At 38.7% G+C, this 243793-nt stretch overlaps 25 protein-coding genes, 4 long non-coding RNA genes and 1 other non-coding gene across 51 annotated transcripts in view; 8 read left to right on the top strand and 22 right to left on the bottom strand.

Moving 5' to 3' along the window:
- Window positions 1-4110: 4110 nt before the first annotated feature.
- On the bottom strand, window positions 4111-49487 carry LOC132791160 (N-alpha-acetyltransferase 30A). 3 transcript variants are annotated; one of them, XR_009632874.1, is made up of 3 exons: window positions 49397-49487; window positions 47846-48002; window positions 4111-4336 (listed from the first exon to the last, which is right to left on the bottom strand). XR_009632874.1 is itself a non-coding variant. In XM_060799983.1 (2 exons), exon 2 carries the CDS (start codon window positions 44699-44701, stop codon window positions 44180-44182), a length of 522 nt encoding a protein of 173 aa, XP_060655966.1. In that variant the 5' UTR covers window positions 44702-44868; window positions 47846-47967; the 3' UTR covers window positions 44128-44179. The 3 variants fall into 3 exon arrangements, 2 of the variants coding, with proteins under 2 accessions (XP_060655966.1, XP_060655967.1); XM_060799983.1 differs by lacking the exons at window positions 4111-4336; window positions 49397-49487 and adding an exon at window positions 44128-44868 and having other exon boundaries at window positions 47846-47967; XM_060799984.1 differs by lacking the exons at window positions 4111-4336; window positions 47846-48002; window positions 49397-49487 and adding exons at window positions 44128-44868; window positions 44974-45038.
- On the top strand, window positions 27836-34014 carry LOC132791062 (protein rhomboid). The gene is made up of 4 exons (XM_060799843.1): window positions 27836-28314; window positions 30325-30793; window positions 31631-32048; window positions 32195-34014. Exons 2-4 carry the CDS (start codon window positions 30365-30367, stop codon window positions 32515-32517), a joined length of 1170 nt encoding a protein of 389 aa, XP_060655826.1. The 5' UTR covers window positions 27836-28314; window positions 30325-30364; the 3' UTR covers window positions 32518-34014.
- LOC132793258 (uncharacterized) lies at window positions 35081-36819 on the bottom strand. The gene is made up of 3 exons (XR_009633101.1): window positions 36681-36819; window positions 35449-35842; window positions 35081-35321 (listed from the first exon to the last, which is right to left on the bottom strand). It is a non-coding gene; the product is annotated as an uncharacterized LOC132793258 (long non-coding RNA).
- LOC132793259 (uncharacterized) lies at window positions 36447-37440 on the top strand. The gene is made up of 2 exons (XR_009633102.1): window positions 36447-36636; window positions 36701-37440. It is a non-coding gene; the product is annotated as an uncharacterized LOC132793259 (long non-coding RNA).
- A 624-nt stretch (window positions 49488-50111) lies between the features above and the next one.
- Window positions 50112-64677, bottom strand: LOC132791159 (protein rhomboid). 2 transcript variants are annotated; one of them, XM_060799981.1, is made up of 8 exons: window positions 64506-64677; window positions 63196-63470; window positions 63051-63140; window positions 62956-62979; window positions 62718-62894; window positions 51516-51746; window positions 50887-51298; window positions 50112-50820 (listed from the first exon to the last, which is right to left on the bottom strand). In XM_060799981.1, exons 2-8 carry the CDS (start codon window positions 63364-63366, stop codon window positions 50495-50497), a joined length of 1431 nt encoding a protein of 476 aa, XP_060655964.1. In that variant the 5' UTR covers window positions 63367-63470; window positions 64506-64677; the 3' UTR covers window positions 50112-50494. The 2 variants fall into 2 exon arrangements, with proteins under 2 accessions (XP_060655964.1, XP_060655965.1); XM_060799982.1 differs by lacking the exons at window positions 62718-62894; window positions 62956-62979; window positions 63051-63140; window positions 63196-63470; window positions 64506-64677 and adding an exon at window positions 53255-53536 and having other exon boundaries at window positions 50115-50820.
- Window positions 64678-65734: 1057 nt separating this feature from the next.
- On the bottom strand, window positions 65735-70375 carry LOC132791156 (protein zer-1 homolog). Of its 3 annotated transcripts, XM_060799976.1 has the most exons (10): window positions 69949-70368; window positions 68534-68911; window positions 67662-68461; window positions 67475-67599; window positions 67240-67411; window positions 67015-67176; window positions 66777-66938; window positions 66554-66703; window positions 66251-66496; window positions 65735-66189 (listed from the first exon to the last, which is right to left on the bottom strand). In XM_060799976.1, the coding sequence occupies exons 2-10, from the start codon at window positions 68832-68834 to the stop codon at window positions 66028-66030; spliced, it is 2280 nt and encodes a 759-aa protein (XP_060655959.1). In that variant the 5' UTR covers window positions 68835-68911; window positions 69949-70368; the 3' UTR covers window positions 65735-66027. The 3 variants fall into 3 exon arrangements, with proteins under 3 accessions (XP_060655959.1, XP_060655957.1, XP_060655958.1); XM_060799974.1 differs by having other exon boundaries at window positions 66251-66703; window positions 69949-70375; XM_060799975.1 differs by having other exon boundaries at window positions 66251-66703; window positions 68534-68908; window positions 69949-70375.
- A 90-nt stretch (window positions 70376-70465) lies between these two features.
- Window positions 70466-76874, bottom strand: LOC132791157 (poly(U)-binding-splicing factor half pint). 2 transcript variants are annotated; one of them, XM_060799978.1, is made up of 5 exons: window positions 76750-76874; window positions 76259-76352; window positions 72820-73114; window positions 72060-72563; window positions 70466-71998 (listed from the first exon to the last, which is right to left on the bottom strand). In XM_060799978.1, exons 1-5 carry the CDS (start codon window positions 76750-76752, stop codon window positions 70975-70977), a joined length of 1920 nt encoding a protein of 639 aa, XP_060655961.1. In that variant the 5' UTR covers window positions 76753-76874; the 3' UTR covers window positions 70466-70974. The 2 variants fall into 2 exon arrangements, with proteins under 2 accessions (XP_060655961.1, XP_060655962.1); XM_060799979.1 differs by lacking the exon at window positions 76750-76874 and adding an exon at window positions 74497-75798 and having other exon boundaries at window positions 76259-76350.
- LOC132791161 (uncharacterized) lies at window positions 76254-84525 on the top strand. Its single transcript, XR_009632875.1, has 4 exons — window positions 76254-76394; window positions 76570-77336; window positions 83316-83352; window positions 83421-84525. It is a non-coding gene; the product is annotated as an uncharacterized LOC132791161 (long non-coding RNA).
- LOC132791158 (protein cueball) lies at window positions 78148-84661 on the bottom strand. Its single transcript, XM_060799980.1, has 4 exons — window positions 84520-84661; window positions 79243-80617; window positions 78478-78802; window positions 78148-78410 (listed from the first exon to the last, which is right to left on the bottom strand). Exons 1-4 carry the CDS (start codon window positions 84611-84613, stop codon window positions 78294-78296), a joined length of 1911 nt encoding a protein of 636 aa, XP_060655963.1. The 5' UTR covers window positions 84614-84661; the 3' UTR covers window positions 78148-78293.
- Window positions 84662-86329: 1668 nt separating this feature from the next.
- Window positions 86330-91814, top strand: LOC132789410 (puromycin-sensitive aminopeptidase). Of its 3 annotated transcripts, none has more exons than XM_060797409.1 (7): window positions 86331-86484; window positions 86573-86638; window positions 87113-87526; window positions 88859-89675; window positions 89731-91055; window positions 91119-91241; window positions 91300-91814. In XM_060797409.1, the coding sequence occupies exons 3-7, from the start codon at window positions 87404-87406 to the stop codon at window positions 91507-91509; spliced, it is 2598 nt and encodes an 865-aa protein (XP_060653392.1). In that variant the 5' UTR covers window positions 86331-86484; window positions 86573-86638; window positions 87113-87403; the 3' UTR covers window positions 91510-91814. The 3 variants fall into 3 exon arrangements, with proteins under 3 accessions (XP_060653391.1, XP_060653392.1, XP_060653390.1); XM_060797407.1 differs by having other exon boundaries at window positions 86823-87526; XM_060797408.1 differs by having other exon boundaries at window positions 86330-86638.
- Window positions 91815-92568: 754 nt separating this feature from the next.
- Window positions 92569-103971, bottom strand: LOC132789214 (GATOR complex protein Iml1). Of its 7 annotated transcripts, none has more exons than XM_060797073.1 (20): window positions 103681-103965; window positions 103311-103624; window positions 102171-103243; window positions 101121-101728; window positions 100638-100775; window positions 98165-98287; window positions 96612-97044; window positions 96344-96518; window positions 96088-96285; window positions 95716-95787; window positions 95404-95468; window positions 94470-94598; window positions 94205-94411; window positions 94044-94141; window positions 93829-93984; window positions 93613-93773; window positions 93389-93554; window positions 93227-93330; window positions 93116-93171; window positions 92569-93057 (listed from the first exon to the last, which is right to left on the bottom strand). In XM_060797073.1, exons 1-20 carry the CDS (start codon window positions 103730-103732, stop codon window positions 92715-92717), a joined length of 4671 nt encoding a protein of 1556 aa, XP_060653056.1. In that variant the 5' UTR covers window positions 103733-103965; the 3' UTR covers window positions 92569-92714. The 7 variants fall into 7 exon arrangements, with proteins under 7 accessions (XP_060653056.1, XP_060653057.1, XP_060653058.1 ...); XM_060797074.1 differs by lacking the exon at window positions 95404-95468 and adding an exon at window positions 94953-95017; XM_060797075.1 differs by lacking the exons at window positions 95404-95468; window positions 95716-95787 and adding an exon at window positions 94953-95020.
- LOC132789215 (uncharacterized) lies at window positions 98536-100620 on the bottom strand. Its single transcript, XM_060797080.1, has one exon. The coding sequence runs from the start codon at window positions 100499-100501 to the stop codon at window positions 98726-98728; it is 1776 nt and encodes a 591-aa protein (XP_060653063.1). The 5' UTR covers window positions 100502-100620; the 3' UTR covers window positions 98536-98725.
- Window positions 103972-104602: 631 nt separating the features above from the next.
- LOC132790485 (protein phosphatase PTC7 homolog) lies at window positions 104603-106560 on the bottom strand. Its single transcript, XM_060799017.1, has one exon. It carries the CDS (start codon window positions 106266-106268, stop codon window positions 105306-105308), a length of 963 nt encoding a protein of 320 aa, XP_060655000.1. The 5' UTR covers window positions 106269-106560; the 3' UTR covers window positions 104603-105305.
- A 353-nt stretch (window positions 106561-106913) lies between these two features.
- LOC132790486 (alpha-tocopherol transfer protein-like) lies at window positions 106914-108025 on the bottom strand. The gene is made up of 2 exons (XM_060799018.1): window positions 107721-108025; window positions 106914-107653 (listed from the first exon to the last, which is right to left on the bottom strand). Exons 1-2 carry the CDS (start codon window positions 108023-108025, stop codon window positions 107032-107034), a joined length of 927 nt encoding a protein of 308 aa, XP_060655001.1. The 3' UTR covers window positions 106914-107031.
- A 427-nt stretch (window positions 108026-108452) lies between these two features.
- LOC132793943 (small ribosomal subunit protein bS6m) lies at window positions 108453-109307 on the bottom strand. The gene is made up of 2 exons (XM_060804113.1): window positions 109127-109307; window positions 108453-109060 (listed from the first exon to the last, which is right to left on the bottom strand). The coding sequence occupies exons 1-2, from the start codon at window positions 109169-109171 to the stop codon at window positions 108662-108664; spliced, it is 444 nt and encodes a 147-aa protein (XP_060660096.1). The 5' UTR covers window positions 109172-109307; the 3' UTR covers window positions 108453-108661.
- Window positions 109308-109395: 88 nt separating this feature from the next.
- On the bottom strand, window positions 109396-113368 carry LOC132793938 (uncharacterized). The gene is made up of 5 exons (XM_060804109.1): window positions 113133-113368; window positions 112978-113069; window positions 112200-112921; window positions 111796-112136; window positions 109396-111738 (listed from the first exon to the last, which is right to left on the bottom strand). The coding sequence occupies exons 1-5, from the start codon at window positions 113215-113217 to the stop codon at window positions 109514-109516; spliced, it is 3465 nt and encodes a 1154-aa protein (XP_060660092.1). The 5' UTR covers window positions 113218-113368; the 3' UTR covers window positions 109396-109513.
- A 133-nt stretch (window positions 113369-113501) lies between these two features.
- LOC132793939 (importin-4-like) lies at window positions 113502-118421 on the top strand. The gene is made up of 8 exons (XM_060804110.1): window positions 113502-113825; window positions 114204-114376; window positions 114445-115163; window positions 115227-115630; window positions 116109-116218; window positions 116282-117422; window positions 117484-117701; window positions 117763-118421. Exons 1-8 carry the CDS (start codon window positions 113730-113732, stop codon window positions 118187-118189), a joined length of 3288 nt encoding a protein of 1095 aa, XP_060660093.1. The 5' UTR covers window positions 113502-113729; the 3' UTR covers window positions 118190-118421.
- On the bottom strand, window positions 118185-119506 carry LOC132793940 (ADP-ribose pyrophosphatase, mitochondrial). The gene is made up of 2 exons (XM_060804111.1): window positions 118960-119506; window positions 118185-118899 (listed from the first exon to the last, which is right to left on the bottom strand). The coding sequence occupies exons 1-2, from the start codon at window positions 119454-119456 to the stop codon at window positions 118488-118490; spliced, it is 909 nt and encodes a 302-aa protein (XP_060660094.1). The 5' UTR covers window positions 119457-119506; the 3' UTR covers window positions 118185-118487.
- A 161-nt stretch (window positions 119507-119667) lies between these two features.
- On the bottom strand, window positions 119668-120670 carry LOC132793941 (proteasome subunit beta type-1). Its single transcript, XM_060804112.1, has 2 exons — window positions 120478-120670; window positions 119668-120411 (listed from the first exon to the last, which is right to left on the bottom strand). The coding sequence occupies exons 1-2, from the start codon at window positions 120564-120566 to the stop codon at window positions 119793-119795; spliced, it is 708 nt and encodes a 235-aa protein (XP_060660095.1). The 5' UTR covers window positions 120567-120670; the 3' UTR covers window positions 119668-119792.
- A 135-nt stretch (window positions 120671-120805) lies between these two features.
- LOC132793153 (prostaglandin E synthase 2) lies at window positions 120806-122357 on the bottom strand. Its single transcript, XM_060802843.1, is given in 4 exon segments — window positions 120806-120977; window positions 121035-121164; window positions 121166-121442; window positions 121502-122357. Coding segments are annotated over 4 exon segments (1245 nt in total). The 5' UTR covers window positions 122248-122357; the 3' UTR covers window positions 120806-120885.
- A 307-nt stretch (window positions 122358-122664) lies between these two features.
- On the bottom strand, window positions 122665-125564 carry LOC132793154 (uncharacterized). Its single transcript, XM_060802844.1, has one exon. The coding sequence runs from the start codon at window positions 124037-124039 to the stop codon at window positions 123011-123013; it is 1029 nt and encodes a 342-aa protein (XP_060658827.1). The 5' UTR covers window positions 124040-125564; the 3' UTR covers window positions 122665-123010.
- On the top strand, window positions 122673-122939 carry LOC132793156 (protein anon-73B1). The gene has a single exon (XM_060802846.1). The coding sequence runs from the start codon at window positions 122673-122675 to the stop codon at window positions 122937-122939; it is 267 nt and encodes an 88-aa protein (XP_060658829.1).
- Window positions 125565-125709: 145 nt separating the features above from the next.
- LOC132793155 (protein Mo25) lies at window positions 125710-127019 on the bottom strand. The gene has a single exon (XM_060802845.1). The coding sequence runs from the start codon at window positions 126751-126753 to the stop codon at window positions 125734-125736; it is 1020 nt and encodes a 339-aa protein (XP_060658828.1). The 5' UTR covers window positions 126754-127019; the 3' UTR covers window positions 125710-125733.
- A 968-nt stretch (window positions 127020-127987) lies between these two features.
- LOC132793152 (tyrosine-protein kinase Abl) lies at window positions 127988-159699 on the bottom strand. Of its 5 annotated transcripts, XM_060802842.1 has the most exons (10): window positions 158500-159698; window positions 138487-138540; window positions 135203-135737; window positions 134728-135143; window positions 134031-134617; window positions 133472-133712; window positions 133281-133401; window positions 132915-133219; window positions 130136-131812; window positions 127988-129763 (listed from the first exon to the last, which is right to left on the bottom strand). In XM_060802842.1, exons 1-10 carry the CDS (start codon window positions 158861-158863, stop codon window positions 129144-129146), a joined length of 4920 nt encoding a protein of 1639 aa, XP_060658825.1. In that variant the 5' UTR covers window positions 158864-159698; the 3' UTR covers window positions 127988-129143. The 5 variants fall into 5 exon arrangements, with proteins under 5 accessions (XP_060658825.1, XP_060658820.1, XP_060658822.1 ...); XM_060802837.1 differs by having other exon boundaries at window positions 127988-131812; window positions 158500-159699; XM_060802839.1 differs by having other exon boundaries at window positions 127988-131812; window positions 133143-133219.
- Window positions 159700-160288: 589 nt separating this feature from the next.
- On the top strand, window positions 160289-163153 carry LOC132788702 (endothelial differentiation-related factor 1 homolog). The gene is given in 4 exon segments (XM_060796226.1): window positions 160289-160433; window positions 160522-160645; window positions 160989-161149; window positions 161211-163153. Coding segments are annotated over 3 exon segments (555 nt in total). The 5' UTR covers window positions 160289-160433; the 3' UTR covers window positions 161481-163153.
- A 252-nt stretch (window positions 163154-163405) lies between these two features.
- Window positions 163406-179186, bottom strand: LOC132788701 (elongation of very long chain fatty acids protein 6). 2 transcript variants are annotated; one of them, XM_060796224.1, is made up of 4 exons: window positions 178833-179186; window positions 177142-177405; window positions 165419-165556; window positions 163406-165311 (listed from the first exon to the last, which is right to left on the bottom strand). In XM_060796224.1, exons 2-4 carry the CDS (start codon window positions 177321-177323, stop codon window positions 164675-164677), a joined length of 957 nt encoding a protein of 318 aa, XP_060652207.1. In that variant the 5' UTR covers window positions 177324-177405; window positions 178833-179186; the 3' UTR covers window positions 163406-164674. The 2 variants fall into 2 exon arrangements, with proteins under 2 accessions (XP_060652207.1, XP_060652206.1); XM_060796223.1 differs by having other exon boundaries at window positions 178941-179185.
- Window positions 169558-169779, top strand: LOC132794563 (U12 minor spliceosomal RNA). Its single transcript, XR_009633237.1, has one exon. It is a non-coding gene; the product is annotated as a U12 minor spliceosomal RNA (small nuclear RNA).
- Window positions 179187-179459: 273 nt separating the features above from the next.
- LOC132792438 (EGFR adapter protein) lies at window positions 179460-207925 on the bottom strand. 2 transcript variants are annotated; one of them, XM_060801816.1, is made up of 6 exons: window positions 207441-207925; window positions 187742-187986; window positions 187395-187680; window positions 181537-181810; window positions 180797-181077; window positions 179460-180478 (listed from the first exon to the last, which is right to left on the bottom strand). In XM_060801816.1, the coding sequence occupies exons 2-6, from the start codon at window positions 187954-187956 to the stop codon at window positions 180272-180274; spliced, it is 1263 nt and encodes a 420-aa protein (XP_060657799.1). In that variant the 5' UTR covers window positions 187957-187986; window positions 207441-207925; the 3' UTR covers window positions 179460-180271. The 2 variants fall into 2 exon arrangements, with proteins under 2 accessions (XP_060657799.1, XP_060657800.1); XM_060801817.1 differs by lacking the exons at window positions 187395-187680; window positions 187742-187986; window positions 207441-207925 and adding an exon at window positions 184761-185138.
- Window positions 207926-231498: 23573 nt separating this feature from the next.
- Window positions 231499-232353, bottom strand: LOC132791040 (uncharacterized). The gene is made up of 3 exons (XR_009632856.1): window positions 232101-232353; window positions 231866-232045; window positions 231499-231805 (listed from the first exon to the last, which is right to left on the bottom strand). It is a non-coding gene; the product is annotated as an uncharacterized LOC132791040 (long non-coding RNA).
- A 1262-nt stretch (window positions 232354-233615) lies between these two features.
- Window positions 233616-243793, bottom strand: part of LOC132792463 (protein sprint) — an 11220-nt gene continuing 1042 nt past the window's right edge. The window contains exons 2-3 of one of the 2 annotated variants that reach the window (XM_060801860.1): window positions 234771-235067; window positions 233616-234701 (exon numbers count right to left, since the gene is read on the bottom strand). In XM_060801860.1, the coding sequence (XP_060657843.1) occupies window positions 233922-234701; window positions 234771-235067 (1077 nt within the window). In that variant the 3' untranslated portion in view covers window positions 233616-233921. Of the gene's footprint in view, window positions 234705-234770; window positions 235068-243793 lie in introns of both variants that reach the window. The other variant, XM_060801859.1, reaches the window with a different exon arrangement.

Raw genomic sequence — 243793 nt, 5'->3', positions numbered from 1 at the left:
CTGACGTTGGGGGCATGCAACAAAGGCCTTTGGCAGACGGACCGCAGAGCCAACCGCAAAATTCTATTTGGAATGCTGCTGACCATGTTAAGCTATGCATTGCAATTTAGCTCGTAATTGGGCGTGGCCTGAGAACACACATCGCAATTTTAAAGCTTAAATGTTGCAGTTGAAAATGACGCTAAAAAGGGCAAATGATGTTTTTGGCACTTTTGCAGCTGCTTAATTAAGTTTTTCCCACCTGCGCGTCGACGTTGACAGCGAGGGCGTGCCATAAGAACTGTTTAATTGCGCGATTCATTTTTTGACCTGTCGCCAAGTAGCAAGATGCCCCCAGGGAACAGAAGAAAGAAAGGGGAGAGAAGCAAAGAAGTTGCACAAAAAAGTTTTAATTTTTCACTTGTCTCTTGGCACTCGGGAAGTCTCCCTAAGATGTCGCTTGACTCAGGTGTAAAACAGACAGTTCTAGAAGCAAGGAGAAATGCCCAGGAGACCTAAAGGGGAGAGTGAGGGAGCGTGCAAAGCGAGGCAACAGTCGAGCCTTGGCTTGACAAAATAATTAATTGCAATGTCAGTTTTTAGTTTTGTCTGCAATTTGTCTTTGATTCTCAATTGTCTTCCCCCATTTCACTTCCTCACTTAGGAATCTTAATTGCACTTCTACAAGGGGAAAAACTAGCAAGGAAAAGTCTCAGTGTCGGTGTCGACTTCAACTTCAAGTCAAACTCGATGCGACACTAAACTACTTAGCGTTGAATGGTCAAAGTTCTCAATCAAAATCTTTATTGCAATTTCGTTGCACTTCCGCAACGCTCTGGCCCATAAAATCAATTTCCAAAATAGAGTCATAAAAAAAGAGAAAGAGAAGCAGCAGCAGCAAAAGAGGGCCAGGGGTCAGGTAACAATAAACCCAACTGAGGGTCCAACCGCGTCCATTGTCTAGTTTACCTGTTTGCCCAACTCAACGTTTTACTGTAAATGTCTCTGTATCTGTATCTGGTTCTTCTGCTCATAATTGTGTTTTGATCATATTTCACGGCTCGCTGGCTAAAGAGAGAGAGCGAGCGAGATAGCTTGCTTGATTTCTAGCCTGGTCACATGGCTTGGCTTGGCTTTATCGTTGGCCATCTCTTCATAACTGTTCTTGTCTCAAATTCTCACACTTTCCATCGTAAATCTACGGGTTAGCGCCGTTTTGCATCATCTCTATCCAGCTCACTCCCCTCTTCTAATTTCTTCTTCCCTGTCTCTCCATCTCGTTTTCGCTCTTTATTGCCCATATTAATGAGAACTTATCGGTGTTTGCTCATCGCCCTAATCCGTTGTCAGCATCAGTTGACATCTCCATTTACTTCCACGAATGACAATCGAACTGTCAATTTCTTATAACAGTAGCATTAACATTGTTTGAGGTTAGGTCTGAGGTTGAGTTTGAGGTTATGTTTATGCCTAAGCAAGGGTAGCAAGTACCGTTATGAGCAATTACACGGAATCGTAATAGGAAATTGTCACCGATTTTGTTTTGGGATTAGAAACAATGTGGCTGCGGATTTCAATGTGAGATGTAATTGCAATTACACAACAAAGGTTAGGCAGCTTATACCCTGTAAATGCACAACAATGGTGAAAATGAAGCAAAGTTAGTAAAGAAAAGTAAATGACAAATTAAGTTTAGGTAACTAAATATTGTGTTTAAAAAATCCTGAAAAAAGTATTATTTTTTGATTAAAATTAATCAAAATTAGTAAGAAAAATATAAATGACAATCATACATATGTACATATATCACATTATATTTAAAAAAAATTACAAAAATTAACAAATTTTTAGTACAAAATGAAAATTTATTTTAATTGTTCTTTAGAAAAGATCTATTAACAAACTGTACAAAATTGATCAAATAAATAATAATAATTTTACAATAATCATATTGGATTTTCACTAAAATTTCTTATTTAATATCGTTTTTACTATTTTTCTTTTTATAATTTCATTTAAATTTAATAAATAAAAAGCTCTAGTATAAGGAAGTATATAAATTTTTTGAATTACAACCTTAAAGTTTAATGCCTAGACTTCATATTGTGCAAGCATACAAATATGAAAAATTTTTTAAACGTTTCTGCCTCACTTTAAACAACATCTGTTTGCTGGCCTGCTTAAAATGTAAATTGGAATATTGTTAAAAGTAAAACCTAATTAAAATAATTGTATTAAAAGCAGCAGCGTACATTATGTGTAAGGGTGAACTACGAGTTTTTCTGCAGAACTGTGGCATGATCTAAAGCAATTGCCTGGAATTGAAGCGTGCCCCTAATAGATGTTGAATGCAACATCCAGAACAGACTGTGCTACGCTTAAAACATTGATAGAATTGCTGTTTGAAGGCAGTGCTAATTATCTGCAGGTGGCAACAGTGTTGAGTGTTTTGATCGCAGTTTGAGATCACGATCGTGATCGTGGTTGTGGTTGTGATCGCGCATGCGCCGAGGTGTGACCAAAGAAAAAACTAAAAACACGGCCAGCTTCTCCTCCCAAGGCGAGTGCAGATCTTTTTGCTGCAACGTCGGACGACGCCCAGCAAACCAAGTAACAAGCGAGTGCGCCAACTGATTATATAGTACTACCATATGGTATGTTAGTAGAGAGAGACAACATCAACTCGTTCCAGATTCAAAGGCAAAAGGTATGTTATGCTTATCAATATGGTTGGAGGTCTCCGCCGTACCTTTTGTGTGTGGGGATCGCTAATGATGATTATGCTGTGCTTGGATGTTGTTTTAGCGATTGTTGTTATTGTTGTTTAGTTGTAGCTGGTGTTGTTATAAGCGTGTTCGTTACGCTTCGCAGTTGCATCAGCAACAATAACAACACAACAACACAGCAGCTCGCAAGTTAATGTTAATGTCTGCAATGCGCGTTCTAGAATTGATAATGACAAATAAAAAAACAGAAGATGAACCAACACAAACTGCAGCGTCATCGCTTGGGCTGTTGGAACCATGTCAGAGCCATGTGACAAAAGCCAGCCACCAGTCGCTCTTCTCTGCTCCAGAAAGCACAAGAAGAAGCTCCAGCAGTGTCCAAAGAGCGGGGCAACGGCGGGGAGGGAGCGGGAGCAACACTATAAAGTTATTACAATTTCGTATTTATATTTTCCAAGCCCTCGTCGCTCGTCGGAGAGCAATGCTTAATTGGAAACATTTTCCCAACGACTTTTGCGACCTCCTCCGTTTAAGCCAACAACTCGAGCACACCAAGAAGTCTAATTACGAAAAGTCATCCTCCGCATTGCCCTCTGCCTCTGCCTCTCCCTCTCTTCTCTTCTTGCTTGCCTCTAAAATTCAAATTTTTGACATCCAACTTTTTTGTCCAACTAAAAAGCCCAACAACAAGCTGCGCAAACTCCACAGAAACATTAACGAAAAAAACAAAAAAAATATATGTCTCAAACCCAAGACATAGAAAAAGAAAAATAGCAAAGTCATTTAATTGCGAAAACGCGTTTTAATTGCTTTGGGCCAAGAGCAGAGCGGAGCAGGCCAAGTCAGGCGAGGCGAGTTCCCGGCTTCTAGAATACATGACGGTTCAAAGCTGTTGTTTAACTTGGCCTGTGAGCTTTCCCAGCGTTAATTTGCCACGGCATGCCACGGCAAAAATAGTGACACATAATTTGGTTTAAACCCCATCAAAAAAAAAAAAACGACAAAACTTAAGTCAAGCCCAAAACTTGGGTTACACTCGAGTGAGCCACTTTTGGCCTTAAGTGTCACTGGCTTCATTTCGTAGGCCAATTTTATGGTTAGTTTCCTTGCTGTACTCAGGATCCCAGGCAATTGGATTAAGCCATAGTTTTGGCATTTGGTAGTTGGCAGCTGGGCAGCATTTGCATTTGGAGTCAAGGATTGGTTGCAACAACAAAATTTGTTGAACGCTGCTGGTTAGCCACATAAAATCCTAATTTTATTTGACGTTCACCTGGGGATCAGCCCACCTGAGCTCAATAAATTGAAATCAATTATTGCCACACAAAGATCTATGCCATGTGAAACTGCAAACAGGCAGTTGCAACCACAAGTGCTGCTGCTGTTGCTGTTGCCACTTACCACACACTTGCCCCCCGGTCCTTGCCACATAGAACCTGGTGGACAGTGCTCATAAATTGAGCCCGATTGTCAGAGCCCGCGGCACTGTTTTCGACATTGATTGCCAGCTTCTACATATTTTCCCACAGTGTGGCGGGGTCCAAAAAGTGAAAGAACCTCCGAGGAATTGAACCAGTTAGTACTGTTCCCCAAGTGTACAAATCGCATCGCTGATCGCATATCCAGATATCCTGTAATGAAATGCCAAACACAAAATTCGCGATGTAATTAATTGCTTTGCCACACTTTGCGAATGCTTAAAACGCATTTAAAGCAGTTCTGAAGTCATTGGAGAAAGTAACTTAAGATTATGTGATTGATTAACCAGATATCCTTAGTAAATCAAAGATGAAAATTTCATTAATGATTTTGGTTGTTCCTAAGCTAATTCCTAATTGTTGAAGACAATCTTTCTGTAGTCATAAAATAAAGTAAAAAAGTTAAGTAATTATTGAAAGAATAAAGAAAGAAAAAGACAGAAGTATTCTACAAATATATCAAGTTCAAATCTGTTCATTATTTAATCCATTTTACTCAATTTACAACCAACTTTCTGAAAAGTAACAATTGTATAATTTAATTAAAGAAAGAGCTAAATGTGTATTTTGATATTTAGCAAAGTTGCCTTTATTCCTTCTCAATAAAATACTTATTTATGTTCTTCTCCCTAAACATCTGTTTCTGTCAGGTCTTGAAAAATTCCGTATATTTAGATAATTTTTCTTATTAAAAATGGCATAGGGTATAAGAACAAATCCTATATAAAGAATTATAATGTTATATAATGTAATGTTTGAAAACTAGTTTTGTAGAATTATTTTTTTTTTTGATGAATTTGACTTTAATGAGGTTGAATCATCTAGAAAATTTACGTTTCTTCTTAGAAGATTACATTGAATGCAATATAGAATATGTCATATTCCTATATAAATCAATCAATTGATCGCTTATTATAATTCTAAAATACTCTTAAATAAACATACCCCATTTGCCAAGTATTACAGGGTAGGCAAAAAAGTTATTAAATACTGGCAATTTGGAAAGGGGCATTTGGGACGTGTGGCAAGTGCTGTGACATGAAATGAAGCATGGCGTGGGGCATATTTGTGGCATGGCGTGGCGTGGCATTGGCTTAGGCGCATGCCGCATGCCGCAGCGCCAATTACGCGTCTCTAAACAGCTGAGCCATGGATGCAACACACACACACACACACACACCCGTATACACACACAGCACAGATATCCTTCAACGAAGTGGGCACTGGGCACAAATTAAAATTACACCCGCGGGGCAAAAAGTCCGTGAAAGAAGTGTTCAGCTGTTCAGCTGCAGTGCAATTCAGTGTGTGTTGCAGTGTAGCATAGAGAGTCCGAAAAGAAATAACTAGCGACTTGGGGATTTCAGTTCTAAAATGATAAACACTGCAACCAAGCCAGACATTGAAGTGGAAGTCGAAGTCGCAGAGTCGAAGTCGAAGAGAGATCCATGGGAATTACACTAATTTAAAGTAATTGGCTATAGTTTTTCACTTGGCATTTAAATATGTGTCCCGGCATCGACTGTGTGGTGGTGCTACATGGTGCAGCGAGTCCACAATTTTAATCGATTTGCGTATATGGCGAATGGCGGACTATTAAAAGGCCCCGAAGCCGAAAATGAACTGGACGAGCGTACCCAAAAGTGGGCGTTGCCCGAAACTGAATGGAAAATGAGTGAGTTGTGCGCGAATTGCGAGTTGCGTTCTTTTCTGAGTTCTCCACGATGACCCCCTTCTCCCCGCCCTGCACTTCACTCGAGATCCACAAGAACGGCGCATTCCAAGTAGCGCATATGCTGCACAAATTGAAGCTGAGGCAGCAGCCAGGAGCTGGCCCCAAAAGGTAGACGCAGCAGGCTCAAAGCAAAACTAATTAAAATTCGCCCAAAACACAGAGAGAGAGAGAGAGAGAGACAGAGAAGAGAGAGCGAGAGACTCTTGGAGTACCTGAGCCCCATTGGGATTGCCAGCAACCTTTTGCCCATCTGCATGCCTCATCTGCGGCATTTGCCTGCGGCGTTCGCTGGACGGGACGACACCACGCTCCCATTTTCTTAACCACTAAAATTAATAATAAGTGATCTGGATCTGGTTTCGAGGATCCCAACAACAACAACGCAGCAAAAGTACAACGTTCAGCGCATAAATAAATGTTATGTGTTTTTTGCCAGCCACCACAGGAGCAGACTTGAGCAGAGCTAAAAACAAAAAAAAAGAGCCACAAAATCGGCAAATCCATAATGCGCCTTCTTCTTTAGCTTGTTGTTGTTGTTGTTGTTGGCACCTTTGTGGCCCGCGGCGAGACAACAAAATCATTTCACCGCCGCCTGTTTGGACAGCAAAGCACTTGGCAGATTGCAGTTAGTTAGTTAAGAGAGGAAGGGGAAGAGGGACGACGTGCAGCGCCCATTATTGATTGGCTAATCAAATCATTTGCGGTGCCCCAAAACAACTATGTAGCATGTAGTACTCGCTATGCCCCAAAGAATGCTCAACGACAGCCGCAATTATCATTCCAGTCGCCGCGAAGCGATGGCTAATTAATAATCCAAGCGATTAGCAGGCAGCTGAAAACAAAACCAAAATTTAAAGCCCAGTCAATAGCCAAAGTCTCAAATCTCAAATATCAACTCAGCCCTCCTTTCCCCGCCTTTAAGTCTTCTGCTCCAGCTCCTTGAGAAACCTTCTCTTGTCTCTTGCGGTTAGCAGTCGTCGTTTATTAATTAAAAGTCCCTCAGCTTTTTGGGGAGGCTGCAGCTCTCAACTCTCAACTGGCAACAAGCGGTTGTGCCTCCATCCAGGCATATGGACTTGTCTGTCTGTGCATCTCAACACCTATAGCTACATCTTCAGCTACAGCAACAACTACAGCCACATCTTTGGTTTCCATCTGTAGCTACAACTGTTGTCTCTCAGTAACTCATCATTATACACTCTAAGCTGTGCGGGTTAATTAGTTTATTTCATGAAGTTTGCAAAAGTATGAAATATAGATGCTAATAATAATGTTAAAATCAATATATTAATATAATTTATGAATTTATGATTAATAATAACATGATTGACATTAATAGAATTTATGATTTACCATATTTAACTTTTCAGAATTAGTTTTGGCATCTGAATTTAATATTTTGTTGCCAACTTAATGAAACAGCTTTAAGAGCATAATGATGAGATACCGAAACACAACAGCTGTAGCTACATATGGAAACCAAAAATGGATACAATGAAAGAAAATATTTGTTTTACTTATTCACTGATTACTTTATTTATTATTGCAAAGTTGTATCTTAAATCTGTTAAGAATGTTTTGCGGAGCTCGAAGTGCTGATGACCTGACTTTCGATTCATATCCAATAAATTAACTCTATTATTGTTTCTAATCCCACAAAATTCATCTATGATCATAGATAAATTGTAAACCAAAAAAAGAATTTACAAAAAAATATATTAAATGTTAATAGTATATATTTTTAATGACTTGTTACAACATATTTAAAAAAATAATAATGAAATAATATTGTTCCTTCACTCTCATAAATTGACTTTTTAATAATATATTTATGAACATTATACTTTTCGTTCATCTACATTTTATCAATACTAATTTTATTTCAAATTATCAGAGTAAACTATGCTTCATAATATAAAAATTTAATTAACATCTTGATATTAAACATTTCTGATGTTTTCAATAATTTCTTCCCATTAATTTGCATTTTATTTTTTGTTTATTTACAATTTACCAACGAAAATTTTTAATTATCAGAGTAAATTAGCTTCATAACAAATATAAACAAATTTGGATTTTATTTTCTAATATTATCAAAAACTCTTACAAATCCTTTCTAAAGTGTATTTAAAATTCGAATTATTTCGCAGATCCTTTGTTGAACAATTCTTATTTTTTTTTACTTTCGTATTCATTTGTTTGTTTCGCGGTTTTTCGGCATTAATTAGTCGCTTTCGCGTGGCCATTTAAGGGCCGCCCTGGAGGCCTCTCCTGGGTAGCTGGGTAGGTGTTTCCTAATGAGTTGAGGCGGAGGTGAGGGCGACCCCGCCCAGTACACACAGTCAGTCGCCTGGTGGCTTGGTTAGTTGGTAGGTGTACTTGATGGGACGTCCCAATGTTTGCACACGTTAGCGAAACAAATAAGTTTATTAGTCCGATCGAAGGCGGATCCTAAAAGTATATATTTCGCTCTTGGGCTCAACAACAACAAAAAAAAAAAAGTTCTGCAGAAATCGCTGCCTCTATGAATCTTAAATTTATGTGCAAGCGGCAGCATAATTAAAAGTTATTACCGAATTCTTTTTTAAATGCAAAATATCAATTTTTAATAATCGAAGATTTTCATTAAGCTGATTTTACACACACAGAACATGAACATGAACAAACAAAAATTGCATGTTGCACTTACAGACCATTAAGCGAAAAGAGGAAGACATGAAGGTGAGTGTAAGAAACAAGGGTAAGCTCAACGAGAAGATACCCTGCAAATACAGCTGCGCAATAATAAATATCAAACAATATTCGACAAACAAGATTTAACACTGGGGAATAACTAAATTATTTATAAACAATACGTTTTTAGTATATTTATTGCAAGAAAAATGAGATTTATTATTACAAAAAATTTTGCTATTCCAAATTTTGAAACTCTAAGTGTAGTAAAATATTAGGTTCTATGTTTAAGATAGAAAAAATTTGGAAATTGTTAATATATGATTCTCCAATACTATTGTTAACAGAAGTAGTTTTATGAATACCAACAAAATAGACTTAATTAATCTGAAAAATATTATTTTGTAAATAAAGATGTAATAATTTTGCAGAATTTTGATTGAATATACAAAAGCAAAATAAAATATTATAAAACATTTTTTTTAATTGCCGACCTTATCTATAAAATACTATTAATACTAAAAAATACCAATTTGATATATACTAAAATATACAACGTTTCATATTAACTATACTTTGTAAGTATTTAAAAAATATATACTTATATTTTTGGCTAATTCTAATAAATACTAATTTCAGATATCCTAAAATATACTATGTTGCATATACACGCTTAACTATATAGTATACGATATTGTACAATACTACACTATACTATACAATACTATACTATAGAATACACTTATATTTAGGACTACCCCACTTCACACTTCCCACTCTAAAAGGGTATAAAAAGATGTAATTGCAGATTTACGCAATGGTTAAGTCTGAAGTGAAATGTTTGCTTGCCTGACAGTTTTCCACAAGGGGGACTTTCGGTCAGATAGGCACGACATACAACAACATGTGCAACATGCATACATACATATATGGATGAAGGACATCATACGGGGAAAAGGAGTCAAGAGGATTGAAGCCACGCATTGAGCAACATTTGCCCACTTATCGTTGCAAGCAGCTCATTAAATTGCATCTTACTTTGCCATTCAGTGAAATTAACGAACTTCGATGAAATATTTCCACACAGGACCTCGCCGTTTAAATTGAAGGATAAAGCATTTAAAACAATTTGCTAGAGCAACGTTGCAGGCTAAATAAAGCCAGTAGCGTTGGGGATGAACCAAATGGTTAAGCTGGCCGAAAACATTTGCACTGATGATGTCCATTGTGAGGTTGGAGGAGGAGGAGGAGGGTGAAAGCGGCGCTAATTGAATTAATTTTGAATGAATAGCTCGAAAATGCCGAAAATTGAATTTTGGTACGCCAATTTGGCAATTTGGCGCTGTTGATGCGAATCGGGATTGCATTTCCATAATCATCGGTAACAGCAACAGCAGCAGCAACATCAATAGCAGCATCAGCATCAACATCAACATCAACAGCGGCTCCAATGACCATGTGAAATTAAATGCCAATTAAATGGAATGCCGGATACTGCAAACCTACCTAACCGATAACTAATTTGAGGCCTAATCAGCATGGGGAATGTTACGATAATTGTGAAAGATTAAACATCGTGCCAAACCCGTGGACTTTATCAATTTGAATTGATTTATTTGATAGCTGACCGAGTTGAGTAAATTATGATAACAATGATAAATAATTGGTCACACAACAGAGGCAACAGAGCTCAAACAATGCGAATTTTGAATGCGTTGACAACTAAATCGCAATTAATTGCAGTTTGAATTTCACTGATCTATGTTAAATTGATTACACATTTAACAACAAAAGAGCTATCAATAAATGTCGACAAATAATTGATGGCGCCTGTCTAGATAAGCATTAAGCTATAAAACCTAACCTGATTACTTTCATAACTTGCAAAAATACAATTAAATTATTCATTTTAAAAGAAACTTGGTTTCATGACAGCAAAAATATCTTAGACTTCAATTTGATTTGTTTTGTCAACTTTACAATAAGTTTTAGAGATTGTAATTACCATTGTTATTAACAATTTAAGTAATAGGGAATGTATAACATTCTCGAAGTCAAAAAAATCAGAAAATTTGACATTGAATTACAAATTCATTCACCCAATTTACTAAATTATGATTTAACGCCAAAATGTCATAGATTTTCATTTGAGACTTTGACAGCTTTAGAAAAAGTTTAATTAGAAAAATTATTATAAATTTCATTTAATCGAAATGTTAAAAAATTTAGTACATGACATTGATATAGAACTGAAAGAAACAAATTTTGAATAAGAAAATTGTTCATCACATCAGAAAGTAAAGTAAAAAGAAATAATATTAAATTTCATTAGATCTGTTGACAGTTTTAAGAAGTTAGGAAATTATGAAATGAAAGCGAGTCACTGGAATTCAAATGATTTCAATGCTAAATATATAATTTTGTAATCACAAATTCAGAAAAAAATTGAGAAAAAGGTTTTTGAACATTTTAAGCCCCAAGTACTGTCAGTAAATTCAATGTGATATCTTTAGAGATAATACTCTTTCTTTCTTTGCCTTCCTTTCTCTTCGTTCACTTTCTAAGCCACGTTCCTTGCAAGCTGTTCTTCCGATCCGATCCTTGACAGATTCGTGTTACCAATTTTATGTTTCCCTTGGCTCGTCAAAAGTAGAAGCAGCGACCTTTTGCTTTCATAAACATGCATGTTTATTGCAAAATGCTTCAAGTCCAAAAAAAGAAAAGGACAAGATTCTGACTTGTCACCCATCACATGTTGCATCCATCCGAAAGAATATGTGATGCTGGCATATGGCGCAATATTGTTGTGGCATGCAACAGGAACAAAACTAGTGGTCCACAGCTGTTGCTGCACTTGGAGGTCGCGTGGCAACGAAAGTGAAGTGAAGGAAAGTGAGTCGAGTCGAGTCGAGTCTAGGACGCCCCAAGGAGCGTGCTTATCACAATTTGTTATGAAACATTCGCCGATTATTTTTAGGGGATAAGGGAAAGAGAGAGAGAGAGGGAGAGGGAGAATGGAGGAGGTCCTTCTCATCTGTGTCAGTTGTCAGTCAGTAGCTGCAGCAAAAGGACGCTGTCTAATGATGATGCTGTCAGATTTGCATCGCTTGGCCAACGATACAACAGTTGGCCGCTCTTTTCACTTTTCCGAAATGAAAAGTGTTTCTTCAATAATTTTGTGCATTTAATTTGGCTGCCGCAACAGATGCCAAAACCCAAAACAAGCGAGAGTGAAAGAGAGAGAGAGAAAGACTTCTTATCCCTGCAACACAAGCGCATTTCCCTCTCAAAATGAAAATTAGTTTTTGACGCTGTTATGACGGCTGTCTTGCTGCCTTACTGCTGCTGCTGTTGATCCTTTGCAACAAGAAGCAGAGGAAGGAGCATTGTTACCTTGATTGAGGTCCTGGACCCTGACTGCTTTCTTAATTTGACTGCTGCCCCGCCGACGTCGCGCCATTCGCTTGACCGCTGCCCTCCTCAGAAGTCTCTCGACTCTTCTCTATAGTGACCATATGGCATCTAGTTTGGGATCTTGGAGCGTGCCGAACACACGAGTTCCAGGAACTAAAATGCAAAACCAATCACAAGACATTTGTTTCCATTAATAAGACTGCATTCTAGGAGGTGCCGTTCTTAATGATGTTTACTACACGGTTGGGTATCAAATATTCTTAGCATATGTTTCAGCATACCTTGGAGCAGTTTATTCTTGACCAAAGTTAGTTCCTTTTCTTGAATTCGATTCTATTAAACTTTTTGGTATAGTTAAGACAACTGCATGGATTTATTTTCAGTTCAGTGTATTCCTTTCCTTGAAGAAAGGACTGAGATACTTTTAAATACATACACACGGGAAAAAATTAGCTAAGTTCAATAATAAAATTAACATATTGTTGAATTATGATAATATGATGTCAAGATCAAAATTCTACAGTAAGAAATAAAATATCTGCAAAATTAAAAAAAGCATCTATTTTTGTATACCTTTTATTATCATATTACTAATGGTTTATAAAACCTATTTTAAAATATATTTTAGCAATTTCTTAATGTAATAATTGTTTATTGAATGAATGAAAGTAAGGCTTTTTTTATAATACACTTACATTGAGTTTTTGAGAGTGGTGGGTATTTGGTTGCATGCTATCCTCATGAATTAAACAAAGCAAAAGATATTTTTTATTCATTCATATATTTAATGTAATCTTTACAAAGAAATAATGTAACTTATCATTATTCATCATTCTAATCAATCTAAACTATCTGTGTCTATTAAAAGCCATTCATAAAAATATAAAGTACTCTAATCGACAAACTTATTTGTGAAATGATGCAATGGAATGGACTTTCCATTAAAACAAAATTAATTATATATAAGATATCTCGACAGACTTTTAAAAACTCAAATAAAGTTAATCTTGAAAAAAGTCCCTAAAAGTCGCTTCCACGACAAAAAGACTTTGCAGACTATTCAAAATTGCATTAGTAAAGAAATTCTTAAATTTGTTACTTAACAAGCCAACGACAGACAGAGATTCGCATTGATCCTTAAATGCTGAACTTTAATTTGACAATTGGACAATCGTGACTCATCTGCAGAAACAATCTTATATAAAATATCTTGTTAATAAAAATACCAGGAAAGTTAAAGCTTAACAAAAAATCACTCCTCAAAAAGATGTTTCAACAAGATAGACTTTTAAAGCCATTAAAAAATGCATACATAAGTGAATTTTAAAATGTGTCATTTAACTTAAAAAGTCAAAAAGAGAGAATGAACCTGAAAATTATCCTTAAATGCCCGATTTTATTTGACAATTGGACTTAACTCGTGACTCATCTGCAGAAACACAATCTTAATGGCCATCTGAAATGTTGGCAATTTTCAAATTGAAAATGCGCAGCTGAATTTTTGGGTTTGTGTCGATTTTCTTTTCTTGTTTTGCCGGACTTTCGTTCTGTCTCTCTGATAATTTTCACGTTCGATTCGAGGCGTAAACCAAATTTCTTATTGCGGCACCACATGATGTCCCAACACACGATGCTCGATGCTCGATGGTCGATGCTCGATAGTCGTTGTCGTTGAATGAGAGAATTGTTAAATAACCGGGCCAATTTCCATTTGTTGATGACACGTTTGCGCACACACTCACACACACACTCACACACACACAGTTGGAATGAGCATGCATTATGCATGAACGTGTCCTTTGACAGCGTCGCTAATTCCACAGATACGACGAGGCGACACGGATACACAAAACTCGCAACAGACACTGAAGATACTGAGACCCGAAAATTTAATGCGAATTAATTTCCATTTTCATAAACGTGACCGGGCTCCGTTCAGGGAGAGGAAAACTCAGCTCGGATGTGTGTCACGGTCAGGCCATGACAAATCTCAGCGCGTGAGCCAAACACTGTTTGAAAAAAACAAAAACACAAAAATGAAACAGAGATTTTCCACTGAGCCAGCACAAACAATGACACAGCGTGAGTTCGCTCAATTCTCAATCCCAAAACTGTTGTGAAAATGGGAAATGCATTTAAACCGATTTGTGGAATTATTACGCAAAATTGAGTTTGGCAAACCGATCTTTACTTTACTTTAGTTTACTTTTGTTGCCCGCAACCCTTCGAAATATTTGTGAAGACGCGTTTTAAAACCAAATAAATTCATATTAGCGTTTGTTGTTGTTGTTGTTTTGGGTAATATTATTATCAGCACGCGATTCAGCCAACGGCCTGTTACTAATTACCCCCCGCTCTCTCACACTGTCTCCCCTCCCTTTCCGCCCCTCTCGACACACGCCCCTTTTGGCCGCTGCAATTGCAGGCAGGTGCAACACAATTGCAGCCGCCTGTCTGCTTGCCTGATTGAGTTGCCTACTCTCTCTCTCTCTCTCTCGCACTCTCTCCCTCTCCCTCTCTCTCTGTCTGGCGCTGTCCACAGCAGCAGAACGCTACGGTCAATGGCTTGGACTTCACTTGGCATCGGGATCGTCGACGATCGTCGCGAGCGGCGCGTGCTTTACTCGGGCGTGCTCTGCGGATTCGTGAGCGTCTCCGTCTCCGTCGCATCGTCGCTTGCTTCCGTGTGGCAGCTGCAATTTGTGGCTCATTGCAGTGGCAGCAGCAAAAAGGGCAGCCGGAACGTCGATAGCTTCGACTAAAAAAAGTGCATACAATTTAAGAAAAACATAAAGTCCAAAATGATCAAGTCGAATTTGAAATACGCTTAACTATGCAGCTAACAAAATGAGTCGGCTTATAATATTTACTAAATTTGTAAATTACAGATATTATTTATTTTAAAGAAAAAGTAACTTGTAAATTTCAAAATTTTTTAATCTGAAAATAAAGTCTTGAGTTAACTAGATTGCCTTAAAAAATTAAATTAAAAGTGACGAAGATTGTAGTTACCAGAAATCTAGAAAAATACAAATGTTAGCTCTTTAATTGTAGTTAAATGCTAACTTTATAATAAAATAAATGAACGCAAAAAGAATATATTTAAAATATTTTATTCAAGAACATATTATTTATTCTACTTTAAATAATTAATTTAATAAGAATTTCTTAAATAGTCCTTTACCAAAAAAAGAATTATATAAAATCAGTCATATTTTTAATAAATACTTCTATTATTTTATTAAATTTTACTTTATTAAACCTATTGCTACAAGTAATACTTTTTCAATTATTGTCATAGTACCATAAAACTTCTTTAAATATTGTATTTAGTAAAACATTTTCACATATATATTTATTTATATTTATTTTTTCTTTAGCACACTTACTGCTATCTATGTGACAGCTTAATTTACATGTAACATACAAATGGTTTATTTTAATCTCAAACATTTTTTATTAACTTAAATTTAAATACAAAACTTAAGTTTCTTCTGAATACTTTTTATTATACCTAAAATATAGAATTTGAAGTTTAGGATACTTAATAATAAAGTATTTGAAAAATCGTGTTTAATAAATGATAAGTAATTTATGCACTTTATAAATATTTCGAGTTAGCAGCAGCTATTAATTATGGTTTATAGTAATAATGTAAATTTAATGACAACAATTAAGGCATCAATAAAAATGGGATAATAAAAGTATTTCATTCTGACATCATCAAGATATTAATTGTAACATTCCAATCCGCGATTAAAGAATTTGTCAAACCAAAAAGGCACATTAATTAAAATTTAATTAAAGGAAATATAAAACAATTTACAGTGTGAACATTGCTCAAACTATTATTTAAGCGTTGTTAAATACAGAAATATATATAGTTAACAAATGTGTATTGCAAGCCATTAATCAAAGTGCTTTAAACTGAACATTACAACTTAAAATTCCGTGGAAGGACACAACTATTCATGGTTTAAAAAGAAATTAATGTACTATAGGAAAATGATTTTCCGAAAAAGAAGCTTTTGAATGAATTAATATGAAAAGGACTCGCATATTTATGGACTGAATGCATTAATTTATTGCTGTCGCACACTTCGCTGAATAGTCATAAAGCCTCGAAGAGCAGAAAGGCTTTTCATTGCATTTTGATACAATTTTATGAACAACCGAAAGAAAGACAATAAAAAAACGAGAGAGGCAGCATTTAAAAGGCCAAGCGAGGCGTTTTACCGGCAATTATCGCGCTGATAGTTAGGGGAGCGAACTGGACTTGACCAGGCCAATACATAGGGAAACTGAATCGAGTCTCGCACCGATTCGGGGTTCATTATTAACCGCAAAACAAAAACTCACAAAAATAATCATAAGCAAAGTACGAAAATCGACGAAGAAAAAAAAAACATAAGCGCAAAAACCGACAAAAAGGGCCAACGATAAACAAAAACCAAATCGAGGCTCCAGTTTTTTTTGGTTTTTTTTTTCTCTTTGTTGGTCTCGGTTTCGATTTTTGGTTTCAGTTTCGGTTTCGGTTTGAATTTTTGTCGGGTATCGTTCGGTGTTTTCAACCTGTTGTTGTCTCGCTGTCTGGCGTCGCGTGTTGTAATTGCCCCATTGCGGCAACAACATTGCGTCTGCAGCATCTGGCGGCGCAGTTTATCGCTGCCTGCTTCCGACACAGTTGCCTGCCTCCTGCCACAACCTGCCTCCTCCTCCTCTAACTCCTCCTCCCGCTCTTTTGCGCGTTCTGCTCCACTTCGACCGCAGTGTCAATAATCGACAGCTGCCTCGGCTTTTATTTTTCGGGCATCCATTCCATTCCGTTTTGCGACTCCCCCCTTTTACATAACTTTGCTCACGGCAAGCTGCCAACCGGCCTGCTGTCAGCTTCACTTCAGCCCCCTCCCCTCCCCTCCCCACCAGCTACTCTCCTCGCCACCTTCATCGCCTTCTTCTCCTGCGGCCACTTTCGAACGTTTTTCACATTTTACCGCCGTCAATTTTTGTGAATGCAGCTTTCAATTAGCCGCCTGCTCCTTGTAATGAATGCCGACAACAACGACGCTGCAGCTTCAAGTGACGACTTGTCGAGGCATCACTTCAGGGTCAGACGAAGGGGGGGGAGTGTTGCGTTGCGTTGCGTTGCAAGCACGTGCCACATGGGGCAGGCAGGCAACGTGCACGATGATGCGGCCTTAAGCCGAGCAATTTACCAGAGATTGACAGCATAATCCATCATTGGCAGCCGGGAGACTTTGGATCTCTCTCTCTCTCACTCTTTCTCAGTTTGGCAGTTCGTCCCTCTGGTAATCTTGTAACTGGTAGCTGGATTTTTCACGACAGCCCAACAGGTGCATATGATATTTATGGCAGGTAGCCAGAGTCAGAGTCAGAGAGAGAGTCATACAGTCAGTCAGCCCTTCGAGTTGGCCCACACATAAAAGGGCTGTTAATTGATGTGCTGCTGGCCACAGAGAAGTCAGAGTCGATTCATGCCATATCCATGACACATGAATAAGGAAACAACTTGGAAAGCTGGAAAAGCTGCAGCTGACTCAGGAATTTTCCCTTAAAGTCACTTACGAAAATACAATTTAATTCAACTTGTATCAATATCATTAAGATTATTATATTGCAAACGGCAAACATTATGCAGTGCATTTCACATTAATATAAACTGAATATTTGGGTAAAGATTTAAGACAACTAAATGTCTTAGCATTGAAATTCATATTCTACCTTTCATTAGCATTAGTTTTATCATTTGTATTAGTCTTAACTTCATTGTCATTATGATCAACATTTTGCATTGTGAGCGTCAGAATTACTAATGTTCAATTTTTAATAAAAATTAGTTGAAGAACTGCAAGTTATTATTTTGTGGATCATAAGCATTAGCTTTATCATTACGATAAACATTTTACATTTAGAGCGAAACCATTGATATAACTAAAAGCATCACAATTAATATTTTGCGAAAATTTGCCAATTCCAATTATCATTAGTTTAAGCATTAAAATTACAAATTTCCCTTTCATTAGTATTAGTATTAGCATTAGCATTAGCATTACCATTACTATTTCTATTATAATTTCCATTATTATATTACAATTAATACACTTAAAATAATACCAACATTATCATCATTAGTTTTTATATTACTCCTCGTATTTGTATTAGCTTTAGCATTAACTATATCATTGTCACTACATTTAATATGTATTAGCATAGCTTTATATATTAGTCTTATCAGTCTTTACTTTATTATCATTGCCATCCAACCAATAATGCAATTACAATGAAAACAACACTTACTATACTATAATATTATCACCAGCCTTATCATTAGCCTTTGCATTAATATTACTTTCGCTAACAGCTAACATTAGAAAAATTATTAATATTAGTACAATCATTAATTTATAGTCTATGTATCAGCCTAAAAGTATTACCATTATCATTAAATTTTTCATTATTAGATGAGAATTTAACAATTGCACCAACAATAGTATTTGCATTAGCATTAATAATACTTTTAGTTGGCAATATCACTGGCACTAAATTAGTACCAACTTTAAATTAAATATGAATTATAAATTTACTATCAGTATCAGTATTGGTATTTTATAATTAAATTCACCGCAGTTATTAACCTCAGAACAAGCAATGGCACTATTAATATCACATTCATTAAATTACAGCTCTCCCTCGTAAATGTTCCTTTAATTACTTTCCATTGCATAACTGAAAAACTGAAAACTGAAAATAATTCATTTTAATACCACGAAAAAGATGTTGCAAGCAATTAAAACTTGCATAATTGGAAACTTGAAACCCGTAACCCTTTTTGCTTTTTACTTATTTTTTCTGTTTTTTTGGTTTTTGTTTTAGTTGAACTCGTAAAAAGTAGGTTTTTGCCCACAACTTTTACAATTTCCAAGTGAAATGAAACCGAAGACGAGGGATGCCTGATGTCGGGTCAAATGGGGAAAAACTATTTGGAAAATGTTAGATGATGAACACATTTGCTTCCCTCCTCCCTCGGAGCAATGTTTGTGCAAATCCGTAATTAAAAAATATTTGATAACCAAGAGCCCAAGTCAAGCTTGCACTTCATTAGCAAACAAGTAGGGGACAGGATATCCATTTCCTTAGAGCGGTCAGCGTGTCGCGCAGTTCACGCCGTGGGTGCAAATTAAAATGAAATTACAGAGTGCTGAACTGAAAAGGAATCCCCGAACCCGAACCGAAAAGGGGAGAGAGTTCGACTTTACTCTGAGTATTTACCCAATGAACATTGTGGATGCGTATTGGATTTCAAGTGCAAAGCAAATGTCAACGCTACTGAGGAACTTTCCAAACCAGTTGCGATTCGGTCTGAGTGTCTGAAGGTCTGAAAGTATTCACTAGACACTCGCCAGACGGTCCAAAAGGGTTTTTTTTTTGTTCGAGTCCAACTCAGTATGGGGTGCCGAAGGAGGCCAAACAAGTGCAATACTCCAAGGATTTGGCTTGGCCTAAGCCATGAGTAGGATTGCATTCCGTGGAGAAGGAGTTTGAGTTATTGCTGGAGTCGAGGCACTTGGCACTTGGCGTCTCGGGCGTCCACTTGGCATAACAATATTTCAAATTGGCCAGACAGCTTCCGTTGGCAAATCCTTGAGAGTGAACTGCAGCTAAAAATGAAATGAAATGCAATCAAATTGCAAAAGTACGAGAGAGAGCGAGTGAGAGAAGCACCAAAAGTTTTTCTCTCATCCCGCCCAGAATGAAGAAGTTTTGCAATAAAATGTTCATTAGTGCGCCAGCTCCTGCTGAGCTTCAAGCGCTGCAGCATGTCGCTGCTCTGGTCTGCTCTCCTGGCTTCTGCCCCAGATCCCTTTTGCCAAACACACACACACACACACTCACAGCTGGCCATGTGTGGGCAACGACGCCGGATGAATTGCACTTTTAATGTGTTGGCAGCACTTTAACTAACTGAAAATCAGTTGGAGAGTTGCTCCTACCGAGTGGATGCTGACCAGCAAAAAAAAAAAAAAAAAACGAGGAATGTGGTATAAACCATCACGGAACGCGGCTTTCGCACTGCAATCCAACTTTTGCCGCGTAATTAAAACCAAAGCATCCCCAAAGTGGACAAGTGCCCCTAAACTGATTAGCGCAACGAGTGCACAACTCTCTGACCCACAAGAGGGGAGAGAGTGGAGAGAGGGGCAGAGTTGAAAGTTGGCATCTGCGGTTCCCCCCATCATAACTTAACTCTGCGCAGCGTGGACCGCGTTTTTAATATGTTCTTCTGGCTTCTGTCAACATTGTCGCTGGTGCGGAAGAATTTTCACTCAGAGTACGGTTAAGCCTTGTCAGCGATAAAAATAACTTATTTTAATGCATTTTGCACAAGCTAACTGCGCAGTTATAATCACCATTTTTTAATATTTTTAATAATTTAATTCAACTACATAACATACGTATGTAACTAGAAACAAATATTTCATCATTGCTCATTCACAAACATTCTAAATTCGTCTGTGAGATACCCAATACCCATTGTGAATAAAAGCAAAACATAAAAGTATATAAAATGAATATACCGCAAAAATACTAATAATATACCGAATGTTATATTTTATATATTAATATAGTAGTATATTCAAAATATACCAGATTGTCAGCCAAAATTAATAATACCCTTCTACTCTATTGGTAGCGGGTATAAAATTTAAAATATTATGAAATATTTATAAAGATGATAGATTATTACATGACAAATTATTGGCATCACAATCATGAGCATTAGTTATTTTCTATAATAAATTCAAACTTCAGAAAAATACTAAAAAAAACAACATGACTTCTCTCTTCATAAATTTATATAATGCATTAATGACTTCTTCTATGACTACTTCAATGATTTACTTCAATGTAAAATATTCCAAATATTATTATTAATCAAAATAAGTCTAAAATTCTAATAATGCAATGCAAAATGTTTCTAATAAAGTTCAAATAATCTAGTTCAACCTCAATAAATATTTAACTTTAATGATAAAATCATTTCTATGTGTGTTTAAATTTCATGATTGAACTGAGAAACGAAATGACTCTTTTTAAAAATAAATCAGAAGTAAGCATTACGCTGGAATTCTTTACAATAAAATGAAACTAACGTAAACGAACTTGAAACAATTATTCTAAATAATCCTCTGTATACAAAATAACTCTTTCATTTAATTAAATATATATGTTTATTATTCAAATTAAATTAATGCGCAAAATAACTTCTTTGTAAAATACATAATAAAGTTGTGTTAAAGAAAATGTTTAGTTAAATTGAACTTTAAATAGCATTAAATTGAGAAAGAGAAAATTACTGTTTTTTAAATAAAATCAGAAATTGAAGTTAAAAACAAACCAATGCTATACATTCATCATAATGTAGTTGAACAATTATTTAAAGTTGCAAAGTTGTTATTTAAAGTTGACAAAATTTGATATTTATTTGTTATATTAAAATAATATGAAATTATTACAACTTTAATAGACATTAAAATTGATGCAAATACTGCTGAGAAAAATGTTTAAGTTGAACTAAAAGATAAATTGACTCATTTGTTAAATAAATCTCGGACTGACACTTTGCTACAAATGTCAAAATTCAAAAGTTAAACAAGTGATTAAAATATTATCAAAATAACACAACTTTAATTTACATTAAATAGGAGGCTCTTAAGAAAAAGTTTTAAACTAAAAGAGAAATGTACTCTAAAAAAATAGAATAAATTCAAAAGAGTGAAGTTCACCTTGAACAATTATTTAAAGCAAGCTAAAAATTCACAAATTTCTTTATGCAAAGAAATTGTCTTAAAAGGAATCTGGACTTTAAGCATAATGCAGCGCACTGAAGTATATAAATTGGCAAAGTAAACTAAAACGAAATGAAAAGTAAACGAAAATCTGTGTAAAATATTATTTGCCAATATTGTTAATATTAAAATATTTGCATTTGTTTTAGTGATTTTGTGAGCAGAGCACTTGAAGTCTCTCAAGGATTAAGTGAAGGCGAATAAAATGAATTAAGGTCAGACAAATGGATGTGGAATGTTGCATATGTGGCATGCAAATCTGAAACTGAGTTTCTATGCCATTTGCTTTGACTTCTCATGCAACACAGCTTCGAGTTGCATTCGGCTTGAAGTAAATTGTTAATTGCAATCAAAAATGTGTTGAACTTTTGTACGAAACTTGCCAAGCGTACGGCAGATAAATAATGGCAAAGTAAATACCTAAAAAAGTAAGGAGAAAAAAAAATAGAACTCGACTGCAGTTGAAATGTAAACAAGGCATGTCCTTTTTCAAAGCAAAAGCAAAAGGTTCAAATTCAAATTCAAATCGAAGCTGAAACTAATTCGATGCACAAATTACGAGAAAAGTAAATTTCCATTTGAAGGGTGAGGAGGGAAGAGAAGAATGTAAGTTAGCTTCAACTGGTTGGCAAAATGCAAATTGCTTCTTGAGCGACCACAGGATTTCCAAAGGGGGGAGCAAGGACATTGTGGGTGGCAGCCAATTGTATATTGGCATTGGAAATCAAATTGAAAAATTGATTGAGAACGAAAGGGGGAGAGACGAGCATAATAATAATGGCAAAGTAATGAGACTGTCCGCCGCATAACAACAACAGCATCAAGGACTCGTCGCAGGACATCTTCTACTTCGTCTTCTTCTTCTTCTGGTCGCCAGGCAGACGCAGTATTCTCAAATTTATCTATTGGATTAAGGTCCTTTGTGCACGTCATTACGGCCAATGCCAAAGACAAATTGGAAATTTATTGTTATGAAAGACAGAGCGAGAAAGGAAATCGCAAAAGAGAGAGCGAAGAGCGAAGAGAGAGAGAGAGAGGAGAAGACATCCTGCCGCCTGAGGAAGCAAAGGATAGTTCCGAGTTTGTTCCACTGAATATGCATAATAAAAATGTCAATCAATGAACTGCAACCGGGACTGCAATGCACACACACACATACACAGAGACAGTGAGTGGGAGTCCTGCGAGAGAAGGTCCTGCGAGTCGGGTCAGTTTCGACAATAATTGAACATAAACATTGCATTCAAGTAGTAATTGTTAAAATTATTGTGCATCCTAATCCCCCAAGCGAAACACGAAAATGGCCACAGGACGAACAGAAGATGCGAACGTTAAAAAGGACATTTGAATGCAGAGCAGAGGGCGAGTTAGTTTTTGGCATTTCCCAGGCAACGGCCAAATCCATCTAAGCCGACTTCCATTTTTGGCCAAAAGCAAAAACCGAAGGACAACGCTTTTGTTTCAGTTTTGTTGATTCAAGGACTTGGCTAGACACAAACAGACGAACAAAATGGGAGCAAAGGCAGTTATTAAGACATCCAAAGAGCAGCATTTTTTTTTTGGCTAACGAACTGACCTTGCTCAAAAGTAGGCAAATAAACAGATTTGTGGAGGCCAAAATGAAAAGGTTATCGGAAGGAAGGCTCAGATCAGGCCATTAAAAAGGATGCGCGACTCGTGAGAATTTCTCGAAAAATAGAAACGAATAACTCACGTGATCTAAAAAATTATTCAGTGTAATGAAGAATATTCAGAAGTCTAATAAAGAATATACTGAATAACTTTTTGTTTAAGTTATTTTTGAATCAGTTTCAAGTTGAAATTCCATTCAAAATAAATAGTAAATTAGATTAATTTGGATTCTGATGGTCCATATTTATACATAATTAAAAAAAAAATAGATATAATAAAAATTAACACTAACGTATTTCTAAAGCAAAACTGCAAAGTGTTTTACTTAGATTATGATGATTATTCTTTTCAACATTCACACAAAATCGTATAAATTAGAAATAACTTTCATTATTATTACCAAAATTCTAGAATTCATTCTGAATCACATTAATGATTTGTCTAGTTTAAATTTGAATAATTGATTTTATAATTTCTTTACTATATACTATCAATTTCTTTACAAAATTATAATTATTTGTAATGTTAATAATCCATTAAAAATATATAGAAAAATATAGAAAGATTTAAATTGTGATTATTATTACTATACAAATTCCTCATTTTGAATTTCAAGTTAATCGCAATAAATGGAATATATTATAAATATTATTATTAGCAATGAATTTGCTATACATTTAAATTTAGAATTTATATTTTCTTCACAATTAATTAATGTCCATTATTTTAATTCATTTAATTCTATAAGACAATATAATTATTTATATATTTACTGCCCATTATTTAAATTCATTCATTTAATATAAAACAATATAATAATTTTTAAGTTCTTAATATTGGAATTTAACGAAAGAACATTTTTCTATGTTCATTGCTTCAATTCGAACTCAATATACGAATAATAAATAAATAAAGAAGACTAAAAACAAAATGTATTTTCGAAGGAATTACACAATTGAATAACTTCAAATCTGATGGTTCTTTAAAAATTGGCGTAAGACAACCTCAACCATATTACATATTTCCTTCTTTCCCTTGCATATATTTTCGCTTCCAATCAAATAGTTTCTGTTCCGTTTATTACACATTAAGCATACGCAGCGTGTGCTCATCATCGCCTCGTTAATCAACAACCTGCCTGCTCTGGAATGTCGCGTTGACACCTAGTCAACTTCTGGGAAGCCTCTTATGCGACGCGCCCCTCGTGATCTCTAGATCCTGGCAGCTAGCAAGTGGTTGGGAAAAACACACAACAAGAGACGAGAAGAGTAGAGTAGAGGACATGGGAAAATTGAGATATTACTTAGCGGAACTTTGGCAAGTGCAGAGCGAAGTCGCGATGCAATTCAACTGAAAATGCGCAAAATGCAGCGGAAGGAACAAGGACATCTTCCCGTTTTTGTGGGAACAAGTGCGGAAATTCCTGCCTTGCCTTGCCACATGTGGCAAGCACATGTTTGTCGCTGACCCGGGGAAAAAACGATAAGTGCAAAACCTGAACAAGGAATTCCCCGGTTGAGTTTCTCTCTCGCTCGTTCTAGTTGAGGGAAGCCCGCCCACGCCCTCAAGCCAAATGATGTTATGAGTACCTGAGTGGAAGAGAGATAGCAAGGGAGAGAGAGAGTGAGAGAGAGGAATAGAGACAGAGTCACAGTTTGTGTATTGTGGAGTTTGGCACTGTGAACGTGCCTCCCAGCCTCAGAGCTGAGGGAACGTGGGAAAAAAGGATTTACGATGCTTATATGACCCGGAGAGGAAGAGGAAGAGAGAGGCGAGAGGCGAGAGGTTGATGACGTGCCTGGTCACGGTCATGGTCAATGTTTTGTTGTGTGTGAGTTTTTCGTGTGCGGCTTTTACCTGTTGCGTGCACATGTTAAAAAGTCATCATAAATCTCAGCCGAGCAGCCTTCGTTATGTGTGTGTGTGAAAAACGTTTTCACTTTTCACCAAGAGCAAGAGAGAGACAGAGAGAGAGAAGAGGAGAGTGCGTCTCCTACTCCCTCGACTCGTGTGTTTATCTTATCTATCAAATCTGTGTAAATTCCCGGCTTATCATGCAAAACACGTAGCCACGTAGCCTCTGATCCTGCTCTCAACCCAACTCTCAACTCTCAACTCCTTTTGTGCAACATTTCGTTGCCTTTCCCGCGAACTGGGCTTTGGGCTTAGGCTGCCTCCGGATCACGCAAGCAAGCATCGTCTAATAATTTGTATAAATATTTATTTTTGCTACCGATTTTTATCTATCCTCCCCGCACTCACTTACTCACTCCATCACTCCATCTCAGCTATCTGTCTGTCTCTATCTGCCATCGAAGGTGTGAAATTTAATACCACTTTGGTGTCGTCGATCGACTACCGGGAAGTTGCGATCTGTGATCCTCGATCCTCGAGGGGTTACAGAGATGAACAGAACTCAGAAACAAAACAGGAACAACGACAGGCAAATATGTTTCTTTCTTTATTGATTTGCATTTGTGAGTTGATTTCGTAATTTCGATTCAAACTGTTGTCACCTGCTTTTTGGCTACAGCTGCCGCATTTTGGTGCGCCTCCATGTGGCACGCTTCAATGCAGCATGTTTGAATAATGATTTTCAATATTCGTCATTTAATATTCACACAGTTTTTAAATGCAAACTTGATTTAAATTTATTTAAACGCCAATCAAAACAAAAATAAGAAGAAATTTCACAATAAATCATAAAATTATTAAGTAATATTGACAATTTTTTAATTTTTTATATTTCTACTGCTTTTAGAATTAATAATTACATTAATAATTTACATTACATTAATAATTTAAATTTTTCTTTATACATCATCATAAAATTTTAATGCATCATTCAATACAAATAAAGATTTTTTTAATTCTGTCTTATAGATTTTAAATTTTAAAGAGATTTACAATATACACTTCAACTTCGAAATTAACAAAAAAAAATTGAGTTTATTATTGAAACATTTTGTTTGAATATTATGGGGCTTCATCATCATAAAATTTCAATGAATTTTAAACAAAAATAAATAAGTAAATTTTAAAATAAAACCACAAATTATTACGAAAAACTAAAGAAAATATTGAGACATATTTTTATTAAACTCTTCTTGAAAATACCAAAAAGATTGATTTATAATTACTAAATTAAATTAAGCGGAATCAGTACTTTAAATAAATAGAACTAAAAATCTAAATCTATCTTCAAAGGTAAGCAAATAAAGTTTTTACTTAAAATACAAATTTCACACTGAAATCAATAATATATTCATTTCTATTTTAAAATTATTAAAAAATAATCGAAATAAAATGATTATTATATCAAAAAATTTTATTATACAAATTCATTTCTTTATTAATCATAAAAATGTATAAACAATACATTTATAAATTTGCTATAAAAATCAGTGAAGTATAAATAAAATTATATTTTGTTTGTGACATTCAACTCGACATATTTCATTCAACAAATTTAGGAATTTCAGAGCTTAAGGTGACGATCTCGATGTGAATTTTAACGAGCTTTGGAAGCATTACTTCTTAAGAACTACAACAAAAGCGCAATGAGTGAAACTGAAAGCACTGCGAAGATTTCGTCACAAAGAGATCTTTGCGGTAGGTTTAGTCAGGTATGGGTATCGATGGTTGTATTGGTATTGGTATTGGTAATATCGATGAATCATTGCCGTTATTCCAGTATTACAAGCGGATTGACTAATCACAAATTACGCATAATGAATATGGGGGAATCTTAAGTGAGGCGACAACTAACTGTAGTCAAATGTTGCACACAGTTGCCAATGCTATTAATACGCTCGCGTGGCATGAATAGTTTGAATGGAATGCGCAACAAACTTCTTCTTGTTAAACTCTTAGAGCGTTTCCTTAATGAATACGTGTTTTGAGTACCGGATTTCGTCTGCTGTCATGCAAGTTGCAAGCTGCAACATGTTCGACGTACTCTTATACTCGGGGCTACGCTCACGGGCATGAAAACGAAAACACAACATGTTTGCTAACGTTTCGAACTTGCTCTCTTGCAATTTGAATGTGCCAAAAACTGAACTATTCGTTTTTAAAATCAATAAAATCGTGCAAATAGCAAATAAGGCAGTATTGCATTTCCAATAATTTGCCATTGCCTTGCTAAATAATTTACTGCAAATCGTGAGCAACCTCTTCGCTTCGAACATGTTCGAGGTCTTATGCTCACGCTCTCTCACTTACCGTGGATACACGTCTCACCTGCCTGTATGATGGCAACCCACCCCCATGCTCGTGTCTAAGAAGTTGCGTGGCCAGCTATTTAAAGAGCACACTTGCTTGGAGCTGCTTTAGTTGCGTGCGAGACGCGAATGCGAGAGCATCGTGCAAAGAAAAGAAATAATCGTAGTCGAATTTACAGAAGCAACGTTATAGCGTGAGACTCGAAATTCAAATAACGGACCCTGCCACACACGATACGTTACGATAAAGAAAAACAAAAAAAACCAACAACCACAAATACGTCAAAAGTCGCTCAAAGTGTTCAGTGTTGTGTTAGTGTTAGTGTGTGTGAAAAGAAAAAAGAAAAAGCAACTAAAAATTTCGCTTTATGCTCAAAATGAATTTTATGAGCATTAAAACAAAGTTCAAAATTATCATCATCAACTGTAACTGTGACTGTGGCAAGCAACAAAAACAAAGTGCCAAGTTGCAACAAAAATAAAAACGAACTTGGGATTTATTTTGGATAGTACGAAGAAGAAGGCGATACCAAATATATAGAAATTTATTTCAACAAACAACGCAAAGTTGCAACAACAATAAAGGTAAGCAATTTGTGTGCAACTTGCAACTTTGACCTTAATGAGAAGGCAAATTGCAATAGAAATTGTCGCAGACAAGCAACAACAGCAACAGCAGCAGTAGTGGAAAAAAAAAACACTGAAATGAAATGAGTGCAACACGCGGGGTGCAACATCGCGTAATGAGTTTGTTCAACTCGGCAATTGTAGTTGCAAGTCGTTTCTTTTCTTCGCTTTTTTTTTAAGGGTGGCAAGGTGCAAACATAAAAAAAGAATGGCAACAACAACAGCATGTTGCAAGTTGCAAGTTATGGAAAGGGTCATGTGAAACTATGCGGCGGCAATTGTCGATTGTTGACCAGCGACTTCGTCGTCGACTTAATTCCATTTATTGCACACGTCTCATCATCAAATGCAACTTCTTGTATTCGTTGTTTTTGTTGTTGTTAATTGGCAAACGTGCAACACGCAAGCGGCAACACAACACACAAAAACTATGCAATTCATGCTCTTTGCTTATTTGGTGCACAACTTGCGCAAAACAACAAAAAATGTAAATTCCATCAAAATAAAAATTAATAAATTAATTAATTAATCAGCAGCGTGCTGCGATTTCGTGCCATATTGAAATGCCCCCCCCACACAAACAAGGAAAAAAAAATACTCAATGGCCCTCGGCTGCTGCTAGGCAACGAAGCAAGACAACAACAAACATGTACAAAGAAGCACAGTTAGAAGTGCGCTTCGAACTTCTGTTGGGGGGATATCTCTCGCTAAACATAATTACACTAACAACGACAACATCAGCAGCAAAGCAAATTTGTGTGAGTGAGTGCGTGCAGCAAGCACTTGCAGAGACAGTCGACAGCAGCAGCAGCAGCAACAGCAACAGAGCGTAGCTTTTGAGTGTGACTTGAAAGTTGTATCGAACATTTTTCGTATATGTGTGTGTGGGCGGGGAGGAAGTGAGCGTCGCTTAGCTTTTAAATATGCTTATGACTTGACTGACTGACTGTCTGTGTCAGCATGTGTGTGGTTGTATGCGTGTTGTGCAAGGCGTGTTGTGCATTGAAGCTTTTGCCTATTGTTGGAACAGACTTAAAACAGAATTTAAGTCAATTTAGGCGTGCAAATGTGCGCACAATGAGTGAGATCGAGCCAAAGAGCAAAGGCGCGAGCGAAGAGAAAAGAGATTTTTTTCAATTGATTTCTTTTTTGTTTTGTTTTTGTTTTTGGTTTTTGTTATGCAGCTGGCAGCAAAAATGTCATTAGTCGGTGTTTGTTGTTGTCGTTGTTGCTGGTAATTGAAACGAATGCGATTAACATAATTTGAGAAATACACTGTTGTAAATTGTAGTTGAAGAAAAATTACAATAATTTCGGTTATTAGCTGATTGGTTGGCCATTAGCGGCACTGGCCTTGTTTCTTTTTGTTTGTATGCAGTAAATTGAAAAGCCATTTAGTTATGTCAGCATCTTTTAAACTTGGTCTTGGAATGCGAAGCAAAACTTTGAGCATCAAATAAAAATTACATGAGCACGTTACATAAAAATAGCCTAGGCTCCCCTCCATAAGTGAAGTTTGTCCAAAGACAAACAAAACGAAACGAAACTGTGACGTATTTTTCCTTTTGCGCTAATTTTAGTTGCTGAGGGGGAAAAAAAGCCGCCCTTAAGAACGTAGAGAGCGAGCAAGCGAGACCATCAAATTTGATGGCCCTAAAAGTTGTCAGAGGGGGCGAGAAGATGTTACTGCTGACCCACATACACATGTACACACTGCAGAGCGAGACAGACACAGACAGACAGACATGTTGGCAACGGAGCAGAAGGGAAACGGAATGGAATGGGAAAGGGAATGCAAGTCTCTGCTTACTATAAACAAAACAGCCGCAAGTTTTGTAATTGATGTTGTTGCTTCGAGCTTGTTGTTGCATTGCTCTTGTTTTATGAATAATTTATGCACTTAATTGATTTTTTGTATATTGTTCGCCACAGTTAATTAATTATAAACTTTTTTCCTTCCTCTTGCAGTTAAGTAAAGAAAAGACTTTTATAGCAGACAGCAACAAAAATGGAGGCAACAACAAACCACACAAAACTCCAACTGGAGGAGGACGAAGAGGAGCCTCAAGCAACAACAGCAACAACTACGACGACGACGACGACAACGACAACGAAGACGTCGGCAACCATCATTGACATTCCAGCGGCTCCTGCAACGTGCCACAGCTCATCCTATGACACGGACTGCAGCACGGCAAGCAGCACTTGCTGCACTCGCCAAGGCGAGCACATTTACATGCAACGCGACACGTTGTCAGCCTCAGCAGCGGCAGCCCCAGCAGCAGCAGCATCAACGTCTGTGGCAGCAACAAACATTGCATCCACATCGACGAGCTGTCATCTGCAACAGTCTCTGGATGCCGATGAGTTGACGATGCTCAAGTTCGAGCATCGCAAGCATTGGCCATGGTTCATTCTGTTGATCTCTGTCATTGAGGTGAGTAATCGCTTAACATTATTACCGTGTTCCAAATTGTTGCAAAGCTAAAGAAGCGAACGTTTTCGATTCCAGTATTCCAAGATCCTTTCATTTCATATAATGAACTGAACAATTCCTGTTTTCATTAAATTTCAATTGCCAGACAATGTTTCACTTCCGCTACGCTTGTTCTTTGCTGTTTCATTTCCGCTCGTTCCCCGCATTTAGCTCATAGCTCACTCTCATAGTTAATGGCATTGTAGCCTGATAATTTATTATTATTATTGAATCAAAGAACCGCAAAATGCAATAAAATTCGTTGAAGAACTTTACAAATTCTCAACTTCCAACTAAAAGCGATAAAATTTCTGCTTTCTTTTGCGCATTCTTATGCACACACACACACACGTACGCCATCCTACACATAGACACGCACACACACATACACACGCAGACAGCGTAAGAAGTTTGCCGTCTCTGGCTGCCTGCCTGGCGCCCCCAAAATCGATTGTAAACAAGCTACAACAACAGCAGTAGCAGCAAAAACAACAACACGAACAGAACGCATAAAAACTAAACGAAAAGGCAAGAGCGAGACAGCACGACTTAAGAGAGCGAGTTGAGTTTGAAACGAATGCCAAAAATAAAGTTGGCAGGACTAAACAGCACTACTCTGCGAGTATATGTGTGTGTGTGTGTACGTGTGTGTCGCTTATTGGGGACACGAGAATTCAACGTCGCGTGCTCAGCAACAACAACAATAACAACAACAACTATCATAAAAACTATGCTATAAATCAGAACAACCCCAACTAACGTTCTCCCCACATCTATATTTTGTTCCCCCTTTTGCAGATTGCAATCTTCGCCTATGACCGCTACACGATGCCCGCCCAGAACTTTGGCCTTCCCGTGCCAATTCCCAGCGATTCGGTGCTCGTCTATCGACCCGATCGTCGTCTGCAAGTCTGGCGCTTCTTCAGCTACATGTTCCTGCATGCGAACTGGTTCCACTTGGGCTTCAACATCATCATTCAGCTGTTCTTCGGCATTCCCCTGGAGGTGATGCACGGCACAGCGCGCATCGGTGTCATCTATTTGGCTGGCGTCTTTGCCGGCTCCCTGGGCACCAGCGTCGTCGACTCCGAGGTGTTTCTGGTGGGCGCCAGTGGCGGCGTTTATGCACTGCTGGCGGCGCATTTGGCCAACATTACACTCAACTATGCGCACATGAAGTCCGCATCCACGCAGCTGGGCTCCGTGGTCATTTTTGGTAAGTTTATCAACACTAGCGAGAGAGCTTGTGATCTCTCTCTCTCTCTTGTTAAATGTAAACGAAGAGAATGAAAGCTTCGACTACGTAACTCACCAACAGCTTTACTGACTTTTCGCCTTCCGTTCTGCTCTCTCTTTTTACAGTGTCTTGCGACTTGGGCTATGCTCTCTACACACAGTACTTTGATGGCGCTGCCACGCCCGCCTTTGCTAAGGGTCCTCAGGTGTCGTATATTGCGCATCTGACGGGCGCCTTGGCGGGTCTGACTATTGGTTTTCTGGTGCTCAAGAATTTCGGTCATCGCGAGTACGAACAGTTGATCTGGTGGCTGGCGCTGGGCGTCTATTGTGCGTTTACCGTGTTCGCGATTGCGTTCAATCTGATCAACACGGTCACCGCACAGCTGATGGAGGAGCAGGGCGAGGTGATCACACAACATTTGCTGCACGACTTGGGTGTGTCCTAAGCAAAGCGAAATAGCAACCATTTAACCAGGAGAGAAACATAGACAGTTAAACAAAAATGAGAGAGTGCTTAGAGAAGTACTCAAAGAAGTAAACACATATAAAAAAAAAAGCTTAGACCCTTTTGACTTTTTGCAAAAGTGAAGGGTCTAAGCAAATTGAAAGAAAAAGTTCACTCGAATGATTTTAGTTCAAAACTAAATTCGTAATTCGTACGGCTTCAGTTTTCGTTCCGTTCCGTTCAGTTCTGTTCCGTTTCGTTTTCGTTGTGTTCCGTTTATCGTAAGCGCGTTTCATTTTCCAACATTTCACGCAGTGAAACAGAACAACAAACAAAACAAAAACAAAACAAAGCAAAACAAAATCAAAATCAAACAGAGTAAATGAAGAACGGGCCGAAACGTGTAAACAAATGTTGTGATAGAACCAAAGACTGAATTTATTTTGCGTGTAAATCCCCGTCCCCCTGCCCCTCCCCCACCCCTCACTCACTCATCCCCCTCACTTTGAAATGATTAAGTAAACTATAACTAATCGACTCTCGCTATGATTTTTTCTGCCCCCTCGTCATTGTTTATAATTTTTTACTGTTTTTCGTTTTAATTATGTATTTATTGGCACCGTTTAGTTTGTCCATTTAACTTATTAATAGGATTTGCGATTAAAGCCTAATGAATTTGATCCGACAACCTTTGTTTATAGCATATAGACTTTTTAATTATTTAAATAAATAAACTGTAGACACACACAAACACACACGTAGCGTATAACAAATTGTTTCAAATTGTAAATATTATTAAGTCGCACACTAGTCAAAAAAAAAAAACAAAAGAAAGAAAGGAAAAAACGCAAATGCAAAAACCACAGCAAAACAATAATTAAATTACATTAAATTAATGCGTTCAGAATTACAACAAATATGCACACAAAAAACACAAACACACACGCAGACACAAATGCATACATATTTATTAATCCTAAAAAAAAAAAGAAAAACAAAACTAAAAACCGAAAAGCCAAAGAACATAATAATCAAAATAATTGTAAAAAAAATGCAAGCATTTTTTCAACAAAAACAAACAAACAAACATAGAAATCCTGTAATGAATTAAATATTTACGAATAGTTAGTTCTTGACATATTGATCGATAAATGCGATTATTCACTTGAAAACAAAACTAAACTAAAGCAAAACTTAATCTAGCGTAAAACACTCAGCAAAGCGTAAGCCAAAAAATGAATCCCAACAACAAATAATAAAGCTAAGCTAAACAACTAGTTGTGACCCTCCTAAGAACAAAAAAAAACAAAAAGAAAAACAGTCCCATTTTCCCCTCACAATCCTCGCCCACAAAATATAATAATAAATGTATTGTATGTGCATGTCAAGAACAAGACAACAAAATAGCAATAAAAACAAAAAGAAAAAACAACAAAATACAAGAAAACAAAAATTTGAACAAAATAAATGTCTAAATTATAAATCAAAATACCATAAATGTTTTCTATTTTCATTCTTCCATTCGACTTGGATTTGTTATGCCAGCTTTAGGTGCAGTTTTCTTTTCCCAGGGGAGGAAAACAACACTTGTGGAAAGGTTGAAGTTCATTTTGGGGTTGGGTCAATTATGAATGAGCTCCAAGGAAAAGTAACTAAATACCTGTAATGGAAATTTTTAGCATAACTAAAAGAAATGTGCTTGAAAACAGATGCAATTTTTATTGCACAAAAATATGCTCAACTATGAGAGATAAAATATGCAACAAATTGGGAGAATATCAGGAGAATTTTATAGAGCTGCTTAACTTGAAATTCATCAAGCAAACTAAAGAATAACATTTTTGTATTTTATATTTCTTTTCTATTTCAACTATGAGAGGAAAATTTTTCAACAATTTATGAGAATATGTAGAGGTGCTTAAATTAAAGTTCCGCAAGCAGAATAAAATTTATTCTTAAAAAATTTGCAACAATTTAAGAGAATATTAAGAGAAATTTATAGAGCTGCTTAAATTGAAGTTCATCAAGCAAACTAAAAGATATTGTAAACATTTTTATAAAACAAAAAAACAATATTTTATATTTCGGTTCTATTCCAACTATTAGAGGAAAAATATACGAGAATATTAGGAGAAATGTATAGAGGTGTTTTTAAATTCAAGTTCCGCAAACAAAGTAAAATTTATTCTGAAAAAATTTGCAACAATTTTTGAGATTAAAAAGAGAAATTTATAGAACTGCTTTAAAGCATATTGCACAAGCAAACTAAAAGATATTCTGAAAATGTTGTTCGAAGAAAAAACATATTTTATATTTCTACCCCATTTAATTATTTATTTTTGACAAAAGAACATTCCAAAAAAGTAGGCAACAAAACAATATTTCACTCATTATCAATTATTTTAAGCAGCTTTTGTATGCCTAACAAAGCTTAAATTTTCTTGAATATAAAAGGTCAACTTAATCAATTTAACTGTTGACGCTTCAAAGCATATTATGCTGTCAAAATAACGACATTTCCAATAAATAATTGACTAAGCAAATGAAATACAAAACAGTAAGATAGAAATACGCAAATGAATATATTGATGTTAATTAAACATAATCAGAAAATAAGCCAGAGCACAAAATCAAAGAAGCGAAAAATGATTTTCGTGACATTTTCCTTCTCAGGTTCAGTTCAGGAACATTCGCTTCACTCGGTTGGCAGCCATAATCAGAGACGCCTGAGTGCATCTGCTAATTATTTGTGAATCTGAGATGCAAATTCAAGTAAATTACATAATCAACAATCCGATTGGGAAGCTGGAGAGAGTAAAGAGAGACAGAGAGTCAGAAGTCAAGTGCAGAAGGATTTTGGGGGAGAATTTGTGGCATTGTTGTCATTGTCGAAGGAGACAAGATTTTAGGGGGCGAGTTGTCTGCTTGCAACCTGAGATTTATGTGCAACAGCCGCAGGCAGCAGGCGGCAGTCGGTAGGCATCAGGATTGAGCTTGCATCAAATTGAAATTCAGGCAAATGTCAACGACAGACGACGACGACATCGAGAGACTCTGCCAACTCTTGGACTTTGTGTGAGCCGAAAAATCCACATAAATAACGCGTCCATCGACCATCGACCATCGTCAGGCGTCGGTCATCAAGTAGCTGCCGCGCTGCTTTGCCTTGCTGCTTGCCCCCAGACTGTGGCATCATCAGCAGTAGTGGCAGTGGCAGTTACAGAGACAGTCGCCAGTGTCAGTGGCGTTGCCAGTTGTGTGTGTCCCTGGCAGAAGCCGTTCGGCTTGTTATACCCGGTACTCAAAAGGTGGAAGGGTATTATAAACTGTTGGCAAAAGAAATTAGAATTAAGAAAATGAAGAAATCCGCATTCCCAAAGCAATATGTATTTTCTTATCACAAGTCAAAGACAAAGTTATGTTCGTTTATCCGTCTGTCTGTCCGTCTATAAGAAAGTCTCGATCTCAAAAACTATAGAAGCTAGTCACATGAAATTTAATAACAATATCTATGACAATCATATGCATATAGATTTAGTAATTGACAACTCCCCTTTCATCTCAAGAAAACATTAAATTCGTGTTTTTAAAATAATAATACTAATAAGTTGAAAATGGTAATATGTACAGTAAAATTAAACAACTCATTGTGGATCCTATCCAAAACCAATGAATTTTCATTATACAGTGAAAACTTCCTTAAGCAAAACACTCATCATCAAACACTTTTTGTCCGTCCAAGAGAAGTTTCAATTCTAAAGTAGCCAAATAGCTCTTAAAACTATACCAAATATCACAGAAAGGTAGAGATGTTTGCTGATGGAGATTTCATATTAATTTAAATGTTAGAGATGCACGGGTTTACCAATTAAGGAATTCAGACGTTGAAAAATTTTAAACTAACCAATTTACGGTGCAAATTTGAAATCAATACCTAATCTAAAAATAAGAATTTCGACTTTAATCTAAATGTTAAGAGATGCACATGTCTAATAAACATCACAATAAGGAAATATTGAATGGCAAACATTGATTATTTATAGATCAACAATCAACTTTAAATAAAATAGAAATAACTAAATTTATAGATCAACAAACGAGTGACTAATATGGATAACGGGTATGACGCAGTCGTGTACACTCGGCAGCTTGCAGCTTTCTTACTTGTTTTCTGCGAATGGCAGGTGCAACTCAATCAACGCCGCCGCGAGCCAGCATCTGGTCATTGAGTCAGCGGGCAGCCAGCCAGGCCCAACGAACTAAAACGTAAAACTCGAAAAGTACAACAACAACAACAACGAAAAATACAGAAATGAAATGAAACTCTTTGCAACGCCACCTGCCACCTGCCCAAAAGTTGCCAGAGCTTTGACTTTATTTTGGTCCAAAGGTGACGCCAGCAGTCTCTCAGTCTCTCAGACTCTGAGTCTCTCAGAGTCTCCTGCCTGTGCCGTATTCAAGTGGCGCACAACTGAGGAAGCTGCATGGAAGCTGCCTGGAAGCTGGAGCGTACTTTCAAGTGGGTATCAAAGATCAACGATCGTAAGAGGGCAAACCGAAGAGTCCACCAAGTCAAGTGTTGCCGTTCTTTTCTTTTCTTTTCTTTTCTTTTTTTTCGCCATGGCAATATTATTACAAACGGGTCTAATGGTAACAAACAGTGCACGATCATTAAAGTTGCATCTTCACGCAATTCTGAGGGCAAGCGAGGCCAAAGGAAATCCTATTCAGAAGATCGCACAGAACCTCTGCAAAGCTACTCAGTGATCTAACACGATCTGCAACCTGCAAACTATCGATTGATTTGATTTGATTTGATCGTAGTTTCTTTAAGCCAATTTCTAACACTTTAACCAAAGGAAACGAACTTCCTAAAGTGGAGCAAGCAATATGTTACAACAATAAATGAAATCTGTCGCTTTTATTTTAGTGTTATTGTAGCTGCTTAGGAAATCTTAGCGTTAACTTCAACTCAAGTTCGTTCACTACTTGGAAGCATAATCTTAAGACGTTTATGTTCCTTTGAGCCAATTTTAACAAGCTTTAATATTACTTATGGATAGAAATAGGAGTTTAGAGATCTACTCTCAAAATTGTAAAATTTCAAGTAATTTTAAATCTTAGTTTTTTTTAATATTATAATTGTCAGGTTTTTTATATTTCTTTATTTCAGTTTATTTCACAACAACTTGTTCTCTCGTTCACGTTCTTGTTCATAGTGAACGCACTTTAGTCTCGTGCTCGACCGATACACCTATCGATCGGGCTTCTAACTCGATAGATATTTAATCGATTAATTCTTAATGTTACCTTATGCTATATTTAAATCTAGTATTTACAATATTTACATTCGGCCGACCTGACTACAGATCGACCACGATCTACATACAAAGGGCAATTGTATCATTAACATCAGTGATCCAAGGCTTAAGGCGAGCAGGCTCTAAAATGCCTCTAAAGGGCAATTGAGTTAACTGACAGTCATCAATATCAACTACTTCATACCTGTCATGATCAAAAACACGGTTTATCTTATAGGGCCCCGGTACTTTGGGGCAAATTTCTTATTAACTCCTGCTGTAGTATCTACATTCCGAATGGCTACATAATCACCGACGTTATATTCTCTAGGAGCTCTATGTCTCTTACCATAAAACTGTTCATTTCTTTTCTGGGAATTTTGAATGTTGACAGATGCCTGCTCACGGAGTTTCACAATATCTCTAGGTTCATCATTGAATTTAGTATCTAAATATTCAGAAAGCTCATCAACTATAGGTCCCTTCTGTATTACTCCAAACAATAGAATACTAGGAGCTACTTGGGTGCTACTGTGTACTGCATTATTAATTGCAAATTCAGCTTTATTGAGTAATTTATACCAGTCGGACTGGCTCAAAGGTTCTGCTAATTTTCCTAGCATTGGTGTCAAAACCCGATTCACCCGCTCTACTTGGCCGTTAGCCTGTGGCGCTCCAGTGGCCACCTTTATGTGTTCTATATCACGTTCTTGACAAAAGGTGGTGAACTCAAGCGACGTAAAGCAAGTACCGCGATCAGATATGATCCTTTGAGGTCGGCTATAAAAGTCAAAATATTTACTTAACGCATCTCTCGCTTCTCTAGTGCTAGTTGTATTTACAGGAAAGAGTTTCACAAACTTAGTAAAGGCGTCAATAACAACTAAAAGGTGCTTTCTTTGAAATTAAACTCGGTAGGGGCCTAAATGGTCTATATGGAGTGTATGAAATGGGACACATGGCTTCGGGATACTGTGCAATGTTCTATCATGAATAGATCTTGGCACTGAATGCAAAATGCACGAAAGGCAATTTCTTATAAAACGCTCCACCTTAGTTCTCATATCTGGGAACCAATAAGTCCGTCTCAAATCATTAACGCACTTGTCCGCTGCCAGGTGTCCTAATTTTTCGTGCGATTTCCTAATAATCTGCTCTTCCATGCAAACGGGTACATACAAACAATAAGAATCATTTCCATTCTTTCTGCATACTAGTCCATCTCTCAACTCAAAGCTACGCGAGGTTCCATTCTCTAGTTTCTGTCTCAATCGAACTATTTCCTTATCCCTCATTTGTTCCGTTTGTAAAATCAAGTCTACATCCTCAGGTGTTGCCCCCACTACTCCAACTAAAGGTATTGATTTCAAAAACGCGTCCTCACGAAACTCATATTTATCAACTTTATCATCTCCCCAGGCCCTTTTACCACCGTCCATGTAATCTCTATTCACATCCTCGCAATTAACTCCACCGATATCTAAAGAATCTTCACTAAGGTTCTCTTCCATTATAACTCGTAGTCTCTCTAAAGGATCTTCACAAAGGCTATCTAACAACGCACTATCCCCTGGTGTGTCTCTACGGATTTCTAAAAGGCTTTCTATAAGGTTGTCACTACTGATTCCCACAAGGTTGTCTCTACGGTTCTCAACTAAGTTTTCTCTATGGTTCTCTCTACGGTTCTCTATGCGTTCTTCCTCAAAGTTTTCTAACAAGTCATCGTCGCCACTAAACTCACTATTTTTAGGGTCTTAACAACTTCTGTCTGTCTGCTTAAAGCATCCACATGGGCCATATTAACACCGGGTCTGTGCATAATTGAATAATCATAATTTTCCAACTCAAGGGACCACCTAGCTATCCTAGGATTAATAGCTTTCCTACTAAGAGTTTGCACTAGCGAATTGCAATCCGTAATTATTCTAAACGGCCTATGCTCTAAGTATACTCTAAAACGGCGTAACGCATTAATTATCGCAAGCGTTTCCAACTCAAAACTATGGTATCTCGACTCTGCCGCTGTAGTTTTACCGGAATAAAATAAAACAGGATGCATTTTTCCATCATCCTGCCGCTGCAATAATATAGCTCCAAAACCATGTGAACTGGCATCGGTATGAAGCTCAGTTTCTCTCCCAGGACTGAAAATCGCTAAAACGGGTGGGTTAGCTAAAGCACTTTTCAAATTTTCAAATGCCCTCAATTGCTCATCATTGAGTGGAAAAGGACCACCTTTCTTTAATAACTCAGTCAAGGGTCTAGCTATTCTCGCAAACGACAGGACAAAACGTCTGAAATACGAAAAGAATCCTAAACATGAATGAAGGGTATGGACATTCTGTGGCACAGGGAAATTTCTCAAGGCTACCAAATGTGTTTCGCTCGGCTTAATCCCATATTTACTAACATTGTACCCTAGGAACTCGCATTCTTTCTTAAGAAATACACACTTCTTCTTATTTATCTCCAAATTATTTTCGCTAATTCGATCCAAAAGTTTTGCCAACATCTCGAAGTGTTGATCTACAGTCTTAGTGGCAATAACTATATCGTCCATATAAATAACTACTCTTTTTTCTCGAATAAAGTCTGAAAATGTTTCCGAGATAAATCGCTGAAACACTGCAGGACCATTCTTCAAACCAAAAGGCATCCTCAGGTACTCGTATTGTCCTTGAGGTGTAACAAACGCTGTATACGGAACGGATTTTTCTTCGACCTCTATTTGATGAAATCCGCTTTTGAAATCAATCACAGAAAAATAACATTTCCCCTCCAAATATTCAAGGCAGTCTTCAATAAGAGGCAAAGGGAAATTATCTTTGACGATACGTTTGTTTAAACCACGGTAGTCAACGCACATTCGAGTTTCACCAGACTTTTTCTTCACAAGAACTAAAGGTGACGCATAGGGTGAAGCACTAGGACGTATAACGTTTTTCTTTAGCAAATCATCGACAATTTCTGCAACTTTCTCTCTCTCAAAATAAGACAAACGCCTAGGTGAACAATAGAAGGGAGTGGTATCGGTTAATCTGATGGACATACGATATCTAGGTTTAACATTATAATCGTATTGGTTGTTAGAATAATGATTTTGAATAGTTTTTTGACACCTTCCCGCTATTTCAAGTCCAAACTCCGTTCCTATCTCAAAGGAGTCCTCTCTAAATGGTTCTATACCCGCTATGAATTTGTCCGCGGTATCGTCAACATCCAAAGATTCTCCAGAATTTATGTTATTTAAGCCTATGTTATGATTAGAATGATTATTATCTAACTTATGATTACTATTACGTATTTTATGTGTAGCATTTGCATTTACGGTGAAAAGAGAAGCACAGTTTGACTGATTAGTATTGATTTTTAATGAACTTAAGGGTGAATGATACTCAGCATTAATGTTTTTCTTATGAACTAATTGAACTTCAATGATCTTAAGTGAATCTCGCCCTAATAATACTGGTAATGGCAGAATATGATCATCAACTATATTTAAAGATATTGAATAGGTTTTAGAACAAAATTTAACAAAGCACTTCCATATGCCCCAAACTGATATGGGATGTCCTCCTAGTCCATAATATTTCGATCTTTTCAAACTTAAAACAACATTATTCGGAATCAAAGACTTATGAATAAAGCTTACGGGGCTACCGGTATCAAGCAAACTTACTATACGTATATATTTTCCCTTTTCACCTAGCAATCCTCATATTTCCAAAGCTTGGACCGCTGCCAATTCCTCCGAGCCAGATCCCTCATGGTCCTGCACTGCTGCTACCATAGTCGTCGTCTTTCGCTTGGGGCACTGCTGGTACTTGTGATCCACACTGTAACACTTGAAACAGGCTCCATCCGGTCTCTTAGGTTGTCGGCAATCTCTCGCCAAATGGCCCATTCCTCGACAATTATAGCAGCGAATAGCTTCAGGATCCTGCATATAATTGGCACGAACTTGAGGCTTCATCATCTTAGGCTGCTCCTCCCTTTTCGACGGCTGGACGGGCACCTTCTTTATTTTGTCATAAATCGTAATTTTTGTGCGCAGCTCTTCCAACGATTCGCAATAAGCCATTGCAGACGCAGCTCCCGAATTGTCTCCTAAGCCTTCAACGACGAATCGAATTATATCCTCCGTTGCCACCTCGACTTGTCGCGCAATGCCGCACATGACGAAAAAATATTGTAGGGCGCTCTCATTCTTCGACTTCTTTCTGGCTTCTAATTGCTTGAAGACGTCGAGCACGGTGACCCTGAGATCGAACACAGCTATCAACTCCGCTCGCAGTACCGGCCAAGTGAGAGCAGCCGTCTCAATCATGAATGATCTGGCCGATCCTGTCAACAAACGTTTGGCGAAAATGAAACGTTTTTCTCCGACACGCAGTATGTATCCATTATTTTTACAAAATCGTCGATCCAGCGCGTCACAGGGTATCCAGTATCCCCCGGAAAAGGTTGGATTAGGGCATTCAAGTCACTCATGTCGATGTCTTCTCCTCGAGCTGGTTTATTCTGGCTCAACGCATTTTCCAAATCAGCAACACGTTTACGCACAGCATACAGCATCTCGACTTGTTGCAAATGTTGAATTTCTGCCTCTACGTTCGCCGCCACTTGATCACGATGCTGCATGTTCACGACCGCAATGTTCGAAACTTCCAGAACCTCGCCAGACGCCGCCGCATTGCCGCCATTTTTCGGAACATTATCGCTGTCTCTCTCACTCTCATGCCCAATAGGGTAATTTCACCACCACCGACGCCAACGTGATCATCCGGACTTGAGAATGCCGCTTCTACAGGCGAGCCGTTGCTCAGCTCCCGCTCCTCCAGATGCAGCTTCTCCACTTTTCCTTCCTCCATATTTGCCATAACAACTCTCGCAGCCGCCCGCAATTGATAAATGGTAGCGTCGTCCTCGAAACGCACGTGTTTTCTCTCCAAAATCGCAACTAGCTCAGATCTTGACTTTTTCAATATATCTTTATATTGCATCACACGGAGTTTCTCGTTTTTCGGGCCTTTACCCCACACCTGATATATAATTGTCAGGTTTTTTTATATTTCTTTATTTCAGTTTATTTCACAACAACTTGTTCTCTCGTTCACGTTCTTGTTCATAGTGAACGCACTTTAGTCTCGTGCTCGACCGATACACCTATCGATCGGGCTTCTAACTCGATAGATATTTAATCGATTAATTCTTAATGTTACCTTATGCTATATTTAAATCTAGTATTTACAATATTTACAATATAAAACAAAATATATTGAAACTGTGATTACGAAATAAAGAAAAAGTGATTTTGACAATTTATAATGATAGTTAATTAAGATCAACGTATTATGTTATACAAGTTCAATGTCTGATTACGAAATGTTCGCATTTGAAATTTGTTTAATAAATTTATTTATAAAAACACATACTGAAAATGTGAACGCAATAAATTAAACATCAGATTCTCGATAAAAATAAAAACTATTTTAATTTCTTGAAATTTTCATTTCAAAAAGCTGTTTGGAAGCGTTTCAGATTAGTAGAAAAAAACTTAACATATTCCTAAATCATAAAATATGGTTTATATATATAAAATACTAAGATACTAAGTTTAGTATATCTTAAAAGTAGTACAGTATAGTAGTATTTTCTAACTTTTTTTCCTTTCAAATTAAACACAAATTAAACATCCTTTCAACATTAAAATAATAAGTCACAAACAACTTCTTTCAACAGCCCTTTATAATTTCCTTACGTCTACGCAACAACTCCCCTTTAAAAATGTGCACATTATATGCTGTCATAAGCAACTCCCAACTGACAATCAAAGTCACTTAAGATCCTTCGAGAGAGTCCATTGTGCCGCCCTTTACGCCTGCTTCAATTTATTGTTTCTCTCAGTCAAATCAAAAGTAAACTCTTCAAAAATCTTAAGTATTACCCGTTTGACTGGAATTACCAGTCAGACAAAGGACCACCTCTTAGCATGGCTATCAAAGCGTATCCTTATCAGACGAAGTCCTGTCGTTTGCCTAACAACTCCATAACCCAAAAGTCATTTGATGTGACCCTGAATGGCCAGGCAATTATCCCTTGAAAAAAGGAGTAGCGACGGGTAATGAAAGGTAATATTGCTGCACGATGATGTTCCATCACATCTCGCTGCTTGCCCAGCATTTGCACTCAATTAGGTGGCTATCAAAGTGTTGAGCCTCTGTTTTACCTGAGTTGAGTTGAGAGCTGCTGCTGAAGTAGAAGCAAGTAGCCGCTCCATGGGGCGCTAATTGATACAGAACACAGAGAAAGACGCATTTTTTTTCGAAGAGACTTCATTGCAACATTGAAAACAGAACAGTTTTAGGATAACGACGCATCGCTTGAGCGCCGAGACACCATCAGATTCAGACGCAGTGCATCCACACCATTTATATAGTACCGCAGCAGTCGCTGCTCCCGAATAAATCCCAGACTATCGTACAGTCGCAAGGCTGCCTTGTTGCTTTGTTCGGTCTCCAGCGCAATTTCATCAGCTTGCTCCGCTTTCATCATCTCGATGGCCTTCTCCACTAGTGTGCTGCCAATGCCCTGTCTCCGGTACTCAGGATCCACGGCCAGCATTGCGATGTATCCTTGCCACAATTCCGGATTACTCAAGTGGTCTATTTTGCAGACAATCACGCCCACATAACGTTCCTCGTGTTGTGCCAAAATACAGAGCTGCGGCCAATTGTAGACAAAGTAGCGATAGGTGTAGATGGAGTACGGCTCGGAGAGCTCCTTCTCGATGAGACCCTGGATGGCCTTCAGTTGGCTTTCATCGTTGAAGACGGTGTAGCTAATCTCTGGTGTGCCAGGCGGGCTTTGCTTTGATTCGTTCATTGTTGACTCAACACATTTTCAAATAACAATAACAAGAAAACGACAGGTAACTGACAGATACCCAGTATTTGACAATTGGAACAGGGAATTTCAATACTCAATCAATGCATTTTAAGTCACTAGGAGACTATAGTTTAAAGGAAGATGACTTTGATTCGAAGATATAACTGCGATAGAAAAAAAGAAAGAAAAAAAAATTATTTTATAAGAGAATTCTATGTTTTCTAAAGCAAACGAATAATGACAACTGATTTTATAAATCTTGTTCTCACCTAAAAATCAAGTTTGAATAAAATCAGACAAAGCGGAGAAGGGTTTAATTTGTGTTTGAGGAGATAGAACTCAATTCTTTACTCAACATTTACGAAATATTTATCGATTTGTTGACGTTCAGAAAGACGTGACGTAATTGTAAATAAATCTTTTTCATAGAGTTAGACAAACAAGTACTGAATTATAAAAATCTAGCTCTCATTGTTTCCAGAGTTATTGCTTCAAACGTACAGTTCTTGAGACTCAAGAATTTATAGCAGCTTTTTATTTAAGATTAACAAAAATATAAAAAAATAACAAGCAACGAACATCAGCTTAGATTAAGCTTTACAATAACACGTTTTACTAAATGTGTGTCCATTTTAGGAAACTTAGAGCAACGTGACATAATTCTAAAATAAGCCTCTTCATGTGGTAAAGCGAACAAATATTTACAGTTAAAACTCAGTTTCAAAACTCTAGCTCTTATCGTCTTCGAGTTAAAGCTCTGAGTGCAAGCGGACAGACAGACAGACGGATTCAGCTATTGAGCAGATTTAATCTGGCTTTAAAATCTTTACTAAATACTTGTCAATCTTAAGAGATTTAAAGAGTAGTCATGGCAACATTATGAAATAGGATTCTGTAATACAAACGAGTATTGACAGCTAATTTTACGGGCACGTGAATTCAAAAGGAAAAAATCTTAACCATCAATACTTAATACTTAAACTTTTTTCCTTCTTTTTCCATTATTATTATTGGTGCTGCTTTAACACTCTCTTAAGTATAGGGTATGCTGACAAACCAAGCTGAGCTAACGAAGACGACCTTGTGTAGCCAAAGTTTTCCTCCACTTTTCCCTCCTCACCAGGATTAGGCTAGAAGCTAACCCGTGAGCTGTGGCAATTAAGCGGCACACCCAGCACCGTTAGGGACACTATCTGGCTGCGGCGTTGACAACTCCACATAAAAACACACACACACACATACACCACAACACACACACGATGGATTTTAGCATGTGAAAATTATGAAAATGTCTGCAGCGACTTTGACAGGTGATGCCCCTACTCCTAATTCCCCCTCACCCCACTGTTAGCTCCTCCAGCCCAGCTCAACCCACTTCCGCAAAGCAAATCCTTTGTTGTCTGGGGAAGTCAGGCAGGTAAATTGCCTTGAAGCACGCACAGGCAGCAGGGAGTTGCGCATGTGGCACGGGGCATGGGCATGGGCCATGAGGCAAGGTATCAGGCAACGTGCATAAATGAAAACTAATTCCGTCCATTACGTGGCGTTGATTGTCCTGTGTCCAATCTAAGTTTTGTGATGAAGCCACAATGACCTCATATGACCAGTTGTCGATTGCAATTAACCTAAAAGGCCACGGACTCTCGTCCAAGTATATCCTTAGGCTCTGCCGAAATTCAATATGTAGCTGGTGTCCCATTTTATTTGGGTAAGATTAAGCTTAACAGCGCCCGCAGCTAGCTTTGATTTTGGGGTTGTGGCACCTGCGGCTAGCTCAGCATTTATGTGTGGCACGCTTGAGCCGCGCTAATTTGTTTGCCAGGCAGGCAGGCAACTTGTGCTACACATATCCTGCTGCTCCTCTTGAAATCCTTTTGCTCCACTTTTTTGCTTCTCTTTTTAATAATGACTTCTGTTGGTCCCGCTTTTCTTTTTGGTGCTTGCAGCGAGGTCAAGCGAAGCTCCTCTCTAAGCTCACACATAGAAATTAATTACGGCAAAAGGACGCACTCAGGACACTCGCAGCAGTCGAGCTCAAGTGTTTAATGAAGCGGTTAGCGCAAAAAGAACTGCGAATACAAGTGGCACGCTGTATGTGCCACACACACACACACAAAGAGATTTCCATATTTGCCCAGCGCGCGTCGAGTGAGATAAATGTGAATGTGCAGAGAGATCCTGGTCCTGCTGCTGCTGCACCTGGCCAGGACTTGACTTCATAGTGCTGTGCAGTTTATTAAAAAGTTAACTGCAAATGGCCTCCATATGCAGTCTATATATATGAACGTGGAGTCTTAACTTGCGTCTGTTTCTGTTTCGTTTGCTGACTCTACACATTCCTTTCGGCCACAATATTTCAGTGGGCCTTATGACAGGTACAAGAGAGCGAGAGACCTTTGATAAGCATGCATTCGACATGGACAGGCCACAGTCTCTGTCGCTGTTGCTGTCGCAGTCGCAGTTGCAGATAAAAGCGTCTGCTCTGGACAACTTCGCTGAGATACTTTTCCACATCGTCTCCGCTGTCATCGCAGCAGAAACAAAAGCCAAAGGCAGTGCCACAAAACGCAGGTTGATTTCGCAGCGTCGCGTGGGACGCGAACGTTCGCAGTTTACATGGTTCTGCTTGCTCCTCCTCATCCTCATCTTCATTCTCCTCATCTCCTCCTGCTGCTGCTGCATTGTTCGCCTCTTCAGTGGAATTCCTGGACATCTGGACAGCTGCAGTTGTTGCTCTTGCTCTGACTGTTGCAGTTGAAGCGTGTGTGCATGAATATGTCAATGTAATGATCTGCTCGTTGTACTTCGTATCTGCTGAATTACATAAATATTAACTTGTACTTTTTATAAACATGTTTGCGGCTCAGTCGAAGGACAGCGTCTGCACATGTATGTGTGTGTGTGTGTGTGCTCCTTCTTATTGATATGATTTATTTACTGGCTCCCCATAAGCTCTGTCAATGCTTGAGCCGCTCAAGCCGCATTGCACTCAATTAAAATGCTATATACACTTACCTTTAACGCAACGTTGCACCAAAAAGGTTGATATCAAGTTGGTACAAATGGGTTAAGTATTTGAAATACTATCTCTTGCAGTAGCAGTCAAGTAAATATAATATAATATAATATACATAGACTTACCAATCATATTGATTTGCAGTTCAACAAGTAAATTTCCACAACCAATTTGTGTGAGTTAAATAAGATCCAAAATGTTCAAATGTTGCCTTTATCATCACTGCCAATATCGACATATCTAATCCATAATGCTTTGAGTCATAATGAGTTGGATGGAAAACTAGAAATATTTCGATTAAAAACTTATTAGTACAGAATAAAGAATAACATGCTTGCATATTTTTATCTAAAACTGTTAATATCAACGTATACATAAAAATCTAAAATTTGATCATGAATACTAAATTTGCTTAACAGATTTCTCTTTTATAGAAGAAGTATATTAATATAGTATATTTTATAAAACTCGTAATATCAATGATCTAATCGAAAATGTTTTTATTTATAATGCGGCATATTAAAAGCTATATGTTAAAATACGAAGTTTTTTGGAATATTATGATAAAGGTTCTATTGCTAAATGTTGATTTTCTTATAGGACAAACTTCCTTATTGTTCTTTAAGATATTGCTAAAGGTTGGTTTTCATTCTTACAGGACAAGTTTTATTGTGAGGACAGTATCTTCTATCTGAATGTTAATATCGAGGTAATAGCAATAAACATACTTCATAATTAGAGACCACTATAATCTATCATTCTCAACGCTTTCTTTTTATATAAGAAGCATCATATATCGTTTAAATCACATTTTCATTACTTTACAGGGTATCAATAGCACATCAATAGCTACGTTAAAAATCTCCAACCTTATTCAGGGTTAAGCATAAACAGCACTAACAAATTAATCAGCGTCAATTGAATCCTTTGTCCAAGCAAAAGTTCTTTGTCACCCCAAAAAAACAGTTTATTTGCTTATATTATTTTTGGCCAAAAAGTTGTTGTTACTTTTGGCCCATGCTCCAAATGGATTTGTCGCCTCTTTGCTGTTTTCTGTTTCTACTTTTTTGTTGCGTGACAACGCCTGACGAATGACTAACGGTGAAATATGCGCAAACAAACATAAATTTCATGTCCGTTGGGATTTTGTTAACTGCAGAAGCAGCACGTCAATGCTGGGAACACTGCTGGTCGTGTCCTGGACAGGACTGGTTTGAGGTTAGGGTTGGGCTAGCGGGCGCGGGGAGAGGGGTGGCATCTTCTGTGAGTGAGACGTTGACGTGCGGCCGTCAGGTACATGAATACAGTACCCGGTAAAAAGCCAAGGTGCAACGCTTTGTTGACAGCGAATGCGAGGAAGTAGAACTGACAGCCCAACCAATGGAGGTGGCATGGGGCATGTGGCTGGTGGCAGGCAGAGAGCCATGTCCCAGGTGCGTGCACGTAACTGACATGAAAATTCTACAGTTTTTCGCTTTTCACTGTCAAAGCTATGTACGTTTGCCGCCAAGTGCAAAATACATAAAAACAAAAAAATGCTGGCGCGATAAAGATGGCAACACGCCAAGCAGAGATCTCTAATCACCGCTTGAAAATTTGGCTAGCGTGTATTAAATTACATTTTCATACACATACGTTATCGAAATCAAATACTTTCATAATTGTTAACAACTTACCAAGTGTTTAAGCCTTGGTTTAATTTTACCGACAGCAGCACAAATAATCACTTCACTTTTGATAAATTACATATGGCGTCATAGGCCAGTGTGTCCACACCATAATTTGCATGATGAAATATTGTCCGCCAAAAATTAAGCTCAGCTGGCAACACTGACCTCTGACAGAAGATTGACACAAAACGGAATATGCAAAATGTAAGCAATTAAAACTCTTTTTTCGTTTGGGTTTAATTAAATCATTTATTTGTCTGTGATTATTCAATTATGTGTGTATGTACAAAATGCACAAAGTACAAATATATATGTATATTTGGTATAGTTAATTGGTGCTGTTTGTATTCACTAAAGCTGGCAGTGATGATTTTTTTCTTGTTGATAAGGGCAGTTGAGAATGCTATTTTTCTTTTTTCTAAAATTTGAAACCGATCTCAATATTTAATCTTTAAACTTATTTACTTTATCAAGTCTGAGGTAGTTTTAAGATTATCTTTATTCATTGTATATGTAAGGCCTGCTGTGGGACAGTTCTGAAAATTTAGAATAAACTTTTCGGTTTCAAATAATTTTGATTTGTTTCGTTTTATTTTACAGCATCTCTTAATTTAATGTTGTTACTTGCGCTTAATCCTAACAAAGTCTTGAATTTGTTCATCTGCAGTGTTGACCATCAAGTGTATATATATATATATATATGGTATATATAGCCTAATCAGTTCAGACTTTTAACTTTTATCAATTTCATCATCATATCTTTTGTACTTTAAAACGAAGCGTACAAATACGAAAAGTTGTTAACAAATAGCGTTGATTCATTCCACTTAGAAGATGATTGTCTATATATTGTGTACAATACAAATACATATAGTAATATATTGCACGATATAAATCAACTTGAACAAAAACGTTAAACTATTCCAAACTTATTCACTGTCCAAACTAAATAACAAAATATCTTTAACGAAATAATAATATCATAAACGAAAACGAAAAACGCGAACAAAAAAAAACAATATATCCATAATCCATAATCATCTCGTTCTTTGTGGTGGGGAATCAACAGAAAGACAAATACGCCATCCTTCTATCGACCTTCTGCTATACTTTGAAGTCATTGTAGAAGGTCTCCGTGACGCGAATCTTCTCCACACGCATGTTGAAGAGCGTCACACCATGCAGTATATTGAAGGCGACGGCAAAAACGACGAGGGCCATGTACGTGCCAAGGGCAATCCACCAGAGCAACTGTTCGTGCAATTTCTGCTCAAAGTTCTTGAGCACCAGCAGCCCAATGGTGAGTCCCGCCACAGCGCCAGCCAAATGTGCCACATACGATACAGACGCCGCATTGGCGCCCACCTGGTTGGGCAACGCATCCTCGCCGGCATAACGTGCATAGATGGCGAAACCAAAGTCAAACGAAGCTAAGCACAACAACAAAATGGGAAAAGTTACAAAACAAAACAGATACGAAACTCGCAACAACTTACCAAAGATGAGGATGAATGCCAGGCGTATGACGCCGTAACGCATCTGATGATAATTGAGCAGCACGTTAGCCAGATGCGCCGCCAGCAAGGCATAAACGCCACCGCTGGCGCCCACGAGATACACCTCGGGATCGAAGATGCTGGTGCCCAGGGAGCCGGCGAGTACGCCCGAGAAATAAATGCAGGCGATGCGCGTCGATCCGTGCACCATCTCCAGGGGCAGGCCAAAGAGCAGCTGGACGGCCACATTGAATCCCAGATGAAACCAGCCAGCATGCAGCACCATATAGAGCACAAATCGCCAGATCTCATGACGCTTATCGGGACGATAAATAAACATGGAGTCCGTGGGCACGGGACCCGCTGCTGCCGTTTCTCCCACCGCCATCGTGTGATACACAAAGAAGGCCAGCTAGTGAAAAGAATAATTTTGTAAATTGGCAACAATTAATTATAATGATATTACAGTATCAATATTAATTGATAAGTGCAACTACTATATTAAGAATCAAATAATGTGTTTTTTGGAATTATGCACATTAACATTAGAATGTCGTAAGATTAATTATGCAATAATCTCCATGCATGCAGTATATAACTATACTATATTAAACAATACTATACTCTACCTCTATCATTGTGATCAGTATAATGAAAAAGGGCGGTGGACAGCAGGTGTAACGATCCGCATAGTATTTGCGATCACGCTCCTCGGGCAGCACTTCGACGGCAACGGCATGCACCATCTTCCTGAAGAGCGGCGGCTCACTGAGCACCAATTGAAAGTCGTTCTCGGAGCACACTTCTCGATCTCGCTGGTGTACGGCGCATTTGAAGCTACGCGTTCGCTTGCCGCTCATCTGTAAACGGCAGAACAGACAAAGAAATGAATGTGACATGGATCATTTAATGCTTACATCTGGGGAAATATTACATATATAATATATAGTCTCGACTTGAGCTAATTTAAATATCAAGCCAGAGTATAGAGGCAGTCCCCTACAACCTCAAAAGTAAGAACAACAACAATAACAACATGAATTTCAAAATACGCGCTTACAAATAATGTGTAATCGATATCTACGGCCGATAAACGTCAAACTTTAGACATATCGAAAAGGAAGAAAATCCGATAAATCCGAGTTCAAGCTCGTCGCATCACACTGAAAAAGCCATGGGAAACTACATATCTGGGAAGTCTGCACGTTCCAATTGGACATACAGTGCTTTAATGTATCTCATCTCATAAGTAAAATCTGCAAACATAAATCTTTAACCCCAAAACTAAACGAGCCATAAAATTATGAAAACAAAGCCTGGTAGTATAATGACTAGCTGACTATTTAGGATTGTGGTGTGGACTGGTCTTCTGCTTCTGGACAGAGGGGCAGAGAAGGGTTGTGAAAACTAAATAATTTTTATTATGTAATTAAGATGTTCACAAAAGATGCGAACGGGGCGGGCAATTAAGGCGCTCATAAAAACTAACAGCAACTAAAAGCGGAGGCCAACAACAACACGAAAATCTGCAAAAGCCGGAAAATGTGTATTGTGTTTAATTAAAACTGAGACGGAGACTGCGACTGCGAGCTGAGAGCAAGAAAATCCAAATGAAGCCTACGCGCAATTAAAATTCACGATTACGAAACGAAAAAATACATAACTGTCAATTGCAGTGCAAAATATACCCTGCAAACAAGTGCATATAATAAAATACTAACAGGACTATGTTAATAAAACTGCTTTAAATGTCAATGTTAATATTAAATCAAAGGGTATTTTAAATAACAGAAAGAAGTATTCAATTTGTGCAGCCGAGCATACCACTTGTGCCCATTCATTCGTACAAAGGGTATACACAAAAAAATACACGAAAAAAATCTGCAAATTAAGCTTGCAAACGCAGAAGATGCGGAAAAAGGGAAGGCGAAACAAAATAGTTACTTCCGCTAGTAGCCAGCAACATTGTACATTTTGTGGCCTCTTCTCTAGACGAGGCCGTGGGAGTTAACAAGTGTCGCGTCTAGTTAGCCAGACAGTGACAGACAGTCTAATATTAGTAATTATCAAATTTGTTTTAATTGATAAATCGCCTGCAGGGCCATTAACTAGCAAATTGCAATCCTCTTTGTCACACACAACCGCAACTAAGTGGCAACGCCACCTACACATACACACAGCTACAGCTTATGCGTAATCGTACAACACAATTATAACGGCATAAATTTACTAGATAAAGCACTCATTGAATATTCAATTGACAAATGGTAGTGAGTGGCAAAAAAAAAGAACAAGCCGATAAAAGGTAATTGTATATAAAATGCGTATTTGTGTTTGTTGTTGTTTCTTAACACCCTCTGCTACTTACGCAACGTATTTTTTCAACTTAGCGCGCGTTTTTTTTTTATTAATTTGTAACGTTGACACAAATTGCTGCGACTGCGGCAATAATTATTATAATCTTATCGTTGATGTGCACTGCTTACAAACATAATGCTCAATATGCCATTAAACACAATAATTAACATACAATAAATATGCATATGTACATAAAACACTTAATTTATTAACGTTAAGACACCGCGGTTTTTTTTAGTTGCTCGCTACGTCGTTGGCGTCGCCGTCATTTCCTCGCCGATCGTTGCGTTTGCTTTGCGCCTATATTTTGTACAAGGAGCTGCCAACTTGCCGCAAATTTGACTGTCAGGGCTACAGCACATTTCTTTTGTGCTTTGCTCACACTTCCTTAATTCAAATGGGCTTCAGTTTACTTCCGATTTGTGCATTTCCACGTATCAAACAATTGGAACACCCAAATTGCATTGTGAGGCGATGATAAATCTGGGATTGCAGCCAACACACACACAACACAAGGAGATCAAACATAAACAGCGCCGCTAACAAATAATTGTTTATCATTTGTTTTGTGACGTGCACGACGGGTGTGCGAATTATGCACTGGACATTGGAAATTGTCTCCCCTTCCCGTCCTTTGCGGCGTAGCCTGATAATGACATTACCCAGCAGCAACGCCGCATGACGTCACGCAGGAGGGCAGCAGCAGCAGGTAAATGAAATTCTCAAATGCCTCGATCCGTTTCATTTCGCTTCGTTTTTCATTTAACTGAGTTAAATACATTCTATTTGTGCTTCATTCAGCAAGGACGATGTGCATTTGAATGTGTGTGTCTGTTTGTGTGTGACAACGTTTTTAGGTCGCAAACATAAAGCGACAAATTGACGCAAAACATTTAACACACTCCTATCCCCTCCTCTACATCCCATTCCATTCCATCGGTCAACATGGGCAAGAGAAGGGCGCTCTCTGGCAGTGGCAACGGCGGCGTCTCTTTGCTGTGGAACACCTACGAAAAAATTCCTTTGAATTACGTGGCCATGTCCTGTGTGTGTTTGCCAGTGTGTGTGTTTGCCAGTGTGTGTGTGCGAGTGTTTTTGTTAGCCATAGGCTATGCGCAAAAAAGGACATCTTCGTTGGCGACACTCGGGCAACAACGTTGTTGCTGTTCTTGTTGTTGTTGTGCACTCCATTATGCATTTTATGTTGTGTGTGTGCGCCCTCATTCAATGCGAGTGTGTGTGTGTGTTGACATTTTTATTCCAAGCAGTTGAACAAAATATTTATAAACTTGCCCGCCTTGACTCCAGCCATAATACTGGCCAATAATCCATATCTCTCTCGCTCACACTCTCCCCTACCCTCTCTCGCTCTCTCTAGTGTGTATATAAATCGTGTGCAATCTGTGGCACATAAACATTTAGCTGCGGCTAAGTCGAACTTCTTATACCCGGTACTAGCAAAGTTCAGGCTGGTATGCTAAATATGTGTAGTGAAACCTTTTAAACATTGCGACATATTTCTGACTATCGATAAGCTTTACAGACAGAACTGTCATAAATGTAAAGTAAATTATTTTATCTTTCTTTTTAATTTGATCTTAAAGTAATTTAATTAACTTATTATTAAAACTCAGCAAATTTGTTAAAGACTTTTAAATACTTGATCAGTTAGTCAATTAAAATAAAATAGTACTGCTTTAAAATATGAATCCAATAATATATACTATGTAAAATTGGGTAAAAAGAAACTAAAATTAAAATCAATATTGCTTTCCAATTACTTGTATTGAACACATGATTACAAAGCCTAATAATATTATTTGATAAAAAAATAATTAATATAATAAATAATGTTTTGGTTTGTAACCAAATTTGTCAGGAACTTGATTTTTTAGAAAGTAGAATCTTTTAAAAACAAAGTGATTATAATCGTTTTGACCCTTCTGACTATCCCTACAATTATCTAGTAATTTCAAGTAAAATTTAATAACATAAATAATAATAATTTTAAATTAATTTTCTTATTTTCCACAGTTTAATATACAGCTAAAGAGATTGGAATTATATTGAAATTATAAATGACAAAAATCTGAAATACTAAAATAGACCGCTTGATGAACCTGCTTGTCCAAAGAATACTCGAGTATTTCAAAATGAAATTGAATTCTTGTACTATTCAGATTTGAATATGGATATCGGGTAAGTCGCAGTCAAATACACAAACATGTCACCTTCTCAATTGTTTGTTTATTGTCTTTGGCAGCGGAAACCCGACCAAGCTTGAGCACCTTGTGGCGGAGCAGCAGCTAGCGGAACAGCAGCAGCAGCAGAAGCAACCGCAACAGCAGCGGACCAGCAGCAGAGCAGCAACAGCAGCACTCACCTCGAACCCGGTCATCAAATTGAATAACAATATTTTTGCAAGAAGCAATTCAATTTGCATTGTTTGCGCAGTCAAGTGACGGGCCGCAGGTGAAAATGGTAGCCACATCTCTCTCTCTCTCTCTCTCGCTCTGCCATTTTGTGTATTGCTTTTGTTGAATCTTTAACCCAACCTCGAAGCTGGAGGCAACACTTGCTGCTGCTGCTGATGTCGTTGTTGTTGTTGTCCGCCCGCCCAGAGAGTGCGCAATTTGACGGGCAAATGGTTTTTTTTTCCACTGTAATTACCAAGAGAGTTTTCTCGTTGCCTTTGTCGGTCACTTGGCGTCTACTAATTATCACATTTTTACTCATTAAAGTCACATTTGCCTGCCGCACGGCGGCCCAGGATGCGTCGCTTAGGATGCGAGAAGACCTCTACTACTACTACATACCTTTTGGCTAATTATAGGCCAGATCCTTTTGCGTGGGCAATCAACCTTTCAACCGTTTTGCTACTGCTGCTGCTGTTGATGATGATGATGGTGATTGATTAGCAGATGCTCAGGCTGCAGCAAAAGCAATATCAGGGATGAGCTTAACCTAAGCAGAGCTGGCTAACTGCTAAAGGAACTGAACTCTCTTTAAGCATATGCAGCGCGTGCCAGATAAAACAAACAAACACATACACATCGAGGCAGCTGGAGACGAAGTTGCTTGCAGCTAGAAACTGGAGCAGCAGTGAAACAACAAATCGAAAACTGATTTGGAGCGGAAGTTCGTTTGCACCTTTCTGCAGTTTCCTGTGTGCCGACCAGCAAACAACAACAACAACTCGAGACTATTCAATGCACTACAAAATACACATACAGAGAAGACTTGCGCTGCTTTGACGTTTTGGCCTTTGACGCCGCGTCTTTTGTCTTGGCCAAGCAATGGCTTTCAATTGTATTGCAAAAGCTATATACTACATAAGAATGCCTGTTATATAGATTAAGATTGCCCCTCAATTGTGCACTGCAAGGATATGTGTGCGCATGCAAAGCACCGCCAAGGAGCAGCAGCAACAGCAGCTGTCGTCGTCTACTTCGTCTGCTGTGTTTGATTTGCGATTCGTGGCTGGCGGAAATGAAATGACACGCAAGGCACAAAGGCACACACAGAGAGCGACCCACTCCAGACACACACACACATCATTGTTTGGCACAAGATTGGCACAAAAAAAAATGTGGAAATCAAACGAAATAAAATAAGACTTCATTCCACTTACGCATTGTGCCTAAGGGGCGTGACAGCCCCCGAACTCTATTACGACGATGTGTGTAAGTAGTAATCGGATATCATTGTAATCACAAAAAAATACGAATTTCTACTACTATTTGAACTTCTTTCTTTTTTTTTTGTTAGAGTTTTCCGGTCGACTGCCGCACACAAGCGGCAATCAGGGCCAGCAGCAGCTGCCGCTTGCCGCAACATGTTGCAACAAGGTGCAAACATGCAGAGCGCGTGTCTGCATCCTAGACGCAAATACGTGAAGCGAACTACGCACTTGATGTCACCTCATTACCAACGAAATTCGGCTGCTCTTGGATTCATTTTGCTTTTGGGGGCACAAGTTAATGATGCGCACACCGCGCGCGCTTCCGTCGCGTTTGTTTGTGTCACAATTATGCGAGGCACTTGAGCTTGAAGCGCAGTCTGCAGGGCCAGGGCCATGGTCAGAGAGCCACCTTCAAAAAAATAAAACTGCTGACCAGCAGCAGTTTCATTGACCCCTGTACTGCCAAAAAAAACAAGCAACAGAAATTAGGGCTGTGGATGTGGATGCGACGGTGTTTTTAATGCCGTCATAAATGTCAGGTGCGCTGCCCATTTAAATTTATTCAACATAATTAGTTGTGGCCATTATTATTATTACAGCGGAGCGTCAACTAATTGCATTTGGAAATCGTGGCAATGACTAATGAGACCCACGAGGACACTGGCCAAACATTGTTTAAGATAAATGTTTGGCATTTACAATGTTATATACGGAGGAGGAAAAAAAGCCACGAAATGCATAAGCGATTATTACAACAAGATAGCGTGTGACTGCCACAGGACATCGATTTCGGTTTTAGGACTCGTTATCAGCACATTTCGTGACTGCGACATGCCACGAAAACAAAAAAAAAAGAAGCGATATCGAAGAGGATGAACAAACTCCAGCACGTGGGAACGCAGACAGTTGCAGTTTTTGGTGCTGTGCCGTTTGATGTGCACATCGTTATCCTTGCCCCGGATGCACAACAATCAAAATAAACTGCTGCCAAATTGACCATTGACCAAACATCGTCAGCATCAGTAGCCCAGCTTGTCCCACCCCCGCCTCCTCTTCCATCCGCCCACTGTCATCTTTGGCATTGTCACGTCCTTGGCATGGGCCACAAGTCAAAACGAATGTTAGAGCCAACCGAGCAGCAGCAGCAGAAGCACAAAAACATGCATTTTTACTTCATTTTCTCAGCAAGTTTTTTCATTTTTCGTTTTGCTAGTTCTGTGTGGATGGAAAGCAGTCAGGCAGCGACAATGGAAAACTGTTATCTGTCGAAGGATATGAAGGACTTTGCACAACGAAAACTATCATCGATTGGCTTTTAAGCAACTTTCAAAACGCTTAAATCCCACAATTTTGAAATGGAACTGCTATGAAAAGGATATTGTCGAAGACTCGACAAGGAAAACATAAATGATATTCTCTGTGAAGGACATGGTGTGACAAGGCTCAGAGGAAACATATACAGTTTAAGCCAGGATTGGATGTAATGTAAAGCAACGTTTGCTTAAAATGCTGCAACTGAATATGAAACTTACTATAAATCGGATTTTTAAAGAGGAAGTCGATGTTTCTGATAGAATGTAATGTAGTATAGAAGATCTAAAAGAATGAATTTAAAAAATATTGAAGAACTGACAGAATGGAATAAGAAAATAAGAATGAAGTCAATACAGTGGAATGAAATATAAAAGATCTAAAAGAATGTAATAAATATTGAAGATCTGATAGAATGGAATAAGAAAGGATTCAATACTTCTAAAAGAATAGAATATACACGATCAAATATAATATAATTTAAAAGTATTAAAGATCTGACAGAATGGTATAAGAAAACAAGCACACAAAACAAATTAAATAGAATTGTATTCACCATAACTGAACTACTAAAGACAAAATCATACATTATACGAAGATTGTATTAGAATAGAAAGACTATTTTAAATTTGAAATAATAACTGTTCAAAATTACGAGCTTTAAAAAATTGTAAAACCTAAACTACAAAGGAATATGATTATTATTATATTATCATTATTCAACAAACTAAGCTGTCAATAATATTCTATTTACAATTCTCTATCGAAGTGGAGATCTGCTTAATTGGTCAACAAATGTGGTATATTCTGTACACTATGGTATATTTTAAATGTAATAGTAAAACGATAAGCCAACAACTTCGGAACATTTTAGTATATTAACAACTAATCAGTCAAATCAATTGCAAAAATCACAATGTCAAAAGCAATTTAGATACAAAATAATCAATATGATAACTTTTAGTAGGAAATTCTTATGCGGCACAGCAATTGCTCAGCAGACCCCTCAAGACTTTAATAGAGCTTAAGCGCCAACTAATCGCGTATCAAATTGCGTAACTCATGCGCTCAAAGTACACGATTTAGTGGCTTAAATATGATCTCAACTAAACCACTTTTATGGAGTGGATTCACACCTCAGACGCCAAGCGATCGTTGCTACAGCAGTCGAAGTCTTTGGCGTATTTAACTGGAAAATGGCTCAAAGGCAACCGTTGGCCGACGCACTTCTCTCAAGTTTTACCTCTTACAGGCGATTTGCGATATTATTGTGGAATAATGAAATCGCTAAGAGATTCCAATTGAATCTGCAGCGTCGCATAGACCATTTATGGATTGGCATTGATTTAATACCGCGTCGTCGTCGTCGACGTCGTTGAGGCAGCCGTCTGATGTCTTGCGTCCCTCGAGGCCAAGGCGCAAGGCATTTTGCACCTTCCAATGCAACGGTGGCTCACTGTTCGCTGCAGCTGATCTGATTCCACCGCCTATCAGTGCTGCAGAATCAGCAGCGAGCAGACGCCATCAAGCTTAGGAGGAAGATGCTGCTGACAGTAGGAAAAGAAGAGGCAGCAGCATCTCGCATCTCCATTGGCATCAGCAACGGTCGCGCGCAATGTTTATTCAATAAACCCGATCGCAGACAGTCGCCAGCTGGCCATGCCGATGCTGGCTAGCTGGCTGACTGGCTGGCATTCCTGTCCAGCTACAGCTACCCGGCGATGGGGGCCAAAGAGACATTCCCCCATTCAAGACAAGCCGCAGGAATTTCTTGGTGCGTGCTCGGCACAGGTTCAGCTGGTTGAAGATGCGACTCTCCTCAGTGACTTTGGCGTCTGCCAGCTGCGCGCTGCGTCCACTGATTATGATAATGGAGGCGACTTCTTGAGGAGACACACACATAGAGAGAGAGAGAGGAAGACTCCACCGCCAATTGCTTTCGTTTACGAGTACAACTACGAAGTATGATGATCGCAGATCGTCGCTGATCGACGACGCTTGGCAGCTCCGTTGACTTTCTGATTAATGCAAGAATTCTCTCCACGGCGTTCTTCAACTTTTTTTTCGTTTTGTTTTGTATTCTTTTGTTGCTCGGACTGCAATTAAAAGCGATGTACCCTTTTTGGATTGGGGAGGTGTGCAAATCATTATATACCACAACTAACCGAAGAGTCTCTCTCACAGTTGACAACACTTGAAATAACTGCAGAACAGATAGAGCATCAAGTGTTCGTTGCGGATGCAGTTATTCTGACTGGTTCTCCTCCTGCTGTGCGCTGGACCAGATGCTGCTCCGCTGACGAGATCAAGCGACAGCCTCGTGCCTGGCAGTTGTCATAACGTTCAACACGTTTGTTGGCCCGCTGCTCTTCATTGAATGTTTTTCGAGTCGAGTCTCGGGAGCGGCGACGGCGCCGGCTCGGACGAGGAGGCGCTGCATCTGCTTTGGCGCTGCCATAAAAGGATTTGTCACGTGCGAGCTTTTGTTAAAAATGCAGCAATCATCGGGCAATCTCCATTGTATCAATGTCGGCACAGGCATCGCCTCCACGCCGTTTGCATTATGCATGTTGAGCTGCCGTCGTCGCCGTTGCTTCGTTGCTCCACGTCTTGGGTTTTGCGGCATTCCTGCTTTAATTCAAGCAGCGCTCCAAACAAGGACACATTAGCCTCAACCGCCCATATGGCCGCTGTAAACTCCGCCTTCAGGAGAGCAGCTCCTGTTGCTGCTGCTCGATCATTGAAATTAATAATTAAGTGGAAAAATGTTGTGTGTACTACGATCGCATCGTTATGATAAGGACTGTGTTCGTTTTTTTCGCGGCTGTCACACCTTCGACAAGGATCTGCAACAGACTGATGCCAAAGATAGTCCCGAAATAGACAAAGGGCAACATATTGATGAGGTAGAAAAGCGACAGAAATTGGAGAACAGGACTCAAACAAGATACTAGACTTGGATGATGAAAATAACAAACTCAAATAAAGAAGTTTTAACAACATTAAATGTTATCAGTAAGTAAAATAAAATTGAGAAAATTTTCACAAGGAACAAGAATGTATTTACAGAATATTTACATATCGGCATTCTTGAGAGTTTTATATTTTTAATGTGAAAAATATTAATATATTTTAGAAATTTAATCTACTATAAAGGCTCTTTTAAAATTCATAATTGGTCTAATTAAAAAAAAATTAATTTTTCGATTGAAATTCTATATGTTAATGATATAAAAGTTACTTAACAATATTCTTAAATATATTCAGATTTTATGCTCATTGTCATCAAATTTGATAGCTCATGCTATTCTACTTTTCAAGATATCGATGTTCAGACAATTCACTTGAATTTTCTTAATTGAGCCTTGTCAACTTCTGCCTGTCATTGTTACAAAGTTATTAAACCCTTTCGTCTTTTGTATACAGGGTACAAAACAAACGCAAGACAAAAGCCATTGACATTTAATGTTGTGATGTGTCAACAGAAGCTAATGATGAGTGCCGAGGACTTTTGCAACTGTCACACCTACGATCTACTTGATTCGGCAGCCCAAAGATAGCTCGAGGATTGAGAAATAATCGAAAGACAAAAGGTTGATGATGGAAATGGGAATAACGAGGCCATCAACAGGAGCTAATGTCATCAGTCGTCGTGCATTGTTGTTGAGGCCTGGCGAGTGTGCGAATGAACTCTGTCATTCACAATTACCGTTAGGCACACACACACACACGCCGACACACAGGCATACACACACCCACATCAAGGCAGACAATACAATACACAAGAGGGTAAATAGACACACTTTGTGATGGTCTGGCTAATGCATGACTTTGAGCAGAACTCGTTGCCAAACAAAAGGAAAGCGGCTAAGGACTAAGAAGAATCGCATTCATTATGCATGTGTGAGTGCATATATTTGTGTGTGTATCTGTGTGATTACCTAGGTGTGTGTGTGAGCCAATCAAGCGTAGATTCAATCAAATAGCAATAAGATTGACAAGAGGGCAGCGTTCAATTGCAATTTTAATGTTTACCTGCAACCTGCAAGAACTTCAAACCCAATGCAGCCCTCGAGTATCTTCAGCCCTGGCAGAGCCCTCGGTAAACAATCCACCGACCGAGGCAGCGAGGCATGTCCCTTTTGCCATGGTTAGCCAAGGTGCATTTTATTTGGCGAGTGCGAGTGGTGAATGACCAAATGGACGAATAGACTTTTTGCATTTGCCACAACACAAACAAAACAGTGCACAACAAGAATGTTATCCAGCCTCTGGATCAGAGTCTCTCTCTCCTCCCTCCCTCTATCTCGCTCGCTCGCTCTACTCTTGTCGTGCTTTGTGTTTGTACACGAGCCTACATCATGAACATGTTGTGCAGTGGACACATCTGCACCTGTGTTTGCACTTAAATCCTTGCCACGAGTCTGTCGATGTGTGTCTCTTGCTGTGGCACATGGGAATTCGATTTAGATGCACTTACCACGTTCACAAAGTCCTGAAATGTCACATAGCCCGGACCATTAGGCAGTTGGGCCTTCTTTGCACGCTCCAGCAACAGCTCCCGCTTGTTCATAGGCACTTGGGATAGGAATTCCGGCGATTTCAATGCAACCAGGAATTCGGTTACGGATATCTCGCCAAAACCCTCCGGATCGAACTGTGCAACAAAATCGCAATTAACTTTGGGGAATACTTTGAATAGTTTTGCTTCAACTTACCATATCGAAAAGCAGTTTCCATTTCTGTAAAATGTAATTAAGCAAATAATAGTATATGGAATTGTTTGAAGACTAAAGGTATCTTTAATACTCACATCTCGCAGCAGTTCCCGTTTCAATTCCGCCTCATCAAAGTCCGAGTTGAGTGAGGTGTGCTCTGTATCATAGCCGGCATCATTTGTGCACTAAAATCGATTATATTTATAATATTGTTCCCTATTTCCAATTTCCTTGACTTACATAGCGCATCTGTGTGTGCGATAGCGACCCAATGGAAGCCAATGATCCGGCTATTGTCGATATGTGCTCGATGTCCGCCAGCGTCTCCTGCTGGCTACTACCGCCAGCATTCTGTTGACTGGTCGGTAACTCCAGGGCTCGCGAGCTGCCTCGCTCGGAGCCGGGCCACATGTCGGCTCTTTGTCTCCGTGTTGCGTTCCAGGATTCTTAACTAGAAAACTTGATTGCTTAATCTGGCAGTTGAATTTGGCAGTGATAGGACTGATTTTATGTCGCTACACAAAAATAAGACAAAACAATTTTAGTTTTAGTTTGTTTCGATAATTTAAACAAACGCTTAGCTGGTTTCTTATATAGTTGTTTTATATTTAGTTGCTTACACTAAAATATTCTATTCTTTTTATCATAAAAAAAGGCAAACTCTTTATGCTTTTATATCCATTTTAAGATCTAAGATTCAGTAAGAATAATTATTGCATGCTTTTTGGTATGCATCATTTAAAGATGCTCCTAAGAGTATGCAGTAAAAAATTTCACTGGAAATTCCATGCACGCTATTCTTATTTAAGTTCACATTCTTTAATGCTAACAAAAAATTTTTTTATTGAATTTATTTAACTTTAATATTTTTATAATAATGTTTTTTTTAAGTAAATCCCAAAAATTATTAATTATATTTTGTAAGTCTTCTCAATAAGCAGCAGCACACTGTGTAAGCTTTTAGCAGCGAGCTTTCTTTCACAACGCACGTTCTTAAAGCTTTCGTTGAAGTGCTCAACTATCAACTTCTCGACAGAGATAGATTTGGTCGAGCGCGCTAAGTTGCATTCCTTCAAGAACATTTTGTTCGTGATGCCTGCGGTTCGAGTCTCGCTCGAGATAAGAGTTTTTAAAATTTATTTCGCCCTGTAAAGTGAACTTCGTCGCAATTTGTCGTTTTTGGAATTGCTACAACTCTTTGCTTGGGCCAGAGAAAATAAAGTTTCGGTTAATCATAGACTAAAATTGGTACTCAATACCTTAGCCTATTTCATGCCCGGAATACATAATAGCTTTTTGTTTTTGTTTTCATTTGTTACAGACACTGTAATTGTTATTGCTGCCATGGCAACAGTCCCTTAAGGGGTTTGTTGTCCCTCTAGAAGGGACAAGGTTATTGATCTGAGCCTGCGAGGCAAGCAAAGATGTGCAGCGGAAGTGAATGGACACACACAACGGCAAGCTGGGCTGTTGCTTGGAACCGGCAAACAGAAATGCATTTTCATGTTGATGTTATTTCCTTCTTCTCCTCCTTTCAAAAACACACTCACACTCTTCGTTTGTTGTGCGCAGAATCCGTTTCGAACTTTTGTTTTGTCCTCTTTATTTGTTTTCACTGTTTCACTTTGCATAAACTTTGTGAATTATTGTCGACAAAACTTTGTTATTAAGTTATTAAACAAAACGTTTAAGAAAACAAAGCAATTTGGCATCAACATCATTGATGACTCGCTTCTCTGTCGCTACGCACAAACAACAAACAAACAAACTTTCCGACCGGGCGGCAAAATGGCAACTGACAAGTGAGAAGAGTATCGCCAGTTGCCAACCACAGAGATGTGGAGAGCGAAAAAGAGAGCAAAACAAACCGAAGGGGTTGTTTAAGAGTTCGTCATTTTGGCACTGCTCATGCGCCACACGTTTGTGCGCTTTTCAACTCGTTGGCATTTCCACATGACACCACCACCATCGCCGCAATCCCCCTTCCATCCTTCCACCCACAAGAACCAACCCCATGACGCAACTGCCACCAGACGACGACTGCCGCAATTTGACACATTCATAGCTTTATTGAGATATACAAACGCACGCACACGTAGATTGGAAGTTGGGGAGCGGGTTATCTCTGCTGTAGATCCCAAGGACTTGATGATGACTCTGGGGAAATAGACCGTTAAGACACAGATGTGAGCTGTTTCTAGTGCCAGGCAAAACAAAAACACACACAGCTATCTATAGTTAATACGATACAATATAATATGTATAGATATATACAGTTACTTAAGCCTAAGCTAGGTTCTAAAATGTGAAGAACAATCTTGCAAAGACAAGCTTGCACATGCAATAAACAAAATTAGTTGTTTTTTTTTAAAGGAACTAATCGAAACATTTTGCTCTGAACACAAAGCGGACAAAAAACAATGTGAATTCTGCGGCAACGCTTAAAATACGTTTTACATTCACTAAGAAAAAACAAATCGAGCAAAAAGACATCGTATTTATATGGCTAAATACCCATACATACAGATATATCAAGTACTTTGTTAATAATGAGTACACATAGATGAAAGACTCTCATTAATTTGCATACAGTTGTTTAATTAAGGATCTATTTAATCTGCAGCTAGACATTGCCTTTTCTTTTTTTTTGTTAACAATATTTACAATTCCGACAGGGCCTTAATCTCGTCTTAAAAAAAAATCGCTTGGTTGCTTACAACATGATATACATACATATTTATATATGAACATAAATACATATACCGTATATATATATAAACTATCATTTATTATATAATATAGATATTTTTTTAGCGTTCTTTCTTTACCTAATTCTTTCGCCTGATAAACGCGTGTTGCTATTTTGCATTTTATGTTTTTTTTTGTTGGTTTTCTTTTGCGTAAATATCTCATATTAAAAATGTTTCCTTTTCGTTTAAACATAAAGAAAGTCGAGGAAGAATCTGAACGATAACACTTGCTGTTGCCTTATAAAACATAAACATTACAACAAACTTGATTATTAATGCTATACTCCTATATAACTGTCTCTTCTTTCGCACATAGATTCGTCTAACCCTCAACCATGCGCTCCATGCCCAAATCACACTGTTCGATGACCAGGCGAGCGATGCGTTTAATCTCACAATAGGGACTCTCGTGCTCGATCAGCTCGGTTAGTATCTGGATGCCATTCTCCTGTTCCACCAGCTGACAGTATTTATCTGGATAGACCTGCATCAAAATAAAAATGAATTAAATATCGAAATCGTAAATTTCGAATACTTCATCTTACCTGGGTGAGATTGGCTAACGCCCAAACGGCCCAATGCTGGCACTGTGGTGTCTCGTAGCAGCGCACCAAACTCAGTATGGGCTCAAAGCTGCGATAGTTGATGTTCCGTTCGCTCTTGATGTTCCAGCGCTCAATGGCGGCCACCATACGTTCCAGGACGTGTTGTCTTGTTGGCGTCTTAATGGTCCACGCATCGGCGCCATCGGAGGCAATGTGTGCCAGCACTCCAGCCGCATTGTAGCTGACCTGGAAGCGCAGATGGTTAGCATTGTCATTGGCTAGTCTTCCACCTCGGTGACCCACCTCGATGCCATCGCTCAATGAGTCTAGCAGACGCGCAAAGACCTCAATAAACTCCTGCGTCATCAGTTTGGGTCGCAACCACTTCACCTCGGCGACATTACCCAGCAGTCCCATCATGTTCCGCAAGAGCTCGTCACGATCGGGAAATGTCTATCAAATTATAAATTATGATTGTAGTTAAAAAAATAAACGAGTGCAAATTACATTTGCGATGTTTGCTCACATTTAAACACTTAAGGAAATACTCCATGCCGCGTCCATCCAGAAATCTCTTACAATTAATAGCAGTCTCATCAGTTACATTCCACATGGTCGACCACGCCACCTCCATCACATCGTCGAAAACTGAGCGCGTCAAACGATCCTTGATCAGTGTCAGCATCGTCTGCCGGAAAAATACAAATAATAACACTCGTTAAACAAATGAAAGGAATATTGCTTTAGTTTTTGGCTACGCTTACGCTGACCACACCCAGCTCGCCGAGAAAGAGCTTTTGTCTGCCGTCCACCTGGCAGGCCAATGTGTTGAGCAGATAGATGGCAATGCGTTGCACGAAGCCTTCTTGCTCCGTCTTGGACACGCCATGTAACAGTATCTTAATCAGTCGTTCGTACTCAAAGAGCTATAAAATATACAAAAAATGAGTTTAGCTTATACAGATTTGTAAACTTTAATTGTGTCCTACCACATCGACTGGCATGTGGAACTGTGTGAGCGTCAGATAACCATTGCGCAGCATGGTGTCGTCCGTCAGATGCATCTCCATACCATTGAGCAGTGTGCGTATGATGTGATTGCGCAGCAGCGTGCCAAACTTGGATCGATCGCGACCTTTTACAATGTAGAACAATGTTGCACTGTAGAGCAAACAAACACAAATTACAATAGTGATCCAATGCAAACATTTTTACTGCACTCACCTGCCCGAGATTTGCATGTGCTTGAATTTCAGGTGACGATCCATGGCACAGAGCACAACATCCAGCGCTGTGTGTATATCCTTGCAGTTCTCAAAGCGAAACAAATGATACAAATCATTGAGCACCTATTCAGGTAAAAATGGAAAGTGAGTCATTAATCATAAGGTTAAGCAAAAGCTTCACTCACTCTGGTCAGCAGAACGGGTCTGTCGTGGTAATAGCGCGCCGCTGTGAGTATTTGCTGCTCATTGGCATCGCCGGCCACCTCCAGAGCAGGTATATCGTGTCGCTTGCACGCCCAATGCGCCGTGTGATACAGCCCAAGGAACTGCAGCGGACGTTGAGTGCGTGACGCCAGCCCAGGGATGTCGGTGGGGCCAAAGTGTTGTTCTGTCTTTGTATTGGCATTGGTCGACTCTTTGGTGGCCACTCCGTTGCCCGCTAAATTCGTGCCTGAGATATCCAGATGCGTTAAATGCCGCAGATTATCCATCAGCATTTCCAGCGTCTGATCGGGCAGATCGTAGGTACCGTGGCCATTGCCCGAACTCGATATGGATATGTCGAGGGTGCAGAGACGTCGCAGACAGCAAATCGCATGCAACTGATTGGCAATGGGCCACACATTGAACAGTATGAGCGTGTGCAGGTTGGGCAACATAACGAGCGCCTCCAAACTGAAATTGGCCAGCACGCAGGAGGTGAGATCCAAATGGCTCAGGTCCTGCAGATGGGCAAATTGCAGACGATGATGCATGACCACGCCATTGAGCACAAGGCGACGCAAGTGCGGGCAGGTGAGTTGAAAGTCCACCGGCTCCTTTTCATTGGGTTCCGCATTCTGCAGCAGATGCGAGCTGATGCCCAGCTCTAAAGAGCGTAAGCTATCGCCATAGTGTGCGAGCAGGTGATGTGAATGTACGGTGATCTTATCGCAATACCACATGGACAACGCAAACAGTTTATGACGCATCAACGTCTCCAAACCTGCAAACCAAACACAAAGAATTAATAAAAGATATTATGAAATAAAGAGTGGGGAGAGTGTAGATGACTCACCAACGATGCTTAGTGTACTATAGCGCAGATTCACAATCTTGAGGGAAGTGCGACCTGTGTCGTTAAACAGGTGTATAACCCGATCGTCAAGTGGCCTGTGGAAGCGTTGATAGTTTTCCAGAAATGCATCGCATATCTCATTGGTCAGCACAATGCCCGTGTTCAATGTGCGTTGTCCACTCTCGTTGCAGCTACTGATAATGTCCAAATTGTTGCACAGCTTCTGATAGGCAATCTCCTTCAACGTTAGCGGCTCCTCGTCCAATGACCCATCCTCCATTAGCCGCACCTTGCAGCTCATCGTGGGCTTGACTTCCTCAATGGTTCTCGAATCTATGGCTTAAATGCTGCTCCACAATAATTGCTTGACTCTTACTGCTGTAAAAAAGTAAAACTGGAATTTATGAATTATACGAATCAAACAATTATGTACATCACGATGTCTTTTTTGTATTCGAGACTGGGACTTAATACTCTGTTTCACTTGTCAATTGATTATTTTGTGTGGCTTGTTATCGATAACATCAATAAGCCGTGTACTGCGATCTCACAGGATGTGAAGGACTGCCAACTTACGGCATGCGTCATGTAAACTATGTCTATAATATAATTTTGGTATCAATATTGATATATGTCATCAAACGTTGCGATAAAGCCAGATAAGATTAAAAGCAATATCAGTTACTGTGAATGCATTCTCAGGATCCAAAGGATCGCACAGTTGTAAATCAATATTTACACAAACATATACAAAATGCTGATCTTATCACACTTTTATAGTTTTGGTTGGCATTAAAGTGCTGAAGTCATTCCACGCGCGATTGTAACATGATTGTTGTTTTTTAAGGGTGCCGCTAGACACACACTTATTACGTAATAAGTGGAAACAGACATCTGTGAGTGACGCACTGTTAAGGACAAAATATCTGGTTGACACTGGACCCGTTCACATCAATACAATAACAATAACAGCAACAAGAGCATTGCCCACGCACTACACTACACTGTAAGCTGTCAAAGCCAAATCAAATGCAAATTTCAACAGAATGTAAACGGAAGCACAGATCTGACGTCTTGCTGGAGATTCGCATACATATCCAAATCTCTAAGCACACACACACGCATAATGCAAACAACTACAAGTTGCTGTCTGTGAGCATTAGTGCGAGGGGGAAGGAAGTGCCCAGCGTGTGTGCGTGTGCGACAGACAGACAGTCTGCGCTTATCAAGGCAAGGCCAGCCAGAAATGAAATTCGACGTTGTCGCTGGCTGGCAAACATCAATCAGCCATCAGCTGTGTGCTGGCAGAGCTGAGAACCGAGCAAGCAGAATAACAAGTGTAAAACGTTCCAATATTTTAGTATAAACAAATGCAAAAAACAAAAACAAGGATTTGCGTTTTTTTACGTGTGTACCTTTTTCCGTTTATTTTCTGTATTTTTTTTTTAGAACAGCTCGCGAGTCACTGTCGCTTAAATGCGACCAGTCGTCGCTGTCGTCGATGATTGTTGCTGCTGCTACTTGGCAATGTCTTTGTCACAAATTGTTTTCAGTTGGCTGAAAATTTATTTATTTGGGGGCGCAACACCGTTTGGAACGCGTTAACATTCCATGTGCGCCACACAAACACAATTTTTTTGTTTTTCGTCCAGCAATCACTTTATTATTCACTTTTAGGCATCATATTTTCTATTTTCTTTCTCATGTGCTTCTTCTTTCACTGTGCTAACGCAAATTCAACTCTGTTATTGACATCTGTTAAGTAACAGAGTATATTTTTTCTGCTTTACATGGTATTTTTGGTACTGCCAACTGACTCTACAAAATTATCAATAAATCACTATATTCGGAATCTCGATAATTTGCTGTCGTTTTAGAAAAATCGAAAATGTAATTTCAAAAGAAGATGTAATATATAAAGAACAAGTTGCATTTATTGGAAATCATATTTTATTGTAAGTTTTGAAGCGCTGAAATGAATAAAATGTACATTTTGTTAGTTGTGTTATTTGTATGCGACAGAAACAAATTTCGACCGTGCTGCAAAATTGATCACATGCACATCGCTTACTTAATTTATACAGAATTGGCGACAAATTGCTTATCTTGTGGGATTGTTGTTAAACTCTAAATCACTCGAATAATCAATTGGCCATTCTAGCGCATTATTATTATTTTATGTAATAGATACTGTGTGTGCTCTCTGCTCTTCTCAATCCATAGATTCTGTTCAAATATACAATCTCCTTGGCATTGTGGCTGCTTGTGACGTGACATCGCTCGGCGCCAAACGTATAATAAATAATTCATTGTTCGTTTTTAAGTTCTAAGTAAAAAAGGCTGTTGTTGCCAGATAAAGGTCCAGGTTCGTAAGCCTAATAAAGATACAATCGAATTTATTATCCTCTCGCTTCCCTCCGTTCTGACCTCTGTCCATCCATTTAACCCGAGAGATCGCCCTGATCGAAGAGCGCTTGGTCATAAAGCTCAGCGACAACGCGACGTCCACCAAAGAAACGACCATGCAGCGCCTCCTTGCCACGATTCGCCTCGACTCCCGCTGAGAATTCTACAAAGATTTTCACTATAATCTCGGCTTCGTCATCGTCCTCGTTTTCCGTTTGTTTTTCGTTGAATATAATCACGCGGCTAACGGTACCAAATTTGCTGCATTCTTCCTGAATCTCCTCCTGCAGCGTCTCGTCCACATCGTCGGGTCCGACCATATTCCTTAAGATGATGACACGCGAATCCTGTGGACGCATTAGCCGCTGCATCACCAGCTGGCGTGCACTCTGACCTTTAATGGACATGTTCTCTTGTTGCTGCAGCGTCTGCACATCGCCCTCATCCATCAGCTTCTTCTGGAGTTCCTCCTGCTGTTTTTCCTGTGCCTTCTTAATGTTCTCCGATAAATTCGCTGCCGTGGCAGCTGCATTATTCGCTGCTGCAGATAAGGCGGCTGGTGCTCCACCATTGCTGGTCTCTACAACAGTCGTTGGTGGTGCTGCAACAGGAGCTGCTACTTGTGCTGCGGCGGCGGCGGCGGCTAAAGCGACAGTTGGTGGCGTGGCAAGCAGCGCAGGTGGCGGCAGTGTGGGTGCCACACTTTGTAGCGTAGGCAAGCCGGCTGGCACACCCAACAAACTGGGTCCACCCAGACCAGGAGCCTGATAGATGCCAGGTGGCAATAGTGCCGAGGTTGGAGCTGCGGGCACTGCAAGCGCTGGATGCAAAGCAGCTGCTGTAGTCGCTGCCGTGATCACTGGCATGGCATTCACTTTGGCTGCAATGCCAAGACCGGGTGTATTCTGCGCCAGTCCCAAGACTGCATTGCTGGCGACCGCATCCAGCGCTTGAATCTTTGCTGTGGCTGCGGCAGCGGCGACTGCAGCTGCCGTTGGCATCGTTGAATTTGTTGCGGGACAGGACAACACATTCGGTGGCGTAATCGAGCGTCCAACTCTGTGGAATGAAAAGCAAAATGAATCAAACCAGAGAAATTATAACATACCGATTAACTCACCTTAACAATTGACCACCCAAGTCAAAGAGATTCATGCTGGCAATGGCTTCGTCCATGGCCTGTTTGTTGGCATACTCGATGAAGCCGTAACCCTTGTGCGAATGCACCGATGTGCCCTGCGCCAGTTTGCAGTATAGAATGGGTCCAAAGGCCTCAAACACACTCTTGATGTCCTCCTCGGACAAATCGGGATGTATGGACGCAACGTAGATGCGATTGAAGCTCTTGGCCTCCTCCTGCACCTCATCGATGACTTGTTGCGCCTGTGGCATATTACTTGGTCGGCCCACTTTAATATTTCGGCCACCCATGAGCGCACCATTCATTTGCTCCAATGCCAGCTGTGCGCCCTCGGGAATTTCGTACTCGACAAAGGCGAATCCCTTGTGCTTCTGTGTAATGGGATCCCATGACATGTTGATCGATTTGATGGGTCCAAACGGTGTGAAAGCGGCACGTATGGTGTCCTCCTTGAGCTCAAACGAAATGCTGCCCACATAGACTCTGAAAGTAAGGTGAAGGTGAGTTCAAAATGTTTTGTAAAAGCAACTAGAAAATAAGAAAATTTATGGGAACTGCAATCAGATCTTATCAGCTAAGCTGCACACGCAACAACAGCTAGCCTCAGCCACGTCCAGTAACTCGGAAACCATGGCAAGGATGTGTCGTCGTTCACTTTTGTATATAGTGTTATGCATCATTAAAGCAGTGATTTAAAGTGTTCGGGTTCTGCTCCTACCCGATAAGAACTCAACTTTACCTGCACATAAGAGCCAAGGCCTGTTGTCGCTGCACCTGGGTACGTTGGGTGGCCAACTGTTGCTGCTGGTGGGCCAGCGTTTGCTTCATTAGCACCATTTTGATGCTCTGCTCCATGGCATATTTCTTGGCCTTGCTGACCAGATCATGCTGCTCGGACGTCAGCTTGGGCAGTGCACCACCCAGGAGTCCCAATAGGGCGGAACGTGTGCCAGGTCCAAATTTCACATCGCCCGTCTGTTTCAGATCATACAGTGGCTGCGAAAGGTAGGGAATTTTCGAATCCGCTGACTTGCCTAGAATTTGGGAAGACAGATTAGTGCATCTCATATGAAGAAATATCGGGGAACAATTTGGTGGTGTGATGGGGTCTCATCATCAGAAAAACGGATCACAGCACAGCCGATGATCGTTTAAGCAAATTTTCTAGGTTGAATACGACTTGTTTTCTTTTTAGTTTTTTTGGTTTGAGTTTCATTTGCATTTGCATGTTCATGTTTTATGTCCACTCCAAAGGCAACTCGTGGCAACAAATTGTAGTGCCAAAGCATTGTTGCCACACTTCATACAGGAGATGAAGCGTAGAGGACAACACTTGGGCAAGGCCAATAGCAAAATGACCTTAAAGTCGCTTCAGAGTGTGCCTTCGAAGTGACACAAACAGATAGAAAACCGTTGCTCTGGAAGAAAGATAAAGACAAAAAGGAAAAAATAGAAAAAAAAAGAAGAACAAATCATTAATCAGAAAAACACAGTTTTGCTGGCCGTCGAAGACATATAGAATAAGTACACGTATGGTAACTTTATCTGTGCGTGTGTTCCGGAGAAGATCTGGAACTCTGCTGGCAACTTAGATTGCTGGAGATTCAGTCACCGAGAGATATTTTGGATAATCGACAGGCTACAAACACAATTGACAACACAATGACAATTAAAAAGCTATATCGATGTGGTTTACTCGCAAATCTCGTTTACTTTCTGCATCTTTAGCTGCGCGATTTTGATTTGTTCTTGGTATACGATTGGATTTTGAAGAATTATTTTCTTATATAGTACAAAGTAAATAAGGTTTTTGGACTCTGACACTGCAAGGCATTTGAGAAGCTGGAAAATGCAAGAATAAAAAAAGAAAGCACCCATAAAATAAATCATAAATATTCCTATTATATGATGGATTTGGTTTTTTTGTTTGGTTAAGATAAGATTTGAAATACGTATTTTGTGCTAATAAGTAAATAGTAGTTAAAAATAGTACGACTGTGTGTGTGTGTGCATGTTTATGTGTAAATGTATTCGTGTGTGGATTTTTTGTAAGGAGATAAAATGCAGTTAACGCGTATTTTTCAATCGAAATCTCAGACATATATATATATAATATAATATATAGTATAAAGCTCTCTTCCAACGGCAACATCCAGTCGGCAAATCGTCGCCGCACAAATCGAAACCAAAGTAGAAAATTACCAACGAGAACTGTGCACACTGACGACGATTCTCCCAAAAGTTCCCACATTTAAAATTAACTCAAATATCTATTCGAATGTGAGATGCTAATGATAATAATGATGGCTGGGAGGCAGCAGGAAGTCTACGATGTGCACAGTTCTCCCAGTGTGTAAAATGTATTTTTGTTGTTGTAATTTTTTTTTTTTTTGTAAAAATAGAAATTATAAGCGACCTTAGATGTGCGTTTTTCGATACGGTTTTCCATGAGTTGAGGGGGCGTGGTATATTGACTTGAAGGGTCACACATTACATTTGCTCAGTGATAAAAAAGAGAAAAATAAAAAGAAAACAAGACGCTGAAACGATAATAAGAGCAACAATATGTTTTAAGTTTGGTTAAGTTTTTCCGCCGTACCTTAATCTTGTTCATGTAGTGTGTGTATTTTTCTTTGGCTTTTAATTTTCTTTTTCTCAAATATAAATCTACTCTAAATTTATGTATTATAATTGCAGTTTTCTGTTGACTACTTTTGGATATCAAACTGCAGCATGATATTGTTTAGTATTATGCTATAAAATATTGTTCTATCAGACAACAGTTCGGACCACATATGATTCGAGCAGTAGTTATGTGTTTTACTTTTTGGATGACAATCATTATAAATATATCTCAGGCACTGTGTCATGGACAGTCCAAGGCATTTTGGCGCAGCACACTATGAAGACGGTGACCCAATCTCTAGGAGGTTTTCGGAGAATCGCGACGACGTTGCAATCGGCAATATTTGTTAGAAGCGATCTTAGATTTGTTGCTTTGGTAGTAGTAGTAGTAGTAGTTTGGTAGTTGTAATAGTTAACTCTAAGTTGGGCATCTCTTGATCTCTACCAAGTCGTTTTTGGGCGGAACAAACATATATAGTATATATATTGAAAAAAAAGAAAGACTCTTACAAAAAAAGAATATAAAAAAGAGAGATATAGAAGAAAGAGAGAGAGAAGAGAGAGAATAGTTATATGCTTTTTTTTTTTGATTAGTTCGTTGAATTGCGTTTCGTTTCAGTGTTGGATGCGGCGAGGATTCACAGATACTGATTCATTGATATTGATTGATATATTCATATTGGATACATACACTCTGGCTGTGTAGGGACCCTAATTTACAGCTACCACATAATTAATGGATATAGGTGTGCATTACGTTTTAATTGTACTGCCAATGACAGATTGTGATCTCATGTTTTTTTTCTTTAATATGATTATAAGATATAGTATAGTTTAGTTATTCATTTTGGTTTTGTTGGTAATTTGTGTATCGCACTCGTTTCGTTTATATTTTACATTAATGACGATAGATTCGATTTATTTTTTATGGTTTTATGGAACACTTGAGTCGATTCGAGTGGGAGTCGAGTCGCAATTAGTTTTGGGGATCTCTGACTTGATACTTGTTCGATTTCGATATTGTTTCGTTATTGTTTGACTCTCACCTCACCTCTCACTTGAGATCATCGTGCGATTATGAAGTCTGCAATTACTTAAGCAGAACAAAAAGAAAAACCGATTATTTAATAGCGTCTGTGCTGGCCCTTAAAAAATGCAACGAAGTAGAAGTAGTAGAAAATATATATAGTAGAGAGAGAGAGAGATGTGTATGCAATGTTTTATGTTTTAGAGAGAATTCAATATTTGTATTTGTATTTATATCAATAAAAAAAAATACAAAACAAAACAATTGAATACGATAATGAGAATAATAATGATATATTTGTATATATATATATATTTTCCTTTTTGTTTGATTTGTTGTTGCCTTGCGTTTCATTAACCTACATACATATCTTTTATTTTTGTTTTTTTATATTCGATTCTTAAATGAACTTACATATATATAAATATATACTTGACACATACATACAAAATGTACATATACTTATGCAAATATATTGTGCATAAACAATTTTCTTTTGTTTTTGCCAATCAAACAAAACACTTACCCGAGTCTGATCGCGATCTCTTCGTGACCGGCATATCGCTAATATCACGCTGATCATCCGAACGTGGCGATCTCGAGGCTCTATCGTTGCTGCCCTGCAAGAGCGGAAATGAAAATATGGAGACGAAGGTCACCAGGTTAGTTAGTACGTAGGGCATGGTATGCAAGAGGGCGGGAGGAGGGTGTTGGGCGGGGTATGGATGCGTATAGATACACACGGGTAACAATTCAGCACTCAGTATATAGCACAAGGTTACCATTTCACTGAAATTGCATTAACAACTGGTTACATTTCATGTGTACTATATGCAGCACTTCACCAACTCAGATAAGCGAAAATGGCAGGCAAAGGAAAATGCAAAAAAAAAGTATACGGCACGCGTTTGAGGCTGAGGCGACTACAGCGGCGGCTGTTGAGGCCACGCCAAATGCAAAACACTGCAGCACTCAAAATAAAGAAGGGAATACTTAGTTGCACTTTTTAAAACGTACCATCCTCACTGCTTGTATGAATAACACTTGATTTTTATACTCTTAATGCAGTTATGTTGTTGAAATAAAATGTTGAACTTTTGCGAAAAACTGCTTTGACGTCAAGAAAAATGGATACAAGCCAGTGTGACCGTAAGATAGATTGCAAATGTAACCTAGTATTTAGGTATATACGCCGTCTCTGAAATGGTCACATCGCGTGAAGCGCTACAGTGTTACCATTTTTACATTAGCGATATTGGTATATTTTCTAGTACATTTCGGAATACAGTTTGCGGTCACTTTGAACGTTACATTTCTTAATTGTACTTGCACTTGTTGCAAAAGAATTTTGATTTTAAAATGTAGATCAAAAATGTGGAACGGCGTACTTGTGAATATCATTACCATTGTGAGTTTAAGATTAGATCGCAACAGCTTGTGTAGAAACAAAATGTATTGCTGGATTACGTGACCGGCAGCATAGTGTCAAAACAGCAGATCCATTTGTCATGATTCAGTTCTGCTGCAGGTGAGGGTGATAAAATAAAAACGCGTCTCGATCTATTGGTTGATAACAATAATAAAACTCTTAATTCAGCTGCAAGGTACGTACTTTATATTTTTCAACGGTCTTAATCTTAAAAAAACTACAGACTAACCTAGATATTATTACAATTTTCATTCGCTGTGGCTAATTTTACATTTGGGGGGTTTTTAGTTCTACCACGTCAAAACAAAATCCTCAAATTAAGTACCAAGGCAATTTTTTTTTTTTGGTGACAACACTTAAATGGCGTGGCAGTGTTAGTGAAAAGATATATTTATGCATATAATATATTCATGGATTTGTACATATATTTGTATTTATATACAAAATCAATTACAAATAAAAGGAACTATGTGAACAGTTACGATATTAAACAACGATTTAATTTGTATGTATATTTTTACAATTCATTGTTAACTATTTACAACAGTTCAACCGTTTCTATGAATCACAATTTCTGCCTCTTTTGTGCATTAGGCGATCTCTCATTCATGGATTTATCTGTGTGTACTATATGTGTGTTTATGTGTTAAAGCTAATGTCAGTCAGATGACTTTTTCTTGTAAGTTCCATCAAAAATATTCAATTTAGCCAAACTGCCAATTAAAAACTTTATATAATTTTCCATTAACCGATTCTCAAAAGTAAAACTTACAAGACTAATTCAATGAAACTCAAAAGCTATGTAAAATAAATTAATGAGACCAAACAAATCAAAAGATTGCTAAGTACACTGTTGCATTAAGTATGTATGTGTTGGTGTGTGTGTATGTGTTTTGTCTTTATCTATCTCAGCATGCATTCGTGTGTATTTGTGTAGGTGTATGTATGTGTGTGTTGCTTGAATTCTCCTAGTTCTTTGTATGAGCTTGTTTTTTTTTTTTGGTAAAGCACCTGTTGACAGTTTGCCGAGCCGGGGTGACAGCAGCTTTTTAAAAGCTCGCCTGTCTCCTATCCATGCACGGCATTGACGACGACATTGCATATGTATGTATATGTATTGGCCAGAATCGTCTTAGGACATGAGATCATCATCCATATTATGTATTAAAATCTTCTTGTCCTCCTTGACACACGGCTTGCGATCCCTCGCCGCAAATTGTTGTTCTACTAGTTTAGGATCAAAGCAGGGCTGTAAATCAAAATGTTTTGATTAGTTTTATGGTAAATTGTATGGATTAAAGTGCTGGGTAACTCACCGTCTCACAAATATTCATGTTACAGCAATTCTCGATGGTGATCTCACACTGCTCGGTGGCCAGCGGACGATTCGTGAGCGGCGTATCACTCGAGGAATTGTGACGCGCCTGCTTGCGAACCACAAACGTTTTCTTGATGTGCGGCCGCTTCGGTTTGTACATGAGACGCAGTCCGTGCACGATCAATGCGACGAGAGCGAGGCAGGCGACCGTGCCGGACACCAGCACAATAATCACAGTCCCCGTGAAGACGGTCGGGGAGCTGCACAAGCTGGGTCGACTATAAACCGCTATACTTGTGCCATTGCTGTTCATTTCCTCGCAGCTGTAAGATAAAGGCGAAAGAGTATTAGTGATTGGTATGGGAATAAGGTAGAAAGCTTTAGTTTATGCTATATAATTGGGACGATATATTTGTGACCCTAACAACTAATATTTGCTGTGTATAAATTCTTTATATTATATTATCATTAGTGCGAGATTTAAGGTAATTAGACTGAGAATTGTGAAGATCCCAATAAAGTTGAGCACGATCTAATTCCGTAAACTAGTCTGTGGACAATTTGAAGCCTCCTAAGCTTTTACTGTTTGGGTTCTACGTTGACTTTATCAGGACAGTCATATTTGTAGTTATGATATACCTTCAACTACCGCAAACAGTTTTGTATTTAGCTTAGAAAAACATTCTACTGTCTTTTTGATCAGCACTAACTTTGTATATCCTTTAAGAATATTGGTAGTAAACGTAAAGATCAAGATACTTACACATCGTAACAATGGTTGGGTACTGGTGTGTCGGGCTGCTGCTTTAGCAGCTGACAATAGGCGGCACAGGTCTCCGTGTTGTTGAATTCGCATCGTGAACCACTGAAGCTCTCGGTACACTCGCAGCTCAGGTCGCTATTATCCTTGTCCACGACGCAGTGACCGTTGTTGAGGCAATAACCATTGCACTTGTAGTATTCGCAGCGATCGCCATAGAAGTTCGTTTGACAGTAGCACTTGGGGAAGCCAAAGTCGGAGATTTCGCAGGTGCCATGCACACAATAGTTGTGGCACTCGGAGATCTCACAACGGGCACCCTTGAAGCCCAAACGACACATGCAGTAATTGTTGTGGGCAAAAAAGGTGCCACCGTTCAGACAATGCTCCTGCTGCAGTTTATCCATCTGTTCGGAGATTTGACTGCGTGTTGCATTCAGAGTTTTGTCCAGACGCTGCTTGATCTTCTTAACGACACCGTTACAACTATCATCCTTTTGCAGACGCTGATAGAAATCCGTGCGCGCCACAATGCCATAAATATCTTCCTTCCAGGTGGCCAATCGCTTGACGGCCGCTTGAGGTTGTTCTAGCACTTCATCGGGACTCTGTGTGGCATTCGATGTGGGTAGCGTATCGTAGCTTGGCTTGGGATAACTCCAAACCGCTCTGTCAGTACGATCTGTCCAGTAGATGGTATCACTGGTGATGGCCAACTGCAGTGGTTCCTGATGCTTATCCTGAACGACCAGCTTACGATCACTGCCATCCAGTTTAGAGCTCTCCACGGCAAAGAAGATGCCATTCTTATCATCGATCCAGTAGAGACGATCCGTTACTTGATCCACCGCAATACCGCGTGGCATATCAATATCGTCCTGAATTAGCGTTTCACGATTCTTGCCATCCAATCCAATGCGCTCCACGCTCGCATGACCGATCTTGCAGTTGGTCCAGTACAGTTTCCGACGACAGATGTCGACAGCAACGCCATCCGGTCGTCCGCCTTCCACATGCAGATCGACGAGTACCTTGGGCGGCTCCTTGGCAAGCGTATCGATGCTGGCAAACAAGATCTGGGCCTTGTGCATGTCCGCCCAGTAGAGATTACGATTGAGGGGATCAAAGGCCAGTCCGGCTACCGATTCGTTGCCCGTTCGCTGCACCGCCTGCTCCACAATTGCAGAACTGGCTGTGGCATCGTGACGTAGCGAGAAGATGCTGCCATTTTGATGTTTCTTGTCGTTGAAGTAGATCAATTCCTCGGATTCATCGAAGGTCAGTGCGGAGAGTTCTTCGTATTCGTGCGCTGCCGAGGCAATTATCTGCATTTGCTTGTCCAGGAACAGGATTTTGCTGCGCAGTGTAACCGCAAATTCTGCAACAACAAAAAATATGCAATCGTTGCATTAGTCGGCAATAGTGATAACTTGGACATAGTATCGATAAGATATGAGCAAATGTTAGCTTTAAACAATTGAGAACATACAGAAGAGAGAATGCGAATTGGAAAATTAAGTTCAATCAGCGTTCAGTCAATTGAGTTACTTCGCTAACCATTCCAATGAACGTGTCGTGTGCAAATCACCAAAATCATCTCGTATTTCTTTTAAAATGCTCGCAATTTGCCAATATTATGTGTTATACTATATTTATGGCGGCGCCATCGGAATTTAGAGAATATAAATTTCATTTCATTCAATTACGCGTCAGTTGGATTTTTATTAGTACGTAATCAATAAATTAATGACGTTCTATATAGGGACAATCAGTTGCACAACTTTCGGAATCTAGAGAGTCTAGCTGGGCTGATAAGATAGGTGTGAACTCGGGTTTAAAATAAAATTCCCGTTTCGTGGAAAAACAAAATATTTACATAGGTCAAGAGTTAAGATTTTATTTGACTAAGAGGGGAGGGAAACACTTTATTGGGAGCAGGTAAAAATATTTCAGGGCTTGAAAATGTAAAGAAGATAGAAAGGTTTATTGGGTTATAGTCGATTAAAATCTAGAGAAAACTGTAGAGGAAATTTTTAGTTCCCTGTGCAACAAATCAACAAAGATAACACAAGAATATTAGGGAAAAATTACATGACAATTTAAGGTAAACGCTTTTGTGTCGTGAAAAGTCTTAAACCACAAATTGAGAAGCCTTAATGATAATAATAATTCAAACGAAGGAACGTTCCTCCTGTAATTCACCGTGTTTTCGGAGAATATCTTTAAACCGTACGTATTAGAACGCCTTAAAATATTAATGGAATGAATGTATATCCCCCATCGAATACGAGTCTTACCTGATTGTAATCGAATCAAATAAAATCAGTTAAAATATCCGAACCGGTTGCCAAAAGGGGCGTCTAATTTTGGCCAAAAATACGAATACACGTATGGCAAGCAGCTGTTAATTTGGCACTTAATGGAATTCATTATGATTAAACAAAATAAAGCAATCAGAATCCCTGGCATGCGCGGAAATTGTAGTTGAACTACCTGGCGGAACAACAGGTGACCCGACGCCAGAGCAGTTCCGTAAACGCTGTAGAACCCAAGGCTGAAACGTGGCTTTCACTTTTCCCCCACAAACATCACGACAATTGGCGACAATCATTATTGATTACATTTTTAAAAATGAAAAAAACTATAATTAATGAATTGTTCAATTTCGGCCATTGGCCCTATGCTAGAGTCCAAAACTTTGTGGGTCACTGTCGTTCGCAAAGTATCGAATCGCGTGGCCAACTTGCCGGGCAGGTAAGCTTTGCAATTCAAAAACCAGAAAGAAAGCTAGCGTCGAATGTGATCGACTGTGAGATACCTATTATATCAAGAATAAACATGATATAAGTTTAAAAAAAATTATGTTTTTTTAATACTTTCTGAACTATCAAAATATACTCCAAGATATACAGATAATTGGAGTCGCTGACAGATTTTTAACTGATACATATAGATAGCCAATCACCTCTAAGTACTAACATTTCAGATATTTAATAGATGCGAATGAAAGATCGTGCTTTAAATGAAGTTTTTTTTAAAATAGTAAAATAACTTCATTTAAAGCACGCAAAAAATAAGCTTGCTATGATCTGTTATATTTTCTGTCATCATGCATTATACCCTTGCACTCAATAAATACTGGGTATAAAAATAGTAAAAACCTACAAACACATTCATAGAGCCATGCAGATACATGCATATAGATATGGGAATTCATTAGTTTCTATGTTTGTTTGTTTTTATGGCTGAGGCTAATTGTTTATTGTAAAAACAACGAAAACAAGACAAAAAACGTAATATTGGCGAACCTTTCGAACGCTCAGAGGCCTGGTGAGGGTCTTGAGCTGAGCTATATGCTATTTAACCTTCGCACTCGGGGCTTGAGGTCAACGGATTATCGATGCAGAAACTGTTAAATTGAAAACTATGTGAAGTTCACTCCACTCAAATAAATCAGAACAATAAATTGTGTAATCTATTTAATGGTTTTAAAGTGTTTGCAAAAAAAATTGCTTTTATCATGGCAAACTACGGATTATATTATCAAGAACACAACCAAATGACTCATGAATACTAACAATCACACCTTCTGTTCCTAATTATTATCAATATTCTATATGTTTGACAACTTTCTGATTCATTAACTGGAAAAGTAACATGCAATTAAAATTTTTTGAGAGCAATTTAAGCAAGAGATTAAGATTCGATTTTGAAATTAATTCAATGACATTAACCTTTATAGGCGTTTGATAAGCCCCCAATTGAGCTTGGCTTTGTTTTGAAATTTCGTATAGACCGATCTCTAAGCGGGGGTTCTTTATCAATATATTTTGAAAATGGAATTTGAGTTCTGTTACGATAACATTTTTCAAGTGTAACGTATACGTATTTATGGCTGATAATAAATTGAGCGGTAGATAAGCGTTAATGGCCTTACACAGGATCCTTCTGGAAATCAATAAGTTTCCATTTCCATTTTAAAGGAAGAATTACACTATTAGGGGATTTAAACTTTAGGCTTAATAAATGAATATTTAAGCATGAGTCTCTTTCTTAAAATTCCTCTTCTATTGCAGGTGCAGTGATCTAGTTAATTGGAAACTTGTTTTTCATGTAAGTACACAATGAATTACATAAATTTAGTGCCATAAACTATTAAAATTATTGACGATCAATTTCAGAATGGCAACAGGTGGCTGGAAGTGTAACTGTTACTTCAGAGCGTTCAAACACGTGGACTTGGAAATGGGAATTTCTAATGGGAAATGTCGCGCTGTAACTGGAATCTACAGAAAACGTATCAAATTCCATGGGTTTCGGTACAGTTATAAATAATTCGAAAGCAACAACATATGCACAAGTCAAATGCTAAAAGAGAAAAGAGTATGAGAGAGAAGAGGACGCAGATAAAGAAGAAGTAAACACAAGTGTAAATTTACGCTTTGTCAGCGGAGTTTGGAGTTACTTGAAAATGCAGACGCTGGAGGTAAACAAATTCGCTGCGGGATTTTGGAAAGACGAAACGAATGAAATGAATTTAAGAAAAACAAATCAGCAAAAAAGGAAAAACAAAAGCCGGCTACAAAATTTTGTGGCATACGTGACTATAGAGCTAGCTGGCATGGCGTCAACCTCCCGCCATCGTTAACATGCCGGTTTTTCGCTTTGCACTGTTTGACTGCTCTGTTAGGCTGCATGTGTGGAATTGAAATTGGGGTGAAAGTGCGTGTAAAAACTAATGGCAAGTGCTGGTCACATTGTGCACTTGAACTGGTGGTAAAAACCAAGCAGCGATTTGTATATTACTACAAATAATATATTATGAAATTCCAAAATTGCTAAATTAGAGGTGATAGATAAACGCCATTGACATTGATAACAATGCGAATGCGAGCCTCTTCTAGTTGGCGCATAATGGAAAAGAGTGGAATCGTATAATCAGCTGATAGATAGCCACACGACTCTCACGTAAACACGACACGTTGAACCGCACGACATGGCCAAAAATATTCAGGCACACACGCACACACACATTCATAATTATTTAGCAGTAGAATGTTGTGCGCTTTGCAATAATTAAATGTCAACCGACACAACCGATTACATAAGCAAGCATAAAAAATAAGCAAGTGTCTGCCAAGTCAATTGCATATTCAACATTCCTATTATCACCTTGCAATGTGACCAAGGAACGTTGCCATAGTGGTGGACCACTTTCTAACCATCTTGCTACTTTTCGCACTAATTGTATAATATTACAATACTGATTTAAAGACTTACCCCATCCGATCGGAGATGCATCCAGTGGAATGAATATGTTGGCTACTAGAAATAAGGCTAGTGCTACAAAATGTCGCGATGAATACAAAATCATTTTATTTTTTATTGGCGAATGTTGCACAACGACAAATTAATTGCACAAGGATTTCTATGGCTAAACAAACGACCAATGGCAAAATTTCAATTGCAATTGGAGTTAGAATTGCAGACACGGAGTTGCAGTTTGGACGAGTAGCATGTGGTGGTGTTTAATTCTTACGTGAATATGCACCGAGGGTTCTTGGAGTTAACCGAATCAACAAACCTTACTCCCGAAACGCTAGCCAAGCACTAAAGTAAGGTTCAGTCAAATAAGATAAGAGTGGTTGCAGTTATTTTTAAAAATATACTGCATAGCCAACATGAAAAAAAGGGGCAACTTTTTAAACTGATTGTTTAATGGCGTATCATAAAAGTATCATAAAGATCGAGAACGTATAAAATCTTTTTTAAACCTCAGAATCTAAAATCACTAATGAAAATCTGATTATAAGAAACAAATATTGTACAAAATTCGTGAAGAAATCAAATGTGCATTGTATTTATTCGTTTTCAGTATTTTCCACGAGTGACGCGGTCCTACTGTTGACTATGTAAGGTCTCGGGGCTCATCAAACTGCAAATATTTTTTCACAATAAAAATAAAAAAAAATTTCGTTTTAATTTTTTACTTCAAATAATCAGAAAAAATTGAGTTCACTCTGGAAATTGGGGAAGTCGTTACTTTTTTATGTCATTTTTTTGTGACGATTTTACGTTGTTATACCCGGAAAGACGCACTAACCGAAAGGAGCAAAACATTGTTTTGTTGTTCTTTTTTTATGTTTTGCCATGTTCGTAATAGGTTTTTAAGATAAAACAAATTAATTTTTCAACAACACAAAAAAAATTATAAATTTAATTTAAAAGCATGATTTTTCCATAATAAATCGTATACCTGCATAATCCTTAGCATAAGCTAAGGCGTCAGCTAAAACTAACAGAGAGTAGTGAGAATGTAAGAACCTTCGTGTCGCTCCTACGCACACCAGCAAGAGTTCCAATCACTGATAATTGTTGACATTATTTCGCTGAATTTTTGTTTTCGTCGGTATAAGCGGTTTGTCGCTAAAAGCGGAGACGTAATAAGCGGAGGACCTTTCATATAAGGTTGTATGGGGACCAATCAAGCCATCGAGTTTTCGTCGCAATAACCGGACGGACTCCACTGTAAATCTGAAAATGCAGATTTTGTGAAATTGTGGTTAAGTTGAAAAGCGCTAACAATTTGAAAATAGACCGCACATTTTGTAAGACCTTAGACCGTTATTATTTAAATAATATGTCAAACTAGTATGATATTTATGATGTCTGAACGTGTATGCTCCGCATGTAGTGTTGGTCATCGGCCAGGTAAAAAAAACCTTGACGCTTGCAGACTGAAAGCTATTTTGAATATTAAATTAGAGGCATAATTTAATATATATATATAAAAAAAACCGAATTACAGTTATGGCTGCTACAAAATATCGATAAAAAAGTCGCAGCCAACAAAATTACTACAAATGCATCATTGCATCGATAGTGTCATCGATGTTTCTCCAACTCTACACTTATTGCGCTTCCGACAAAACTGGTTCCTTTTAAAAATAAATTGAAGTTGACGAGCAATGTACAAAAATGTATTGAAGGGAGGTTTACGAACAGCAAAGCAGGCCTGGAAATTTAGAAACGGTAACAATAACCAAGATAATACAACTCTTTCAATTGCAATAGCAATCAGTTTTGTTCGGGCTGCATAACAACACGTCTCTAGGCAATCAGCTGTTTTTGTTTCAATTCCAATACGTACCACGCGCAATTGGGTCACACTAAAAGCGTGTTGTTTTTCGCTACCAGCAGCAGAAGCCGCCACCGCCAGCAGCAGCAGTTTGCAGTTTGCCCGCAGTATTCATTCTTCCTCTATTTCTGCTAAAAAATTAACACACATACAGGAAAACAGTTTGTTTAATTGCATATACAATTTGCTTTGCAGAAATCGGTAAACTCAATTTGGATTTAGCTAAAGCAAATTCCGACTTTGAGCAGCATTTGTGCGAAGGTGAGAGAGCAATAAAATACAACCTAAAACCCGCGCCCCTCTTTTTGCCAAGCAAATTAAATACAATCGTGTTGTAAAAATAACAAAAAGAAAAGAAACACTTATGAAAAGCGCTTGTAATCGCATTTAACGGTCTCCAGCTTTCCATGCATAATTAATTAATCCTTTTTGTGTGCTTGTACAGCTTTTTTCCACTTCTAGTTTCAGTTGTAAATTATAATGCAAAGCTCCTGCTACGTTCGTAACCCACCCGCAAATCCGCAGTAACTAAACAACAACACAAAACAAAATAAAAACCAGTGTTACACTATTATCGTAGCAACCAACAAATTACCGATTATCACCGTTGAAGAACTGGGTGTATTAAGCTTCGGTATTGTGCTGATTGTACTTTTACTAACGACGCCCGCCTCTGCCTTATTAATAATCGTCGGCTGTTACTTGATAAGCGTTTTGCGTATCTCCTTCGTGCAGAGACTTGCCACCTCAATACGCTCGTCTCATCGAAGCAGTTCGTCAAAGTGCAAAAGCAGTTTTATCGCGACTATTCGGACGTATCGTTGGGCGCTCCATTGAAAACCAGCGACGCGCCGCTTTTGGGCGATCTTTGCAGTCGCTATCGTGCCATACTCGAGCATACATCGGCCGACGTTGGAGCCAGACGAGGTGAAGGAGACGCAAAGGATTCGAACGGTCAGCAGAGGAGATTAATACACAGCTGTTGTGCACATCGCAATCAGAGGGGGAAAAGGAGGACTCATCATTATGGAGAAGGACGAAGAATTTTCGCGATTGCCAACCAACGTGGTGCCGACGCATTATGAGCTTACGCTGCAGCCAGATTTGACGGCTTTCAGTTTTACGGGCAAGACAATCGTGCAGATCAAAGTAAGTAACGTTTAACGTTCGTTCGTTTTGTTCGTCACTTTCGCTTTCACTTCCAAAACAAATCATAAATATTTATGTGTGAGTGTGTGCATATATTTTTTTTTTTCTTTATTTATGTATATGCCAGTGTGCACATACAAACATATGTATGTATGCCAGTGTGTACACGGTTATGTGCATAGAGTGGGCTTCTGACGTGTGCAAAACTCCCAGCTTCTCTTTCTCCTCCTTCACACCCTCACAGCTGTGAGTGTGTTTGTGTAATTTTCTCTTTATGCTGCAATTTGCATGCGCGCAGCGTTTCACACACACAATGGACTAGGAAATGTTTCTTTGTTGCGGTCTTTACCGCTTGACACCAGCAATGACTGGCACTTATCGCAAATTTATTTGAAGTACGCCACGCTATACCATCACTGACACAAAAAATAAAACACCCCCATGTACCACCCCCATTCATTATCGTTTTGCTGTTGCTGTCGCCGCCTCTGCTGATCTCATAACGGTATATGCATACACTGTGTTTACGTTTCAGCCGACGACGAAGACGCAACAGCAACGGGTTTTTTCTTCTTCATGCAGTTGTATAAACGGATTTTTGTTTAACCGCTCATCGTATACTCTTTATCGGTATTATAAGGTTTAGGTATTGAATCGGATAAAATACAAACCTTGCTGACCAAAACGGGTTTTAGTTGGGCGCGCTTAAGCCGGAAACCTGGAGAGCAAAAAGTTGGCATACAGTGAACAAACGCTTTAAAGAACGCTCTTGGAAATTTTATTTAAAATTCGAAGTGTATACGTATTTCTACATATACTGAGTAGTGAAGCCATAAACAATATTAAAATCTAAATGTAAAATTATGATCGGAACATGTAATTTCAGGAAACTTTTTATTCATGATCACGTAGTGCATGTAGTAGATATTCACTGTAGACTCATTTTTGTTATATTGCTTTTCATACTTATTTATTTATTTATTTTTTTAATGTAATTTTTAAAAATTGAATTTACTGATTTAACCATTTTTGGGTGCATTCACTGTACACGACCTTGAAATAACTGTTCATAGCGAAACTTTTTTTTATTATCGTGTTAATCGCTTTTACTCGCTCTTTCGCTTTGCTGTTTATTCTTTTTCGAGTTTGTGTGTTTTAGTCTAACGGTTAATGACAGCACGATCATTGACTTAGTGCCCCTTTATGGCATGCACATACACACACACACACACATAGACACTTTTTCACTCAGAGACATACACACATACTCGCAGACATCTGCTTCTTAGAAGAGTTCTAATTGGGTGCAATTACTGATGCTTGTTGTTGCAGGTCACAGAGCCAACGGCACGCATCACCCTCAATGCCCTGGACATCACCATCGATAGCGCAGAGTTTCAATATGAGTGCGTTAAGCTCAAGTCGGAGAGCATCGATTACTCCAAGCAGAATGAAACGGCCACACTGAAATTCACCGAGGAGATACCAGCAGGCACTGCAGGCACCCTCTACATGTCTTTTACGGGCGAGCTCAACGATAAGATGAAGGGTTTCTATCGCAGCAAATACTTTACGGCCGCTGGAGAGGAACGTTACGCTGGCGTCACTCAATTCGAGGCTACAGATGCCCGACGCTGTTTCCCCTGCTGGGATGAACCGGCCATCAAGGCCACCTTTGACATTACACTCGTGGTGCCCAAGGATCGTGTCGCTCTCTCCAACATGCCGGTAATGAAGGAAGATGATTTGCCCGGTGATCTGCGTCGCATACGCTTCGATCGTACGCCCATTATGTCCACCTATCTCGTGGCCGTGGTTGTGGGTGAATATGATTTCGTGGAGGCCAAGTCCGATGATGGTGTCATTGTGCGCGTGTTTACGCCCGTTGGCAAGAAGGAGCAGGGTCAGTTCGCTCTGGATGTGGCGACCAAGGTGCTGCCGTATTATAAGAGCTATTTCAATATTGCGTATCCGTTGCCCAAGATGGATTTGATTGCCATTTCCGATTTCTCTGCTGGCGCTATGGAGAACTGGGGACTGGTCACTTATCGCGAGACTTTTGTGCTGGTGGATCCCAAGAATACGTCGCTGATGCGCAAACAATCGATTGCTTTGACTGTTGGGCACGAGATTGCACATCAATGGTTTGGTAAGCATTCTTATTCACTCTGCTGGAACAATAACTAATTTTTGTATTATTCTAGGCAATTTGGTGACCATGGAGTGGTGGACGCATCTGTGGCTCAACGAGGGCTACGCTTCCTTTGTCGAGTTCCTGTGCGTACATCATCTGTTCCCCGAGTATGACATCTGGACACAGTTTGTCACGGATATGTACACACGTGCGTTGGAGCTGGATTCACTGAAGAACTCGCATCCCATTGAAGTGCCCGTGGGACATCCCTCGGAGATTGACGAGATCTTCGATGAAATTAGTTATAACAAGGGCGCCTCTGTCATACGCATGCTTCACGACTACATTGGAGAGGATGATTTCCGCAAGGGAATGCATCTGTATTTGACACGTCATCAGTATAGCAACACTTCCACTGAGGATTTGTGGCAGGCGCTTCAGGAGGCAAGCTCCAAGGATGTGGCCGCTGTCATGTCCAGCTGGACCAAGTACAAGGGTTTTCCGGTTGTGAGTGTCGAGTCCGAGCAGAAGAGCGATACGCAGCGTGTGTTGCGTTTGACCCAGACCAAGTTCACTGCTGATGGTTCGAAAGCGGACGAGGATTGTCTTTGGGTGATACCCATTTCAGTATCCACAGCACGAAATCCCAAGCAGATTGCCAAGACTTTCCTGCTGGACAAGGCGTCCATGGAAGTTGTACTGGACGATGTCAGTGCCGACGATTGGATCAAAATTAATCCCGGCACTGTGGGCTACTATCGCACCCGTTACTCCCACGAAATGCTGCAGCAGCTGCTGCCCGCGGTGGAGAGCATGGCGCTACCACCGCTCGATAGATTGGGTTTGATTGACGACATGTTTGCCATGGTGCAGGCGGGCCAGGCCAGCACCGTCGAGGTGCTGCAGCTGGTTGGCTCCTATCGCAATGAGACGAATTACACGGTATGGACCGCCATCACCAATTCGCTTGCCAATCTCCACATTCTGATCTCCCACACCGAGCTCATGAATGACTTTAATAAGTTTGGACGCAGCCTCTACGAACCAATTGCCACACGTCTTGGCTGGGAGCCGCGTGAGAACGAGAATCATTTGGATACGCTGCTGCGCAGCCTGGTTTTGACACGTCTCGTCTCGTTCCGCAGTCCTGAAATTACTGAGGAGGCACGCAAACGTTTCCGCAGTCATGTCAATGGCACCAAACCGTTGCCGGCTGATTTGCGCAGCACCTGCTACAAGGCTGTGCTGCAGGATGGCAATGAGGCCATCTTTGAGGAGATGCTAACGCTGTATCGCTCGACGGATCTTCACGAGGAACAGGATCGCATCTCGCGTGCTCTTGGCTGCATTGGAGATGTGAAGCTGTTGCGTCGCGTCATTGATTTTGCCATGTCGGTGAGTAGACGGCTCATAGATTATTTATCAAAACAACTGCTTATAATTCGTTTCTTCTTTTAGGGTGAAGTGCGTGCCCAGGACTCGGTGTTTGTCATTGTTGCTGTCGCAATTAATCCCAAGGGCCGCGACATGGCCTGGGAGTTCTTCAAGGAAAACAATCGCAAGCTGCTGGAGCAGTACCAGGTAAAGCTATGCTCCATCGTGTCTTCGTTCGCTTGCTCATCATCACTTGGTTTTTCAGGGTGGCTTTTTGCTAACGCGTCTGATCAAATATTTGATTGAGAACTTTGCCTCCGAGGAGAAGGCACGCGAAGTGGAAGATTTCTTCAAGGCCAATTTGATACCGGGCTGCGAACGCACTGTGTCACAGGCTGTGGAGACAATACGCCTTAATGCCGCTTGGCTGGAACGTGACTTGGAGAAGCTCTCCAAGTATCTCAAGGGCGAATAGATGAGTCGACGGCATGATGAATACCAAAGCATTTAGCAACAACAACTACAACACAACAAGAACCTGACCAAAGCTGTCACAACACCCCCTCTTTAAGTGAGCCAAATAGGTTTAGCATTATTAAGCTGCTACTACAACTACAACAGACTCTATACGGCATCTCACGGCCAGCGGCATTTATAACCGAGTTACAAATCAAGTTGCCCATTCTGCAACAAATGTGCACTTCTAATCTTATACTTCTACAAAGAAAAACGTTATGTTGAATTTATGACGATAAATAAATGCAATTAAATTACCATTAACTTATGCAAATAATTGTGGCCCTACAGGTTTCCTACAGAAGTAAGTATTAGAGGTTTATAATTACCACGGCAGTTAGTATTTTCTTATACTACTCATATTAAACGTTTTCTACAAAATTAAATTCGGTTGTTTAAATGTGCATTAAATTATTTTATAAAATTAGCTACCAAAAACGTTCATTAGGTGCAACAAAACTAAAAGCATACTCTTAGGCTCAAGTAAACAATTGTAATTGGGTGCCAAAGCAATTCGGCTGCTTGCTGCCGATTCTGGTCGCCTGGTAAATGGTTCAATCAAACTTGCAGTTTTTGGGTGCTCCACACCCCCATGCAACTCACAACATTTGGCGATAGCTCAAAAGCAGCCAAATTACCAACTGAAATACCAGGCGAACAGAAATCAGCAGTAAGTAGCCGCATTACTTTTTTGTCCCAATGAAATTTTAATACATCGCCTAAAAGTATGCTGTAATTTTTTTGCACTTCATAAAGCCAAAGTGGCTTTAAGTGAAAATGTTTATCTTCCCACCCAGAGTGAAAACAAAAGTCGCTTGAATAAATTACCAACTGAAATACCAGGCGAACAGAAATCAGCAGCAAGTAGCCGCATTACTTTTGTGTCCCAATGAAATTTTAATACATCTCCCAAAAGTATGCTGCAATTTTTTTGCACTTAAAGCCAAAGCGGCGCCAAATTTAAATTAAGTGAAAAAGTTTATCTTCCCACCCAGACTGAAAACAAAAGTCGCTTGAATAATTTTTTTTAAATATTTTATTCTTAACATTCTATTCTTATAGAGTAACAATAATTATGGCTAATCTCGCTGCATTTCCTTTGATGTATTCAATGTTTAACATTTAAAGGCTAACAAATAACTAAGATCATGACCGATAAATAACTTATATATTCTTGGAGTCATCGTTGTTATTATTGTTGTATTCAAATTTCTTAGATTTGCGCTTCAGCTCCTGGCAATTTGCCCAAAAGTTGGCTAGGCGTTGATCACTGTTCGAGCAAAATTCTCGGAAATCCTTCAGCATCTTCAGCTGAAAAAGTTCACCGTTCTCTGAATTGTTAATCGTTAACGCCTTCCACTTCTTGTTGGGTATCATGTGATTCCAGGCCCACAAGAAACCCACTTTCTTGGGCACATTCGTGTTGTTGGTGTGGCCATAGACACAACGCGTCACATTCGCCTCCTGGCGACTAGGCGACTCCACTTGGTTCTTGTTGCTGGCGCAGCTGAAATGCAAATTGAATTCTTAGCCCGTGTTTAGATTGTGCCGATCGAGATAGTTACCGTATTAGAGCAAACATGTTACCAGTGCAGTGCACATATTGATACTCCTTGGGGAGCTGCAAAAATGCAACGATTAACTCAGTAAAATTAATTTAATAGGTGTTATCTTACATCTTTATTTGTTTCCTCCAGCACGCAGGGCAAGAAGCCAAATCTTGCCAAAATTGCCTCCTGCAAGAAGAGCATACGATCCGCTCTGCTCTCCTCCGGGAATTCTGCGAGTGAACAATCATAATTAGCTAAAATCAGTCAAAGTGATACTAGTAATCATACCATTGAAGAGCGCAGCACCGTCGGGCAAGAATGTGACGCACAGTGGAATGAAAATAGGTCCACGTAATGGATCGGATTTCTTGGTAAATGGCTCAGCCATAGGATCAGCCGGTACAGACACTAGCTGATAACTACAATGGATCGCTTTGCGCATCCAGCCAGAGATCTACAATAAAACGCTTATTAACAAAAGTTGGCAATCAATAAAAATTGTGGCACATTACCAAATCGGAGACAATGGGTCCCGAGGAAGTAACCCACTCGACGACCAACTCAAATGCAAATCCCGGCTGCATGACCGTATGATGCTTCACATGACCCCACTCCATGCGATCACTCTTCTGATTCACATCGATCTCCAAATGCGACTGACGATAGACACGCTCTGCAAGCATTCAAATAAGATTACACACGCTCGCTAACATCATCAAGGTACTCACTAGTCTTCCAGGATTGTGGTGCAGTTGTGTCGCGCAGGAAATTGGGCACCTCAGAAGGAGACGGTTCGTCATGCCACAGGAAACTGCAGCCTTGGAACTCAATCTCCAGCCACTCGTTCACGAAAGCACTGTAATCATTTAAAGGCGGCGCATAATCTGTGAAAATTCAGAAAAGATAATCATCGATGGCTGACAAGAGACCCAATGAATCCAACCTTTGGCATTCTTGTCCTGCTGCACCACATAGTAGAAGACAAATCCGGCTATAATGGGCTTACTCCAGTCACCAGATGCGTGACAAATCATGTGCTCTCTGCAAGAATACAACAATTATAATTACTTTTTAACAAAAAGTAGTTTCGTCAGAGAAACTCACTTTCGCATGGCTTCCAGTATATCCAAGGGATGACGTCCATTGCTTAGACGCGCTTTCAGCCAAAGAAGTGCATCATAGGAAACAAAGGTACAGGAGGGCAACGATTGCGTCTGCGCAAAGTAACCCACACCTGTGATTGGATGCTTCATTGCCTCAAAGATCTCAGCTAGTGTGATATTGGCGCTGAACTTGATATCCACAGGGAAACTAAAAGGAACGATTACAGTTTCAATGACAGAGCGAACAATGTTGTTTGCAGACTTACCCATCGTCCTGATCATCGCGTGGAATGACTCCAGCAGCAGCATTTGAGGCGGCTGCAGCAGCCGCAGCATCCGTGCCAGGAAAGATACGCGAAATGCGACTTGCCTCGAGCTTAGAACGCACATTAATGCTGTGAAATCAAAAGCTGGATTAGTCAACTTTAACTAAATAATTTTTTGCGGGAAATTGTGTGTGTGTGCGAGTGTGTCGTGTATGTGTGTGTGAGTGTGCAAATGCCAAAAGCCAAAAATTTAAAGTGCAAGTCTTTCACTTTCTTGTTCATTCTCTTCAAATTTAGCATACCAATTTGTTATCATGTATTTTCTGGGATGTTTTGTAGGGGGATCAGGATGCAATTTAGGGATTTTAACTATGGATAGATTAGCGCGCCCAAAGTGAAATGCAACCAGAGAGGAGGAGAGATTGCAAATCTGCATCAGCTCTCTGGTCACACTCGCTGTGAGTTCGCTGGTGTGGCACAAACCTTTGCTGCGGTGCATTTAATAGATTATGATTCTTTTCAGTGATTCTAGGTGTAGGTGTGTCATGCTGCTGAAAGCCAAATACCAAATTAAAGTGTGATAAAAAAAAAAAAAAACAGAAACAAATAACAAAAGAGATAATAGCCGGGGCATTAAATTAAATTTGTATATAAAAAATCACTACAAGCTAAGTGCACAAACCAAAAATACAATAATAATAGTAGGAGGCCTCTACAAACTCAATCACCAGGGATGGAGAAGAGAAAATTAAAACATTACAAATAAGCTCAGCTCGCTGGTGCCGTAAAACAAATACATACATACAGACAATACATATACTGATGCAGATCATTGTGTACGAGTGTTCGTGTGTGTGGGTGTGTAAATGTGTGCGTAAGTCTAGGTTATGTGGTAGTATGTACAAATGTTTGTTTTTGGATACGATATAAAAACCTTGGTCTTTTCTCGGGCAGCCGATTACTGCCGACGCGCTCACGAAACGGAGAATTCGTGAGTCCCTGCAGACACAGACATTGGGAGGAGAGAGAGTTGGCATTGAAAGACATTAAGAACATTAGAAATAGGACACATATTCTTCGCAATTCGAATATTTATGAAAATTATAAAAGCGTGCGCTCGCAAATTGAAAGCAACAGTTGAATAAGAGAAAACAAAAAAATTCGAAATAACAAAAAAAGTGCGCAATTCGAAATTAAAAAGAGAATTGTCGTTAGATTGGTAAATTGGTGGTAAAGGATAGTTAACCTGGTTAGGAGGCCTGGATATAATGCTCGTACTGTGTCGCCGCTTGGTTAGGCTGTGGGTGGTGGGGCTATCCTGTAATTGTACGATTAAGGTAAGCGGTAAGCACTACAATAACATATTCAACACTTTTCATTTTGTCAGTCAGTAACAACAAGAACAATAACAACACTGCAACGAAACTCAAACGGAGCACTGGACAGCGCCCCCCAAAAACAGTGTTGGTTAACACACTACGCAGAACTGCAAATCGAAATAACGATTAACACTTTAAACAAAACAATCAAATTCAAAACGATAACTGCCTAAAATTAATCGTTAACCTTCAACATAAAAATCAATTCGTTCTAATTTAAAAGTGTTTTTGCAGCTTACGCGAGCTTTGCGTCCAATTTGTCGCTTCAACTTGCTGACGTTCTCAATAAGTCGCACAAAGTCATCGATTTGTTCCCGCGTATTGTCGACAACGGCATCTGTGAAGATATCGCAGCGTTGACTGCCAAAGCTAACGATCTTGTTAACCATGTTCTCACGCGGCAGTAAATACATGCGAAAACGCCAGTACTTTAGACTCTGCAAGGACAAGGAATTGAAAATTGTGAAGCTAGGGAATTTGGAGGAGAAGACTCACATCCATTAGGGGATAATCAACGTCGCCACGTGTGCAGATGTAAAGATCCATGTGATTCCAGTTAAAGTTCTCCAGTTTCTCTGTGGTAAAGTTAACGCCCGAAATCTCATAGGTCTCATGCTGCGGCGCATGGAAGCGATAACGGTAATCAACATTGATGGGCGGATAGGGGTGTCTAATAAAGAAAACATTTAATTAGACAAATACCAAACTCAATACCGTATAACCTTCACAATTGACCTATAACACGAAAATCCACAACACTCACCTGGGTCTGTATCCCGTTACGGTGATGACCGAGCCAGTTAGCGAGATCTTGTGAAAAATGCGTCCAATGGACAGCAGATACTCTTTCCTAGTCTCAGCGGATGGCGGCAACACTGTGCTGCATTGATTGCTGGTCAAAGCACAGCCAGGTCCGCTGGACGAGCAGCAACCATTCGTTGCGCTTGGCTTCTCCTCAACCACAATGAGTTGAAAGCCTTGTGCAAGACGTTGCGAGACAATCTCCTTGCAGACCTCCTCAGTGGACAGAGGCTTGCGGTAGACAGCACGACTTCTAGCATAGTCCAGATTAACATCGTCCGGCAGCAGCGTGTAGTCGGAGATGACATAATCGTTGTGCAGCGAACGCTTGTCGGGAAAATAGTCGGTTGTGATGGGCAGGCAGGCGGGAATGGACAGCGATTTCCAGTCGACGCCTGAAAGCGTTAGCAGTGGTAATGATGTGTAAGAAGGACTCAAGCAAAATGAACGCCGTAGCGTGCAGTTTTGGGTAAGAAGTGTGTTCAAGAAGGTACGCAAATAGAAAAAGCCAACGCCGATACGAGATACAATTACAAAAGTAAAATAAGTAATAATTAAAGTAAATTGTATTAAATATATGTATAGTAAATATATAGTTGATATAAAAAAGAGTTACACAATGTCAAATCGCTCAAGCTAAATATAAGACCAGGTTCTCCAAGTGTACAGCAATTTAACACCAGCTTCAATTTTGCGTTTGTTTAGGATTTGTGGTCAGTTTTTAAAAATTAGCAGGTGCATGTGCGTGCAAAATGCAGTGGGCGTGGCTGAAAAGCATGCAAACATTAAACGGGTTACAAAGATTGCAGGAAAACGGATAACGGATCTAATGCCACATGCTGGTGAGTATTGCCTTACAACCACCAGAAAAGATATACGAGTGTGTTGTGGAGGTGTTTTACTACTGGGGATTCTACTTAATTACATAAATGGATGGATGCAATTGCATGCAGGATGTGCTCAGTGGAAACGTTGCGCTTTGTGTATCGGGTAATTACAAAAGTTGAGTTCTTTTTTATTTATCGGGTATCTACAGTAGTCAAATATAAGGATGCATTAGAGTCGGACAACTACATAATTTACAATTATTTCAAATATTATATTACTATTAAACAGATCAACAATTTACAAGCATACAAGTTTCGATGAAATGTAAAATTTGGAGAAAAACTCAAAAGAAATTTGTTAAATTTAATTTGACAAAAACTACTGTTGATTACAAAAAACTTTTAAGGTTATGTTCAATTCTAACCTCATAATAGTTATGTTGGTTAAGTTTAAGTTTGCTAAGCTACAACATGTAATAGATAAAGCCACTTTGGCGTGCTTTAGTCAGGTGTGGGGTGCAAATACTACACTACCATAAGCATAGCTATGCTTTCGTCTAGGAATTCTACGATGTACTGGGTGTCTGTGTATGTGAGGTTTTATGCAAGGATGTGTACGTATGTGTGTGTGTGTGTTTTAGGTGGGATGCATTGCTTTTTACAAAATTGTGATTATTTGTTGCCAAACCTATGATGATCTTTCCTTTGCCGACCGCCTCTGGTGTAGTAGCCTCAAGCGGTGAGCTTCCAAAATTACTATGGTCAACTTCGACAATCGGTTTCATGTGTTTTCCCGTTGCATTCCCATTTTCTACAGAGTTATGCCGATGATTTGTTCAAAATGTCGATGTCGAAAATTCAATTCGTTGGGTTATTGTGAATTTTGAATTTGTGATCGTTATCGAGATATCCAATTTTGGGGGGTTTTTATTTTGTTGTTGTCGTTGCAGCAGAGTTTGATAATTTTTTTTTGTATTTTTGATGGGTTGGTTTGTTGTTTTGGTGGAGTAGCGGGAATTTTTTTGTGAATTGGCCATTGATAACATATACATGGACATATATAGTATAATATAATATATATTTAGTAAGTAGAATTCAAATTTTGTATCAAAATTCATGTCGATTGTTCGTGTTAAAAATGAGAGATATCCAAATAAAATAAGTACAATAAGTTAATAAATCCAAAAATAATTACTGCGAATGCCTTAAAACAAAAGAGTGCAGTTAGTAATGTCATATTTCAACTACGTTAACAGCACCACAATTGTGGCACAATCTCGCACAGAAACGCGACCAGACTCAAGAGCAACCCAACCAGATACAGATAGAAAACCGTGGCCAGCAAATTAAGCTCCATGGGACGCACTTTGTGCAATTGCTCATAGGACTCGATGCTGGCAAAGTCGCGTATAAAGCCAAATTTCTCTGCCCGACGATAGGTGGAACTACGCCAATATTCATTCAGTCCCGCCTCATTCACGTGCAGTTCAAAATGATGCAGATGATCCTTGAAATGCGATTCGATGCGCAACTGAAACTGATACGGAAATGTGCCATAGCACAAATCCGATAACCAGAAGCGTTTGTGCTTCATATAACGCTGCTGTTGCTGCAGAAAACTCCAGCGTGTGGTGCTAATGGGATAAATGTAACCCGGACTCATCTCCACACGCTGCGCATAGAAGGCACTCGAATTCGTGTAGCTGAACTGCTGCAGAAACTGCTGCTCGTGTCCAAACGAATCGACAATCGCATCCACATCGCTGGGCAGCACCAAGATGGAATACGGCAACTGGAACAGCGAGTGCAGGTTGAGGATTGGGATGCTGCTCAGGCTGACGGCCAGCAATGAAGTCAACTTCGTGGTATACGTCTGCACAATGACAAACACGCTAAACACAAAGATGGAGGCCAGCAACAGCAGCCAAGGATAACGCAGCCAGCAGGATCTTTCGGGTACCAGCGCACTACGATAACCCGGCACGCCCATTAGCGCCCAGAGTCGAATGCCGGGCTCCCAGGGTTTCACATATCTCGCTGCCAAGTGCAGCATGGAGAGCAACAACATTTGTACCAAAAGGCAGAGCCACAACTCCATCTTGAAGGGCAGCAAAATGTATAGAGCACGTGGAATCTCACTGTCTCGTGGCACCATGAAGCAACGTTGCACCACACGAAAGGGATACGAGTAATCCACGAGCGTGGAACGTTGCAAAGTGGTGAACTGATGTGGACTCAGTTCGATGCGTTGCTCGACAATCAGTTTGATCAAAGCGCCCATATCCATGTAGTTCGAGTCGTTCACATAAAGTGGATACACCTCCAAACAGACGTTGAGATGTCGCACCAGCTCCGAGAATAGCTTCCCACCAGCGCCTTCCAGCTGCACCTTTCCCTTGTTGTTGTACCAGAAGGTGGCGGGCACATCGAGCTGCACGGGCACGCGCAGCTTGTAGCCCTTGAAATTTAAATGATTTGTGGGTGGAAACAGCGAACGTTCATCGTGTGTTGGACTCAATTGCAACACTCGCAGCGTGGGATACGGATCCATGCGATAAAGTCGACGTTGTGCCACCATTATTAGCGCAGTGCGAAATCCCTGTTGCCACAATCGCTCAAAGAATGGTCTCAGCTCCTTGCGTGACTCCGCACGTTGCAGTAGAAATAAGGTGCGGCAGTAGCGTCGTCCTCTTCCTCGCAACGTTTGCATTTCAATCACTGGATCCTTTGAATCTCGCGCAAAGATCACAAAGAGCGCGCCCTCATTGAGGAAACTGCTAAAACGTCCACCTGACTCCTCCGTAGATATCACCTTAGGCAGCAACCGAAAGTAGTTGCTCTCGTTACGCGACAATTGCAGATGCAGTGCATTCATGAAGCCTGGACTGCTAGCTCCATGGCTGTGCATAATGCAAATCTCCTCCATTCGATAGTTGCGCCCAATACAATCCAATAATTGGACAATGTCCGTGGGCCAAGCTGCCGTTGCAGCAACCACGAGCAGCTGCAGCAGCAGACGTCTCATGCTGCAGCTGAATGAAGGAATGCAACTGCCACGAATTGCAGTTGGACTAAATTGCCCGCCCTTTGATAATATCTCGAAAACGATTCCCAACACGGATGCACATGAAGTGGGTTTAATTAAATCTATGTAAACATACCCGTAGTAATTGCGGGCGTCCACTCCTGCTCCCCCGTGGCACCCCACAGATACGACTTGGCCTGGGTCGCCGTCAGATTGGGCACATTGGCAGCGGCAGCTGTTGCTGTTAGCAGCGAATTGTGGCGTCGCTTGAAAACTGAAACGGATAAAAGCTGTGTAAGTAATAATCATAAAGACAACTCAAGAAAGTGGGGAATTGTTTAAGGAAAGAATTCAGAAAAGAGGAACTACTAAGTAGCTTTAGCTGTTATAATCTCTGACAGGATTATTTACGAATGGTTATCTTCTTGTTGTATAATAGTTATAAAACGAGGAACCATTACCAAGTTGTTCTAGCTTTTATAGTCTCAGACAGACGGACAAAAATAAATCATGGATACTTCTACTTGATGTATACTAGTTATATATATAGTTGTATACTAGTTCTGTTCTATCCTACACACACAACCGAATATAAGGATAGTTCCTTTACGTTACTTACAATCCACTTTCTCCTCGCCCATCACAAACTGCTGCGATGCAATCGATTTGCTGAGACTCATCAAGGAGTGCGTCGACACCTGATCGTATTGCTCGCCAGCAGCTGCAATGTTGTAATCATTCTCATTGTTATTGTTGGCATTGCAGTTGTTGTTGCTGCTCGTCGAGTGCTGCAACTGGCGACTGTAGTTGGCAGCAGGCGTCGACTTGGCAGGCACAGCCTGATAATGATGTTGTTGGATCAGTACACCCGTCGGTCCCTTGGGGAAGATATGCGTCCAACGGCGACGATTGGATGTCAGTTTAATGGTAACATGCGACGGATCAAAGGGATTGATTAATGCACGTCCTGGTCTCACAATTGGTGCAATGCTGACAATCGTGCGACGTGCATTCTTTTCGGAAGCCAAAGACTCCGATAAGTTGGTGGCGTCTGTCAAGGCAGCCAACATGCCCGAGGTGCCGTGGTGTATATCAGGATCGGACATTTTGCGTCGCAAACTGGGTATCTTGGTGGGTGTCAAGTTCTCCCAGTCATTGTTGCGATAAGCATAAGTCTCAAAGCTGGGCACCGACGTCTTCTTTGCACGCACCACACGTTGCAGGGAGCTGAGGGAGAGAAGGAAAGTTTATCGGTTAAATGCTAAAGTGATAAGGCTAAAAATAATTGTTTATATAAGAGATTTTTTCAATTGGCAGAAATTGCATATTGAGAGCAATGTACTTTCAATCAAGATGTTGCACAAAATGTGAAGTCAGCAAAATTAGCAATGGAAGACATATACTATGATATTTATTCACTGATTAACAACTGTTTCAATTCGGGTTTTAGTCAATTAGATATCTAAATGATTTTAAGAAATATTTGAAGGTTTCAATAAAAAGTATTGTTTTTCCGAAACATCATTGAAGACTTATCAATGAGGTTTTCAATACGCAACAACTGATTTCCCAAGCATCTTCCCTATAAAAGCTTTATAGTATAGACTCCTTACGGATTCTTATGAAAATATATCAGTCAATTTCAATTTGTATAAATTTCTTAACTTACCAGGTGCTCTGCGCCGGCAGTGGCTGGAATATTTGCTCATCATAGGCATCATAATCGAAGAGAGAGTTGTGTATATATTCCGACTGATTGCAACTGAGAAAGTTGCGCTCACTCTCCTCCACATCCGTCTCATCCACCGCCGACAAAATGGGCAACTTGATGCGTGGTATAAAACTAGAATAAGCAATCTTCTTATTTGTAGAGTAGAAACTCAAATTAATCCAATGCGGCAGCGAATAATCGTCGGCCGATGTCAACGTGGTGTCCTTGTTGTGGAACTTGAGCAGCGGCACAGCATGCAGCGGTTGCTCGCCGACGCACACCAGATCACTGCCCACACCATTGTCGATGATGCGCTGCTTGGTGATGTTTGTTAGTTCTCTGTCCACAGAGAAAACGCCCACGCCTGGTGTAATCACAACCGAGAGTTGTCCGGTGCGATCAAAGGTGCGATCCAAATAATGCTTTTCAAACGTATTCAACGATATGTTAAGCACTTCGAGGAAGTTGCCCTGCGTGGCCGTTGAATTGGTGGCATGTGGAATGTGCATTTGCTGTCGCTCGTGATAACGCAGCACAGTCTCCTGATACGATGTAAAGAGCTTGCGCAACTGGGCGAGCACAGTGCACCAGTCGTCGTTGCGTTCGTTTTGAATGGCCACGCGATAAAAGTCCTCGTAGTAGCGTCCTTTGTAGTCCAGCTGCAGGCAATCTCGCATGTGGGCAGGAAACTCATCCAGGCTCTTGGCCGCATAGAAGGTGCGCGAGAAGAGCACAATGGTCACTTCGTGGTTGCAGCCCAGCTTCTTCCACTTTTGAAAGAGTTCGGTGAGAAAGCCATTAACTGCCTTCTCAAAGTACAGATCACCATGGATATCAAAGTCCCACATCTCCGAGGACATTTGCAAAAAGAGATAAACCATCGAGGTGCTGCTTCGGAAGACGATCTTTGTGTCGTCTGTGATGACCCCGCTGGCGACGCGTTCACCCTGCGACCACATCTCGTACACTTGACAGCGTATCTGCATGTCGTTGTAGTCGATTTTCTTATTCACATACACGCAAGTATTTGTCTGTTATCAATAAATTAAAAATGAAGATTTTTTTCTATCAGTTCTACTTTAGTTTGTTGTTGCTTACCAGATACGTTTTCAGGCGCCACATTTCCGAGCGTCCCATATACTGATCCTTGAACGTTATCTCTATGGAGTCTAGCGCCACATCCGCTGGATTCACAATTTGCATCACAACATTTGAATAGGAGCGCATCTTAAATGCGGTGGCAATACCCGATTCGATGCTTATCACATTGCGTCCGGTTTTACTCTGCTCGTTGAGTTCTGTTATTTGGAGCAGCAGATGCGTGCCATTCTCATCCTCGGGCGAATAAATTTCCACCACATCGCCCACCTTGGCTGTGGGATGATCCTGTGGATTCAGCACCAGATCGGCATCTGCACATGCAATTCAATATAGTACAGAGAACTCTTTGAATAGTGCACTTTCTTACCGTAAGACTTGTTGCACCCCCTCGTGTGGGTGTTTAATTTGTAAAGTTTCATTTTGATTGTGAACTTTACGACTCCATCTGCATTAAGAATATGTTTTTCGCTCAGCTATCAGGTTGTTTTTTTGCTTTTTGTTTTGAAGTGTGTTTCGCACTTATAGTTTAGTGTTGGTAAACGTCAAGCTTTGCGCAACAGCTGTTAGAAGCGCGCTGGCAAAGGTATATTTTTGGTACATATACATTTATAATTTTATGTAAATATTTGACTTAACCTAACCTTAAGAAAAACCTAGACACACAAATCACTTTTGTAATGACGCCTTTTCAGAAAATACAAATATACCCTATTGAATTTATTTATTGTAGTATATTCGGCACGTAAAATAGTATATTCTCATATTGAGCACCCGGTCACCCTTATTGGATGTGACAAGACTGCGCAATTTAAAATGTACAACTCGTTGCCAAAAATTAATGATTTATTGCCCATTCACAGCTATTATAATGCTGTATATATATGCTTGTAGTTATAGATACACATAAATTTTATTTTCAGGCCATGAAAATTAACCAGATGCTATCACACTGAAGTCCTAAGCCAAATTAATTTCCTCTGCCAACGGTTTTTACATTTGCTCGAATTTATCACACCCTTTAAAATGCATGTAACAAGTGCAGGGTATCAAACAATTCCTGCTGCAGATATCTGGACTGGTAACTTTCCATTCTCATGCAAAACAAGTAGTTACGATTAATGCCCGCTGCCGATGTTGTTGTACCAAATCAAGCTGGAAATAACCGATCATAATTAAAAACGGTCAGCGAAGATTTTGTCAAATCGACCTTTGTACTTTAGTAATTTAAACATTGCATGCGATGCATCTGCATGCATTATAAGAATCATCAAGGAAAAGACATTGCTTAGTTTATCGTTTTTCATTGAATAATTTTTCAGTTTTTATTATTATTATTGAATCGCAATATCAGTGAGTACATTTGACTAACAGTTTGTAGACAGTCGTAGCCTGGATAAATCCTCAGTTCAATAATTGCATAGCTTTTACACTTTCAACTTCCTCAACTGTGTATGTGTATGTGTGGGGGTGTGAGTAGGTATTGTGGGTATGTAAGTATGTATTGCATGTCGCACATTATTATTATTATTATTGTTGTTGATTAGAACTCGTCGTAACCGTTGTCATTGACGACAACGATCATTTCGGCTGATAATTTCGTTTTTGAAAGCACTTCTACTTATACTATTCATATAATATATATATAGTTCAAGGCATTGCATTCGCTTCAAAATGATTTTCGCTTTCGGACTTTACTTATTATTGGTTTTTGTAGGTCGCTCACCAGGATGCGTCCTTTTTTTCTTCATTTCGTAAAAAGAGTATGGATTATTGACGAGTGTGTGTGGGGCGGATGTGTTTATGGCTGGGGGTTAACTAACAATCGAGTGTGTAGCGTCCTCAATCTCAACATGCAGCTTAAAACTTAGACAAAACTACCGAACAAACTCTTTTCTCACGCCTATAAACTAAACGAGTACGAGCTACAATTAATTACATTTACATCTAAAGTGGGTATGGGAGGGGGTAGGACTAACGACCATGATCCAATCTTCACATGGCCACGGTTGCGAGCACCACAGTTATGTCGTCGGGCTTGCCTCCACGTGCCTGAATATTGTTGCGTCGCGCACTAAGAGCGAAAGGCGAAAGGAATTCACTGTTGAGCGACAGAGTGCGTGCCATCAAGGCCAATGTGTTGGCGGTCATCTGCAGCTTGACAGGATCACGTTCACCTTCCACATCGCGCAACACCTGCAGCATCAGATCTTCGGGCACGTTATCGAAGACACCGTCGGTAGCAATCAGTATGACATCGCCCTCTTGAACAGGGAAACTCATGGTGTCTGCTGACTCGGGACTATCGCTGAGGACATTGGGACCATGTCCAGGGGGCGGTAGCGAGAGTTGGAAGGGTGTATTAAAGTAGTGCTGTTGCTCCTCCGATTTGTGAACGATTTCACCTTCGCGCACCACAATGAAACCGCTATCGCCAATGTTGGCGGTGTGCACAGTGCTTGTCTCGCGATTGAGAATCAGCACACAGGCTGTGCTGCTGCCCAGTATGGGTTTCTTTTGCTCCATCAGTTCGCAGTAGCTATAGGCAAGCAGGTTGACGGGTCGCTGCGGATTGAAGTGAGTGCAACGCACCAGGCGTTCGCAGGTGCGCATGAGGAAGGAGGAGAACTCTCCTGGATCTATGCCGTAACTTCGCCAGCCGCCCACACCATCGGCCACGCCCATCACATCGGCTGTATCGGTGGATGCCTTGAACCACGAGTCTTCACCATATTTGCCTGGCTTATACTTGTGTCGCAGATTGTCCTTGGCAAAGCCACAAACCACCGAAACGAATCGGGGTCGAGGAGATCGATTTGCAGTTGCCTTTCCAGCAGCACCTTTGGTTGTTGTAGTTGTTGCACCCGTCGTTGTGGATGTCGTTGCATCGAGCAGCGTCGAAAAGCTGCTACGTAACGCCCGGGATATCAGACGCGACGTCCAATTAAGCGAATGCATCGTCGCAACGCAAAATACACACGAAGAAACGCGTGCTCGCTAAATTGTATCCGAAGCTCGTTTTATACGTACATATAGATTATATCGATTTTACAATGGAGTTAACTTGTGTGTCTCGTGAACTGTGACGTAGTTGGTATTGGTGGTGGCATCAACGGCTGTTTTTAACTGCCTGTTGGCCACAAATTTAACGAATTTACGTTCCAATTAAGTAACAAATAAAATAAAATACAACTACGACTGTGTTATGTGATACATTTTTTTCCATACGTCAAAGTCGCCATACGTCGCCAGCGTGACCGCAATTCAAATCTCAAAATATACTATTTCATATCGCAAATATACCACAACCATACTTGTTATCCACTTATATATTTAAACATGTATGCCACTTTTTTAACGGAGCTAGAAAAACAAAACTTCTTGAGCTGCACTAAGTCTTTTTGTTCTTCAAATAAAATAATAGAAGGTTTTTATGAATCTCTAGCACTTAGCAGGTGTATATTTAAACGTTACAAAGGGACTGTTAATAACAGTATTATTGACAGCTCGCATACCATGTGACTTTGACACTTTATTAAATGTTTATCGATAACAACTCCAATAGACAGTGACTGAGCAAGTTAGTTGGCGGAAGGGTTTGAATTCGATTTCCCATAAACAGTTTTTATTCAATGTACTTTTTACAAAAAAGAATTAAGAAAATTATGTAACTTACATACCCTGTCTTCCGCTGCTAATCCATAATTAATGTACATAAATACTAATCTACATCTAGCTTTCTAAACGAACCCTCAGTACCAAAGATGCTATCGAAATCAATAGGCTTTCCGGGACGAAGTTTCTCATCAGTGCCATACTTCGCATTGTCTTTAAAGTATTCTCTATAAGCGTCAAATTTGGTATCCCATTCCGCGATAATTTCCGCAAGTGAACCATTCTGGCCACCATACTCCTTGGGTAGGTATTCCAAGGGAACTTGTTCCAGCAACGAATCAATTTTACTATGCACAAAAAGTCTACCCTGCTGCTTTTTCGACATCATAGGTTTGAACATGTTGAAGACCGTCTCGAAGCCCGTAATTGTGTTTACAAAGTGTTGTGCCTTAGGTCGCATGGGCAAAGCTTCCTCTGAGAACGCTGTCATCTTTTTAGCCAGACCCGGAGTCATTTGAAACATGTGCGATGCAGTTGCGCCGCTCATATCCATAATGAATATCACACCATTGATTATTGCATAATCGTCCTCTATTAGAGCAATTTCCTGCATAACCTGACCGACTTGCATTACTTCGCCTATGCTGTATTTTTCAGCAGGCACAACACCAAGTCGAAAAATGCCCAATCGAACTCCATTCAATAGATTGGGTAGGTAGACGATGGGTCTGTTTATGGTAGATGACTATTCATTATTAATCGACCTTCAGCATTTAATAGTTAAAAATAACTTACCCTTGCCGTTGAATTTCACGCAACTTTGGATCGTCTACGTTGGTGATGTTAAAGAGTTCAGGATATTTGGTGCGCAAAGTGTAGTATTTATCCAACTTGGCCTTGGTTCTCTCCAGACTGTATTTGCAACCCCGCAAAAAAGCGATCAGGAACTGATCATCCGTGCGGGGATTAAGATGGGGCTGTTGATCGATCCAAGACTTTATAGCCTCCAGATCAGCTTCGATACGTTCAGGGACCTCGTTAAGATTGTTCGTGGCATTGGCTTGCAATTCCGCAGAGATCGGGCGTATCTGAGGTGGCATTTTGAATAAGTTAACTGTTCCGCAACGATTGACTATTGAACTGCGACTATTTGTAGGTACTATCTTAGGGTACAGCAAACTTATTTGCTGATTTGATTATGTCGTTTATCAATTTCGAGATAACATTAATTGTTGGCCATATACCCAATAAAGACAAGCATTGATAAACTTAATATTTCATCAAAGTACTGAACAAGTTCATAATACAAAATAAATTGCATGTACTCAATACCAATAAAGTGTGCGATTTGAAATAATCCAAACTTTAAATAACTATTATCGATATCGATATTAGTTAATTAATATAAGATATCGATTATCAAATACATGCTGCACAGTGGTATAATTACTTAATTCAGCAAAGATTGTAATTCAATTTCAATACTAAACATAAATATTTTTGATTTCAATAAAAAAAAAAACGGAATTATAAAAATTTTACTTTATATTAAATTATTAATATAATGATTTTAGTTTAAGGAATTCGTTTCTAAACAAAACTATCTTTTTATCGTATAATAAATCGCCACTTAATCAGATGTTTGGTGTAACAATTCGCTTTTATCGAAGAAAAGAACTACAGATCAATTTAATGCAACATATTTAATAAAAGCTTTAATTTTGTTTGTTGTATCACTACTTCTGGAAGGGATAATAGTCTAGACCAGAGTTGTAGTTATATTTGGGCTTGTGTTTCCTCTTCGCAATGTCGATGATCTCTTGCACATCCTTGCGGTAGGCGGGTGGTAGCATCTCATCGTGTAGCGTGCACTTGAACTCGGCTGATTCTTCCACCTTGTAAATGTTGCGGCGTATGATATCGATGTCACGACCAAACTCCTCTTTCAGATCCAATATCTTTGTGGGCGCCGTGTCGAAGAAAATGCTGAAATACGTTCCCTCCTTGTGCACCACGCCATGTTCGCTTACTTTGTGTGGCAAGGGACGGGCTCCGAGATTTTCCAATTTTCTGATAATTCCACCTTTGTTGAAGATCGACTCAGCTGTTCGCTTGATGACAGATATCAATTCCGGCTACAACAAAAAAACGCACATTTTACTATTTACTTTACATAACTTGCGGCATTCTTTTATACATACTCGAGGAAGTTGTCGCAGAACCAGTGATAATTCATAAGAAGGCATTATGGCGTATGTAAACTATTATTAGTGTTTTATAGTCTAATGACTGGTTTAATTTATAATTATTATTTAATAACAAAACACAAATTGACACAAACTGCACAATTTGTTTTGGTTAATTGGCCCGGTGTGACCAATTTACAAATATATGAAAGAATTAAAAAAAGCCTGTGCTAGTTTGTTGCCTACTTTAAGGCCGTTTAAAAATAAAGTCCGCCAAATTCGAATGAAGTAAAATATATTTAATTGACAAACAGAATGAATAAGGGAATTACAACTATAATAAACATGATATGAAATTAAGCGAATTACTAATACAGTACTACTCAATAAAAATATATAAACTTAAGCTTTAAAAGTAATGGGCACATTAATGCGTTCATTTTCCATGGCCACCTCTATGATGGCCTGGAAATCTTTTTGCTGCATTTCACGTCTTGGCGTTCGCAATGGATGCACTGTAACCTCCACTTGGCCGCCATCGGGTGCAATGTACGATTCTCTGGGAGTAATCTGCAGCAAATCAGGCACATTGCAGCTAATCTCAATAAATTGTCGCGATCTGAAACTGTTCTTCACATAGAACTTTTTGCCTTCAATTGCATGGCTGCCGCCAGTGAAATCAAATGCAATTTTCTCGGGTTGCACTGACCAATTACGCTCCATGGGCTGTTGATCAATGGCCGAAGTAGTGTCTGCCTCATGCAGTTCATCAATCGGTTCCATCATATTGCTGGGCGTCGGTGAATTGGCTGCACAAACTGTACGAAAGAGTACAGTTTCTTCCGCATCGGGCAAACAAAGATGTGAGTACTCAGCGGATTCATCAAAGTCACGATTAAGTGTCAGTGCCACATCGATAATGCGCACAACTGTGACCAGATCCAGTATTAATTCGGGTGGCTCATTCAACAGGCTAATGCTGCGTATCGGTTGCTCATCGGGGAAAGTGCTCCAAATATTGTCCAGCATCGATGAAGTCATTTGTTCCCGTTGCTCGCCAGTCATGCGCTGTACCAATGAACGCATGCGTTGTCTGTTGGGTTCATCGCCGCAAAATATGCGCATGTTCGCCAGCGTCAAGACCTGCGATGTCTTCTTTAGTATGTTCTTGACATCCTCTCGATTCGGATGGAAAACAATCTGTACCACAGCTTCGCTGCGTGGCGGCAAAATAATCTTGCTTGGCCGCACCTCAAATGCCGCATTAAGACGCGGCTTCAGCAAGACTGTCGAATCAACAGTGATGCCCGCAAACGCTGTCAACGGTCCTTTGTTGTAGAATTTAAAGCAGGCAGTCAGAGGACCAAAGGCCAAATCTCGCACATTTCCCACGGTCAAGAAGCTGGCGCCAACCGGTCCCTTGAGCAATCCCTGTACGGTGATGGATGCATTGCCTCCGTAGCCATACAGCGGTATTTCCATGCTTGGCTGCTGGCAATTGTTGGCGCCGTTGGGCGCATAGAAGGAAAGTGCTCCAATTGCTGCGCCGCTCACAGTTGGACAAAAGCTAATACAGATGCTGCGACACTCCATCGACTGCAAGGTGATGGTGTTGCTATCGCTGCCCACCAATTGGAATCCAGGTCCCTGTATGCTGAGACGTATGACCAGCCGCTTATCTGAAGTGTTTTTAATCTGCATGGACTTGCGCACATCTGTGCGCAACTTGGTGCTGCCCCAGCACAAGCTAGTGTGTGTCACCTTCAAGGGCAAGATTTTGCCATCACGATGACTAAACTCACTCGAGTTGGAGGAGCGTGACATACTGCGCGGCAAGGCACTCATTTGGGTACCATTTGTCACTTTACGCACCGAGCTAAAACCGCTTGTGGAGCTTGCTTCGCTAGCCGCCGGTGAAGAGTTGGCACGACGTGCCATGCTCGAAGCTCCAGCGCCCGAGAGCATGCGACGATCCGAACTTGTTGTACTGTCCAATAGGGGCGACGACAGACAGCTTCGTGGCGAAGACAGTGGTGACACATTGCGCACGCTCTTCACGAGATTAGGCGAAATGCCAAAGTCGCATTCCGTGGACGATGGCAAAGCATCGCAGCCATCAAGACGTGTTGAGCTAAATGAATTCTGTGAGCTGCGCACAGTGCCCACAGTAAGACTATGCTTCTTATTGACGGGCGTTTTGTCCTCGTCCTCCTCATCTGTAGGCGGTAATGTGTGCACGCCATCACTGCTAGTTGGACTCACGGCTCGCTGCGAGTTCGGTGACTTGGTGTGCCGCACACGACGTCCAGGTGACTTCACAGGCGTCGAGGGCCATTCATCAATGTCAGCATCGTGTCCATCGCTGGCCGTCACCAATATGCTGGGTGCATTAAAGTCCGCCAGCGGACTTAAAGGTTGTCGTTTCTTGGGCGCCACAATGCTGTCCTGAAATTGCTTAAAATCGGTCGTGTTTAGCAAGGAGTCTGTGAAGCTCATTGTGTCCGTGAGCTTAGACTTGGACTTGCACAGCGTACTGTCATTCTCCTTATTCTCGTCATCGGCGCCATGTAGGCGAAACTTGTTTACTACATCGCCCACTGAAGTATCGGAATTCAGCTCCATATTGCCTGTGGAGGTAAAATACAATTACATATTTATTTCTACTATTCAGTTAATGAACTCACGTAGTGCTTCATCTATAGCCGACAAGCTTAACAGTTCCGAGCTTGTTGGCGGCTTCTTCTTGGCCTCCACTTGCAGTGCTTTGTTAAACTTATCCTGCTGCATTTTCTTCATAAGATTGCGCTCCATCTTGGCACTCTCCGCCTTTGTATAAGTCTTATTGTCCACATGTGGCGTTGTCTCGACATCACTGCTTATTGGTGTTTGTGGTGATGGTGCCAGCTGGCCCAGAGCTGAATGCAGCTCATCACGTTCGTCGTTGCCAACAATGTTGGAAATGCTGTCCGAACGCATTTGGAAATAGTTTCCCAGCGAAAAGTCGGGATCACCTGCCAGAACAGAACTACAACAGGCATGCATATTAAAGAAGCCTCTTCAGATGCCTTTGTAAAATCGCTCTACTCACTTGGACACAGAGTTTTCTATCTCTGGTGTTTGCGGTGGAGCCGCAATCTTCTGCAATGCCTGCTTGCTCAGCGTGGCCGTTGGCACAGCTGCAAACTCCTGTGCCCATGATATTTCACCATTCACTAACTTGGACTGCATCAACTCGGCAGGCGCAAAACTCTCATCGAATCCTTGTCCAGTTGCCGAGCCAAATGAAAAGCCGCCGCCGCCATTCAAACTCGAGTTACTCAAGTCCGCGGTGCGTGGCAAGCTACGCGAGTAGTTGAATGAATCACTGATTGTACTGGCGCTGGTGCTGTTCCTGGACTGCTCATGGCTGGATACATCATCCTCCAGCCGCTTGGCAAACTGCACACGTGCCTTCTCCACAAAGGATGACTTTAGTATGTCGGCCACCGAGACTTGTCTGCTCTGTTTGCTGGCCCTTGAGTCATTCTTGCACAGAGTTGAGCGTCCTGTAATCTCGCCTGGTTCAAAGAACACTTGCGCAGCCTTTGGTGCTGGCGTGGGCATTAGAACAGAACCACTCGAGTTGAGATCGATCGTTTCCTCCGTAATCAAATCCGATATATTTGTGAAATTGCTAACGCTGGGAGCGCTACTCACACGACTCGTTCCGTGTCTAGGTGCTTGTTGTTTTCTTTCAACATCGGATGACGAGAAATAACTAGATCGCGATCGCGGTTTTTCGAGTGTCTCCAGCGCCTTGAGGCGTCCCGCCTGAAATTGCATAGACCGCATTTAACACAAAGAAATTGTCTTGGTATAGTCTTTACCTTGAGGCGTTCATTGACATCCGATTTATTCCTACTTGTATTTGCGCTATTATTTCTGGATAAACTGGACATCATGGACAAATCGCCGAAAACTACAGTCAACGAAATTTACAGTTAAATTTTTTGAAGACAAACACTTTTTGTCGCTTTTCCACCTTTCAGATTATCCATGCTTAGAATGCCCAAAGAGTTCTGATCCTTTTGACTGCTGCCACTACGGTTGCTTGCACTTTTGTCCATGTTATAAGCTCTTTAACTTTAACTAACACAATATAATAAACCACACGCACAATAAAAACAAAACAATACAATTTTTATAGAAAATAAGACGCGCGACGTTTATGTTCAAAATGGTGCTTGTCGTGACTCACGACGAAGCTGCGTACACTACTGGTCACATTGGCTGATAAATTGTTATCGAGCGTTTGAATGTTGAATGAAAATAAGTATCGAAGCAATCTTTTTCCAACCAAATTTCTCAGCAAAAACGAATTTGAAAGAAAAAATTTAATGACATTTTATTCCAATTTTAACAGTCTACAAGCTAGCATGAATTTTTGAAATATATGTTTTATTTTATTGTTTTATATATATTTTTTTTTATAAATTTTAGTACAGCCCTAAAAGTTTGAAAACGTGGTTATAAAATTTTTTTGCAGCCCTAGCCGCCACATTTATTCGCGAATTTCGGCAGTCGTTTCGTGCTCGTGCCCCGGCAACATATTAGATTTCTGTTTCTTGTTGGTTGGTAAATGCGGCATACTGATACATTGACATTCAATATGGAAGCTACGCTTGATCAGATCATATCCGAATTGTTATGCACGGATACGGAACGGATTCGTCAGGTAAGCTTTAGCAGCCGGAAAGAAATCCTTTTGCGAAAATTGGCGACGCCTTTGAACGCGCCCATTTGACACACATTGTATATCTCCATTTTGTACATACGCACACATGCAAACGCGAAGATGTGTGTCAAAGGAGAAGACAAAAATCTATGCAATAACTTTCAAATACTCTCGAGAAATATACGTATGTATGTGCTGAAGTTTGTATACACACATGCATAGGAATTTAGCATGTGCATGGGTATACAAATATGTACGTATGTGTATGTATGTGTGCGTAATTGGAAGCACGTTGTTGGCACACACATGCATGCCGACGATTTTTAATTAATTTATGTACTATAAAATTTATACTGTCGTTTCCGTTACTGTTGCCAGGCCACCATTGAATTGGGCAAGGCCCATGAAAATCCCGATACTCTGCCGGCACTATGCCGCATGGTTGTGTCGCAACGCGAGCCGCAAGTGCGCCAATTTGCCGCTGTGCTGCTAAACAAGCGTCTGCAGAAGCTGCGCCATTGGCAGATGGTGCCAGCCGATCAGAAGGAAAGGTAGGATTGCGTGTAGACACACCACCGAAACAGTGCAAAGCTTATTAATGTACGTATATGCTTTCTAGCATCAAGTCTGGCATGTTGCAGGCACTGATCAATGAGAAAGAGAAGTCGGTGAAGAACTCAATTGCCATGCTGCTGGGCTCGTTGGTGCGTCACGAGCAGGAGAAGAAGGACTCGTGGTTGAACGAACTGTTGACCTTCATATACACCCGCTGTTGTTCCGAGGATCCCACAGAGAGTGAGCTGGGCTCATCGATCTTTGCCACACTCACCGATGCGGCACCAGATCAGTTTGTCTATCACATGGAATCGATATGTGAAATGTTCGCCAGAGTGCTTTTAGCTGCAGAGGCTAAAGGCAATCTAGCCACGCAAACCATTGTCAACATTACCATGGGCATGTGTGCTTTGATGCCATTTGTGAGCGGACACACGAGTGCCGAGCAAACGGTGACAAAGGTGCTGCCGCTATTGATTAAGGCGGCCTATGCCTTCGCCCACAAGGGCGATGAACAAGAGTTCTCCATTGTGTTCGATGTGGTGGACAGCATTGCAGAGTATGCGCCAAAGTTGTTGAACAACAATGTGAAACAATTGGTTGAGTTCTGTCTGGAGACGGCAAACAATAAGCAAATCGATGAATCTATTCGCATTCAAGTTATTACATTTGTGGGACGCATTGTGCGTATCAAGAAGAAGGTCATTGTCAAGCAAAAGTTGCTGGAGCCCATTCTAGGCGTCATCTTTGAGATGATGTGCTGCGAAACCGAAGTTGATACAGGTAATTAACAGAATGCATAAATTTTTGTGTGAACATTTGCATAATTGTAAATTGTGTGCTCAGAGGAAGAAGTCTTTATGGGCGACAGCAACAATCCAGTGGCAGCTTCAACCCAGACACTTGACTTATTGGCATTGCACATCTCTCCCGAGAAGTTGATTCCACCATTGCTGCAACTGCTGGAGCCTGCTCTGCAGAATCCAGATCATTTGCGACGTCGTGCCGCCTTCTTGTGTATCGCTGTCATTGCCGAAGGTTGCACCGAGGCCATTTGCAACAAGTATATGCAAGTGATGCTGAACATTATCAAGAGCGGCATTGTTGATGCTTCACCTCTGGTGCGCATTGCAGCGTTCTTCGCACTCGGTCAGTTCTCCGAGCATTTGCAACCGGAAATCTCAAAGTACGCCAGCGAAATTTTGCCCGTGCTTTTTGATTTTCTGCATCAGTTGGTATGCGAACTAAAGGTAAGTTGTTCTCTGCGCGATATTTAATCTCGCACATTTTGCTACATTGATAAACTCTTATTTTGAATTGTGCTGCGTGTGAATCTAAAAGGCTGAGCAAAACAGCAACTGCAATGGCAACAGCAACGAGCCGAATCCCGTACCTGCAAAAGATACAATTCTGTACATAAATCACCTGCAAATCAAACGCAAATCAGTTCTCACCAAATACAGGGTGCCTTTTCTCAAATACGAATTCACTAGTTGTTCTTGCACTTCATCTACACTATTAATAATTGTCTTGCCATGTCTTTTTAATGCCCCACAAGTCCGAATTTAATACTTGTTATACTTTCGTAAGACTCGCTTGAAAGTAAAGCAAGTATATCTGGCAAGCATTTTTAAGTCTTAACACGCATCAGTGAAGCATGCTCAGCACAAATCGCATATTGAATCGTATTTGATTGATAGATAATTTTCATAATTGCATCCTTTGCAGATGGGAAATCCCGAACCCAAGCACACGGATCGCATGTTCTATGCCTTGGAGACCTATTGTCAGAATTTGGAAGAAAACATTGTGCCACATTTGCCAGCGTTGATGGAACGGTAAGGAAAGCTTTTGTTTTACCCAAATTACAAGAGACTAAAATAATGTATGTGCATTTGCAGTCTCTTTGAAACATTGGAGCCGCAGAATTCGCCACATCTTCGTGGCATGGCACTTACAACTATCTCCTCGGTGGCCACTGCGGCCAAGGAGCATTTGATGCCGTATTTGCCAAAGATCATCGAGATACTGCAAGTATATCTGGTAAAAGATTGCCCCGAAGAGATCTTTGAGCTGCGCATTGGAGCAATTGATACATTAGCTGCCATCACACGTGTCGTGGGTAAGGAGAACATTATTCCGCTCGCCAATGATACGATGGCTTATTGCCTCGCAATGTTGGATGAGGGACCCGATGATCCAGACTTCAGACGCAGCGTTTACAATCTGATGGGCGCCTTGTCTAATGTGGTGAATGAGAGCATGTCAACGGTGTTCCCGAAAATTATGGATCGCATCATTGAAAGCGTCATTTCAACAAACGACATACTGCCCGTTTCAAAGGAAGATCCCACACCTGAGGCTTTTGCTGATGCGGCTGCCATTGATCAGGAAATCGATCTCGCCAATACAGATGATGAAGATGACGACGATGAGGATGTTGCCTATCATGTGGAGAATGACTATGTATATGAGAAAGAAGAGGCTATTGGCACACTGAAGGAATTCGCCGCCAACACTGGAGCTGCATTCGCTCCCTATCTGCAGACGGCCTTTGAGAATGTTTACAAGGTCGTGGAACATCCACAGGATAACATTCGCAAGGTGGCCATCGAGGCACTCTGTGCCTTTGTCACTGCTCTCCACAAAATGGGTGATGGTGATGGCGTGAAGCGTGCCAGCTCGATTATATTGCCCAAGTTTGTTCAAATTGTGCGCAACGATGATGAACAGACCGTTGTAATTCATCTGCTTGACGTATTGGGAGATCTGTTCAGTGAAGTGAACGTTATGGCAATACCGAGCCAAGAAATAGCTGATCAAATCTTTGCTTGCATCAAAGATGTGCTCAACAATAAATTGGCTTGCCAGTTTAACGAGCCAAGCGGCGGCGGTGACGAAGATGATATTGAGGACAGTGAATTCGACGAGATGCTCATTGAAAATGCTGGCAATTTGTTGCCACAGTTTGGTAAAACATTGAAACCAGAAATATTCTCGATGTACTTTGGACGCCTCTTTCCTTTCTTTTTGAGCAAGCTGGTAATTTATTACAAAGCGAATTCAATTTATAAGCAATATTAAATTTAACTTTTACTTACAGAACAAGGCAAAGAAAAACGATGTGGCTGACCATCGTACTATGGTTTATGGCATTTTGGCTGAATCTTTCCAATCGTTGGGCAATTGTGTGCCCACTTATTTTGATACCGTATGCCCCATGTTCATCGCTGGTGTCCACGATACCGAGCCCAAGGCACGCCAGAATTGTTATTACGGTTTGGGCGAACTTGTTTTGTATGGCGAGGAGAAATCATTCGAGTGAGTTAGCTTGGAATATCACTATTTAAATGTATACATTCTCAAATTTCTTTCTATTTAGATCCTTCCCAGCCATTTTACAAGCACTTTCTGGCGCCATTGCCTCGGAAAAGAACCCTTCAGCGCTGGATAATATTTGCGGAGCCGTGGGTCGCATGATTGTTACCAATCACAATCTTGTACCGATCCAGCAAGTGCTACCCGTATTCCTTTCTAATTTGCCGCTGCGCGAAGATATGGACGAACTTGAGATGGTGATCAGAGCCCTTGAAGTTTTGTACATGCAGGCACGTCCTACTCTTGTGGATTACCTTGAGCAAATTATGGTAATCCTTATTGATGTGTTGTACAAAAACCAAATTGCTGAAGAGGAAAAGAAAGTGAGGGCAGTTGCCTTCCTTAAGGATATTAGCACTCAATATCCCGATAAATACAATAACGTAGCGAATTCCAGTCCCGAGGTTGTTAGTTTTTTGCAGACCCTTTAAGTGCGCATCATCATCATCATTACCATCTAGCTAGACAGATGCTACAACGATCTACAAGCAGCTACAACAGGAGGAGCATAATTTATTTGAACGAACTTTTGAGGCACAAGCAAAGCTTGCTAATTCCAACCTCTTTTTTATTAGCAAACCGAATGGTTTCCTCATGAAGTTACATTCTTTTATTGGAAATTTCTAGTGAATAAAATGAAATAAATATACACGTAAAACATGAGCCAGACTTTTATGTTCTTCGAGATCAGAAGACTTTAAAATATTGTAAATTAATTTTCAAAAAGTATTACCAATGTGCAACTCGCTCGAGCACAACTTCTTTAACAATATCTGCATGATTAGCGTGTAATTTGAGATTACTATCGATGTCGGTCCAGCGAACATTTGTTGCATCGTCGCCAGCTTCTAACTGCAGCTGACCAACTTGTGTGCCATCCTCATCATGGAAATTCAGCGCAGTTGTCTCCATCCAAGCATTGTCCGTGTTGCGAAAGTCATCAACATACCCGCTATAGACATGAACGCCCTCTTTGAAGAACTGTTCGACCATGTTTCCCTTGTCGGTGAAATTGAGTGCTTCCTCGGTGAACTCACGTTTGAGAGTGACGCTTACATTCTCGCCTGGATCGACCATGCCGCCGGGAATCGCCCACAATTTGTTATCCGAACGCTGTATAGCCACCATTTGCAGAATTTTTCTAAGAAAGGGTACATTAAAATTATGATGCTTTCATTTTAACGCATAGTTTAGCACTTACTTTCCGCTGTCTTGATGCTGTATAATGGCACCACTTTGATCTCGTTTCCAGCGCGTTACAATTGGATCAGCAGCATGGTTGGGACCCCAGCGTCCCAGTGATCCACGACCCCTCAATCCAGTGCGTCCAATTGGATTTTGCGGCACGCCGTCTTCCAGCTTATAGTCGCCATGAAAGGAAACGCGATTCACGATGCCATCGTTGTGATTCCATTTGGGCTGCACAGCATCGCCACTCAACGGAGTATCCGCCCAGCTCTGGCCACCGATATGCGATGCCGTGTAAGCCGGTGGACAGTATTCCGCATAGGGCACTGACCAAAAAACGACATCATCCGGCACTGGAAAACGCGAGACGTTGCTGCGAGGATAGGCATTGTTGCGGCATATTATGTGCCGAAAGATGCCGGGTTTTATAACAGAAGCCAACATTTCAATTGAACCGAGGGCACTAAATAAAAAGCACGCAAATATTGTGGTAAACAAAGTGATGTACATTTAACAAAGCGGCGTGCAATTCGCGCTCTTGAAGAAAACAAAGCGAACAGCTGATAGGGTTGTCAAGCAGTTGACAGTTTGCAAGCGTGACACAGCTAAGCAGCGAGGGTGACTTGGTAACTTTGGAGCTTAGTAAATATGGAAATGGTTTCAAAGTTGAACTATCATTTAAATTATTGGAAAATAAATAACTTCATTGGTTGAATTAGCATTTTACAGTTGAATTCTAAGCATTGCCTTCCAGTTTATTATCTTGTAGATCTGTTTTTTATTTTATTATGTTACACCAAATTAAAGTCGAACATAGGTGTGAATGCAAAAGATTTTGTTCCTTAATTAATCCTTGCGCAATTGCAGTGTTCTCTCCTCAATGCCATCCTTGGTAATAATATTTATTAGCACCGAGTCTCCAGTGTAAATATCACGCTCAGCAGCCGAAATGAAAGTGTCAGAAGCGACGGCCACAGCACGTTCCTTGGTCAATGGGGGCAACTGATCAGCCGGCAAATTCTGGTTTTTGTAACCAATCTGATTGTCCAGCACTGGCTGCAGCAATGAACCAGCAGTGCCGCCAGCACGATAAGTGGCACGTTCACAGTGTCCAATGGGATCATAAGAGTAGACAACACCCTTGCCATCCTTGTCCAAGCCAGCCAAGATGTTGGACACATAGTAGGGGAAGAAGCGACGATTGTACATGATAATTGAGAGCATTTGGGCCACCGCATCAGTGGTCATGGTCTTCAGATGAGTGTGCTCATACATCTGCATACGCAACTTGACAAGGCCAGTCAACGACAGACTGTCGCACCAGCATCCCGTGGATCCCAGAACGGTGCGTGACGACATGGGAAATAGTTTGCTCTGGTCGCGTGAATGAATTGTGTAGCCACTGCTCAAGCGAGTGTCGGCGGCAATAACCACAAAGTCATCGCCGGCGATGGCAACTATAGAACTGCAAATGCAAATTGTATGATTATAATTTGACACTCTCCTGTCTTTGGGGGATTTGCACACTTACCCGCCGTTCGACTCGTATGGATGAAAGTCCACATGCTGTACACCAGGCACTTTGTAGTCCGGGAATTGTTCAACGCCAAGGGAATTCATGTTTTTTTCGCTAATAATTTGTATTTTTCGTGACAGAAAAAATAACCAATCCAAAATGATTTGCACTTTCTGTCTAGCGGCGTTTACCAATTGTATCGGCTTAATGTGACCGCAGGTTATATGCCAAAATGTACTAAATAACTCCAAATACTAAATATACTAATAATTCTAAACACACTAGCTCTATATACGCAATCGCTTATCGATAATTATATTAAAAAAAATCGATGGCAACACAGTTAAAATAAGAAGTGGCATTTATTAAGAACTTTAAACAATCTTTGGGCGTAAATGACTCAATAATAACTGGTACTCTTATTTAAGCTGTTGGTGCCACTCCTACGATGCGTTCTCTATGAAGTTGACCACGGTTTTGCTCCACAAGCTCCTTGACATCATAGAACCATTTACCTAAAATAAATCCAAGTTCAATTGCGTTTCCAATTTGTTAAAATAAATATGTTATACCTATGTTGGTATTCTGCAGACAGTCCTTAAATGTTTGACAACCTTCCATGCTGCTCAATACGCCGAACACTGAGAGATCTGACAATCCGGGCTGTTTGCCAGCCATAAACTTCGTATTACGCTTTTTTAAGCTCCACGCTCCATTTGTCGAGTGCATCATAAATGTGGGATCTGACATCATCGCTGAGATCGTGTCTTCGCTTCAGCATCTTCGCTATTGCCCACATGGCGGTGGCACCACAGTAAACCATCAAATCACGTTCCCACTTAGGAAAGTAAACATCCCATTCGCCTGCCTTCGAAAACCATTCAAATGTTTCGAAGGACTCATTCAGAGTCTGATAACAGTTGGGCGATATCAGATGCACTAGATGACTATCTGCCCATGTTCGCCATTTGCGTTCGTTCCTAATCGAGAAGTAATGACATTAAATACATCGAATTAAGTTGACTAACTGTACACTTACTCTTCCAACTCCTTGGTCATATTTTTGGGCGTGTGATCCTGGTACATCATGAAGTATTTGTTCATAATGTCCTGTCTCTTCTTGCCGTCATCGTCAAAGAACGAGATTTGTGGATAAAATTGCGCCAGTTCACCAACATCCGCGCGTTTATCATTCAATGTTGTGGCGACCAGCGAAATTATGGCACTGGAGTCGGTCATTTGCACATATTGCCCATTGCGTTGACGTATCAGCACCATGGGCACCTTCTTCACTGACGACCATCTGATGTCCTGGCGCAGCACTGCGTCCACTTCGACTACGGAGTAAGAGACGCCCATATAGTCGAGATAGGCACGCACTTTGCAGCAGAAGGGGCATGTCTGGAACTGGAAGAGCACGATGTCCAGGCCGGACGTGTCCTTCGGATTGATAAAACGCTTTGTGATGCGCACGCCGGCCGGCAGAGCTTCAATCACTTTGGGCGGCGTTCTTTCGTGCTCCTTGTGTGCGTTCTTGTCAGTGAAATTTGTGTAAAACGTATAACTTGATCCGGCCACAGCTCCAATACTTGCACCCAGCAGAGCCAGCTTAAATGTGCCATTGGATTTCGTTGCTTTTCGAGCAGTTTCCTCAACCGCTTTGGAGAATTGACGGCGTGCAAATATAATTTCCTGGTTGCGTTTGGATAATATGCGTAGGCTTTGGTTGCTTAGGGGCAATGGACGTGCGGTATTAAGCGCGACTGCTAAGCGTAGACACGACATGTTGATTGCGCCACTTAAATAAATACTTAAAAAACTAATTATGCAAAATTCGATTTGCAAGTGTTATCAAAGTGTGCAATGAAAATTTCTGCTTCCTCTTTTGCTACTGGCAGCCGATCAGCTGGTTGTGCTTGATGCACCCTGTGAACCCATACACAAAAATTTTTAACATAAGTTAAAAAACTATCAATAAAAGTACAAATGTATAGGTGCACCATCAACAACATGACTTTAAAATTAAATGCCGCAACAGCGTTTTAATTATAAATTTAAAAACAGCTATTGGGTTCTTCTTCTTTTATGGGTGCCAATCACTGCGAATCAGCTGTTCGTCAGCTTTACTCAGCTCGCCCTGTGTACGCCGCATACACAAAAATATAAACAAAAAAGAGTCAACCACCTATTTTTGCAAATCAGTTTTTAAAATGTCGACTGAAAATTTGGGCGTTGCAGCGTCTTTGGACAAATATGGCGAGGAAGACCTATTCAGTATGCTAGTGCGTTATGGTCTCTTCGTCGGAGCAATCTTTCAGTTTGTCTGCATCTCGGCCGCAGTTTTAATGAGCGGCAATGAATCCTTAGATGCTAACGAGGACGAAGGACGGGGCCTCATTGATGAACCTACGCCAAACAGTGCAAATGCGCGACGCCTGCACAAAATACGCAAATTGGAAAAGAAAAAGCGACGCTAGCTATGTTTATTTATGATCAACAACTATTCCTACTTTTATTTGTATTTACAAAGTATTTAGCATAAGTATCACTATAATAAAACTAACTTATTCGGTTCTATATAGACGAGCTGTTTATTCGACATCTGCAACGGTGCCTCCGCCTTGGGGTCGAAGTAAAGTTCCAAATTCGATCCCACAACGATTCTCGCTGCCATCTGGCGATCCACAATCACATTGAAGTTGTTTGCGTCGCCTTCTATCTCTTGAACCCGCGCCATGTGCACGCCAAAGGATTCGTTGATACCCACCACTTGAACTCGTTGTCCTGGACTGATGCCCAGGCGTTGATTGTGCTGCAGACTGCGACGATCCATGCGCTGTTTTTGAATAAGACGCTTGTATTCCTGTAAATATCCACCTTTAACACAGCGATGTTTCTTCTGAGCTGAGTAGACTTTGGCATTGTGTAGCATGGGCTGCTTGGCAATTAATGTGGATAGGTTCGACTCCAGCGATGGACTCGGGGTGCTGTCAACGTAACTAGCGTCTAGAATGGAGGTTTGCAACACACTTCGCTCACGCTTCAAGGTGGCAAGTGTGCGCCTCAAACTATGCCAAGCTGTTGGAGGCGTTCCCGGAGAACACTTCGTAAGGTTGCATAGAGTTGTCGATAATGATGATGAAGTTGGAGATATATTTTTTACACTTATAACCACAGCGGACGGCGTTTTCGGCGAACACTTCTTCAGGTTGTTTAGAGTTGGCGACGATGATAATGAAACTGGTGACATCTTCTTGCCACTAATAGCCACTGATAGTGGCTGGAATTTATTGCTAGGCGTTAAATGCAACGCCTTGGAATTATCGCGACATCTGTTCGAGTTTAATAAACAGCGTTTATTCTCTTGCTCTTGCTCGCCATCGGTGCTCGCATCTGAAATACGAGAATCATCGAGGCGTTCAGTTTTACTGCGGCAGATTGGCACATATTTTTGATTATTTGCAGGACGTCTTCGCACAATAATTTGGCTCACTTCATCGACATTTTTTTCTTCATCACTGCTGCTATTTTCGGCAATTATTATTTGCTCTTTTGATTTTCTAAAACGTTTATACATATTTTACAAAAGTAATAAACTAAATTGCTCCGTTCCCTTTTGATTGGCGCCGAGATTTAATAACAGCTGATCGCTGCCAGGGCTGCACAAACAGCTGAAGTGCAAGTTGACTCTGTTGTTGTATACCCTGTATTGCTGTTAATAATGGGCATTTTATTTCGATAAATAAAAGTCACTTAATGCATAAACACTAGTTTGTATTATTTTATATTCTAAATATTTATGTTATTTTAATTATCATAATAGTTCATATGTAGTTTGTGTGAAAAGTTTTTCCAAGTATTTGTGCAGCCCTTAAAGTTGCACATGACTCAATGAACGAGTGTGTAAGCATTCTTAAACAATCGGATCGATCAACGCCCCCCCACTCCTTGCCAACACCGCAATCTTTGCCCCGCTTTCCAATCACAATGACACATAATGGAATTTTGTTTGGCTGTTATTTTTAATTTTGGGAATAATATAAATTATAATAATCATATATTTATTATTATGCTGCTCGTAATGTTGTTGTTTTCACTTCCCTTTCTTCACTATGTACGTATGGATGTTTGTTTGCATGTGGTTGTGTAGTGTGTGTTTTTTTGTGGGTGTGGTGTGTGTGTGTTTGTTTTGTTTGCTGTGTGAATGCTTTCTCTTCTCAATTATTAACTAGAATTATTATGCAGTACTTTGAATGAACTTTTTTTTTTGTTTTTGCGTGAAATTACAATCGTTTTATATATGTATGTATTTAAATATATATATAATAATTTACGATAATTGTAAATTTCGGCGCACATTTGAAATGTTTAATGTCTAAATTGTTAAGTCAAAACTCATATTATCCTTTTCTCATTGTCGTTTCAAAAACGCTAAATTTCATTACAACAACTATTTATGTGTAAATAGGCAAAAGAAAAAAAGTATTAAACCATAGGTGTACATACATACAAAAGGGTCTACGAGGATCTCTATCTCTCTCGACTGAAGAACCACAACAAACAACCAACAACAACAACACAAATAAGAAAAAGAACGAATTCTCTCTTGGAACAATTTAAAAGCGAACTAGACGAAGCTGCATTGAATATGTCTATTTAATTTTTTTGGGTAAAGTAAAGTGTGTGAGTGTGTGATTTTTTCCGTTGTTGTTTGTTATTTAGTTAAATTCGCAATATTATGCGGCGGCTCGTTTACGCTATTATTACATACATTCAGTTACATATGTGTGTACTTCTTGTTGTTGCTACTTATTTATTTTTGTTTATCGTTTATCGTTATCGTTATCGTTATCATTCTGTTTGCTTTGTCTAAATTATTGTTTAGTTACTCACAAGTGCTGTCGTCATCGTCGCTGTCCCCGTCCCTGGTCACGTTGTCTTCGTCTTGCGTCTGTTTTCGTCAATGTATTGCTCAGCTCCTCCCACGCATACTGCATGCGTATGGCCGTCCTTATGTTGTCGTCTTCGTCCTGCATCTGTCATCACTATCATCGTCGTCAGCAGCCATCCTCCATACAGCCAAGGCCTTTGTGTTTGTGTTCTTCTCGTTCTTGCTCCCGCTTTCGCCAACGATCTTGTTCTCGCTTTTGTTTTTGTTACTGTTTCTGCTTTCGTTCTCGTTCTTGTTCTCGCCCTCGACGTTGCCAGCACTGTCGTCGTTGCCATCGTTGTTGTTGTTGTTACTGCTGCTGTTTCTGCTGCCGCCGCCCACTAAGCCTCGGGCAGCGGTTTCAGCTCCCTTATCTGCTTAATCAGATAGGCCTTCTCATCGTTGAACTGCTCATCCTCGGATCGATCCGTGTGGAAGCTGGTCAAGAAATCGACCAGTTTCGTTTGATTGCGCAGCAGGATGTCCAGAATGGGTTTCGGTTTATTTGGATTCGCCACAAACACTTTGAAGACATGAAACGCCTCGAATTGAATGTTACGTGAACGTTCCTTAAGCATGTTCATCATTAGCTTCAGGTTCTCCGGCTCTGATATATATCGTGTCATTACGGTAAAGTTATGCCTGTCCAGCAACAGTTCGCCCAATAATTTCAGACTCTGACGTCGGGTCACATAGTTCTCGGAGTTCAACAGACGCTGATAATGCTGCGAAAAGAACTTGTCATAGTTGGCGTCGAGGAATTCGGCACACAACAGCTTATGGCGTGTCAGTAGCTCCTTGAAGGTGGAGAAGGCATCCGAGGCAATGTCGAACGTGGACACTTCCACGTAACGGAAGAACTTGAAGAACTCATCCGAATGCAGCATGATCTTTGCCAGCGCTTCGTAGCGGGCGCATTCGCGCAGCATCGTACCCGAGTTGAGGGCAATCTCGGGATGTGCATCCTCGTAGCCGGCCATCAGTGTGAAGAGTATCTCCGGTTTCGTGCAGATGTATTCCACTGTGGGGGATCGGGTGCCGATCTGTCGACGGAGCACATTGTTGAATATGAGTGCCACATGCTTTTTACCCTCAAAATCGATGCGATGCAGATTCTGTATGAGCAACAGCAGCAGATTGCTGTTATACAGCTCCTGCGACAGCTGAGCGACAACATAATCCGCTGGTGGCTCCGCATCGCTGCTGCCGTACAGCATATTCTTGATGGACACCAGATTTTTGCTTACATCCTCCTGCGCCTTCTCCACCTTGCGATCGCCTGCCTCCAGTGCATTGATTGCTTCCTTCAGCGACTTTACCAATTCAACTGGCGTCTTCTGTGATTTACCAAACAGTGGCATTGTTAATGAATGCTGCTCTTCTTTTACTTTTTGGCTGCTGACTTTGCTGCTGTCTCTGCTGTGTTGTTGTTGTTATTGCAATTGGCTTTGTTTCGTCGTTCTTGTGTCGTCTCGTTCACTGCTGCGTCGTTTTGCTCAATTACTGATTTGCAGACACACAAAACAATGCTTGGCTATATATCACAGTATAAATAATATTCTATTATTATATATTATTTCGTCTTTTTTCCTCTTTCTCTTCTTCTTTTCTTCATGAAAAAAAAGAACGAATGCCAAACAGAAATGTTATTTAACATAACAGCACCATAACATTACCATTTGCTTCAATGTTATCTACAGCGATTAATTGTTGCCCCACCACAAGTAACCAACTGTCATAATCGGCTTGTAAAATTGTTTGTAGTTTCGACAAATTATTGTAAAATTCGTGTATAGAATATTTAATAAAAATTGGGCAATTGTAATCTTATGATTTTGGAATTTGAATTAAATGGCAGTCACAAGACTCGAAACGACAGGGCTGCAATACTATCGCACGTGCTTGAAATCAAAATAAACATCGCCGTTACATGAATCGGTATATCGACTCACTTGACGTGAACCTATCGATGTCCGATGTAAATTTGGTTCTTTTATTTTTGTGACGTAATTCAAATGCTACGCGCCTTGAATTGATGCTTGGTGGTAAACGGTTTTAAATTTAGGGACACAACTCTAGTTTTGTTTTTAATATCATTTTATTTCTCCTTGAAGTATTTTGATCCGTTTTTCTTTTAAATAATATATGCTCTAAGCGCATTCAAACGCACAGATATTTTATAGAAGTTACAGAAATATATATGTATTTATATATCTTTTTGTTGTTTCTTTGTTATTTTCGGGGTAGATAATTTTCGATAAAGGTGAAGTAGATACTCTATATGTAATGCACATCCATTTATTTATATGTAAGTATGTCGTCAACCCGCCCCAAAATGTTGATCCGTTGTTGCTTTCCACATTTTGCGTATATTATATGAAATGAATATTTATTTGTTTTTGGTTGTATTTTTTTTTTGTTTTTCGTGTATGTGTTTTTTTGTTTACGTATAAAAGTAGTTTTTAAAATCCATAAAATATCAGATAATAATTACAATTTGTTGTATAATATGTATATGTCTAAAAAGCGTTTGCCACCAATTTTATATTTTTGTTTCTCTTGCATTTATCAACATAAAACTAAGAAATAAGTCCATTTAGTCTTTTGCAACTAACATATACATACAATATATAATTTTCTTTCGTTTTGTTTTTTTTTTTCGAGTAGTCGTTAATAATAATATCTTTGGGCTTTGCTACGATTCTGTGTTTTTTTCATTTATAATTTATGCCGCGTAGTACACATAGATCATATGCTTGTAATTTTAATTGTAGGTATTACGAGTACTAAAACACGAAGAAAGTCTAAACGTTGTAGAGAGTGAGTTTGAAATCATATATATGTATATATATAATACTATATATATGCGTATAAGTAGGTATACTAAAAACACTTTTACCGACTAGTATATATGTATGTATGTATGTATATTTGCATGTGTGTGTGTGCAATGTATATATGTATAATTACTAAATTATTGAGATATTCTATGAATATATATTTCATTCATCAATCATCATGCACATTCTCGTTCTTTCATTGATCCTCGTTTTGTTATTTGTTTGTTTGTTTGTTTTTATATGTATGTCTTTCAATAAATGTGTCTGTGTAGATAAAACGAAGCTCTAGCTTAAAGTGCAAAAAATACAATTGCGAAGAAATGAAGATCGAGAAATGCCTACTATATAGAAAACTTTTGCTTTGCAACTCAGTTAGAAGAAGTATTATCTCGACTCGCCTCGCCTTGCCTCGACTTTCGACTTAAGCGGATGCATCAGATATATATGACTAGATGTATGTATATAGTGTATGTATAATCGCTACGGTTACTAAGATAGATACTACGCAATGATCGATCGTACATATTGCTACGATATTTATATATATGCATATGTATATAGTTAATAATTAATTATAGTTGTAGGTTGCTGTTGCTGTTGTTGCTCTTTCTTCCTCTCATCATTCATTGCTTCTTCGCTGGGCTTGAAGTTCTTAACGTGTTATTCCGTCCTCAATTCTGTCATCAGTTCGTTCGTTGTTGTTGATGTTCTTGCTTGTTGGGCACTACTCCTAAAAGGGGGGATGAATGGGAGCGATGTGGTGTCACACACAACGACACGCACATATATCACTGTGGATGCTGCTGCTGCTTGCGTTTGATAAAATTGCCCTCGGCGTCCAGCCAAATGGCGGCGCCGTTGTTGTCCTGCTTCGCATCGCTCCGCTGCATATCCATCCCCGTTCTTATCATTTACCTATGCAACGCATTCGAGATCTGCTTCAGCGACTGCCCGACCTCGCCCACCAGCCGCTCATTGTCCTGCACATTCTTGCTGCCCGCACTGCGCAAATGCTGCGATTGCGTCTCCACACGCGTCACCAGCTCACGGAAATGGAATTTCGAATGCGGCGGCATCGATTCGTTCTCCGCAAACACCACACACGAATTCTGCAATATATTCAGCTTGTCGCTAAGCTGCAGCCACTGCGATGCCGAGATGGCGTTCACCGGATGCTTGAGCGAACCCTCCAACAGTGTCACCAACTCGAGAATGCTCTCCCTGCTGATTTGCGTAGAGTTTATGTTATCCCCACCGCCCACACCAACACCGGCTATTTTGGCAATGGGCGTGGCATAGATGGTGAGTTTGGTGGGCTTATGAGGCACCGCAGGTTTGCTCTGGCTGTTGCTCGTCACAATGCTGCTCAACTTGCCCGGCTGACTGTTCGAATTGGAGTTGTTGAATTGATGATGCTGCTGCTGCTGATCGTTGCTGGTGTAGAGCGACTGCGTCATGTTCTCAGCTCCATCGTTGGTGTGCTGCTGCTGCTGCTGCTCGTCGCTGTTGTTGCTGCTGCTGCCCTCGGCATCTGTGAAGAGTTGCGTTGAAAGAGATGTTTTTATTGCAGTTGTTGTTGTGGGTATTTTGGTTGCTACTGCTGCATGAGCTGGAACTGGAACTGGAGCTTGCTTGTTGGGCTGTGCTGACGGAGGACATGTGGTGCTGGTCTGAGTGGTGCTAATGGGGGGCGGTGGTGGCGGTGCCGCTGGTGGCGGTTTATTGCCAAATTGCTGCTTAACAGCTTTCAGGCCATATTTGGGCGACAATTGGCCATGACCATTGCTGGCCATGGTTGTCGACGTGTTGGACTGTTGCGTTGGTTGTGATGGAATTGTGGTGCTGGCATAATCACCGCCAGGCGGCGGCTGCTCCCAAAGTTTCTTTAAGCTATTAATACTACCTGTGCTACGTCGCTTGCCCTGCTGCTGCTGTTGCTGCTGTGCATCTCCCGCTGTGGTTGCTGTTACAGTTGTTTCATCTGTTGTTTCGGCATTTGAGTTGCTCACATCGATTTTGATTTCAGTCTTTTGATTTGCAGCTGCTGCTGCTGTTGCGCTGCTAAACTTGTTGTTGCAATTGGCATTCGCATTGGCATTGCTGGGAGGTGTTGGTTGCTGCTGCTGCTGCTGCTGGGCTGGCTGTGGCTGCTGTTCCTTGTCCACTTTACGCAGATGTGCCTTAAAGTCTATGATGTTCGAGGGCTGCTCGGCCTTTGGCAGCGGCGCATTCAATTTCTTTGGCTCCACTTTCTTGAGCTGTGCCTTAAAGTTGTTGTTGCTGTTGGCGTTGTTGGTGTTAATGTTGCTGCTCTGACTGTTGCCATTTGTCAGCTTTGTCGGCAGATTCTGCTTTGGCAGATTCATGCTCTCGGCCAACTCGGTGACCAGTTGCGACACAGGATCAACAACTAGCGGCGCTGCAGTTGAAGCACTGCCATTGGCATAGCCGAGGGATGAAGATAATTCGGCTGGCTTGTTGGCCGCCTTGATTTCGGTGATGAGTTTCTCCTTCAGATTGAGCGACTTCTCGGGCAGCGGCAGCGTCGATGCAGCTGCAGCAACAGCAGTTGGTGCCGCATCGGGTGGCGTGCCGAGCGAACTGCACGAGTCTGTGGATGGTTCACGTTTGCGCAGCGAGACGCCAAAGCGTGAGCTGGCCTCCTCGACGCTGGGCGCCGTGTTGCTGACATCGTTGCTGCTGCTGTGCTGCGCATGCAGATGCTGTTGTATGGCCTGGACGGCACTCTCGGGCGCTGGCGGCGGTGGTGGCGGCGGCAACGCCTCAAACTCTTCGAGCGGCGGCGGTGGAAACTCCAGATTAGCCAACGCCGGTTGTGTGACGACGCCACCGCGTTTCGGGGAATTGCTGCTGCCGGCGGCACGGAACGAAGAGAATGTCATCATTGTGCCCTCGGTGGTGGTGCGATGTCGCTGCAGCTTATTCAGACTGGCGGCTGCATTGTTCTGCATGGTCACGCCACCCGACGAATTGCTGCGTATCATCTGCTGTGGTTGCTGCACCTTGTTCGCTGCCGTGGGCAAGGCGGGCACCGCGGGGGGCGCTCGGGCTGGCGGTGTGGCATGTCCGTTGGAGGAATCGCCACCGCCGCCACTGCTGCTGCTGCTGTCCTCTAGGCTGTCGAGGAAGGCGCCAATGCGCGCCACCTTCGGCAATGTGCCATATCGATTCACCACACGCTTCACATTCATCACCTCCAGTGCGCCCACCGTGATGGGATGAGCTGGCAGCACGGGAGCCACTCCATTGCCATTGATGGCCACCACTGGCGGCTGTTCGCGTGCCGGATGCTGCTGCGACCGCTTGCTCTGACGCGTCTCCAGTCCACGGTTGCCCATCACCGGACGCTTGAATGAGCTGTGTTGCTGCGAGGAACGCGGTCCAATGCCCGCGGAGATGCCGGGCACGCTGCCATGCAGCGAATGTTGCATTTTGTTGGGCGGCGTCACTGTCAAACTCTGCTCGAGGCTGTCGCCGGTGGCATCAGTGTCGGGATCAGCCGCCGGATCCGTTTCCGAGTCATAGCGCTGTGTCAAATTGTTAATGTCCCGTGTGAGACCTGCAAAAAGTGCCGAACGAAAAACAGATTCAATTGAGTGTTCAAGTGTCGTGTGGAAGTGCTTTAGCATGCGCGTGCTCGGGACAATGGATTTTGGATTAGCGTGTGCTGAGTATATATGAATAGTCGTGGTGGTCGCGACGACAAACCCAATTTGCTCAATATTTGTCAACACCAAACAAAATAGTTAACAAACAAATGAAGCACTACAAGTAAACCAAAATCAATCAAACATAAAGCAAACAAAATAAATTAGAAACTAAGTAAAACAATTTAAAACTAAATCAAACACCAAAAAGAAGCTACATTGAAAAGGGGGAAACACAAATAAAGAAACATATTTTCGAGGCTTAGTTGTGGAATCAAAGAAATGTTGGCTGATAGTCAAAATTATTTTAGCTTAAAGTATTTTAATCTAGCTGTTATTGTTATCTATTTTATTAACTATTCGTTAATATTGTGTGGTAATTGAACGTTAGTTGAATTCTATTAATTCTTTTGGAACCAAAGTTACCGCGAGGCAGCAATAAAAATACTGTTTACACAGAAATATACCGAGTAGCAATTATATTAACTGTGAGTTTTCTGAATTTGAGCATTAAAATATTACTATATTACGTTAAAATTACTGCAATTATATTGGTCACAATTAAATGTTCTTTTAGCATTAACAGAGTGTGTTCTATAATTAGAATAATATTAATTTAATATTCCTTTGAAATCACGTCAATTTAATTCGGTTTTCAAAAGGGTTAAACTAAAAGCCGTCAGTTGATGTTCAATTTAAATTAGCAATTTTTAAAATAAATTTAAATGTATTCAAATCTTGTTCTAAGATTCCACTAGAGTAAGCCACGTATGAAGAGAAACCAAAAACGAGATTAAATGATAATAAAAGTATTCAAACAGTAAACACTACCAAGGCACATTTAAATATGGAATATGCCAAGAAAAATTAATGAACTTAGGGCAAAGCATAAAAAATACAGAATAAGAAAAATGCGTAGACTTTCTTTTCTTCTGTGTGTGTGCATCACAAACCAATAATAAACAAAACGAAACATAAATTGTAAATAGAAATTCTTACTCCATTGACAAATACCTCGAAATAGGATGTCGTAAAGGAAACTACTGCAGGAGGATGATTTCTTAATGGAATACGTTTGTTGTTTCTGTTGTTGTTGTAGTAATTGTTGTTTCTGTTGTTGTTGTTGTTGTTGTGTACGTATTTGTTGTGTCTGGGTTGGAATTTGGGTTTTAAAATTTCTACATAGGGTCTGGCTAAAAATGTTGTTGGAGTTGGAGTTGAAGTGGAAGTTGCTACTACTACCATTCGTATTGAGCTCATCGATAAAGTTGCGTGCCTCCTCCTCGCGATATGTTGAATCCCGGCTGCTGCTGAGCAGGCTACAAACAAGAAGGAAGCATAGTTAATACTAGTTTATATGTGATAGTCGCAGATATTCACCTGGTGCGCTTCGGTGGAGCTGGCGCCTGCTTGCCCTGTTTGTTGGTGGTGCGACGCATTTGCACATTGCCTTTGCCCTGGCTGGAGAAGGTGCTCAGCTTGGTGGAACTGGAGCCGGTTTCTGGCACAAAACAATGTATATATTAAATTTGTTAATTGAGATACTGTAGATGATGATGTTTGCAACTCACCTGACATGGGCGTGCTGGCCAATTGTTGTTGCTGCTGCTGCTGTTGCTGTGGATCGAGGTTGGGCATGCCCTTCTTCACCATTTGCGGCGTCAGACTGAGCGATGCCGATGCCGATGAGGAGGCGCTGGCCGTGTTTAAGCCGCCGCCAGCCGCCGCTTGCTGTGTCGCTCCAGTCGCTGTGGTCGCTGCTGTCGCTGTGGCATTCAGTTGTTTCTCGACCGCTTCGGTGATGGACGATTCCTGCGGAGCGAAGAAGGAGAGACGTGCAGCACGTGGATCATTATTGCTATCACTACGGATTGTTCTTGTTGTTGTAGTAGTAGTAGTAGTAGTAGTAGTTGTGGTTGTTGGTGTTGTTGTTGTGATTGTGCGATGACTATCACAGTTGGTGCGCTGGCATGCCAATTGCATCAATCAAAGCTCAATGCCATTGTCGTCGTCATCATTGTCGCCATCGTAATCATCATCAACATCATCATCATCATCGATGTCTTCATCATCTTCATCATCATCATCATCCCACACCTCGACCTCGAATTCGATGTCACCGTCACCCACCTGAAACATGTGCTCCAGCGCATGGTGTATGCTCTTGAATGTGGGCCGATCCGCTGCATCCCATTGCCAGCACTGCCGCATTAGATCATAGACCTCCGGCGGACAACCGGGCGGCCTCTCCATCCGATAGCCCTTCTCGAGCTTGTGATACACATCGGTTAGATCAATGCCCGGATACGGCGACATCCCATACGTGGCAATCTCCCAGAGCAGCACCCCAAAGGCCCACACATCCGATTTCGTGCTAAACTTATTGTATGCCAATCCCTCGGGGGCGGTCCATTTGATGGGAAACTTGGCACCCGCATGCGCCGTATACGTGTCATCGCGCATCAGACGGGCCAAACCAAAATCGGCCACCTTCACGAGTTTATTGTCACCCACCAGGCAATTGCGTGCCGCCAGATCCCGATGGATATAGTTGCGTGACTCCAGATAGCTCATACCCGACGCTATCTGTGTGGCCATATAAAGCAGTGCCACCGCATCCAATGTTTCGCGTCCAGCGGAGCGCAGAAAATCGAGCAGATTGCCGTGCGACATGAACTCGGTGATGATATAGAAGGGCGGCTCCCGAGTGCACACACCTACAAAAAGAGAGCGAGAAAGAGACACAGAAAAAGAAACAGAAAGAGAGAGAGTATAAAGATTTAGTTGAGCTATAATTTGTAGTCACAAGGATGTCGACTGATCCCACCGATTAGCTGCACCAGATTCGGGTGCTTCATCTCCTTCATGATGGCCGCCTCCTCGAGGAAATCTTTCAGCGCCATCGTGTCCTCCTTGAGCGTCTTAACGGCCACCGTGTTGCCGTAACGTTTCCACACCGCCTCGTACACCTCACCGTACTGTCCGCCGCCCAGTTTGTGCTTCATCATGATGTCGGTGCGACAGATTTCCCACTCATCTGGCTCGGGACTCAATGGAAAGACTGTGGGTTTGTTTTGCTTGGGCGCCGGATAGAGTAAAGGAGTGATTAGACCGTGTCCCTCGTGTGGCACGCTGTGATGATGCACCAGCTCGGCTAGAGTATTGAATTTGGCCTCCTGCGTGACAAACACTTTGCCATCCGGATCCTCCGATATGCGATAGTGATAGACGCGTCCCTCGTATCTAGAGACAAAAGAGTTTTAGTTGTGATAAGGAATTTATTAAACTCATCTTCGCCTTACCTCAGACTAATGCTGCGCTGTCCGGGCGAACTTTCACTCTCGCGCACCAGAAAGCTGCCGTTGATGCCCGAGCTGAGCAAATACTCGGCGGCATTGCGTGAGATGGGTCCGTGGTACCACGAATGCTTCTCCAGCGAATTGAGCGGCGTCACATAGTTGGAGGGCACCCAACCCACATTGCCCGAGTCCGAATGCGCCTCGCACCATTCACCCGACTTGTTGTAGCTCAAAATGCGCACCTGTTCGCCCTTCTTCAGGCTCAACTGATTCTCGCCACCTGCCTGAAAGTCGTAGAGCGCCACAAACAACTGGGGATCATCCTCCTCGGGCCCGGGCGCCAATAGATTCTCCTTGGAGGTCCAACGATGCGCCGACTCGAACACCGATGTCGCTGAGCTGTGACCGCCGCCAAGGGAGGCGAGCACGTTGCCCACGCTGGACTCTTGGCTCTGGAGCTCGGCGGCATCGGCGAGCAGCGTGGCCGCCGTGCTGCCGGCCGGAATGTGTGGCAATGGACGTGACTGCAGCAGTGCTTCTGTAAAATGCAAACAAAACCCAATGAGAGATGGAAATAGAGAGAGAGGGAGAGCAAGGTGAGTGAACGTTAACTGCTCTAACAAATCTCAAGTGTGACTGACTGCTGCTGACTGCTTTGGCTTTGACTCTGCTGCTTTGGTCACGACACAATGAACGCAGAGCGCTGCTCTCAAGGTAAACCCGTTTCTCTCACACAGGAATGCGGGCAATTTGTTGTGAGCCGGGAGCCAATTGCAGTCGGGACAGCTGGCAGGGGCAACAACAACAACAACAAACGCAGCTCCACACAACTCTCTTTCATTGAAAAAACAGATAGAAAAAAATAAATTATGCATAAAACGGCATAAAATTACACCAAACGTTGCCCAGGAACAAACAGCGACAACGACAACGAGGCGCATTCGCATTTATTGTGGGAAGTTCTAACAGAGATTTTTCAGTAAACCGGGTATCGCAATGTATCTGCAGTCATGTATCTTTGTCTGTCGTTGTATCTGTATCTGTCGGATGCACGACACCAGAAGCAGCAACAGCAACAGCAACAAAAGCGGTTTGCGGCATTTTATTTACCCTTGTGAAAGGCATTTCAACTCTATCAAACGCTTGACAACTGAGCCGACTGTAGGCGAAAATGTGAGGCTGTATCAAATGTATCTTTCAGATACTTTTTGTGGGTGCAATATAACGAACACTCTTTTAATGTACTTTAATAAAAATAAATATGCCTTGGAGGTCTCGCTTTGAGTGTGTGCAAAAAATGCAGCTTTGAGACTGTTTTTATGTCGCCATAAATTGATAAATTGCAATAAAAAATATCTTAGAGCTATACTAAGCTACGTTTAGGTTAAATGCGCGTTTTTACTATTCTGCGACAAAAATAATGTCAAATGTGATAAAAAATATATGTATATTGAGCTATAAATTGGGCTTTCTAAAAATACACTTTTCTTACTTTACTTTCCAACTAACATATATTTTGAGTTAAGAGAAGAAAGAAATATCTCACTATTGAATACTTCCAAAAACATATCTTTCTTACTTTACTCTTCCACTATTTTTAAGTTAAGAGAAGAAAGAAATATCTCACTATTGAATAGTTCAATCTTGTTTTCAATTCACGTCTTTATCACACCGTTCTTCGTAGCGTGTTTTGCCTGTAAAACTGGTAGCTCTGATTCTATTTGCTTAACCACTTAACAGTTCTCTAATTTCAAGGCAATCTCAATCTTTTAATTGAGATCTCAATAATAAACTATCTAGTTTCAGAGTGTCTAGTGTATTTCGACTTCAGCTACTGGCAACTTGTGGCAACTTTGCATGTCGCATCACAAATAATTGAGAAGAATTTACGTTTGCATTTGTGTGTGCAACGGTTATTTTTCTTTTTTGTATTTTGTACATTAAGCAGCCACTTCCGTTTTGGCACCCAGATTCTGGGTAAGCTCACACCGGACACCAACCCGCCTCCTCCTCCTCCTTCCCCTTATCCTCATCATCTACACTGACATGCCGATGGGTTTTCCCATTTTCATGAGTGCCGTCGCTGTCTCCCTCACTTGACACTTGAAGCCGGCCTCAAATTAGTCTTGAATGTGGGTGCGCTACGATTCCGAAAGTCATAAAACCCAAATAATAAAATATAATGATATATTTTGAGAAGGGTTCCCATTGGAGCATTTCAATTGGCCCAACGCTACGCTGTTAATTTATGCGCGCGAGACAGGAAATATTAATAGCCATAGATTCTGGGGGACGGAAGCTTAGAGCTCTCTCTTCTTCCCCTCCCCATCCCTCTGGTTTATCATGGTGGTCCACTGACAATGCAAATCACTGCGATGTCTGTTCAAATGCATTTGAGATTAACCTGTAACGACTCTCAGACCATATGGTCAATTATAACTCTCGGTAAGCAACCGACAACCGACTGCTGATGATGACTCACTGTTAGTTGTTGTGGCGCAGTACTATAATGAAAACGGGGTCGCTTTTATTTATGTGCATAAACATAACACATATCTGGGATTGCTCTCTCTCTAGCGTGTTTTGTTGACTCAGTGAAGAGTTCAGTTTTTTGAATAACAATGAGTAAGAACAATGATTCGTAGAAGGATTCCTCAAATGGATTAGATGATAAACAAATTTTCAGAATAAGTCTGTTACGTTTTACTGCAAAACAATCAAAATATTTATGACCATTCACATGGAGTATTCAATGATTAATTTCATTTGTTTGCCGTTCAATAGAGCCCTTCATATTTTAATAGAAAATATTGCGTCTACATGGATTATTATTCAGATCCATACATTGTATTTGACCTAAGGGAAAATTCCTAAGAATTTCTATAAGAAACTTAGAGCACTCGCAGATATTTACTTTAAATTATTAACAGAGGTCAGACTATGATCAGAAAGATCATTATAAAAGAAAGATCATTGATAAATATCTAAATATGATAGTCAACTTTAATATTTGTTTAACAAGTTTAATATAAAATCTCTTTCTAACACATTTCTATTTAAACTTTACGTAACTTTTTAAAAAACTCTAGAGACAATCTCAACAGATGAACACTTCACATTTACAGGGTATACATCCGTCTAACAAACTCATTAAGTTGGCGTAATTAACCCATTGCTTGATTACGCTTGATTATCATGCATTATTTTGTTTGTTTTTTTTTTTTTATATCAAATACATTTCGTTCTACAATTATTATGAATGACACTACGTTTAAATTTGTTGTTACCTAAATTCATGTGATATTTGCCGGGATGGCCGCGAAAAGAGCTGTGCTTGGTACCTGTAGAAAGAGAGAGAGTGAGAAAAAAGAGAGAAAGAGCAATACATCATGTTCAACGTTGAGATCAAACATGGAGAAATGAAGAGAAACAAAATATCATCATTGCTTCATTCCTTACGACTATTTTTCTATTTCTATAATATTGAAGATGCAATGGCTTTTCTTTTTTTTTTGCTTTGTACAATGACTTTGTGGATGATAATGATAGAGGGGCGCACCAAAGAAATTAAATAAATAAAAAAAGTAGCAGATGAAACTACAAACTACGCTTTATATATATAGATATGAATTTGTATATACAGAAATCTATTTACAGTTAGTTGAATGACATCAAAGCGGCTTCGCACAACAACAACAACAACAGCAACATCAACAAAACAAAATACTTAGTTATACGCTCTAAAAGAATCCGAAGAGAACAAACCACAGCCGTAGGCCAATTAGAGCCTCTCGACAGCGGCGGAGCGAAGGCAGAACAACAAGTCTGACAACAAAGTCATGTTAAATGGTGTAATCTTGAGCGGGGTTAGAAAAATAAGAAAACTATCTCTGACGGATGCCAAGCAATTTTTTTATACCCGCTAACAATAGGCTAGAAGGGTATCATAAGTTAGTGGCTCTATCAAGTGTATGTAACAGGCAGAAGGAGTCTTTGACGTTCCTATAATAAACAATGAATTCTTGATAATCATCAGCTGCTTTAGTTGAAAATCTGGTATATTCTATACCCCAAAGTATATTTGAAGTGTAATAGTACATCGATATATCAAACATAGCATTCGGTATATTTTAGTATTTTCCAGTATATTAATTATGTATATTGTGTTGGTATATTCTATACTCCATGGTATATTTTAATTGTAATATTATATCAATATACCAAATATAGACTTCGGTATATTTCAGTATATTAAATAAATATATGATTGATGTATTCCATTCACTATGATATATTTAAAATGATATACCAAATTTAGCATCTGGTATATTTTGTATTTTTCAGCATATTAATTTGGTATATTTTATAAATAATACTTGTTTGATTCTACTACAAATGGGTAACGGGTATCTCAAAGTCACGTCAAGTCGAATGTAGCTTTCTTACTTTTTTACATCGCAACCGTTAACAACAAAAAGACCACGCCTCCCTTAGACATTTGACAAAAATTGTTGCCCTCATCAAATTGCGATTTAGTAGTCTCCAAATTGGGGACAACGAACTTTCAAGTCGCTCTCTCGGAGAGTCTCTTGGATGCGTCAGCTACTGGCGTTATTAACGGGGAATTGGAGCAAGCAATGCTCAGATTTAAGTGTGTGTATGTGTGACGCACAGCTAATCATAGCAACGAGAATTGGGGTGAGGGCTGATGATGCTCTTCGAGTCCCGGACTAGTAGCTTATCTGGCATCTCTGGCAGCTTAGCGCGTAAATATGCAAACAGCAGCAGGAAAATGATGCAAGTCTAAAGATACCCACGGGGGTAAAACCCAGATGCATCTACATAAATAATACAAGCTGCATACTATAGATATGTTAGCCAGGCCAATCGACCTCCAGTCGAGGACCAAATACTTGGCCAAAACATTCGATGGCACTTCAGCAGTGGCTTTGTCTTTGGGCCTGTCCTTGTCCAGTTTTATGGCTCGCACATTAAACTTGATGTGTCTGCTATTTATTATAGCTAACCTCACCTCTTTTCCCCCCTATCCCCCCTCCATTTGCTGTGCTGTCAACTAAATGCGCTGTGATGTGTGATTTATTGTAATGCAAGCGAGTCGAGAAAAGTCTTTAAGCACCACAAAACTTCATTCATTGCATTGGCGTTTTATTCAATAATTCACTCAGCGCCTCACAGTCTGTGTGCTTGTGTCTGTCAGTTAGTCGCTTTGTCATTCATTCATTAGCCGCTTCACAGTTCATTCATTCATTTCATTTCATTTGGTTTGTCTTCTCTCTCTCTCTCTTTCTGGGCCCTTCGCTTGTTTGTATTTTCTGTATTTTGTATCTTTTGCATTTGAGCACGTCTCGTTTTAGTTGCTTCATTTCTCTGGCTTTCGCTCTTCTTTTCTTTTTTGTTTTTCTTTCTTTTTTTGCAGCTTTTCCCTTCCCTTAAGGGCTTTTGTGTCATGCCCTGCATTGGATTTGGGTTCGAGTTCGAGTCTTCTAGGCACTCTCTAAGCCATTTTGCCTGGCTTCGCCTTGTCGCTTGTCGGATTTCATTCACATCGCCGCCTTTTGGCCGCAGTTCATGTCCAGTCAGCAATCAGGTAGCCAGTCCGTCCGTTTGTCTGTCTGTCCACCGGTTAGTCGTCTGGCCTGTTGGCCCCGTCAACAGTCATTGGTAATAAACTTTTACGGGTTAAATTTAATTAGACATTTCTCTGGCTTCCGTTTGCGAATATGGAAACACAAACTGAGTTCGTTTGCAAGAATCGCTTGGATTTGATTTCTGTAGTTGTTTAAGCCAAGTACTACGACCAAGTAATAAACTCAATTATAGCCAAATTAGCAACACCTTTAATTACAAGTTGCCCGCAAAATCATTTCCTTATTTAAACTTAATCACGACTCTTTTGCATTGCCAGCTGCTGAAGTTTGGCAAATTAAAATTTAACGAGAATTATTTGTGGCTATTAAAATTTAACATTTTAAATATTTCCCGTAACAGGACAACATTACTTATTAATGTGGAGTTCGCACATTTTACGATAAATAAATGTTGCTATTAAAATTTAATATTTAAAAAAAAATATACAGCTTTATGTGGATATCGAAATTTCAAATATTTGAAGAAGTATATGTTGGCTTTTAAAATTGTATAATGTAAATATTTTACAGGAAAACTTAAGTAAGAGGAGTTTACTCATTAACAAAATTTACGAGAAATATATATTGTCATTAAATGTTAATATTTAATTTATTATTCGAAATATAACAGCTTCATTAATGTATGTGGGTTTCACAATTAGGAGAAATATGTGTTGCTTTGAAAATGTATTATATTATCTAAAATACTTTCCTTAACTTCCTGAATTTATGAAATATATCTTGCTATTGTATTTTATTATTTAAAATATTTTGCAAAATTTAATAGCTTTAATAAATTATGTGGATTTCGAAAATGCAAAAATTCGAAGAAATATATGTTGATATTAAAATTCAATATTTAAAATATTTTCGGAATATGACATGAAGTTTCTTGGAACTTAAAAATTTATCTCAGTAGAAAAAGTAGAAAATGAATAAGATGTTTAAGTAATGTAGTTAGATAGCTTGTATGGCATTTGTTACTTTTTATTAAATTCACAATGTCATGAATTATTCCTAAAAAATTGACAAAATAATAAGCTGTATATCCTGCCACGAAATAATGTACTACATATCCTAACACGCAAAACTTTTATAGTTTTCCCCACTGCGTAATTTGCAGGTACAAACCATATCTTAGGCAACAAATCTTGAAAGCTGCACATATTTTATATTATGTACTTTGGCTTGGAGTGCGCACCCCTTGTTCATTTTTCAATTTGACATCGCATGTTAAGTAACTGACACTTGGACATAATGCTGCGAATGTAAAAGAATTTAATATAGCCGGCAAAAAATTTACATACATACGTATGTATGAATTGTGGTACTTATGTACATATAAATAAAGGTGAGAAGACGGCGAACCTCCTCTGGAGGACCCTCTGAGTTTGTGTTTCAGTTTCAGTTCCAGTTACTCCGCAATAACAAAAACAAACCCAACAAAGTGCGAAAAATATGCGAAGAAAAACTACAGAGAACGAGAAATGCGAAATGAAAGAAAAAAAATGAGAGAAGATGCCAGAAACAAAAGAACATAATTCTATGGGCAAGCGGAGAAGGCGCGACGCTGTTTGCTAGAAATGGGTTGGGTTGGAGAGTTGGAGAATGGAGAGAGTGTGAGAGAGAGAGGTGAGGTGAGGCAAAGTCGTCTGTCCCTGCACTTGGCAAATCCACCCTTGGCAAACTCTGTGACTTGGCAACTTCGTGTGCTGTGTGCCGCTGGCAATTTTTACCACTTTTATAAGGATTCCACTCAAGGCTAGTCCTCAGCTCCCCCCCCTCGGCGCCTAGTGTCCAAAGTCGACAGAGTCCGTGGTTCGTGTCCCTGTTGTAAAGTACGCATATCATAGAAGAGGGCATGGGAAAAACAGTTCGCTTGACGTTTTCTCTGACGCAGCGCTGCAGGCGTGTGTCAAGCGCGCTGCCACGCCCCCCACGTACACACACACACACATATGCAGACTGCCCTGCCATATGTTGTTGTACAGCAAGAAGATGAAAATCAAGTGAGTGCAATAAATACATATTAAAGAGTCGAGAGTACAGAGAAAATAAAATCAATAATGGAAATACTTTGGGAGACAGCAAGCACTTTATCGTTGACAAAGCCATCATTAAAACCCATCCAGCAAATTAATTGAATGCTGCACACAAAACGAGAAAGACAGAGACTGGGAGACTGACAAATGGATGCTACATAGAAAAATGTTTGAGCAAGAGATTTTTGTGTGAGTGTCTGTTTGGTTTTTTTTTTTATCGATTTAGCATTTGGCATTCAGCCGTTGGTTCGACGTTCGAGTCTGTTACTTTTTGTGACTGCCACTTATGAATGTGGCAAATGTGGCAACTGTGTCCTTGCCAGCGTGTCCCTGCAGCATTGTGTGTGGCATTGAAATGCCATTTGAATAGATGCCACAACGATCCTAATTACACTTTCATGCACACACACACACACAGCAGCTTTCTAACGCCCAACAGCAGACCCAGCCCATTGAATGCACATCAAAAGGGACCCTGGCATCGTCACTGTTGCAAACACATTGTTGGCTTGCTCGGCACATGCTGCATTACCTATTCATATCATATTCATACTCGAGGAGTATGAATACTTTAAAGGTCAACTCGTTGAGCCCATGTATGAGCTGTGACCCAAAAGCAATCGGATCGATATAAACAAAATGTCACTCTTGATCGGGTTTTATTAAGCCGTAATAAATATTTGATATTGTGTGTGATGTGTGGGTTTTCTTGAGAAAGTGGAATAGAAGTATAATACTTGATAATAAGCTTCGTGAGAGTTGTACTTCAAAGTGAAGATGAAGCTGACAATTCAATACTTTTACATAAAAGTCCCTTTTAATGAGTCCCTTTTATGAGAATGCTGCTCAGAGTAAAGAAATTTAAATAGCGAGATGCTGAAGAATGCCAAATGTTTATGCTATTGATAGGTTGCTTCCATTCTTAAGGAAAACTTCTAAATAATTAATTATATGACAATCACTCAAATGCTTTTAAGAAATAATTATTTTTCAAAGCTAATTTAAAGTGTCAATTTAATGGAATATATTAAATACATTTCCTTGTATATATGAAGAAGATGAATATAACAAGAAATATTCAAATATAATTCACAATGAAGATCATTTTCTTTTAGATCCCAATATATTTTATTTGCCTTATGCATCACTTGAATTAATTTTTCATTTTACTCAAAGAGAAGTTCGCCATTTGTTTTATGGTGTGTTACCTTCACAAAAAATTTGTTTAACAATAAAAGATTAATAATCCGCAAAATTCACAATATTATTCACTGTTAAGACAATTTTCCTCATAATCACAGCTCATATTCTTCTTCTTATGCCTCATTAAATCATTCTTTCCTCCCACTTGAGGAGTTCCCCGTTTTGTTAAATACTCTTCACCAAAATATTTGCGCATTCCGCAACCTGTCTGACTCAGCCCATTATCAATTATTTTGGCGCCGGTCCAGGTGTGCGGTCAAGGCTAGCCAAGTGCTCTCAAGTGGCTGCTGGCTGGCTGGCTGCTGCCTGTTTTGCTGCACTTTCAATGCCAATTTTCATGGCGATATTCACGTGCCTGATGGTCAATCCCCATTGTTCAGAGTCCTCATTTATTTGTGAATGAAAATGGCTTTTAATTGTTGACTTGGCAGACGGCGTCGACGGCCAAAAACGCAAAAACGAAAAGCATTCGCATGCACATTTGTTATTTCGTTTTGGCTTTTTATATTATTTTTGTTTGGCCATGCAAATATGAATCAGAATTTGCATATAAAAAGAGAGAGAGGCAACAAAGAGAGAGAGAGAAATTGAACAAGCATACGCCGCGTTGGTCAAACGTATAAGGTTCTGGCAACACTTTCAAATAAATGAATCAGTTGGCATGTTCGCACAGTGGGCGAAGAGTGAGGGAATTGAAATGTTTAGGAAATCTAAATATAAAGTTTATACATTTAATCTAGCTGAAGTAAACTAAATAAACATTTCTCAAGCTGAAAAATACTACTTTTTAACCCTGTTTTATAGTATTGTTCATTTAAAAAATGAATGAATGAAATAGTACAGTTAAAATCTTTATTGTAAAATTCCCAAAATGGAAAATATATTTGAAGTATTCTACAAAAGGGTCGCTAAAACTATATTGTTAATTTTAATAACTGGTTATTTTGTTTAGCTATTTTTAAGTATTCTACTGACCATTCAATTTGGAATGCAAGCCACGCTATTAACAACTTATTTTTATTGCTCTATAACGTGTTTACGAAGTCATTTGAAATCGTTAAAAACGTAGTTAAATTTGCACGACAAACTGATAAGGATTTCCTCCCCATTTCCATAGATCTCTAACCACTGTACATTTATTCTATGCGCTATGTTTGTCGCATGTTTCTGTGGGCATTTTTCTCGCCTTGCTATGTTTTGTTTATGCTTTTTTATGACTTATTGTTTATGCAGGCAACGAGTGCGTGGCATTTGTCAAGTATTTTTCAGTATTCACAACATTTTTGTGTTTTTGCTTTTGCCTTTGTTTTTGTTGCTATTGCTGTTTCTGTTATTGCTTATTCATTTGCATTTGTTTTTGTTCGGCCTGTCTGGCAGTTGGAGCTGTCAGACATTTCGTGACTGTCTGCTGAATGAGTGAATGAATATACTCGTCACACATTTACATTCACATTCTCAGGCAAATCGCGTGGGTGTATTTTACAGATAATAAATTTAAGATGCGATAAAAAGCATTTGACCATAAAATTTTTTAGATAAGCAAATATGAAATGAAAAGCTCAAACACACAACACACAAAAAAACAGATGGGAGAGGAATCAAACCCGATGCAATACAATGGGGGGTTTCTTTTCCATCTTCTTCTTCATTTTGTTGTTTTGTTCTTCCCTATTCAAAGCATGGGAAAAGATAACAAAACAAATCCGTGGGTTCTCAAACTGTGACTGCTTGTTGCTTGCTATTGTGAATTGTGAATTGTGTTTGGAATGGTTATGGTCATGTTTTTGAGGTCGCTTTTTAATAATTTTATGCACATCTCCAACGTAATTTACGAGGCTGCGATTATGCGGCCAAGATAATGACAATTTGTGGGTCTTTTGTTGTGAATGTTAAATGATCTTGCAAAGATATTTCAAGCCTCTTATCATCAAGCCATCTACACGCATCATTTAAGTTGATCGCATAAATCCCCATTCCACATTCGCCATTATCCATTAAGCAAATCATCTTATTAACCTTCACGTTCGCAGCACACTCACTCAAAGCGTTGCACAGTCTATAAATAACACTCACTTTTCCCATAGACACCTGTATATAAATGCAGTTCATTCAACTTATTATTCCACATTTTGTTCAAACATTTTATGAACAGGTGCAAAACTGTTAAACAAAAATGTGATGTGCAAGGGGGGGACAGAGAAAAATGTGCTAAACTTTCTCCTTGAGCTGATTTCGTTTTTCACAATTTCAACAATTTTGTACAATGCCGAAACGAATGAATGAATTATGTACATTCAATCAATCAGTCAGTCATTCAGTCACTTAGTCGATTCGCATACAATAAATAGAAATCAAAAGTTGCCTTTTTTGTTTGGTGAAAGAAGCGCAGAGTTGGAATTTCGAAAAAGCTTTTCTTTTCGCCACGCTCGACTGAAGCTGAAAGCCCAAAAGCAGAAAACGAAATTGAAAACTGCAAAAAAACAACAATAACAATAACGAAAAGTGAATAGCCAGAAAATCAATTTACAGCGAAAATGAATAATAATTGAGAATATAAACACGAGAGAACGAGAGTGCGTAATTGTAGAAAATTATTATTAAATTGCAGTTATCCGCTGAATTATGTAAGCCGGGAATTATGCAAATATTCTGTTCGTAGTTCTAGAAGAAAGATGGCAGACTAGAAGATACCCTAGAAGCTGTTGTAATGAATGTTTGTAGCTTCAACATTCGCAAATCTTCACTATCGATAGTATTATCGGCACTATCGATTGTTTTTAAATGTGTAAATTATGTTTTAAGTTTAATTGCAGGTATCAGCTGAATTATGTAAGCCGGGAATCATTCAAATACCCTGTTTGTAGCTAAAGAAGTAAGATGGTAGGCTAGAAAATACCCTAGAAGCATTTGTAATGAGTTTTTGTAGCTTCAACATTCGCTTAATGAGAAAATCTTCAACTGTTGAAAAGTATCGATAGTTTACAAAGTATAAATTTTGTTCTAATTTATAAAAAATACAACAACTTGAACAACTTTTCTTTATATAAAAAATGTCTTTATTCGATAGTTCCTGATGTACGATTGCGCATACTATCGATAGTTATTCACCTCCAATTCCAACATCTTCAGATCTACACCTCTCAAACTACATATTTCTATAATTATCTTTCTTATTCCCAATTTACACTTTTGTTTTGGCGTTCTGGGTATAATGAAATTACCACAGGTGAGTAATAAACACCGTTGGGAAAGCGGCCACCAAATTACGATGTTCTATCACAGTTTACATTTATTTTTCCACATTGCTGAGGTGTTTGTCATTTGGGGGGCAATTAGCCAGATAAATGGACGTTAGATGCGACAGACTGGAACTTGGCTGGTTCCGGTTTTAGTTATTGTTATTGTTTTGGCTCTGCTTTCAATTTGTTTGTTTCGACATTTTTACAGGCATTGCGAAAGCTGGTTTCCACTTTGGCGATTATATAAAAACCGAAAAGCGACTGGAAAAATGAAAAATACTCTAGCGATGGCGATGGCGCCGTCGTCGTCGCCATTGACAATGACGGACAATAAAATTCGGGGAAAAGCTGAAAATATAATTGCGGCAAGTGGGCAGGTAATGCATGAAGTGGGCGGGGCTGCTGAGAGTAATGAATAAAAAAGCTTTTTTGCTTGACACAATCCCCAAAAGAGATAATCAAATTGTATTTTACACTTTGCAATAATGTTACAAATGAATACGGGTTCAAAAATTTCCAAATACGATGCGAGTGCATAGATTAAATTGATTGCTAGTTGAGTGCCAGTGTGAGTGCTTGTTTGAGTGTATGTGTGTGCGTATCTTATTGCGGCACTTTATGACAATCTGTAATTACATGCTCGAGTAAAGTGAATACACTCATACACTCGATGTTCACAGCGCACGCAAAGTGAAACTTTGATCTCTAAACTCGACAACTCAACTTCGGTAGCGGCAATTTCATTTATTAATATTTCGAAAAATGGTTTGACAGGCCTTCTCCGCCTTCCCCAATCTAATGATGGAAGCTGGTTAAATGGATGCTTATTGAGTTATATTTTGGGGAAGACTTGAAAACATGTTCGAAATTTGGGAAAATTAATTTGTTACTGATGATGCAACGTCAAACTTTACTCAAAATTGGGTAAGGTTGGGATTAAATTAAACCAACTTAAATGTGTCTGAAATATTTCATATTACTGAAAGTTTTCTTTAATGGAATTTGTGTTCAAAATGAATCAATATTAATATTTCAAACCATTTTCATTTCTTCTGCTTCTAAAAGATACAAAATCCAACTAGAATGTATCTAAGAAATACAAATTAAACTCATATCTTCTGAAAGTTTTATTTAATGGAATTTATGTTCAAAATGAATCGAAATAAATGTTTTAAACAATTTTTGCTGCTTCTAAAAGATACATAAACGAACTCGAATGTACCTAAGAGATACAAATTACAATCATATCTTCTGAAAGTTTTATTTAATGGAATTTAACTCAAAAATAAATCAATATAAATGTTTTAAACAATTTTCGTTCTTGCTTCCAACTCAAAAGATACAAACTTTCCTCATATTTTCTGATTGCTTTAATAGTTTTACTGTTATGTATCTCAAAGCTGTCAAGCATTCTCACTTTCCAAAACTTTTGGCAAACTGTTTTAACCACTCTCATGCCTCACTTTCTTGAACGTTTTATAATAATTTCTTGAAAGTTTCATTGTAAATGATGTCCAAGATGTTGTTTTCTGCTCGGTTTTCTACTCCCTTCAACTTTTGTACTTTTCCAACAAAGGAGCTCATGGGGAATGAGTTTCTTATCAAAACTGCCAGTGCCAGACAAGGTGCGGCCGTCTCAAATGCATGCGACTTCAAAGCGCTGCCCCGTCCGTATCTAGATTGTGGTCTATGGAATACAAAAACACGGCGGCGCATGGAATTCACAACAAGGAAAAAGTTGAGCTGATTTTTTCACCAGAAAATGTCTGGCAATTGTAAATATTCAAAAGTTGGCGAACTTTTAATGCTCTTTTGTGTGATTAGAAATAGGTTTATGTACATTAAAGAAAATATTGATTGCTGCGTCGTTTACCTAAGAAACGAGAACGGATTTCCACAAGACAATATTATAATTTTCTATAAATATGATGATGTCTATATTGACTCAGATCTCGACACAACGTAGAATAAACATACTTGATGAGATCAAGAGGCCAGTATTGAGGGTATCTCCAGCAGCAGCCGAAGCAGGCAGTATCTATGTCTTTCGACTCGTTTGCGGCTGTTGTAAACATATTCTGTATAATATCAACTCTTCGGTGATTCAACTGTGCAGTTCTGGGAAGCAAGTGCAATAGCCAGGACGGATAAGGAGAGGACGGACAGACAGACGGACGGACGGACAGACAGACCGCAGCCAGAGCGAGACACTGCGGATGTGGGATGTCGTTTAAATATTGCCAGACGGCGTAAAAATTGACAGACGTCGCATATCCACAAAAACAGACGCATACAAAAGACGAAAACTTCTGAATGGCGCTGCTTGGCGAAAATCATAATAAAAGTGCACATAAAACGAAATAAAACAAAAGACAAACAACAACGAATGGAAAAAGTCGAAAGAAAGAGAGAGAGAAAAAAAAACGAAAGTGGCGACAACTTCAACTCTGAAACTTCAATTCCAAATACCATGGTGGACAACAAAAAACAACAAACAGCAGCAGAAGAAGAGGAAGAACCGGCAGTTCAGCCATTAGGCGGCAATTAAATGAATTAAATTTCACATTAATTATTTAAAAATACTTTGGGAGACACGACACATAAACATACGCATGCAGCACAAAGAGCTGTTTATGAAGTTAAAATTAACTGCTGTTGCTTTTTGGTGTTCTTTCTTCAGGGCGTCAGTTGCTTTTTTTTTTGTACCCTATAGGAGGAAATGGTGAAATACTGAGAGATATTGTAGCTTGAAAATTGAAAAGATTTTGAAGATCTGAAGAAACTGTTTGAATGGTGAACAATAATATTAATAATTTGGGAATTTCGAGAAAAATAACATAAAGAATTCCTATGCAAATTCTATATTTAAAATTTTAGATTTTAAAATAAAATAAAATGAAGAAATCCAATGTAGGTTCTATATTTGAGATTTAAGAATAAAATAAAAAAGTCCAATGTAGTTTCTATATTTGAGATTTAAAAATAAAAAATAAATAAATTCTATGTATATTTTTTTGAGATTTGAGATTTTAAAATAAAATGAAGAAATTTTAAGTTGATTCTATATTTCATAATGAATTTTAAAGAAAAATACAAGAAGCAATTAAATCTAGACTATTTAAATCTAGACTCTATATTCTATAGTGAATTTTAAAGGGGAAAACTAAAGAATAATTAAATAATTTATTGTTTTTATTTCAATAAATTGCTTAGCTAATATCCCATTCTTAAATTTGTATAATAAATAGTAATACGAAAAAGATATAATTTATATTTATTCTTGAGAAATACAATTTACACTGCCTTACATGGTATTTGCAAGTCGAGCTTACTCAATTGGACTTTACATTTTTTTATTTTCTTTTTTGGTTTTTGGGCATAATTTTCATTTCATGTTTCCACACTGACGGTTCACTGACCATGTCGGAACACAAATGAACACCGGACGCCGGTCAGCTGGGAGCTGAGAGTTAGCCGAGAGTGATTTGGAGAAGCGAGAGACTGAGAGAAAGAGTGAGAGATGCTCTCGCGTCATCATCATCATCAGCAATGTTTGGAGAACTGGTTTCGTGCTCTTCCATGGCTCATTTGTTATGCTTTTTCTTTAGTTCGCTTTTTTTACAGCAAATACTTGCCAATTTTCGTGATTCGTTTTTGGCAAAAAAATTGTGTTGTAGTATTTGTATTTGTATTTGTAAAAAGAATATTATTTTTGGCAAGAGAAATTTGAGTGGAATTTAACTATATTATGCCAGACTTTTACTAATATAATTAAATCGATATTGACTCAGTCATATATGGAAGTTGGGAATGTCAAAGAGTGACTGTGTTATGGGCATGACAAGTTAGTAACAACGGCGACTGTTTAACGACTTTTGCCATTTTCGAATGCATTTAACACATTCCTCATAGATTAGACTCGCCTTAACTTATGAAAAGTCGTTTCTTTGTGTGGTTAAATGTTTTTATGTGCTCATAAAGACGGTTTAACCAACATGGCGAGCTACAATTATTGCTTATAAGCATTACTATCGATGCAGTCGCGTAATAAAAATCGCAAGTGTAGATAATGGAAGGAGGAAGCTTGGACTCTTGCTGCACTTAAAGATGCTTTTCTTAATGGATTGCATGCCAAGACTCATTACGTAGTTGATTATTAATTATTTTTTACTATCGATATATTTTTAATGCTCTTCCGCTTATTTCATTTGAATTCCGATTCATTACGTAGTTTATTAATGACCGAACAGTTACCTAACGATATACATTTTACTATCGATATTATACTATCGATATATTTTTAATGCTCTTCCACTTATTTTAGTTGATTTCCGACACAAACAGTTAGCTTACGATATGTTTTACTATCGATATATTTTTACTGCACTTCCGATCATCTTTTTCCTCAGCAAATCAGTTGATATTTCAATGGAATTCAAAGACTCATTACGTAATTGATTATTAATGAATTAACATTTAGCTAACGATATATATTTTACTATCGATTTATTTTTACGGTACTTCCACTGATCTTTTTCCATATCCCAAGATTCGTTACGTAGTTAATTATTAATGACTTTACATTTAAATATATATATTTTACTATCGATAACATTTACTATCGATACATATATGTACCTTTACTACACTTCCATCGACCTTTTATTAACAATTTAGTTTCTATTTCAGTTCAATTCGAACTTCGTTTAGCCTGCAACGAAATCGTAGCTAAATGGTCTGACTTTCCGACATTTAAATTGAAATTCGCCATAAAATTGCAGAAATTAAGGCAGAACTTGCATATATGGCCTTTAGGCACAATTTCGCAGATTGAACACTTTTGCATTGATTGCGGATTTTACAGATACACACTCTGGCATGCATATCTACAACAATTGCAACAATAATCGGGCATATAATGCTATGGGCAGTTAAAGTCCAAGTCGCCATCAGAAATTCAATCAGTGACCGCTGGCATTGGGGAGCTTAAGGCGAGCTCGAGCTTGAGCTACCGTTGTCTCTGTTGGGGAGCGAGAGAGAGAGAGAGAAAGAGATTGTGTTGCAGCACATGTGAGAGGTGTTTGTATCTCGTATCTATGGCCACAGCTACAGGTAAATTGCACTCATACACACACACACATGCAGACAGCTGCTGTACGTGCTGTGGCAAGCGAGAAAACTCAATTCTCATTACAGTTACAATTACGAACGTGATTTGTGCTGCAGTCTCATATCGAGTTGGAGGCAGGTTGCCTCATTGATGGATTTGACGCCGCCTCAAAATGCAGTTCTCTAAACCGCCTCCTATCCCTCTTCCTCTTTTGACTCCTCTGTGAACGTGGAAGAACAGGTTTCCCTGGTTCTTTGTCGTGAAAGCGATTCTTGTTGCATTTGAAACGGTTTTGCGCAAAGCATAAGTATTTGTACATTTATTTACCATTTGTTTATGCTATAATAAAATACTATACAAATCTGAGCATGTGTGTGATATGGTATAATATAAAAAGAGGCGAAACATTTACTGTTTGCTGTTGATTTTTGCACATGCTTAATGTGTTCGACCTTGTGCGCTTGTTAACAGAGGCAGACATCACAGGGATGTGTGTGTGTGTGTATGTGTGAGTAAGTGGTTAAACTTAATAAACACATCAATTGCAACCGAAGTGCAGAGCATATAAAGTCTTCATCCCCCCTATTCTCCATTTCCCAATTTGTTTGTTTGGGGATAAAAATATTGTGTGTAATTCATTTGCCCCCAAAAACAAACACCTATGTACATAAAAATATGTACACTATAAATAAATACAGCGCAGCACACATTATGCATAAGTATTATATCTGTGTGTGTGTGTCAATCAATCAACTGGCGTCAAAAATTTATGACCTCAAACATAATCACAGCGATGGGGCGAAAAATTTTGTTGTTGTTGAATGTGGAAGCGTTTCATGCGCTTATAATTAGTTGACGCAGTCTTCACCCCCCCTTTCTCCTCTTCCCTGTTAAATATTCAGTTCTCTCAATGTTTTCTGCTGTTTACAAATGATGTTTGTTTTTCCTATTGGCTGTCTCACTCGCTTTCTTTTCGCTTTTCGTCAGCTAATTTATGCAAACAGTTTTCAATGAGGCGCAGCCCTGAAGGGGACCGCAGCATAATGAAAACCGTACAACTTACAACATTTTGGGGCAAACCAAATGCTGCGGGTGTTGCGTCGTGTGGGCGGCGGTTGCAACGCTCCACTGGGAATGCGAAAAAAAACGGAAGAGGAAAAGCTTAAGATTGGAAAATGGGCAGCAAATTATATAAATTTAAATGCATGACAAAGTTAAGAAATCATTTGATGGCGGAAATATTTAGATTAATATGCATTCAATACTTATAAAACATTGCTTTTCGGAGAAAAAGGATTAGCAACAGATGAAGTCATACAGTGACGATAAAGATGTGGTATATATGGTATAGAGAACTAGTCAGACCACATTTATAAAAAAAACTCTCTGGAAAGAACTCAACTAAAGAGAGCTCAAGACTGAGTCACAGTCTAAGCAAAACATCTGTTTTCAGAGCAGCTTTTGTCTACGTTTTTTAGGCATATATTTTTATTATTTCGTACTCTATTAGTTGTCATTGTTTTGCAGTTGATGTTGATCCAAATGGGACGACACTTTGTCTTGCCATGGTCCAATGGTAAATAAGAACATTACTATTTGAATATTTACAACTGGTCGTAAACTAATTGGAATCGCTCGTGGTATTCACAGCTGTTGATGTTCTTATTGGATTGTATGTATGTATGTAGTAAACAAAGTAGGGAGAGGGGGCAGGGGCAGGAACTGGCATTGTTGTGTTTTGTTGTGTTGGTGCCTAAAAATAACATCAAAGTGCATTGCAATGCACGAAATGCGAAGCACGAAAGGATTTACGAGCTTGATCGAAAACAGCCCTTTGGCCCCAAAAGCGAAACATGCAAAGTCGAAGCAACAACAACAACGACAACAACAACGGCAGCAACAACTACAATAATAATGATGACGATGAGTGGCACTTTGGAGCTAGCAAATGCCAGGAAACAGGCGACGCGACGCTTCAACTCCAACTCCACAGACTGAGTTGCAAGTAAAAGTAAAGAAAATTATAAAAAGGCAACGACATGAGACGCAGCAAAAAAAAAATAATACGAAACAGAAACAGAAAGATACGGCACAGGCTAATAATAGAAAATCCATGATGGTTGCAGTCAGTGGAGAAAAGAAAAAAACAACTACAAAGTGGCAAAGTGGAGACAACGCCTTCAACTTCTTCAACTGCAGCTATCTCTATCTCTGTCACTCTCGCTCTTGCGTTGAAATTATGTTTGAGCACATAAAATGATTGAAGAAATAATATTTATATATTTACATAATCACATGCGAGTGGGAAAGCTGTAAAGTAAACACACTGCGGGCCAATCTTGCCAACATCCAACGTCACCTGTTTGCCGTGTGTCCACACACACACACACACTCACTCTAAGTGTGTGTGAGTTGTGTGCGTGTGGCGTCCATTAGCCATGTGAAAAGTTCATTTGCCTCGTCTCATAATTTGCCGCTTGCATGTTAGCAAATAACGTCCAGTCAACGGCCATTGACGCCTCCTCTTTGCTTCCTTCCGCTTCTAGTCCAGGCTACTCAGATTACAAAGAGAGCGCGCAAGACACGACACAGAGAGCGGAAGGCGAAGGCGAAGAGAGAGAGCGAAAACAGAAGGAGTTTACTGCACACACACACTAACTCTCACTTGAGGCTATTTTGAGACATTTGCGATGTGCGACTGCTGAAGTCTCCCTTTCCATTCCCTTGCTTCATTCCTTTGCCTTTTCCCACTGCCATTTTCCATTTCTCATGTCACATGAGTGCGCTGTGGTCTTATTTTTTTTTTGCAATTGGCAACTGCACTGAAGCATCAGCAGCAGCAGCATTCCCAAATCGAAGTCAATGCAAGTCTCTCTATCGCTTGGTGCCCCCAAAGTATCTAATTACAATCGTGTCGTATAACGATTCGAACTATAGACAAATTCCGCGCCGCCAGCGGGCAACGCCTACGACTGCAAACTAACTAACCGAGGTGGGCACAGTGGGCCGCCAGTGTATGGGAAATTTATATATCCCTTTGTGGAATTCAGGGCAGCAATTTGTATATTTTAGTTAGTGATAAAAACATTATTTATTAACTGCGAATTGATGGCTGTCTAAACAAAATACTTGTGAATGGGAAAAGCTATATTTCTTTGTGGGTGCTATAAAAATTAACGTACCTATAAAACGCCGAAATTAATAGCAAATGTTGTGCAAGAATTTCAGCTATTAAATGGAACTGAATGAAAATCTATTGAACCTAATAAAATGTTAAAAATAATATCAAATGCTTAAAATGGAATCAAAATATTTACTTTGCTGCTAGCGGTAAAACTTGTAGAGCAGTACATAGAATTACTACTCGTAACAATTATTATAAATAATGTGAGAAAATGAAATTTAGGTTTCCCACAATTTGCAATTATTATTAAACTTGTACCGCAATTAAGCGGTCTGCTTGTGAATTTAAATAAATTATGAACTCATTCTGAGCGAATGTAAACATTTTCCTAATAACTTTTATTATTATGAGATTTATTTGCATTTGGAGTTCAACCCTTTTGGAGTTTCTATTTGCAAAGCACTCGCCACACTGTGCTGTTGTGTCGTCAATTGCCATGTTAGATGTTTGCTTGTCGCTTGTCGTATTTGGGTTGTGTGTGACTGTGATTTTGTGTTTTTTTTTTTATTTTTCTTTCTGTTTCTGTTTCAGTCTGAATTTGCGGCTGGCAGTCGGTCTGCCTCTGGTCTGAGATCGACCTGGTGGCGACTGGCGAATGGTGACTGGCGACTGCGGTTGGTGGCTTGTAATCTGTACCCAGACACACGGTTGTACTACAATGTAATTTTGTAATTGCAACAACTAGAAACAAAAAAAAAGCGAAAACTACACAACAACAAAGACAATTGCATCTTCTGGGCCTGTGTGATGCGGGTTTGTGCTCTATTCGATTGCAAATTGGTTGAATAATTTTGGTGTGGGAAATGTGCACGAAATACGAAATACATCAAATTTGTCTAGTATTGTTTCGTAGTTGAACTTTAATGGTCCAATGGCAAGTATGCTGATCAGATAGTTGAATTAAAACTAAATAAGGAAGCTTTTAAGTGTGTTTCTCACAAATAAATACCATTAACAGTATATAAAATACTAAGCAATTTGCAACGTTTTAAATATATCTTAGAGCATTAAATTTTAAAGATTTCTATATTTAATACCACAAAAATAAAATACTGATTTTGGTTTTGTTGGCTAAAAAAAATATATCAAATTTTATGTTTATGTTACGTTGATATATTTAATACCACAAAAATATAAATATACCATTTATATATTTATTATCACAAAAATATAAATGTACTATAAACATAATACTTCATATCTTTTTTAAGTCAACAAAACCAACCATAGTATTTTAGCGTAATTAACAGAAAAACAAAGAAGAAATTGAAAAGCTTAAAAAGAAGAAGGCACAGAAAATACTGCAATTATGCTAAACGATGCAAGTGTTTTATCCATTATCGCAATTGCTTAAAATACTACTTGGATAAATGGGCACTTTATTGCCTGATAAATACTAGAATTGTGCTTTTGCCCGGCACGGCAAACAAAGGTTATGCGAGAGAGCTGCGTACCCAGCTGAAAGCGGACTGCACAATCTGTGACTCAATGCGGTCAGACATCTGTACATACGTATGTATATATAAAATACATACTCTGTGGGGGCGATAAGCGCTGGCAGTTAGAAAAAGAACTCGTAATACACAATAAAGCTAAATATAAATAAAAATAATTGCAAACAAATTGCAGTGCAAGAGCAAATAAAAAAAATGAAATACAATGAAATTGCAATAAATTTGATAGCATCTTGAAAGGAGCTTAAAGTGGAAGTGGCAGTATCAAAGGAAAAGAAGAAGAGTGTGTCGAGTATTCCAATTGCAACCAGAGTGGCAATTAGACTGAATTGAGTTTGAAGATATAGAAATTTATTGTGTGGCATTTGTGCAGCTCTTGAGACATTTAATGAGTTCTATGCAGCAGGTGCAATTTCCCATTAGATAATGCCGAGCTGACTGATAATAAATCCAATCAGAGTGTAGCGCCCCCCGCTGTCCAGAAGTTGTGGTAGGACGACAAAATAACCGGGAGCAAGAGAAAGAGAGTGGGAGAAAGAGGACATAAAAAAGCTATTAGAGAAATGTGACATGGCAAATACAGATGTCAGCATGAAAAAAAAAGGGGAAATATGTTGCAAACAAACAGCATTGTGAAATTGCGGAAAAGTATGGAAAATGCGTGAGGAAAAATCGCAGGAAATGCCCGTCAACAAAACAGTGAGGGGGTGGCTGCTGATGTTGTTGCTTTTGCTGTTGCGTACATAGGTCACAAGCGTACTTTTCAACCACTGTCGAGTAACAGCAGCAGGATGAGGGTGCGAATGCGGGGGCGAGGTTGATGGTGGGGTGCGTATGGTATTAAAAGGAGCAGCAACAGCCGAAACCGCCCTCACAACAACAATAATGCTGCCTGCTCTACCAAATTCAATACATTTTCTTGCGACGCGTGTCTCGCTTGTAAACAAAAGCGAACAGCCAAAACTACAACAAGATGAACAACAACAACAGCATGTAGAACTATTGTGTGTACATAAGGCCAAGCCGGCAACAACAACAACGACAACAACTACAACGTGCATTCCGCTTCTATGATAATCGGAAGCAATGAAAGAAAGAAATTGGCTCAATTGGAGAGCGGCCGCCCCACAGTGATGTGTCTGTGTGTTTATGGAGTGAAGGGAAGAGGAAGCATAAGTGAGAGAGAGCATAAGCGAGAGAGCGACAGTTTGAGAGAGAAAGAGAGAGTATGAGCTGTCAAGCAAAATGTTAACTCTATGTACACTGTTATATGCGTAAGTGTGTGAGTGAGTGTATACACACGCTAAGTGCATTTGTATGCTGCGGGTGGCTTATGTACATACACAAATATACACTTTTACGCACACACATACACGCATTTACTCATTTTTACGCACACTTATGCAAAACGCATACTCACCATTGTGTTCGGTAAATATGTTTAGGCCCACAGTTGCATTGCAGCGATTATCCTTGTGGGAGGCACTAGAGTTGCCACCTCCGCCTCCACCGCGCTGTGATGACAACCCACTAGAGCCGCTGGAACCGATGCTGTTGCTGCCGTGACCCGAAACCGACACCGCTGCCGACGACGAAGACTGATGTGATTTGAGACGCGAACCACGCAATGTGGAGCCTGTTGTATTGGAGGCAATGCAATGCGGCGAACCGGAGGCAATGGGACTGCTGCTGGAGACACCGATGCAGCTGACAGTGGCGCCATGACCACCGCCGCCGCCACCACTCGAATGCGAGCCGCGCTCCTTGCCCTGCTGTGCTCCCATTATTGTCGCAATCACATGCAACCAGAAGAAGCTGGAGATGGAGTTGGGTGGTTGGGTTGGCTGCTCTTGCGCAGCAATAACAATTTATACACTCTATGCGATTATATATATTTTCTTATTTGCACAATTTGATTTCAGTTTTTTTTTTATTGCTAGCGATAAATAATTTATTTGCATGCACTTTTTTTCTTCTTTTTGCAATTTATCGCATTCGCGTTTGCTTTATTTTAATTCGCTGCTCTACACATTTTCTTTCGTGCGTCGTCGTCGTCGTCTCTTTTCTTTCTTTCACGAGATACGCTCTTTTTTCTTTTCTTTTTTGCTGCTACTCCACTTTTTTTTTGCAATTTGAGAGTAGACAAAATTCAAGGATGTTGCGAAATTTTTTTTGCACGCAAAATTTTTGTAGTATGCGATGAAAACAATTAACAATTTTTGTGTTTGCTTTTTTTGCTCTCTCACTCTCTCATTTGTTGAGTGGCCAATGCCACCAGCCTTTCGACGGGGGGGTGTTGAAGCAGAAGGGGGGGCGGCTCTGGCTGGCTACAAAACACGCCCTAAAAAATGCACTTTGTCTGCCCGTTACGTCTTTTCGCTGCGTCTGCGTCTCGTCCACTGCTCCGTTTTCTCACATATTTCGCATTTTCAACGACGAAAAGTGATACCGATTTATTGTATTCTGTTGTGTATTTGAACTGCAGCTTGTAAGTTATCTATATCTTTGCATTTTTCCCAATTACACACACACACAAGCACACAGAAAATTACCACCCGCACAACACAGAGCGACACCGACCGACTTTATTAAAATTTTCAAGACGACTAACTCGGCTAGAGTGACCGTCTGCAATTAGCGCGAGAATAACCAAAGCTTATTTTGTGCAGCCAACTTCATGTTGAGTGTTGTGCTTGACGCAGCCAACTTCACGCGAGCTAAAAATTGCGTTCTTTTAACTTCAGTGGAATCAAAATTGCGGTTTCTCAATTGCCTATCGAACTGGTTCGTCAAAAAGCTCTGTTGTCGCTGTTGGTAGTCCTTTGTAACACAAGCCGGTATTTATTATTTATTTCATATATTATTAATTTGTTTTAAAAAACCAACCTGATCTTCAAAATATTTTCACAATTTCATAAGAAATTATGGTCTGGGTTTTGCGAAATTACCGAAAATTAACAAACAGTTTCAAATAACGCGCCTCTCAAAATATACCAAAATATCACAAGAATTGTACCCCTTTAGTAATTATCGTGGCTCTAGATACAACTTGCAGACCCACCCGATGGCAATTGCGCATTATTTAAAATGAAATTGTTATTTTTTGGCCTGTTGCGGATGAGTTTATTTATTATCTACTTTCACAAAAAAAGCGATTTTTGACGAATGCATAAAACCGATTACAATCGATTAAAATCAAATCGGTTTCAGCTCTAGCACATGAGGACAAACACACACACAAACCCAAACCGTCACACACCGTTCAGATATTCATAGATAGTTCTGGAATTCCTAGTTTTAATTACAAAATAGTCATATATTCACATTAAGTAAAGCATTAACAAAGCAGCCAATGTAAGTAGCTAGATGTTGTACAAAAGCTAGCCACCAGCAGTACATCAAATTCAATGTTTATTTCATATTTTCGATCGACGAAAATAAGATGTCGGACTGGGATACGGTAACCGTTTTGAGAAAAAAGGCCCCGAAGTCTAGCCAACTGAAGACCGAATCAGCTGTTAATCAAGCACGCCGCCAAGGTGTTGCAGTTGATACTCAGCAAAAATGTAAGTGAAAATCCATCATTAACCTTATTTTGAATTACGCCTGCAGCAGATTGAGTCGAAATACACACGGCAGGCAGGCAATTGCAATCAATGATACGGATTGCGTGGCGCATTTGTTGTTGTTTAAGCGTATCGCTAGTTAGTATGAATGTGTATGTATATGTGGGCGTATGACTGTGTGCGCGTGTCTGTGTGTTGTGTTTAATTTCGCAACGCTTTTTTTTGCATCCAAATGCGAAATCGAAAAGCTCTCACTTCCCTGTCAAAGGCGGCGGCCATATTGGCTGACCTAAAAAAAAATCGAATATTTAAATTAATCAATTTGTTGTTGTTGCTGTTGTAGATGGTGCTGGCACCAACAAGCAGCATGTGACCACCAAGAACACTGCCAAGCTGGATCGTGAGACTGAAGAATTGCGGCATGACAAGATACCGCTCGATGTGGGCAAAATCATTCAGCAGGGACGCCAGAACAAGGGTCTAAGCCAAAAGGATTTGGCCACTGTAAGTGGGTGAAGTCGATAAACAAAATCAGTTAAATAATTTGATTTCTCTCGTATCACAGAAAATCTGCGAGAAGCAGCAAGTTGTCACTGACTATGAAGCCGGACGTGGTATTCCAAACAACTTGATACTGGGCAAGATGGAGCGTGTGCTTGGCATAAAATTACGTGGCAAGGAGCGCGGCCAACCAATAGCGCCTCCCGGTAAAAAGTGAGATGATGCTGCGGCGTCCACTGCCACAGCGACATCAGCTCCAACTCCCAGACAACAGCATGCCAGACAACAACAAAATGAGGCAGGTTGGAGCACTGTGAGCGGCAGACGCAAATGAAGCACTATCGGGAGGCTGTAAAACCAAAACTTGAGCAGCCGCACAACAACAACAACACACAAAACGAGAGAGGAGTATGAACGAGTTACAAATCAAGAAGACAAGAAAAGCATAGAAAACATTCAAGCGAAGAAGCATGCAACAATTTCAAATAAGGCTACCAACTATGAGCGCAAAAAACAACACACATTACTCTCACATTTGTTTTCAACTTATTAGTTTGCTGACAACAAATTGAAACATTGTAATTCACAAACAATATCACGCACACAAACATACACACACACACACAGCTTGACAAAGTAACACAATTCAAACATTGATATTAAAAACAAATAGAAGGACTTAATAAAAGTCCTTGCATTTTGTGCTCATAGCTTGGGGCAAATGTTTTTGTTCATTTTGGCATTTTGTTATACATAAAAAAGAAGAAAAGAAAATGAAACTTGATCTGATTTATGAAGCTAATATTTATGCATTAAAATTATGGCATTGAATACATATAATAACACATAAAAACCAAAAAACACTCGAATTTCTTTCAATTCCGATTTGAATCCTTTCTCTTCCCCAAACTCCACTCCCCACAAAATACATGGCTCATCTAGTGGTTGTTCACATCATAAATCTAAATATATATTTAGTATATATATATTTAACATTCATAAATTCTCATGCATCATGCAAAGATTAAAAGAAAAGAAAACAAATACATACATATGTGTACTATTTTAGAGCTTAGCTGGTTTTTTTGTAATCTATATCGTATATGTATATTGTAATAATACGTCTAGGGTCTTGAAATGTGCGTTTACTTACATACAGATACAAGAATACATTATACATATTATACACACAACAAAAATATGCGATATGTATTTTAGCAACTTTTTCTAGTCTAGTATTTAAAACTTAAGCGGTAGACTTTTTTCAATATATTTTCCTATCGCAGTCATTGGAGAATTAACTTCCTTGCGTAAAATTTATGCAACTTACAAGAAATCGACAAAAAAAAAACTAATTAACAAAAAAGAAAAACAATTAAATATATACAAATACATATGTACATCAATGTGTAGTGAAACATTTTCCAAAAGCCAACAAAATAAATGTTTTTCCCCGTCTTTGATGTATAATTATAAAATCGATTCGTTTTCAGATTTGCCGGGTTAATAAAACGTAAAATCTATAGTTGGGTTCAATTTTAATACTATATATGTAGATGGATACAAAAATAGATAGTCCAGAATTATTGGATGTTATTAAGATATTTATACGATATTCGATTTGTTTGTAACTTTATAAAAATGAGTATTCAAAGATTTTTTTATCAGAAATTTAAATGAAAAATCATTTTTATTTTACTTAATTTTGTAATTCAAAAATTTTGAATACAAACCAAATTTCCAAGTTCCTTCAGTTCGAATTTCATTTCGAGTTTGACAATAAATCTTCAGAATTCAGGAACGCTGTAAATTTCTGTACGAATTTTTTTAAACTCCTCCCATAGAATAAAAACAATAATTTTCAGTTCCTTTTCCTTTGTTACGTTTTTATTTATCCGTTGTTTTTCTTAGCTTTTCATCATTGTTTTTAGTTTGTATTACCTGACAAAAAAAATTCAATTTGTTCGCTTACTTTTTGAATTTAGTTACAAATTTGACTGGCTCAAAGGATCCCCAAAAGTTATCCTAAGGCGCTGCATCTTTCTTTTTCTCTCTCGCACTCTCGGTTTCTTCCTCTGCCGAATTCTTTATATCTTTCTGTTTCTAGTCATTCATTCTTGCGTCGATTTGTTTTTTTGTTTAAACTAAATTAACTTTTCAAGTAGGACTTCTTTTGCTTATTTGCTTTTACGTTTTCATTTTGTTTTTGTTTCTTTTTTTTTGTTGTTTCCTTAGAAATATAAATATATAATTTAAACATTTATTTTGTTATTCTTTTATTTATGTTGTTGTTTTTTTTTTGTATTTGTTTCAAGGACCTAATCTTTGCTTCTTTCCTGCTTGCTTGCGGTGTAGAAACTTTCGATTTCGAAGAAAAGTTTTCGAAACAAAAGGAAACTAAATGCATGCCCCTGCACCTTCTTCTTCTTTGACATATTTTCCATCTCTCTTCTGGCTACGTGGGTTATTTAAATTAAATATTGTATACAATTGATTACTTTACATATAACAATTTGCGCTTGAATCATGTTGAACAACAAGAAGTTTTGGAAAGTACTAAACTTATAGCATATTCGTTTTTTGTTTTTTTTCGGCTTTCTTGCTGTTTTTTCTTTTATCATGCTGGTTATTTAAATACATCATCTCAAGACTTAAAGAATTACGTTACGAATCCAGCTATAAAAATTTACTTTTTGCTAGGTTCCAACACAATAATAGCTTTAGAGAGATACATATATATATATATTCATGTAGTATAGGCATATAACATACGTATTCATGGCCCAAAAAAATTGGAAAAAAAATATATGTTTTCAAATTAACAAAACGAAATTCAGAAATTAATAAAATTATGTTGTATTATTTGACGCTTTTGTTTTGTTTTGGGTGCTAATCCAGTAGCGCCTCAACTATATAAGATAGATATGTTATAATATAATATATAGTTGGGGGAGAGGAGTGTGAAAACAAGCATTCGAAAAGTTGATCATTATCCACTGCTAACTTTTTTACAAAACGTGGTTTTTGCTGACAAATTACGATTTTTCATTATTATATATACATGACATTGTATAAACATAATTATATATCTCTAGCTAGATACATATATTTATATGGTTTATTGGTATGTGGTATAAGCCAGCCGCCTGGTAAAACTCTATGCTTATAATTAAATTTCATTCTTTCAAACGCCCCTCTCTCTTCCTCTCCTTTCCTTTCTCGTGTGCGTCGATCTGCTCCTGATGTGTATGTGTGTGTGTGTGTGTGGAGCCCGTTTAAAATTAAAAAACAACTTTTACACCTGGGGTACTGCATAAATAAATGTCCTTAGCCTTTTTCGTAGAGTGTTATGTGAGTAAAAGGAGGCGAATGATGTGAGGGGCGTTTGCCAGTTTGTTGTTCTTGTAGTGTAGAAGTGAGTGAGTGAGTGTGAGGGGGGAATAGGACGACGAGGAGGAGGAGAAGTAATTGTAGTAGTTAGTTGCGGTTGTTCGTCCTTCTTCATCATCATCATCTCTTGTTGCAAGCTTACTGCGCCTTGGCCTTGCGCAGATACGCATTCTGGGCATCGTCACCAACATATTTGGAATGCGATTCGGCAGCTGTGGTTGGGGGCGGGCTGGAGGAGAGCTTGGCGGTATTTTGGGCAGCCAACGAGGCGGCCATGCGGCGGCTTTTGTGGCCACCGGGCGACAGGTACGCCTTGTAGAAGAAGCGCGCAAATAGCACGAAATAACTGAAGTACATCGCAATGGACAGATTGATGTTGCGCTGCGATATGTTGCACGATTGTGTGCCGTGTGTCTTGAGGAATCCGTTGGCCCACACATTGATCGCACAGCCAATTATCATTTGCGTCAGCTGCAGTGACGTGATGATCATCGAAATGAATCGTGGTGGATTGAAGCGTGCCGCCTTCAATGCATAATAGCTGTACATCACCGAATGTACGCAATAGTTCATCACGATGAACCAACGGGCCGAGCTGGTGTATTCCGTATAGCTGAACCAGGAATAGATCAGCACTGTGATGTGATGATACCAATGCAGGAAGATCAGCGGCTGTTTGCGCAACACGATGAATATCGTATCGCCCAATTCCGGCAATTTGCTGAGCACAAAGAGCCAGGTCCAGAAACCGCACACGCGATCTTGTTCAATATAGCTGTCAAGAGAGAGAAAGATTGCACATTAAGTAATTGCAGCTGGAAAATCAGGTTACAGCTAACACATTTTTTGCTTGCTGACCTTGTGATAAAATAGCAAACTTACCTGGGCACACAGACCGAGTGGAAAAGTCCATAGTGACGCAGCACGTGCAACAGCTCGGGCGCCGTGCGAGCGGCTCCCATTATGCTGAACATCGCCAGCAGTGTGTTCCAGATGATCAGCGGACCTCGCAGTTGAAATCTGCAAACAAATGAATACGTATTGCTCAATTAGTCGCTGGAGTTTCTCTACTTTGAATAGTGTCTTGAGTGCACTTTGTAAATGAGTTGCAATTAGCTCTATAGAATTCATTTAATTAAGTGCTAACGCTTAATGATATTGAGTGTTCTCGACTTAACCATATCACTATGTATGTAGTTTGATATATGGTAAATATCGTTCAAATATAAGTAAGATCGATTACTGATTTTTTAAAAAAGTAAAACTTTTCGGTATTTTTGTTAAAAAATACGACATTATACCGAAGGAGTACTAAAATATACTAAAGGCTATATTTCGCACTATATATATATTATACTACTGCATTCAAAATACACCAGTTTGGTATATCAATATACTGTTATATTCAAAATATACCATAGAGTATTAAATAAATTATATTGTTGACCAACCAAACACGTACTAAAATATACCGAAGACTATATTTTGCATATCGATATATGTACTACTACATTCAAAATATACCATCAAGTTTTAAATATACCATACGTTTATATCGATATATACGTATACGTATATACGTTACCCAAAGTAGTACTGTAGGGGTAGCGGGTATAAAAACGAAAAAGCTTGGAAAATTTGATGATATATTGTGCTACTTCAGTTTGGAAAATCAAAAACAAGTTTCATCGATTCTAGAATAAGCGCAAAATTTGATGTTTCTGCCATTTCTGTGTAATTATTTTTTAAAATGAATTACCTAAATTTCAATACAATATAATATATAATGTCTTAACAGTACTCGACTGTTAATCTTAATGATCCCATTTCTACACATATCCCATAAGTAAGTTATTATATACACAGAGACTGATAAGCTAGGTGCACACCTAAATATGTTTTTCGAAAGTATGATTAACTTACTTCTATAATTAGCAGCTGTTAGACTAAACAACATTAACCTAGAGACACATAATTTTTTTTATTAACACATTTTAGTAAAAAGGTTATTGAAATGCTGCTCACTCATCGTCTGTTGAAGTAATTGTATTTAATGCGAATGCATGTATAATATTTATAAAGTATAATTGAAATCAAATCAGAAAAAAACGCTCTAATATTTAATTAGTTTTAGGAAATATGCGATAAGAATAATGATTCCAATAATATACAATTGAATATATAATATTTAAATTGTATAATGGAAGCACAACCGGAAAAGTCTCTTCTATGAAATTTAGATAATTTTATTATTACCTTAATATGCTCTACTTTATAGGGTTTTTAAAGCGTTCTCAATTCTCTATTCATTGTTCGAATTAGATCTTTAAATAAGTTTATCGACACATTCAATTGACAGCATCGCATGTCGAATGGTTTTGTTTCGTCTGATCATTAAATTATGTAAATTTGCATTGCATAAAGCAAAGATCAACAAACTCTCAAGCCAGTTTCAGCGGGTGGGAAAAGATCAAGTACTTTGCGCAAAAACAATGACGCGAAAAAGGCCGATGTCGCATTGAGAATTCATTAGTTGTTTAACTAACTGATAGACCCAAAGTTTATATCCTCAAGCACTTAGCTCGAGGGCGAGCCAAATCGGCCTATTAGCTATATGCAAACTATGCACTCATGAAAGCAAACCTAATAAGGTTAATGATCAGCCTTGTTTCTTTAGTATTTCGAATTCGATTTCCCCCTATCAGAGTTTGAGATCTGTGATCGTATGATTTTCGCAAACGCTGAGATTATTAAAAGTGATTGACGCAACGTGTGAATACATCTCAGGAAGTGGAACAACTTGAGTAAATAGAATATAGAATTGATTGCAGCTATGTCATTGTCTTCCATCTTTTTATTACCTAAACTTTTAATAAGATTTAATAATTAAATTTTAGTTTTTTTTTTTTTGTATTTTATCGGTATATTTTTTAATAGCCACTGTTTAATAGATATTAGTCTTCCCCAATCAGTACATCCCCTTTTTTAAGTACTTATTAGTGCCCACAAAAATCAATAATTCCCATTTAATATACAAATTTTAAAGCTTTGACGTGCACGAGTAAAAAACTTGTTTAGCGTTTTCCATAAATTAGACACGTGTTAAAATTCGTACCCACAATCAATCCCGTCTAATTTAATTTAATTTCTTTAATAATAAACTCGCCGCGTTCAAACATGTTTTGCATTTTGATTGCGTTTTCAGCAGATTTAATAGGTCTTTAAACCGCTGTCAAAATTGCGGCTCTCTCTCGCTCGCAAAATAAAGTTTTGCCGGCACAGAAACATGACTCAAGGGCGTGCCCGTCTCGCTGGACATGGGGTGACTCAAAAATACAGACGGAAAAATAATAATAATAATAACACGAGGAGGAATGAAATCAGTCATCGACTCAGCCACTTGATCAGCTGCTAATCAATTCCAATTAAGTTGCAATTCAAACAAAAACACTTTGTTTTTTTGTGCAAACTTTTTGTCTGCCCTTACGCAAAAAAATCTATCAGTCCGATAAGGTTGTCGGACAATTAGTCATAACGAAATAAAAAATCAAAAAGTAATATCAGTCTGCTAAAAGCTAAAGCTACAAAAAAAGTGATTTGTTCTTATCGGAAATTGATGACGGAGACGACGACGAAATGTGGCGTGTTTTTGAATTCTGTTTCGTAATAAACATACATATATTATACACTATAAACATATGCTATACTTCTACAATTGCAGACAGGGGTTTTCGGGTCGAGAATTTGTATAACTTAAGACTTGTCGAATTTCCAAATTCTCACGAAATTCAAGAGCAAATCAAATTCATTGCATTAAATAGGGGTATAGTGAATAAAAATTTAGCTTAAACTCGACCTTCAATGCTTTAAAAATCAGAATAAAAATAGGAAAATAGTATGCCGAAATTTAAAAGGTCTGTATTTATTTAATCTAATTTATAATTTGCATAAATTTCACCTTGGATTAAACGGTGTTAATATGAGCTTATGGTAATATATTCTGCTTTAATTAGAAAGTTATTTAATGAGGAAATGGGACTCAGTTCCCTGGGGTTAAGCTTTAAATATAAACTTTAAATATATTGTTTTAAGTAGGCTCCTCATAGGAAAGGCGGAGTACAGACCAATATAGGTCCGCAAAATATATAAATATATTTTCTTAAATTGTGGCGCATTCTGTCCTTGACAGTGACTTTTCAATGGATGAGATTAAGTCTAAACAATAAAAAATTTCATTATTTTTTTATAGACTACACCTTAAGAATAGAATTTTATTTTATTTTATAGTTCTTTCAGACTAAATCTTGATTATAAGAATTTGTTATTCACATTTCAGACATTATTCCCGACACCAAAATTAATCAAATCGATATAGTTTATACCATATATTGCAGGTGTCATACTTTAGATTTACAGGTGTTCAACGAATTTGTGCGTAAGTTTCCAGAATTAACGGAATCGTAGGTTTTGTTATGTGGACTTCGCTTCGTAGTTACTCAGCGCTGGGTTATAAAGATAGCGAGTATGTGTTAAATCAGAAACAATCTTAAGCGGAATTCTAATTAATGGAATCATAAAAAATGTTCGCTTTGCAACTTGAGACGTGTGGAGAGTAGTGAGTGTGTAGAGAAATCTCTACAACTGTTCTCTCTATGCAATTTTCGTAGTGCTAAATTGTGATAGCTTCAACGAGGGGGAATAAAATTGACAATTAAGCTGCGTATGCTGGTCACTCAAGTGGCACAAACACAAACACACGTTCTCGTCGTATATAGTTTTAAATATATATATGTATCTATGTAGGTTAGTTCATTTTATTAACCCGCATTAAGTAAGTCGAGCTTTGCGTTGTAAAACTGTTTGTCACAGTCATCGTCGCATTTAACGACCGCAACACAATTTGCTGGTGTCTGTTGCTGCCGTAAAGCTGTTGAGAATTTTTAACGCTTACTACCCTAACAATTCCCAAACGGTTCTGGTGGCGCACGCAACAACTGCGCATTGGCCACCGACTGCAATTTGTGCCAAAACATAATGAGTAAGGAAAACCAATATTGCCTTGCTAATCGCTTGGCAGCTTGGCTTCTAGGCAGAGGAGCTTAACGCGCGAGCGTTCGCTCCTTGAAGCTCAATTTTTGTGAGGGTACAGGTCGTCCCCAAGTTGCATGCCCCTCGCACTGGCGGCGGCGGACCGGCGCCTACTTTGTGTCCGGGCTGCTGTTGCTGATGTTTTGTGGGGCATGTTTGGGTGAAGCGATCTGCCCGCCTGATGGATGCATGCGTATAACCTACAGAAAAAGTAGAGACTTTCTTTTTGTGCTTGCCGAGATGTGGAAAAAGTGTGGCAAGAGACAAACTGACAACGACCCTAAAATTCCAATTTCACTTTGTGCGAAAATTGCATAAGCCAACAAAAACAAATTTAAGGCGACGACACCAGAGAGAGAGCTTTTTCTCTCTTTCACCTGTGTGGAGAGTTGGCTGCAAACCTGATTTTGCAATGAACTGGACTCTACACAAATTATGCAAGCCAACACAAAATGCAAACTGTAAACAAATGGAGAGAAAGAGCAACACACGAAACGAGGCGAAATCAAATGTTGATTATTATTATTGTTGGACTTGATTTATGCACTCCCAAATACACACACACACACAAACACTCTGTCTCTGTTTATGGTCGCTTTGCACTTTTATCGTGTTGCCTTTGGGCCAGAAATTCGCAACATTGTCTCGACGTTGACGCGTTTGAGTTTGTATTTTTTTTTTGTTTCTCTCTCTCTCTTATTAAATTTGGCCAACATATTTTTGGCATTACAACATTTTTGCGGTTTCCCAGTTTTAGTTACAGTCAATTTAATTTTTGTGTTTTTGTTTTTGCATTTATAATTTTACTTAATTATTATGCAGTCAATCATTCACTTTAGCTGCCCTATTGACCAGTTTTCCATACTTTTTTTGTAGCTTGTGAAATCTGCTCAAAGTTCAAATTTGCAACAATTAATAATGGGAAAGTTAGGGGAAAAAAAAGAATCACAATAATAATTAATCATCAATCACTTCAAATTAAGTCTCTCGACTTTAGTAAAGCAAATCCAATCCAAATTGCTAATCTCGAGTTAATTATGAGAATACTTAAGATTGCCAGACGCCAGGTGTCGCTTTCAGATTAGCAATACACTAAAAAAATTCCTTATCAGCAAGAGATTGCAAACCGTCTTATCAATAGCGTGTTTTTTGTACTTCCGATGAAGCAAAAAAACCAGAATGCAAATGTAATAAAATTGTTAAATCGATTGATTGGCTTGTCCTTGCGCTTCCCACATGACAGAGAGCTCAGCTTTTGCTGTGACATTTCCGAGTCAAAAATATGTGCCGCATTTTGCGCATTTTGTTAATGTTTAAAGGTCGAAACGAGTGAGGGAGCATGACAGAGATAGAGCGATAAAAATCGATTGAAACGGGTTGAGAAGTTGACTAAAATAAATAACAAACGGTGAACACTAAGCAAGAAGATGAAATCGTCTCGTGACGAAAGTAAAAGTGGCGTGATTGTCGATCGTACACAGATGCTGTAAAACTACGAGAGAGTCAACTTAAGACGCGCTCTCTATTAACGCAACATAGAAAGAGAGCGAGAGAGACGGAGAGAGCGAAAGAGAGTGGAATGAAGTTACGTGTTAACAGGTAAACAGAATCAGCATTTCTTCTTTGATTGCATTCCATTCTCTTGTTGTTTTCGGCTCGTGGTCAATATTTGAATGACACACTTTACAACAGATAGCGCTCACCTCTCCGTCTCTCTCTTTCGCTCGCCCTACGAGTTGTCAACGCTAACGGTAAATTTCAAAGTCAAGTGAGTTTCACTTTTATTCCACCAAATATTTCAATGCTCTCGTGCATTTCGTTGTTGTCTTTTCAGTTTACTGCTTGTAATTGTTACATACGATTAAATTAAAAAAAAAAGATGTAAAAGTCTTATTGTTGCTGCTGCTGCTGTTGACGCTTGTAATAGCAAGTGCTTTGTGCTAATTATTGCAACAAAACACGCCCATTCAACACGTCATGGCAGCGTCGACGCTCAATTATTTTTATGTAATTTTTCCCAACAGAAGATGAACTCCACACTTGAACATTAAGCAGCAACTACACAATTACTAAACACCCTGTAACTTAATGTTTGTAAACTGGGTATATTAAGTTGATGGCGGTATAGAGAAGATACAAAAGTCGAATGCAAGTGAATGAACTATATTAAGTTTGTTGATATTGTTAAAAGAAAGCAAAGCTTAGGACAGCTCTTCTATGCAAATGTGTACGAATTAATGAAATATACAATCTTTATTGTCAATATACTATAAACGGAAAGGAAATAGTTTTAAAGGAATAGTTTAAAAAAGGTTCTATTAAGTTTATTTGATTTATTTTTCATGGTTTTTCTGGGAGAGTAAGTTTAATTTTAAATAAAAAGAAATGCATCAAGCTAATATCATTGACAAGATGCACTTCTCTAAAATGACATTATTTATCAACATTTTTGGTCAGTAAGACACATAACTCATCATTATCATTAAGATTTATATATAAACCAAAAAGAAACAACAAACAATTTTCCTACAAGGTGTCTTAAACTCGAGCTTACTCATCTTACGCGTCTTTCGCAACTTTAAAGACTCATGGGCTCGAGGGAGATTTACTGGATTGCGTGCTGAGCCCACATTAAAGGACTTTTTGCACCGTTGAGTGAGCAATGAGAGTCAGAGTAGACTGAGAGAGAGGCAAGGGGCAAAAGGCTGGGCTTTATTATGAAGCAGGCGGGCTCATGTAACTCCCAATATGTAATTTCCCCATACACTCTTTCGTTAACATTTGTTTCGCATTTTATGTGAGCTGGCGCAAAAAATAAATCAATTTTTTGTCTACAGTGTGAGTAATGCCGGCAGTTAGCTAACAAAAGCGAGGTGTTGTGACGTTTACAAATGAGAATTAACTGTGCAAAAATCAAGGAAATTTCTTAAAGTTCTCATTAAAACTGTTACTTATTGTGATTTTATTTTTTAATTTAATTTTAATTAAGAACAAAATGCAGTGATTTATGAATATTAATGTGAATTAAGTAGAAACGATTGTGCGTTTCAACGAATTTCCCCTATATGGTTGCACACTTGCCAACTTGAACGATATTTTGTTTCTCACAGCGTCACGCCATATTTTGTCTGCCGCCCACACTTACAGTTATGCTGTCACACAGACACACACACACATACAGAGAGACAAATGCACACGTACACGAAACACGCGCCGAGGCCGAAACAAACACTGGGCTACAAAATATTTGCACATCTCTCAACGAGCTAGAGAGAGCGAGCGAGCGAATGAGATTTGTTATTTTACCTCTTATGGCAATTACAATGTTTGCTTTTGTTCATGTTTTTAGCAGCTGAGACCAATTAGGCGTCGTTGCCCTGTGCGACAGTGTAGAAACGTGCAGTAATGTTCTCTTTCGGCCTCTCTCTCTCTCTCTTTTTATGCATGTAATTGAATGTCCTGCGAGTTGCTCCTCTCTATCTGCCCAACCCCCCTCTCTGGCTATGGGACACACCCACTTTTTGCATGTTGTGCTCTTGTTGCTGTCACAGTGGTCTCATTTATTATGAAACAGCTGGAAATGCCTTTGGCTTGTGTGTGTCGTATTTAAATGACTTTGAATTGACTCTTCAAAGGGAAAATTCTACAGTGAACTTGTACTTATTATACATTATATTTTTTCAATAAATAACATTCAGTTAACTCATAATTAAAATTATACGTGCTGATTTCAGTGAAGGTTAAATCAAATATGCGGGCTCAAACAATTGGTTAAATATAAAAATTTGCAAGACCGGTTAAATTGTTGAAATGCGTCAAAGTATCTGTTTATAACCGATATTAAAATGTACTCAAAACAGTAGAGAATATTGTTAAGCAAATTTATTGCAATTTCCCCCGCTGCATTATCATTGATAAACATAAATATTTGCACACGTACATCGTATAGGTAACATTTGACTGAAGAGAACCGAGAACCGACGATCGAATTATCGTTTACCCCACATTTGAGTGAATCATGGCAAATGATATCATAAACAATTACGACAACAACTCACAGTGGTATTTATGTATTTAATTTATTTTGTTGTAGTTGTTTCCAGGGCCCCACATACAGTACAAGTATAACGACTACTCGTTGAATTTCATTTTGAGTCTGATAAGAAAGAATGCTCCACACCACATGTTGACGACTCGCACATGGTTTCATTTTTTTTTTTTGTTTTTGTACTGGCTGATAACAGTCGCTTAGCGGCATAGAAAAATCACAACAAATAGCCCGCTAACATATTCAAGGGCAAAAAAGAATCTTTCAGGGGTTAAAAGTTCAAAATTTGTTTTTCGCAACGTGATAAAAATTAACAGACACAACTGCAAGATGATCTCAGTTTTGGTGACGTGCGTAATTAAAAGTGCATCCCATCAACAACTGGACTCTGTCCGTCTCGTCGTGTTTTTCCCTTAGAGAGTTACCTTTAAATTCACACCTTACTGTACCCAAGTCCACGTCCCCGTGTGGGTAAATATTGAAACAACATTCAAAGTGTAAAACAACCAACAGCAAATGCCACTATTTGTTTTGGTTTTTGTTGAATGTTTTTTTTTTGAAAGCCACAGAATTAGGCGTATAGCCAAGCCCCTATAGTATATAAAACAAAACCATCAAAAAGGAGCGTAGGTTGTCTCAAGTGTGGGTTTAATACGTATTATTATATAATGCGCTTCATCGATGTGTGTCAACACAATCAATTCGGTTGGATGACAATTGATGATGAGCAGCAGCGCGTTTTAACAACGTTACGTTATGAAACAGGCTAGAAGACAAGCAATTTGTGATAAGAAACCCAATTTCACGAGGCCCCAATGGAATTTTGTGTTAATTGTGGCACTACAATGTCGGGAATACTTCAAATAACTGAAATTCCCAAAGTGCGCTATATACTACGTAGGAAATTCTTTATTTATGGGTATATAGAGAAAGTTTTTTGGTAGCAGATTAAAATATTCATATACAAATGTTTTGTTTTCTGTACTTACATTATTTACTTTATAAAACTAATTTTCCTGCTATTTATTTTTTTGAAGTCAAATCTAGTGTTTACCAACTTTGAAATAATGTATTATATTAGTATATAGAGATAGTTTTTTGGTAACAGATTATAATATTTATATAAAAAAGTTTTGCTCTCTGTACTTTTTACATTGAAATATTTCCATTGATCACTTTATAAAATTAATTTTTCCTGCTGTAAGTTTCCTGCTTACAGTTTTTAAATATAAACTCAAGTGTAGCCACAAAAAATGAAGGCAAATGAACTTTTCTTTTTCTAATATGATAAATATATTTAATTCTAAAAAGATTATTTCATTATTTATGCACAACATTCTATATTCTATTTTGCTCTCAATATAAACTCAATTTTAAATGGAAACCTACTTTTCCATTTGTGATTGAATTTAAGTTAATGAATGTAAATTATTAATATCAGAGTTCTGTATGAATCCCCACAATAAAACAAGTTCATTATAAAAGGAAAGTAAAACAAGTAATATTCCATCAACTTTTTTTTAAAACTTTTTTTATTACACAAAAGTTCTCTCAATAAATCGATTGAAGTCTTAATTCAAAGATATGAAATACTTTGGATACTTTGGACAGCCTGGCACGATGTCGACAATAAACAACAATATGTGTAGGTACAACATTTAGACGTCATATATCCTATAGAGTGAAATCATAGTTAGATGCCATGTCACGCGCCAATTGAATTTGGCGTTGGCGACAATTAGAAATACTTCTATTATATAATCGCCCATCACATTTGCAATCCAGACAGCTGACAGTTGCACTGACAGACCCCAACAACAATAACAACAACAACAGTAGCAACAATAAACAAAGAAAAATTGCAACAATTTTGTGGTAATTCGACATGCAATTTTTTTTTTTGGGTTAGTGCAATAAACAGTCAAGAAAAATGAATGTGCATGGACCTTGACTTCGGTACTAATTTGACCCCAACTGAGCACGGAAATGTCTTGTGATTGCCTATAATTTTCACTCATTAAGACGTGGAAATTGTAATGAGCGAGGGAGTAACGGCACCTGAAGATTAACGACTAAACCACTTAGTATTGCTATTGAAAAAACAAAAACAAGCAACAGTCAACAATATAATTAGATTCAAAACGAACAATCGACAGCTGCACGAGATTCCATTTAAAAAAAACAATAAGTAATGTCTACATTTGATATTAGAAAGATACGACACATTGTATGAATCTTATAGTTGTACCTCTATATCTATATCCAAGTCCAAAGTTCCCCAAAAAGTTGTATATTCTATTCTGTTTCTCTGTCTTACTCATTGTTTTGCTGTGTTTCCGATTGGGTGAAGTCAGCAGGTAAACATGGTCTGTACAATTTTATTTTGGGGGTTTTATAATGAGGGGGAGCTGGTGTAGGTGTTTACTCGTAAATATGGTCAAAGCTGCCAAAAACCAAAAAAGATTGTTAGACGCGTGCAAAGTTCAACGCACAACACGAGTATTATCTAAATCAAGATAAAATGAAAGGTTTTTTTCTTTCGGAAATGGAGCTTAGTTTTGAGTAGTGTTCTTACAGTAAAATAATTTACCGGGAAGTCTATATCTCCCGAAAGCTGTTCAAGTGCGAAAAAAAACGTTTTATCGCCAGACAGTGCCGATCTGTTATTTTTACTTGTTTTATATCAAATTCATTCACGACAATTTAATATTATTTATGGGTTTTAGATTCAGGTTTTCTTTTCTTTAGAAAATTGAGTTTAGTTAATAAAATCTTACATCTACTGAAAGCTGTTGAAGTGCGAACAAACTTTTTTCGTAGGAAATTGATTCGATACTTTTACTTGTTTTATATTAGCTTCTTGTAAGTTAACTTAATGTTCTTTATATCATTATTTAATTTTTCATATTTCACACATCTACTACATCTTATACAGCAACTTCTTTTTGCCAAGTTTGAACAAGCTGACTGTGAAACTGTGCAATTAGCTGACTTAGAAACAAGCGGTCAGACAGACAGACAATCTTAGATTATGCCGGCAGGAGACTGCAAAAATAATCAATATGCTGTCATCTCGCTTGCGTAAGGAGATTACGAACAAGCGTCCTTAAAAGACAAGAGAAAGACAGAAAGAGAGAGAGAGGACACACTTCAAACTGAGAGGTGGCAACAAAATCCAAGTCAAAACCCATACAACAAATGCATTCAACGGGTTCAAGGTCTGTTTTTATTTTGCTACTCGACCCAATGTCACAAGCAGTCGAATTTCAACAAAAGATACACAACTACAAATGCAGCTGGCGACACACACAAATGCAAATACATTAATGTATGTAGATGGAAAGTGAGCGTGCACAGAAATTATGCAATCGATGCAAATTTCAAGTTCTCCAAAATAAACACATGTTTTCTTGTGACATAAGTAGATAGTGCATATACATACAAATATGTTTTTATATAGAGTACTCACCTCGGCCGATTTTGCATAAAATGCTGACCACCGAATATGACAAGCATGTAAATGCCGCAATAGTAAAAGACCCAAGTCCAATTCTCCAGCATCCATTTGCGTGTGCGCTGATGTATGAAATCATTTTCGAAATCAAAGATATACGAATAGTTGGGCGTCACACTGATGTCCATGTTGATCATTGTGCAGCCTGTTTATTTATTTTCTAAGCGTAGCGTAGGGATGAGCCTTAAAAACCTTTTGTTGCTGGGGCGTCTGATAATGCTATAATGAGAAATCATAAATTATTATTCGATTGTCATTAAATGTTGTGCGTTATCAGAGGTTATAAACATAAAAATCCATATATTATTTGTCGCAAACATAAAAATTAATCTTTTGCCCTATTTCAATCTGTCGCCTCAAAAAAAATAACAACAAAAAGCGCGCGTTTTCAGTGTGACCTTGCCCGATGCGCACAGCCGCCCACATATGTGTCCATTGATTTTATATGCAAACACACACATACAGCCACACACACACACACTCTCGAGAGAGAGCGCCTGAGAGCGAGCTTATGCTGACTCTCTCTCCCTTGCGCTCACAAATGCAACTCATTCATGAATGGCGCCTTCTTCCGCATTTCACACCTTCCACCAAAACGCAGCTTCGCAGGCTCGTGCCTTCCCCCTCGTTCCCATATTATATGCACTTGTCGCACAAGTGCTAAAGAGTGTGTAAGAGAGAAGATATGGAAGCTAAGGCGCGCGCCAGTCTGGCGGCCGCTTCTGGCTCATTCATTCATTCCCTCAATCGTTCAGGCAAGTCTCGTGCGGCCAAAGCTCAGAGAATGCGAAAATACAAAAAAAAATACCAACAACTGCAAGAAGGCGGTTGTCAGGTGCCGGTGGATGCGGCGGGTGGTGGTTGCTAATAATGCAAACAGCAACAACAACCACAACAAACTTTAGCATATATAATACATACATTCATATGTATATATGCATGTGTTGTACATATTTGAATGCCTAATTGCATGCCAGACACGCGACAATTTGGCTACGCACACGAAAACAGTATTACTCTCTTTAACACACATGCATGCACTCACTCACTCGCTTACACACACACTCACGGCACTCTCCAACTGGCACACACACACACGCACACAGCTGCACTCAGGTAATTTCATTTCATTTGGCTGCCGCTTAGCTTTTTGAGTATCATATCCGGTTTTTTTTATATTTTCGCGGCCCAGCGCGCTTTCAAAATTTCTAGTGAAATTTTTGCTGTTACCGATGAACCAAAAGGGTTTTTTTTTTGTATTTTACGCACACGCATACATAGTTTTATATCAATGTGTGTGCATACGTATATGTATGTATTTGTTTTATGTTGTCACACCACCAAAAATGCCGACTGCTCTGCCCAGGCAAAAAACACGCGTTTTGCTTCACACGCACACAAACACGGTCACACACACGCATCTTCGGGCTTTCATCTTCATTCCTGGCCACTTCTCTCATTTTATGCTGAGCGCGCCGACGTAATCGATAAAGTACACAAATACGATAAAAATACATGTGGCAAAAAAAAAACGCAAAGTTTCCTGGTCTCGTCGCCGCTGCCACCGTCGCCAACCACCAACAAAAACAGCAGCCAGCGGCAGCAGCATCAGAAAGTCAGCCACAAATTGACCAAAAACAACTCACCGACACGACGACGACGAACACTCTCTAATTTATTCGACAAATAACGCACAGTTAATATATGTTTAATATATTGGCTAAATGTTTTTTCTTTAACTGATGTACATTTACTTTTTGTTGTTGTTGCGGTGGCTTTTTTTTTGTTGTAATATGCTCTGCCCAGCGACTTAACGCACGCGCTACGATTTCGATTGATTTGGACGTTTCGGGTTTTTTCTTCTCCGCAATGACAACTCTCTCTTTGAGCAGCCGGCGAACCACTGAGCGCACCTGTCTCACTGCGCTGTGTATTTAAGTTTTTATTTAAACAAATTAGAAAAAGCAGCGAGCACCAATACCGACGCACGCCCAACTCGTTCGGTGGTTATGTTGCTTCTGTTAAGCGTTAACATTGTTTTTGTTTTAACATTTCGTTTGATTTTGCAAATGTTAAACATATTCGATATGCCTATCGATATGCGCCCAACAGCTACACGACTTGTATCGATGAAAATAGTGTGACCAGCAAAAGCGGTTGCTTTGCGATGCAGATAGGCAGCCCTCGTCAAACAGCTGTTTTCATCTTGGCGCGCATATTTATGAGCGTTATAAATTTGAATTGTTGGAGTAAAGTAGTTTAAGCTGTCTGGTTTTAAATATTTTTTATTACACAAATTACATACAGTAAACATAATTTTTTGTATGAACCTAGCTACTTAATTGTTTAATATTACACCACATTTAATTGTTTTGTCTGCATTTTCATAATAATTGTCGCATTATTGTATTGAATACATTCATAATAATAAATTCAGCTAAAACTAAGTGTGTGTGTGGGGGGGTATTTTTTAATTTTTTACTAACTAAACCCTGGTGGCTGCTAAAACATTTTACAAAAGACTCCCCCGATATTCGCCCATTGGCATTAACATTTAAAATCCCGTTGCCTTCAATCAGAAGTGTATAGCACCTGCCACTCAGTGCAAATTAAAATGCAAAACAAAAAATAAGAAAAAATATTCCAAAAATAATTGCAATGTCCGTTTACATATTCATTTCAGATGCAAAAAAATCATCATTGAGTTCGTTATTTTTTGTGCCTCATTGTTTGTGAGTGTGTGTGTGTAAGCCCCGCAGGTGCTGCTGCCCCCAGGGCTGCACACTCATACATGTGTATGTTGACTCCTGCTTTGATTATCAATTTTCATAAAAATGGTTTTTAACTCTTTTTGTTGTTGTTTCTTTTTTTTTGTTGGGGGTTCTTTTTTGGGAGGCATCAGCGTTGGTAGCCACGTCAACCGTCAGCACAGCCAATTAAGCAAATTAAACAGATTGTTATCCTGCCCAGACAGGCGGGCATTTTGTGGGTCTCACAACAGGTCGGAACAATGTGTGTTCAGCCGGGCGAAGCTTAATTCAATCAACGTCACATAATTACTTAATTAATTAGATGCGCCTAACGGTCACACATTCAAATCGGCCATCATTTTCCGAAAGTCATTCAGCGAGCCGTACATCTCAAAGTCACCGCCGCCATTTCCATATGCCGCCTGCGCTTGAGCCCTGGCATGTGCGGGGCGTGGCAACGTCAACGGGATGGGCAGCAACTCTGGCATTACCGAATGATGCGTTATCAGTGCTCGCAACGAGCTGAACTCCTTTGTAAATCCCTGCAACACATAAAAAGAGTTTTTATTGAGTGCATTACAACTGATAAGCAGATTAAACAGAGTGTACACTTATGTATATATAATAAATTAATTTGCTTAAACATTAAGGTAACAGTTTACACTTAATTCTAATTGTCATGCAGTTAAAATTGAGTTTACACTGCAGCCGTACGGCAAAACTTATATACATACATGAATTAGCTTATTGATAAGTAACTAATGCTTAGTATACACTTCAACCGTAGTCAAAACCGAACCTCAAAGGCCTTAAGGTTAAACACTTAGATTACAATGTAAATTATTAAGTCTTAGACTTACCTTAATCTTGTAACCACGCGGTGTGCGCAGTATCAAATAGTGTGCAACTCGTGGCGATGGCGGCGGTACACGTAACGACAGCGCAAAGCATCCTGGCTTTGTGCTGCTCTGCCGCACCAAAAATGCACCTGGATTTTGACGTGACAGAACCTCCAGTGAGATCTCTCGTGGTATGCCTGCTTGATACCAGGCGGCGCCTTTTAGTTCCTGCTGCTCTGCCAGGCTGAGGTTGTCTAAACGCAAGGATGAATTATTGGCAAACAGTTTGGGACTTGAGTTGGCTGTTGAAGAAGATGTAAAAGAATTGGAATTTAAGTATATTATTAAGGGTTACGCAATAAAATAGCAATTAACTTAAATCGAAGTTTAATTAGCTTGGACTAACAGAAAACTTGCTAGATTTGTGAAGGTTTCTATTAGGAACTAAAGAAGCATCGATTAGCCGTCCGTTATGTATCGATAAATTAAAACTGAACTAGTAACTTAAAATAGTATCTTCTTAGGTGAATCGATAAGTTATCGCCGAACTACCAAAGCGCTGATTACTTGTCCGTTAATTTAAAGGCAGCCCTGGGCTTAGTGAAAAAATTGCGTAGCCCTGTTTGGCGCGTAGAAAACAAATAAAAGCGCCAAAAACGTTAAGCGAGTGCTAATTTTTGTTTTGTTTTTTTAAGTGAATGATTAAAAGTGTTCAGTGTACAAAAGTGATTCGTATTTGTGAAAGTGCATCGTCTACTTACCACTGCAGGTTTCGCGCAAATATTTCTTGCTGTTCGGCAGCTCGGCGTGCAAACGTTGTGTGGCCGTCTCCAGGGCTGTCAAAGATTGCCGACAGGAGTCTCCAAATTTGCTTGCCACATATTTGTCCGGTTCACAGATGGCTTCGTTCACATAGCCATCGGATATGGTCTGCGATGACCCCGAATTGAGCGACGACGAGCAGGTGTTGTGCACCAAGGGGCGGCTGTCTTCGGTGCCCCGCAGCAAACCAATGCCCATGGTGAGGCGTTTAACCTGCAACAAAAGAGATTTTCAGGGGGTAAGCCAATAAAACCATTACCACAATTGCAATTGCACAGAGCAGAGATATAGAGGAAAGTTTTTGACGCAACGCAATAATTGCAGTTTAGTTTATCCTCAACAGTTCTATTTTGGCCATTATAATTGTTGTTGTTGTTGTTTTGTTGCCTGCCACAAAGCCAGACAACAACAAGGAGGTGCCTCTGCAATCGATGTGTAACATTTTTGGTTACCAATAAAATGTTAACTATGTAGTCGAAGCTTTTCCCTCTTCACACCCCTCTGGCTGCCTTGCCACACTTTGGCTTTCGGCTGCGGTAAATTACTTTGAAATGAGTTGAAGCACAAAGTTTTTGGGGCTGCTTTTTGTGAGCCCATTTAAAGCGTTTCCAATTAGCAGACAGTTGCTCAAGTGTTGACTGCTGCCGTCTCTCTCTCTCTCTCCCTCTCTCTTTTATCTGCTTCTTGCCTTTATAAGTTATTTGCCTAATTTGTTATAATTATGTTGATTTTATGTAGTTGCCGAAGGGAATGAGTGAGAGAGAGAGAGAGAAATGCTAAAATGCCTTTTTGATGTGGCTTCCTTCAATAAGGATCCTGTTGCCTATTGAGTTTACCTTGAGTCCTGTATATAGGTGTATTGAATGAAAATCTTCATTCAGCCAAGCTTCATGGTCAATTCAAAAGATTCATGCATCAAGTGTTGTAATTAGTTGGCTATTTATAAAGGTAATTTCTACGTCAAACTAATTCCTGTGAAGTTTAGCTTAACCCAAGGAACTCAATGTTTACTCAATTCGAAAGCTTCGGCCCTAAAGCTTAACTTGTATTAATTAACTTGGCTAATAAACTTTGGCATTATGTTTAATTAAATTTGTATATTTAACTTCGATAATTAACAGTTTGCAATTCAAGTTGTGCTATATTATAATATATAAAATAAGTGCTTAAGTGTTGATTAACTTAAGAAAGTTTAAGAACAACTTTGTGTAGTATGAACAAATTGCATATTAATGAACTTTCAATCAAGCACAATTTTATTTAAATTTAAGATTAGGCTTGTTTTAAATTGTAACAAATTTAAGTTTATGTGTTGATTAACTCAGGAACATTTTAGAAGAACTTTTTTGGAGTGTGAAGAAAAATCATATTAATAAACTTGCAATTAAACACAATTTTGTTATAACTCGTGATTTAAAAAATCTTTGAAATAACACTTAGTTCAGTATGAATAAGTTTCTTTTTATTTCTTCAATGTTTTAAACATAGAAAAACATTTTTTATATATTTAATGCATAATTTTACATACTATAGAAATGTTCTCATCAATTCTAGATAAGATTATTTCAAGCAATCTTTATCATAGTATGAAAAATTCATGAGCGACTTTTCACTTAAACGAATTGATATTTTTCAAATTAGTTCAAAGAATAGAATGGAAACTAATTTGTTGACTGAACTTTCTTGAAAAGCTGTCATTACAAATTTCTCATTGAAATTTTCTCATTATTGCTTCAGATTCAAAAGAATCGAAAGAAATTTAATTTGCACTACTCTCATGTCAATCGGATAGTTTGATGAATTTGTTCATGTCTTTTGCGTCTGCATTTCTTTGATGGCTCTGAATGTGCATCTTTTTCCAATTGTAGCTAATTGAATTGGTACTCAGCATAGTTCTCCATCGTTAAGTAAGCAATCAGTGCAAAGCAGGCAGCGCAGACAGACAGACAGCCAGACAGACAGTCATCCAGTCAACCTAATGCCCCCCATTATGCTAATGACATTGGAAAAGGCTTTGGCAAGTTGTAGTCAGGCACTCGTTGTATGCAAAGTCCTTAGTCGGAAGACAATGCGCTCAAGAGTTGGCGGCACTTGTGCTGAGGTGCTGCTCAACAAATCCGGCGTACAACTGCCTAGCAAAAGGCGTAAATATCTCTTCTAAAGTAAAAGCAGAGGCGAAAGCAAAAACAAAAATTCACTATGCATTGCAATGCAGTTGAATAGTAGAAGAATAGACATAAAGACAAGGTAGGCGCATTGGGAACAATGGCACAATTGGGGGCGTGGGCGTGTCTAAGTTGAAAGCATTTGTAAAGTACTTCTCGTTATACTCTGTACATATGGAAATTGTGGAGGGAGAGTTGTAGAGACTGCAACTGATTACAGATTTGAGATGACATAGTAAATTTCAATTGAAATGTTTTGTATTTTATTAACGCATATAGAAAAAAATAATGATCTAAAATTTAATAATGGAAATGATATAGTCAATTTTAAATAGAATTCTTATTGTATATTACTACCGATAAAAAGTGGAATGAGATATTTATTTAATATTGCCAAAATTCCAAGTATAATTGCATTTTTATAGAATATTACTGACGATAATAAGTAAAATGAGGCATTGAATTAATAATGACGAAGTTCCAAGTGTTATGTTTAATTTTTAAACAGCTTTGACAGCTTCTGATAACTCAACGGCTTTTGATTTAGTTTCGATTAACTGAAGCTTCTATGAATTCAAAGGTCTATTTAACATTTACTGAGAAAGAATATTTTTAAACTATTTAATTAAAAAAAAAGGAAAAATGATGTGTGTAAGATTCCAAACGAGACGTCTATCACCACATTATAAGCATTCCTATATACAAAAGGATTAATATTACTATTTATATATTTTTAAAAGAATATTTTTGAAGAATTCTGACTAGAAGGTCCAGATTTTAAGTCTTTTTCATCTTAGGAAAGCTGTTAAGGTCGTTATTATTATTTTCACATAGTAAAGTCATCTTTATTGACTTTGTATAAATTAAGCCTAGTATTTCGGACAACTATTTGGTAAACTTCATAAAGCTTGGTTAGAAATTCTTTTCCATTTTAGTTATTATTACATTTTTCTGCCATTAATATAAGGAGTAACACATATCCTTTCATAATATCATACCTTTGCTTGTTTCTATAAATTTTCTTTGATTTATTCGCAATTTCGCTTGTTTAAGAGACTTATTCACACTTTGCGTAGTATTTGCTAGTCGAGCATCACTGTCAAAGTGAGAGCTTAGTTGTTAGCGCTTGGCATTTGATTTGCTCCTTTTTCGCTATCTCTCCACCTTTTGTCTGTCGCTTTGTTGTTGTTGTTGTTGGCATCAAAACTTTACCCCATTGCCTACAGCAGCTGCTGCAACTGTCAGCTGCTCTCTGTTCTCTGCTCTGCTAGGCCTAAAGATGTCCATGTATGTGTATTTGCATTTGCATTTGCATTTGTATTTGTCTCTCTCTATGTGTGTGACAACGACAGAGTTGTGTGGGAATTGTTGCTGCGATTTATGTGTCATAAAGTCACTAAGTTAACGGCATTTGGCTGCCATTTGCCTGACATGCTGCCTGAAACTTTTTCATCGCCTGCTCTCTCACTCTTTTTCTCTTTCGCACTCTAGCACTTTCATTGGATGGGCAAATGCACTACAAAATGGCGCGTTGCACTTCACAGCTGCACAGTTATTGTTGCTTCAGTTGTTTTTTTTTTTTTTGTTTTTGCCGTTGGCGCGTGCCAAAGTGCCGTTAGCTCGTAATTTGCATTTTTGCAAATTAATTTAATGAATGCTTTCGGGTCTTGTTCAGTGGCAAACCCATTTTTTTTGTTGTTCTTGTTGTTGGGTTTTAACTGGAGTATCCTGGCAAGTGCTTGCTAAATTCCATTTGATTTTTGAGTGACGGCAATTCCCTTGCAAAAGCTTTTTTTGTGCCCTCACATTTAAATTTGCATTCGAAGCGCACTTTAAAGTGTGCAGCCCAAGCACTTGGGAGTGTTGAAGCAAGTGCATAAAGTTTACGGATGAATGATTAAGTAGAATCGAAAACTTGAATGCTTGGCAAAGTGTTGAAGCAAGAGCGAAAGCAGCAAAGCATAAACGAAGGAGTTGATGTTGGGGTAAAAAACGTTTACGGAGGAGATGACAAAGCAGAAAAGAAAATTGAGCATGAAATATTGTTAGAAAATGTACTTTATAATCAAAGTTTTGTATTCATCTATAAATTGAGTAATGAAAAACAGTAGTGACAAATAAATACAGATTCTTTATTTGCAAACATTTTTTTACTGTGTACTTTCAAGATGTAGAAAATCTCTAATCACTTTTATTCAATTATAAATTGCGTCAAGAAATGCCATACAAATTATGAAGCTAACACATAAGTCGGTTTATGGCATTTTCTTTTGTTATTTATGCCTCTAGGGATGAGAATAGCCTCAATACAAATTACGTTCAATTATGCCAATATTTATCAATATTTTTTCCCATTTTATTCAATTTTCTATCATATTTCTTGTGCGCAGAATGGACAAAAACTTGTTAAGAAATTGCCAAGTTGTCAATATTAATGATACTTGTGCAAAGTTTTGCTACTTTTCTGCCACTTTTGGGGCGCATTGATTGCATTGAAAGACGCCCAAAAGTATGCAGCATTTTTGCAATTCACTCAGATTACGTCTCAATTCAGGAAGGTTTGTTTGCCTTTGCCTTTGGCTTCGCCTTTTGCGTTTCGTTTGCGTTTGCCAGCTGCAAAAGGCAATCATAAATCTCATAAAATCTCGTATCGATTCGATATCTTGCTCATCAACGTAAGCAGATTTATGCATTGTGCTGGCCAGCAAAAAACACAAATATAAGTAAGCAGTAGAGTGGAGTGAGCTCGATTGTGAAATACCCGGTAATAATTTTTTTTGGGTTGAGAAGAAAGTTGAGAGTGACTTCAGTTTCAGCTTAAGTGATTTTAACTTAAAAAATATTCTTATTCTTTAAATATTATAATGTTTTTGATTATAGCTGTTTTTTTTAAGTGAATTCCAGGGTATCAGAAGATGTAAAGCCCACTAAACTTTTGTTTAATTAGCAGATATTTAAAATAACGAATAGTAATAAAAAAAAATAATATTTATCTCTGACTCTCGACTTTATTTGTACCCAAAAAATAAAATTTCTTATTTAATTTTTAGTCCCAGCATTTAGATTGCGCTTTATATTATATTTTGAGATCGTCTTATGGGTCGTTTTTTAAGTAGAGAATAAAGATAAGCTTGACTAAAAGTAATGCAATTTGGTGTTTACAAAGGCTTTATTTTTTATTATTTTTCGGTACTTAGAATTCAATTTAGGTTTTATTATATTTTATATTATATTATTAATCCAATTTTTTATATTGAACTTAATTTAATGCGAGTTACTTTATTTCCTTCAAGTTTTTACACAATTATTCCTTCCTTTCAGGTTTTCACATTTAAAATTCGACTATTTACATAGTTTTTTTTTTTATCATTTTTTCCTAAGATTTGTTTAAATTTAAACATTCAACAGTTTTTCTGCTACCTCATTGTCATCTGTCTGTTATTTTGATTTTTTTTTTTTTGGCTTACACTTGTCTATAATTCCCTTCAATCCTTTTGAGTACCAGGTATAAACAGTCCTCGTACAAGAATCGTAATGGCAACAGAATGCAACGCTCAATGGGGTATTATTGAAAAAACAGAGAGAAAGAGAGAGGGAGAGGGAGGGAGGAAAGGGCGAAAAACTGGACTTACCAGAGGTGGTTTATCAACCAAACGACGACAATTATTCATTTCTGTTGGTGAATTGTCCTCCTCAGAGCTGGGCGAGCGTGGCAATTGCTGATGCTCTCCACCATGTCCGTGGCTATGCGTGTGGTGGCTGTGCAGCAGCTGCAGCTGCTCCACGTGATGTCGCGGCTGTGCTCTTGGTTGTGCCGGATGCGAATGTGAATGCGAATGCGGATGGTGATGATGATGATGATAATAATGCTGTTGTTGTTGCTGTTGCTGCTGCTGTTGTGTTGTTGTTGCTGGTTCGCTGTGTGGAGAGTCACTTATTGTTGCATACTTTTGGGCGGAGCTCACTGAATGCAACTTACCTGAAGCTTAGCTCTGGCAGCAGTTGAGGCCTCGCTGTGGGCGAGCTAGAAGTTAAAGTTGTTGCTGTTGTTGTTGTGTCGGCTGTCTCAATGAGCGTTGTCTCCACGGTCGCCGGCGATGGAGATGTCGATGTCGAAGTGCTGCCACCCGAGGAGGAGAAGGCAACTGTGCTGTGCTGCGGCTCAAGACGTAGGCGTATATCCTGCATGGCCATTGGGGCTTGTCTTGAGTGTCCTTAGAGCATCTGTCGGGAGTCGAAAGAGTTAAAAGTAGAGTTGTGTAGAGTTGAGAATTGCGTATTAAAAGCCAAGTTTTTCGGGTGCTTGTTAAAAAGTTGTGAAAACCCTTTTGGTCACTTTAAGTTTATGCAAAATGCCTCATGATGATTTCTTGTGGGTAAACATATTTTGCACTTTTTGTGGTCCGTCTTTGCTACTTTACGCCAAACTTTTGCTTTAAGAGCCAAAACCATCTCATGTTGGCTTAAAAGCCAAGCGACGTCTGCAAAACTTTCCAACAACTTTTGACTTATTGAATTTAACTATACAATACGTGAGTGTGTTTGCAAGTGTGTGTGTGTGTGTTTGGATGTGTGTGTTTGTGTGTGGCCTTGTGCATAGTTTTTGCCAAGTTTTTAATGCAATTTTAAGCCTTTTGCCTATTAGTTGCAAATCGTTTCAAAAGATTTTCAGCATATTAATTTTTGAGTTTTGTGCATGCGGCTTTTTTACGCTATCTTTTTTTGGGGAGGACGAACGTAATTGAAAGCGAAGCTGTTGCAAATTGGGTTAAGGTTGTGGCACAGCGCAAAACAAACTTTTCAACCGAATGGACTCTTAACTGGTTGCCTTGGGGGCCAACTTGAGCTTGCCGCATCACTTGTTTTGCTTGCCACCACCTACTGCCATTCACCTACATTGCTGCAGTAGGCAGCACTAGGCAACAATGCCAAGGCACAAAAGCCTGTCAGTCAGCCGATAACAAAGGAATTGCAACATTCTAAAGAAGACGTGCCTTGCGGTGGGTTAGTAGAACATCCGTGACTTGCAAATACCGAGCAAGAAAATTACAGGACACTCACTCAAGTTATATAAAGTGACTTGAATTTTGTTACGAGAACTTTATTAAGCCTTTTTCAATTACTGCAAAAGTTGATGAGAACATGCCCTCAAATCTTCACTGGATTACAGGGTATTTGGGTAATCAGCACAAGCTCAACGAGCTGGTGATAAAAATGTTGCAGTTTGAGAATGCTGCTTTAGTCGGGCAAGCTGCGATTTAAGCTATGCAAATGTGGCAAATGTGGCTGCTGTTGCAACTGTTCCGCATTTAACAAGTATACGCCATGTTGGCTTGGGCTGTGTGCATTAATTTAACAAACGACGACGAATACAATGAGACACAAATGTGCTGACATTTGGCACTTCATGTAAAAGTTGCTTTTGCATAAGTTGCTTGCTGCCCGAAATGTCAGCAGTGACAACGGAAATATTCCCAGCAACAGAAACGACAACAACAATTACAACTATGAGTCTGGCAAACTGGCTTATCTGGCATTATAGTAATGCCAGCGCAGCTCAGGGCACGCCCAACATGTGTTCATTTAACTTGTCCTACACGAATGCATCAAAATGTATTTTTTGCTCTACAACAGACAATAACTTGCATCATACAAATAACAACAACAACAAATAATAACAAAGCTAGTTCGCTGCGTGACAAATTTCATAGCATACTTTTCTGCGTCTTTTATTCGTGGAAAACTTTCTACATATTTCTGCATTATTTGCTGCTTTTTTCATGTAGCTGCCTCAAATCAAGTTTAAACTTTAGTTCGATCAATATTTTCGTACTTTTTGTTCAGCAAAAACTTATTTTTATTGCTTTTCGTGCTGTTGTTGCGAAAACACAAAAGTTTTTATCTTTATCGGGAGTTGGCATTGCCTAAAACAGCAACAATTCGAGTAACTGCAACCTTAATGCATAATACAAATTGCAATTTTTGTAATCTAGTTTGTATTTTGTTGCTGTTTACTTTTTGCCAACGCAGCAACATTTTTAACAGCTGCGATTTGTTTATTTCTTTCCATTATAGATTTGAACATTTCACATATTAAAATACTTATAAAAATGCTGCTTAAATTGAGTATGAAATAAAGAAAGTTTCTTAAGAAATAATGCTTGTTAAATTGATTAATAAAATTATTTTAAATAGTTTAATGGATCGGAATTTTATACTGCTGATTTTCATGATAATTTAGGTTATTTAATTTACTTAACCACAACAAAATATTGTTTATTTTATTGAATAAATTGTAAGTTAGTTGTGGAAAATATGAAAGGAACTTTGCATGAAATTACGTTTTTTCGTAAGTTTTGGAAGACTTTCACTCTAAGCTTTTTTCTTTTCGAGAATTTTAAAGAATCTAAACGAAGAAGGAAATAAGTTTACAAATATGTGCTGTAAGTTCTTTGGTTTATAGGTTTCTAAATGCAATAATAATTAGAATTCTTATGACTCCTGCGACTTCGGTTGATATTCAAAAAATAATTTCATAGAGCAAAAAACTGCTACTGTTCTTGGATCTTAATTTCTTTGGTAGACAACCCGGTATATTTTACACTTTATGGTATATTTTGAATGTAGTAGTAAATCGATTTACAGAATACAGCTTTTCATTGGCACTATTTTGCTTTTTCTTTTGAGGTACAATAGGAAGCAATCTCAAAGTCAAGCACACTGTGGCTTTCCTACTTGTTCGCACTACTTTTATTTTTAAATTTTCGTTAATTTAAAAAAAAATGTTAAAGAAAATTTGGATGCAATCAAATTTTTGTGTAATTTTCAGAGACTCCACTTAAAGCGCTTTAATTCTTTTTGTTTTTGCACTACCTTTATCGTCACATCACAGCAATTGAAATTTACCTTCATACGCTGTACTTTCGTCTGCCTGTCCCTTTGTTTTAGCTGTTGTACTTCCCATTCCCCCTCGTCAGAAAAACCAAAAGTACTTTGCCAGACAGTGTTCATATGACTGCTTCCTGCAAGTGCTGTGTTAGTACGATATTCTCCTCACTATAAGTTCTTATATTGCGTGCGACAAAAACACACAGCGAGAGACATTTGCTTGTTAGTTTATTGAAATTGATATTATGTTGGAGCTGCTGTCAAGCTAACTTCATCTAACGATGGCAATGCCAATGCCATGTGTGTTTTGTCCGTCTGTCTGGGTGTCTGTTTGTCTGTTGCTCCTTCTTTTGTGGGCACTTTTATATCTATTTTCATATAGAGATTTTTGTTACGAAATTCGTTGTTAAATCGCTTGGAAATATTTCGTGTGTCTTGATTGCCCCTGAAATTGTTATTGTTCATAGAGTTCATATTTTTGTTTGTTGACTGTGAAATTCAATCGGCAATTGGGACACATGGTGTTCGAGACTTTAAAGCGCTTATATCAATCACAGTCAGTCTTTGAACTTCGTCGCCTGGGTGGTCAAAGTCTGTAATAAAATACCAAAAGGGTAGACTTAACAACAACTGTGTGATAACTAACGGTGCACAGAGTCGACAAGCCTAGTTGGATTCGGGATCAAGTCGCTGACTTTGTTACGTGACAATCCCGCTGCACAGTTTTTATACTCGTTACACATAGAGGAGAAGGGTATTATAACTTTGTGCCTACAGGAAATGTATGTAACAGGGGGAAGCAGGCTTCTCCAACACCATAAAGTATATATATTCTTGATCAGCGTCAAGCGCCGAGACGATATAGCCATGTCCGTCTGTCTAACTGTCTGTCTGTCTAGATATATTTGAATGTAATAGTATATCGATATACCAAATATAACCTGCAGTAAATTGTAGCCTTTTTCGGTATATTTTACCTTTCAGTGCCGGTGTCTCACAGTCGAGTCCGTTTGTCTTGGTATATATTGAATGTATTACTATATTGATATACCAAATATAACCTTTGGTATATATTACATATTTTTACGGCAATATTTTGCCTTTGAGTACGGGTATCTCACAGTCGAGTCCGTCGTGCTAGGTATATTTTGAATGTAATAGTATATCCATATGCCAAATATGACCTACGGTAAATTTTTAGTATTTTTGGTATATTTTAAGAATAAATTTGCAGTGTTTTGGTTTGTCTGTCTGTGTATATTTTGAATGTGATAGTATATCGATATACCAAATATAACTTTCGGTATATTTTTGGTATTTTCGGTATATTTTTTTTTTTGAAAATAATACCGCACAGTTCTACTTTTATTTAAAATGGATGCGGGTATCTTATAGTCGACCACACTCGAGTGCAGCTTTTTTCTTGTTTTGCTGCAGTTTCATGTGCCGCCGACATTGGGGCATACATGTAAGTAGCCGCGCCCCAAACAACGAGGCGGCATGCAACTCAAGCCAAACAATGGAGTTGACAACAAGAACTTGAATCGATTTCATTCTTCGGTCATATTAAACTAACTTTAAGTCGAAAGACATGCAAGATTTATGTAGCCTTCAGTATTGGCAATTCAATTATGAATTATGCCAACAATTTCATTTGACATGTTGTTGCGTGATTTAATGCATCGGAGAGATAGATGCGTTGTCTTGTCATTGTGCCCACCACTAATTAAATACAATTGCAATGTGCTCGATTTGTTGTGCTAATGTTGTGTAATTACGGAATGTGGCGACAACGATGACAATGACAACGACGACGGCGTCGACGACGGCGGCAACATTCCAAGACGTTACTCATACGTCGCGTGTGTCAATAGAAGAGGCGACCACAGTTTGTAGCAGAAGGTAAGGGCGAGTGCGAATGCGAGTGCAGCATTTGTGGCATGGGGCAAGTTGGCGTCGTGTCCGCGTTTGGCATGCGCAGTGCAACAAAAAACCACAATCGCGTCTTTGTTTTGCCAGCTCCTTGTTGCTGCTGCTGTTGCTGCTGCAATTGTACATTGACACCTCATGGCTGGCTCCTTAGTTGTTTTTTGTTGGTGTTGCGTCCGCATGTTGCACTGGCAATGTACATGAAATTTATGTCGCCTAAAGTGCAACGTTGACAATGTGCGCTTGTAATTTGTTGTTGTAGTTGTTGTTGTCAGCACTTGGCCATGGCTATTTAATGATTGTGTCGTGCAAATGCCAAAGCAATAGCAAACTTGCAACGTGCAACGTGCAGCGTGCAACGCGACTGCTGTCAGCATTCTCAAATTGGTGAAAGAAACGAACGAATGAACAAAATGAAACGAAACGAAAAACAATCGCAAACAATTTTCACGCCCCGCAGCGGAAACTCTCAGCTGTTGCACTTCGATTTCAACAAGTTCAAACGGGGTGGAAAGTTCGTTGGCTGGGGCGAAAGGAGGTTCGTTGAGGGACTGACTCCCCATGCAAATGTCACATGCAATCATAAATGCATATCGCGCTGCTTTGAAGGAAAAGGAGTAGAAAAAGCAGGGCCAAAAAGTCAAACACTCCCCAAGGCGCCAAGCGAAACGCATGCGACTGTAATAATTTATACAAATGTCTGCGGCTTTTGACTTGCCACTTGTCACCTTTCCGCCCCATCTTAACGGCGACAGTTCAATAAAAGTTATGCGACAAACGATGTCTGATGACACAGTTTGTGTGGCAAGGAAGGATGTTGCAACTTGCCAGCCAGCCAGCCAGGTGAATGTGAACGTTGCGTAGATTGAAAAACTTTTGCCTCGTTGAAGCTGAAAATGAAATATGTTTGCAGCGTTTCACTTTTTTCCCATCCCTTTCCATTTTTGTTGGTTTTAGGTTTTTTTTTTTTGGTTAGGAAACGGATGCCAAATGCAAAGTTGAGCTGGCATTGGTATCGATAAGCACCTTGGAGACAACTGAAACGCTTGAGAAATGCACCACTCCTTAGCTCTTTGTAGCTGTCTCTATCTGTGACACATGATTTGGTTTCTCTTTGCGCGTTGGGATCTTAAGTTACTTTTGCTGTCAACAGTTGACGCGACTCGACAGCCAACAAAACAGACAGCGACAGTTTTCAACTCTGCCAGAGCGCATAACTTATATGAATCCTATATGGTTTATTAAATGCTTTTTCGATCTCACGATTTCCACAAATAGTAAATTGAGTTGCTCAAAGCTCAGCAGCATAACTTTTTTAGATAACATTGCATTTTAATCGATTGTTTTCTTTATTTGGAAATTGTTATTGAGTTTAAGAAACTGTAATCTCTGATATAAGTTTTTGGTATTTTAAATTTCCATAATGTTCGTGCTGTCTTTTTAATCAAATCTTTTGGTTCTCAATTTGTGAAAAGCATGTAGTATATATCATACGAAAAATTTATTCATATTTTTCATGAAAAGTTTACGAAATAACTACAAGTCTGTTTATTTGAAAAATCTACTAAATATGCACGAGTATATTTGTTAAAAAAATACTAAGTACCTATACTATAAGTTTATTTTTTTTTTTTAATTTTTAATAAATATCCGTTAATTTATTTTTGAAATATCTACTAAATACACTGAAGTTAAAGTTCTCGAAAAATCGGGTTTTTTTTTTAAATCTACTAAATATTCATTGGTATATTTCTTTAAAAAAAAATACCACAAAAAATCTACCAAATATCTATAAGTATATATCCTAACATGCTTAAAATATTTACTACATTTTTTTTTTTTTTTAATCCACAAATTTAGCAATGTTTTTGTTTTTAAATGTCCTAAATACTTAGAAGTTTATTTCTTGAAATATCGTCTAAATATACTAAAGTTTGTAACTTGGAAAATCTACTAGATGTACTGAAGATTATTTTTTATTTAGTTGATTTTTCATGATTATCAATAAATTTTCCTAAATTTAAATGCTTTAAAATTGATTTAAATAGTCCGAAATATAGCTCAAAAATTAATTATATTGCCTTAGGCAATTTTTTGTCAGTTATCTCGCCTTAACCTCAACTCAATTAACTCTGAATTTCATTTAAAAATCCGGCATGAAAATGAAATGAAAATCATTATAATTACACGTTGAGGATTTGTGTGGACTTTGAGTGAAATAAATGCCTGTAGTTAATTGCGATTCGAATTAACTTGCGCAGCGAACAGGTAATCTGTCGATACAGTCGGCGGCCAAGCTCAGGGCGCTAATCTTACAAGGCATTGCTTGGGCACGCCACATGCTGCATGCTACATGCCGCATGCCGCCTGCATTCCATTAATTAACAATTAGTGCCATCAAAGGCGCGGCGGCAACGGACAAACAGAAAGACAGAAATGTCTTTGGGTTGGTGATCAAGAGGGGAAATGAAGGGGGTGCAACATTTTGATGTGGGCATCGCTTTCCGGTGCAACAAATGGTGGCAAGGATACCGGTAGCTGCATTTCATCGTATAGTACAATCATCAGTTGATAATTATGCGGCAACGCCTGTTGCCTGCTGAATTTGGTAGCAGCAGCGAACAACATTGACCGTTAACAACACAAAAAGAAAAGGAAAACGAAAAGAAAAAGACAGGCAGCCAGGGCCAAAGATCATCGTGATCGCGGATGCAACTGGCGGCTGGCGACTGTGGCAAGAGATCTTTTGAGTGATGTCAAAAGATGACAGCGATGACGATGACGTTGCGGCAACTTGATGACTTGTGTAATAAGTGGAAAAGAATCTTGTCTAGAAACAATAACTCGTTGCCTTTCGTTGAACTTGAATTTCAGTTGCATGTTGCATGCAACAACAGCAAGCAACATTGACTTAATGATGGTCTCTCTTTCCCTCTCTCTCTATCTCTCTGTCTCTCTAGTAGATCGCTCTTGGCTGCTGCTGGCTGCGGCTGGTTGGTTTGCCTAGCTTAGCTTCGTTGCTTCGTTGACCAACTGCGAATGCTGTGCGCCTGTTAACTTGGCCATGAAACATTCGATGCTCTGGCAAATTTCACAACCGGCATCGGGAAATTGTGAAAAAGTGAGTTGAAAGACACACACAACACACACACATACAGAGCCGGCTTGCTACGTGTTTTTCTTGTTTTCTTTTGCACCGCATCTACGCGATCTTGAGCTCAATTCTTTGTGCCATCAACCTCCTGCCTCCTCCTCTTTGGAGTGCTCAGTGTTCAGTGTTCAGTGTCTGGAACTTGTTTTCTCTCCATATTTGTGCGTGGCGTCGGCGTCGGCATCTTAACCGCAAATCCTTTCGGATATGAATTGAATTCATATATTATTTATGATCTGTTTATTTTTATTGTGCATGCCAGTTGGATAATGTTCATTATCCCGATTATGATTACCACAACCAACGATGATAATGGTGATTGCAATGATGATGATGATGTTGCTCTTTGCTGCCGCTGGAAATTGTTGTTTGGGCTTAATGTAGCCCGCTCTTCTTCTTCTGTGGCATGGTGAATGTTATGCCTGTCAGAAATGAGAAAACTTCTAATTGGAATTGCTAATCAAGTTGCTGCAATTTCGGGTGATTCAGCCCGAGGAAGTGTTGCGTCCGTGTACTCACAATGCCTGATGGATTGTAAAGCTCTTTGGGGTGAGGTGGAGGTGGAGGAGGAGTGTTGTGTGGTGGGGAGAGTGATGGGGGCAACTGTTATACTTAGTGCTCGAAATTGTAGGTAAATAAATTGGATAATGCTTGTGATATGTGCACATAGATAAATGTGGATAGCGCTGGCAATTGTTGTAGCTAACCGGATAGAGATGAGTTTGGGTGAGGGAAAAGCCCTCAGAACACTAGATAATTAGATGTAATTGAAAAGATTTTTAAATGAGCTAAAAGAGTGCATTAGTTAAGCGGTAGGGAAATGGTTCTATAGAGAAAGAGATTAGTGAATTTTAAATAGTTTCTAAATCACTTGCAATCAGATAGATTTAAAGCTTTAAAATGTTGAGTAACATAAGCAATGCAGTAAAATGTTTATATATTGTAATTGTAATAGATATAAAAATTCTAGTTCATTGCTTATTTTGGTCAATGTTTTAGAACTTTAAGTCTGTCGGTCGGCAAGTTATTTAAATGCAGCTTACAATTAAATTCTAAAGGTAAAATATAAAGTCAGAGCAACTTAATTATTTAGTTTCCTTTAGTTTATGCAATTTGTTTATTTTCAGATTAGAAGTCGATTCAATAAAGATTTCTGTGTTTGATCAGATGACTGAAAAGAGATTGTTGGGGTAAGTAAATATATGTTAGAATATATGCATCGATATTAATGATAGCAAAACTATGGCAAATAAATGAATGCAAATCATTTGCTATTCAGTGAATAATTCAAAAATATTATACAAATGGAAAAAAAACTCAAGGAATTCTAAGCAGAATATCAACTTTCTATGCTACAGAAATTGGTATTAAGTTTAGCTGAATATATTTCAGAAATAAATACAGTTTCTGTAATACTTATGATAATAGACCAAAATTACAAAGTGTTATTTGGGCATCAGCCAATAATATAAATTAAGTTCTCTTTACAGCGTGCTAGAAAAATTTTAAAAATTGAACTCAAGGAATCCAAAGCAAGGATTTAATAGGGATTTTTTTGTTTAAGGAGCTTTTCATTAAGTTTAGCTGAATATGTTGCAGAAATAAAAACAATTTCACAGACAGTTATAAGCTGAGACAAAAAGAAAAAGATTTTTAGATATCTGCCAACATTATCGTTTGAGTTAAACAACGTGTTAGTTGGGTACCAGTGCATATCTATCTCTTGCATAGTTAATCTAAGTGATAGTTGGCAGAACCCACTTTATGCATCCGCACATCAGCATTTTCCATCTGTATGGCACTTCTTAACATTGCCCCGGGGCCAAAAACAATCTGGCAACCTTGCTCTCCATTTACCAGCTTCAGCAACACGTCGGCGTCTGTCCACAGGACAGCAGAACATTGTCCGTCTGGGCAGAACCTAGCTCTATTCTTAGCGGCCAATATCCAGTTCATCCGGACAGACAGAACAGAGAACTGCGAACAACAACAAGAAGAACCACGACAATAACTATTACTGGAGACGGGGGGCGGCAGACTGAGGATTGAAGACGGAGGACGACGCCCCACACGACGATTCTCAAAGTAAATCGTTGGCAGAGAGTTTTGTGCCTTGATTGCCCCACCGCGTTGGCTGTCAAGAGAGTCGCGTTCAACCCGCTGAACCTGCTCCGGCTCACTCGCACATGGCCTTAATAGTTTTCCATGGGTGTATATGAGTATGTGAGTGTGTGTGTGTATTTCACTTACTACTAACAACAAACGGGGACATGGTGCTCTGTTGGTTATTACGATTATTATTGTTGTTGACATGCCGCTCGACTCTGACAGCATACAATTTAGTGGCTCTTTCCGCGTTTCCCTCTCTCTCTCTCTCTGCCATTGTTCCATTCCCACAATGGCAGCCAACAACACAGGCGCCTACTTAACCAAGCCAAGTTGTTGCTCGCCTTCCTTCTTCTAAGCAGCATCTAAAGTATGGGTGTCGACCTCTCTCTCTTTTACAAGTGGCTGCCATGTCCAGACCGTTCAGACTGTCCCCCCAGTCAAAATTCAAAGCAATTAGACCGCCAAGTGATCGGAATCACATCCCATTCTCATTCCCATCTCACATCTTCAGATCGCATCTGGGAAACGGAGGCACACACTTCACTCAGTTGACGTTTGCCTCTTCAAGTGCTGCTTTTACACTTGTCTCGCGTTCGAGGCAATCGGAAAAGCAGAATACTGAAAACTGCTTTCTAATGGCGCTTCAGTGATTTTTTTAAGAGTTGCCGTTGCAGCTGAGAGTCAAGAGTTAAGAGCTTTTGTCCGGTTCAATTTTTTTTTCTTTTAAATGCATCCAACTTACAAACTCGCATAGCAATTTATGTGTAAAACAATCTTATCCGGTAATCACTAACTGAGAACTGAGTTATTAACTTGCCACATTCCGCACAAATTCTTGAACAGGTGCTGAAAATATCCAACCAACTGTAGCAGCTGTTTCCTTTTAACTAATCTTGATCAAATTATTGGAATTTAAAGCTTGCATTTAATTTGTAAAGCAGCTAAGATTTGTGATATTGTCTTAAAGAATTGTCATGAAATTTTCAGAATATTAAGCTCACATTTAAAGCAATAAATAATGTTTGTCAAGCTTCAGAATTTTAATGAAATTTTTAGAATATTGAATTAACACTTAGTGGAATAAATAAAGCTTAAACATGTTAAAGAAATTATTAGATTATTAAGTTAACATTTAATGCAGTAAATCATGTTTGAATTTCTCTAAATTCTCATAATTTCATTAAAATTATACAATACTATATGCAAACAATATACTAAGTCTATGCTGAAAATACAGTTAATAAATGCTTATTGGATTTAGCTTCTCATAATATATTTACTTATAACAATAACTATATACTAACAATATACTAAATTTATGCTTAAACTACAGTTAAGAATCTCTTACTGACTTTAGCTTCGCATGGTATATTTACTTATAACAGCGTTTGTATTTTCATTTCGAGCAGGTCAACTAAATGATGGGTTTCTTTTAATAACTTAATAAAGCAGTCTTCATTCACAGACTGAGGCTGAAATAGGGGGCTTTGCTTCCACACAATTACCAGCGATTTTAATCTATAATTAACGATTATTAATATCGGGAATTGCATAGTGAAGAGATTGCTTATTCTCACAATTAATCAGCTCTTCTTTGCTTAACGGGAAGATCTTTGCATGGAAAGTATCTCTTATATTGTCTTCCTTATTTCCCTTTCAGCAATTGTAAAATCTGTAATAACAACTATTTATTCTCAATATGTTAGGAATTAACTTTTGATGTTCTCAGTTTGTTCATTTTATAAGAGATTGGTTATTCTTGTAATTAAGCATTAAGAAAACTCTTTAATAGGAAAGTCTTATTTTAAATACTACTTTTTCAGCAGATGCAAAACAATAACAAGTAATAAAGCTACAATCGAGTGTGCTTGACTGTTAGATAGCCGCTACTCATTTTAAAGAAAAGCAAAAGTGTTAATTTAAAACTGTATTCATTTTCAATTATACCGAATTTTTATACCACAAAATGCTAAAGGTATACCGAAAGCAATATTTAGTATACTGTTATAGTACTATATTCCAAATATACCATATAGTGCAAAATATACCAGATTGTCAGCCCATACAAAAGTATTTCTTAAATAATTTCTACAATTTTTATCCGATCGTAACCAAAATTTCAGGAATCAAAAAGACTATAATTATTGTCGTATATACCGTCTCTAGCGTTGATTTTTTTTTTATCAATTTGCGGGAACGGAAGTGGAAAAAAATTGAAACAAACTTGATCTGCGTGGAAAATTTTGGTATCCTCATTCTTAAAAGAATATAAGCTTTGTAAGGATCTATTTTGTTGTCCTTCTGTGCTTCATTTTATATTAAAATTATATATAATTCAATCGGTTATTCTATCAACTGAGAGCTATCAGGTATAATACTTTTTAAATTATTTCGATAGTCACAACACTATTTTGTATTTTTAAATTAGCATTAATTTAGTTTTATAAAATTGATCAATAACAATAATTTAATTCAAATCAATTCATTAATATTACATATTTGCATAATAACTACTTATTCTCTTCCCTTAACTCTCATAAAAACTAACGTCTGATGTCCTCATTTTCTTCATTTTACTAGCAACTTTGACTAAGCTCATTTCTCAAAATTTCTCGCATTTTGGCCAAGTAATTTATCTGCAAGCATTTATCAAGGTTTTACGCAGCAGCAGGAGCAAAAAAAAAGAAATTAGGTTGCTAAAAATATTTCATTATGAAATTGATGCTGCAGAGAGACAGAACCCGAAAACATGATGAGATGTTGCTATGTGTGTGAGTGTGGGTGTGGTAAGTAAGTGTAAGCGTGTGTGTGCGTGTGAGAGTGTGGAATGCAATTAAAATGCGCGCTGGGTTGGATAATGCTGCTATATGCTTATATGTGCTTATACTATCTGGCACATGGCGAGCAGTTAGCATGGAAACGATAGATGAAAAAAAAATCAAAACGGAAGCTGGCACAAAAAAAAGAGAAGAGTTAAAACTGTTTAGCGGCGCTTCCCGCGCGGCTTTAATGATAATGAAGATTATGCCAGCAAAGGACGAGGATGAGGATGGGAATGTGCATGTGTGTGTGTGTGTGTGTGTGTGTGTGGATTTATATGGAAGTGAAGCAAATGCGGATGCTGTTGATGTGCTGCCGCTGCTGGTTGTTGCTCCCATTGTTCTTGTTGTTGTTCGTTCGTTGTATGCATAATGAAATTGTAGCTGAAGCTGAGCTGTGTGCAGCTCTCTCGTGTGTTGTTTTGGCAGTGGCAGCAAAGCTGCTTGCGGCTCCAACTCCTGACTCCAACTCGCAGCTCTGTGTGTGCCACATCTGTCCCTGTCCCTGTCCCTGTACCTGCCACAGTTGCTATGCGGGGCGAGTGCAACTTCAACTTGAAGTGGCTCTTAACGGAAAGAAGAGCGTTTCGCATTGCATCGCTCTCTCTCTCTCTCTCTCTGGCTGCTCTGGCATTTTAGCATATTGCGAACCAGTAAAAAATGATGTAAACAAATTTCAAAGAAAACAATTTGGATAATTACATTATTTTGATGAAGAGTTACAGTTGCATGTGCATAAATAAGCTGTCGACGGTCGAGGCTGAAATGCAACGTAATCACTTTGCTCTGTGTGGTCGTATTTTATAATACGGCAACAGATAAATTTTCAAGTTGCGGCTTGCCACTTAGCATGCAGGCGCTTAGCTTTGACTTTACCTCAGAATACCTCAGAATATTTGCAATTTAGAAAATTCATCATATTTCCATAACTTTATTGCACATTTAATTTAATTGTTTTGACCCAAATTTTGATGAGCCACAATTTTGCGCTTTAGCTTCTGGCATTGATTTCTATTCAACCCCCCAAAAAAGGTCTTGCCACAAATTAATAACTGCCAAGCTGTATGCCACAACTGCTGCGGGGCAACAATGTCAGATAGCATTTCCACTTGGCCAAGCTTTTTCCTGGCCAAAAACTTACACCTGCCTCTGCGCCTCAATTCAATTGCAAAAATAGTCGAATTGCTGCCCGACGGCGGCAACCATCCAATGTATTCAATTATTATTATAAGCTGGCTGCGTTGGCTGCTGGCTGCCACGCCCTTTAGCTGCCTGAACGAGCTGGGGGGGCATTTTCAAATTGATTTGCCAAATGCGCAGTCGAGCCTAAGCAACAGCAACAGCAGCAGCATCAACACAAATTGCCATCAAACAGCGGCAAGAACAACATTGAGAATGGGCCAAAACAATTTTCCAGCATTTACATAATTTTCTTTTGTTGAGAAAAGCCGTTTCGAAATGTAAACTCTTTTCTGTTTTTTTTGCCTGGGCGGTCAGTTTCGTTACGCTTTTGATTTCTTCCAATAAATATCGTTAGCATTTCATTAAGAGGCGGTAATATTACCACCGCATAGCTCTAAAAACTTCCTTTGCTTTTTTCTTTCTCCCGTCTAAATATTTATTTTTTCTAAAGCTCATAAACATGTCGTTGCATGAAGTGCTCTCCAGCTGTGTGAGAATTCTGTGGGATTCATCTGCATTATTGTTTTATATATTTGTCTCTCTGCTGCTGCAGCTGTAGCGTATTATTTCTTTTGATTGTCTTTTAATTAAACGACATGCGCGCAAAATACAATAAAAATGTTAAAACCCAAAACTGGTTTTTGCTCCAGTTTTACGCTCTTCCTACAATTTCATTTCCTTGGGTACAACTATTTTAGTTCCCACTCTATGTCCAGCGTTTTTTTTTTGACATCTTTTCTACCTGCTTCAGTCTGCTTCGTTTGCTTTATGGCTGTCAAATTTGTGGCTTATCAACGTTCTACTTATCTGCCTTACCTGAAGTACGTCTGTCAACAAGACGAAGACGAAGGCTCTATAATGCACTCTGAATGCAAGGGAAGTTTACCATCTGATTGCTTATCTTATGTGCTCCAAACAAAACGTGCCACAAGCCGCTTAATTGGATTCGACGATACTCGATAATGTTCTGTGGCAGTTGATAATGCAATTGAATTAGTTGCAGGTAAAAAGTTTTGCCTCATAAAAACTCCAACTTTAGCGCTAATGAAGTTGGGGGAACTTAGAAAATAAATATTTTACGTAAATCTAATAACAATCTATTACAAACCCACGCACACACAAATATATTTTGTAATTTATTTTATGGACATTTAAACAAGTTTATTGGCCAGAAACCCAACTCCTCTGTGAGTCCACGCAAGATTCTCGCCGAGTTTCCCATGGACTGACTTCACATACGAATTGTGACATGACTTCCTTTTGGAATACAACTATCGAGTCACGCTGTTGACATAACTTCAGCTCATTTCTGTGACACGACAACTTTACAACTTGTTGTTGTTATGGTTGCTGTTGTTGTACCTTGCAGTCATTTGCCTTAATTCGTCTGTCCAAATTGCTATTTATATGCATCGCCCTCGCTTTTAATTTGTGCTGCAAATCACGAGTCTCCCACAGCTATAACCCAGACTCGATTCTCTCTCTCTCTTTCTCTGTCTCTGTTGTGCTATTCATATCCTACGTAGAAGACCCAGACTAAAGGCTAAAGTCTGTGGCCAAATCGCCAAACAAAATCAACAGGTGGCGCACATATTTCAACATGAAGTTGCCCAAGCAGGCAAAACCGACCGAAATATCAATAAAAATGCCATTTGTTGCGATTGCTCCATGCCACGAAAACGAACTGAGCACTGCAACCTCCGCCGCCACATAGATAATTTTCATGGTTGCAAGTTTAGTTGGTTTTTGCCATACCCTTGCAGCAAGTTTAATAAGTTCTTTACGACGTTGAAACGGCCCCAAGTTCAATCTAGTTCGCCAAGATTCTTCAATTAAATCCATATAAAATATTACTTTAATCATAGTTAATTAAATTGATGGGGAAAGCGATTTGCTGCGAGTATTTATTTTATTGATCAACTTGAAAAGGATTAAAAAGAAATGTTTTTTAATCGGAAAACTAATAAAGGAACATGATTAAAATTGAGTGGAAAGCTAATACAAGATACTAGATAAAGCTATTAAATGGAATTAAATAATTCTTTAATTTTTTTATTTTATTAGAACTGCCTTTATAACTCATAAAATAAATTTACATTGAACTAATGAAATAAAAAAAAGAATTTGAAATATTATAAATCCACTTAAAACTTTATGTGAATCGAAATTCTAAAAATGTGTAATTGGAATATTTTCTAAATATTGAAACAATCATTTTCTTTGAGCACTTTAATGGTTTGTTATAATTGGAAATATTAAATGAAATAACCTTTTTTTTTATTATTTGATGACTTTTAAATTTACAAATATTTGTCAAAGAGCCATAAATTTTATTTTTTACTCTAATTGAGCCCATTTTTATTTTAGAGAAAATTTAAATATTTTAAAGATCGATAATCTGTAAGTTTTATAAGTATTAAAATATTTATTTAGATATTTAAAAAATTATTTATTTTATTAGTTAACTTGAATCCAAATTATATAAATATAAAAATGTAGAGTATTTCTCAAATTAAAAAAATTTGAATTAATTATTTATTTCAAATGATTTTATATTTCAAAATTTTGTTAATTAAATTTTTTAAAATTTTAATATTTCGAAAATAGTAAAATATATTATTTATTTAGTTTTATTTCAAAACTCTATAAATTTTAAATTTTTGATTAGTTCACAAATTTTAAAATGATGATGATGAAATGAAACTATTAATTTATTCTATATTTTTTAATTCTATAAAGTTACATTTTAAAATATTTTATAATTTATAAAGTTACATTTTAAAATATTTTATAATTTATATTTCATGTCAATCAGAAATATTGTTTACTTAGAAAATTAATATTTATTTGTTATGATTGAAAAACTCAATCTATTATTCCACCTCAAACTTTTTAACTTGTTTTAAGTGTATGTTTAGCTGCGGCTTAGTGGTAAATTTGATTCGTTCTTGGTGTTTTTTCATTGCTTGCATTGCATTTAATTTATTGGCAACACTTTGGCTCGGCTGCTGCATTTAAACGACAAGTGTTGCAAATAAAAAGGCAAAATTAAAGCGGTGCAAATTAGAGAAAAAATCGGCAACCAGCGGCGACGTCAACACCGGAGGGGCCCAAAGTGCCAGCAGCCGGACTAAAAACTTGTTTGCAGCTAAAAAACTATTAAAAAAAAGAGTGCTGCGATTGCAGGCCACGCTTTGTTGTCGTTGTCGTTACTGTTGTTGCTGCTGTTGTTGTTGAAGCAAGTGGCTTTTGGTACGGTCGTCGCTTAATAAAGGCAACAAGGGCGAGAGCGGACGCAGTCTCAGTGGGGTTAGAGCCAACGCCAAAGGCCAAAAGTGTTGGCAACACAAACAAACAAAAAAGCGCTGCTCCTGCTGCTGATGTTGCTGTTGCTGGTTGCTGCCGGTTGCTGTGGCTGCACAACAGCAACATGTGTAGTTGTTGCCGTTCCCTCTCTGTGTGTGTGTGTGTGTGTGTGTAAAAAGCCCAAAATGAAGACATGAGCCAGCAACAACAACGATGACGACCTTCTTTTGTAAACGCGCTACATAATTGCAAGAGCTGAAGCTGTTGCTGCTGCTGTAGCTGTTACTGTTGCTGTTGCTATAGTTGAAGCTGTTGCTGCTGCTGTAGCTGTTGCCAGAGCTAACGAGTTGGGGTGCGGGCTTTGGCAACAAGGCTTGAGAATTGCCTCTTGCCACTGACAGTTGAGAAATTAGAACGGTTTTTGGTTCTTTCAAATCACATGCACGTGCGTCAAGTCAAGTCAACTCTCAGCCTCCTCACTCTGTATAATTGGCGACTGTTCTGCAGGTGTGTGAGCTACGAGTTGCCAAAGGTGTTTGCCTGTTGTTGTCTAAGGTCGGCAATCAGTTGGCCCAGTCAATCATAAACCCATAAAACCCTTAATTAAGGCTACACAATTGATGTTGAATAATGTTCCCCTCTTTGAACCGTTGTTCTTACCTCTTTTTATACCCGCTATCCATGAGATAAAATAGCATTATATTATTCATGAATCCTGATCAGCGTCAACAACTGATATGATTTGGCCGTGTCCGTCTGTCAGTCTGTAGAAGTTATTTAGAAAATACTTTTGTATGGAAAAAACGCCAACTGCAATTGGGTTTTTTTTTTATTTGACTGAAAATCTGATATGTTTTGTACTCTATGGTATATTTTTTGAATTATGGTATATTTTAGAGTTTTGCCAGCATATTAGCTAATTTGGGTGACAATCTGGAATATTTTTCTTAACTCTATGGTATATTTTGGAATGTAGCACAATATCGATCTACCAAGTATAGCCTTCGGTATATTTTAGTATTTTTACAGTATCGAAGTTGATTTGGCTAAGAATCTTTACCAGATTTTGTACTCTATGCTTAATTTTGAATGTATTACAATATCTATGTACCAAATGTGACGTTCGGTATTTTTCAGATTTATTGCAGTATATTTTCGGTATATTTTTAGAATGTGTTTTAATAAAGAAAGTTAGCGGGTATCTCACAGTCCAGCACACTCGACTGTAGATTTCTTACTTGTTTTTATTTTCACAAATCGTTGTTGTCATGTTTTTGTTTTTTTTTATACCAACTGAAGAGACGCTTGTCTCTTGTCTTGGCTTTTGTTTCTCGGACACTCTGCGTAGGTGGACACTTGGTACATGCAGCACACACACACTGCGTGATTGCCGCTTGTTGTAGCCATTGATTATTGCCTTGCGACGCATATAAATCGCAGTGCTTAAATCTCCAGCTAAACTTGTAAATTAAAAAACCTTAATGAGTCTGCACGAATCGCAGCGCATGCTGTGTTTGCTTTTGTGTAATTTATGCGCCTCTTTTGGGGCATTTAAAATGTTTTTAAACTGAATTTGTTGCAGCTGAGACTTGACTTGCGTTGTCTCTTGTGCAATAAGTAGATAATAAGCTGCTGCTGCTCTGTGTGAATTCAAGTTGCATTCCTAAATTTGCTGCCATCGGCAATAGTTGTTGTTGTCGCATTTGTTGTTGTTGCAGTTGCAATCAATTGCAGCTGCAGCTAGCTGAGAGAGCTACAAGTGGCAGGCTAGCGTGTCAGCTGACACGTTTTTAATTTCCAAGCAATTAGTTTTCTTTGATTTTTTTTTAGTTTATTCTCTGCAATTCCAATCACAGGCCAAATGAAGCTCACATGCGAAGGAGCTAGTCGAAGCAAGCCAAGTTTGTCTGGGGACTCGAGAGGATTGCGATTGTAGGAGGAGGGGGAGCATCTACCCGCATTGTCGATTACCTTAAAATGATTACTTTTTTGCTAATTAATGCGCTGTGAATTTTCTCACGCTTGCGAAGCCACAACACACATACTCACTGGACATAAAACTTGTTTGCTTCTTTTGCATTCTGGCCAGAGCACAATAAACTGTAACAGCTAAGAGTTCAGTTCTCTCTCTCTCAGCTTTTTTTTCTTTCTTTGACTTCCTCAATAACTATATAAGTAATTTGCATAAGTTGTGTATGTCAAGTTGATTAATTTAAATGGCTTGTTAGCTCTGCACACACGCGATTAGATGATCGTGTTTGAATAATTACACCAAATAGTTTAATTATACCAACCTTATACTATGAAGAATTTAGTTTTATGTCTTTCAACTATATCCGCTTTGGCAATCGTCAACAGCAAACAGCAACAGGTTTCCCTCAAATCGTTGTGGTGAATTGGCTCCAAATGTTAATTAATCAAACGTTTATGTTTTGCTCTTAGCTTTGCGAGCTTTTAGAAATTCCATTTAAAACATATTTTGTAAATATTTTATTTGCACTTTTGGAACACTTGACGCACTGGTGGGGAAAACTTTTTAAATGATTTACACACAAAACGACAACGACTATTCAAATGTATTACGAAATGGACTTGGTCGCAGCTGCACCTATAAGTCTCCTCAAGAGGCAGCTCAGCAATGCAGACAAAACAAAGACAACGGAGGAGCAACTTTTTTTTTTTTTTTTATTGACGACACCGACGATTTATTCACTTGGTTCCACGTTTTTGATTCGAATTCCGACTCCGATTCCGTGCAGCGACGTTCGCTTCCGCTGGCTAAGCGTAAACGACTAAAAACGGCCACATAAATTTCAATAGGCCAGGCAGCAGCCAGGCAGTCAGCCAGCCAGGCAGTCACACAGCCAGCAGCCGCTCAAAAGCCAGCAGACACAGTCAGCAGCTGACGTCGACGCCGCACAGTGGGCTAAGAGTGTTATTTATGGGTTTTAATGTTTGAGATATTTGAATGTGTTGAAAAAATTATTGATAGTATATCAACATTTGACTTTTTACATCTTATTGATTATTAAACTGAATAAAATAAATATGTGGTTTATTTATTTTTTGTGACAGATATGTTATAAGAAATGTGTAACCTTTTTCAATTTAATGGTACTTTTTTTATACTTCTTTTTTTTTTAATAATTTAAGTTTTGTATTGAGGAATTTTTTTTTATTTTACCAGATTATTGATTTATGATACTACATCTTTATTTAAAAATATATATTGATTCTAATACTAAATTTCAATAAAAGTGTAATTTCTTTCTTATGAATGAATTGCATAAAATGATTGATCATAACTTTTTTTTGGTGATAAAAACTGTTTCTGTGTGAATAAAGATTTTAATCAACAATTTTTGGTTTTTTGTATGCATGGAATTTGGAACTTAAACTTTAACATTTTTATTTATACTATCTACATATTTTAAAAAAGTTATAAATATGTTGGGCCTTTTCTCTCTAGTACTAGAATATAGAATTCTGTTCTTTAGAAAATATCTAAGTTATCCAAAAACATTTATTTTTATATAAAATACTAAACTTCAATAAAAATTAAATTTCTATTTAGGAACTCACGATCTATAGTCATCAAATATGAATGAATATAAAAGAATATCCAAGTTTTTAAAAACATTTATTTTAAAAGTAATATATAAATTTTAATTGAAATCGACTATGAATACTGAATACTTCATAAGTGTTTATTCTCTTTTATGTTGCCGAATGCACAAGTCGAAGTCAGCATATTTTGCTTGTTTATTTACTTATGCTATCGCTGCTGTGTTTTTTAAGGCCATTATCTCATGACGTTGCTCCACTGTCTTGTCAACAACCAGTTTCCTTCCATTCACATGGATATTGTTTGTGGAACCTAAGTGAAGCCTCACTCACGCTGCTTGCTTGTCAAACTCTGTGTATAGTATGTGTGTGTGTGTTTGTGTGTATGTGTTTATGTTTATGTAAGCGTGTTTGTGTGAGGATCCTATAGAGGGGCACGACTACAAGTTTGAGCTTCCAGCATCCACATACACACTGACAGCAGGCAACCCACGCTATGTCTACTACGATGCCATTTGGAGGAGAGCTCACCTTATCTCTAATGATAACAAGTCGTTTTATGATAGCCAACGAACGTTAGGAGAGAGTTTCATAAATTTTTAGTGGCACTTCATGGTCTAAGGTAAAGTGCATTTAATTGATAATTGCTGTTGCTTTGCTGAACGTTTATTTGCTGCTTAATTAATTGATGACTTTATGCACCGAGTGTTTCAGGGTAATTAAAGTTGTGACTTGAGGAGTTTTTACGATGACCTAAGATGATGAAAAGGATGTCAATAATGTTTGCTTGGCTTCAGGTGGTTTGTTGCATTCAATTCAATGGATTTCCACTTGCGCGCCAAAAATTAATTAAAAATGCATTAAATATGTTTGCAACTTTGTGTTTACGACCGCCCAAAGTGCCCCCCAATGCCAGCCAGAGAGTCTGTGGATTTTGAAATCAAGTCAAAGACGCAGCACAGCAAATTCTCTCGTAAATACCAAATAGCAATAGCAAAAAGCAGCAACAGCGACGGCAGCTAAAACAGCTGCGACAGCAAATCTTTTTCCACTTTTGCACAACTCCAAAGTATTTACAAGCATCGTTCGCAGTCGCATCTAAAAATGTTTGGCATTTGGCAACACGCACCAATGAATAAATAGCAGGAGGCTGGAAGAGGGAGAGAGCGAAAGATTGGAGCTGTGTGTTGTAGCAAAGAAGGCAGCTAAAATGTTTGGATTTCAAACGAGCTCATTTTTTGCGTGCGTGGCTGCATTTCAAAATGATTTGCAATGCGGTTGGTGGGTGAGATGGGGAGTTGAAGCTGGTAGGGGGAGGCAGGAAATGCAAGGCGGTTTTACTTAGTTTTAGTTTCCTTTTGCTTTGCACGCCTCCCCCCGCTGTTAGGCAAGCGTAACATGTCGGTGGCGCAGAGACCGCAGACGGCGTGACTTGGATGAGGGATGAGTTATCGAGGCGACCACGCGTGAGTGTGAATGTGAATTTGTGAGTTTTTTAAGAGTTTGAAGTTGAAGAGTTTTCGAATATGTGTGTGTGTGGGTGTTGCACACAAAAGGCAGCTGCAACCATGCCTCATAATTTATGACAAGACGCTAAAGCGTTGACTGATAAGCAACGTCGTCTGAGTTCTGGCGTCCCAAGTTAACACACACATAGAATTTCAAAAAAAGAAAGCAAGCTCAAACACAATGCAATATTTGAAATCTTTTGCTGCTTGCCAACACATGGGCAATTGTTCGTTATTTCCCAGCAGCAACATTATCGACAGCAGCAGCAGCAACATCTTCAACTCAAGCACTTTTACTCTAAGCAACACGAAGTGCAGACACAGAAGCCGAACTTGCTCAGCAAACGAAGCAAAGTCGCTGTTGCTGCCCGTCGCTATTGCCACGCGGTTTTGCGTGCCACACGTTGCTCTAGCTGCCACACAGTTGCACAGTGCCGCTGCTTTGGCTGCTGTTACTGGCTGCTCTTATTGCTGACAATCCACGTGCAGTTCACTGCTGTGCGCCGCATCAGTTGGCAGCGTGTTTTTTGTCGCCGCGTCGACGCCAGCAGCAGCAGGGCGACATGGCAACATCGCGTTGCAATGCATTTTACTGGAATGTTGCCATTGGGGGCCAAATGTTGCTCAGCTGTCAAAGCACAGCAAAGCAAAAATAAAAAAAAGAAAACTAGAAACACAGTTGCAGATTGTAGTAGATGGCGAAAGACTGTGCAAGATTATCTCTGAATGTCTTTTGTTGTTGTTGCTGCTGTTATTGTTGCTGTTGTTAAGCTAAATTGTTTTGAGTCCTGTTTATAAACTCTCGAATGACAGCTGAGCATTAGAAGTTAACTTGCATCGAGTTAAAACTTGCAGTTATTCTTGCAGTTAGTTTGCTTTTGCCTGGCTATTTCGAAGAGATTAAGTTGGCACAACATATTTATGTCGCTTGTCAACTGCAATTTTGTGGAGTCAGCTAAAATCATGTCTTAACTTTAAGTTGGTTTCATTGCTAATTCCAGCTTCCAAACGAATTAAGTTAGAGAGGCTTATTTATATTAGTTTCACTGTTTATTTAAAAAGTTAAGTGCTAGCCAAACACAATTTCTAAATCCGAGTGTGATTATTATTGTTAATTAATTAAAAAGTTAGAAGAAATATTATATGCCGTCGATGTTAACTTATTTTCGCAAACAAAAATTTGTAATAATTATTTTAATTTATTAATTTTTGATGCCATTTTTAAAATCATTCATTTTTGATACTAAATCCCTAGGAAAATCTAAAAGGAATGTTTTTACTGCAAATTCCTTAACATGACAAAAGCATATTAATGCAGAGATTTATCAGTCTATTTTTAAGTTAATAAAGAGAAGTTTTATTTACTTAACAAGTTTTGAGAATATTGTATGGTATTGTGGTGTCTTTTCTTTATTTATAGTTCTAAATAATGATACTAAGTTCTTCAAAAATTCAATATTTTATATTTTGTATATGAAGAAATGAGTCATTACGTTTATTGAATAATACTTTCTTATTTATCATTTTGTTATTAGCAAATTTTATTATTTTCTGCGTAATTTGAAGTGAAGGAAAGCAAAGCCTACCACTTTTTAAAGTATCCACTTTTTTCATACTTTAAACAAATATTTATACTCTTGTATATTTAATTGTGCTTTTAAAGAAATATACTATTCAATTTCCCATTCCTAAAAAACAATTTAAATATTTCTTCAATTTTAATTAGATATATTTATTAAAGAAATTTTAAACAATTATGTGCATAAAAAGACAAAAACGATTTAATTGTGTACATTAAACAATTCAAATAAAATATTACCGATAATTTTGTTGATTTATCTTTGGAGCTGGCAGCAACTTCAACACTTTGTTGACCTGTTGTTGAAATAGAATTCGTTCGTATTTATTTTAAATACGCTTCTCCCCCTTTTGTTTGTGCTTTTGATGCTTATCCATCAGTCTGCAGATAATGGCACAAAATTAATGATGCCGCACTGTGGCTCTTGGCTGTCTGAGCTCTGCTAATGAACTCTCTCAACTCTCGACTCTTGAAATTTTGCTGGCATCAGCCTCAGGAAATCATCAACAGATGCAACTGAGAATGTGATTTGTTTTAGGTATTTTCTTCATTTGGTCTAACATGTGATGTGTTTTTGGCAATTTGCATGTGTAATTGGCTTTTCCTTGGCCACAAGCAAAAGATGATGATTAAACTGCTGCTGGATGACAGCTGCGGGTGCAACTCATTTGATGATATTGGCCTAATTGCTCGGTGCGAAATGGGGCACGAAATGTGCTCAAGGGGCGTGCACCGCATACGCTTTAAAAGCGACAACAAATGCGCCCCTAAGTGGCACTTGCAACATGTTTGGGGCGTGCGCTTTACATTTTTTTGGTTTTTTTGGTGGAGGGAAGACATAAATTAAAGTGCCACAAAATAAATGAAGATTGCTGCAGCGCACACAAAAAGTGAAATTTCAATTAATCAATGCGAGACACAGGGGAAGAAACTTTTGGGGAAAAAAGTGAGAGATGGGCAGCAACATTTTCAGTTAACACTTTTGCCTGGCGGCCGCGATAAGATCAAAGATCAAGCAACAAGTTCAACTTGGCCACAATTCGTGTTGCCATTGTCTGTTGTCGTCGTCATCGTTGTTGTTGTCGTTGCCGTTGTTGCTGTTACTGTTGATGTTGCTGCTGTGGCACGCGCGCCGGCGCAGGTCAAAAGCGTGCAGTCTGCAAAACAGTAGCCGGCAGACATTGCAACAGTCCATGATAAATGCAGCCCATAGAAAACTGTGCATGGTTGTTACACTTAATGTTGCCACTCAGCCGACACTCAGCAACTCGACACTGTCAAGTGTCGAGCATATTTTGGTTGGTTACTGTCGCTGTCGCTAATGTTGTCAATTTAGCACAACATTTGCCTGGTGCATGTTATTATGCATTTGCAACGCTTTCATGCAACATTTGCGCAGGCAATTAGTTGCATATTATAATTGGGGACGTGCTCAAGAAATCTGTTATCGTTTCTTATGTTTTTTCGTTTCTTTATTTTTTTTTGGGGAGTCGGCAGCATGTTCGAACGCTATAAATCAATTTGCCGGAAGAGCTGTCCAAAGGCAAACCGGCAACAATTTGTTGCCGAACTTTCGAGTTGCACAGACACTTGAATGCGCTGCAAATATTTTGTATTTTAAGGAATTTAAATTATGTATTTCATAATTTTGTTTTTATTGTAGCTTGACATTTTTTATTGACAACTAAATCAATTAGTTTGGTTTGGTTTTTTGACACCAATTTCGTTGCTGTCCGAAAGTCGTATGAAAAAACAAAAATAAAGACAATGTGAATTAAAATTGTATCGGCAACAATGTTGCGGTCGCTGGATAATAAAAATTGTTACGCTGATGAACGACATGACACCAGCAGCAACAGCAGCAGCAACAACAAGAGCAGCAGTATCAGCAGCAACAACAAGAGCAGCAGCAGCAACAAAAGCAACATCAACAACAACAACAGCAAACAGAAACATCAACGAAAAGAGCAGCAACAACAACAGGAACATAAACAGTCACAGCAATAACCGATCGACCGCAGGAACAAGCAACAACAACTGTTGTTGCAAAGTGAACCGCATCGCGAAATTCTTCCTTGTCATACCCGCTACCCATAGGTTAGAAGGGTATTATAACTTTGTGCCAAGAGCAAATGACTTTTACATGAAGAAGGAATGCATTATATACATATATCTGCTTTTCATTTTGTCCATATGAAACACTGTTGTTAATATTATTTAAGAAATAATTTTATATAGAAAAAAATATTTGGTACAGTCGGATCTTAATTGCTTTGGTTGACAATCTGGTACATTTTTAACCGTTTGGTATATTTGAAATGTAATACTATATGATTATCTGGTATATTTTATATTGTTTGGTATATTCGAAATGTAACAGTATACAGATATGCGAAATATATATGACAATCTAGTATATTTTATTTCTTTGCTATGCTTGAAATGTTATATAATATTGATATACCATATATACGTACATATATATAAATGACAATCTTGCATATTTATATATATATTTGGTATATTTGAAATGTAATAGCATATCGATATACTAAATATAATCTTTGGTATATTTTAGTATTTTAGAATATTGATTTGATATATTTTAAGAATAATACCGCCTTTGCTTTTATTAAAAATGGGTAACGGGTATCTCACAGTCGAGCACACTCGACTGTAGCTTTCTTACTTGTTTTTTTTTTTTTTTTGGGTTACCTTCCTTTGGCTGTAGTTGCTGTTGCTGTTGTTGTTACTGCTGCTGCTGTAGTTGATGTTGTCTTTGTTTTTGGGGGATTTTGTTTGGCTGCTAAACTCAAAATGAGAAATTGCTGCTGTTACTGTTGGCTGTTGCTGGTGCAATTTTCATGGTTGACCTCATTCTGTTGACTTTGTGGAATATTTCGTGGCAGCAGCAACAGCAGCAGCAACGCATCATGTCAACCAGTCAGTCAGTCAGTCAGGCAGTTAGTCAGTCAGTCAGTCAGTGAGCCGGCGATTCGTTTACTCCCAACGAGAGCGACGACAACATGAGCCGGAGCACGTCAGCGTCTGTGACAATTTGTCGCTAAACAATTTCCAGCGAACCGACAAAAATTGTAAGTTGCTGTTGTAGTTTGGCTGTATGTTGCTGTTGTTGGTTTTGGGTTGCTCGACAAAATTCAATAAATAAAAATGTAATTACGTGTGGAACAGGCTGCGGCAATTTGATGTATGAGTTTTTCGGCTTAAAAACAACGCTGCAAAATAAATATAAATTGCATGTTGCTGCTGCTGCTGTTGCTGGTCGCACTTAAAGGCAATTTGAATGCTGCTGCTGGCGTTAATGTGCTGTGTCAATATGTTGGCAACGCATTCGACATCAAACGTTAACATCCTTGTTGTGCTATTGCTGGTATTTGCCACCTCTCTGGCTTGGGTCAACAACCAAACAACTGCAGAGCTAAAAGGAAAGCATTGCTCACAATTTCGCACCGACCTTTTATGAAGGTAACTGGAGAGAGAAAAAAAATAGTAACAGGTATAACAGTTCTCTTACAGCTCGATGCTTGGCACAAAGTAGCCGTCATCAGTGGCAAAGTGGCAAAAGGTGGCAAGTGAAGGGAAGGTGTAGAAATGTTACACACTCTCTAAACGCTTTGTTTACACCGTTTTTGTAGAGAAGAGAGAGAGAGAGAGGAAGGAATCACAGTTGGAGTTGGACTTGGAAACGGATTCGTAGTTGTTATTGTAGTTGTAGATGTTGTTGCCGTGTCGCAGCCATTCATCCTCCATGTCGGACTGTGCCTGGCCATGTATGAGATACATGCGACTACGTGTTTTCCTTTGGCTGCCTGAACATTTGCAGCATGTTTAGTGATGCGATCTTTGTTTGTGTCTCGTGCTTTGCTTTCCAGCATCAGCAGCAGCAGCAGCACCAACAATTACAACCTAACATCGCGTCGATGACAACAGCAACAACAACAACAACTACAAACCAAATACTGCATGTTATATGTTGCTCTCTCTCTCTCTTTCTCTTTCGTTCTTCTCTGTCACTTTCTCGCTGCGTTGTTGTTAAATGCTTGGAAAATGTGCACAATTTTCACATCCGGTGTCACATGCGATTCAATTGAGATTTACCTGAACGTGACTAAAATACGCAAATTAAAAATGCTTCTCGATGCTCCCTATATATGTGTGTGTGTATGTTCTCTGTGTGTTTGTATTTGTGTTTACTTTGTGTCTATGCGTGCGTTATGTGTATCTTGGATTGTTAACCAAGTTTCTGGTAAAGATACTTTTGCTGCCAATCGACCCTCATTTTCAGCTTGTTTGGCTTTTTGGGTTAGTTGAATTTGCTGTTGTTAATGTTTAAATAAACTGTGTCACATCGAGCATATGATATAATAGCGATTATCCTTATGGCAATAATTTGATTGTTGCACACAGCGAGTGCTTCTGTTGTGGTTGTAAAAATGTTTATTTAAATTGATAACTTTATCAAATTTATATGCTTTTTATAAAATGCACATTTTTTCAATGTATAATGAAATCAAATAATTGAAAATTGTTTAACAATTAATTTACGTTCATAAAAAAGTAACTAATAAAACAGTGGGGAAAATAAACAACAACTACAATTGTAGAGAAAATAAAAATGTATGTTTATTTTAATTTCGATTCTTAGCTAACTAAATAAACACATTTTAAATTGATATAAATACTGTTTACTTATAATTTACTTTCATCGTTTTTTTTAAGCAAATTTCTTCTATTATGATAATTGCAATTTCAAATTATTTGTTAGTTATTTACAGTTTATTATGTAGCACTTTTTTCCCCTCATTCAATCTTATATCTCTGGAATGAAGTTTAATGCTTTATTAGCCAAGTTAATTATATCAAATTATGAACTGGTCGAAAATAACATGAAAAACCCGAATGTTTAACACAATATAATTATGCGGGCTAATTGAAAATTTTTGCGTTGAAATTTAATTATTGGTAGCTAAAACAGAATTTGCACAGCTACCGAATAAAATTATAATGTTTGGGGGGATAACTTTAAACAGAAATTAACGGAGCGCAGTGAATCGAATTTAATGCGAAAAGTCAACGCTAGAGGGCGCCATAAATCGATTTATCAATTAATGTCAAATTGTTGTGCAAATACACTGTCCAGCTGAGTAAGGGATTATGATTTTAAAGGTCAACTAAACTTGGGAGATGAGAGGACAATTTAAGTGGATTCTATAAAAATGATTGAAAAAGAACTAAGAAGCTGCATTCGAGTGTGATCGGTTTTGAGATACCTGCTAACCAGTTTGAATACAATACAAACCATTGCAGAATTATTAAAAAACATACCAAATTAATATACCAAAAATATAAAATTATACCGAAGACTATGTTTGATATATCGACTCTGAGACTCCCTACCCATTTTTAATAAAAACAAAACAGTGTGGTATTATTATAAAAATATACCAAATTAATATACCAAAAATACAAAATTATACCGAATACTATGTTTGATAACCGCTACCCATTTTTAATAAAAACAAAACAGTGTGGTATTACTATAAAAATATACCAAATTAATATACCAAATTACAAAATTAAACCGAATACTATATGGTATATCGTTATGCTAAGAATAATTATGATCATGAATAATAAAATTGAATAATAAATTTAGTTTAATTAACGAATTGAACTAGAAAATATGCAATATTCGAATTTTGGTTGCATAGTGTCGTGGGTCAATCTGTGAACATGAACTTTGGAAATATTTTCGTTTGCTGAACTCTGGCCAGGATTGGCTTTTGTTTTGTGTCCACTGGGAAAACCCATGACGCGTCGAGTGTTGAAAAATGACTAAAATATATATTATGCAAAAGCATAAATAAATTGAAGCGACAGGGCAAGTCCACAGCGATGCAGTTGGATAAATTTTTGGATTGTGGCCATAAAATGAGCGAGTGCTGTGGCTTTTGCAGACTAATTTAATGGCGCCGACTTCAAAGTGACAATAATTTGGCCATTAAGACGACGACAACTGCGATGTCGAGGAATGGTTGTCTCGTCGCTGTCTGGTCATTAAACGGATTGTCATTTAATTGTTCTCGCGTTTACATTTTGCACGCATTGCCCATTGCCAAAGCTGCCAACTTTTTTGAATGTCTTTGTTCGTTCCCCTTTTGGTAGATTGGTGCATTTGCCAATTGTCATAATGGCCAAGACGTTGGCTTGACTATGCAGGCAATTATGAGTTAAGAGGAATCACTCGACGGATCGACAACCATTAAAACAGACGCATACAAAGTTCTCTCTCTCTATCTCTCTGTCTCTTTCTCTTGGCCATAAAATTAGTCGTGGCCCGAAAAGTGTATTTTGGGTTGCCCCAGGCCAAGTTGGGCCAGAACAGACCAAAGCAAAGCGGAGTAGAGCAGAGCAGAGACCAAGACCAGGCCTGTGGCTTTTGCAGCTGAAAATGTGAATGAGGATGGAGAGATGGGAGTATGAAGTAGTATGGGGATATGGGGACACTGAAATTGCTGCACATCGTTCGCCTCATCGTAAATGTCCAAATGGAATGGGCTACGTAAATGCAGCAATGAGCCATTGACACGCCCACTCGATGGGCTGATGCTGCCGCTGCTGTTGATGCAGTTTTATGTTGTTGTCCCTGTGAAATGTGGTCTGACAATTGTGCGAGGAGAGTGAATAAGGGAGTGGAAGATGACGAGTAGTGCGTGATTTGAAATGGTTTTAAGCGCAACATTAAAAGGCTCCGAGATCTGTGCTAAATGATGATGGTCATATGTCAAGCATTTAACTGGACCGCCGGCACAACTCAAGGTGCTTCAGCGCAGATGATGTAAAATTGTCGAGAACAGAATGTACAGTTGTTGAACGAGCTACAGGAGGAGCACCAGAAGGGAATCAAAATGTAAGCGAAATGTTTGACAAGCACTAGAAGTAGTGTAAAAGAGAAGAAGGATTTGATGGAAGTCGATGTGGCATAAAGTATGTTGGAATTTGAGAAAAAGTGTATAGAGGCAGTAAAAGGAAAATTGGAGAAAAGCAGAATTGATAGACAGAAAGAAAGATTGAATTGAAACTGAAATATGATGCATGAAAAAATATGAAATTTAAGCTGTAATATTGCACATTAAATGCCATGAAACAATGCTGAAATAGGAAACATGAAAATTTATAGAAAAATAGAAAAGAAGATAAGAAAAGAACTTGAAATCCGAGTGATGTAACAAAATTGAATCATTTTATTATGTTACAATTATATTTTCTGTAACAACTTCTAATGTTAAGTCTTCAGTTAATAAAATTCATGTAGTATTGAAAGTAAAAAATAAAATTCACTAGTTTTGGTATTTTTGGCTATATGAAAAATCTCTTTTGTTACATAAAAATAAATACCAAATATTTAAAAAATCTTTTAGTAGTTTATGATATTACAATATTAAGGATTCCTTTTTTTACATTTAAAAATATACCATCCTACTAAATATTTAATATGAATGAAGGTTTCAGTAGCTTACAATATTAAGAACTTTATGTGAAATGTGGAAAATATAATACAAAATAGTTACATGCAATATTAAATGCATTAAAAACCAAATTCAATAGCGACTAACTTTCAACGCTTCCTAAAAGAAAATTCACAAACAAAATTATGAGATCAAGTAGAAATAAGGAATCAAATTCAATGGTGACACAACTTTCTTAGCTTCCTACGTATGTTAACAAACTCTCCAATTAGAAAATCAACTCTAATAAATACATTACTTGCATTTCTCCTTCTAGTTTTTTGTGTTCATATACTAGTTGCTGACAGAGATTAACTTATTTAAGCTACAACTTCAATTAAGTTTTACAACTTAATTAAATTTGGCAAGCAGTTCGCCAAAACTTTGCTATTACTCATGCAGTTTTGTACTTTCAGCTTCCTTCCTCGTTTCAGAAAATTTCAAAATTTCCACATTCAGTTCATTTCAATTTGGTTTTCAAGTGGTTTTGTGCTCAGCGCACAACTGCTGCTAAAAATTATTGGCTTTCATTTTGTGCGGCGTTTCTCAGTTGTTGCTGGCCAAAAAAGGGAAAATTTGCATATTTCGCCTCGCCTCGGCTCGGCCATTTTTGCATATTGCATATTGTTGAATGCCACAAAACTTTGTGACTTTTACCAGTGAAGTCGAATGCACTCTCTCTGGCATCGCCAACGCCCTGTGTTTCCAACTGAAACATGACAGTTTTGTGCAGTTTTATGTGCTTGGCATATGAATAAAGTTGCCTTTGTGTTACCAGACAGAGAAGGAGCGAGCCAGTTAGCTTGGTTTTAGTTTTCCCCCATTGGGGCCCCAGCCGGAGGACATCGAACAGACGTGTCGTGCATGCACTTTGCATGTTGTTGAAACCAGAGATCAAATGCTGTGGCATCAGCTATTGGAATATGTAACAGCTGCTTCTCTTTCAATCATTGTCAGTTTTTGGAAAATCATATTTCAATTAAAAGCCAGCCAGCCAGAGTGCGATAGAACAGATGAATACAACACGAAAACAAGTATGAAAGGTGCAGTCGCGTGTGATCGACTGTGAGATACGCTGTACCCATTTTAAATAGAAGCAAAACAGTGCAGTATCTTAGTTAAAATATACCAAATGAAAATACCAAATAAATACTGAAATATACCGAAAGCTATATTGCTAACCATTCTCAAAAAAAGGCAAAACTGTGTGTTATCAGCGGAAAAATATATCGAATTAATACACCGAAGAAATAATAAAATATGTCGAAAGCATTATTATTAAAAAAAAAGCAAAACAGTGTGGTATTCTATTTGGAATATACCATATTAATATACCAAAGAAATACAAAAATATACCGAAAACAATATTAAGAGATACCCGCTGCAAAACTGTGTGGAATATTCTGAAATAATATACCAAACAAATACTAAAATATACCGAAATATATATTTGGACTATCGATGAAATACCACTACATTCAAAATATTCTATGGAGTAAAAAATGCTAACAAAAACAGTTTTTCGCATTACAAAATTATTTCTTGAATGATTTCTATAATTTTGATCTCCCTATTTCTGTCTGTTCCTGTTGCCACATAGTTAAGTTACCCTTCTATATTCTATTAGTAGCGGGTATAAAAACAGGCAGCATGTAATAATCAACCGAATTACAAGGCAAAGAGTAAAATCCAACCTGCGACCTGCATCATGTTTACCCTGTTGTTGGGGGCAACCAGCAACCAACACACAGACAGACGGGCAGACAGACGGACAGACGGATGGACAGATGTTCTCTCTACGGCATTGTTAGGAAATTTGTTTGCATATTTTGGGTGTAATTGTCGATGTTTAGACAATGATTTCGAATTTCGGCTCTACCAGCAGATTATCTCGATTTAAGGGCAACAGCTTTAAGCCCCATCTCGAAATCATCACAAAATTTCAATCTATTGACATAAGGACAGAGCAAACAACATGCGAGTATTGCAAAAAATTGTTGCACCAAAAAAAATGGGCAAACGTGTCGTGTCATGTTTGTCAAAGAACGCCACCTGTCGACCGCCCAAAACCGCGCTTGTCCTCTCTCTCTTTCACTCTCCTGCATTTTTCCCTCTCTGTTATAGTGTCGCCTGTCACAGGTTAATTTCGCATGCAAATAATGTCACGTTGTCGTTGTCGCTGTCGCTGTTGAATGAACTTGATTAAAATTCAATGCGACGTTAATTAAATTCTGCCGATGCAATTTACGCTTCGGTTTTTTTCTCCCCCATTGCCTACTGTCAATTGGCAGCTGCTTCCTGATCAGTTCCCCGATTTAAGTTGCTGTTTTTGTAGGCGTGAATCATAATTTTTAAATCTCTGATAATTGGAACAACAAGATATTGCATTTAAAATGACGAAAAAAGCTACATCTATTTTTTTTCATTATCATAAACATTTTTTGTATGAACAAAGTTTTGTTTTTTATTTAATTGAATTGATAATTCAAATTCCACTATAAAACTCTTCTTGATAGCAAAAATTTGTTCTTTATGTCAACAAAGATTCCAGTACTTATTTACTGAAATTCAATTCTCATTTTTCACAATTGGAGCAACAAAATATAAACTTTTCACTATGTATATTTGTTATACCATTTCTTTGTATTTACCATGTTTTGAATTTTTCTTTAATTGAATCGATTCCTTAAGACCTCACTTGAAAATTATTCTTTGGCTGGTTTTCTGGACAAGCTAAAATAATTTCTTTATATCAACAAATATTGTTTACCTAATATAGTTTAGTATGAATCTGACTTTTAAAATGTATATTCTTTACCCTTTTCGCATAGCAAGAGAATTAAACAAAATATAGTTCAGTCAATTTCTTTTCTTAATAGTAGTTCATTAAGTCTTTTCTTAATGTTGCAACACTGAAACAGTTAATCTTCATTATGCATATTTATTTAAATCAGCGCTGCAAAACTTTGACTTTTCGCCAAGATTTACATTAATTTTGTGCTTTCGTTTATTGCGAAGAAAAAGTTATTATGACCTAGTTGCAAGTTTCTGAGGAAGTGCCGAAAGCGCAAGTTCAACTCAAATTTTAATGAATAAGCAAAACTCTTAAAGAACTTGAACAAATTAGTTCGTACAATGCCCAGTGATTGTCTTAATGTAAATGCTAAGCGGCATTTAAGTGTCTTGAAGCAAACACTAACTACCACACGTGGCGTATGAGCAATCAGCACATAAATTACGTGCCGAAAACATTGTAAGGTTTTTCGGGTCGGGCGTCGCGGAATTCCGGTGCATTGTGTGCGCGCCATAAAGTCTAGACAATCCAATCATAAATAATTTCTGCATAAAGACGTAATAATTTCAACTCTTCCCTCTTCTTCAGTCCTTTCCTGTCCCATCTCCCTCTCACTCTCTCTGCCATTTTGGCATCTAAGTTGGTGCTGACCAAATATTTTGTTATTAAATGAAATTGCAATGTTTGCCGCTGACCAGCGGCACCACAAATAAGTACGAGTTCATTGCAACTCCCTTCTGGTTCTGGGCCACATTCAGTTGAGCTCAAACCCTCATTATGAGTGCAGTCATGGCCCTTGGCCTGAGTCTGCTTTTTTGGTCCTGCGGAGTCTTGCCTCGCCTTGCTCTGTGCTCCTGTTTGTCTGGGAATTTTCGTGTTTGGGGGGCTTTCACAGTTGGTCAATTCAGGGCGTGTTCAAAGACAGAGAGAGAGAGAGATTTTCCACTTTTTTGCGTGTTTTTAAACGTTTTTATGAATTTGCATGCGGTTGCTCTGGATGTTGTTTTTGTTTGTTGTCGGTTTGCGGTTGCCACTTGTTGGTTAAACTAGCTGCTCTAGCGGAAACTATACATGCATATATTTGTTGTCATACACTTTTTCAAATGTTGCGTGCATCTACTCTATAATTTCAGATGACCATTTAACTTGTCTGATTTTAAGTGCTCGTTTTGATAAGCTAGAAGACTAGCAATAATGGTTTTAATTTGACTAAGATTGAATAGTATGAAGTAGTTTTTTGATTGATTAGTATAAAATTGTTATCAGGTAGTAACAAGGAATACTTGTTTTTATTTCAATAACTGTTAGTTGAGTATTGTATAGGATTTTATTGCCTGATTATATATAAAAGCTTTTATAATAAGATAGCAACAATGAATAATTTAAAAGTCTAAACTATTTTATTTTTTGTATTAAATTTGCACACTTATTTATTATTTGTTTATATTCAGCTGCGAAATAGGATTGCTATTACTGAAAGTGTACGTTGCTTTTAACAAAACTACTTTTATTGGAATGTCGCTCAGCTTATAAGCTTGTGCCAAAAAACTTGAAACTCCTTTTTTAAAGTAAGCATATGTATGTAGTAAGCATTCTTAATTAAATTAAATTTTTAGTTTATATTATTTCTCAATAAGATTTTGAACAAAAAACAATGAGGACTACACTTTAAAGAAACTACTCTAAATATAAGTTCACTCATCCCTCTAATATGTCGAAACTTATAATGAAATTGGAACTATTTTTGTAGAATTTTACGTGCAGAACATACAAAGCCATCCTAACACGATAGAAAGCCTTCTTCAGAAATGAAATAGAAAACTAAAATACATTTGTAGTTATAAAGAAAGTTAAATTTATATTTCATATTTCTGGTATATTTAATACATTACAAACCAAATTTATCTCAAGTGTAGAGTATACAAAAAAGAGTAAACAATGCTTATTATGAGGAGGGAGGTTGGGGGCAGCAGGAGTAGAAGAAGAGTCCACTTGTTTGGTTGCCATTTAATGAAATTTTCAACATTTTTGTGTTCTAATAATGAAATGCTTATGGCATGTTTGTTGTTGTTCAACAGGCTTGGCCAAGGGAAGATGTTTGCTTGCTCTGCGCTGCCGATTGTTGTGTTGATTGTTGGGGGCTGCCATAGAAACGACACAACTTGTTTAAAGCTGTCGGAAGAAGAAGAAGAAGGCTGCACACAAGCAAAAAAAAAGGAAGAAGTCAGTTGAAGCCAGTTTGCACTAAAAAAGTGCGGGGCCAACGTTGCGTATGATTGTCAAGTTGTAGCGTAACTTTTATGTAGCCTTTTTGTGTGTGTGTGTGCAACGAGTTAAGCAGCTTGCAACTTTTTGCAAGCATTTGATGTAAAACTAAGCGAGAAAATTGCAGTGCCTAGGTGTAAACATTTGCAGCAGAGCTCCCAACACGAGTTGAAGCCCCCCTAGAGAGTGGGTTGCTAACTCGTTAAAAGTTGCGCACAGCCAAACTATATACAACGTCTGAAAGGGGCGGGGCGTGAGGGACACGCCTCCATCAATCCAAAGTGTTGCTAAAAGTTTGCCATAAATAATGCGCGTCTCAATATTAACAAGCGACGGCGTCGAAAACTTTTAGCGCACTTCAATAAACGAAGTGCCATTACAACCCCTCTTCAGTCCACCACCCTGATGCCTCTCCTCTCTCTCCCCTTATCACCCTCCCTTTCAGTCTGCTGCTTGTTACTTTCAAGTTTGTCAACAGTTTATTGATGTTGGCTTCTTAGCATTTTATAACCGAAAAATATTTGCGGCAATGCCAAATGCCAAAATAATTTCAACTCTCGCCCTGCAGTTGTTGTTGTTATTCTTCCTCTTGCTGTTGCTTTGTGGTTGTTCAATTCGATGTTTGTTTGCCAACTGAGACGCCACAGGCAGTCGACAGTCGGCAGTCAGGCTTTCATATCCGCTATAGGACTTCCGGACACCAGGGAAATTGATTCTGTACTCGAGTTGAACTGAGGCACTCACTCCTCACATTGCTCACTTGTCGTATACGCAATGTTAATTAAGTGCTAGTTTAAAGCGAGCAAGTTGAGAGCAAGCTGAAAATTAGCTCGCCAAATGAAATATGTATAGCGGTGTCATATGTAGAAAGCTGAGCCTGCTCATTAAATTTCTATGACCAGGCTCAAGGACGAGCTCTAGTAACCCAGAATGCACGACTCTCAGAGGGGAGATTTCTCTCTATGGTATATGTTTGTGTGTGCCGAGCAGTTCATTAACTGGCGTGTTAACTCTCGGCAAACACACATGAGGCAACACTTGATGAAAGCGCCAAGAAATGTGTCATAATGAACTGCGAAAATATGCAGAGACTTTCGCTCGTTAATGAGGCAACTGATATCACATATCCTCATCCTCTTTCCTTGGCTCTTAAAGTGATGCTTTAAAGTGCTCAGCAGCAAAGTCTTCTTAGACCTCAAGAGATATAATTTTGTGTTCGACTTATTTGTAGTTGTTGGTGCGTTGTTCTCTTGTTGCCGTTGTTGTCATGTTGTTGCCCCCCAAATCGAAGCTATAAAAGTAATTAAGATAACGACTTTTGTGCTGGCTTTTCAGCTTTTTCAGCACAACATTTCTTTTCTTTTTCCTGCTCCACTGTTTGTTTGGCATCTGCTGCTCCTGCTGTTGGCGGCCGATATGTATCGTGTATTTACTTTATAGCCAGAGTTTTACAATATTTTCTTGCTCATCCCCCCGCCGCCACACACACACACACAATCGGCGTTTGTTGTTGTCGGCTTCCTGTTGTTTTCTGTGTGCAATTTTCTTGAAATTTCATTTCTTAACTTTTGCCGACGGCTTTTCACAGCCGCCGTGCCGTGTATTTGAGACTGTAAATCATATGAGAGAGAAAGCGGGCAAGCAACTGGACAGGGATTTGGATCAGACTTTGCCACATGTGTCAGTTTGTTTGCTAGTTCTTGTTCTTCGATTTTCTTGCCTTCCGGCGACGCTATTGTTGCTGCTGTTGCTTTCTTTCCTTTCCTAACGTTTTTCTAATTGCTTGTCTGGCTCTGAGGTTTTCGACCATTCATGTGTGAACGGAATGGGATTGTATATCGATTAATTAACGACATTAAAAGCTAAAAGTTTTAAAAGCAACCCCATCATCATATGCTATACCGCTGGCTGTGATTTATTGATACGGGAAACGGAAAATTAATATGCAGCTGACGAAATATGAAAGGAAGTTGGAACGATATAAATTGAATTTTGAGTAGCGAACGGAAATCGCTAAATGAATATGTGAGCCTTAACAAATTTGAATTTTTTAATTGCAATAATTGGAAAAGGAGGATAAAATTTAATGAACAAAAAATATAATATTTATAAAATAAAATAAATTATATAAGAATAGAAACTAAATTATAAAAGTAAATTTATTATATCAGAATGAAATTCTTAATAATTAAATGTAACAAAAACATTTAATTGCATGAAATATTTTTACTAAGGAATATCAGAATTGTATGCTTAATAATTATATGAAATTATAATATGGATTTTCATGGCTTCTGAGAGTTTCAATTAAAATTTTAGTTTTCTGTTTTTAAAGTAAAGGGTTAATAAATATTACAAATGGAGCATATATTTCCTTTAATTTAAATTTGTTTTGATTAAATTGACTTATTATTAGTTCCTTTTTACTTGTCGCATCTGTAATTAAGTTTTCTGCTCTCTTCAAAGTAGTTTGTTTTGGGAGTCTGTTTTGGTAATCAAATCCTTTTCTAATACTCTGATTAAATTACTCTTCGTAATTATAAATAGCATTTAAATGTTCGTACATATCTGACTGATTATATAATCAAGTCGATCTTTGTGTCTAAAACTATATAAATAGAGTTGCATTTACTTTTGTGTTTAAATTTTTATGCTACACCTTTTTTGCCCTTAAATCTGATACTTTATCTTTTAGATCTGCACTTTCAGCTAATACCGCTTTTAATAGCTTTCTGTTTGCAGCTTAGTTTAACTGACTTTCCTTTATCAATTCTACCTTATTTCGCCTTTAGCTCTTTGGCGTTGGTGCGTTTCTTTCCGCTCTGGTGACCCACTTGGTGGCTTAGCGATAGCACAGAAAAAAGTTAAGGATATAGCTGCATTTAATATGCAGCGCTGGCTAAATGCCAACTGATTCCGACTGTGTTTTTTCTACAGATTGCACAATGCAACAGCCCCACCCTCACCATTTATTTGATATAGTATTATATATAGATAGATAGCTGCAGAGCACTCACAACTCTTTGCTGCAAACAATTGAGTGCACTTTGCGCTGCTTGTTGCATACTTTCAGGCGCTGTCTAGGAGAAGGGCATCAAAGTGTTCTCTTCGCTTTGCACTGTGGGGAATTGGATCCGTTTTGCAGGTATTAATTCATTTTTCAAAAGTGTGCAATGGTACAGTATTTTGATGTAAATACATTAAGAATAGATTAAAGTGATATGTTGCATAACAGGAATGTTAACCCCTTAAATATTTTCTGTTAAAGTCAGCTGTTGCAGGTGAACAGCACGTGCTGTTAATTTTAGAGGGTATTTTCAATTGAATATATTTAATAATAATTCAATTGAATATATAAATAAGACATTGAAATTACAATTGGATGTTTATCCCTCATATTTTTGCTGTCCTTTAATACTAATATCTTTTTATACCCGCTACCCATAGGGTAGCAGGAAATGTATGTAACAGGTAGAAGGAGGCATCTCCGACCCTATAAAGTATATATATATATTCATGTCCGTCTGTGTGTCTGTCAGTCCGTCCGTATGAAACACTGGATCTCAGAGACTATAAGAGATAGATCTATAATTTTTTTCCGACAGCATTTGTTATGTTTGCACGCAGATCAAGCTTGTTTCAAATTTTTGCCACGTCCCCTTCCGCCGTCTATGGTATATTTTGAATGCGGTACGATATCGAAATACCAAAAACACCATTTGATATATTTTTAGTATTTTTGTAGTATATTCGGTATATTTTGAGAAAAATACCGCAAAATATATTTCTTGTATTTCTTGGGTAGCGGGTATCTCACAGTCGAGTACACTCGACTGTAACTTTCTTACTTGTTTATATTGTGCATATATTTATTGAAATTTACATTTTGTGTCCACTTTTAGTTTTTTGAAAGATGTTATAGAGTATTCAATTTATAATTCAGAGTAGTCAATTTGTGTGCCTTTTTAAGAAATTTATTTTCTTCCTATTAACACTGCAGCTTTATAAGAAGTGTGCCGTATACCAATTTGCTAAAACATCATAACTTTTGAATCTTTTAAGATAATTGATTGATTTAAATAGCATATGATAGTAGATAAATGTTTGAGCAAACAATGAAATATGTGTTTGACCGATGTGTCACACCCACAAATTTGTTACATTTTACATTTTTATAGTAACTAAAGAAAGGTAATTGTTTAGCAATTTTAAATGTTGTATGTCTTTTTTAAGATTTTAAAGCTATGAACTTAATTTTATAAAAATAACAGGCTAATATAACATTTTGAAAACTAAAATAAATAAATAAAATAATCACGCGGGGATAGAATATTGATATGAGTATATATATTGCCACTAAAACTGGTCAATTACACCATAGTATTGTATGAGGGAGTGTTCCCTTTACTTTGCTGCTGCTGCTGTCCAGCAAAGTGGAGTAACAAGCATAAGTCTGTTAGTGAGTCAGACTCCGCAGTCAGTTCGTGGTTATCCATCCAGTGTGTGTGTGTGCGTGTGTTGTGCTGATCAGCTTAATAAGTTGGCAGCTGCTGCCACACTGCTGACACAATTTCTTGGCCTCCGCTTTTCTCCTCCACATCAGAGAGAGTTGTGCACTTTCTTTTGTGCAGAGTCTTACATCATACTTGCGCTGCATTGGTGTGCAAAAGTGCTCGTCGCTTGACGCCTCGTTGGACACTCGAGTGGCACATAATTTCCGGGGGGGTAGAGAGAACTTTGTGGTAGCATCCGGTTGCCCTTCGTTATTTTTTCCTTATTGCATTACCCGCTGACCACTTTGCGTTGTGCCACTCATTGATTGAATTTCGTTCGCTGGCTGCTGTTGCAACTTTATATATCATTTTTTTTTGTTGTATTACATGTTTTTCATCATCATCATCATCATTGAGCTTGACAGCTTTAAGCGGCTTAAATACCAAACGCATTCGCGGCTTATGCGTCTAATTATGCACACGCAGATAATCGAGAGGATGTGCCAATCTCTGTGTGTGTGTTTGTTTGTGAGTGTATGAGTGTGTGTGCGTGCTAATTAAAAGGCACAACATTTATGCAATTTCCAGGCTGCAACTCGGCCACACACATTGCACACACAAAGCTCAATGGCGGGCGCCATGGCAACCAGTTGTGCCCACAAAGCGTTTGCTCCACAGCAGGATCCTCTGCACAGGACATGCACCTGCCTCTCCCTCTCTTCCTCTCTCTTTCTCTCCAACTCCATCTCCTTCTCTCTTGGGCAAATAAATCGCATATAAACAGCAGATAATCCCGTCAACAGCATTGCAAACGTCATTCATTGCTTTGGTCCTTGTTGCAGTTGCAGCTCCTTCTGCCCCGCCCCCATCCGCCTTCAGTCTGTTGCCTGCTTTGTAAAGTTGGCTACAGGTGAATGCCTCGTCCATCCATGTGTGTGTTTGTGCCAGAGTGTGTTTTGGCCATCGTCGTCGCATCTCAATAGTCACGTTTATTGATTTTACTGCACATGACTGAGCCGACTGCACAGCACAGAAAGGGGGCGTGGCAAGGAGTTTGTGAGTATGTGTATGTGTGTTCTGTTGTAGGCTCCTTTTTCCGAGTGCATTCAATTAGAAAAACTGTTTTTCTAATTAGTCAAAAAGCCAAAACTCGTTTCGCATCGATTCGCAACTCTCTGCTGGCGACAGCAGTTCACGTTGTGGTCCTTTTCCAAACCAATTCAAGTGGTTCTCCTGATGTGTCGAATGCATTAAAGTTTGCTTGTTCATATTTGCTGAAATGCAGGTGATGCAAGGATATTTGATTTTGCATTTTAAAGCTTTAAAATGGCAATAGAATTTAGGTTTCTCATATGGTTAATTAGTAGCAAACAAGAGACACTTTATGATACATAAAAGTTACTGGAAAATTAACACAATTATTTGAGTACAATTTATCACTAACTTAAAGAAATCGGAAACTGTTTTTGATTTATTTAGTTTTATCAAAAATTAGCAAGGCAAGTGCAGTAAACTATTTTAATAGGTTAAGATATTTGATTGTGCATTTTAAAGTCTTAAATTGAATATGGGTAATTAGAATATTAATTCAAAAGTTTAGTCAATAAAAGAATGCAAGTTTAATAAAGAAAGTTAGTTTTACTTTTACTCTTCCATTGATATTTTGTATTTGATTAAATGAAACTTTTTTTTCCTTTTTGGTATGACTATTTCAATCAAATTTGATAGTTATCTGAGTTATTCAACATTATGTCATGCATTATATAAACTTTAAAAAATAGCAAAAATACTTCAGCAAAATTTGCCAGCAACTTCAACGAGTATAGAAATTATTTTTTATTTAATCACTTTTATTAAAATTGTAGCAAAGTGTTGTAATACTTTAAATTGGTAATTAGTAAATCAGAAATCAAAAGAATTTAACTACATTACAATTGTTGTCTTTATGAAGTAAAACTTTACTTATGCCATATTTACAAAAGAAATAAAAAAAAATTCTGGATAAATTGCCAATTTAATGCGTTTTCCATTTATTATTTAAATTAAGAGATTATATTTATTCACTTTTATTAAAAAGTAGCAAAGAAAGTGCAGCAAAGTATTTTAAGAGGCTTTATCTACATATTATGCATTACCTTGATTAATTTTGAAAGCCTATTTTTGTTAAGCTGCAATAATTAATGATTTTTGCAAATGATTAAAATGTTAATAGCACTCTCTCATACAAACACACACACAGACAAACAAACTCGTGCACTTAAGTGATTATCATGTCTATAGCTTTGATATGAGCTCTTAATTATGGCATTGAGCAAAATGTGGCTGCGCAAATTGAGACTCGGCAAACGCATTGCAATTAAATCTGCATAATTTTCATAATTAGTGCGCAATAAACAAATGAAAACGTAAATGAAAATGAGAGCGAATATTGCATTTGTGTCCTTGCTGTGTCCTCGCATCCTTTGCATCCTTTCGAGTGTGTCGACCATTTTGTGTCAGCGTTGAAAAGCTAAACAAACAGAAGTTAAGTGAAAGGCAACTCCTGTATGGATGAATATGAAAATGAAATAAGCATTGCACAACTGAAAGCGCTTCATTAGTGAGAAAGAATTTCGTGAAATGTTTTTTCACTCGTTTTTATTATGGTCTGTTTTATCACAGTACTCGAACCGGGTTGACCAAAAATATTCAATTAAATCTGTGTGTCCATTGTGGATGGTGAGCGTATGTATTGCGGCCAATGTTTTGAATTGATGTATTGACAAGTACAAGAAGAAGAGAGAGATCAAAATTGGAATTTGAGAGGGCAGAGAATTTGAAATCTGGTATAAAGAGTCCTCTAAAAGCTATAGCCGTTGACTGCCATTTAAATCAATAAATTGTAGCTCACATTTTCAAGTTTTGCCATCGTGATCTGTCGTCTAAAGCTAAAGAGCAAAAATTAAGGTGTAGAATTCATTTAGAATATATGGAGGGTACAGACTTACATGTAAACTTGTGAGCAGAATTGGAATTTTGATAAAAAGGTTATCTCTAAATGGAACAGGACTTTATCTCTGGCATCCTTTTAGCTCACATCCCCGAAAATGAACGAATATATAAAAGATAAAACCTTATAAAGCGACCAATCAAAAGCCAGCTAGCTTATAATCCCAAGTCATACCGAGCTGAAATGCAAAAATTAATGTATGAAATGTACATATATAAAAGATATAGACTTACAAAGCGACCGATCAGGCTTATTATCAAAAATAGTACTTCCAACATTTCATTATATTATGAAGAGGCGAGTGCAGAGAGTATGCACAACAAAATTAAAAAGTGGCCAACTGAAGAGACTCACGCGAAGTGATGAACAGGAAATTTTGGATAAAGCATTGCGAAAATATGATTTTAATTTATACATTTTAAATTTCTTCTGTCAAATAATTCATACTCTAAATTTATTGCTTACTGCGATTGAAAAATGAATAAAAATACATAGTAATAATTTTTGTATATTTATTTTCCGAATTGATTTGTTAGTTTCGCATTTTAATTGAGTATTGCATTTCCATTGTTTGTTTTTGTAATATTTATTGCTTTGCATTTGATTCGATTCAATATTGTATTTGGCCAATAGCGTTGTAATGCATTGTTATAATTAATACATTTTTGCCATTATCATCGAAACGTCATGCCCCGGAGTCATTGTTTTTCAGCATCGACATCTCTTTATTAATAATGTTGCACAATTAATAGTGTCAGCGATTTCATTTATTTGCAATTTCATTACAATCGTTTCGTTTCGTTTTTTTTTTGTTTTAATGTTCAGTTCGTTATTTTAACGAGCTTTTAACATTTATAGGCAGTTGGTGGGAATGATTATTTGCGTTTTATATTGATTTATTTAGTAGCCTTCTGATTGTCTGTAAATTACATTGTTTTTCACCATTGTTGCACCCTTTGCTGATGCTTTTATAATTAAGTATGTTGCAAAATGGCCCGACAACATAAATAATGGCGTTGATCACAGCCGCACTTGCAGTTTGCGAACTTGTTAACGGAGAATAATTGTCTGCATGCAAGTCTCTTGTCGTCAGTCTGTGATTTGGTCATAAATTGTTGCATACTTTGAGGCTGCACATATTTTCTTTAAAGCTGTTGCAGTTAATTTCCATAGCATACTTTTGAGCGTACTGTTTAAATACGATTTATTAGGCAAGCACTCAAAAGTATGCAACATAAATGAAATGTTGCTTAGAGCAATTCATTTAAAATTGAATAATGTAATTTCGATTTTAAATATGTATTTGTAAGCAAATGAGTTTTTTGGAAATGCATGTAATACGAGCTGTTGTAGAATTTAACACCAAGCATGAAATTCTATATTACTTTGTTGTTTCACACAAGTTCAAGTGCTTTGCTTAAATGTTGCTGACATTGTTAGCAACATGTTGCTGGGCACATTGTCTGAAGTGCGCCCGTGAACCGCACTTGAAAAATTAATGAGAGCCACTTGAAGCGCTAATCACATGTAAGTGAAGCACAGTCAGCCAGGTTAACCCTCCAGGATGCTGCTTGGCCACACACACAATTCACTCCAGGGACTGGGAATTTACGCAGCAAAAGGAAGCGTCGAGTTCGCATTGCAGTGGAGGCGGAACGAGGGGCAGAGACCGTGTTTAATGCAGGGGCGTGGTTGGAGTAACACTCGGGGGGTTGCAGCATTGCATTGTTCAATTTCTTTTCTTTCGTGTTTCTTTAATTTTTATTTCATAACTCACAAAATGATTATTTCGTTTGTACAATAGAAAACTTAAGCGTAAATACAATAAACAAATTACATATAGTGCTTATGAGCTAGGGACCTAAAGAAATGTCCTTTCGTATCGTATCGTTCGTAAACTATATCACAAAGCATGCGCCGAAAGAATTCTAACTTTGCATAAAATACATTACAATATACATACATATATATTTTTTTGTTTTCACCTATCGTTCCCTTTGCAGTTCGATAAACCCGCCCACACTTCAATCAATCAATCCCCCCATTGTCTGGCCCTATGCCTCAAAGTTTTTGGCTTGCAGACTCTTCAGTATGCCCAGCAATTGCAGCGATTCAAGTGGCTCAAAATCATCCGCATAACGCACTGCGGATGATTTGACCAAATCCCGTTCCCTGGGCATATCCAGTGTCAACGGCAACTGCTCGGCCATCACCGAATGATGCGTGATGAGCGCCTTTAATGTGCTGAACTGCTTCTTGGCACCCTTCAGGCTGTACATCTCACTCCTCCGATTGCACTGCACCGCATAGCACTTCACCTTGTGCTCCAGTCGCAGACACAGCTCAAAGTTGCGCGGAGTGCTGCGACGCAACAGAAAGCTGCCCGGCGTGCCTTGTTGCAGATGCTCCTGTGCCGCTTTCGCTGTGATCCGGGGCTGATACCACGCACAGTGCAACAACTCGGGCTCCTCGCCTGCGTCCTCCTCGTCATCGGTGTTGTGATTATACCTCGGTGTTTGGCGTTTTTTGGGGGTGCCACGGCGTTTGCCACTTCCGCTGCTGTTGCTGCTTTCGTTGAGCAGCTGACAGCAATCAGAAATGCCCGCATCATCGGATTCGGGCTGATCTGCTGTCGCCTCCTCGCTGCCACTGGAATCACTCGGTTGACTGCTCTGCCAGCAATTCAACGACAACAGCGACTTTTGTGGCGATTTATTGTTGCTGCTGCGCTTGGGTGTCGCCTCCGCTGAGCTGCAACTGCAGTTGATGAGCAGCTCATCGTTATCCAACTCATCTTCCTCCGCGTCTGCTTGGTACGAGGAGTCGAGTAGGTCCTGCTAAAAGATTAAAGAAATCGAATTTAATAAATACTTCAAGCATTCGATTGTCTTTTCTTAACTCACCTCATCGTAGTCGCTGGTTGGTTCATCTTCGCACTTCAGCTGCGAGGGTTGTGCGAACAGTTTACGCTGCAGAAAGTTCTTCATGCTGTCGTAGACTTTGTGTGTGCGACTCTGCGTATTCACTGCTGGCTCATCAGCTGTTGCTGCAGCTGTTGCTGTGGTCGGTTGCAACTTCAGCTTGTTGCTCCATTCCTGACACTTATTAAAGGCCAGGTCAAGGTTCTTGCCGGCATTTGTTGTTGTATTCGTCGAGCAATAGATGTCCGCATAGTCGGGACAATTGATCGCATTGCGTAGCTGCAAAAAGTCATGAAGAAAAGACTGTGATTAGTTTTGGTCAAGTCAACATTGTGAAATTGTGAAAGAATAAAAGTCGAAGCTACCTGAACTGAAAACTGTAAACAAAACTCTCACAACAAAGCGTCGTATTTCACTCGGACAAAAAAAAGGATGCCGAGTTCGTGTTCTCTTTTTTTGTTATTGCCCCGATAACACACATACACATTATGTGCATTTTATTTCACAGTCCTTTCGCTGTGTCTCTGTCTACGTACATTTTCTGCTCTTTCTCTATTGTCAGCTTATCTGGTCGAGTTGCTAATGCCTTTGGGTCACCTTTTGCCATCGAGAGACAGAGAGAGAGAGAAAGATATGCTTGTAATGCGCTTGTTTCAGCTCTTCATTGTTCTGCCCCATAAAATATGCATATGCTGCAAAGGGAACGAACATTTTTGTTTCTCTCCGTAGTTGCTGCTTTTTCATGTCATATGGTCATTACCAAGCTTACAATGCTCTCACAGCTTTAATTCGCTGGATATTTGCTAGCTGATCAGTTCTTGTGCTCAACACCCTCCTTGACACACCCCTTTTTGGCACACACTTGGAAATCCAATCACCTATGCCAGCAAAGTATTCAATAAAATTCACTCGAAAAAGTGCGTTCGAGTGTGCAATGCACTCGAATTTGAACTCGAGTGTGTGGAAGCTCAATACAATGACACTTCAGCACGCACATACGCACAATAAAATGGCAAAATAATGAGCATTCAATGCCAGGACAATGACAGTCCTGCCAGGTAGCAAAATAAAAAAATGTATAAGAGGAGAACTAGAGTGGAGGCTAAGCGTTAAGCCAAATTGAATTTGATTGAATTGAGCATTGAATAGATTGCCAAGTCGAGCCAGCAACATAATCGTCAACTAAGCACTTGTGTATGCTCATAATCATGTTGTGTCTTGAGTGTGTTCCCCACTCTCCACTTCTCTACTCTCTCATTGAATTCTATGTGTTTGCTGGCAGTATTCCCAATTTTATTGGAAAGGAAGTGCAACGGCTGCACTTCCGTCCTGTGTGCATCAATTTGCATGAAAAATTGAATTGAATTTGGGAAAAAGTGTTGGACAGGCAACTTGGCCATTAATTTCAGACAAGCCAACAAGCCGTGGCCAAACTCTTTTGATGTGTTGACCACGCACACATAAATAAATCCGTTGAAAGCTGTAAGCGGCGTGTAAGAAGCGTTAAAGTTTACCTTTTATCGGCTTAAATCAAACACAATGAACGACAAAAAACAAGCCGTTTAATAGCCAAGGCAAGTGAAAAGAAAATGCCCAAAGACGCAACTCGTACATGATTTTTAATTTATGCAAGACAGCAACAACAACAGCAATGGAAATGATTATAGAGCAGACGATGAAGGCGAAGCAGAATGCATACAGTGGCAGCCAAAAGGTGTTGGACCCTCTACTCGCTCCCTCATAATGGATCGAGGGCATCGCTTTAACAATTCTCTGATCCTGTGCTGCAGAAAGGTAACTCTAATTGATGATGAAGCATGGCCACGTTGGTTACCTTTTGTTTGGCCAGCGAGGTGTTAGCATATATTTTCGTAATCAAATGGATCCAGGTATAAAAGCAGGCTAAGAATACCAGCTGACAACAACAATGCACGCTGCCCGGGGGCATCTTTTCGAAAAACAGTTGTTAGTTTTCCATTTATTGTGCATTTATATAGAGATAGAGAGAGAGACCCAAAAATAAGAAGAGAATTGCCCAAGAAAAGAAATTAGTTGAAGTGGACACGGCATGAGTTTGCGCCTTTTCTCGTTTGTCTTGATGCATTTTATTGAAATGTTTCGAATTACGAGCATTCGAAATGTTGCCTTTTGTTAAGGTTCTTTCTTGTTTATGATAAACCCGAGAGATGAAAAATATTGAAACCTTTCGGTTGAGAAAACACTTGAACCACACGCGCGGCATATGCACAAATTTCATGGTGGAAAATCAAACAGCTGCTGAAGTGGTTCAATACAAAACCACCCTGAAAATGCAGCTCACGCAATAGCAATCAGTGGAGCAACCGCAAAAACCGCCAACCAACTAACAATATGCACCATAAAAGTATCTATCAATAAAGTAAAGTTTGCGGGCTTTGTAGAACAGTCTCAACATGCAACTCTACTTTCATCTTTGCGGCTGCTGCTTTGCATATCTAACTGCATATGCAATCTATTATTAAAGATAATTAGCTCTTTTTTTTATTTATGGCAGTAGAGCAGCATTGTAAACTGAATTAAATTAAGCTTGAAGCATAATTAGAGCAATTTATAGTTGTTAAACAGTTTTAGATATAACAAGTAAGAAAGGGAGACTGTGAGATACCCATTACTTTCATCATGAAAATATACCTAATAAATATCCCAAAAAAATAGTAAAGTATACCAAAAGGTATATTTGGTGTATCAATATACTACTACATTCAAAATATATCTTAGAATACCAATTTGTATACTACTACTATATCGATATACCGCTACATTTGAACATTTTTAAGAATCATAAAGACTGTAGTTAGGAGTTTCTACTTATGTCGGTTTTTTCTGTAAGTTAAATATATTAATGTATAAGCTATTCGCTAATACTGCCATCCTGCAATATTTCACCAATAACAAAATGTATCTGTAAGTAACAATTTCTATCTGTAGCTAAGTCAACCTAAAAAAAAACTATGTTAAGGTTTAGCAAACCGAATTAAATTGTTGATGAACTTACATATTCTATTTGTGTCAGTTTTTGCTGTTAGTTTTAATATGTCAGTCTAACAACGATTAGCTAATACCTCCATCGAAATGTATCTATGAGTAACAAGCTCTATTTGTAGCTGTATCTGTATCTATGGCGGCGGCATGTCAGCAATGCTCGGATACAGCTGTAAATTAGTTAGATGCAACAGAACTTGGCCATTTGAATATTTGAAAGACACTTTTTTGTTGTAGGCTGCCAGCTAATTTGACAGTTTTATGCCACACCAAAAAGTTCAACATAATCCACTCACACACACACATGCACACACTTCTATACAAACGTGTCGGAGGGCTTTCAAAATGTCAGATAGTGTGGTTTGGGAAGTAGATAGATATAGATGGAACTGTGACTAGTTTATGACATTTTGTGGAACACGCGTCTATCTGCCCCTGCGGCGCATTTCAAAATTTATGAACTCGCTTTTATTTTTTTTTTTCGGTTCGTCTTCTACTACTTAAATATGTGTATTTGTGGGGGAAAAACTTTTGGAAATATTCTGGGCTATATCGTAAAATGATTTTTGTTAACATTTTTTTCCACTAATTTCATTTTATGCCGAGGTAAAAATGTAAAATGTTTATAGTTTATAGTTTCTGGCTGGTTGGCTTTTGATATGCTACAGTTTTTTTTTTTTTTTTGGGACCTACAATTAGCGTCGCATTCGCTGGAAAATCCTTTGTTTAGACATCTGTGGCATGTGGCATGTGGCATTGTGCAGTCGCTTTTATTGTCGGCGGCGGTGTTCCTTTTTTTTTTAACGCGCGTTCAACACATTTTTTGGTTTTTATAGGTGTAAAAAATGGGGTCAAATCAAACGCATTTCAAATTGAGCTGTTGGTTGCCTCCATCGCATTTTTTTATGGTAACAACAACATTTTGATGAGTTTATTAAATGCAAATTAAAATTGTTGAAATTTCATTTAATTGTATTTTATGAGCATTTCTCATGTGGGCAGATGCCTGGGAATATTGAGCGAGAGAGATGAGTCGTTGATTCTTTTTCAAGTGGCAGATGAAGATATGCAGATATGCTGAGGAAAGTGCAATGAACTTGGCCATTGTTTTATGGAAATGAAATAAAAATAATAAACTTGATACTAATAAGGTGAAATGAATTTCCATTTTGATGATGATGATGGATGTTTGTTGAACCGCCACTCGACACTCTCAACTTCTGGTCAACTTTATCTGCAGCTCGTGTCTAGCCACAACATTTCTAGTTGTTTTTTTTTTGTTTTTCGTCTAGCCAGCGTCTGTGTAATGCACACAAATCCTTGTGCTGAAGCCATATGAAACTCAAACAGCTCAACGACGAGCTGCTGATAACGATGATGTTGCCAGTTGTTGTCGCTTTGCAGTTGTTGTTGGTCAGTGAAAAAGTGTAGCAAAAAAAAAAACCCGAGCTAAACTATTTGTTGCCCTGGCGGGTGTTTTGATGATTAGGTGAAGGGGAGATTGACGTTGTTGGATTGCCGTTGAAAGCTTTTCTTTTTTGTGCTGGCTTTTTTTTAGCATATTTGCATTACATTTTCCTGGCGTGGCATGTGGCAACAACAAAACACAAGCGAAAATTTATATTGAGTCGAGCGTAAAAATAACAATGCAGACGGGCAGACGGCATGAAAATAAGTGAAATTGTTGTTTACTCAAAACGATGGGGCAGTCCAATTGAGCAGGGTAGGAGTGTAGAGGGGGCATGCGGCATGTGGCAAGCAGCGTAGTGCGGTACAATATGGAGCATAAATTACAACAATGCATGCAATGCGCCGCCGACGACGACGACGACGGAGACGGAGACGACGAAGCCGTCGCCAGGCATTTAATTATGCTCATCAATTTGCAGGCAGTCGCCAGAGCCAAAGTAAAAGCTATGGTTGCCGTTGTTGCAAGTTGTTGGCATTGCAGTTGCAGTTGCATTTGGCCATAAATCTTAACGAGGCACTCCAGAGTGTGTTTCGCCTGCTTTTATGGAAATGCTCAAATTAAATTCACTTAAAAGCGCTGCAATTAATTGCCTACTTAGAAAATCCGAAAACAAAACCCAAAAACAGATCACACGAGACAAGCATAATATTATTTATAAACACAAACACGAACACACTCATAACATATGTATACACATCTATCTATTTATCTGCTTTGGCCACTTTTGGATGTACTTGCATTAATCATTGCCCTTGAAAGGCAAGCAAGCTGCCTATGCTGCTGGCATTAAAATACCTTGGAATTTAAATGCTCAGCTCATTGCTGCTAATCGTTGCACGTTCTCTGCCAGTTGATTTAAATTTAGACAGCGTCTCATATTGAAATTATGAGCCAAAGATATATAGTTGATGAAACTGAGTGCCGTTGTGCGTGCTCTGCACATGCCACTTAGGAGGGGTGTCGAAGCGACTCCAGACTCCATTAGACTCCACAGTGGATTGCATTGCGGCAACAATCGCCGCCTTTGTTGGCATACCCAGCAAACAAAAGGGTGGAAGGGTATGCTGATATGAAGTTGGCCGGAAATAAGGCATTTAATAGTAGAGACAAGAATACCTAAATCTTATAGACTTTATCTACTAAACTACAAAAATCTTAAGATATTTCATTAATCATTCTGAATTTACTTTGATTACATTAAATTCGTATATTCTTTGCACTTTTCTTACTGTTCATTATTCATATTGAGCATTACATTTTATAACTCTAAACTAATTCAACACTTTGGCTTTGATTTCACTAAATTGAAATAAGAGTTTTAAATTTCAATAATTTGAATAATCTGAAATTCTAAAGTAATTTAACCAAAAAAATTAAAGTTTAATATTGATTTTCAAATTACTTTATATTATATTATATATTTTATATTACTTTCATCAACCTAAATTTGAATTCTAAAATATTATAACCTGTAAAATTTTTAATTTATTTTCAATGATTTTTGATTTTGCATTTAAATTTGCTTTGATTTCATTAAACTGAAATATGAATTCGCTAGGTATCGCATAGTTCATCAAATTTCTCTATAATTTTCTTACTTGTTTCCTCTGTCAATTTCTGCGTCTGTTCTGTTGTTTGGCTGCTTGCATTTCGCTAACAAATTAAATTTCCCTTCAGTTGAAAGAAAAGCAGCAAAAAGTGTTTATCTTTGCTTAATTGTTTTAGATTTTAATCTCGCAATATGCTCGTTTCATTTCGTTTCGTCTTCTTCACTTTGCGGCGACATATGGTTGAGTTCTCGGTGCTCTATTCCTAACATTGCTCTGTGACAACTTTATTAGTTTTGTTTAATGTGTGTGTGCCCTGAGTGTGTGTGTGTGCGTGTGTGTGGTGTGTGCACTTTGTCTGCAGTTTGTTGCCTTATCGTTTGACCCGCAATGCGCGCGTCGCCTTTTCGCCTGTTTTTTTCAGTTCAGTTTCAAGTGAAACTCGAACAAACTAATTGAAAACGTTTGTCAGCGACTGTAAACAGAAACGCTTCTTCGCTTCTCTCTCTCTCCCTCACTCTCTTCCTGCTCGTCTTCGCCTCTCTGTCGCCGTCGCCGTCTGCGTTTGCATTTGTCTTGCCAATAAATGTTCTATTCTAAATTTTTGTTTTCGTTTCATTCGCTGATAACCAAAGTGTCGACGACGACGCCGCGACTTCATGTTGAAATCGTTGTCGGAGAGGTGACGAACGATTTATGCCAGATAGGCGTGCTTACAAACGAAATTTTTCGATTTTCGGGGGCTTTCCGCAAGATCTAAGGGATTTTGTAATATGCTAAGCGAGGTGCTATAAATGTAGCTTGATTTAGCCGAAGAGGAAGGAAGTGTTTGCCAGCACTTGGATGCTGCTCTTAAATATCAAATGCAGTCAAGGAGCTAGCTAACAGATAGACGACAATTAAGGGAAGTGTTGAATTGGAAAAGTGTTGAAGATTTTTCTAAAATTAAACAAGCGATTCGTTGAGTAAATTGTGAATGCTTATTGAGGAAACCTTAAATGGTTAAGATTAGCAAAAGTTGTTTCACTTTAGATGAGTTATACATTTTTCTACATTATGAGTATTATTCCTAAAATAAATTAAATGAAATTTATTTTACTTCAAATGATTTATGAATTTTAACCACAAATTGAAGTAATTTATTTTACATTTTATGATTTATGTACATATGTTTCTATATTTTTATATTGTTAATCAGCAAAACGACGATCATTCTTTCCAAGTTGAATTTATTTAACATTTTATGATTTATGTATTTTTCTATATTTCTATATTGTTGGGATGATTATTCTTCCCACAACAAATTGAAGAGTTTGTTTAGTATTCATTTCGAGTACTGCAATTGTGTTCATAGTTCCATGTAAAGTGCCACCGACTCTGCAGTTTCAGTGGAACTGACTTGGAGTTCAACTATCAGGTTTTGTTCTTCTCTCAAGATTCTTTAGAGATCTTGCACGCACTGCTCTTCCAGTAAAATCAATTCCCGGCGAGCAGCAACACACCCACAAGAGTTGGTAGCAACAATGGGCTGAAGTTTCCCAGTTTGTCACAAACAATCCTTTAGGGAGCTGGCTAAAAACAACACCTACGACTACAACAATATTTTCATAGATCAAAACAGAACTCTAGCAATGAGATATAGTGAAGAGAAAGAGCAAAGAGACAATGAGATAAAGTGGCCATGGATGGGTGTCAATTCTGTTGAAAAATGACAAGCGGAACAATGAACTGAAAAACGAAAAATGATGAAGAAAAATGCAGCGTACTCGTGAAAGGCAAAGAGAGATGATGATAAAAGATGCAGAAGGCAGAAGCCAAAACGCAAAACTGTCATGCAGTTTCAAATTACAAAACTTTTCTTTATCTGCCGTCATTACTCCGCCTTCTGCCTTCTGCCTTCTGTAGACTCTACAAATATTGTGGAACTGGCAGTCAAACAAGAGATTAGTGCGAGATTTGAGTTGGGAACACAGGTAGCTGCCTAGGGTAAGGGTAAGGGTAAGGGCTTAATTAAGGCATTTGACTAATCAGCTTTGGCATCGTTAAGGCGACTCTTTCCCACCTCCTCCCCCACCTAGAGTTGGGTCGGTTAACGGCACCCAGACGTCGCCATTTACAAGAGATATGGAGACTAGTTAGCGCTTATCACAGATCAAACATGCATACAAATAACACATATGTGTATAAATAGATTTGGTCGACTTCAAATGCATTTAGCCCAATCAATCATTATCTTTATGAGTCAACATATGTTCGCCATGTTGCCCAGTTCCATATTCCATCTATATTCAATGTTTGCTTCCGTCGATAGTGAAAAAAAAAAAACACTCGACGCAGTTTTTCGCTTTGATTTATATGATTTCGTTCAACACAAATCTCTGCAGCTCTCTCCCTTTCCCTCTCTCTCTATCTCACTTTACTCTCTCTTTGATTTAATTCTTAGTTTGTTGGCTTAACGCTTTAGCCTTCAGTTTGATTTAGTTTTTATGCAAATCATATTTATTTGATTATATTTGATTTAGTATGCAGCTGATTTACGTCGACAGTCGACTTTATTATGCTTTGTTGCCCCATCCACAAAAATATTATGTTGCTGCTGTTGCTATTGTTGTTGTTGTTGTTGTTGTTGTTCTCTCGTATCTCTGACACTAAATCATTTTAATTGTTGTCATTCGTGTTTTGAATTTCACTGCAGTTCCCTCCACGCCCCCTTCGCTGCGCCCCTCTCTTTGTGCTATATGAACTTTGACTGCGTGTTATTCTGTTTTCTTTTACGTGGGATTTTTTTTTGGTTACCGCTTTGTGTTGTGGGTGGAACTTTGGTGGGAGTTCAGAACTTTGCATATGAATAAGGTAATGCCCATTGTTGGGTACACAAAAAAGGTGTAGAAAAGAGCACTATATCATAAATGCATCGATAGATAAGTAGAAACTATTGTTGGCATCTGAGCTGGAGATTAATGCTA

This window comes from Drosophila nasuta, chromosome 3, assembly GCF_023558535.2.
Source record: "Drosophila nasuta strain 15112-1781.00 chromosome 3, ASM2355853v1, whole genome shotgun sequence".
Taxonomy (NCBI): domain Eukaryota; kingdom Metazoa; phylum Arthropoda; class Insecta; order Diptera; family Drosophilidae; genus Drosophila; species Drosophila nasuta.
Note: the sequence above shows the minus strand (reverse complement) of the source record. Positions and strands in the feature narration are given on the sequence as shown.

Excerpts from the sequence above, each read along its gene's own strand:
- LOC132793152 (XM_060802837.1), bottom strand. The coding sequence starts at position 158,863 with ATGGGAGCACAGCAGGGCAAGGAGCGCGGCTCGCATTCGAGTGGTGGC. Across the intron at positions 138,541-158,499 it reads CATATTTACCGAACACAATG|GTACCAAGCACAGCTCTTTT; the intron begins GTGAGTATGCGT and ends CTCTTTCTACAG. Across the intron at positions 133,220-133,280 it reads GCTCCACCGAAGCGCACCAG|CCTGCTCAGCAGCAGCCGGG; the intron begins GTGAATATCTGC and ends TCTTGTTTGTAG.
- LOC132790486 (XM_060799018.1), bottom strand. The coding sequence starts at position 108,025 with ATGCCACCTCAGATACGCCCGATCTCTGCGGAATTGCAAGCCAATGCC. Across the intron at positions 107,654-107,720 it reads CGTGAAATTCAACGGCAAGG|ACCCATCGTCTACCTACCCA; the intron begins GTAAGTTATTTT and ends TACCATAAACAG.
- LOC132793154 (XM_060802844.1), bottom strand. The coding sequence starts at position 124,039 with ATGTATAAACGTTTTAGAAAATCAAAAGAGCAAATAATAATTGCCGAA.
- LOC132788701 (XM_060796224.1), bottom strand. The coding sequence starts at position 177,323 with ATGATCAACATGGACATCAGTGTGACGCCCAACTATTCGTATATCTTT. Across the intron at positions 165,557-177,141 it reads TTTATGCAAAATCGGCCGAG|ATTTCAACTGCGAGGTCCGC; the intron begins GTGAGTACTCTA and ends ATTTGTTTGCAG. Across the intron at positions 165,312-165,418 it reads CACTCGGTCTGTGTGCCCAG|CTATATTGAACAAGATCGCG; the intron begins GTAAGTTTGCTA and ends CTCTCTTGACAG.
- LOC132793940 (XM_060804111.1), bottom strand. The coding sequence starts at position 119,456 with ATGTACATCACTTTGTTTACCACAATATTTGCGTGCTTTTTATTTAGT. Across the intron at positions 118,900-118,959 it reads CAGCATCAAGACAGCGGAAA|AAAAATTCTGCAAATGGTGG; the intron begins GTAAGTGCTAAA and ends ACCCTTTCTTAG.
- LOC132793156 (XM_060802846.1), top strand. The coding sequence starts at position 122,673 with ATGTCGACTGAAAATTTGGGCGTTGCAGCGTCTTTGGACAAATATGGC.
- LOC132791159 (XM_060799981.1), bottom strand. The coding sequence starts at position 63,366 with ATGTGGCCCGGCTCCGAGCGAGGCAGCTCGCGAGCCCTGGAGTTACCG. Across the intron at positions 62,980-63,050 it reads AACGGGAACTGCTGCGAGAT|AAATGGAAACTGCTTTTCGA; the intron begins GTGAGTATTAAA and ends TACATTTTACAG. Across the intron at positions 62,895-62,955 it reads GGAAACTGCTTTTCGATATG|TTCGATCCGGAGGGTTTTGG; the intron begins GTAAGTTGAAGC and ends TTTGTTGCACAG.
- LOC132789215 (XM_060797080.1), bottom strand. The coding sequence starts at position 100,501 with ATGAGACGTCTGCTGCTGCAGCTGCTCGTGGTTGCTGCAACGGCAGCT.
- LOC132791062 (XM_060799843.1), top strand. The coding sequence starts at position 30,365 with ATGGAGGCAACAACAAACCACACAAAACTCCAACTGGAGGAGGACGAA. Across the intron at positions 30,794-31,630 it reads TGTTGATCTCTGTCATTGAG|ATTGCAATCTTCGCCTATGA; the intron begins GTGAGTAATCGC and ends CCCCTTTTGCAG. Across the intron at positions 32,049-32,194 it reads GGGCTCCGTGGTCATTTTTG|TGTCTTGCGACTTGGGCTAT; the intron begins GTAAGTTTATCA and ends CTCTTTTTACAG.
- LOC132793155 (XM_060802845.1), bottom strand. The coding sequence starts at position 126,753 with ATGCCACTGTTTGGTAAATCACAGAAGACGCCAGTTGAATTGGTAAAG.
- LOC132791158 (XM_060799980.1), bottom strand. The coding sequence starts at position 84,613 with ATGATTTTGTATTCATCGCGACATTTTGTAGCACTAGCCTTATTTCTA. Across the intron at positions 78,803-79,242 it reads CCCAACCATTGTTACGATGT|CTGCGAGGAAATGAACAGCA; the intron begins GTAAGTATCTTG and ends TTTATCTTACAG. Across the intron at positions 78,411-78,477 it reads ACATGAATATTTGTGAGACG|CCCTGCTTTGATCCTAAACT; the intron begins GTGAGTTACCCA and ends TTTGATTTACAG.
- LOC132793938 (XM_060804109.1), bottom strand. The coding sequence starts at position 113,217 with ATGGACAAAAGTGCAAGCAACCGTAGTGGCAGCAGTCAAAAGGATCAG. Across the intron at positions 112,137-112,199 it reads ATAGAAAACTCTGTGTCCAA|TTCTGTTCTGGCAGGTGATC; the intron begins GTGAGTAGAGCG and ends TGCCTGTTGTAG. Across the intron at positions 111,739-111,795 it reads GGCTATAGATGAAGCACTAC|GCAATATGGAGCTGAATTCC; the intron begins GTGAGTTCATTA and ends TTACCTCCACAG.
- LOC132789410 (XM_060797408.1), top strand. The coding sequence starts at position 87,404 with ATGGAGAAGGACGAAGAATTTTCGCGATTGCCAACCAACGTGGTGCCG. Across the intron at positions 87,527-88,858 it reads AGACAATCGTGCAGATCAAA|GTCACAGAGCCAACGGCACG; the intron begins GTAAGTAACGTT and ends TTGTTGTTGCAG. Across the intron at positions 91,056-91,118 it reads TCATTGATTTTGCCATGTCG|GGTGAAGTGCGTGCCCAGGA; the intron begins GTGAGTAGACGG and ends TTCTTCTTTTAG.
- LOC132792438 (XM_060801816.1), bottom strand. The coding sequence starts at position 187,956 with ATGGCCATGCAGGATATACGCCTACGTCTTGAGCCGCAGCACAGCACA. Across the intron at positions 181,811-187,394 it reads TGGTTGATAAACCACCTCTG|GTTAAACGCCTCACCATGGG; the intron begins GTAAGTCCAGTT and ends CTTTTGTTGCAG. Across the intron at positions 181,078-181,536 it reads TTTGCGCGAAACCTGCAGTG|CCAACTCAAGTCCCAAACTG; the intron begins GTAAGTAGACGA and ends CTTCTTCAACAG.
- LOC132791157 (XM_060799978.1), bottom strand. Across the intron at positions 73,115-76,258 it reads GAGATCGCGATCAGACTCGG|GCAAGTCAGCGGATTCGAAA; the intron begins GTAAGTGTTTTG and ends CCCAAATTCTAG. Across the intron at positions 71,999-72,059 it reads TTGGGTGGTCAATTGTTAAG|AGTTGGACGCTCGATTACGC; the intron begins GTGAGTTAATCG and ends TTCATTCCACAG.
- LOC132793941 (XM_060804112.1), bottom strand. The coding sequence starts at position 120,566 with ATGAATTCCCTTGGCGTTGAACAATTCCCGGACTACAAAGTGCCTGGT. Across the intron at positions 120,412-120,477 it reads CCATACGAGTCGAACGGCGG|TTCTATAGTTGCCATCGCCG; the intron begins GTAAGTGTGCAA and ends TTGCATTTGCAG.
- LOC132790485 (XM_060799017.1), bottom strand. The coding sequence starts at position 106,268 with ATGCATTCGCTTAATTGGACGTCGCGTCTGATATCCCGGGCGTTACGT.
- LOC132789214 (XM_060797073.1), bottom strand. The coding sequence starts at position 103,732 with ATGAAACTTTACAAATTAAACACCCACACGAGGGGGTGCAACAAGTCT. Across the intron at positions 103,625-103,680 it reads GGGGTGCAACAAGTCTTACG|ATGCCGATCTGGTGCTGAAT; the intron begins GTAAGAAAGTGC and ends TTGCATGTGCAG. Across the intron at positions 93,774-93,828 it reads ACCACAATCCTGGAAGACTA|AGCGTGTCTATCGTCAGTCG; the intron begins GTGAGTACCTTG and ends GAATGCTTGCAG.
- LOC132793939 (XM_060804110.1), top strand. The coding sequence starts at position 113,730 with ATGCGGCATACTGATACATTGACATTCAATATGGAAGCTACGCTTGAT. Across the intron at positions 113,826-114,203 it reads ATACGGAACGGATTCGTCAG|GCCACCATTGAATTGGGCAA; the intron begins GTAAGCTTTAGC and ends TACTGTTGCCAG. Across the intron at positions 114,377-114,444 it reads CCAGCCGATCAGAAGGAAAG|CATCAAGTCTGGCATGTTGC; the intron begins GTAGGATTGCGT and ends TATGCTTTCTAG.
- LOC132791156 (XM_060799974.1), bottom strand. The coding sequence starts at position 68,834 with ATGAGCTGCAAGGTGCGGCTAATGGAGGATGGGTCATTGGACGAGGAG. Across the intron at positions 68,462-68,533 it reads TAGTACACTAAGCATCGTTG|GTTTGGAGACGTTGATGCGT; the intron begins GTGAGTCATCTA and ends TTTGGTTTGCAG. Across the intron at positions 66,939-67,014 it reads GCGAGCTGGGTGTGGTCAGC|ACGATGCTGACACTGATCAA; the intron begins GTAAGCGTAGCC and ends TTTTTCCGGCAG.
- LOC132793943 (XM_060804113.1), bottom strand. The coding sequence starts at position 109,171 with ATGCCTTCTTATGAATTATCACTGGTTCTGCGACAACTTCCTCGA. Across the intron at positions 109,061-109,126 it reads TTCTGCGACAACTTCCTCGA|CCGGAATTGATATCTGTCAT; the intron begins GTATGTATAAAA and ends TTTTTGTTGTAG.
- LOC132791160 (XM_060799983.1), bottom strand. The coding sequence starts at position 44,701 with ATGAACGAATCAAAGCAAAGCCCGCCTGGCACACCAGAGATTAGCTAC.